This window comes from Schistocerca piceifrons, chromosome 2, assembly GCF_021461385.2.
Source record: "Schistocerca piceifrons isolate TAMUIC-IGC-003096 chromosome 2, iqSchPice1.1, whole genome shotgun sequence".
NCBI classification, from domain to species: domain Eukaryota; kingdom Metazoa; phylum Arthropoda; class Insecta; order Orthoptera; family Acrididae; genus Schistocerca; species Schistocerca piceifrons.
In genome coordinates this window covers 314,972,072-315,248,958 of record NC_060139.1, presented here as the reverse complement: position 1 = coordinate 315,248,958, position 276,887 = coordinate 314,972,072, and the positions used below count along the sequence as shown (strand labels likewise).

General features: G+C 40.6%; 2 protein-coding genes across 2 annotated transcripts; both read left to right on the top strand.

Moving 5' to 3' along the window:
• The first annotated feature begins 44,116 nt into the window (after positions 1-44,116).
• LOC124777428 (28S ribosomal protein S10, mitochondrial) lies at positions 44,117-63,224 on the top strand. The gene is made up of 4 exons (XM_047252828.1): positions 44,117-44,310; positions 44,933-45,082; positions 45,171-45,301; positions 62,117-63,224. Exons 1-4 carry the CDS (start codon positions 44,296-44,298, stop codon positions 62,424-62,426), a joined length of 606 nt encoding a protein of 201 aa, XP_047108784.1. The 5' UTR covers positions 44,117-44,295; the 3' UTR covers positions 62,427-63,224.
• A 284-nt stretch (positions 63,225-63,508) lies between these two features.
• Positions 63,509-221,560, top strand: LOC124777427 (acyl-CoA Delta-9 desaturase-like). Its single transcript, XM_047252827.1, has 7 exons — positions 63,509-63,615; positions 117,882-118,108; positions 153,712-153,842; positions 185,918-186,123; positions 196,774-196,959; positions 209,656-209,963; positions 221,331-221,560. Exons 1-6 carry the CDS (start codon positions 63,605-63,607, stop codon positions 209,936-209,938), a joined length of 1,044 nt encoding a protein of 347 aa, XP_047108783.1. The 5' UTR covers positions 63,509-63,604; the 3' UTR covers positions 209,939-209,963; positions 221,331-221,560.
• Positions 221,561-276,887: the final 55,327 nt, after the last annotated feature.

The window sequence follows — 276,887 nt, the reverse complement described above, 5'->3', positions numbered from 1 at the left end:
TCTTGGAGATATTGGCCTGCTCCAGCTTCTTCCACAGCAACATTATTATTAGCTATTTCTGCTGTTGGAGTAGTTTCACCAGCCACTAGTTCCTGCTTGCACAATATGTATTATTCTTCATCATTATCAACTGATGAAGCTTTAATAACACTACACTCTTTCGCATCACACTGTACATTCACTGAAACACTGTCAACTCGGTTTAAAAATTTGTTTAATGTCCCCTTTTGCCACAACTGCTCTTTTAGGATGTTATATCTACCTGTTCTTTTTTTTTTTTACACCAATCTACCATAAAACAAGTGACAGGCTCTGAAAGTACTAGACACAGACCACAGACTGCTTTTGTGCTTCACAGCTGACTGAGCTGCACCATCAAGATACCAGAAACAGTACAGTCCTTTACTTGAACAAACCCTTCCATGAACTGGCAGTGGAAATCCCAAACCGCTTCTTGGTCTACATGGCAAACTTTGTTCAGCAGGCAGGGCAAAGCTCTCTTGCCAGTGACATCAAACGTTTCTGGTATATATGCTCAGGCCAGCGACCGATTGGAACAGAAGTGGAAATTCCTATTTTCATTGGTTCACTGGCAGAATGACTGCTGCATCATTTATCAAAGCTGCCTAGTTTAAGAAAAAAAAAACAATGACGATGTCTCAGCAGTGGGATTAGTGAGAATGAAACCTGTTAACATTCTAAAGTTAAAGACTTTTTTATTTTATTTCAACAGAGAACTAGACTATATTAAGAGCAAATATTTACAGGGCTCAAGACGGGGCCCCCAAATTCAGATCCCTCCATGCCTGTGGTACCCTTAAATGGGCCCTGTCTCTGACTGCTCCCAACTTTGACTGGTACTGGTTCTCATCATCCCACCACTAATACTACAACATATACAACACAGATATGTAAGTTACCATATATATATATATATATATATATATATATATATATATATATTAATTACCATACATAAGCCTTGTTTCAACATGCATTAACAATGGACATCGAGCAAGAGTAAAGGCGTGTTAGCGTATATGACACAGTAGGTTTCCCAGCATATAAAGCCAGTCCCACTGGCGCAGCTTCGATGGAAAACAGCACCTCGAAATTGTTGGTTATTCAGATGAATGCAGCATCCTGAGTGCTCCTTGATCTCTGTCTCCCCCATATATGACGCCCAGACCTACTGTCAACACATTGCTCACAATCAGGTGAGCGAGTCTTGTATTTCTTGCCAAAAGAAAGGCTTGACAGTAGTCACAGCAATTTCCAGCTGCTTAAAAATAGTAACTCACCCCTGCCTGGGAACAACAAATGCAGTGGGGCTGCGCTACACCTGGTGCAATATTTTATAGCCAGTAAACAAATAATTTGTCATGTGCAGTATTTTATGGAATAGTAAACAAATAACTTTATAGTAATTTTACCAATTCTTAATTTGTGAGTCTGATATGCTACAAGTATTACCAGTAGCCTTTTGAGACTAAACCAATTTATAACGGAAAGCGAGATATGTATTGCAACAACATCAAACTTGGTACAGGTTTTACTGATCCTCTGACATTTTGCAGGCTATGGCCTCTAAGTGCAATCGACAGTAGAGTTAATTTACGATAAATGTAGATAATATTCGAGGGAAGATGGGAAAATAATGCACAATAATTTGTACCAAGAAGATTAATAGGTAACAAAACAAAAAAATCACAAACGAATTTATATCTTTTCCCTACCTACATATAGTCCCCAACGTCCTCAACACATTTCTCACATCATGGTGGCAGTTTCAATATGCCCTGTTTATAGAAGTCCATTTTTTGTAGTATAGCTGTGAATTGCTGATTTCACTTCTGCATCTATCGCTAACTGTTGACCAGTAAGGAACTTCTTCATGGAACCAAACAGATGAGTAGTATATAAATGAGAGATCTCATGCAAAGAGCATATTGGAGTAAAAATTCCAGCATATAAACCAAGATTCTAGTTCTGCCATATCCCTCCAACAAAAGTGTATGTGTACCCAAAAATTCTCAAAAATTAAATTAAAAAAACTAAGTTCATTCAAATTCACTAACATGAATTGAACGATCTTTATTTTTTTTACCTTGATACATAAAATTCAACCCCATAATTTTCTCTAATTTTTAATCCTCTGAAAACATTTTAGTATAATGATCTGGAAGAGTAATCTTCAACTTATCATCTAAAAGTAATAAAACTTTTTCAGAACATTTAATTGACAAAATTTCAAGTTTGGAAACATTGCAAGAGTTATGTTTTTCTGTATTCAATGAATAATGTTTTTCAAGAATCCTTACTATAACTGTTAAGTTCAGTTACTAGATTTTCAATACTATAAATATTGTCCATTTGGTTTTGATTTTATTTATATAGAAAAAATTTAAGTTTTCAAAAACTGAAATGTTTAAAGAGAGGAACGTTCCTCTCTTTAACATTTTAATTTTTGAAAATCTAATTTATTTCAGTTTTTATCTTCTCTTTTTAAAAGCAATATTACAAAATGAAATGAAAACATGGAGTTAAAACTTCTTCAAATTTTTCCAATTTTTTAATCATTTCTAGAATAAAAAATTTTCAGTTAGCATTCTTTGTTGTGAAATTATTTTACCATATGTAATATCATATGCAAAAGTCTCATTAGAAATACTTTCATAAAAAACTAATATAACATCAATGTTATTTTTTGAGTAGTTACATTCATTCTTCTAGACATATTTATGACATAGATAGTAGAATTGTGAATAAAATTGAACGGACTTACATTTACATCGTTATGTATTCTTTTAAAATCTCTAAAACCATCATAAGTTTTTAAAATTCTTCAGGAAACGCTTCATTTCTTCCATTTTTCACATAGATATTTTGCAATTTAACATAATCAAATAAAGAATAATGATTAACCGATTATTTTTTCGATTAGTTCAGTAAACAACAAAAACAAAGTAGGGCATATCAGATTTGGTAGAATTGTAGTAATTAGTAATATCTAGCTCAAAACTTCTTTTTCCATTTAATCCAGCATATTCAATTGTTAGTAGTTCAATTCAAGCGAACATTCTGGTTCATATTTAACAACAGGAACATGAATTACCACAATTTTTACAAAAACTTTACCTTCTTTTGGAGGTGTACTATTACCATTATCAGTAGTCCAACGAAGAATAGAATCTTCTTGATCATTTCTTGAAATCAATGCAAAATTTTCAGCTGAATCACTGTCCTGCATAATTTCTTTGTAATCTTTAAAAAATCCACCAAGTAATTCTAATGTATAAAGTACTTCATTTTGTTTTGTTTAAATTTTTCCATTGTTAAGAATATGTCCTATATTGAATTCATTTCATAGAGATGAAGTTAATCAAAGAAGAGTTGGGCAAGAAATAAGAGGAAGTTCTATTCTAGTTAAAGAATTGTTTCGTTTTTCCATTGTAATAACATCAAACACTTTTAATACTTAATTATCAATTACTTTAATACTCGATTTAGCATCACATACTGAAAAATATGTTCCATGTGTGTGAATAACATCAAAGGTCATATGAAATTGAGAACAATTAGGATAAATCCAACAATCAACAATATTAATATTAATATTAATTTCTGTCAGTTTATGAAGAAGTTTTAAATTATTTTTTTGGTTTCTCATTAACAGGAAATGAGGAAAACCGATACCTCTCGATATTGTTCATGATTTATTAAGGGAAAGTTTAATAATTCATTTTTAAAATTACTAATACATAAGCACCATCGAAATCAACCACATTATCATTTTCAGCAATTATATTTATTTCTCAATCTGAATAGTATTAAAAATCAGAATATTTATAGGATGATTTCCTTCATAAAAAATTGGCCCCCCAAATTTCTCTATGAAAATGATCATTATGTTTAACAAACATTCCATCAGCTAAATTAAAATATATTAATTCAAACTGAATAACTTTAGGAACATCGTTAGCTACATTTTTTCATTAGCTATAATAATTTCATTAGCTACAATAATTTCATTATTAAATCCTAAAACTTGGCCAATCTCCTTTATGTATAAATAATTTAAAATCACTTTCAATAACAACACTATTTAAATTTTGCCTTCTTTAATGCTTATAGTAGGTTTTTTCAATTGAATAAATTTTTCTTAATTTTTCAAGCTATACTGACCAGCCACGTGGGATTAGCTGAGCGGTCTAAGGCGCTGCAGTCATAGACTGTGCAGCTAGTCCCAGCAGAGGTTCGGGGTCCTCCCTCGGGCATGGGTGTGTGTGTTTGTCCTTAGGATAATTTAGGTTAAGTAATATATAAGCTTGGGGACTGATAACTTTAGCAGTTAAGTCCTATAAGATTTCACACAATATACTGACCAACAGCAACTTCTGCCGTTTTTTCGTCAGTAAACAATCTATTATTTGATGATGTGATATTTGGAGTTAGTAAAGTTGAAAAAAAAACAATTAATGAGACATTAGTATAACTGTCTCCTATAGTTACAGTTAAACTTTTTTCAGAGCAGATGAATTACAGCTCAGTTGAAATAAACTACTCATTAATATTAATAAAAGTTATTTAAGCAAATAATACATTTGGAACCAAAAATAAGAATTCAGGAAAGGAAATTAAAAAATAAAAATGGTTAACATTTACCAAATTCTATTCAATGTGCAATTATAGGACCAGCTGTTTCTCGAAACACAATATTAATCATCAATCAAGCTCCAGGATGGTTATACTGGAAAAAGTTAATCATTTGTATGATTGTTGTAAAAGTTTATATCAATCAAAACACCAACAAATTAAAAAATATGTCAAAAAATGAAGATAAAATTAATGAAAAAATTGCTGCTTTTATTGAAAATAAATATGAAATCATATCGTTAGATGAATGTGAAGATAATTCAGTTACGATTTTGATGACCTTGTTCTTGAAAATCAAGATATAGTTTGGGAATATTTTTACTACAGGTAGATATATAGGAATAGATTGTTTTTGAAAAATACCAAAATATTAGTTAGAGATAATTAGAATTTTTTTAAAATATTTTGGACAAGGTGATACAAATTTTACTCATATTTACCATGAATTTGTTGGCAGAGATTTAATGTGTGATGATTTTGATGGAAGATGTAGTAAATGTTAGAATAAAGATGAAGTTGGCATTATTATGAAAGACATGAAAAGAAAAATTAATAATGGTAAATATAGAGGAAAGATTAAGAACATGCTATATGTTAAATGTATATATTGAAAGTAAATGTTGAACATATATATTGAACATAAATCTTGAAAGTAAACATTGAATGTAAAATAATAATGATTGTTATATTTTCATCCTTAAAAAATATTTACAAAATATGACCCAGAAGTTGTTAAAAAACAGGCCAAATAGAAGAGAAAAGGACAATTAAAGGAAAAGTTTAGAAAATTGAAAAAACAACCATGAACCAAAGATAGGAATTAGAAGATCAATCAATTATTGATGCAATTGAACGAGTTTACCCAGGAATCAGAACATTTGGTGATAATGTTTTGGAAGCAATCGAAGAAAACAGAGTAGTTGATGGATGAATGGTACCTCATAATCAACATAATATAGAAGAATTTAATCGTATTCCATCAATGAAATAATATCATAGTGATAAAAGAGATTATACATTTAGTGAATCAGATATATATAATTTGAAACACATTTATAAAAAAGAAAGAACAAAACTGAAAGGCAAAGTTGTTAAAAAATATAAATGAAGGAACTTTAAAATTGATAAAAAAGAATTTGAAAGAATAGATGTATTAATGAATCTTTTAACTATAAATCAAATTACTATAAATGATTTAGGTACAGAATTCGATTCTGTTGATTTATGAAATTATTCTACAATTTTATTCAACTTAAATGCTGTATACAATGACAATAATACAAATAAAATAAAATCAAGTAAAGGAAATATATATAATATTTTCATTAAAATCATGGTTGTAGTATTTTTCCTAGATTTTTAGAAAGAAATCTTGATGATCGATTAGAGAAAGTTGGTGAATGTTTAGTAATAAAATATTATGAAAAACCGAATGAATATATTTGGATAAATGATGTATGTCAATTAACTAATAGATTAGCAGTAATCTATGGAGAAGAATTAGCTGGAAATAAAAATTATCATAATGAAGAAGTTGGAATGAGACAGATGTTAACAAGCAAATTTAGTAACATTATTATTAATAAACCCAAAGTAGTTACATATTTGACTGGAGTTTCGAGTAATTTCGACATACATTTTGGAAAAGTGAAAACATGAAAAGTATGTATTAAATTATGCTTTAAATAATTTACAAATGCCAGAGATTCACCTACAAGGATATAATTACTGCAGAAAATTTACTAAGCTTGAAGAAACACTAGCAAGTGGTGATCCAGGACTAAATAAATGAGATTAAGAATGTATAAAACACGATATTGTACATAGGAATAATAAAGACTTAGAAAAAATATGTAATGCAGATAAATAACTTCAGTTAGCTGTAAAAGGAAGAATGTATACAAGCAGTGCTTCATTATGAGAAAAATTAACTGCAACTGCAGTTAGAGGAATAATGTATAGAAAATGGAAATGAGGATCAGGTATTGCAAACTGGGGTTTATAAAAAATTCTTTCTTAATTTTTAATCTCTATAAATGAAAATAATACAATTCATAATATCTTGCTACCTAGTGGTAAAACGAAACAAAATTCAGTTAAATGCAAACTCAGTAATGAACAATTAGATAGTATTGAACCACTTTTAACTGAGAAGGTAGAAAAAGAAACTGGTAAAAATTTTCTTGCCACTTCAGGTTTTGTAAAAAAGGTTACTGAATATCTGACAAGAAAAGATGGTAAAGGACTAACACAACATGAATTTTTACCATTACTATTGATTTTTACCATTACTATTGGCAGCTTTACCATACATAACCGCTTTTGGTTCACTAGCTAGTGGATCTACAGCAATTGCTAACGCAGTTATATAAGAGAAAAGCTGATAAAGACTTAGAAGCACAAAAAATAAGTAATTTAACAATAGAAAACAAACGAAGTGGATGGGCAAAAGAATTTCAAAGAAATAATCACAGAATCTATTAATTCTGTACCTAATTTTGAAACAAAAGAATTTGTTAAACCAATAAAAATTAAATATTTTTTTGGCGATTTTATGATTGATGCATTACCTAATGCACCAGACGATTTAGAATGTGGAACAGTAAATATAGACGCTTTTGCTCATGTAGTTACTCACTGGATTTGCAATTATAAATCAAAAAATTTTTAACTTGATTTTGACACACATGGAGGTAATACACCAAAGCAACCAGTAAATTATTGCAGAAAAATGATTTGTGTTGTAACACTGAAAGAGTCGAGAATATTAATGAAAAATTATGTTGACATTTGTGTCTATTTGGTATAAAGGTATTATGAACGAATTATAAGTTAAGTGATATTTTAAATTTAATTAACACAAATTTTTGGAATAACATTATATGCTAAACTCAATAATGATTTAGAAAAAATAAAAGATTTTCAATCATTACAAAGAACAATTAAAGAGTGAGAGTGGTTCTTCATTGCCCTTTTAAAATTTGAAGATTTTTAATCAGAAATATGTAATCATCAGTCATCCCAAAAATAGTTAAAAATTAAATGCCATTTTTAAAGTAATTAGAGGTTATATTTGTTTTAAAAGTATAAGAACAGTGAATGTAAATGCTCCAACATGTAAAAGATATAGTAAACATACAATATTTACAAAATTAGTTATCAACTCTAGTTACAAAACATGAATACAGAAGTATTGTAACACAGCTCATTAATTATATTGCTAAACAAGAACTAAGTAAATGAGAAACAAAAGAAGAAATACAAAAAATATTATCAGAATATTTAATATCAAATGATTATTTAAACAGCTTAAATTTTAAAATACAAAAAATATATATACTTAACAAATTATTGAATTATCATTTGATACTGGTGGTGAACAAAAATACACAATTTCGAGTAAGATTTTATTCTTAATAAGGTTGTTGTTATTGGCGAAAATAAAAATGAATAATGAAATTTTAATGTTAGATATTACACCGAGGGTTTTGACGAATTTTATAGAGTAACTACTAACATCGTATCATTAAAAATGGTGCTTAAATCAAGTTGTCTGAGTGTTAGATTAAAAAATTCTCTTTACACAGTGCCAGTAGATGTAATATAAGTTTTATTTGGTGAATTGCCATCAGAATCAAATGAAAAGGGAAATTAATTAATAAATTTTTATTACATACAAATGGTGAATCATAATCACATTTACTGTTTGAGGTGTAAAAACTTTACTGAAACACATAATCCACACAAATTAAAAATGAAGAATGAAGAACAGAGGATTGAAGGGCTTTGTGCAGTATGTAAAAATTGAAAAGAGTAAATTAGTTTTAAAAAATTTGTAGGCATAGGCCTAAATATCTGTGACGAAATTATTAATAAATCAAATAAAACTTTGAGAAAATTTTTTTAAAAGAAATAATATAATTGCTGTTCGAATAGATGATTTATCGAAAAATGATTTATTCGAAATGGATTCAGGTAATCTGAAAGGAATTTCAAAAATAAATAAAAGATATAATTATTTATTAACTGCTATAGATATTTTTTCAAAATTTGTTTGTGCTATTCCATTTAAATATAAAAATGGTGAAACTATAATTCATTCTTTCTAAAATATATTTAAAAATAGAACAACATAAAATTTACAAACAGATAATGGTAAAGAATTTAATAATTAAAAATTTCAAGATTTAATAAAATAAATCAATATTTATCATTATTCAAATTTTAGACAATAAAAGCCTCATTAATTGAACATTTTAATAGAATACTAAAAAATGCGGAAAAAATTTTCTCTTCTGAGAAATTATAAATGGGTTGACTTATATTGGATATTGGTTGAGGAATATAATAACACAAAATATTCAACAATAAAAATAAAGCTGTAATTTGTTAATGAAGGAAAGGAAGAAATCTTAATGAAAACTGTTTATGTAACAAATTTGTTAGATACTAGTGCTAAATATAAAATTAGTGATAAAGTAAGAATAAGTAAATTAAAAGAATTTTTTTGAAAATGATACACTGACAACTGGTCAACAGAAACCTTTGAAATTGAAGATGTTATTCGTTCTAATCGAATTGCATATAAATTGAAAGAATTAAATGATGAACACATAAATGCAAACGTTTGTGAGCATGAACTAATGATACGAATATTTAGGACTTGATAATACTCACAATAGGTGTGTAAACAAAACTAACGTCATTTTTTAAAATTTTAATAAAAACACTTTATATATAAATGGCATTACTTATTGAAAATTTAAGCTTGTATGGCAGTGAATATACTATTCATTATTAGAATCATATAATAGTTAACAAAAACGATTCAATGTAGGACTTATTTGAAATTTTAGGTACTGAAATCAGTTAGTTTTGATAAATTTTGTTTCCTGTCTCTGTATAAAAATTGTTATGAATGTTATTTAATATTTAATCAGAGAAAAAGTAATAGGAAATTTAGTTTGATATTCTAAGAAACGATTGCTAGACACAGTATAAAGACTGCTTAAATAGTTGCTAGATTAGTTGTATCACTATACAATTGTTCATATGAATACTTATCCAAAGTATTGAAATATGATCGGTGGGAAATAATTCAGAAGATCCTTCCATTCAGTGTAATAGATATGCTGAACTTGATTCATAATTAATTTTTAATTATTTTTCATGATTTAGATGTCTTTTTCTGATAATCTATATATGATTTTGTGCATTTTTAAATTGTGTCTGAACACCGTAATATTCATAATTACATCATGTTATCTTAAAATAACAGAAGTTGGTCTTAAATTTCGATCAGTTATCACAATATGTGGTAATGAACTATTTATTTCCTCATTTCTTCCATAAGAAATTCCTGTAGTTCAAAAATGTATCTCATGTGATATTTTTATACAATTATTCTTAATTTTTTCAGATCTATTAAATGATGTATTTGTTCTTTATACAGTTGTTTTATATTAATCTTTATTTTATATTCAGCATGTTTTCGAATTGATGGTAAAACTTCTTCAAGCACCCAATCTTGAAAAATTACCGCATCTTTCATAGTAATACAATTAATACACTACTGGCCATTACAATTTCTAAAGAAGGAAGAAATGCAGATGATAAACGGGTATTCGTTGGACAGATATATTATACTAAAACTGACTTGATTACTTTTTCATGCAATTTAGGTGCGTAGATCCTGAGAAATCAGTACCCAGAACAACCACCTCTGGCTGAAATAATGGCCTTGATACACCTGGGAATAGAGACAAACAGAGCTTGGATGGCGTGTACAGGTACAGCTTCCGATGCAGCTTCAACATGATACCACAGTTCATCAAGAGTAGTGACTGGCATATTGTGAGGAGCCAGTTACTTGGTCACTATTGACCAGACGTTTTCAATTGGTAACCGATCTGGAGAATGTGCTGGCCAGGGCAGCAGTCGAACATTTTCGGTACCCAGAAAGACCCGTACAGGACCTGCAACATACGGTCGTGCATTATCCTGCTGAAATGTAGGGTTTCCCAGGGATCGAATGAAGGGTAGAGCCATGGGTCGTACCACATCTGAAATGTAACATCCACTATTCAAAGTGCCGCCAATGCGAACAAAAGGTGACCGAGACGTGGAACCAATGGCACCCCATACCATCACGCCGGGTGATACGCCAGTATGGCGATGACGAATACACGCTTCCAATGTACGTTCACTGCGATGTCGACAAACATGGATGTGACCATGATGATGCTGTAAACAGAACCAGGATTCATCCGAAAAGATGATGTTTTGCCATTCGTGCACCCAGTTTCGTCGTTGAGTACACCATCGCAGGCACTCCTCTCTGTGATGCAGCGTCAATGGTAACCGCAGCCATGGTCTCCGAGCTGATAGTCCATGCTGCAGCAAACGTTGTCAAACTGTTCGTGCAGATGGTTGTAGTCTTGCAAACGTCCCCATCTGTTGACTCAGAGATCGAGGCATTGCTGCACGATCCACTACAGCTGTGCTGATAAGATGCCTGTCATCTTGACTGCTAGTGATACGAGGCCGTTGGGATCCAGCACGGCATTCCGTATTACCCTCCTGAACCCACCGAATCCGTATTCTGCTAACACGAGGCATCACAACAACGTTTCACAAGGCAACGCCAGTCATCTGCTGCTTGTGTATGAGAAATCAGTTACAAACTTTCCTTATGTCAGCATGTTGTAGGTGTCGCCACAGGCGCCAACTTTGTGTGAATGCTATTAAAAGCTGATCATTTGCATACCACAGCATCTTCTTCCGGTGTGGTAAATTTCACGTCTGTAGCACATCATCTTCGTGGTGTAGCAATTTTAATGGCCAGTAGTGTATTATGGAATATAAGCCGTGTTCATTAATGAATAAATTAACTGGATGTAGACTTTGCAAAGGCTGTGAAATATTGCCCTTTACTTTTTCAAATGACTATATATATTTTTAGCAAGTGAAGCTCTCGCTTTTTTCTTTTTTTCAAGAATATTACAAACTTTTTAGCTTTACACCAAAGATTATTTTTTCATCAATAATTATTTAAACTTGTTTGTTGTTGTTATATATAAGTTTGTTGTTTTTTAGATCTACAAGCAACTCCATTTATATATAATAAAATTAAATAGATTTTAATTTTTTAATTTCAGTTGATTTCTTCATTATAAATGGAAAGTGAATATAAGTGATTTGTCCATAATTCAATCAAGAAAAAGAAATTAATTAAGAAATAGAATATATAATTAGGAATATGCCTTCAAAAACGTATTGTATTTATTGTATAAAAAGAAACAAATAGAACTTAGGGAAAATACATATGAACTTATAAAAGAACTTGTTAATAACTGGCATATGAAACATTTATTTGTGAAAAATGTAAAAAAGCAATTAAAAATTCTTCTAAGTACATTAATAACTGTGACTATAATCAATTAAAAAAGAGAAAATAGCTCTAAATTCTCAAAAACAAAAAGAATGTTATTATCAAAAAGATAAATGTCTTTGTGGAAAGTTTGTTTCTAAAATTTATCTTAAAACACATCAAAAATTACCATATCATGAAACATTATTAAAAACTGTATAACTTTTAATTATTTAATCTTCTGTGGAACTATTTATCTCCCATAAGCAATCATTGTCAACATCTATTATTTTACTTGAGTTTAGTTTATAATGACCATATGGTACTGTATTAATTCCATCTTGCAACATAACACATTTATCTGAACGTAAAACAATTTTATTCCACTATATACTATTCATGTTTAAATGATGTAATTAAATTAATTTTTCTATATCGTTTTATTTTGTTATCTAAACACCTTTTATAACCATAAAAAATTTCGTTTTTTGATACAGATTTTTAAACTCTTTTACAGTTTTCTCTCTTCTTTATCGTCGATTTTATGAGCATAGAATTTCGATCTTAAACTAAAGTGCTCTAACATAATTTTTCCGCAAATTTTATTTCATTTTCCTGGTATCTCTCTTGTTTACTTGCGGAATTCTGTAAGTATTATCTTTCAACTAATCACCTGCAACAAATTCGTTTATCATTGACTTCATATCTTTATAAGAATCTTTAGTTCTATTTCCATAAATGAAAGAATCAGTACCCATGTAACGGAAATTAATGTTTTTCACCATATTATGGAAACATTACATTATAACGAAAATCGTACATTTTCATTTTCGAAATATTTTGAATACGCACTGCTGTACAAAATGGTTCTTGAATATTATTTTTATGTTTTCATGTGAACTGCTACTGTATTTTCCAGAAAATACAGTAGTATGTTCATAATTTCGTTCTGAAATATAATTTCTATATTTTCTTGGCTCTGTTATTATTTTAAAGTTTTGTCTATATCTAATATTCTCCATACTTTTTCCAAATACTGAAGTTTCTTTTAACTTGTGGAAATCTTTTTCAGAATCGTTAGCTGAATTTTCCTCATTTCTCTATTGAAATCAATGTATTTCTTCTAATGTTCAAATTGATAAGATTCTATCAATTTTCGTTCATTTTAATCCGAGATTTAACATTGTTTAAGTTCTCTATAGTGTAAAACATATTTTTATTTGTTATTTAATGTCATTGATAGTTTATTTCCTCCTGTAGGGAAGCAGCCTACTCATGCCTTATAAAATTCACATCAGTCTCTGACGTCATAAATATTGCGCAATACTTTAAAATGAAGTAAATAACCTCAAACGTTCCTAGCATGTCAGGAGTAATACAAAATCTATATGTGTTGGATATCAGTACAATAACTTCAACCATTTTCGAAATTTGGATGTTTTTCTGTAAAAATCATTGGTGCAACAGAAAAGAGCTAGAAACTTAAAAATTTATATTTAGATTCCTTTTGCATAGTAATTTAGTAGAAACAGTATTCTGGATCTCACAAATTAAAATTTTAGTTGAAATTCATGATTTTTTGGTTTTTGTCTTAGAAATTAAGGAAGCAAGATAGATTAAGTAGACGAATAAATAAAGCTAGGATGTTTAAATATAAGTAGAAGGGAGATCCGCTTCAATCATAAAAATGTGAGAAGTTTCAACAGAATAACTATAAAACTATAGCAATAGCATATCTCGAAAGAGCACGTTCAGAGCTCGTCTACTGTGTGTAGTGTAATTAAATTAATTCTCTCGCCCAAAATGTTTGACTTAGCTACGTCAGACTTTTATTATGATTACTTACCTGTGTGCTGATTGCACATTTAAATTGAGAGCTTTATCGGCCATCAGCAAAGGAAGCAATGATTTATTCGATAACTTAAAGTGGTGCATTACTAGCCCAGCAGCTAGTTGGGAGAGCAGATTTGATCAGGCGTTCCCTTAGCCGTCCGCACTGCGGCTTCATGTGTAAGAACGCTGCACGAGATAGAAAGGCCCCAGTTCTCTCCAGACGCTGATTAGCGCACCACCTGTGCTGGGAGTCGCGTAGCGTCGGTATCGTAGATATGAACAGCCTCGGATGCAGTAATAAGTTACTCGGGATACACGTAACCATGAAATCGTTTTCGAGTGAAGTGTTAATTATGGGATGGCTTTAATGATCTATCTTCAGTTTGCGTATGTCGTATTTTCACGTGCCACCGCAGGACAGACATTCTACCATTATTTCGCGTGGCGTTTGATGAACATTAACATCAAATTATGGCAAGCATTCACTTAAACATTTAATTTGATTAGTTATTGTGGCATCAGCGCATTAGACTCTGAACTGCTCTGGTAGTTGGATCGTGTGGATTCTTTTTGGTCTGTGACTTTCAGAATATAGTGAACATTTTAGAGAGAATGGTTTTTAATTATGAATCCCAGACAATCTCCTAATTCCTCAGAGCTATAAGCTGTAGCTATAAATGTATTTTTCAGATGAAGTGGGCACTAGGAATTCTAATTACAGTCTTCACGTTTTCCTAATCACTTTCTGGTTGCCAATATTGTAGTTAGAGAGCCAGTGTTGAGAACGGCAAACAACAGCACTAAATAAATAATAGGAACATTTAACAACTATTCCACCCACCGCCCCACACTCCTTCTGGTACTAATGGTTAATCTTTATGATATTCATGTAATTCTTTTTATTTTCTAAATCAACTTCTAAAGTATAGCCATATTTATATTATCATGTGACATTATAAGCATTTTTTCAGAATTAATACATTTTCGTTCAAACCAGCTTAAATATTTTAATGGTAAAAACAAAGAATATAAATGAGTCGGTGATTGTAAAAACAACACATGTCCACTTTTTGGCAAAAATTAGATATATGCAGAGAAGCCTTCAGGATACTTAGATGCAGCATCTATGCAAAAATCACACTTGTCCTACACAATTTAATGCTTTTACAGGCATACAGTTTCTCATGTTCTTTGCAGTAACAACATGAGTCCAGGACTTACATTATTATTGCAAGAAATGGCAGATGGCAGCACCAAACAAACATACTCGGATCTTTTTCCATGTAGTGAATATAATGCATGCCAGATGGCAGCATATTTGACGCCTGTGATCTTATTACCTGTGTGCATTGTTGTAGCAACTGTGTATACATTGCTGTTTAGTTTTGTATATAGAACACGTTTCTTTGGATTATCTATGCACAATGTCGAAGAAGAGAGGTGCGTAACCGGAACTATATAAAAGAAATGTCATAAAAGCTGTCAGAATGAAGGGAATTGGTTATGTGAATCACAGTGGAAGAGAAATTAATGCTGTAAAAATAGGACCTGACTGTGGGTGAGTTCAAAGGCTATGTGAATTAATCTCCTGTCTCTGTATTTTTTACTTCTTAGAGGTTCCCATCTGTTCTAAGTTTTATGGTGCGTAAATATCATATGGATAAATAACTCTATCAATAAAAAATAACTGATTTTACGTAAATAACTTTTTTTTGCAACTCTTTTACAATTCCTGACATTGGTATTCGTGTATTAATATGTTTCAGATGTAAGAAAGAGGATCTCTGAACATGAACAGATAGATATATTCACTAAATTTAACGATTTTGAGAGTAAGAACACACAATATGGTTACCTTGCAGGGCTGATCGAAAAAGAAGACGTGGAACGCAGAAGATCCCGGAAAAGTGATGGCCAGCCTAAGCCAAGAGCACTAAATTATCGATATCACGTGGTAACTGGAGATGCTGGGTGGGTCGAAGTGTGCAAAAAGGCATTTTGTAGCCTTTTTAGCATTACAAATGAACGTGTGCGACGAATTTGTAACTGTGTGAAAAATAATGTTCGCCCATGTGACAGTGGAGGATGTACTGCTTCAACCAATGCAACACCACAGGAAGTCCTATCGATAATTGAGGAGCATATTAAAACATTCCCTACGAAAATCTCACATTATTCAAGCAAAGAAATGTATTACTTAAATCCTGAATTATCTGCAAAAAGTATGTACGAACTGTTCATGAAGTTATATCCTCATACCACAGTGTCATACGGAATTTATTTAAGGGTTTTCAATGAGCGTTTTAACTTACGCTTTGGGTGGCCGCAAATCGATACTTGCTGGTCTTGTGAGTCACTTTCAGTGAAGATTAAGAGTCCATCATTGAATGATAGTGCAAAGCGTGTGTCTGTAGTGGAACTCATGGTACATAAAAGAAGAAGCAAAATATTCTATTTAAAGATGGATGCTGTTAAGGAAAAGTGTGCAGAAAATGAGCATGTGGTAGCATTGTGTTTCGATTATTTGCAAAATCTGCAGTTGCCTAAGCTCCCAGTACAGGAAGCTTTTTTTACGGCAAATTAACGTTAATGCATTCTGTATTACAGACCTAAAGAGCAACAAATCCAAGGTATATATGTATCACGAAGGTTCTGCCCACAAAGGACCTAACGAAGTTTGCTCGTGTTTGGTTGATTACATCAACACAGATATACCTGATAGTGTTACTGAATTACACCTGTTCTCGGATGGGTGCCCTGCGCAAAATAAGAACAACACAGTGGTTAGGGTAATGAACTGCCTTGTAAGTTCTGGCAGATTCAAAGATGTATTCCAGTATTTTCCTGTGCGTGGCCATTCATTTTTACCATATGATCGTACATTTGCTTCCATAAAGCAGGTGATGAGAAGAAAACACAGAATATATTCTTTGTATGAGTATGTTCAATGTATGGTGACATCATCCAAAAAAACAAAATATTAATGTAAAGCTTGTTACCTTGGAAGAGATTTTGGGTTACAAAAAATGGTGGCCAAAATTTTATAAGCGATACTGTTTGTCTGATAACAGTTGTGGGACGAATGTGGACAAAAGCAGTAAAGTGAAATTCACAGTGTCCTCATTTATGAGCTTCCATCACAGTGAAATGCTTCCAGGTAAAGTTGACTGTTACCATCATATTGATGGTCTCGTAAAACACCGCTTTTCATTGCAACATTCATTACAGACAGAACCAAAGTTGCCTGCAGAAATTGCATATAATAAGAAAGTTGCAATCGATATCAAAAAATTGAAAGATGTGGGACAATTAATGCAATATATTCCTGATGAGCACAAAGACTTTTATCTGGAATTGACTGAGTGGCCTTCTGTGGACACTCCTGAAGATGATTCATAATACATTTTTGTTATAAAATAACCTGTATAGTGTAGTGTTAATCCTTCATTTTCCTGTTAAGTGAAATACGAAATTTAATTCCTAATGTCACGATTTACATCGTCATATCTTTAGTCTTTCCGTACAGTGTGTGCATACATTAACAATATTTTTCAATTTCTCTGTAAAACAATATTAGACAATGTACAAGTAATATTGTATATTAAATTTATACAATAAAGTAATTTTTGTTAACATAAACAAATGTTGATGTTAAAATGTCAGTCCATAATGTTCATCCTGCAATAACAAAATAAGTCTGTACAGTTAAAAAAATCGTTATTACATTTAAAGTACTTTGTTTTATTGTTAAAGCTTACCTAACATACACAGTCAATATTAAAATTAATGGATGTATCCTTCTGTCCATTATTTAGCCTGTATACATGTTTTTGCTTCTGAAAAATTTACTTTTTTGGACTAATGTTGTTTTTACAATTACTGATTCTAATTATTTGCGTCTAAATATGCAATACTTTCTTATTGCTTTTTGCCTCACATTTTTCATGTTTTTGTTATTTGATTTTGAATGTCTTGTTATACTTACACCTCGAGTGCCTTTCTCAAGAAAGGGAACCATGTCATAATCATTTAATAAATCTAATTGAATTTTTGTCACTTTTAATGTAGAATCATTAGATAATCCTGGAGCTGTAAAATACCAAGATTAATGGAGTTTAAAAGTTTTAATATATATATCTCTAAAATTTACTAAAATAACAGCTGAAATTATAACATCAGATTTATTATGAAGTCTTGTATACTCAACTAAATTTTGAGTATTGAATTTTTTACAAACTGTTACTGCATTATTATAATCTGCATCAGAAATTTTATCTTTATTAAGGCTCCAATAAAAACATTCATTTTTAGGCAATTTGTCTCATAGTATGTATATTCATAAGGATAAACTCCTTTTTAAATCAGTAAATCAAATTGTTCATCTTTAGAATATTTTACTGTTTTTCTTAATTCTTCTTTCTTAGGATTAGAAGGTAATGTATCATTACTTGATGCCATAAATGTAAATGTATATAAGAATCTTAATATTAATCTGTGTTCAACATATTTGGTAAAAGAAATATATCTTTGTTTATTATTTTGAATAGCATCAAATTCCTAATTAGCTGTTGCCAATTCTTTGATAAGCAAATCAACATCATAATTTGTTAAATTATGAATATAAACTGGAATCTCTCTCTCTCTTCTCAGCGATCACAATCCCTGTATACCACACACTGCATCAACTATCTGCTTCAACTGCCTTCTGTCTCTTGTAGTCTCTCTCCACCATGTGATAATCCTAATCCTGTTATGTCCTTCTCTATGTTATCTTTCCACCTTGTATGAGGTCAGCCTAATGGTCTTGCTTACTGGAGAGTTGCATTAAATGCTTTCTTGGTGATTCAGATGTTTTCTTTTCTAGCCACACGTCCAGCACATTGCGGTCTCCTACTTTTTAATTTCTGGAATAAATTTAAGATTTTGATAGTTAACACTTTCAACACTGCCCTCTTTACACCCAGCACTTGGCTGTGAACTGGCATATTTAACGCATGTATGAAATTAGATTGCAAAGAACAGAAAAATGATAGGAATATGGTTCTTGCATCATTTAAAATAAAAAAGTAAGAGCTTTACATGAATGTGAGTTTATTTTACAATATAAAATACAAATGGGTGTTATAATTTAAAATTGGAAACACAAAAATGTCGTGGATAAAAAAGTTTTACATGACCTCTCTCTTGAGTAATGTCATTATTACTGTATCTAAATTTAAAACAAAATATCACTGGACTGTCTAACTGCAGGTACCTGTAAACTAGAGTACTTTAATAGTTCAGATGTAGTTAGCCTTTCTGTGAAATTCCTGGAAACACTGCGCGACGCAAAGGACAACGCCGCAGTCCTTGCACCACCATCTACTTTCCTTCCTGATGCGCTTACCCATCTCTTTCTTCCCCCTGTCTGAACATACTTTGCAATACCTAGTAGTATTCACCTTGTTTGCAGTGAGTGGGACCTTCTCTGGAAAGTGCCTTGCAAATGTCCTCTCTCTTTGTGAGGATGAAACGGCTTGTTGCTGAAAATATTTCCACCCTTCTCAGCCAATTTCTTCCCCACTTTGTCAATAAAGCCTACTAGGGATACATTCTTCCTAGTCTCCTCTTTATATAAAATAAAACTGTTGACAGTTGACATTATAAACAAGTGGAAAAACAGATTTTTTCCATCACTTCAAAGTTTTTTGGGCAAACGGTTAATAGCTGGATAACTGATCTGCTCTGTCAACCCCAACTTTATTCTTATTGTAATCAATAATAACGTCTGGCTTAACAATTTCTACTATTCCAGCTATGGCCCTGCCTTGAATACTAGTGCTAGTAGACTTATGCTTTATGGAAAGACAAAAAACATCTCGTTTTGACTTCCACTTCACTGCCAAGAGATGGCGTTTCCTTTGAAAAACTATCTTTTTTTTAGTTTTAGTGTTTTGAATATTCGTGGCAAACCTTTCCTATTTTTCAATACAGTTCCCACTCCAAGAGCTTTATTTTCCCACAACATGTCCAAAAGGGATGGACTGGTGTAGTACCTACCCATATAAATGCAATGTCTTTTGCCAAAGTGCTGTGAACACAACCTTTTTACAAGGCCCCAGATACTATTGTCAACACTGCCTGCAGAACCTGTATGTGCATCACAGTTTAGCACATAAGTAGTTGATGAATCACAGAGAGCATACAATTTTATTCCATATTTATTGGGTTTGTTTTTTATGTATACTCTGAAGCTTGTTCTACCACGAAAGGGACACATTGCCTCATCTAATGTCAAATTCATGCCTGGACGAAAACTAATTTTACTTTCATTCACAAAGAAATAAAAAAAGGCCTCACTTTGTGAAGTGGGTCGTGCTTTTCTTCGCCTCTGCTAATAAACCTAGCATTGGTATTCAAGTGTAACATCGACAATGTAGCGCAAAATCGATCGTGACTCAACAATTTACTCGCATATCCTGTCTGCGAAAACGGATCTGTTGACCAATAATCACTGATTTTCGGCAATTTGACGACGCACATATGAAAAATAATACTGAGAGACCAGTAAATCTCTTGCAATTTTACTGCAGACCGCTTATGCCAAACAGAGTTTATTTTCAAGCTACCTTTGCGTTTCATTGCCGTAATAACGTTACCAGCTTACCGATTTGCTTCACTTTTGATGAGCTGAATAAGGTCGTCATCAAAGAAATAACTAAAATATTGAAGCTCCTCAGTGGCATCTGAAAAATGCGATGCTACGCCAACTACTTCCTGGAAATCCGGCAGTGCTGGCTGATCGTCTAGTTCCGACCAATCTTGCTCTTTGTGCTCAGTGAGCCACACACGACCAGGTACCACAGATGGTGACTGATGGTCTGTACCACTGTCTGCATAGAAAAAAAATAATGCTAAGATTGGTACTAAAAGGTACTAAATTCAAGGGAAGTAATGAACACTACTCACAATACAAAATGCGGTAATGAACTCTTCGCTTTATAAACAATTGAGACACATACATACCTGAATCATCACTTGTATTTTCATCTGGAGAGTGCGAATCCTCTTTGTCAGAATCGTCAATTTCAGATCCTGCATCTCTATAAAGAATATCTAAGATCTCTGCCTCCGTCAACTCGCTGCGCGATATTTTCACGATCGTAAACGCCTGTGAATGAACTGCAGGTAACTTCGTCTTTGCAGTGCTCACAATCGCTCCCAGGATGAGATAGCCAATAAGTGCTTGCCTCTTGCGGAAGAAGAATGAAATACCTCCACATTAGTTGACGAAACTGCTTAGGAGACTCGCTAAACGCGCTTACGGAGCGAAATAAAGGCTCGCCCGTACGGTATATGGGCGCCGTCGCCAACGTCGGGGGGGCCGCGCCCGTATGGCGTACGGGCACTGTGCTGTAAGTGTTAAGATTACAGTCTTCATGTGCATCTCCTCCATATTTTCCTGTGAAATTATAATGATCTCTTACTTTCTTTTCTCCTTTAGTAAATGTCTTTTTTACAAATAAAACAAGTTTTTGAATATAAAAATTAGATATTTATCATAACTAAATGAATTTAGTGAATGTATTTGATATTTTTCAATATAAGATTTTATCAAGATGTGGTTGTCAAGTTTTAACATCTTTTAATAAACGTTTGAAATCTGCATAAATTACAAAAGGTTCACTTAATGAATGACCATAATTTTTAAATTATATTTTTTAGCATTTAAAAAGCATATCTATTTTTACTTCCTAATGTTCTTTGCAGTCGTTTTAGCAAAGGTTTAATTTTTCTTGTATGTGAAAATATCTTAAACATCTATTACAAAGATAAATTTTTCTATTGTGTTCACTTGTTTGTGAACTAATTAATCAAGATAGATTTTTATCTAAAAATAATGAGAATTATTTTCTTCTTGAATGAAAATAAGATTAACATGTTTTTATTGTTTATTTTTAATATAGTAAAGAGGATATACAATAATTATTACTTCTTCATTTCTTTCATATGCATAAACATTAATTGAAATATTTGATTTCTTTTCAAATTTTGGAATATCTCTTAACTGAACAGGAAGATTGATTTTCTCCTTCTAAAAAATTACATCTAAGTCTAACATAAAGTATTTATATTTACTAAATCTTTCTCTAGTACGATCTGCTGGATATAAAGGTGAGTTTGTTAAATAAAGAAAGCATTTTAACAGCAGTTTTTACACTCCCAGCTTTTTTATCTTTAATTACTTTTGGTAAATCGACATAAGAGGAATATAAATTGGATTGTGTCTATTAACACTTAATTCTAAACTATCTATATAAAATAAAGAACAATTAGATTTTTCCTTTTCATTTCTTCCATTTCAGTTACTAGTTTATTCGCTGATCCTTGATAATAATCTCCTAAATCAGTTGTTGTTCATAAAATTTGATTAGTCGTTTTAAAATTATATACTTATATCCTATTTTGCCTTTTAAAATTACAATAATATTTCATGTTAGCTTTAATTGCTTTTGTTGCATTAAAATATTCTTCAATGAGATTAAAAAATTCTTGTGGTTCTAAATCTTATCATTATTATTAATCCTATAAGTAATTATTCTTGATTTAAAAACTGAAGCTTTCCTATAAAATCGTTTGAGTGATTTTAAAAACTCATCTCGATCTAGAAAATTGAAACCTAGTAAAATGTTTTGATAAATTTTCGTTTAAGTACTTTATATCTACCTACTGGAATCTTTTGAAAATAATTCTCATCGTCATTTCTATTAACATTTTTCTCAGATCTGCAGATAAGCTCTATTGACTTTCGTTTATTAAGATTAGAATAATTTTTTAAAATTTTTCGATTTACAGATTTTACGAAGATCATTTATAGATTTTTTACTCAAATCGATATAGTTATTATTAATTTTACCTTCAGACTTTCGATAAGAGCGATTAACTGTCTTTTATAAAGTTTATAATATTTTTTAATTTTTTCTTTTTACAGATTTTATGGAGATCCTTTAAAGCTTCTTTATTCAATTTATTATCGTTATCAATGTTATAAATATTAAATTATAGGATTTAAATAAGTCTGACTTATCCTTCTTTATCAAGTTTTGAATAATTCTTTAAAGGTTTTGTTTACAAATTGATTGAAGATCTTTTATATTTTTATATTTGACTTCTCTCTTCATCATTTCTTTCTTCAATTCTTTCTTATTGAAGTAAGTAATAAATTCCATCAGATCTTGTCTAGTTACATTTGAATAACCATGTTCTCTACAAAAATTTTCTAAATTGTTATAACTTAATTATTATTTTCCTTTACCATTATTTTCCAAGTTTTAAAATATTGCATTTCTTCCCTCACTTCTTTGTTATTAAAATAATCAATAAACTTTATCACGCCTTGTCTAGTCACATTTGAATAACCATTTGCTTTACAATTATTTTCTAAATCTGGATAATTTACTCCATATTTTCCTTTACTAATGGAAAATATATATTTGCTTTTATTTATACAGAAAAAATAGTTTTTCAAAATTTAAAATGCTTGCAATTTAAATGTACATTTGAGATTTTTAATTTAAATTACAATGGATGATAGATAGACAAGATCTGACAGGGCTTGTTTATAAAGAGAAATATTTATTACAATTCTAATTTTTTAAATAAATATGAATTTCGAGGTTTAGTGGCTCTTATTTGTAAAGAAAATTTTAATACATTTCAAAAATTTTTTAAAATTTTAAATTAAATTGCAATTTCGGTTGTGTGTGTAGATGAGGTTTGGTGGCTCTTATTTGTAAAGAAAATATGAATTAGATTTTAAAACTTTTAGTGAAAATTCCGCTTTTTAGGTATAGATAAATTTTAGGTCAGGGGATAAAGTGAAACTACAATACTGATTTACTTCCTGGAATTCTTATCCCGGTATGCCCTATGCACAAGAACTCTCATATATATATATTACTGACATGAAAGTCTGGCAGTGTAAGGTCTGGACTGAATGGTTGATCCTAGAGCACCTCCTACAGAATTTTGGCAATGTTCCTACGAACAGGAGCAGTACCATGGGGCCCACCATAGTTATGTAGAAGTTTGACACCATCAGCATTAATGTTGTGGCGCTTGTCATGAAGGAAACAATGCAATGCAACCAGATTTTTAATGTAGGCTGCAACATTCACACTGGTCCCATGTTCAGCAAAGTCTACCAGTAACACTCCATGCATATCCCAGAACACTGTCCAAAGCACTTTCCTGACTGAATGGTCACTTTAATTTTTTTCTTTTTTTTTCTACTGGAGAACCAGCGTGTTTCCACTCCATAGCAGCCTTCTTGGTTTCAGGCACGTAGTTGTAGGCCCATGACTCATCACCAGTGACGATTCCTTTCAGAAAGTTGTGCCTTCTGTGGCGTAACGCATTAAGTGATCCAAGCTTGTCATCATTCACTCGCCCTTGTGGTTGTTTGCCAGGTTCTTAGGCACCAAGCAGCTTTAAAGTTATGCAATTTCAATGTGTTGTGAACAATATGGTACACCTAACCATAGTAAATGTAGAACTGCTGCGATAAGGTTCATAGCTACACACGCTGGTAGTCCGAAATTGTTGCCTTAATTACTCCAAGAGACTGGGAACAACGTAGCCAGGATTTTGTCAAAAGGGGGGGGGGTCCAATTTCTTAAAGACTTAAAGAGGACCTTAAAACGGCTCATGTTTCACATTTTATGCTGAAAACACATACAGTTATTTATTAATTTTTTGAACATAATTTACTTTCATGAAGCCTCCATACAAATAGCATTCAGTCCATAAGGTTAACCACGTAATGCTTGTCTTAAGGAAATTATGACATAAATTCTCAGTATATATATAGTAACTGAAGACATTGAAATATCTCAAAAACTACTCATTGGATGAAAAAACTTTATGATTGCGATTTGTTTATCTCAGAGAGGTATATCCAATGATACCACAGTCGACCCCCCACCCCACTCTGTACGTGGGTGGCGGGGGCCAACTTAAAAATCTTCAATGAAAACCACCGTTTTTTACTGCAGATTACGATTCTATGACAAAATCTACATTCATTTTGTCTAAAGCATTTTCTTCGATTCGCCGTAATAGGAATAGTAGTGGGTACACAATCATAACTTACGACATGCTACTCAATGGCCCTTGAATATCCAGTGGCACATGGGCCCCATCTCCATGTTGCGAGAGCAGTACAGGCCAGTATTCGATAACTTATAATTGGAAACACCGTAACGTTGTATTCCTCCAACTTATCGAACGGGGGACTACTCGACGCGCCACTGTGGCCATGGTTCGAAGCGAATGCTACTCTACTTTTCCAAGTGTTCAAACGTAGTATTGCCAATTTCTATACACTTAGTGATCCACTCTTCAAATGAACGTACACACGACAGAAGCGTATCTACACGAACGTCAGCACAGGTGTTTCTGATTGGGTCAATGATGTCTTCATGGCCTGTTGACACTTGCTGGTACACCTTATCTTTTAAAAATCCCCTTAGAACGAAATCCGGCGACGTCAAATCCGGCGACCTAGCCGGCCAATTAATAGCGCCACCTCTACCGATCCACCGACAAGTGTAAACACTGTTTAATACCTCCTGTGCTTCAATTGCATAGTGCGCTGGGCAACCATCATGTTCAAGCCACATACGTTATCTAATGTCCAGACAACATCCTGCAGTAGTACCAGTAGTTTCTGTTCAAAGCGTTCGATAGTTCTGTCTTTCAACGTGCCATCGATAAAATGCAGACCAATGAATTTGTTCCCAGTGATGCAACACCATACGTTAATCTATCAAAGACGTTGATGGTCAACTTGGCGTAACCAGTGGGATTGCCCACACTCCAGTAATACATGTTATGCCAGTTAACGCTATCATGGTTTTTGAACGTAGACTCATCAGAAAATATGGGGGTTGGAACTTAATTAGTGGCAACTATTTATTCACAACCAATACAAAAGATTTACATGTTTGCACCTGTTACTGTCCTTCAAAGTAGTCACCAGAGTTATGTGGAACTTGTTGCCAGCGATGTGGAAGGCGTAGTATACCATTAGCAGCGCCTGTTCTGCTGATGGTGTGAATGTAGCGGTCTACTGCCTGTCGAATCTCTGGAACAGTTCTGAAGCTAATGCCACAGAATAGTTCATTCATCTTCGGAATCAAATCAAAGTCTCAAGGACTTAAGTCCAGGGAGTATGGTACAGTACTTCCCAGTCCCATCGACCAAACAGAGCATCCACAGCTTGCGCTGTATGCGCCCTCGCATTGTCGTGCAAAATGATGGATGGGTTGTACAGAAAGTGTCGCTGCTTCTTCCACAAAGCCGGTCACAGGTGATGCTCCAAAAACGAACAGTAACACGACTTAAATCCGTGTGACTTTGATTTGTTTCCGAAGATGAAGGAACCACTTCGTAGAATTCGCTTCAGAACTGTTCCAGAGATTCGACAGGCAGTAGACCGCTCCATTTGCACCATCCACAGAACAGGCTCTGTTTAGGGTATACTACGTCTTCCACATCGCTGGCAACGGGTTCTGCACAACACTGGTGACTACTTTGAAGGACAGTAATAGGTGCAAACATGTAAGTTTTCGATGCAGTGACATGTTGTATGGATAATATTTATGACGATGCAGTATTGTGACAATATTACCTACGGACTTACTGGAATTGGAGTGCAATTACCAGACGCCTATCAGTGGGTTGTAGTGCATTGCCACTAGTGCAGCTATTTCATTAGCTTCTGCTGTAACATCTTTGCTTCGTTTCCTTTTGCCGGACTCTACGCTGCCATCAGATATAAAGGCGTTCACAACCTTCTAAGAGAAGGAAGCAGAGCAAGCTTTCTCTGGAAAACGCTTGGCATACAAGGCAACAGCAGCCTCAGCACTTCTTCTATATTTTCCCTAAATCAGGATCATTTCAACTTTACCTTCTGTGGTTGCAGCGTTCATTGTCCACTTTCACATCTGCTCTCCAAACAATAGGTAGATGCGCAGGCAATAAACACTGTGCAAATATTGTAATGTTTAGAGCCACTATCTGTTCTATGCCTGAACAATACGTGAGCTCTGGTCACAGTATACTGTCTGTGATGATACGTCGTAGTTCGCTACATGGTCATGGTGGCGCATCGAATAGTTCCTTGCTTGCTAAGTCGGAGGAATAGAATGTTGCAAATAGGGTTTCGAATTAGAAGTTATCAAATACTGACCTGTCCTCCACTTGCAGCTTGAAGGGGGGGGGGGGTCCCATGTGCCATTGTGTACCCATTTCTGTTCCTCCAATTGCAGCGCCATCTGTGGAGAAATGAAGAAAATGGTTCAGACAAACGAATGTAGACTTTGCAATAGAAACACAATCTGCAATAAAAACGGGGGTTCACATTGAAGATTTCAAAGCTGCTCCTCCGCCATCCAAGCATGGTGAGGGTCTGGGGGGGGGGGGGGGGAGGATGGTCGAGTGTGCTATTGTTGCATGTCCCCATCCAAGGCAGACAAATTGAATCATAACTTTTTTTAAATCTGATCTGTAGTTTTTGAGATATTTTAGTGTCTTCAGTTAAAATGAACACCCTGTATATATGTAAGAAATACCCAAGTACTCTATTGACAAACGACTTAAAATTCGAATGTTATGTATTGCCTCTTTGCTAACAAAACGCAGCTGTCTTCTAATATAAAGTTCACCGTCGCAAAGCAGAAAAATCCTGATGTTGGGTTGAATAACTTACAAAGTTAAACAGGTTTAAATCTGTTTTGGCAAAATCTATCTTCCTCCTACAACAATCTTATATTTAAATTTACGATTTATCTGAAACCAAGTCATAATTTCATCAGCACACCAAAGCATCCCATGTTCCTCAATTCAGTCTCAAATTTTATTCAAGTTTTAGGTTGGCATGTAAGTACATAGCCTTTTTCCATAAGCTTAATAAACACAATAACAGAGACTTTAGTCATCTGTTATATACTCTCTTTCACTATTTACAACATTCTTCCAACACTGGGTAACTTTTAGACTCTGTTCCTGTAGAAAACACGTTGTCTGAGGTGAAGAATTCGTTGAGGCTTGTTCATAACGCATTTTCATCTGGAAAGGATGTTCCTTGACGGTTGTTTGGTAGAGAGCAGTGAAGGTGAAAATCTGAGGGCTCAAGATCAGGTGAATAAGGTGGGTGCAGAACAGCTTCCCAACCCAATTACTGAGTAGTGATTTTCTCATTCTAGCAGAATGCAAGCACACATTATCGTGGAATAGCATCACTTCACACAGTGTTCCTGGTCATTGTTCTTGTACTGAGTCTACAAGACATCTCAGTTGTTGACAATGAATGTCAGCAGTGATGGTTACACCTCGGAGAAGCAATTCGTAGCAAACCACACCATTGTGTTCCACATGCATAACATTACCTTTTGTGTAATCTCTTAGATATTTGTATGGGTTAGTTCCTGCTTTGTACTCAACCATTCCTTTCTTTTTCTTATGTTGGCATAAAGACTATTTCGCAGAACAGGAATGGTCTGTGTTGCTCACTAGCCAATTTTATGTTGAACAAGCAGAGATGCACATATGGCCACCTGCTGATTTTTGTGATTCTGGTTTAGAGCATGCAGTACCCATCCATCCGATTTTTGAACCTTCTCCATTGCATACAAATGTCGCATGATGGTAGAATGATCACAGTTCATCACATCTGCCAGTTCTCAGGTCTACTGACATGTAGCATTGTAGATTAATGTGTTTAACCAGTCCTCATCAAACTACGCTGGTCTTCCTGAATGTGGAAAATCACAAATGTCAAAACGATCCATCTTGAACAAGAAATTAATTTTATTGCCATGTTCTGTCCAATGGCACTACCCCATACACAGTGAAATGTTTCTGACAGCCTCTGCCGCTATCACCTGTCAACTGAACTCAAACAGAAGAATATGTCGGAAATGTTCTGATATCTCCACTTGGTGCTCCATTTTCTAGTGTCCACAGCTCCGCTCACTATCTCCAAATCACAAAATGACAATATGTAAAATCAGATAGAAACAGTGAACAACAAATAAAAAATGGCAATCGATAAATAAAACCACAGCAACCGGAATACCAACATGCAAAACAAAAACTGCTATGAACTTATGCACCAAACAAATATCTTTCATTTCATTAAACTTCTTCAGTTTTCTAAAACAATCAAAACTTCTTTTTAAAAAAGTTTGTTTTAATATCAACTTGAAACTACAGCAACAAAATTTATTTATAAAACAATACGAATTACATAAACACTATGAGCTACAGTTTTTGGATATAAAGATTGATTCACTCATTAATTTCAACTAGACTTTTGATGTTTGCGACCTCATAAATGAGCTTGTATTTATCCATGATAATATGGTTTACAGCCTTTGATGCCAACAAACTTCTCTGCAGAATACAACATAATTTGTTGTTTACATGATGTTCATTGACAAATACATTACTGTTTTGATGGTCAGCATCACTGTTCCAAGGATGTTAGGAATAAGATGTCTGGCAGTTGAACATCATTCTTGTAAAACCTGGAGACATGATACGTCACTGTCTCACAAGTGAACCATATTTATGCACAGATACACAGTACAAAATACCGATCGCTAGCTGCCTTCCAATGTAAATATGGCTTTTTGTATCTGAAGTCTCCAAAGAGATGTTCGTTTCGCCTTCGATGCAGCTCTTTTCATTCAAATAGAGACACTGCATCCTCAAGGGAGTTGAATCTGTCAGTAAAGAAAGGAATTTGGAAAGAATTAGCAGTGACCTACAGTAAGGGTCGAATCTCAGCATTGCCTACACTGAAAATTGGAAACAACAGAAAACCATTTTCAAGGTTGCGAGCGGATGGACTCGAAACATCTCGCCTCCTGAATCCAGGGTTTCCTATCTCAGCACATCAAGGTGCAGAGCTACCCCACTTGGTGGAGAATCTGGAGAAACTGGTTGTTGTACACTGTTTCCATACAAAATAAAATGTACCACAATAAAAGATGGTATTTTGATATTGCATGTTTTTTTCTTCAATCATACGTGTTTCGTCATCTGATATTACGTTAATGCAAGCGTATGTTAAGATTTAATTGTGCAGGGAATTCGTGCCTTCAGTTATTGAAGTGTTACAAAAGCGTAACTTGCCGAAAGCAAGTGGGATACAGGCCACAGTCAGCTCGGACGAATTCCAGCAGATTGATGAAAAAATCTTTTAGAAACGAACGAGCTAGAGAATGTACTATCATCACATATACTCCTTCCACTCTCCACAAACCCTTTCCCATCGTTCCGTACCAGAATAGATTTTCATAATTGAGTACTGCCTGGGTGACCAGATTGGGCGATATTTTGCAATTGTACTAATAATGATAGACTTTTGAGCAATTTTTTAAAACGAATACAACCTTCAGCGCTTGGGCGATATTTCTGTTGATCAACGCGCTTTTTGGGGTACAAAGGAAATAGAAGTGTATTTTTGCACTGATTCTAATTTAATGTTACTTGTAATCGTGTTTACCACTCAGCTGCATTGTGAAATACTGAAATATTGGAACCCCAAAGTTCTACCTCTGTCCAAATAACGTTTCATATGCTAACATCAAACTGCTATAGATAGGTATTTAGCCTATTATAGTCTTGTTACAAACTTATCCAAAATTAGAAGCTATCAGCACAAAGTGCAGAGCAATAAATGGCAGCACTTACAGTATACACAGATATTGCAAACCCAAAGTTCTGCCTGTCTCCAAATACTGATTCACATGCTAACATCAACCTGCTATTGATACGTAATTAGGCTATTACAGTAGTGTCTAGAAATTTGTAACTTACCATAATGCTATTGGACGAATCAAAATCGGTTTTCCTCTTCTTTCTTGTTGCAAACTTATCCATGATTAGAAACTATCAGAAGAGCACAAAGCACAGAACAATAAAGGGCAGCGCTTACAGTAAATTCAACTGCAAGTACGAACTGACCTGGTTAACAAAACAATTGAACTCCAGTAAAGCCAACAATGTACAATCGTTGGTCTTGACGAAAATAGGGCCACTCGATAGTCAATAGTACTACCGATATATCGAGAGTTTAAATCTATCACTGGCCTTGTTGACTATCGATCGGGCATATGCTTTTCTCGTCGTACAATTTACATTGTTGGCTTTAGTACAATAGTTGGTCTTGACTAAAAAAGGAATGGGGAATAACTGATGGATTACGATATATCTAGTGTCTAAATCTAACGATAGTCTTGTTCACTATAAATAGTGCACATCACTTTCTCGTCGTAGGATTGCAAATCAAACTGCAAGTGGCGATCAAAAAGTTTCAATTTTCAGGTCATGCAATCCAGAATGGGTATGCCACTCAATCAAAATCGCTGTAAGCACTGAGGCAATCACCACACCGACACTCCAGACTGAAGACATCCGTTTGGTATAACACTGTGTCCTGCTGCATGAAGAAGTCCGTAATGCCTGCTGCACATCCTTGTTCGACGGGAATTGCCTACCCATCAAGCCCCCCCCCCTCTTTTTTTTAAGGGGGCGACGTGTTAATCGCTTGGAGAGAGATAATGACTAGAGGGCGAGTGGTACAGTGTCTCCCCACTGAGTTGGCATAACTTCTGTATTGCGACATTTGTGGTATGAGGATGTGTGTTATCATGAAGCAGCAACCATAACGTTCTTCATTCTCCTATGGATGTCTACCAGTGTTTGTACTTCGGCAGCCAAGAAAAGAATAACAGCATGTTTGTCCTGTTTGGACGCATTTGGTAATAACTTAGCCATAGTTCAGGTTTCCCCATTTACCACATGTATGTCAGAAAGACATGAATGCCACATTAATTCCTTGCACACATGTCGGTGCTTATTGCTTGTATACTTGTATCAGAGTGGCACTAAGTTGTATATATGCTGCAGCAACGCCCTAAAACGTAAATTTATTGATCGTCTCTTGTATCTTTCAGTTTCACTTCTAGGTCATGTAGGTGATATGGGGGGGGGGGGGGGGAGTTCCAGACTCACCGGACACCCCACACCCCTCTTTGTGTACGTACTTGACTACGCAGTTGCAGCTGTTACCGGTTGGCTGGCGAATGGCGAATCACTAAGGGTCACATGACCCTCTTGGAAGAATGCATACCATCTGGAGACACTGTTGCAGTCAATACAGTCGTCTCCATACAGGCCATCCATATCCTTATGAATTTCACTCGGTTTATGCCCTTTGGCCCACAAATATCGAATAATACTTCGCTTCTCTTCACAAGTTAACAACAATAACATACACATCTTATGTGTTTCGTAGTTCTCGCTTCTCTCACTAGGGCTGCACATGAAAAAATAACATTGTAGTACAAACTTCAAACTATAGCGTCGTGTAATTTCAACGTTCCAGCTACAATAGCAGGGGAGAAAAAATTATTGTGCTTTACTTTCCGATCCTCCCTGGCACACGCCTGTTACTGGAGAGAACTAACATGACAATGATATGTTGATTATTTTCAGTAACTGTAAATCACTAACACTGGTTTATTATGAAATAAATTATGTGAACCATTCGCGATTTACGAAAATCCTTGCAAGCTTCTGAAACTTCTCAAAAAATACGTTTTTCGAGTATATATATAATGAAATTTGGAAACTGTTTGTCGTGAATGAGGATACTGTGTTCAAAATTTCGGAAAAAACAGTTACGTTTACAGTTGAGGTTTTAGTACTACACAATACATCATAACTCTTATAGTAGTTTTGACAATATCAACACAAAGAAAAAAAAACATTTACATTTTACGTCAATTTCTTGTCACTAAGTTTTCGGAATGAATTTATGTGACACGCGTGATTTTACTGGAAGTCATAGGAATTCCCTGGAGTTGGCTTACGTAGCCAAGTATAAGTAAATAAATGTTTGAATTGCACAAATTTTGGCATTTAGCTTATTTTGCACATTAGTGTGCCAAAGATGAACACTTCATCTTCAGTGTACCTCAAAAAACGACGTAAAATGTAGAGCATAACAAACACACATTCGCATGGGGTGGGTAACATTGTAACTTGTTTCTTTGATTTTCTAATGTAATGGTTCAGTCGCTCCGTATCCTCCATGGTGAGCTATGTAGCACATGAAATGTGGACATGAGAGTGTCGCCAGTAGGAGCAAATGTAACCAGAGTGCCATAATCGATTACTGATTTAGTTAGAGAACAACATGTGCAAGAAGCATAAATCACACAGAGCTAAATTATAACTCATTCAAATGTGAATATAAACAGTTATCAAAATCAAACCGCTAGGTATCAGGTTGATGTAGTTGGCCCTTTTCATATGTTTAACAATGGGTTTAAATGTTGGTAAATGCCATTCCATCACTCTGGGAAAATTAATGTTCACCTCAGACTCTGAATATAAAAATAAAATTACGAATCTCAATATTGCTGGAAAGAACAGGATCTGAATTCGTTTGTCTACAATGGTAGCTGAAAGTAAATTTGTAGAAGACGACCCTCTAGGTCACAAACAGATGGTAGCATACATACCAAATCACATAAATGACTGCCAGGAAGCTATAAGGAAAGTATATGCTGATCTGTCAGAGCTAGAGCTGAAGGAAGCTATTCAGTTTAAAATACCTGGAACACATATACGCTGGATGTTCAAATGAGTAAGTCATTTGCATAAACTTAGCAACGTCCCTTGACAAACATTTGTTGTCACATTTTCATCATAGATTTTGCCAGATTATGTTACAATATATGGCATGCGATGTACAATTAAGCCATACATTCCATTTGCCAAATAGTGCTTCCATTGTCTACAACTTAGTTGCTTAAGTAATCAGTGCCAGTCAGATATAGCGTCCCCATTGAAATAATAAGAAAAGACTTAAAAAACAGTATTTATAAAGAAGAGACATTTAAAATTTGAATAATAAGTGGACACTAGCCGCTCGCACGAACATACATTTTTCTCCATAATATAATAATTTCTCTGTGTAAGTTTTGAGGGCAAAGAAATATAACAAAATGATCTAAAGAGACGACAAGATACGCTCTTTTGATAATTTTTTTGTCGTCTTCACTTCTTCTCTTGTCTTGATTGCGTGTAGACGGACGTCTTGCGAGTGGTGACAAATGTATGCATATTTGTACTATTTAAGGAGATAAAATATTGATTTAATATCATTGTTCACTTTTAATTTGTAAGAGGTGATCCCGATTTCATGTCCGCCTTCCTTGAATTAACCTGCATTCAAGTAATTTACAGTTCAACAATCGCAGCAGCTGATACAGCCAATGGCGCCACTACGTGGCGATATTAACTTATAAAAAATTAGCGGAAGCGAAAAACTCGCCCGCTATTACCATAATATTCATTTTTCTCCACAGCCGCACGAAGCTGCAGAAAATATGTAGCTTTAAGATTCTTATTTTCAGTACCATAGCCGAGAGCCAGAGCCAGGATTCCGACTACAATGCAATGGCTAACGAAGGTAAGAAAAAATACTCTCATGCGTGTGTGGGCTGTAATTGTAATTAATAACTAAAGATTTTTTGCTTTAAAGTGAACTGACTAGCCGAGGAAATTAATGTGAAAAGTTTATTCCATTGTTCAACTTATATGCTCTTGTTTTAAGATTCAGTAAGTCTAACATTCATTAACGTAACAAATAATTTAAGATTAATATTGTTAAAAAGGAGAACTTCACAAAACATTTAATCATAAATCAAAATTGAATGAAATATTTTTATTAAGGCCCACCACGTAAGTCGGCAACAATCAAAATAATAATGACAATAATAATATATTAAATTACGATGGCCGACGGACGCGAGACAGAGTTTAGCGTCGCAGCTATTACGCAGTAAGTTTGTTAAGTTATGGCAAGCTGTTTTGGAAGCTTGGAGTATAGTAGCGTTAGGTGGCGGCTGGCATGAGGCCTACCGTATGCATCATAGCCAAACCTGTCGCTACAGCGGACCATGAGAATGCTCACTGTGGTGTGTTCTAAAATCACTTATTCATCTCGCCTAAGAACCTAAAAAACTATGATAAATATGATCTGTTTGTTTTCAAATCTGGTATAGGAATTTTTATAATTTACAAGAACAGTGTGTAAAATTTTCATGCGGATAACTTTAATAGTTTTGAAAATATAAAAAAATCTATTAAAAAGTACATAATCGACACTTAGTAAATTCATATAGGAATCACGGCAGTTTAAGTTTCTTTGTCATTTGAAAATACTAACAGCACTCTCAGTGCACACAAGCTATTTTTAAAGAATTTTAATTCTCAACTTTTAATAATTTTGCTTTCGTAAGGAAAATAATAGTTTAAAAGTTGATATTTATATTTTGTGTTAGGGTGGGAGTAGATGAGAGTGAATGTGAGTGTGTATGTATGGACATACGTCAAATTTCAGTTTTATAATGTATTACACTATCCGTAACTAGCAAGTGTTATGTAACCAGGATGTCCTCAAAACGGTGAATCCCTGTAACTGGTAGATGACGTATGTCTAGGAGCGTTTGCTTTTGTAATAAGGCAGCCAGAAAGATAGTAAGAGGATACTTAGTTCTAAAGTTTATTTCAATCATAGTTTTCTTTTGATTTTCGTTTTGTTTTGTTTTGTGGAACATTTTGTGAAATTTTGCAGTATGAAAAGACGAAGATGCATGTGCGAATGGTGAGTGGAGTAAAGCGGTTTGCGCGTGAAATTGATCATGAAAGGTTAATCTGACTGGACGATCAATTTGATCAACCAATGAGAGAAAAGTCTTTCCCGTGTAATTGATTGAGTTATATGCCCTGTGAATGGCGGCATTCAGGAAGTCGTGGACCCACTGTCGGACGTGAAGGTCATGTTAAATGAGTCCGAAAAAATTATCTGTGAGATGAAGAAATGATGGTTAAATCGCGCTCGGTTTATATCGCCGTGCTTGCAGATGCAATTACGGACATTTCGGTGAAGTTTTGAGAGGTTTCGGAATGTTGGTTGCAGAATAAACCGCGTGTGAAACTATCGGCCTTTGTGAATATTCTGCGTGGCATGTTCCGTATGCATGTACAGAACATTTTAGCGAGAATCTTCTTTCGAAGAATCCACTGAAAAGGACCGCGCGTGAACTCGTTTTGTAACAGTGTGTTGCCTATGTGAATCTCGTAATATTTCGGGTTGGACTTAGTACTTTTCTGGCTGTTTTACGTGTGATATAAGCTGCACGAAATAGTAGTAGATGTACTACCAACGTAAATGTGGGACCATAATCAAACATCAGTATCTACGAACAAACATTTTCAATGAAGGGAGGAAGCACACACTTTGCCCGTTATTAATAGAGATTGCCGGCCGGTGTGGCCGTGCGGTTAAAGGCGCTTCAGTCTGGAACCGCGTGACCGCTGCGGTCGCAGGTTCGAATCCTGCCTCGGGCATGGATGTGTGTGATGTCCTTAGGTTAGTTAGGTTTAATTAGTTCTAAGTTCTAGGCGACTGATGACCTCAGAAGTTAAGTCGCATAGTGCTCAGAACCATTTGAACCATTAATAGAGATTTACAGGTTTATTTTGTTACTGGAGTTACGCTGACTTTGTAATCGTAAGTATGGATGGTGGTTGTCTTCAGCGCTGCTTTTCTCATCGTGTTCATAGTACCTACGAATGCAGAGCAACTGGTGGTGAATCGACATTACACTGAGGTGGGTGGATATTAAATAAATCGCAAAACCAGTCCTGCCAACCCTGCCCTGCCACAAGAGATCAATTCTAACACAAATGGTGGTAACCATGTGGCATCACTTTGAACAAGCTAAACCACTTGGGTTCTTCGCAAAGGAGATCACACATCGAGAGATAAAATTTGTCCCATGTAGCTGAAACAGCATGAGGTTAAAAAACTTCACCTACGCCCAACATCTTATTGAAGGAAGTTGAAGAGTATGTAAACTGCAGACTGTATTCTATAGTGGCAGGGAACCACAGTACAAGTAAATTGGATTGAGAGAAACAATTTCCTCTCCCACAAAACACACAGCACAGATTCAAGACAATCATACACCCTAACAGACCAAAAACCTGTGAAGCCTATGCTGACTTCCACCTTCTCTTTGGCAATATTAATTTGCCTGCTTATCCTATTACAAAGATTCCTTATGCACTGTGTACTCACATTGCTGTTCCCCAACATTCAGACACATCTGGTCAACTTCTTGGAAAGGAAGACAAGAACACAGAAATGATTGTAAAGCCAATGTCTGGAATATTAAATTTTATAACACAGTTAACCTCTTCTGATAAAGACAACATGGAGCACATAGACATCTACAGTACAGCTGCCTCAATTTTATTCAAGAAATAAAATATGGACCTGAACCAGATAGAAGCATCTTCTCATCTCAAGATAGCTCTTAATGGATTACAATAGAATGCCAGGTTGGAAATTTTGAATAGAGAAACCCTGACAAAAAAATTGAATAACAACATCACCATTGTTTGTACTTTTGTCGGGTCTCCAGACATGTGTAGTCGTTTTCATAAAACGATATTTTGGCAGCATACCTTGACTTTAGGTCCCACCTGAGACCTGTAGAATGAGCATCATTGCTACACTCCACCTCGTTTATAATCTTGTTGCCACCCCACCCCCCTCCACTCCTTCCTCCACTGCCAGTCATGCACAGGTATAGAGGTGGAGGGGAGTGGGGGAGGGGGGGGGGTAGGACAGTGCCGTAAGATTCTGGGGGCAAACTCTGGTCCCTAAATACTCCCTGCGTTGCACACTGATGTCTCACTCAGCCGACGCTTTGATTTTAGATGGCTGATTGCTAGGTCCCAAGCTTTGCTAAGATGAATTGGGTTTTGACAGTGGAAACACTATTGGCCGTAAAGAATGCCTCTATTTAAGTAAAGGAAACAAAAGAAAAATTCGGAGTAGGTATTAAAGTCCATGGAGAAGAAATATAAACGTTAAGGTTTGCCGATGACTTTGCAATTCTGTCAGAGACAGCGAAGGACTTGGTAGAGCAGTTGAACGGAATGGGCAGTGTCTTGAAAGGAGGATTTAAGATGAACATCAACAAAAGCAAAACGAGGATAATGGAATGTAGTCGAATTAAGTCGGCTGATGCTGAGGGAATTAGATTAAGAAACGAGACACTTAAAGTAGTAAAGGAGTTTTGCCATTTGGGGAGCAAAATAACTGATGACGGTCGAAGTAGAGAGGATATAAACTGTAGACTGGCAATGGCAAGGAAAGTGTTTCTGAAGAAGAGAAATTTGTTAACATCGAGTATAGGTTCAAGTGTCAGGAAGTCGTTTCTGAAAGTATTTGTATAGAGTGTAGCCATGTATGGAAGTGAAGCATGGACGATAAATAGTTTGGACAAGAAGAGAATAGAAGCTTTCGAAATGTGATGCTACAGAAGAATGCTGAAGATTGGATGGGTAGATCACATAACTAATGAGGAGGTATTGAATAGGATTGGGGAGAAGAGGAGTTTGTGGCACAACTTGACAAGAAGAAGGGACCGGTTGGTAGGACATGTTCTGAGGCATCAAGGGATCACCAATTTAGTATTGGAGGGCAGCGTGGAGGGTAAAAATCGTAGAGGGAGACCAAGAGATGAATACACTAAGCAGATTCAGAAGGATGTAGGTTGCAGTAAGTACTGGGAGATGAAGAAGCTTGCACAGGATAGATTAGCATGGAGAGCTGCATCAAACCAGTCTCAGGACTGAAGACAACAACAACAACAACATGGCTTGTGGTGGCTCAGGGAGCCAAATACACCTCATTCTGCTGTCCCTGGCTGGCGCTCGCGTATTTGTGACGGCTTCCGCCTTGGATGTTGGGTAGGCGTCCCGCGATGCTAACAGTAGGCCTATGGCAGGCTGAGGACCTACAATACTAATGAATAAGAACCTTGATCCAAATTTGGCTTTATTAAAGGTAGAGGAACGTTGTGCAATACAATAGTTTTGTGCAGTGACAGTCTCTCAGCTTTCCGAGAAAAGAAGTTCTTAACATCATTACTCTTAGATACGATGTCAGCTTATAATAATGTCCACGTCTCTATCCTGTATAAAAGTTGAAGCAAACTGGGATTATGGCATTAGTATTTTCCTCACAAAGATCACGATTTATGTAAGACATCAGCAACAGTTTATTGGACCTATAGCTCTATCCAAATGCTTACTCCAGGCAGCAATTCTTATCTCCTTTTTATACACAATTAACCCTAATGATCTCGAAGAAATTATTGCTCCAAATGTTCATATATGTTCATATTCTGCAGTAGACTGAAGATATACGCTTATGCTCGTCTGGTTTCATAAAGAATTCTGCAGACAGCGAACTAATGAATGCGGTAATAGAAGTTGTTTGGTTACATGGAAATGACTTTGAAATATCTTCTTTGGAGACTTCAGTTATTATTTTTTCAAGATGACATGTGCGTTGTAATGAAACTTAAGTGAAGAGTTTTTCATTCCAAATTAAACCATCAACCAAATTCTTGGGAGTGTAGTTTGGTTCCAGACCTAGTTAGATTTCTCACATCAAGTCAGTTATTAGTACCTGTTTGCCAATAACGAACACCATCAGACCTTTTACCAAAGTTTGATAGGGTACAAACCCCAATGTTTTATTGACCATATATATGACATTAATTAGATACTGTACAATACAGCTGTACCTGGACTTGTCTTAGGACAATGAGATCAACCCATACCAATGCACTCTTAGTAGAAGCACTGGAAATGTCCCTTCATTTTAAGCACCAATGGCTCGCCAGCATGTAAACTCTTCTGGAAAAAATGCAACACCCTAATGGAAAATATCATTTCATTAACAAGTATTTCATCATTGTAGGAATATATGAAGACAAATTTAGAACAAATAAAACACACGTCACAATAAAGGGTGGCCAAACTGTCGCATCAGTGTAGCCCCCTCTAACAGCAATACAGGCGAGTATTATCACATACAAGTGATGATAAAGGTGCCGAATGGCATCTTGTAATAGGCTGCCCCAAGCATCTTGCGCCTTTTGTTGCAATTCGATAATGGCTCTGGCAGGCTCTGGTGAACATATAAGTTTCTGCTTCACAATGTCCATAGGTGTTCGATTGGCAAGATATCTGATGATCTTGGCCAGGCACTTGTTGTACACCACAAAGAGCATGTTGAATTGCAGCAGTCATAAGTAGAAGTGCATTCTTCTGCTGAAGAAGTAAATCACCTGTCTCTCAAAGAAATGGCGATAGCACGAGCAGAAAAACCTATGAAATGTAGCAGGCACTGGTTGCTTTACCCTACAGGAACACCAAATGTGACCACAAGTTGTAACTGATGGCCACCACTCCATGAAGCCTGAGGAGTGACCTGCATGCGACGATATTGATGTGCATCTGTACTATGTGGACATACAGAACATAGTCTACAGCTGTAGAAATATTCCGCAAATTACTGCTGATAGCAGCGACACACCTATGATACACTGTGTGCAACATGTACAGCAATCCATTGGTACATCCACCGAGTTCCCCTTAGGCCCACAAAGAGATCCTGTTCAAATGGCTGAAGCTGTTCAACAAGAGTACATACCCATCGGCAAGGCATGGTAGTACCCTGGAATGAATGCTGCGAACACTGTTCACCTCCATACTTGTGCATAGTTAGTGCTTGCAGAGAGAAATCAGAAGGTGCGAAGACAGGCCTCCTCAGCACCATCTGATTGCCGATGACTGTGACAAATGAATCACTAACACTACAATCCCTCAGTATACACATGTCATACCCTGGTGCCACTAAACATAGTCATTGACGGTGTTGCATTTTTTTCCAGCAGTGTATATGTGAAAGGATAGAAGTAATGGCTCATTCGGTAGTTAAGAAATGTAAAAGGTTATACACTATTTTAGATAACAGAATATTATATCAATCTATAGATTTCTTTAGCAGCTCTCAGACTTTGATACATATGTATGAAAATATTATCACAGCAAGAAGGCTTCCATGTATGAAGGCCTTTTTGCCTTTGCATGTCCTCCACTCTAGTGCTTTATTGAAAATGTGTAGTGTACAGGGGCCTACATTGACAGCAACTTTAATGTGATAATCAGCACATATCCTCATGGAAAATGGGCCGAAGCTCTCCAGATACACATTTATGGTTCAGGAATCGCATCAGAAGGTAATGTTGGGTGTGCTACCTTATGTCCAAGAACGGATTAATTTGAACTTATAAACTTACTTCATCAGCTTCTTCTTACAAGACAAAACCAGAAGCATTCATGGACGCCATGAAGAACCCTTTAACCTAGAATGATGAAATGATTTTGATAATTTCAGGATCATAATGCATTCTCAGTGCCATAGAGAATAGGAATTGTGATAAACACAGCAGAAAACTTGTTATCGACATATGTCAAGAAATAACAGAATTCTCTTGAAGAAATAAACATATTTGTTCACTTTGTATTAAAGCTCACACAGGTATTTTGTATAACGAAACTGTAATCCAATTGACTAAGAAAGCTGCTGTATCTAAAGCCTTCTCAGATATAGGATTATCTTTCGCAGCTTGTTGTTGTGCGGTAGCGTTCTCGCTTCCCGTGCCCGGGTTCCCAGGTTCGATTCCCGGCAGGATCAGGGATTTTCTCTGCCTCATGATGACTGGGTGTAGCGTGCTGTCCTTAGGTTAGTTAGGTTTAAGTAGTCCTAAGTTCTAGGGGACTGATGACCACAGATGTTAAATCCCATAGTGCTCAGAGCCATTTGAACCATTTTTGAACCATCTTTCACCGACTTCTTACATCAAGTAAAAATCAAGTCCGATCGCAATGGACAGAAGAATGGGAAGCATCTACTTACTATAAATAAAGGAAAATATTACAACTGGATACAATCTCACATACCCAGCTTTCCTTGGTTTCAAACATTTCTGTATACTGCAGAGCTATTTCTACAAACACAAGGATGAGATTTAATCACGGCAGCTTTCTATCTCATTTATTTCATCTACAACTTAATAATTCTGACACCTGTGATTGCAATAAGTCAAATATGTGAGCCTGTGCAGGGTATGATAAACACAGAGAACAGTTCCTCTCAGAACTTAGAAATCTCAGGTTTACATTCCCAACAAGCTCTGTTAGTCTTCTAATAAAGAATGGAAGATCAGTGCTTCGACATCTGATGAGATTTAGTTTATTGAGAAATTTAAAATCTTGCCACAGAACAATAGATAAGGTGGAATTATAATTTTACTTAAGAAATTGTTTATATGTTAAAGAGTAGTGACTTTACTTCAGTTTTAAAAAATTAAATTTTTCTTTGTTTGCCTAGTAGCAAAGAAACAATATTTACTTATTTTAATGATTTTAATGAAATATGTTCTTGTCTAATTTAAAGAAATTCCAATTATTTTTGGTCTTCAAATAAGAGCCACAGTCACCAACCATGTCATCTTATGATAAAATTGCACCCAAATTTTTTAACTGTTAATCGTTAAATAATGTACTCACACTGAAGGCTAAATAAATAAAGTACTTGTGGGCAATAGTCTACAATACTTATTTTATTTTTTATACCTCGATGACATGTCCATGGCCATGGAGGAAAAAAAGAAGGGAGATTGTTCTATAGACTTTCACCATACGTTGTTTTGAAGCCATAGTGGGCGGGGCCTGCCGCCTTCTTAAGTAACCCGAAACATTAACAGACTACTATTTGCATTTGCTTCTTGTTCATTATCTCTGTTGAGAGGATGCAACAACTGTTTTAATAATTAGAAATTACGGTACTTACATGAATAACATAGTGCCAGGAGGGCAATTTCGATCTTTTTTCTGTGCTTGAATGCGTATTTTCTGTAGTAATATGACACATGTGACCTCGGTAATTTAGCTTGTTTTTTGTTGACATATTTCGAATAACGAAGAAGCGAAGGAAGGGATTTGAAAAGCGTGTTTTCCTAATTCATTTAATTCCACTTTTACTGTATTTGTATCGGTAGCAAATGATGCTTGAACTCTGAAACCAATACTTGTTTGCTTACTGGTAATGTTTCTTATTTGTTACATTTTCTACTTTCAACTCTTATGCAAAAATTTTCAAAATTCACGTTTGCGAAAATCTTACCGACATGTTCTTCGTTAGCCCATAATCGCGTACAATGAGGAAAGAAGCAAGGTATGCTGTCGTATGTTGGGCATGTCAGCAAAGTGCACGATTATGCCAGACAAAAGTTAGCAGTTTAGTTTCAAATTTGACTTTGCTGTGTTTCAGGCATTTTATATCACTGAGTAAGTGATCAAAAATTTTGGTTGCTGCTCTGTGAACCCCTGTTTCTGCTACAAACAAACTTTTTTTTCTTCTGGTTTTGTAACCCTCTGCATCATTGTTCCTTCTGAAGTGCAGTGGATTATCTACAGCAAACTTCATAAGGGAATAACTATACAGTGAGGTGGATAGGTTACCACTAACACTCTGAGTAACAAGCGGTAACGACGAAAAGAGTGCTCACATACGTTTTCGGCCAAAGTCTTCTTCACAAAGGAAGTAATGCATACACACACTTTGAAGCAATCATACACACAAAACACACACACATGAGGCAGTAGACTCTGGCTGTTCTAGCAAGAATCTTTTTTTGTATTTAAAGAGGAAGGAAATGTGGACAATAAGCAATTATCGGTGGGAAGAATTTGAGGCATGAAATGCTGCACCAACAATCAGCGCGGTCATGTAGCCGTGTGTTGTATGAGGACGAGGCCGTTGATATAGTGTGGCTCGGATGTGAGAGAGTTTGCGGTTTGGAAAGCAATGAAAACCACAACAAAGAATAAAAGTAAATAGAGCAGACGTAATTCATGTATACAAAAGAAAATATTACTTGAACGGCTCCACTTAAGAGTGAAATGTGGCATTTTTAAACTTTAGATTATGATCGGATCGATTAGTACACCCATAAACCACGCAAGCTGGCATATTTGATAAAACAACTACGTCTCCAGGTAGTAAGAGAACCAGATGCTATTTGATATTTGGGAAACGACCACAAAAGCCCAACAGTCGAAACTGGGCATGGGCATATCAGAATGACATCATGGGGAAGTATTACCGCGGTGAACAATGGAAGCATAAATGAAGTGAAGAACCTGATGTTTTGGGCTACATAAGTTGGCGGACGTCGGCTTCACGTTTGTGACGTAAAGACAACCCCCTTTTTTTTCTGACCAACGTGTTCGCTACGATACTTCATGAAAATATTATCTTTGTATTGTTATTGTAGTTTGTGTGGTTATCTTTGTGTTGTTATTGTTTTTATGATTTAGTAGCGGGTGTTAAGATTGGTTAAGGAAATTAGTGACTAAGTTTAACAACGACAACGGCCAGCATGAACAAATTGTTGGTAAGTTAAATTGATCCATACAAGTTGTTGTGTGAGTGCGTTGGCAGATTAAGGATTTGTACTAGAACCGCGTTCGTACTACCACAAAAAATATACATCTTTTATGCTCTTCACGTTATTTTTTTCGAGCTAGTTATCCTAATTCGCAATTTAATTTGACCTACATACTGCAGTAGAAGCGGCATTTTATTTCCTTTGGTATTTTGTTGTGGTCTTCAGTCCCGAGACTGGTTTGATGCAGCTCTCCATGCTACCCTATCCTGTGCAAGCTTCTTCATCTCCCAGTATTTACTGCAACCTATATCCTTCTGAATTTTCCTTTGGTATACCGTAACATTATTTCTACAATGTATTGTGATTCATGCAGTGATTATTTTCTGTGTGCAACCGAGTAGTCAGTTCTGCCCATATTATTGCTGTTAAATGTTGAAGTGGCTCCGTTTTATATTTCTGTTAGGATGTATCGACTGCCACTATGTGGAGTAAGGGAAAGAGTTTATGTAAGTGTATATGTTGACACATCTGAACATACTTTCAGGGATTATGTGGTGTTCCCATACTAGAAATATGTTTGTTGTGTTAAAGTAATAATTCCCCTTGAAGCCTTGTACGTCTATTTCAGGCAGTAGCAGCACTTGCTGGCAAGTGTAAGCAACTACTGATGCCCCTTCAACATGATGTGCAAGTTTCGATTTCCAGCAGATTGAACTTGAGTATTATTAGTAGCTTCTGTACATCAACAAATCCTGTAACTACCAAATCAGCACTACAGGTAAACATTGGCGAGACAGCATACATTTATCTCGAAATAAATTTGTTTGGTTGCTCATTGTTATTTCTTGTGTGCTTACTTGTATCAGGAAGAGGAGCTAGACAAACTGTATAAAATTTTGGAGATAGAAGTTCGAGGAAATGACCCTGCAGTTCTAAAGAGCTATGAGACCTTTGCAACAATGGCAGCTCGTGAATTGGGAATCACAGTGGGAGAGTGGCAAGTACAGTACATATGTAAAATATCATGACTTAAGTTTTGATTGTTGTAATTTTCTTGTAACCTAACAGTTAACATGGCAAATCGAATTATGAACAGTTAGAATGATACTTCTTATATATGGAAATGTTTTGACCACGTACCATTATCAGTGAATACTTTCGTATCTTTTTTAAAAGTTAACTATTGCATATTCTACTATAACTTTTGCTTCGGGGGGGAGGGGGGGGGGGGGACAGTCCTTTGTACACTGCAGATAATCAATGTCTGACAGCCCAGTTAATCTGTTGCTTGACTTGTTCCACACCCCTAAAGATTCTCGGTGAGATTAACAGAAAGAAGAATTGAATGTTATCTCCTTTTTTTGACAAATTAACAAAAAACATATTTTCAAAAAAATTTGCTTGCTCCAGGTGCAGTGTAGTCCCCTTTTTGTTGGTTTGAGAACTGTATACAGGAACAAATTTGTCATTTCAAACATGTACATTATTTTGTCAGTAATCCACTGTTCATTATTTGATAGCGAATGAGAAGACTTAGTTAGGTCACAAAATATTCCCAGTGGTATTAATTTCTGACTGACTCTAATGTGTCATCCATCAAACTAAATATTGTGTATTCTATTGACAGCCTTGATGAAATAAATCCAAACTGTTTTGTTGCGAACAGTTGCCTTGTACATTGTTTGTGTTACATACTACAGGGAAATAGCACAAAGAAATTTCAGAATGAAATATTACTTCTATATATCAATGGCAGGCAATGAAACTCTTGTAACTCCATTTTGTTAAATTTTGCAGGTGAAGCAAAAACAGTTTCTTAAAAAATAATATAAAGTGATATGGAAAGTTGCTACATGTGTAACACTATAGTAGAAGCCTAGTTGTTGTCAGAGAGAAATCCGTGCACTTTCAAATCTCTCATTAATTATGGAGTTACTGGAATTATGAATTTTTGTAGACATATGGAGTTATGAGGTTTTCATTGCCTACCATTCATATTGGTTTTCCAGAAAAGCTTTTACTGAAGAAATTTAGGTCTCTTGAAAGAATAATTCTGTTTCTTTCTGCCTCTTGTGTGCCATTGTGAAGTATTACCTCTTTGTCTGCTTAACGCATTATCGCTATTTTGCAAAACGGAGGTGAGTTGAGCTTACTGATACCGAATGCCAGCTTTGATCCATGACATACTGTTGCAATGCCCTTAAACAGAAGTAGAACAAAACACTGAGAATATTTCTTTTCTGTATTAATTACGTGCAAGATATTTGTGGCAAACTGAACTGCAATGTAACCCAGTGTCTAGGTTGGTTTGGAAAGTGAGAGTTCCGTTATAAGTCAGTGAAACCGCCATATACATATGAAATCTTAGTTGTGTTGAATGTAGATTTCACTGTGTGGTTTATGTCTGCCATTTTGATGATGTGGATTGAAGCAGATGGGTGGTATGTGTAGGTTCATGTTTACTAGAATTAAATCTCAGTTGTATCTTTATTTACTCGTTTTCACATGTGATACTTGTGGATTATATCTTCCAGCAATTAAAATAATTAACTGGAGAATACTCACTAGTTTTCTCTAATACCTGCTGGCAGTGTGCTTAAAGGTGTCAAAGGTGTAAATTGGGAAGGCAGTTATGTAGACTTATTGCTATCTAACTTTAACTTGCTTAGAGTTGTGATGCTCTCAGCTTGCAACAGTTTCTTGTTTAACACAGATTCCTTATCAATATAATGGAAGGAAACATTCCACGTGGGAAAAATTATATATAAAAACAAAGATGAGGTGACTTACCGAACAAAAGCGCTGGCAGGTCGATAGACACACAGACAAACACAAACACACACACAAAATTCAAGCTTTCGCAACAAACTGTTGACTCATCAGGAAAGAGGGAAGGAGAGGGGAAGACGAAAGGAAGTGGGTTTTAAGGGAGAGGGTAAGGAGTCATTCCAATCCCGGGAGCGGAAAGACTTACCTGAGGGGGAAAAAAGGACAGGTATACACTCGCACACACGCACATATCCATCCACACATACAGACACAAGCAGACATATTTGGTCTTTAAATATGTCTGCTTGTGTCTGTATGTGTGGATGGATATGTGCGTGTGTGCGAGTGTATACCTGTCCTTTTTTCCCCCTGAGGTAAGTCTTTCCGCTCCCGGGATTGGAATGACTCCTTACCCTCTCCCTTAAAACCCACTTCCTTTCGTCTTCCCCTCTCCTTCCCTCTTTCCTGAGGAGGCAACAGTTTGTTGCGAAAGCTTGAATTTTGTGTGTGTGTTTGTGTTTGTTTGTGTGTCTATCGACCTGCCAGCGCTTTTGTTCGGTAAGTCACAGATTCCTTATCATTTGTTTAAAACTGACTACACTAGGGATGAGAAAAAGTAGCATCTAGGAGAGGTAGGTCAGTCCCCCCCCCCCCCCCCCCCCCCCCCAAAAAAAAAAAAAAAAAAAAGAATCATCTTCCCTTCATTTCTCATTGCCAGTGAGAAGCATGGCTGGGTCAGTGATTAAGTACACACTGTTTCCACAGCTGCCATCAGGTACAATTGTAAGAAACAATACAGGGTTTCATATGGCAACAGTGCACACCGTGTTCTCATCTGGGATTTTTAAAGGGTGGATTTTGCTTTATCTGTAGTTTATTATCAGCTTATTATTGAAAAACAATTTTCCTAGTGTGAGTTCCTTGAGCAGCATTTTAAAGATTCATTCTGTCCGCTATGAGAGTCGAAAGGTATGAAAAGGACCCGGTAATTGAGAAGAAGGGAGCCAGGCAGGATCCTGGCTTATCCCTCATATTATTCAATCTGTACATAGAACAAACAATAAAGGAGACCAAGGAGAAATTTGACAAAGGAATTAAAGCTCAGGCAGAAGGGAAAAAAAAACTTTTGGCAATGACATCATATCGCTATCAGTGGTGCAAATGATGATAGATAAGTTGAGTGAAACAGATAGTGTCATAAAAAGAAGTTATAAGGTGGACATGTATCAAAGTGAAATAAGAGTAATAGAGCATAGCTACATTAATTCAGACAATGAAGAGAGAATCAGACAGTCATACTCTAAAAGTAGTATAAGTATTTCACCAAATCGGCAGCATCAAAGAGGATATAAAAAGCAGAATAGCAACAGCAAGATAAGCTTTTTTGAAAAAGGTGAAATATTGTAATATTGAACATAAAAGTAAAGTATTGAATCTACCGATACCACCCATAAGTGCTTTGACCCAAGGGCTTCATGGCACAAACTTGACTAAAAGCAGAGAGAGGGAGGTGAGTGAAAAATGTGACTTTTGTTTGTAGATTGTTGCTGCAGATGTGTTTGTGTGTTTTGTTTACAATATGTGATTTAGTTCTTGTGTGTGCCACATTGGTCATTTGATTTTGTGGTTGTTTTGTATTTGATTTGTCATGTGTGTTCGTGGGTCGACGAAAGCGTCTGATCCCACCCGTTGGCTTTGACCCGTGATGTAAGGCTGTTGTGGTGTGTGACATCAGGATGGCACGGAGTTTAGTTTGTGAGAGTGGTGTGTTTGTACGTGTCATTTTGATGTCATTGGTGGTGCTCTTTGGTGGTGTGTTTATGTGTTGTGTGTTAGGTGATGTTTTTGGTTTAGTTTGCGTGTGTGGCGTGTTTATAGGTGGCATATTGTTGTAGTCGGTGGTTCGCTCTGGTGGTGTGTTTATGGATAGCGTGGTAAGGTCAAGGGAAGTGCTTGATTCCAGTGGATTTTGTGTGTAGTGAAATTTGGGGAGGTTGTGGGGTCTTGTTATTTTAGTGTTTTTTTGTCGTTTGGTGTAGTGGTGAGTGTTTATATTTAGTTTGTCCCCACCCAAAAACCCCCAGTTTCCACGCTTGTCTTGTTAGTTTGATTAGGTTTTTTGTGGAAGGTGTGTGTGTTGGTTTTTCGATGTATTTTTGTGTTTGTTGTCGTGTTTATGTAATGACGTCATAGGCGCCATATTGGAGTTGTAGTGGATGGTCGTTTCTGCCACATTTGTGACGTCATGGGTCAAAGTAGACAGGTGGAATCGGACACTTCCGTATTTCCGTGTTCGTTATGTGTAAAACTGATGTAGTGTTGCTACTGTCATGGAGCACGTGTGTAGCACTAATGGATTTTGTTGTACCAGTTCATGGGGTTGGATTATGTTGTTCACATGGTCTATACGGTGGTCAGAAACAGTCTGAAAAGATTGTAATGGCATTGCAGGGCAATCTGTGCTGAGAAATAATTGTTAAGAAAAAATTGGATGCATTGTGCCATTTCTGAGTTAATTAACATTAAGTTAGTCAATCAGGTCATTGCATATACGAATACAAGCAGCCTGCCAGATACAACTAGTGTCAGTTTTTCACATAGTGTAGATGATAGTGCACAAAAATGCTCAGCTTTTATCTCAGGCTCAATCCTTACTACTGTCCCATTTTCAATTTTTGTATCAATCTCTTGTTCAGTCCATGGAAACCAAATGAAGATCACAATTTCTGTGAGGGAGGGGGGGGGGGGGGGGTGCTTGAATTTGGCAATGGCCTTATTGGCTAAATGCAGTGCTAATTAACTTGGGAGTGGTGCAACATATCCAATTCTTTTTGTTAACAATTATTGCTCAACACAAATACCCTGCAACTCCCTTACAAGCTTTTCTGACTGTTTCTAACCTTCCTGTATATAGGTCTAACAGAAATTTTGATCCATTTAGGGGATGTGGGTGGCAGCTTGAATCATATTGAATTTTAAACCTGTATAGGTTTACCGGAGATAACAGTCTCTATGAAATTATTTGATGACTTCTGCAATTTTTTATTCAATTTTTGTTTGTTTTCATTATTTCAATTTTTGTGTTACCCACCCTGATTCCCAAAAAACTAGTTTGTCAGTTTCTATTTCAGTAATATTTTCATGGTGTTGGTGATGTCGAACATTTGTTGTTCTGTGAGGCCTGGATCTCTGCCATTTTGATGCTGTTTCTGGCTTATCAGCACAGTATTGTATGTGCAGTTCCTAAGATGAAGAGACACCCACAGACTAGACAAACATGGAGAGATGCATCAAACGTGACTACCACTACTAATTAACAGGATGGATTTCTTTTGGTTTATACCACTAAGGTTGTCAATATAGACCAAGAAACATGGTGACCTTCACTAACTTCCTAGTGCCATACTCTTTAGCATCTGATGTTTTTACTTTCTGATATTATTGCCAATTATAGGCTTAAACTTAATTGTTCTCTTTTAAAAATTCTGAGAACAGTAGACCTACTCTTGTTCAAAACAATGATTCTCTAACTTCATTGTACATTTACTTGAGAAACAGGTTATTTATGAGAATTTTCGAACACTTACAAAACTATATTTGTGTAAGTTACCGGCACAAGTGCTTTGAATATGGAACTTATTTCATAGCAAACCAGAATTTCTGGTTCACAGTTCTGCCAAAGAATACATCACCCCTGAGTTTCATTGTATATCAATGGAAATAAACATGCATTTTTGAGAATTTTCGGAGGCTACCATTGTCCTGTGCATAATATATGAGCAACTTTTAGGAAATTGGTGTGCAGATATTTTAACAAACATCTTGTGTTACATCTAGTTGTCCCTTAAATGGAAATAACCCTATATATTATGTGGAAGTATCGTAAATTAATTCAGTTTTCGATTTTGCCAACAACTGTAATTAACCTCAAAACATTTTAAGAAACTAGAAATTCTATCACAGGTTTTTGTGTTGTTTTAATAGAAATCTTGTTTTGTGTATTTCCTTCAATTCTTATAGGGAATTAGCAACTTTCTAGCTCAAAAAATTAAAAGATAATCAGCAGCCTTAATTTAAAGTTATTTGTTCACTGTCTTGTAATACACTGCGTCAGCCAAAATGCAGCCCCCCCGTGAATGCTGCTCTCGAACACGGGATGTGTTGTTGATGTCCATAAGCAGCTGGAAATTGCTCTGACTACTGTCAAGCAGTTGGCAGCTGCAGCAAATCAGTGTGTTGGAAGAGCACCCAAGAGTCGTGTACCTATACCTCAGATACTATCCGCTTCTGTGGATCATATCTCCTCTGCAGAAAGTACAAGATCTGCCTTTACTTGTCCACTTGACTGTGAGTGGTGAGTCAGTGGTAGATCTGGGTGTCCTTTACAGGGGAGGACTCAGGGTGTTGCGCTAATCCCCCTAGCCAGCAAGTTTGAGGTTCTGTCTTTCACCGAAACTGAGCGAGTGGTCCTCACTTCAGCTGTTTTGGGGGAATCTATTTTGTTCAGTGTCAAGAGGAGGCATACGCAAAAGGATAGGGTTCTATTAATTATCAACATGCGGCAGATGATGGCGTCCCTTAGGGAAATGGCAGCAAGGGCAGGAAATGACACCTTGTGTGCTCAGTGTGCATATCTAGGAACCTCATTCAACATGTTGAAGATGCTATTCTGGCAGCCGTTGAGGGAACAGGGTGCAGCCAAAAGCAGATTGTGGCACAAATTGGAACACGATACCTGTTGCCTGGACTGTGAGGTCAGACTTGGGTCATTCCAGCAACTGGCAGAGAAGGTTAAGAAGACCAGTCTTGTGCATAGAGTTTCAGTGAACCTCACAAAGTGCAGCATTGTCCCCAGAACTAATTGTGGACCTTTGGTCCTGAGTCAAATGGAACGACTCAACCAGAGGCTTCAGATGTTCTGTGACAAGCTACGCTGTGACTTCCTGGACTTGCACCATAGGGTTGAGAACATCAGAGGCTGCTATTCAGGTAGCTGACTGTGTGTGGAGTGCACACGAGGGTGTTTTTTTTTTTTTTAGATTAGGCAACTCTCCATTCAGTCCAGATAACGATAGCTGTAGGAAACCTGGAAGTATTAGTGTAAGACTGAAAGAAGTGCCTCCAACAGGTGAGAGTATTAAAATCCTAATGGTAAACTGCTGAAGCATTCACAATAAAGTGCCACAATTTGAAGCGCTCATGAAAAGCTATGAAGCTCACATAATACTAGGTACAAAAAGGTGGTTGAAACCTGAATTGATAGCAATGAGAGTTTTTGGGGAAAATTTAAGTGTATATTGAAATAATAAGCAAATGGGAAATTGAGGCAGTGTATTTTGTCACAGTAGACAAGAAACTCATATCCATGGAGACGGAAATCGAAGCTGCATGTGTGATTGTTTGGGCAAGACTCAGTATCAAGGGTGGTCATAACTCGATAATTGGAACCTTCTATCGCCCAGCAGACTCATCTCATGGTGTAACTGAAAACTTAAGAGAAAACCTCTTTTTACTTGTACATAAGTTCTCCAATCATACTGTAATAATCAGTGGAGATTTTAAGCTTCAACAATTAACTAGGGTGCACATGATAAGGCATCCTCCGAAACATTACTAAATGCCTTCTCTGAAAACTACCTAGAACCAATAGATAAGAAAGCCGCTTATGAGGACATACATTGAATCTAACGGCAATAAATAGACCTAAAAATAAAATAGTGAGCTCCATTTTCAAATGTTCCATTACAAAGGAAAACGTAGGAGAATTGCCTCAGTTTAATTCTTGTATCACTGAAAAGATGAATGAAATAAATATTAGTGTCAGTGGTGTTGAGGAACATCTGAAATCGTTGAAATTAACAAAGCTCCATGGCCCAATGGAATCCCTGTCAGATTTTATACTGAATTTGTGGCTGAGTTAGCTCCTCTTCTAACTACAATCTTTCATAGAGCCCGTGGACAAAAAACCGTGCCCAGTTCTTGGAAAAAAGCACAGGTTTCACCCATCTACAAAAAGGGTAGTAGAAGTGATCCACAAAACTACCATCCAATATCCTTGATATCAATTTGTTGTAGAATCTTAGACCATATACTGAGCTCAGACGTATCTTGAACAGAATGACCTCCTCATTACCAACCAGCACAGATTCTGAAAACATCAATAATGTGAAACCCAACTTGTGCTTTTCTCACATAAAATACTGAAAGCTTTGGATAAAGGCAGTCAGGTAGATGCAGTATTTCTTGATTTTCGAAAAGCACTTGACTCAGTACCACTCCTACATGTATTGTCAAAAGTATGGTCATATGGTGTATTAGAGAAATTTGCGACTAGATTGAGGACTTTTAGGTTGGAAGGACACAGCATGTTATCTTGGATGGACAGTCATTATCAGATGTAGAAATAACTTCAGTTGTGCCCAAGGCAAGTGTGTTGGGACCCTTGCTATTCATGTTGTATTAATGACCTTGCAGACAGTATTGATAGTAACTTCACATTTTTTTTTTTTTTTTTTTGCAGATAATGCAATTATCTGTAATGAAGTACTATCTGAAAGAAATTGCATAAATATTCAATCAGATCTCGGAAAGATTTCAAAGGAGTGCAAATATTGGCATCTTGTTTTAAATGTTCAGAAATGTAAAATTGTGCACTTCACAAAATGAAATAAATGTAGGATCTTATGACTATAATGTCAGTGAGTACTGTTGAAATCGGCCAACTCATACAAATAGCTGGGTGTAACACTTTGTAGGGACATGAAATGGAATGATCACATAGACTCGGTCATGGGTAACGCAGGTTTTAGACTTTGGTTTATTGGTAGAATATGGGGGAATTGCAGTCAGTCTACAAAGGAGGTTGCTTACAAATCACTCATCCTACTGGATCTAGAATATTGCACATGTGTGTGGGACACATACCAAATAGGACTAACAGGGAATATTGAACCTATACAGAGAAGGACAGCATCCATAGGTTTATTTGATCCATGGGAGAGAATCACAGAGATATTGAAGGAACTGAACTTGAGGACTCTTGAGAACAGACGTAAACTATCCCAAGAGAGTCCATTAATGAAGTTTCAAGAACCGGCTTTAAATGATGATTCTAAGAATACATTACAATTCCCTATGCATTGCTCACAGAGGGATGCGATTAGAATAATTCCTGCACACACAGAGGCATTGAAACAATCATTCTTCCTGTGCTCCATATGTGAATAGAATGGGAAGAAACCCTAATAACTGGTACAATGGGGTGTAAACTCTGTCATGCACCTTACAGTGGTTTGAGAGCACAGGCATAGATGCAAAATATTGTTTTATCAGTCTGTGTGCAGATTTCCAGTCTATAGAATTTTACTCTTTCCAGATGTACTGTCACCATATTTATATGGTGCTCCCAAACCAGGTTTCCAAATACCGCTTATGGTTATTCAGGTAAACACACCATTATCAGTTCTGGAAATGTGATTCTAGCTGCCGGATTTCCATTTCCGCAATCGATTTTTGCTCCAATATAAACACACAGCCATTTTTGAAACATACATGAGTTGTCAGGTTACATCTTGGATTTAAAAATTGAGTGACCTTTTGTGCAGTGAAGGAGCAGTAGAAACATTAAACTAAGGTTGAAGTTCTCTACCACTAATATTTAATTGAAGAGAAACAGAAATTGTGGTGACTAAATCAGAAACCAGAACAGCTGAGGCCCAGATACCATATTTGGCTGGTCTGACAAAACCACTTTAGGCCTTAATATTTAAAAAGAAAGCAAAAAAAAACAAACTCCAGAATTCAGTTTTTGTCCTCTGGAAGTTATGTCACATGTAGTCATAGTGTGTATCTCTTAATTCACCAGATCCAAGGCTCACCAAATGTGCCAACTGTTGTGTTCTCCCTGTCTAAGTATTGTATTTAAAAATAATGTCAACACGTACCTAAGCTGCTAAAGTTGTGGATTGTTGTTTTAGTCCAAAGGGTGGTATATTGACAAAAGAAAAGAACTTTATTGATTTTTTTATGTTGTGTGCATCCAAAGATTTGAAAAAAATGTTTTTGATTTTTTTCACTTATTGTTTCAGTATACTTATTGTCCTGTCTGATGGTTGTAATAAAACCCATGACAGACGTATTATTTGAAGTAATTTGTGTAAAGAAATTTACTGTATGATACAAGTTGTGTAGAATCAGTGGTGATAAAAGTTCATCTTCTCATTTGGATTCTTTAAGATTCAAATTTCTACAGAGTATATTTTATAACTGCCTTTCCACATAATATTATTAATGTACTAGCTAATTCTCTATATATGTTATTGGACTACTGTTAAGTGAAAAGTTAATGCTAATAATAATGATAATAATAATAATATATGGCATAATCCTTTTCAATTTTGAATTGCATTAGGTAAACTCTGTTCTTTATCACATTTGTCAAAACATTACTTTAGATCCATTCGCCTGTGACCATTTTATAAGCTAATATTTATTTCTCTTTGGACTGCAAAAAAGAACTTCTTGTTGATGAAGTTAGTGTTCAGTGAAATTATTTGGCTATTCAGTTTTTAATAGCATTTACACATGTGAAAGTTCATATGTTAAAGATTAAGTAATTTGATACCTGATTACTACACTCATGCTCATAAATTAAGGATAATTGCAGAATGTGGTGCCACACAACGTGACACTTCACAAAACTGGTGTTAATAACATAGGCACATAAGAAACACACACGACACAGTTCTGCATGTCCGCGGTATTGGTGATAAGTTGATAAAACCATCTTGAAACACACGTGCTACAAAACGCCACTGTTTCCTGCGCATGTACACAGACATCAATATGAGATATGATCACCATGCACACATACACAGGCTGCACAACGGGTTGGCATACTCTGGATCAGGTGGTTGAGTAGCTGCTGGGGTATAGCCTCGCATTCTTGCACCAGAGCTCCTGAAGAGTCGTAGGGGTTTGAAGACATGCAGCGATACGTCAACCGAGAGCATCCCAGACATGCTCCGTGGGGTTTAGGTCTGGAGAACAGGCAGGCCATTCCATTCGCCTGATATCTTCTGTTTTGAGGTATTCCTCCATGCTGGCAGCTCGGTGGGGCCGTGCGTTATCATCCATCAGGAAGAAGGTGGAATCCACTGCACCCCTGAAAAGGTGAACATACTGGTGCAAAATGATGTCCCGATACACCTGACCTGTTACAGTTCCTCTGTCAAAGACATGCAGGGCTGTATGTGCACCAATCATAATCCCACCACACACCATCAAACCACGACCTCCATACACGTCCCTTTCAAGGACATTAAGGGGTTGGTATCTGGTTCCTGGTTCACGCCAGAAGAAAACCCGGCGAGAATCACTGTTCAGACTATACCTGGACTCGTCCGTAAACATAACCTGAGACCACTGTTCCAATGACCATGTACTGTGTTCTTGACACCAGGTTTTGCGGGCTCTCCTGTGACCAGGGGTCAGTGGAATGCACCTTGCAGGTCTCCAGGCAAATAAACCATGTCTGTTCAGTCATCTGTAGACTGTGTGTCTGGAGACAACTGTTCCAGTGGCTGCAGTAAGGTCCCGAGCAAGTCTACCTGCAGTACTCCGTGGCCATCTGCAGGCACTGATGGTGAGATATCGGTCTTCTTGTGGTGTTGTACACTGTGGACATCCTGTACTGTAGTGCCTGGACATGTTTCCTGTCTGCTGGAATTGTTGCCATAATCTTGAAATCTCACTTCGTGGCATACAGTGGGCCCGTGCTACTACATGCTGTGTTTGACCAGCCTCCAATCGCCCTAGTATTCTACCCCTCATGACATCATCAATGTGTGTTCTTTGAGCCATTTCAACATGCAGTCACCATTAGCACGTCTGAAAACATCTGCACACTTACTTGCTGCACTGTACTCTGACCTCTGCGTATGTGGACTACTGCTAGCACCACCGTGCGACGACTGCAGGTCAAATGCACCGCATGGTCATACCCCGAGGTGATTTAAACCCGCAAACCGCCTAGCCAAGCATTGTTTCACCATGTATCAGCAGTATCCTTAATTTATGAGCATGAGTGTAGTTTATTTTTCTTTATAATAATTCATCATTTTCATCACTCATTTTCCATTACCTAATACCAGATGTTTTAGTTACTCCTCTTTTATTTCCTAGGTATATTTTGCTGCACACATTGAAATAAAAGAAGTCTAATAAAATGTGAATGGTATATACTAGTACTTTCCAGTTTGCTGGATATGTTTACTTGTTGGATTAATGACATTTATTATGTCTTCTTTGCTACCAAGCTTTTCCAGAATGATTAGTGTAACAGCACTGCATAGATACATTTCATGTAGGGCAGCAATTTATTCAGAATAGGTGCATCAAAATTATTCTGTAGTAATTAAATCCTTGTTAGTTGTCTTCCACTTGCCAGTTTGCTAGGAGTGGGTTCTCAGATAGTATTAGCATATGTATAATCACATTTATTCTTGTTGCTTAACCTTACTTTTCACTAGTAAAGATGTGTGTTCTCTTAAAATTAGCACAGTGAGTGCTTACAGTGTGTTCCTGAAAGTCTCTCTTCATATTCTACACGTATAAAGGCTGATGAAAGTACTGTTTACTTCAGAGAACTGTGGCTCTAACCATGAAGGAATACTAGCTTCAGGACGTACGAAATTTGATTCAGTATTGTAATCTCAGAAATAACGTCACGTACCCTCTCAGTCTATGGAGTTTCATTTCATTTCCTCCTCCCCTTCTTGGCCCTTCACTTTTTTGTGAGGCCGAGAAGAGAGAGAGAGAGAGAGAGAGAGAGAGAAAGAGAGATGTTGTTTGACTTATCTCATTTAGAAAATAAACAGAAATTACTACAATTAACCATATGAATGGCACTGACACATGCAACAGACTAGAAAACTGCCTTTCTGACCTGTTATATGTCTGTATGTATCAGCCATCAGTGACATGCAGCTGAATGTTTTGTTTTCCTCTCTTTTGTTCATTTCCTCAGTCCTGGGATTTCTGTTATTGAAATACTTTATCACCGTGCCTTTAGAAGCAGTACATAGAAGGCTGTTGGACATTCTTAGACTTTCAAAATGTCTGTTTCTGTAATTTTATAAGCTGACTTCTTTGAGTTGCCAACGTCTTTTACTGAATGTCTGCTGTAAGGTTTTTCAGTATTTCTGACACTGAACACTATGTCAGATAAATCTGTGACTGTTTGCAGTCCTGTCATTGTATCCTCACTGTCTCCTGTGTGTTGATGTGGTAAGAATTTTGCAGTTTGTGCCAATTTCTTTACCTAGCTTTGGACATCAGTGATCATTCTATGATCATAAAACTTTCCATGACACATCATTGCTGTTTCCACTGCCTAGTTGAGTAATAACACACAGTACCAGTTTGATATATATTTTTTAATGTGTAGGTGTATGGAGGAGCATAAGCTTTCTGAAAGTTAACAACAGTACAGCATGTGATCTCTTGACATTATCGATTAATTATGTACTTCTGAGTGAACACTTGGAACAATACAACCTAGTTATCCTGATCTGTTGCTCACACAATTTTGTGTGAAGAATGGGAGTTGGATTTTCATGTTTGGAGTTTTCAGAATCCATTTGGTTGTCAGAAAAAAGTAATTTGATTCAAATTAGGTCAACATATTTATACTTGGATATTCTGCAATGATGTATATTAAGAATATCCAGGTTGCGCCTTCATGGGATGAAAATTATCTGTGTTATCTTCCAATTGTTGAGAACAATTTTCTGTTCAGGGGATCTGCAGAAATGTACTGTCAAGAGAAAGTTAAGTCAATTGCAGATTATGCATAGAACTTTCTGTAATTGACTGACAAATTCTTCTAATCCAGCACATCTACTTTTAATTTTTCAATTTTTCCCACCTAATAACTGAGTTCAATGGAGACATAATTAGTTAAATTGTAGTTCAAGGAATAAATTTAAAGTCTGCTTGACCAAATAAAAGAGTAACTATGAAACTTTTTTCATACATTTTGTAAATAGATTGCATATATGGTTGAGGGGTGTATGGCAGATCTTTCTCCTGCATGAACTGCAGTTGTATCCTGTTGAATGATATTGTAGTTCATAAAATTGTAGTTCTTTGATGCTATTCTTGTAGATAGAAAAATTAAATTTCCTTGCACTCGAACTGCTCAGCAATGCTGGTCAGTTGCTGAACTGAAGATGTTAAACTTTCTGGTATATGTAATAAATGCTGCAAGTACACTGAACCATGCAAACTTGCAATTTATGGATTTATCTTTCATTGTCTTGTTTTGTACTTAGACCGGACAGCATACTGTCTAGAATGTTGCAAGCTTTCTGGTGTAGCCAAACAACTTGTTTGTTACAATTAAAAGAGATGAAGCCATATTTCAGATAAGATATACTGTGCAGGTAACAGTTGTAATTTATCAGAAGAGACTCGTTCCTATACATATTGCAAGAGGCAACTATTGCGAGGGCAGAAGTAGTGATGGTTCTCTGTCAGTGGGCACTCTCCCAGTTTGCTCCTTGCCAGTTTTCCTCAAAGCCTGGTAGTGACCTGTTGTCATCGGTTGGTGCAGTCAAAGAAGATGCATAATTAGTTATTTACTTCCCTAAGCTATAATTAGTCTCTTGACATCAGTTGTCAATGCCATTGACGATTCACATCATAAGCAGCATTCAGCCCACTCAGGGTAACTGTTCTTAGTCAGCTGTTGCTATGATGGTTTGCCATGTGTGGTGACTCCAGCATACTGCGACGCTGCAGCATTGAGTGAAGGTGTCCTGTGTTGGATATGCCACCATTCTTTTCCATCTATCAAAATGCAATGACAGTTGTTGTGTAGGCATGTAGTATGATGATCTGGGCCTGCCATTCAGTTATGCTCTGGTCAATCCACCGAAATATCAGGAACACTAGTGTCCTCAACCGAGGCGGTAGGGAAGGCACCCAGATCCTCCCATCTGTGAAAGCGGCAGGCTGTGGTATTGAACTCTGTGACTGGTGATTATGACGAGGTAGTCCTCTCTCCCAGTAGTGGCTGTTGTTGCTCAGTAGCATGCAAGAAATCTACAACAGACTTGTGCTAGACATCACTTTGCAGACCAAGCGAGGTGGCGCAGTGGTTAGCACACTGGACTCGCATTCGGGAGGACGACGGTTCAATCCCGACTCCGGCCATCCTGATTGAGGTTTTCCGTGATTTCCCTAAATCGCTTCAGGCAAATGCCGGGATGGTTCCTTTGAAAGGGCACGGCCGATTTCCTTCCCCATCCTTCCCTCACCCGAGCTTGCACTCCGTCTGTAATGACCTCGTTGTCGACGGGATGTTAAACACAAATCTCCTCCTCCTCCTCTCACTTTGCAGTAATCAGAAGATTGTGTGCGAGTGTCATGTAGGCCATTGATCTGTCTGACCGACTGCCTTGTGAGCTAAAATGCTGGGATATTTATGGAGCAAAGTAGTGGCTAGGCATAGGCATAGGTCTTCCTATTATGAAGGTATCATTGACCACTATGTCATGCTTGGCTAACGAGTTTGTTGTAGTATAGGACAGGTTCGTAAAAGCTCTTGGTACATGTTATTGCCTTAGAAATGGCATTTCTTTCTTCACATAACGAACATGACATGATCCTGTCCAGTTGCTATGCCCCACTGCATTTCTACTTACTTACTTTCACTGTCTGGTTCACCAGAAGCACTGATGTCTTTTCCCCTGACCCAGTGTCCATGGTGAAATGCTACTCTTCGTGTCCACCTTCTGTCAACACCGCCATAATGTAAGTGTGGTAGCTTCATTCTGGGACTTTGAAAATTTTAATTATCTGCTGCCTTGTACAAGGTTGACATACAACAGCATTACATTTCTCAGTGCAAACTAGTATTCAATAACTTTTTTGGTCATGTCATTCTACGTACAATGAATTTTTCAAGATAAAAAAGTTGGAAATGTCAAATTAAACATCTTTCAACCATCAAATTTCCAAACTTATTTTGTTTGGCAACCAGTTTCAGCATTTTACTACGCCATCTTCAGGCTCCTGACTGATGAGTAGGAAGAATCTACCTCAGTTGTGATCAAAACAGGGACCAGCAATACTGGTATTAGTAGATTTTTGCTACATTGATCACTTCAACCATCACATGCCAACCTGAAGTGATCACTATAGCACATATTACTAATACCAGCATTGCTGTCCCCTGTTTTGATCACAACCAAGGTAGATTCGTCATACATGTTTATCAGGGGCTTGACGATGGTGTAGTAAAATGCTGAAACTGGTTGCCAGAAAGGTGTTTAATTTGACATCCTCCATCAAACAGCCAAGTTCCTCAACCATCTCTAAATGGACAGTCAGAGAAAAAAAATGGGGTAGGGAGGCAGCTCTTTGTTTCTTAACGTATGAGTTGGAAGCAAAATCTGTGAAGACTGTAAATTGAATAACAAACCACTTGCAGTCTTTCATTATTATACAGTAAGTAGGTAGTGATATGCTGCATTAATTTTTTGGTGAGTCGATTTATTTAAGAGATGTGAACAAAGGTTTATTTCAGATATATTATTCACTTAGTTGTGGCACAGTCCATCTTCCGTATATTTTCAGTTCAGACTAGCATTTGTTGTTTAGCATAACTTTACCTTCTCAGAAAAAATAAATAGATACTCTATCAGAACTATCTTGTGTTATCTTGGATGAGAGAATGCTGTACTTGTTATAGGGAGGAACAAAAAGATATAAATGAAAATAAGAATAGGCAAATCTTATTACTGTAACTTTTCGGTGAATACCATATGGTCTTTTTACTGCTACTTGCACACATGAAATAATTAACCTACATTGATTACATTTCATTGTGTTGGTTGCACACAGTTATATGCACAGGCGTTAGTCTAAAGGCACACACTTTTAACTTTTATATGCAACGTGTCATACATTTCAATGATTTCTGCTAGTACATAATGTTTCCATAAAGTAAAAGTATAAATTCTCATTATGTGTTTTGCAGCTGGTCACCACGCAAGGCACACCATGAGAGGCTGACTCTGCTGAAGTCAATACATATCTACAAGAAACACCGTGTTCAATATGAGGTTCGAACATACTTCCGTTTCATGCAGTTCCTACGGCTCACCGGTTCTACTGCAGACACGTTTCTTGAATACATCCAGCGTAACCTTCCAGAAGGTGTAGCCATGAAAGCAACTAGAGTTGAGGTGCAGCAGCTACCTACACATTTACATCCCACTGCAATTCTGAAAAGTCTTCAACAGCAGCAGCAGCAACAACAGCAGCAGCAAGAGACTCAACAGCAGTAGCTGTAATCTTTGGTGGTTACATGGTTTTGTAGTTGAAGTGTATGATGTTTGTGACATAACAGACATCTTTGTTTTAAGTGTGTCATGTCATTCTGTGTTTAACACTCCGTGTGATTACTGTTCTGTAGTGTGTCATTGAATGGAAACTTTAGTTTTGTTGAACCAGTTATCATTCCTTAAAGTTGGAACTATAATGAACACTCACAGTGTTAAAAAAAAAGGTGTTGATTGACTGAGGCCATGCATTATTTATAAGCGTGTTCTGTGTGTTCAAATTTTTAGGCAGTAAACTGTTCAAGTGAAATGGAACAGGGTATTATTTTATCTCTCGTTACTGCAGTGGTGCTAACTGTGTTATGTACTTTATATGGACGACAACAAGTGTTATTTAGTTATCTGTGATACATATGGAATTGTGTCTTTTCCCACTTGAATGTAATGTAGACAGAACTGAATTACAGTGTTACAGCTGCTGTTTCATTCTGCAAAATGTATAACTTCAGCCAGTTCTCCGACTGGAGAGCCAGAGGCTTCAAAAAAGTACAAACCTGATTGCAGAAAGTTAAGAGGAGTAAAGATGATTCCAAATACTTTAGGATTAAAGGAGACCACTCACCACAAAGCAGAAGTATTTATTTTCAGTAGGCACACACAAGAGAAGGAAAACTTGCTAGCTTTTCGTTAAAGGGGGTACATTTTATGAACTTATAGATGTGTCCAGATCTTTGTAAGATAGCCATCAATGTCTGTCCTCTCCTCCATATCAAGCTGCATAATAAAAAAGTTGTTTTAATTGTCCTTTACCGGTCTTTATTCTAGCTGTCAGTTTTAGACAGTTTTTACAAGGAATTTTAATGATGTCTCTTTGTTTAGTATTACGGGTCCTTCAGTCATTTCGTACAACTCTCTTTGTTATTTGGACTTTGTGTGATTTTTTAGATAAGTGTAACACTTGAAAAATTACGTAGAAAGCAATTCAGATGTACTGCATGAATGACCTTATAATTGTTTGGCGCTTATATTTATGAGCGGACAATAGTAGGAAGTATGAATAATGCATACTTGGGTGTCACCTCTGGGGTCACAACATCCTGTTCGTATGTAAAAGCACATACTCGCCTTCATTGTTCTGTAGTGGCAACAAGGAGTGGAGTGTGCAATTGGCCCAGCATACCAAGATGGAAATACCGTAAGTGTTCTTATTCATAAGGATGGGTCTATATAACAAATAATTTTAAAAGCATGTTATTTCAACACATGCTCCAACAGGAAACTGCAAGTTTACCTGGCAAGCGTATGTGTTAATACTAAAATCATTGCTGTGCAGTCAGATGCAAAGTTTCTCTGAGCCTCCAGTACATTTCTCCCTACCTCTCTGTTCTCAGCTATCCATATCATCTTCAAAACCTGACTTGTTTACAATATTTTCTGTATCTTTTGCTCACAGTTTACCAGCTTTTCTCCCTTCTGATTTTCCCTTGAGCACAGTCTTCATTAATCTTGCTTCTTTTATACATGCTCTGCCCACTTCAGTCTCACTTGTTTTAACATCTGCAAGTATTTCTAACTCTCCAGAGAGGTGTTTCAGTGCTTCATTCTGTCTACATCGCCATTCTGTTCTCATATACTAGTCCACACACTTTCTGTTACATTTTCTTCTCAAGCTTTTGTAGTATCTTTTCCTGTCTTGTAGTTAGTATCCATGCCCTGGTTACCACTGGTCAGATTATTATCATATATTCTTGTCTTTCACACCAGATTCTATGCCTGCAGCTTAGACTTACTGGAGTACATAAAGCACTGGATACCAGTAGCTACTTGTTGTCGTAGTTCCTGTAGCACCACATTATCTTCCATTATCTGAGTTCCAAAATATTTAAACTGTTCCACTTTTTCACTATCCCTAATGAATGCTCTTATCTCAATATTTAATCCCTGTTTCTTTTATAGTATTTTGCCTTCTTCTTCTTCTTCTTCTTATTCTTCTTCTTCTTATTCTTCTTCTTCATCGTCTTCTTCTACTGCTGCTGCATATCCATTAATGGATGTTTGCGATCATATTTGCTCAGTCTTCCTATCTCTTCCAGTATGGCTCAAATCCCCCACATTTCTTATTCTTGTGCACTGTGTAATGTTGCAAAGCCATGATATCTGCATCTGGTTTGTAAATGGGTGGATTTGCCTAATTTTTGGGTGCCGAATACACTGGTAAAATCAGTCTTTCTCTATGTCTTCATATTTCCTAGATACAAAGCAGAATAAGAAATGGCAATAGTGAAAATTGACACAATTAAGTCAAACAAAAATACACATTCAGAACGTTTGAAATCAATACTATTTTGTATGTGTATATGGGCATGATGCCAATAAAAGGTCCAAAATTAGTTCATAAGATATTTTCACCTTTAATTATCTTTGGTTTTTGAAAAATGCAACGACTGAGCTTTTCTTTTTTTGTTTGCCATTTCATCACTCTCCCTAAGAAGACCCCAGCAGTAGTCACCCATCCTCGAAGGGCTCCAATGGCCTTGGTAATGGTGTTTCATGGTAAGAATGTCTTGGTGAAAGCATTCACCATGCTCATCACTTACACTCCCAAATTTTCCGGGAAGAAATCAAGGTGAGAATGCAAAAAGTGAATTTTAAGTGACATTCTACACCCCATGTTCTTATAGTTGTCCAACAGATCATTCACAATGGTAACAGTTTTTGTTGTCTTTTCTGTTACCCAAAAAGCCCTTCACAATTGCTTTTAAAAAAGACCAAGCAGCTAATTGGGTATCTGTGATTTTGGTATCAAAGGTTGGATCTTACAGCAATTTTCTTATTTGTGGCCCAACAAATATATCCTCTTTTAGCTTTGTCTCACTAAATTTCAGAAACCTACTTTATCCAGAGCTTTTACAAAGTTCTTGATAAGGCCCAACTCGATATGAAGGGGAGGCAAAATGATTTTATCGGGCTCAACCAATGGGGTACTGTCATATGACTTCCTTGTAGGCCATTCCTTGATTGTATAGTAGTTCTTGGTGCCACAGCTGTCCCAAAGGCACAAAAAGCAGCAGTATTTTGTGAATCCAGCCTGTAAACTTGTAAGGAGTGCAGCAACTTTTAAATCACAGCAAAGCTGTTCACTCATTATCCTTATATTTGATTGCCTCTAGCAGCAAAGCCATGGTTTCATAAGTTTCTTTCATATCTACTGCATAAGCCAAAGGTACCAATGGAAATGCATTGCCATTATGCAGTAGTACTGCTTTCAAGCTGGTTTTAGTGGGGTCAATAAATAGTTGCCACTCCTGTGGATTATGTTGTACACCTAGCTGCATCATCGGACCATTAACATCTCTACATACACACATTGAATTCTGCATATCAAAATATTGAGCAAAGGAAGCACCTCTTGATCTGAAACAGGAAATTTTTTCCCCTGGAGCTAGAAGGTTCTGTTGCAGTCTCAACCCCAAGAGTTCAGCTTGCTGTTTCGAAAGTTTTAGATCGCGAACCAAATTGTTCAGTTTCTTTTGATTAAAGAGCTGAGGCAAAGTGTCATGATATTGAGGGAAGTACTCTTCTATATGTTCAATACTTTCTCATTCACTCGACATGGTGTCTGGTTCCGTGGCTTTCAAGCTACAGAGAGGAACAGGCAACACCTCATTATGGGGCACAGGCAAATGCACTGATGATACGTTTGGATACCTTATTTTGTGTCTAGTTTTGCTCGAATGTCCCGAATAATTTATAAGACAGAAGTAACAGTCTGAATAATGGTCATTGGGCTCACACCACACCATCAGAACAGCAAATGGCATGGCTCGGCGTTTTCCTTTCAACCACTCGGTTAAGGTTGTAGTACGTGTTATGCAGGCAATATGAGGTGCAAAAATTTTATCTTGATCACCCACAGAACAATCAGAATACAATTTATATGCCTTCTTAACATTATCAGTGATCAGTGGTGATACCTCTCAATTCAAACCATGTGACCTAAGTAAGTATTTCCTTATGTCTGATTGTGGTTAACAGTTCTCAGTCTCGTTTTGCTATTCTACTGATCACTTCATTTCTTTTCCTTGCTTCCATGGAATTTTAAGGATTCTTTGACGTAACCACATCTCGAATGTTTCCAACTTGTTCATAACGTTTACTTTCAGCATCCAACTTTCCGCGCCATACCAAAGTATTGACCACACATAGCTCTTTATAAATTTAATTCTGAGATTAAGATCGAAGTCAGTGCTTGTAAACACTTTGTTAAATTTCATGAATGCACTGCTGGCCTTTCTATTCTACATCTGATTTCCACATCAGATGACCGGTTTTCACATAACCGCATCTGTAAGTAGTTGAATCTGTTCTCCCTTTCTGTGGATTAATTGTTATGCATTAGTTCTACATTTTGATGTTTGTTTGAATTGTGAATGACTATCATAAATTTTGTCTTTTTGGTGTTGATATTGAGGTCCATATTTCTTCTGTGTTCTTGCAGTAAGGAGGCCTTCCTGGTTGTTCATGTAAGCAGCATTAAGACTGTGTCATCCACATATCTTATGTTGTTAATCCATATCCCATTTACTTTAACACCTATAACACGGTCTTCAAGCGACTCCTGGAATATATGTAATACAGAGGAATGGTGAGAGCACACATCCTTGTCTAATTCCTCTACAGATTCTTTGTGCTTCTGTCACCTGACTGCCAGTTTTAACCTCAACTGATTGATCCAATAAATATTTTCTATGCAATGAGTATACTTTCCGTGTATGTAGAGTCTTCTCAAAATTTGTATGGGTTTTTTGGTGTTGCACTCTGTCAAATGCCTTTTCGTAACATATTAAGCACAGCATTATATCCTTCTTCTGATCATAGCACTTCTGAACCAATAACTGAATTGTGACCAATGCTTCCCTCTTACCTGGACCCCGTCTAAATCCAAACTGTGAAGATCCCATATCTCTTTCACACTTCACAGTGATTATATATTGAATGATCTTGAGAAATATCTTTAGGATATGAAGGCTTATTAGGCTAATTAGTCTGTAAACTCTGCATATTGTTGCATTGCCCTTCTTGGGCAAAGGGATGAAGTATGACATCAGCCATTTGTCAGGAAATTTACCCATTTTATAAATCTGATTAAATACTTTGTGGAGAACTAAGATACTGTTATCTAATAGTTTCAGCATTTCAGTTGGTATTTGATCTGGACCAACTGCTTTCCTGTCTTTTGCTGTTCCTATTGATCTTCTGATGTCAACAGTTGTGATGACTTGACACAATAGATCATCAGTTTTATTTTCTATTTCAGGTCTTCCATGTGCAAAAACATTGTTAATATAGTCTGCATTATAGTATACCTAAGTTACATATTACACACTAAAAGTGTTCTTCCTGGGAAAAGAATGAATTTTCACTCTGTAGTGGAATGTGCACCAATTTGAAACTTCCTGTCAGATTAAAACTGTGTGTCTGCCTCAGTCCCAGGTCTGAGTCCCAGTGCGACACACAATTTTAATCTGCCAAGAAGTTCCCTCCTAGAATGTTTGTCCATGCTTCCATCCTACGTATTACAAGACATATTTAAAAAGAATTTCATTGACTGGCTGTTCTGCCAATTCTTGTTAGAATACCTTATATCTTATGAGTGATAACACATATGACACTAGTGTAGTATTCTATAATATGTATTATATTACAAACAGTTGTCGGCTATTATGCCATAATCATGTATTTTGTTCAGCCACTCCCTCGGAACACGCCACCAAAGTCCATTGTTCAATTTATTTTCTTCCCACAATAATTGTTGTCATTTGTTATATAATTCATTATTTAATGTGTCACATATTTTATCAATGGTCAGTAATTTTACATAGCATTTTCACTCATTTCATTCCTAAGAATTGTAATCTTTGGAAACCAATTGAGATACTCTGCAATGCAGTAGTCCAAAACCTTTGATCGTACAAAATTCATAGCCACACATATTTATATTTGTTCCTGATGATAGTATAACAGCCAAAAACCAGTTTGTAAAATAATAAATGTTATATAACATATTACACCAGTGCTATGTGATTTTCCTTAAAAGAATTGTTAAGCGCACATCTCTTCGGTACAGTGCACGTAAAATTTCAAAATTGTTTGATACATTTCCATCGGTCATGATAGGACTACAAATTTGTGTCATCCTTTTGAGATTTATCAATTCTCTTGGAACTTACCTTTTCTCATTGGTTTCTGTAGGTCTTTCCTGTTTGCTGAATCATGTTTTTGCTTGAAATTGGCTTACATTTAGTGTGTATTTTGATATTGAATTCACACCCAGGTTTCAGTAGTTCTCTGAATGTGAAGATCTTACAATGATTCGCAGTGTTGGAATACTCCTTGGTCTGAGCCCGCTGTGATCTTCATCCACGGTCTTATTAGTTGTGCTAGGATTTCGGTTAGAGAGCACACCGCATCTACAGGGTGTTTCAAAAATGACCAGTATATTTGAAACGGCAATAAAAACTAAACAAGCAGCGATAGAAATACACAGTTTGTTGCACTATGCTTGGGACAACAGTACATTTTCAGGCAGACAAACTTTCAAAATTACAGTAGTTACAATTTTCAACAACAGATGGCGCTGCGGTCTGGGAAACTCTATAGTACGATATTTTCCACATATCCACCATGCGTAGCAATAATATGGCGTAGTCTCTGAATGAAATTACCCGAAACCTTTGACAACGTGTCTGGCGGAATGGCTTCACATGCAGATGAGATGTACTGCGTCAGCTGTTCAATTGTTTCTGGTCTTTCAAGTGTCCCCACAGAAAGAAGTCACAGGGGTTCATGTCTGGCGAATAGGGAGGCCAATCCACGCCGCCTCCTGTATGTTTCGGATAGCCCAAAGCAATCACACGATCATCGAAATATTCATTCAGGAAATTAAAGACGTCGGCCGTGCGATGTGGCCGGGCACCATCTTGCATAAACCACGAGGTGTTCGCAGTGTCGTCTAAGGCAGTTTGTACCGCCACAAATTCATGAAGAATGTCCAGATAGCGTGATGCAGTAATCGTTTCGGATATGAAAAATGGGCCAATGATTCCTTTGGAAGAAATGGCGGCCCAGACCAGTACGTTTTGAGGATCCAGGGACGATGGGGCTGCAACATGGGGCTTTTTGGTTCCCCATATGTGCCAGTTCTGTTTATTGACGAAGCCGTCCAGGTAAAAATAAGCTTCGTCAGTAAACCAAATGCTGCCGACATGCATATCGCCGTCATCAATCCTGTGCACTATATCGTTAGCGAATGTCTCTCGTGCAGCAATGGTAGCGGCGCTAAGGGGTTGCCGCGTTTGAATTTTGTATGGATAGAGGTGTAAACTCTGGCGCATGAGACGATACGTGGACGTTGGCGTCATTTGGACCACAGCTGCAACACGGCGAACGGAAACCCGAGGCCGCTGTTGGATCACCTGCTGCACTAGCTGCGCGTTGCCCTCTGTGGTTGCCGTATGCGGTCGCCCTACCTTTCCAGCACGTTCATCCGTCACGTTCCCAGTCCGTTGAAATTTTTCAAACAGATCCTTTATTGTATCGCTTTTCGGTCCTTTGGTTACATTAAACCTCCGTTGAAAACTTCGTCTTGTTGCAACAACACTGTGTTCTAGGCGGTGGAATTCCAACACCAGAAAAATCCTCTGTTCTAAGGAATAAACCATGTTGTCTACAGCACACTTGCACGTTGTGAGCAGCACATGCTTACAGCAGAAAGACGACGTACAGAATGGCGCACCCACAGACTGCGTTGTCTTCTATATCTTTCACATCACTTGCAGCGCCATCTGTTGTTGAAAATTGTAACTACTGTAATTTCGAAAGTTTGTCTGCCTGAAAATGTACTGTTGTCCCAAGCATATTGCAACAAACGGTGTATTTCTATCACTGCTCGTTTAGTTTTTATTGCCGTTTCAAATATACCGGTCATTTTTGAAACACCCTGTAGTATGGTAATCCCTTTTTCTACTTGCATGTTGTTTACCATTTTTTTGTGTATATGGTATACCATGCCAGTTTTCTAATCTTGTATTTTTTTTTCAGTAAGTATTCCTACTTTTACACAGTCAGTTACAACATCTTTTCCTGTGGTCTAGTTATTGTTTAAATCTACAGGAAGCTAACTTATTTCTTCCTGTGTTGGGTGTCGCCATCCTTGTTCATAAGGAGAATCCATCTTCGTATTCAAAAATTTACATTCCCATGTGGCTTTATTCTTCCTCTTTGTGTTTGAAAAGTTCATCAGAGAACTTTTTCCACTGTTTTAGGACATCTTCCTTATTATCTGTTAAATTTCCACCCTATGTCACACTTTGCAAGGTATTCTTCTTTTTTCTTTAGATTCTTCAGAAAATGTGTGCCAATAGGCACAATTATCAGGTCATAAATGTACAGATTATCTACCATGAATAAATTATATAGATGTCAAAAGGAATAAAGCTGTTACTTGAAATTATTCTTAGAACATTCCCTATAGACCTGAATGTCTTGTAATGCCAACAACTACACTTCAAGGACTGTTGTAAATGCAGCATGGCAGAATTATCAATTTGTGGAATGATCATCAGAAAAGAAATCATGGAGGGCCATCTCCAGGAGTATATCTGTAGACCTTCATTCTGTGGTCCAATCACAGAGCTATTATTCAGTGTTTTGTAGGGAGTGATATTTTGGATGGAGTCATTACATTTTATCATTTACTTAGAAATGAAGGTGGAACATAGGCTCTCACATTAGTAGATAGCACAGGCAATCAAAGTTATTGTGAATAAAGCCTTTCATTTTGTAATAAATAAACAAACACCATCTGGATGACTTTTTTTTTATTACTGATTACTGGTTTCAGTTTATGCTGCAGATCATCTTCAAGCCTGGCACCACAAAGTGCAGTTTTTCAACTAATGTTAGTCAACATACTGTACTTTGCTGTGCCAGATATGAAGGTAATATGCAGTACAGATTGAAACTGTAGTCTGTCATAAAAGAAGTGATCCAAGCAGTGTTTTTTTTATTCATTGTAACAACGAATATCATGGTTTCCTACAACATGAGGTTAATTGTATTCTGCTTTGTGTCAAAAGAAAAGTTTCAAGAACCAGAATAATAGTACAAAATTTCACAGTGTTCCTGTCACAAGATGAGAAAGTATATGGTCATCTTAATTCATAAAGGCAAGAAGTTTAGGCCACAAATAGTGACTATTTTCTCAAAAGAATCCTTCGGCATCAACTTAAATGAGTCATAGTTCCCAACTATCGGAGATTGTTGAAAGGTGTAAATCCACACACTTAGCCTTTATAGTCCTTGCATGATCCTGTTTCAGTCACTGACAAAAGATCACGAGAGTACCCTGTGGAGAGACAGGAAAAAATGATCTTCACAAACAAACTCTTGCCTTGTCACACAGTTTGACATGTCAGTCCAGTGTAAGTTCAAAGAAAGTGAGAAGATATCATGGATAATGACTAGTTACATGTTTACTCAAAACCATTTTTCATGAAATCTCAAAACTATGTTGCCATTCACTACAAAATTAATATGAGTTGCCCCTGCTGGCTTCCCCTAGTTAATCTCTTGTTCAATATGCAGATGTCTTCACCAAGAAGAATATAGCATGTTTAGTATTTAAGTAAATATGGTAAATAACCATTTGTTTTGTTGTGGTGGCTCACTTATCAAGGCCACAAACCTATACAACCATAATGTGCTTTGTTCTGTGTTGTTAAATTGTTGTCTACCAAATTGTTATTTTAGCATGATACTTGACATCAGTAAATCAGAATTGTTCACCATCATTACTCTTGAAACAGAGAAGCTATCTGGTTATAGCTTTTATAAAACAATTAACAAAGAGTGTGAGTTAGGTTGCCCTTGATCAGAGTTTTGAAATACGTCAGTCAGACACAATATTCAAAATCTGCTCATCAAACAGTGGCAGTAGAAAACACAAAAGATGTGGAAACTCACAGAGTTTGAGAGCCAATGGCTTCTTCTAGTAGAAGGGTTGAAGAGAAACGAAGAGCAATGAAGGAAAAGCATGGACGAGTATTAGGAAAGAGAATCATGGAAAACATGCTCAATACCCTGAGTCAGGGGAGACGTACTGGGTGGGATGAGAAAGAAAGATTAATTGCTGGTGGCTGCACCAGATGAGATTTGAAATTGCAGGCACTAACAGTCAGACTTTGCTTCTCATCCCATCCAGTAAGTCTCCCCTGACCGAGGGTTCTGGCTGACATTTCCATCTCTTCTCTCTCTCTCTCTCTCTCTCTCTCTCTCTCTCTCTCTCTCTCTCTCTCTCCCTCTCCCTCTCCCTCTCCCTCTCCCTCTCCCTCTCTCTCTCTCTCTCTCTCTCTCTCTCTCTCTCTCTCTCTCTCCCTCTCCCTCTCCCTCTCCCTCTCCCTCTCCCTCCTTTCCTAGATCTTCACAGTCCATTTCCTCCATCCCTCCTTGTTTCTCTTCAAACTTTCTTGAAGAAGAAGGAGACACTGACTCTAAAAGCTTGCACATGTCCATATCTTTTACATGTGTTATTATAAAATATTTTCAAACATTGATTATTTTGGTAGACACAATTTTCAATATGACAAACCTGCAGCGAATGAAGGTTTATGTTAAAGAGAGAAGTACAAGAAGGGACAAAATATTATGAACACTTGTTTACTGTGGTGTAAGATCTCCTTTTGCTCATCAGACCGGACTGTGATAATACCAGCAATGTGGGTGAGGACTTAACTATTTTGTAAGATAGAATTCCATGCCAGAAACAATACATTTGCCACTAAATGAACATGGTAATCTAAAATGGTTGCATCAATCTTAACAGTAATCCTTCCTCTCATTCTGATCATACTATCTACACACAGGCTTTGCAAAGAATTTTTATGGAACCAGCAGCTACAGCACAGTAGGTGTGAATCGAAGGATAGAGCTGTAGATACAGAGTTGCTAAATGAAACATTTGTCTTTCAAAAGGGACACATGGGTAAAAGCTTTCAGTGATTCCAAAATTAGTGTCCAAATACACGTCCATGACACAGGGAATGGAATTGAAGGTAGCAAAGTAAGAAGCACATTTGCTGAAACAAGCTTTCAAATGTCCCTTCATAAAGGAAAATCTAGGACTGCTATCACAGTCCCTGTCTCACAGCAAAGGCAGTACGTATATTAGTTTCAGTAACATTATGAACAGCTAAAATCTCTGAAAATAAATGAAGCTACATTGTGTGGAATAATCCCTATCAGGCTCTATACAGAATTGTCATCCGAGTTAGTCCATCTTTGACCAGCAGTACCTATACAGAATTGCCGGCTAAGTTAGCCCCTCTTCAAACCGCAGCACATTGCAGATACCTTAAACAAAAAGCTGTGCCCAGTAATCAGAAAAAAGCACAGGGTTAAATTTATCAAAGTAGGTTAACAGATGTGAATAGCAAAGCTACTGTCCAATTTTTTTTATACCTGTGCATTGTTGAATCTTATAATATATTCTGAGCTCAAATGTAATGAGGTATCTTGAATGTAATCACCCTCCATGCTAACAAGCATGGATTATGGAAATGTGAATCACGTTTCATCCAACTTATGCTTTTTTCACATGACATCATGAAAGCCATGTATTGATCCAATGATGCAGATGCTGTATTTCTTGACTTCTAGGAACCAATTAACTCGGTACCATAGCAAAATTTATTAATCAAAGTATGATCACATTGGGTATCATGAAATTTGGGACTGGACTGAGCATTTCTTGGTAGTGAGGGTGCAGCATGTTATCTTGGATAGAGGATCATAAACAGATGTAGAAGTAAGTTCAGGGCTGACCCAAGGAAGTGAACTGGAACCTTCCCTGTCCTTGTTTTATATTAATTAGGTAGCAAATAATATCACCCGTAAGTCAGACATTTTGCAGATGATGCTGTTATCTAAAAAGTGGCAAAAATATTCTAGTTTTAAATGTTGAAAAATGTACAATTGTGCATTGAATAGGACTATTAGGGGATATTGTATGTATAGAAAGAAGGGCAGAACAAATGGTCACAATTTCAAGGAACACTATTAAGTGAGGTTTCTGTGAATCTACCGCAAACCCATAAGTTTCTCTTCTGTAGGGATCATGAAGATACAATGAGCTGAATTACAGCGTGCACATAGGCATTTCAAGTCATTCTTCCCACATGCAGATGGGATGGGAAGAATCCATGATTGGTGGTATGATGAGAAGTACCCTCTACCATGCACTTCACATTTAATCAGCACCATTTTGTTTTCTCACTTCTGGCAGCATTTTACAGTAGTACGGCAGGGGATTTCAGTATTTATCAGGGCTGCAGACAAACAAACAAAAATATTTTTCAAGGTTGCACTTAAAAATTCATGACTACCCCCGTTGGAAGCGGAGATGGAAATGGATGGGAATGTAACATGATGTACAACTGACTCATTGCAAACAGCTTAAAATTTCATTTTACAAAGACTCACATTATGCCATCCCAAACAAATAAAATATTTTACAGGCATCAGCTGGGTTACTGGTCAAAGAGTACACACTAAATGAAAAACAAGGTATGAAGCTTTTAGACATCCAGGTCCATATTAAATAACACAAAAACTCAGCTCTGCCTGCTGTGCACTTGAAAAACTATTAGTATGTGTTGACCATCAGAGGGTATTGCTAGCGTACTTCCACTTGATACTGACCTGTGACATAATCTAGGAAAATTCAGTGTCATATCTAGCCGCAGCATTCCAGATGATATAATAATCTCACATGAGCTGGGGCAACATATGCCGGGACTCTGGACTACCGAAGGCACAGAGGGTGCATCTATGGTCATGTTGCTGTGAGCGTGTTGTGCAGTGGCTAGCGTGCCGCTTTCAGGCAACATCCATTTGGCAACAGTGCAGTCAACATGCAGCTTTAGTGTGAAACTATCAACTTCTCTCTCTCACTTTTAATGGCAATTTAGACTGTAATTTCCGATTCCTCTTAACATCACATGCAAAGCCATCAGTAAGGTATCTGTTGAGAATGGAACATATCATCATATAAGTAACACAATGCAAGGTGGAAAAACCAAGATGATTTATTTTGTTTTCAAAATATGCACCTTCCATAGGAAACAGATGAAACGGTTGTCACATTTAGTTCTGAGTTTGTAAGAAATTTCTATTTAGTTAGCAAAATTGTCAAAAAATGTTTGTGGTACGAAACTCATTGCAGAATTATTTTGATAGTCATATGCACATTAATTAAATAAGTTGGTGTGTGAAAGTTGGGAAGGGTGAAGTAATGGAAATGAGCGTACTTTGGTGGCACATCCGTGATTTTCAGGGGTGTTCGACTCATTGTTGACTGATCCAATGATATTTCAGCCCTGAGGGCAGGGTAAAAATGATCTAAACTAGAATGTTCGAGCTCCTTAAGCTGATGGGTACAGCCATAATTATATTTCAGTCCAATATAAGAAGGGGTAGGTAAGTACCCAGACAATGCTGGATGAAGACAATTTTTTATGATGAGATTTATGAAACACAATGTTTAGATGAACCTACAACCCAAAATTTATTACCAAGAAAGGTGGTGCGATGGTTGAGACAATAGCCTCACATTCAGTAGGATGGCAAATTGGAGTGCCATCCAGCAACCCAGCTTGAGATTATCCCTACTTTCTGTCAAACTGCAGACTAATGAAGGCAAATGCTAGGAAGGTCCCTTTGAAATGGCATGGCCTTCTCCAAATCAATCTTGTGCTCTCTCTCTCTCTCTCTCTCTCTCTCTCTCTAATGACCTCATTGTCAATGGGACCATAATCCCTAATCTCCCTTGTGACAATTTGTGCCAGTCTCAAAGGATATATGTGTTGCTCCAATAAAACATTGTTCCTCTTGCCATTGATGTAGTTGAGTGACATTCTCCGTAAGACAATATGCAGATGATAAGCCTTTGACATGTAAAAACGATTTTCAACTTAATGATGACTCTACAAGGAAATATTTTATTTTGAGCATACCGTAACTGAACTTCAGCATGCGTCACCACAACTTGATTTGTTCATAAAGAATGTCTATTCTCAAAACCAGTTCCTGTAGTTCTAGTAATGTTCCGCTGCACGTGATACAACCTCCCTTGCAGTACAGTTCTGATAACCTGTTTTTCTGTTAAAAGCAGTTAGTGCACTGTTTGAGACAAAAAAGAGGAATCCCAATTATAAATGAATTTTATTTAATACTGCAGGATTTACTGTCATATCAATGAAACTGATGTCACATCATTTTGGAATCATCAGACAGTAGAGTTTCATTTAACATGCCAAAGTCAACCACTGTACCTACCATCTACTTTTAAAACAGACAGGATGGAAGTGCTATCAACACTACCAAATATGAGATGATGTAATGAAATTCCAAAAGAAGATTGAAACATTAATACTATGAGGGAGGATCTGAAAGTAATGCACAATAATTTCTTTCTCCCCTGCTATTGCAGCTGCAATGTTGAAATTTCACGACGATGTAGTCTGAAGTTTGCACTACAGAGGGAATTTTGTTTTTGTGTACAGTTCTAGTGAGAGAACAAACATGGCATGCATTATTGTCATCAACATGTGAAGGACATAAACCAAGTGAGATTCACAGGGACATGCGTGGCTTGTATGAGGATGACTGTATGGACATATCAATGTTTCCAGATGGTGTGCATTCTTCCAAGAGGACCATGTGCATCTTAGTGATTTGCCAAGCTCCGGGTGGCTGGTCACAACTGCAACCCCACAGAATGTCAGAGCCATTAAGGCAGCCGTTTTGAATAGCTGGCATGTGCAATTGCAAACTTTATTGCAGCTGTTCAACATTTCCTATGGCACAGTGTATAATACTGTTCATGACACATTGAAATTTCATAAAGGTAGTGCTCACTGGGTGTCTAAGACCTGACAGACAACTAAAAGGGCTGGCAAATGATGACAATCTTGGGTCACTTAACGCATTACCCGCCAGAAGGGCATGGTTTTCTGAAAGGAATCATCTCTGGTGATGACTCATGGGCATACCACTACATGCTCAACACCAAGCAGCCCTCAATGGAGTGGAAACATGCTGCTTCCCCAGAATTAAAAAAATTCATAGTGACAATCTGCTACGAAAGTGCTTGTGCGGTATTCTGGGACACACATTGTGTGTTATTTGTAGACTTTGCTGAGCACAGGATCACTGTGAATACTGTAGCCTATATGAAAACTTTGGTGAAGTTGCATAATTCCCTTCATGACACATGCCACAACATTAATGCTGATGCCCCAATGTTGCTGCTCCTGTTTGTGAGAAAATTACCCCATTTGGGTGGTAGGTGCTACAGCAGCCACCATGAAGTCTGGACCTTGGAGTCAGAGACTTTCATTTGTTTGGTCCCATGGAGAAGTCCCTCGCCGTCCAATGCTTTGCAACAGATGCAGAAGTGAAATCAGCAGTCCACAGATGGCTATAGGCTTACTCCTAGCAAACTGATTTCTATGAACAGAGCATTATTGAAACTGGTGAGTATGTAAATGTACAAAATTGGGTAAAACATGTAAGTTGTTTGGGTGATGTTGGTCCTATCACATTTTCATGGGGGCACACCGGAGATGAGTTCTGTCCTTATAGTAATGAGGTGTATTCTGAATATGCCTATCAAGGAGTCTTCCGTATTGTCATAAACCTGGTGAGATGTTCACTATCAACATATTATCCTAAGCATGAATTAGTGTGGCACTTAGCATGTTAACTGGCATGAGACCACAATGCAGAGCCTCACACCTGTCACCATGTGCCTGCTGGTGACCACAAACTCCACTCTGTTTAGTACCTTTAGATGGTGTGTTTGTCGTACAATCAGTCACATGTGGCTTGTTAATGAAACATATACTGTGGATGAATGTGGCCTATAAATGCAATCGACAGTGCGCCATACTGTAGTAAAAAGAGTGGAGCGTGTCACTGCTGGTGGACACAGCAGAGCCTCACGCAGATGCCAAGTCCTTATCTGCGATAACATGCCCTACTGTAGTTTGTACAGTTTATAGTGTATTTCAGAGCATTAATGTGTATTTCATGATTGAGTTGCTGCCAGTGTACAGGAAAGCAGGTACACTATCTTGCTCAACATTTTGAAATCTGTTTTTTGCAACATTGCCTTCACCATGGGTTTTATTGCTAATTATTATGGAATTTCAATGACACTCTACATTGATTATTATTGCTAATTTATATTTAGGTGGCCATGTATGGAAGTGAAAATTTGGATGATAAATAGTTTGGACAAGAAGAGAATAGAAGCTTTTGAAATGTGGTGCTATAGAAGAATGCTGAAGATTAGGTGGGCAGATCACATAACTAATGAGGAGGTATTGAATAGAATTGGGGGGAAGAGAAATTTGTGGCACAGTTTGACTAGAAGAAGGGGTCGGCTGGTAGGACATGTTCTGAGACATCAAGGGATTACCAATTTAGTATTGGAGGGTAAAAATCGTAGAGGAAGGCCAAGAGATGAATACACTAAGCAGATTCAGAAGGATGTAGGTTGCAGTAGGTACTGGGAGATGAAGAAGCTTGCACAGGATAGAGCAGCATGGAGAACTGCATCAAACCAGTCTCTGGACTGAAGGCCACAACAACAACACAATATTTTAATGTGAACAGTGAGATTTACTTCATCATATAATATAAGAATAAATAGTTTTAGCTCATATGGATCCCTTACCATCAACTGGTGAGATGGCACAACATTGTAAACATAAAAAAAAAGATTGGTTTCACCAATGAAGAATTACTGAGGATGTTTTAAAAATCAGATTTTGAAGTCAGTGATTCAGTGCAAAGATGCATTTGTGGATTCCACTGATGCTGACAGCAGTGATGATGACAATGATTGTGCTGATAACGGTGATAGTGGACTGCAAGAAATGTAACATCATGTAGAACTGCGTGAAGCCACAACTGCAATCAAGGCCAAACTGATAATACCTCACCAGTCCAATACCACATTCACAGGCCATGTTCGTTCACAGTATATGTTTTATTAACAAGCCTCATGTGATTGTGATTGTATGACAAACATGCCATCTAAGGATATACTGTACTAAACAGAGTGAAGCTTGTGGTCACCAGTGGACACATGGTGCCAGGTGTGAGGCTCTGCTGTGTCTGCCATCGGCCTTGTGGCAGTCAACATGTTAAACTGAAGGTTTTGGAAAGATTAAAAATGTAGAATCTTGGATGGCTTCCTGTACCTGTAACTTTTAGATACTGTTTAATGGGTGTGAGTTGGTTTTCTGTTGATTAATGTTTTGTGAATGGTAAGTGGTTGCCACAAAGACTTGACTTACTTAATTCCTTTGGCCCCTATGGGGGCATAGGGCATCCAGGAGAACTCGCCATCCATCTCTGTCTTTGGCCATTTGCCTGAATTCTGCCCAGGTCTTGCCAACTCTTTTTGCTTCCCCTTCCACTGTCCTCTTCCATCTGCCTCTTGGTCTTCCTCTCTTCCTTGTTCCCTGGGGATTCCATTCCAATGCCTTTTTCTCGATGGCTCCATCTGGTTTTCTCAAGGTGTGTCCCAACCAACCCCACTTTCTCTCTCGTATCTGGTCTTCTATAGGTATCTGGTTTGTTATTCACCAGAGCTCCTCATTACATATTTTTTCTGGCCCCCAGATATTCATGATGTGTCGAAGACATCTATTTATGAGGCTTTGTAACTGGAATGTTATCTTTTTATCCATTTTCCAGCTTTCACTGGTGTACAGGAGGACAGCCTTCACATTTGTATTAAAAATACGGATTTTTGTTTTGTACATGATATTTCTATTTTTCCATATTGGATACAATTGTATGAAGGCAGCATTTGCCTTTTTAATCCAGTTTTTCACGTCATCTCCGGCTCCACCATCTTCCGTCACTATACTAACCAGATACAGGAATTAGTTGACAGTCTCCACCCGCTGCTCACCTATTAACAGTGACACCTCCATGTTCCCTGAATTTACTCTCATTTCCTTTGTTTTGTCTCTATTTATCTTGAGGCCAGCAGTCTCTGCTTCTTCTTTCAGCAAGTTTAATTTAGCTTGCATGTCAGTCAGCCTTTGAGCTAATAAAACTATGTTGTCTGCAAAATCCAAATCCTCCAGACGTTCATGGATCCCCCATTGGATTCCTCGTCTCCTGTCTGCTGTGACTCTTCTCATAACAGAGTCTAGAACAAGTAGAAAAAGTGTTGGTGATAAAATGCAACCCAGCTGAAGTCCAGTTTTACTTTTATGGGCTCTGTCATATTTCCCTTATGGAATACACAACATTTGTAGCCATCATATAGATCTTTTATGATGTTTAAGATCTTCTGTGGTATACCATACTTCTGCAACACCTGCCAGAGCACTTTATGTTTCACGGAATCGAAGGCCTTTTGAAAATCAATCAATGTCAGGTACATGGTTGCTTGGAATTCTTTGCTTTGCTCTAAAATGATCCTAAGAGTGTTAATAAGATCAACACAACTGTGTTGTGTCCTAAAACCAGCCTGTTCTTTACGCAGTCGTTTTTAAAGGGATTCTTTAATTCTGTTTAAAATAATTCTGGTGAGGACCTTACTGGGCACTGACAACAATGTAATACCACGCCAGTTGTTTCAGTCTGACAAATTTCCCTTTTTTGGGAGCTTTACCACCAACCATTTTTCCACTCCTTCGGAGATTTCTCTTCAAGCCAAATATGCTTCAGCGAAGGATGGAGTATTTTAAGAGTACTTTCAATATCGTCTTTTAAGAGCTCTGGTGCTATGTTGTCTAGGCCTGGAACCTTTGTATTTTTTAGTGTTTTCAAGGCAATCCTAATTTTGTCCATAGTGGGGCACTGCAAATTTATATCTTGATCTTCTTCAAATTCCTCTGGAACATCTCTTACCTGTTCCTCTTGGTCGTCTTCACAATTTAACAGTTCCTTGAAGTTCTCCTCCCATCTCTGTAGCTGTGCCTGTTGAGTTGTAAGCATCACCCCATCCTTGTTCTTAACTGGTCCTTCATGTCTGAAGTTCTTCATTGACAACCGTTTGGTAATACTGTAGAGCTCTTTCATATTTCCTTGTCTTGTCGCCTCTCCTGCTAATTTTGCTTGCTCGTCTATCCATTTCCTTTTATCTCGACGTAGCCATATTTTCACTTTTTTGTTGGCTTCCGTGTATTCTTTATGCGCTTCGCTCTTCTGCGCTCTTGGCTTACAAAAATTTAACTTAAGTTTTAGTTCTTTCCTGTGGCTGATTTCATACCATGTAGCATTGGAGATCCATTCCTTCCTTTGGTGTGCCTTAAATGCTAAGATTTTTTCTCCCACATCTAAATAACTGTCTTTGATTTTTTGCCAACATGTTTCAATTCCCTCTTCCATAAAGTTTTCTTCAGAGAGGACCTGGAATTTGTTTTGTAGTTCAAGGGCAAATGTTTCTTTGATCTGTTGGTCTTTTAACTTTGCCACATCTACTTTCTTGCACCTGTGATTGAGCTTGGTTCTATTTGCCACTATCTTCAGTCTGAATTCCGCCAAAATTAGGTGGTTGTCACTTCCAGTGTCTGCTCCTCTTCTATTTCTGACATCTAACAGAGAGTGTCGGAACTTGCGGCTTATGACTATGTGGTCTATTTGATTTTCAGTAACGTGGTCTGGAGAAACCCACATTATCTTATGGCAGTTACGATGTGGAAACAACGTGCCTCCAATGACCAGGTCATGTTCAGCGCACGTATCTATCAACAGTTCACCATTTACATTACTGATCCCCACACCGTGCACGCCCATGATATGTTCAAGCCCTTCATTTTCTGAACCAAATTTTGCGTTCAAGTCACCCATTGAAATTTTTATGTCCCTAGAATTTGTTTGTCTAAAGACTCCATTAAGCTCTGTATAAAATGCATCTTTTCATTCTCCTTTAGCTATTTCAGTAGGTGCATAGCATTGAATTACAGTGACATATCGCACATTTGTTTTAAAGCGTGCGGTTATTATCCGTTCTGAGACTGGTTTCTACTCCAGTAAGCTCTTCTTGCTGCTTTTAGATAGTAAGAGCCCTACGCCATTCCTGTGCATTGTGTCCTCACTTGAGTGACCCGCATACAGCAACACTCCACCATTTTGTGTTTGGAATTCCCCAGATTCTGGCCACCTTATTTCACTTAGTCCCAATATATCTAGTCGATAGTTCTCCATCTCTCTTTCGACCTGTCTTAGCCTCCCTGCCTCTCTCAACATCCTTACATTCCAAAAACCAATAGGGTTTTCCTTTTCAGGTCAAAGGTCATATCCTTAAGATCCATCCAGCTGTTTCTCCTTTTAGTTTCTGTGATATGTGTTTTTTGGTGGTGCGGGTTATCAGGCCACAGCCCTCGAGTGTCCTGGTGGGGCTGGACACCTGCCAAGGTTTTATTTCAGGGCCTTACCCCTTAGATACCTTGTCTTCACCATGACTACAGAACGCTATCCATCCCTTCGCAGTAAGGCCTATGTGCATCAGTGTTGTCCTGGTTTCCAAGGATCTTCCGCTGTCCACATTAGGGGACTGTGTCTGCTGCCACACAATCACAGGGAGGAAAAGAAAAGGAAGGGAGTGTATAGGATGGGACAGGACAGAATAGGACAAGACAGGACAGGACAGGACACTAGACAGGACGGTGTGAGACACACTTTGTCTGGATCCTCTATGGAGACCTGTCTGGCTTGGGGGCCTGCTGGTAGTTACACCACTGCCGGCATAGCCCTCCACTTTATTGGATCACACAAACCCCCTTGCCCACACGGACAGGGTTTCGTTAAGGCGGTGTCTCCTGAGAGGGTTGCCACAAAGAAGATAGTTATATTACCTGCAGATTATCACGTCTAAGCTCCAAATGTAGTCTAGTACATTGCTACAGGTGGAGAACCTTGATGGACTACTGAAATTCTGTGAACTAGTTAAGTATTCTGTAGAAGTTTGGGCTTTATTCCAGCCTGTGAGGACAGATCTCATTTCAAGAAGTCTGTGATAAACTTCGTTCAATAGTGCATCTGATTCAGCCTCAAAATGTGTGGACAATCATGAGCAAATGAATAAGATGCTGCTACCTAGCACTGTGTAGAACTCCCCAATGTCGGTGGCTACATGTCATGGCATGGAGTCTGTGGGGCACGGTAGGCAGTTGAAAGCCATCCTGTTCCATGACCATTCAATCATCATCCATGACTGACGGTAATCACTCAGAAGCATGTCATCAGCTCCAAATAGGATTGAAGTCACTTGACCTGGGGCCACTCAGGCATCCTCATGTCTGTGGAATGTTCTCCAAAGCTTTCTGATGCTACTCAGTAGTGATACGGTGGTGCATTGTCTGTGAGTTGCAGTAAGTGAATAAATGGGTGCACATGATGGGGCAGTACTTTCATGTATCATTTACAGGAAAGAGGTGACAGCAAACATATCAGCAGCACCATCATTTTCCCTTACACAAGAATATCTCCTCCACCTGCTTGAATGGCGCCTTTTTTGCAAGTGGGATACATTGTCTCCCTTGGTTTTTGATGCAGTTGTACACTGCCACTGGTTTGAGCAAATGATGGGATGGTTCCTTTTCAAGGACACAGCCAATATCTTTCCCCATCCTTCCCTAAGCTGATAGGACTGATGACCTCGCTGTTTGGTCCCCTCCTCCAAACCGACCAACCAACCACTGGAGTGTAGTGCCTCACCTTGAGTGTCCAATGGTAATGTTCCCACACTCATTATAATTTCTGTTCTCTGTGGTGTGCAGCAAGCAGAGGCACACAGGCTGCATCAATCATGAGATGCCTCATAGTTAGGACATGGTTATGGTCAGTGCAGTTGTTCGCTGGTGGTTTTTGTTGCCTAGTATTGTAGTGATGAATATCTCTCTCTCTCTCTCTCTCTCCCCTCCCCCTTTCCTTGTTAGTCAATGGTGACACTTGTCATCAACACGTAGTTGCCAATAGCACTTTACTGTGGTGGGGCAGTTTTTACCAAATCGCGATGGTGTCAGCACACTATTGGCATACAAAAAGCAATGTCTTTGCACTAGCTCATAGATCGTGTGTACGCTTCAGGCTCCAAAGGTCTGGAGCAAACAAATTCACTGATATCAGGCGTCTTGTCTATAGTGCACTCATTTGTCACCCAAATGGTTAGTACAATATCTGGTGACATCTTAGTTACTTGACACACGCAACTATTCTGGTTGCCATGGCTAATGTAGCACTTCTCCTCCAACTGAAGAGCTATTTCTGAAACAGCTACACACTGGTTCCTTGTTTGTTTGTTTTTATTGAGGTTTAGTGGTTGTGCTTTTCCACACCACTAATACTTAAAATGTTTCTGTTCTCTGAATGGAGTATGAATAATTATCTGTCCTTTTGTTCATTTGGTTCAGATGATGTGTGATGTATATTATATAATTACTGGTTGCAGTAACTCCATAGAGAGTAAGGACAACATCTTATGCCAATCAAGCTATTTTGTAAGGGTAATTCTAAATGATTTGGAAAAGGTTTAGTTATTCTCTAACCCTGAATTACTTATTTGGGTCCTGTTGGTATCTGATTTCATTCATACAACACCTGATACCACCACTGAACCAAAGTTAGTGTCTGCTTGCTGTCTCCACTTAATCATCCACTGGTTCCAATGAAAGTCTGGAGAGAAAAATCCCACAATAACAGTTAAAAGTGTGAGAGACTACCATTAAACAAATTCAAACACCATACTTTCAACACAAACCACAGTATTCACTGTCACTTTAGTCATATCTAGCCATGTCTGTTCATTCACCAAAGCCTTCTTCATCTGGATGTTTCATCTACACACTAACATAAGGCTGCCACCAAAAAGTACCACACATCAAAGCTAATATACATTAAAATCTCATCATTGACATTTTCGACATCAGGCGTCTTTGAATATAATCGTTTATGTACTGGTACTTTTCACTTATGGAACATGTTTCACTAGATACGGACTGGTCAACAGTAGCATAGTCACATATAGGCTGTCAAGAATCACACATCACAATTGTGAAAAAGCAACAAAGATTTACATTGAACTTGCAGGCAGGATAGTCTATGTTTGATTAACAGGCCTGTATCCAGTTACTCCCAGCTTAAATATACCAGTGTGACTGTGTTTCGGGGGAAGTGCACACCATATACTTTTGAAAAATTTTGCATTTGATGTTGGTGCACACATTTCATTACAAAGAGATGGAATCCCAGCTTGCTTTGAACACCTTGTCTGTGAGCATCTGTGTTAGACTTTTCTGAAAAAGAGGATAGGAAGAAGTCTCCTGTATTGTAACCAACACATTCACCTGACATGATGCCAAAATATATTTCACTGGGAAAAGTGTATCATTTATCTTAAGGGACTGAAAAGGTCCCACTGCATAAGACACTGCTGCCTTAGATTGCAGCTGGCCATGTTCTTGAGGAGCCAGAAATCACTTGGATCCAAGTCTGGGGTGAAGGCAGATGTTCAGAAACATCCCATTTGAACCGACACTGCACTCTTTGGTCTTCTGGACAGTATATGGCCAACAACTGTCATGCAACCTTTGACAACCATTGAGAAACTTAAGAATGGTGCTGCATCAGTCATTTGTTGGAAGAAATACAATATTAACTGTACAGTATGTAGACACTGCCTCTCAGCTCACTCTTCTGGACCTAGTAGGAACTGGCGGTAGATCATAGTTGCAATTCCATCTCCTGCTACTAAAACACATCCAAAGAAATAGTTCGAATTGGGAAGAAATATTATAGCAGTTCAGTGCTATGTGATCATTCATTTACTTAGTATCATGAAACAGATCTTAAAAGCAGATTATTATGAGTTTCTGTGGTCTTTTAAGTATGGTACCCTAAAGGAGAGGATCACAATTTGTTGTGGGCTGTTAGATACTGGCACACAAATTACCAAAATGAGAGTTCACACCACTACAGTTAGAAAAGAGAGAGTTCGTATTATTGAGTCTCTGCCATGCAGATTTCATTAGTTTCTTCAGAAGACAGAACTTAGGAAATTTAGCTTTGGATGGATGCCATCCACTTATACATGCAGTTCAGGGTCCCTGTCCTAGCCACTTGGGAGTTACGTAAAGCATGCTCAGCACAGAGAAAGAGCGTAAAGCTATTCCTCTCCCTTCAATACCGAAATCTGTAGCTATGTCAGACTACAGCTATTTGCTGTGCTCACCCCACATGCAAGGGAAGGTCACTTGTTTTGTATGGCTTTTCTCAATTTTCTTAATGTCTCACAGCAGGCTTCCAAGTTGATTATGTTCAACATTACTAAAACCCACAAACAAATTTATTTTAGCATTCCAAATGAAAGAAAATCATCTGGCTGAGTTTTGCAAGCATTCTTGGTGTTTGCGTGAGATGGTATCACCAAGAAACATTGATTGCCATTTAGTCTCGATTTTAATAACATGGGAAACCCATGACTCATCACCAGTCACTGTTCTGTTGAGTAGGTCTTCTCCTTTACATCGTAAAGGAAAGGGGAGCTCAATGAAGCAGTCTTCTGTTTAGTTTTATGATTCTTAGAAAGGAATCTGGAAACCCATTGTACACACACGACACATACTACCTTACAAGTTAGTCATGATAGCATGCAAAATGATGCAAGAAATCTGCCAACAGTTATCCAGCAGTTCAGAAGCCTGAAACAGTGGTTTTACAAATTTTGTCAACTTTCTGTACCAGTTCCGTCTACAGACGGACAACCTCTTTTGTCACCTTCCACACTGCATACACACAAAATTCAAGCTTTCGCAACAAACTGTTGCCTCATCAGGAAAGAGGGAAGGAGAGGGGAAGACGAAAGGAAGTGGGTTTTAAGGGAGAGGGTAAGGAGTCATTCCAATCCCGGGAGCGGAAAGACTTACCTTAGGGGGAAAAAAGGACAGGTATACACTCGCACACACGCACATATCCATCCACACATACAGACACAAGCAGACATATTTAAAGGCAAAGAGTTTGGGCAGAGATGTCAGTCGAGGCAGAAGTGTAAAGGCAAAGAAGTTGTTGAAAGACAGGTGAGGTATGAGTGGCGGCAACTTGAAATTAGCAGAGATTGAGGCCTGGCGGATGACGAGAAGAGAGGATATACTGAAGGGCAAGTTCCCATCTCCGGAGTTCGGATAGGTTGGTGTTGGTGGGAAGTATCCAGATAACCCGGACGGTGTAACACTGTGCCAAGATGTGCTGGCTGTGCACCAAGGCATGTTTAGCCACAGGGTGATCCTCATTACCAACAAACACTGTCTGCCTGTGTCCATTCATGCGAATGGACAGTTTGTTGCTGGTCATTCCCACATAGAATGCATCACAGTGTAGGCAGGTCAGTTGGTAAATCACGTGGGTGCTTTCACACGTGGCTCTGCCTCTGATCGTGTACACCTTCCGGGTTACAGGACTGGAGTAGGTGGTAGTGGGAGGGTGCATGGGACAGGTTTTGCATCGGGGGCGGTTACAAGGATAGGAGCCAGAGGGTAGGGAAGGTGGTTTGGGGATTTCATAGGGATGAACTAACAGGTTACGAAGGTTAGGTGGACGGCGGAAAGACACTCTTGGCGGAGTGGGGAGGATTTCATGAAGGATGGATCTCATTTCAGGGCAGGATTTGAGGAAGTCGTATCCCTGCTGGAGAGCCACATTCAGAGTCTGGTCCAGTCCCGGAAAGTATCCTGTCACAAGTGGGGCACTTTTGTGGTTCTTCTGTGGGGGATTCTGGGTTTGAGGGGACGAGGAAGTGGCTCTGGTTATTTGCTTTTGTACCAGGTCGGGAGGGTAGTTGCGGGATGCGAAAGCTGTTTTCAGGTTGTTGGTGTAATGATTCAGGGATTCCGGACTGGAGCAGATTCGTTTGCCACGAAGACCTAGGCTGTAGGGAAGGGACCGTTTGATGTGGAATGGGTGGCAGCTGTCATAATGGAGGTACTGTTGCTTGTTGGTGGGTTTGATGTGGACGGACGTGTGAAGTTGGCCATTGGACAGGTGGAGGTCAACGTCAAGGAAAGTGGCATGGGATTTGGAGTAGGACCAGGTGAAACTGATGGAACCAAAGGAGTTGAGGTTGGAGAGGAAATTCTGGAGTTCTTCTTCACTGTGAGTCCAGATCATGAAGATGTCATCAATAAATCTGTACCAAACTTTGGGTTGGCAGACTTGGGTAATCAAGAAGGCTTCCTCTAAGCGACCCATGAATAGGTTGGCGTACGAGGGGGCCATCCTGGTGCCCATGGCTGTTCCCTTTAATTGTTGGTATGTCTGGCCCTCAAAAGTGAAGAAGTTGTGGGTCAGGATGAAGCTGGCTAAGGTGATGAGGAAAGAGGTTTTAGGTAGGGTGGCAGGTGATCGGCGTGAAAGGAAATGCTCCATCGCAGCGAGGCCCTGGACGTGCGGAATATTTGTGTATAAGGACGTGGCATCAATGGTTACAAGGATGGTTTCCGGGGGTAACAGATTGGGTAAGGATTCCAGGCGTTCAAGGAAGTGGTTGGTGTCCTTGATGAAGGATGGGAGACTGCATGTAATGGGTTGAAGGTGTTGATCTACGTAGGCAGAGATACGCTCTGTGGGGGCTTGGTAACCAGCTACAATGGGGCGGCCGGGATGATTGGGTTTGTGGATTTTAGGAAGAAGGTAGAAGGTAGGGGTGCGGGGTGTCGGTGGGGTCAGGAGGTTGATGGAGTCAGGTGAAAGGTTTTGCAGGGGGCCTAAGTTTCTGAGGATTCCTTGAAGCTCCGCCTGGACATCGGGAATGGGGTTACCTTGGCAAACTTTGTATGTGGTGTTGTCTGAAAGCTGACGCAGTCCCTCAGCCACATACTCCCGACGATCAAGTACCACGGTCGTGGAACCCTTGTCTGCCGGAAGAATGACGATGGATCGGTCAGCCTTCAGATCACGGATAGCCTGGGCTTCAGCAGTGGTGATGTTGGGTGTAGGATTAAGGTTTTTTAAGAAGGATTGAGATGCAAGGCCGGAAGTCAGAAATTCCTGGAAGGTTTGGAGAGGGTGATTTTGAGGAAGAGGAGGTGGGTCCCGCTGTGACGGAGGACGGAACTGTTCCAGGCAGGGTTCAATTTGGATGGTGTCTTGAGGAGTCGGATCATTAGGAGTAGGATTAGAATCATTTTTCTTCGTGGCAAAGTGATACTTCCAGCAGAGAGTACGAGTACTATCCAATCTCCTGGTTTCCCACCTCCGGAAAGGCAACTCACTCACCCTTCACAACCTTTCCAGCAAACCTCAATCTCCTCTCATTGCACACAAACCCAGTCTCTCCCATCTACTCAATCTCCCACTTCCAGCTCCACTCCCTCCAAAACCTCAAAATTCCGATCAACACAATCTGGAACCACAACACCCTGATTCAGTAGTTAACCTTTCCTCCAAACCTCTCTCCCAATCCGAAACCTCTGTCCTATCCAAAGGCCTCACCTTCAGCCCCACTCCCAGATTCAACCAAACAGCCCTCGTCAAAGATTTACTATCCTACACTCGTACTCTCTGCTGGAAGTATCACTTTGCCACGAAGAAAAATGATTCTAATCCTACTCCTAATGATCCGACTCCTCAAGACACCATCCAAATTGAACCCTGCCTGGAACAGTTCCGTCCTCCGTCACAGCGGGACCCACCTCCTCTTCCTCAAAATCACCCTCTCCAAACCTTCCAGGAATTTCTGACTTCCGGCCTTGCATCTCAATCCTTCTTAAAAAACCTCAATCCTACACCCAACATCACCACTGCTGAAGCCCAGGCTATCCGTGATCTGAAGGCTGACCGATCCATCGTCATTCTTCCGGCGGACAAGGGTTCCACGACCGTGGTACTTGATCGTCGGGAGTATGTGGCTGAGGGACTGCGTCAGCTTTCAGACAACACCACATACAAAGTTTGCCAAGGTAACCCCATTCCCGATGTCCAGGCGGAGCTTCAAGGAATCCTCAGAAACTTAGGCCCCCTGCAAAACCTTTCACCTGACTCCATCAACCTCCTGACCCCACCGACACCCCGCACCCCTACCTTCTTCCTAAAATCCACAAACCCAATCATCCCGGCCGCCCCATTGTAGCTGGTTACCAAGCCCCCACAGAGCGTATCTCTGCCTACGTAGATCAACACCTTCAACCCATTACATGCAGTCTCCCATCCTTCATCAAGGACACCAACCACTTCCTTGAACGCCTGGAATCCTTACCCAATCTGTTACCCCCGGAAACCATCCTTGTAACCATTGATGCCACGTCCTTATACACAAATATTCCGCACGTCCAGGGCCTCGCTGCGATGGAGCATTTCCTTTCACGCCGATCACCTGCCACCCTACCTAAAACCTCTTTCCTCATCACCTTAGCCAGCTTCATCCTGACCCACAACTTCTTCACTTTTGAGGGCCAGACATACCAACAATTAAAGGGAACAGCCATGGGCACCAGGATGGCCCCCTCGTACGCCAACCTATTCATGGGTCGCTTAGAGGAAGCCTTCTTGATTACCCAAGTCTGCCAACCCAAAGTTTGGTACAGATTTATTGATGACATCTTCATGATCTGGACTCACAGTGAAGAAGAACTCCAGAATTTCCTCTCCAACCTCAACTCCTTTGGTTCCATCAGTTTCACCTGGTCCTACTCCAAATCCCATGCCACTTTCCTTGACGTTGACCTCCACCTGTCCAATGGCCAACTTCACACGTCCGTCCACATCAAACCCACCAACAAGCAACAGTACCTCCATTATGACAGCTGCCACCCATTCCACATCAAACGGTCCCTTCCCTACAGCCTAGGTCTTCGTGGCAAACGAATCTGCTCCAGTCCGGAATCCCTGAATCATTACACCAACAACCTGAAAACAGCTTTCGCATCCCACAACTACCCTCCCGACCTGGTACAAAAGCAAATAACCAGAGCCACTTCCTCGTCCCCTCAAACCCAGAATCCCCCACAGAAGAACCACAAAAGTGCCCCACTTGTGACAGGATACTTTCCGGGACTGGACCAGACTCTGAATGTGGCTCTCCAGCAGGGATACGACTTCCTCAAATCCTGCCCTGAAATGAGATCCATCCTTCATGAAATCCTCCCCACTCCGCCAAGAGTGTCTTTCCGCCGTCCACCTAACCTTCGTAACCTGTTAGTTCAGCCCTATGAAATCCCCAAACCACCTTCCCTACCCTCTGGCTCCTATCCTTGTAACCGCCCCCGATGCAAAACCTGTCCCATGCACCCTCCCACTACCACCTACTCCAGTCCTGTAACCCGGAAGGTGTACACGATCAGAGGCAGAGCCACGTGTGAAAGCACCCACGTGATTTACCAACTGACCTGCCTACACTGTGATGCATTCAATGTGGGAATGACCAGCAACAAACTGTCCATTCGCATGAATGGACACAGGCAGACAGTGTTTGTTGGTAATGAGGATCACCCTGTGGCTAAACATGCCTTGGTGCACAGCCAGCACATCTTGGCACAGTGTTACACCGTCCGGGTTATCTGGATACTTCCCACCAACACCAACCTATCCGAACTCCGGAGATGGGAACTTGCCCTTCAGTATATCCTCTCTTCTCGTCATCCGCCAGGCCTCAATCTCCGCTAATTTCAAGTTGCCGCCACTCATACCTCACCTGTCTTTCAACAACTTCTTTGCCTTTACACTTCTGCCTCGACTGACATCTCTGCCCAAACTCTTTGCCTTTAAATATGTCTGCTTGTGTCTGTATGTGTGGATGGATATGTGCATGTGTGCGAGTGTATACCTGTCCTTTTCTCCCCCTAAGGTAAGTCTTTCCGCTCCCGGGATTGGAATGACTCCTTACCCTCTCCCTTAAAACCCACTTCCTTTTGTCTTCCCCTCTCCTTCCCTCTTTCCTGATGAGGCAACAGTTTGTTGCGAAAGCTTGAATTTTGTGTGTATGTTTGTGTTTGTTTGTGTGTCTATCGACCTGCCAGCGCTTTTGTTCGGTAAGTCACCTCATCTTTGTTTTTATATATAATTTTTCCCACGTGGAATGTTTCCTTCCATTATATATATATATATATATATATATATATATATATAGACACACACACACACACACATTAATTATTGTTGGTACACTGAGGACATAATACACTTTTTCTGATACAAACTGTCAGCATACAGGCAGACATATACAATTTCACAGATTTTCACACTCAGGTTGCCATGTAATTATGACTTCTTTAGTTTCGTAACTGAAAAAGATCTTTCAAACACTTCAGACGTTAATCAGTACATTTTATCACATTTGCATCATGATTATGGAGGCGTGGAAACTTTTCACAAGGAAAACAACATAGATCTCCTGGGCAGTTTAAATATAAAATATTTTGTCTGTGAAATGGGAATTATGATGCAGAGAAAACATTTTGATCTGCACATGCACAGGGGCACTTCCAAATGAAATGGCAAATTGTCTCAAAAACAGATATAAGATTGGCAGTGTGCTCAAAACATTTAGAAAACTATCCTTGTAATTCCCTCAACGCCACAATCACAATGAATTCTTAAAAACTCATGTTTTCTTTAGTGTCAGTGAGCTTTGGAAAATGGACAGTTTTTTTGTCAGAATTTGTCCCTTCCACAATGAAATTTTCTTATTAAGTGCATCTCCATCAAATAAGAAATAAGTTGTGTCTCACTTTGCAGTGTCTTTCAATAACAGTAGGTTTTAAATAGAAAAATCATTCCAGGTATGTCCCTTGACTTAACCAACAAATTTCACTGTAGCATGTACAGTCTCCATACTCTTCATTCAGTTCCATTAAAAACTGTTGCAATTGACAGTGGAATAATGCATGCAACCTGAGAAAATTTGCTATTCATACCACCAGTTCATTGCATACTCCAGGCCTGCAAATTTAACACAAAGGGCTCTGTGCTGTATAGAATAATCAGGTCTATCTGTTGATTGCTGTAATTTTTTTCTTTCATTATTAAGTAAATCTTTAAATTCTTTCTGCATGGTGTTGTAATGTCATTCCATAGCAAATTTGTGGTAGTCATTGATTACGTGAATGCATAATAAATATTGAGAATTTACATCCTTATCTTCTGTGATTCCCATTTATTTTTAAAGGTTTGTGACAAAAATCAGTAGATGGCCTCTTTTGGTGCAAACAGCCACTGGACCCGTGAACTTTCCTTATACCACAAACAAATAACGAAGTGTAAACAGTGCTCGCACCACAATTCTGGTGAAGTGTAAAGTGTCGTGCAGAATATAAAATGCCACACTGCAGAGCTCAATGAAATGTTGCACTACACAGAGTCCTTCCAAAGAGGGCCGAGCAAAGCCAAGATAGGCTGAGCCTCAGCCCACATGCATGTTGCAATTCGTGCTCATGTGGAGTTTGGCATGTCATGGCCATTCCTGCTTTATCAGCTTTAGTAATGCTCTACTCAGGTGGTGGATGCAACTAGACAGTTTCAGAGAAAATGGTAAGTAACTGAAAAGAACAAAGTGAAAGACAGCAAGCCAAGCACCAATCCAAAATGCTAAAACTGAGAGGAATTCAAACATAAGGCTCAGACTCATCAATTGAATACGAACGAAAACTAAACAGCCAAACGAGAGAAATAACCAAGACAAGTGCATCACTGTGAGTGAATAGTAATATCAGTGGAAAAATTCAGGTACATAACACAACTGGCTGAAGAATGCACACTCACTTTCCTAATAGCCTATACCACCAGATGGTCTTGTCAACTCATCAGTGTTCTTACTGCCCACAGTGTGGATGTAAAAGCATACATCTCTGCATAGCTAATGCTGTTGCATTCATCTCGATATTGATGTCTGAATCTGGCAGCAATGCTAAATCACTCTCCCTTTTTATGCTGCACATAGGATCTGAAATGACCAGATCAGCGCTTCATCTGCCGAGACAAGGGGAAGTTTTGTGCCACCCTATCAGTGGCTCCAATGGCATGTCATTGTCGAGTGTTCCCATCCACTTGGTGCCCTATTCAGTCACTGCCTGATCCACATGAGGCTGTGGTTGCTGCTGAGGCATCAATGGTGTCCGCAAATGCAGTATTGGAGAAAATCATTCAGCTTCCATGATTTGCCAGTCCTATGCCAATTCAGTCTACTGCTGCTGCTGATAATGATGGCATGGACACAGGCTGTAATGGCACAGTGGCCAAGCCAAGCAGCACAGGCAGGCTGTGGAGATGGCCTGAAAATGTGGTTGCCAGGAGGGGTGGCACAGGAAGCCTCCTATGTTAGGTCAAGGAGTGAGAATGGTTCTTGATAAGTCGTGACCACAACCGATTTTGATGATAGAGCAGGTGCTCCTGCCCAGTGGCAACAAGGAATCTTTGGCACCCTTTTTAGCCCAGACTGATGCCTGCCACCCAATCTGGCTTCCAGCCAAATGTGCATACCCACACAGCAGTAGTGCTCAGGGTTTGTGGGGCAGGATGCAGCAAATCCAGGTGCATGCGTGGCTTATACCTGTGGAGTACATTGGCTGGGCTTCATCCATTGACTAGTGTGGACTGATAGGTGACAATAAACACTGTTAAGACCTCATCATCAGGCACCAATGCCATTTTCTTCCACATTTTTGAGTTGAAAGTGCTGACCGTCTATTCCACTTTGGAGTTCAACTTGGATGGAAAGGGGCAGTGAGGGAGGGGGGATGCCCTCAACGGTGAAAATGGTAGTGAGCACTTTGATCATAGTATGTGCAATTATAGAAGAGATTGGTGCCACATATGGAGAATTAGAGAGTGCATCCACTTACAGCAGCCACATTGCACTCTCAAAAGGGATGACAAAGTCTGTGTGCTCACTCTCCCAAGGTTGCTCAGGCTGGGGCCACAGGGAAAAATTGTCTGCTGTGGAGGCTTGGTTGTGAATGTAAGCCTGTCACATAAGTACTTGATGCTTGACTGTGCCGTCTGTCCCTGGCCAGCAAATGTGGTGCGTAGCTAAGACTTTCATCCATCACACCCCCCCCCCCCCCCCCCCCCCCCCGCCACCCCAGTGGGATGTGTGTAGCAGCTGAAGGATACAACCATGGAGCAGAGGTGCAACAATGATGTGACATTCAGCATCCTCTGTAGACAATAATACTTCTCTCTGGATGAAGTTCAGCTCATGTTTCATAGAAAAATAATTGCACAATACCAGATCTGATGCTTTTGGGTGCCTCTGGCCAACCACTTTGTACTGTTGACATGACTACAGGCAGGAGGGTGTCCTGAACAGTAGGCACTTCTCATTTACGAGAGGTGATCGAGAAATCTTGTCAGATGTGGCACATCATCTCATCTAGGGCAAAACACACTGTGTCCTGACAGTCAAATTCAATGTTGGTGCCAACGGATATGTGTGATAATGCATCGGTGTTAACATTCTGAGCAGTAGGCTCTAAATGAATGTCATAATGATAATTGTTCAAGAACAAAGCCCAGTGCTGCAACACACTTTAGTTTTGTCTGAAAGGTGAGAACATGGGCCAGAAAAAGAAAAAGGGGTTTATGGTCTGTAAGTAACTGAAACTTATCCCAAATAGGTAAACGTGGAGTTTTTTAAATCCATACACAATGGCCAATGCCTCCTCAATTTGTGGATAAATTTGCTGTGCCCGTGAGAGAGTGTTAAGACACAAAAGCAGTTGGTCACTATGTACCATCAGCATTCTTATGCAAGAGAACGACTTCAATTCTTTCTTGTGATGGATCAGGAGCTTGTCCATTGTGAACATTGCTAAGCATGGGTCATCCCCAGGTGTGTTTTCAACTGCAAAAATTCTTTTCAATAGAGAGACCAAAGAAATGGAACTCCTTTCTTCCTCAAATGGTTCGGTGGATGAGAGAGGTGAGCTGCCTGGGGAATGAATTTTGTGTAGTAGTTCACTTTCCCAAAAAAGACTGCAATTCCCTTACGTTTTCTTGTGCCTGGCAGCTTCTCGATTGCATCAGTGTGCTCTACCATCAGTATGATCCTTTTGCTGCTTAACACATGCCCCAAATGTTACTAAAAAATAACTTTTATCTGTCTAAGTTACAAAAGAGTCCATTCTCCAGCAGTCTCTGAAATAGTTATGTAGAAGAAGGTGTAACTAGATGAATGAAGGTTTTTTCAGCACTTCCACATAGAAGAGCATGAAGCGAACTGCCTCCAGCCAGAATACATATTGTATATATAGAGCTACAGAACATTCCAGTACAATGATTCTTGCCATTTGTGGATGCTTCTAGAACATACTCGAACTGAATATAGAAATTAAAGTCTTACAGTTCAGGTGGGTTTTGAACTCATGACCCTCCATGTAACAGTCTAGTATCATAGCTTCATAACCACTACATTACAGTGACTGGGCTACTGAGCTTCTTCTGCGACATTGTTCCCTCCTTAAGAGAACAGCGTCTTGGTGTTACGTCCTCCTAGCCTGGCAACGAGTCATCGCTCCTGCATACTCTGACTCCCGATGACTGATGTTCGCCCTGGCGGTGATCTTCTTAGAACTTCCCTTGCCACTATGTTCTTCGTCACTTTTCCACTTGTTGCCTGTCGCCAGAGCTTCGAATTTATCCTGGGTTTCAGGATCCTTGTAGGGCTTCATTTGAAGGATATGGACCGTATCTCTGATCTCTCATCGTCTTGCGTCGGGGTCGAAATCTTCAACTTCATAAGTAACATCAGACAACTGCCTTACAACCTTATAAGGTCCAAAGTAGCGCCTGGGGAGCTTCTCAGTGAGACCAACCTTCTGAACAGGAGTGAAGATCCAGACGACGTCACCAGGCTGGTAGACAACAGGGCGGTGGCTCGCATCATACCTTCGGCGATCGTTTTCTTGAGCCTGCAGCGTTCGAAGTCGAGCTAACTGCCGAGCTTCCTCAGCTCTGGACAACGCCTGGCCGATGTAGTTGTCGTCCACATCATCAGGATGTAACGAAAAAAAAGTGTCCATCTTCTTCGTCGCCTCACACCCATGCACCAGGAAAAATGGCGTAAATCCTGTGGTGTCTTGTTTGGCTGTGTTGTAAGCAAACGTCACGAAAGGCAGCACCTCATCCCAGTTGCTCTGCTCAACATTGACGAACACTGATAGCCTGTCAGCCAAGGTCTTATTAAGGCGTTCAGTAAGCCCGTTAGTTTGTGGATGGTAGGCAGTCGTTATGTGATGAGTAATGTTGCATCGATGGTTTATCTCTGTCACAAGATTCAATTGAAAAACTTTTCCTCCATCCGTAATTAACCACCCTGAGGCACTGTGTTTTAATACAATGTCTTCTACGATGAATTTGGCTAGCTCGAATGCTTCGGCTGTTTTCACGGTTTTTGTAATGGCATAACGTGTCAGATAATCAGTGCAAACAATAATCCATCTATTGCCACTAGCAGACGTTGGAAATAGTCCGAGGAGGTCAATCCCAACACGCTGGAAAGGCGTTTCGGCTGCCGGAATTGGTATGAATCGGCCAGGTGGTTTCTGAGGGACTGCCTTTCTCATCCGGCATTCTCGACAGTGTGACACATAGTGACGGACACTCCTAAATAAACCTGGCCAGAAAAATCTCTTGCGGATTCGATCGTATGTCTTAATAAATCCTGAATGTGCAGCCTCAGGTGTGTCATGGAATTTCTGCAGAACATCCAAGTGCATTTGTTTAGGAATAACTGGTAGCCACCTCTTTCCAAACTGATCAAAGTTTTTCTTGCAAAGTAATCCACTAACTATCTTAAATTGTCCTTTCACATCCTCTGACCTATTTAAGGCAAGCATAATTTGAGATATCTTGGCGTCCTTCTTCTGCTCAGCAGAGAGCTCCTGGAGTGCAGCGAGACAGTCACTATCTTCATCAAAGTCTTGATAGTCTTGCACAGGGTTTCTTGAGAGACAGCATCTTGGTGTTTTCTTCCACTTTCGTACACTATGGTAATGTCATACTCCTGAAGACATAGTGCCCACCTGGCGAGTCGTCCTGTTGGATCCTTAAGACCTGTCAACCAACAAAGTGAATGATGGTCTGTAACAACTGTGAATGGCCTTCCATAGAGATACTGTCGAAATTTGCACATGGCCCAGATCACAGCAAGACATTCTCTTTCTGTAGTTGAGTAGTTTCTCTCGGCTTTTGTAAGTGTCCTAGCAGCATAGGCTATAACCTTTTCTTTTCCATCTGTAATCTGCACCAGAACAGCACCAATCCATACCCACTGGCATCTGTGTGTAGTTCTGTAGGTGCTCTCTCATCATACAGGCCAAGTACAGGGTCAGTCGTTGGAGCTTTTCGTAACACATCGAAAGAATCTTGTTGAGCACCACCCCAGATAAATTAAGCATCAGCTTTTAACAACTCTTGGAGGGCTTGGCTTTGATGCAAAAGTCTTTGATAAAACGATGGTAATAAGAACATAATCCGAGGAAGCTTCTCACATCTCTAATACTTTTAGGAATAGGAAATTCCGTTAAAGATCTCATCTTTTCTGGATCTGGCCGCACACCTTCGTTTGACACAAGGTGTCCAAGTATTATGATTTCTTTTGCTGCAAAGAGAGACTTTCTTGGATTAATTTTCAGTCTGGCTTGTTGGAGACACAACGGCTCTCAGTCTTTTTATGTGTTCATCAAATGTCTCTGAGAACACTATAATGTCATCTAAATAACAAAGACACATCGTCCACTTCAGGTGCCTTAGAAGATTATCCATCATCTGTTCAAAAGTTGATGGTGCATTACACAAACCAAACGACATTACCTTAAACTCATACAGGCCCTCAGGGGTGATGAATGCAGTTTTCTCGCGATCAGCCTCATCTACTTCGATTTGCCAGTATCCCGAGTACATGTCCATGGTTGAGAATAACTTAGCCCCCTTCAGACAGTCTAGCGTATCGTCAATTCGTGGAAGAGGGTAAACGTCCTTTTTAGTTATCTTATTGAGCTTTCTGTAATCAACACAAAAGCGCCAACTGCCATCCTTCTTCCTGACGAGAACCACCGGTGAAAACCATGGGCTGTGCGAAGGCTGAATGATGTCATTCTTCATTATTTTCGCTACCTCGTCGCGAATTATTCGACGTTCCATTGCTGACACACAGTATGCTCTCTGGCTTATTGGTTGATGGCCTCCAGTGCTAATCCGGTGCTTCACCGTCGATTATCTAATTTTCTTTTCACCTGAGGATTGAAGCATTCAGAGAACTCTTGAAGAATGGCAAGTAGCTTCTTCTGTTGTTCCTTTGTGAGATCTGGTGATAGTCGAGCTAGAAGATGTTGTCTCATAGTGGTAGTGCTAATTTCGCCTACAGACTCGGCATGGGAGGTTTCTGTGACACTCAGCTGTTCTGCAATTAACGGCTCAGCATTTGCTGTGCACATGCGTCTTGGAAGGATCTGTGGCTCTCGGCGACAGTCAACTATCCACAATTTACCGAATCCGCTTTTAAACGAGATGACAGAGGCTGGGACGACCAAATTATTCTTCAGTGGTACGCTTCTCTTACATTCCACTACAAGATGCATGGGTTGATGCATGGCATGACACACGACAGTAACCTTTCTAGTACTGACTGCAGGAATGATTACTTCATCCAGCACACATAGTCTCCACACACTCGGATGCCCATCTTCCTGTCCACAGTATCTCATCTCATCTAGCACAATCTTCGAGCAACCACAATCTATAACTGCCTGAGAAGCTTTCAAAAAGTCCCATCCGAGAAGACACCATGACTACACTTTTGTAAGACGATGAATTCTAAGGGCTGTGTATGGCCACTTATACCCACACGAATGACACATCTTCCTGTAGGTTTTACACATTTCCTATTAGCCACCTTCAGCAGAGATGTTTCGCTGTCGAAGAATACGGTTTTCTGCAACTGGTGACGGTACTTCTCCGAAATGACTGAATATGATGCTCCAGAGTCCACAAGAGCTTGGGCAGGTCAGCCATCCATGAGGATGTTGACGTAGTTTCCTATCATTTTTGTAGTGATCGACAGTGGAGGATTTTTCTCTTCTGCGGCCTCGCCTCCAAGGAAGGTCGCACCCTTTAGTTTTCCAGGTTGCGGCAGCTAAGTGATCGGCTGGAGCTTCTAAACAGCGATGGAGACCTTGATCGGCGTGTTGGGGAGCGTCCCCTCCAGCAGTTAGCTTGCAGCGATGGTGACCTACGTCGTCCTGCACCCACATCTTCTCGTTTATCTTCGTCGTCCCGGAGTTGGCGTCGGATAAGATCGGTCTGCTGTCTTCTAGCGCGGGCGTCATCAAATATTCGCCGCCTTTCTCGACAATAGCGCACCACGTGTCCCGGCCGTCCGCAGTGGAAACATAATGGTTGCTTATCTTGGAACCCCCAGACGTCAGTCTTCCTTGGTGCCCAAACAGGTTCCTCGTGCGGCATTGTAGGTACGTAACTTCGCCTGGGTCTCGACTTTTTTGCCGTTTTAAAGGGAAATGAAGGACGAGAGATTGGGGTCAATGCCTGTTCCACTTCCTCCCTTACGGCCCCTTGAAGCGTGTCAGTTTTTTGCTCGCTGAGCAATCCAAGTGCCTTCTGAACTTTTTCTCTCACTATCTGACAAAGAACACTTGTAAAATCAGTTTCTTCCTCCATCACATACATCGATACGACGTTTGGAAGCCGTTCAAACTTCTTGCATATAATTCGTTTTTGATGCATTGTCTCGATATACTCGCACCATTTTATGAAGTCGTCTGCTGTCGAAACCTACTTCAGGAGTAGGGCTTATACATGTCCTCAGCAACACCCTTCATGAGATGAGCAACGTTATCTTCGTCCTTAATTCTAGGATCCACTATTTTATACAGATCCAAGACGTCTTGAATGTAGGATGCTGTCGTTTCTCCTGGACACTGTGCCCTGCACTTTAATTTATCTTCAGCCTTGCACTTCTGTCTTTGTGTGTCGCCGAAATACTTGCGCAGTTCCGCCTGGAATACTTCCCAGCTTGTGAACTTCTCCTCGTTGTTCTCATGCCATTGCTTGGCAGTGCCCTCCAAGTAGAAAAATACGTTAGCCAGACACACTGTGTCATCCCATTTCATATACCTTCAGCCACTTGTTTGGGTCTTGGCCATCGTCACCAGAGAACCCAGAAGGATGTCTCATGTGGTGGCACACAGTTGCTGTCATAGTAACGTCTTCTTCTTCTTCTTCTCCTGTCTCCGATAGATTGCGATCTGTTGAATAAGGCTCGAACTCGGGTTTTTCGCCATGTAAACGGCGGTTCTGTCGTGGCCTGATGGGAGCCACTGTGTCGCCGATAATGTGCGGTATCACAAGTTCCAATACCCTGCGTCTCCATCAGAATAATGTCACATAGAAGAAGGTGTAAGAAGATGAATGACGAACACTAACTTCCCTTAACGAAGGTTTATTCAGCACTTGCACATACAAGAGCGCAGAGCGAACTGCCTGCGGCCAGAACACATACAGAACATTCTAGTACAATGAGTCTTGCCATTTGTGGATACGTACTCGAACCGAATGTAGTTCAGGGGGGTTTTGAACCCACAACCCTCCATGCAACAGTCTAGTATCATAACCACTACACTATGGCGACTGTACTACTGTGCTTCTTCTGCGACAATATTGTTTGTAAATTTTGCATGTGTTATTTCCTGGTAGCATCCATAACCCCAATGCCATCCAAATAGTTTACACACTTTGGAATACAGTGTGTTAGTCACTCTTTGTAGCTTTGAAAAATTCATGGCGCTGAGGCAACCCCAAAAGGCAACCTCTTGTGATGATACAATAGGCATATTTAGTACCAGGATTTTGTGTGTGTCTGTGTCTAGAGATAACTGCAAGTACGCATCCTTCAAATCTATCTTTGAAAATCATTGGCTCCCGCTAACTTGACTAAAAGTTCCTCTGGCTGAGGAATTGGGTGCATTTTGATCCTACTTTGTTCGTTAATCAAGGCCTTAAAATCACCACAATTTCTGGTGGACAAATTTGCTTTCTTCCCAATGAATATGGGAGTCACCCACTGATAAATTGAGGACGACGCAACAACCCCCAATTTCTGTAACCTATCTTAACTCAGCCTTCACTGCATCAACAGAACTGGCCGTGCATGGCAAAACTCAGGTTGCCGGAGTGAAATATGTGCTTCAAACTCCTTGACCCAACCCTATGTTCATTGGAATAACTGCTCATAATTCTCTAACAATGACTCTAAATCGTGGAACAGTAGTGATGAACCCATCTAAACCAAAAATATTTATAACCAATGGAGAACTTACAACCAACAAAGTGGTTTGCCAGTTCATGTCCTTGTATTCTGTCCATACAGTCATTTGCGATCTCAAAGGGATCTTTAGCCAGCTATATGACATAATATGCCGTTGCAACGGCTGCAGACAGGGGGCATCCAAACACAGATGGGTTCCCTGATTAATCAGAGAAACTACAGCCCCTGTATCCACCTGGAATTGGTCCAAAATACCATTGATATCCAACTCAGCCAAGAGTTAGGTGCTTGGCCAGTTTCTGCTGAGACTGGAGTTAAAACAAGCACCAATGTTTGGTCAGGTTCTGCTGCCCACATTGTATTGAAGAACACTGGTACATTAGCTAGGGGTGCTGTTATCCTGCACAAGCACACAGCTGCTAAGTGCCATTGATTGTGACAGACATAACATCTGCCAAATGAATTTGGGCACTGGCAACATTTGTGATGCATCCAAACATCTGGACAGAACTTAAGTATCAATGTGGGGAATCCGAGACTGAGAGGGAAATTTTATTATTATGGTGTCTAAAGTATGTGATCTATGTCGAGAAACCTAACTAGTCAACTAACTCCACTGAAAACTACTTGGGAGCAAGAAGCATTTCCTAGTGCAAGACTCACATTCTGAGCATCATCCAGACGACTAACTTGCAGGCATGAGGTGAAAAACTGAGTTATTAACCAGCTATCAAAAATGTATGTTGAGCTGCTGCCACCATCTGAAACATTTTGGCAATATTTGTGACTGTGCTTAATGTAGGGTCTGATGATTCCAAAGCTCTAGACTTCCTTGTCTGGCGTTAATCTAACAACTATGTCACTTATTATGGAATCAGTGAATGAGACCCCACAGGCTGTTGAATTGGAGGCCTTGCAAATTTACTATCCAGGATGCATGAGACTGTTTGCTGCTATGTTTCCTGCATTGGCTAAACTGTGATCGTGTTTCTAGAGTATGAGTATTTTGGCAGAAATTTCACTCAGGAGGTTACACAGTTCAGTAAATTCTAATGTCTCAGGGTTTGTGTGTGGACCCAGCATTTGAACAGTTTCATAAAGACTACTAGTGCTGCTAAGTAACAGAGTGCTCTGGACAATGAGATCTGATTGTTTCTTACCTTGCAATACAGCATAAATCCACACAGGTAACCTCCCCACCACTCTATAGTGTTGTCAACCACAGCAAATGGTGAGAGACGTGGTTGCCCCCACAGGCACTCAACCAGCAGATTGCATGCCCACAGTTAGAATCAGCTTTGCATTCTGGATGATCAGCTTCTGCATCTGCTCCTACTTTAGTAGTTGTTGCATTTGAATCTGTACTTGTTGCTGTTCCTCCAACATTATTTGACAGTGCCAGAGTTCCAATAACATTTGATCCATCACTATAAGCTATTATGCATGCAAGAGTCACCTCATCACCACTTTCGTAATGCACTACCCAGGTGAGGTTTGCAGCAAGGTGGCTTCAGAGAAAATTGTAAGCATCTGAAAAGAACCGAGTGGACGATGACAAGCCAAACGCCAATCCAAAAAGAATAAAACCGAAGGGTTTCAAACGTGAGGCCTAGGATTGTCAACAGCATGTGGAAAAAAAAGCACCAAATGAGAGAAATAACCAAGACAAGCATTTCACTGTGTGAACAGTAATGGTGGCACCTGTAAGGCATCAGATACATAAACACAATTGGCCAGGGAATGTGCATTCACTGTCCTCATTGGCTACAATACCAGAGGTTCTTGCCAGCTCACACAGTGTCCATGCCACTCGCAATGTGGCTGTAAAACCGTACAACTCTGAACGGATAACACTCTTGTGTACATCTTGATATCGATGCCCAAATCTGGTGATGGTACTAAACCAACCCCACCACTTCCGCCTTCTCAGGCATGGATACAGGGTTCAGCTGTGAGTGAAGTGTTACAGTTAGTTACTATCTCGATGTTCGTTTCCCTCCCCCAAGTATAACTTGACATCACCCTCATTTCTGACATGCCATAGATGCCTTTGAATTTTGTAAGAAGAACAATGAAATTCGTTAAAACATTTAATATAGTAAAAACAAATATTTATTTGTTTAAATTACGGCTTAGTATGTTGCTTTAGTAAAATGTCCAAGAATTTTCAGTACAGAGACATACATCCAAAAATTTGAGAAGTATATTATAGTGATGCCTTTAGTCTTCTGTTAAAAAGAATGATAGGGAGTCTTTCTGCTGTGATACATTATTGCATCTAAATATGCTAATACCATAACTTGTGCCTTGCATGAAGTTGCTAAGGAGGGCTACAAAGGATACACTATGAGAGTAAATCCTGATTGCTTGAGGAGAGGCCTGCATACCTAAAGTCTTTGAAAGATGTTTCATTGTGTCCCATTGGAATTCTACTCAGTTATTTTCAACAGCAAAATTCTCTGTGGCCATAAGTATTGCTACTATTGTCACTACAATGATTTTCAGTCTTTGTTTTAAGAAAAACTGATGCCACCTCATTCACTCAAGTGAAATAAAGAACATATCTGTCTGTCGATATGATAAAATCAGTGTTGCATGAGAACCAGTGAAATACATGCATCAATGTTACTGATGTGTTGTCCAATTTTAATAACAAGGTCCGCAACTATAGTACCTAACATCACAGTCTTTTCTTGTGGGTAATAAAATCTTAAACCAAACCTTCCCCCAGGCAATTCTGACAAATATGCCGCTTCCTTCTATAAAACTATAACACGTACCTCCTACAATGACTTACATTTACACATCTCCATGAGCTGAGTTAGACAACTTGATGAACACACTTAACCATTTCTCACTTGTCTGAACTGGAATTATATCCTTCAGAGATCGGCCATCTCTGCCAATATTAATTACGTTATGGTAATCTGATTAATTTGTTATCTTCAAAAATTAATTTTTAATAAATAATATTTTATTTATGGAACTTCAGTAAGAGTATATGTGATCAGGTTTATTTTTAATAGTGTATTTATTAATATCCCTATGTGGTGTCTGATCTTTCTGACATGTCCGAAAGAACCACATTTATAATCTGGGCAATGACTGCCAATGTTCCCTTCAGTGCAGATACACACCAAGTTCAAAATCTTACCAGAATCAGCTAGATACTGTGGGTCATAAGGCTAATGAGCAGGGTCACTACATCGGTTCAAATGGCTCTGAGCACTATGGGACTTAACATCGGAGGTCATCCGTCCCCTAGAACTTAGAACTACTTAAACCTAACTAACCTAAGGACATCACACACATCCATGCCCGAGGCAGAATTCGAACCTGCGACCATAGCGGTCGTGCGGTTCCAGACTGAAGCACCTAGAACCGCTCAGCCATCCCGGCCGGCACACTACATCGGTAGAGTGTGGTATAAGCTGAGAATTTGGGTCTGACGGGAGGTGTGTTAGGGTAGTCAATGAGGCTGTGATCACCGTGACCAGATGGCATAGCGGTCAGTGTATCTGCCTAGTAAGCAGGAGACCCAGATTCAAATTCTAGCCTGGCAGCTAACATCTTTAATTCCTTTGTGCCTTATTTATTAATTATCACTAGTTGAAGTTACTCATCATTCCACCAGTTTGTACGAGAATTCCTACAGTCTGTTGTAGCTCAAAAAATGTAACCACAATCTGGGCCCAGCTGTCGATCATGTAATATTAGAGTGGGAAGTCCACCTCTTTTCTTACATGGACAGAAAGAGCAGGGAATGTTTCTGTATTGATATTAAATCATGACCCACAATGAACCATAAAAATCGTTATATGTGTTGTGTAATTAATTTAAGAACCATCTCGCAACTTTGACAATATCATGATCTGCACAATATAAAATAGAAATGTGCACTCAACATTAGCAGCACTGCCCTAAACACTGTGACTGAACAGGTTCGCAGACTGTGGCTATACAGATGTTTAAATAATGGGGAACATTGCTTCTTTCAATCATTTTGGTGCTGTTTTGGCGAAGTCGGCATTTCTGTTATTTATTTCTTAGTAGAGGGTTTTCCACACTCCGTTTTCGCCATACTACGCTTTCTGTGGTTTGCCAGCTCTATTTGTGGAGTCTCAGACTGTGTCAGATTTGTACACTGAGGTGACAAAAGTCATGGGATAGCGATAAGCACATATACAAATGGTGGCAGTATCACGTACATGAGCTATAAAAGGGCATTTCTTTGGCAGAACTGTCATCTGTACTCAGATGATTCATGTGAAAAGGATTCCAACATTATTATGGCTTCACAATGGGAATTAATAGACTTTGAATGTGGAATGGTAGTTGGAGCTAGACCCATAGGACATTCCATTTCCAAAATGATTAGGGAATTTAATATCCTGAGATTCTCATCGCGGACAACACAGTGGTTGACGACCTTCACTTAACAAATGAGAACACCAGCATTTGCGTAGAGTTGTCAGTGTTAATAGACAAGCAGCACTGTTGAAGTAACCTCAGAAATCAATGTGGGATGTATACCGAATGTATCTGTTAGGACAGTGCAAGGAAACTTGGTGTTAAGGAGCTATGGCAGCTGATGACTGACATGAGTACTTTTGCTAACACCATGATATCGGCTTCAGTGCCTCTCCTGGGCTCATGACCACATCAGTTGGGCTCTAGACAACTGAAAAACTGTGGCATGGTAAGATGTTCCGATTTCAGTTGGTAAGAACTGATGGTAGTGTTTGAGTGTGGTGCAAACTGCATGAACCCATGGACCCTAGTTGACAACAATGCACTATGCAAGTTGGTGGTGGCTCCATAACAGTGCGGACTATGTTCACATGGACTGGACTGTGTCCTCTACTTAATTAAACTCATCATTGACAGGAAGTGGTTATGTTTGGCTGCTTGGAGGCCATTTGCAGCCACTCATGTTCCCAATCAACAATGGGTCACAGTTGTTTGCAATTGGTTTGAAGAACATTCTGTGCAATTCAAGCAAATGCTTTGGCCACCCATATCATCCGACATGAGTCCCTTCAAACATTTATAGGACATAACTGAGAGGTCAGTTCGTGCAGAAAATCCTGCACCAGCAACACTTTCATAGTTGTGGACAGATATAGAGGCAGCATGACTCAATATGTCTGCAGAGGATTTCCAAAGACGTGAGTCCTCGCCATGTTGCACTGCTGCACTACGCTGGGTAAAAAGAGGTTGGACATGATGTTAGTAGGTATGGTGGTTGGTTTGTGGGGGTTGAAGGGACCAGGTTAGGAGGTATCCTATTACTTTTGTCACCTCAGTGTAATTCGCAACAGGTATAATCAGATGGTAAATATGCATCTTTCCCTGCTGGCATGTTATAGGTCAGGCCGCAAACCCATCTGTGTGGTCACGCATTCATGCAAACAACTGAAAACTATCTTGTGTTAAAGGCAGATTGTAATTTCTGGAACTGCCATCCGTGACACCATTAGTAAAATTCAGGTATACATCCTACAGCCATTGGTTTATTATTTCAGTTCATAAAGCTTTTACTGATAAAACTTTGGGATATAATGGCTGTGGTAGACAAAACTCTTCTGTTCCTACCGTTTCATCCAGACCTGCGCCGAGGTGTTGCTCCCCATTGAGTCTTGCTGACTGATGGGTCGGACATCTGAGAGCAACATATATTCTTTAGAAAAAGGGATATGGCCAGAGTTACACTTGATAAAGAGAGGTGAACCTTATCAAAGATAAAAATCAGCTATCGATTGTCATCTTGTCAAAGACAGAAAACTGTTTAGTGATTCTGCAAGGCTCTTGTCCATATGTCACTAAGTTTCGAGGTTTCTTGTTTTCTATTAAAATTATCCCTATGTTTACATATTTCAATGGCTTCTCTGCATAGCTGTGGATAATAGTTCATCAACATAGATAAAAATTTTTGTTTCAGAAAATTTCACTTCGTGACTTCTTGGCTGAAGAGCATGCTCTGCTATAGCCAACTTGTCTACTGTTGGCAAAGACTTTTGTGTTCCTTTAACCATGCATTCAGACTTCAAAAAAAAATAGTTCAAATGGCTCTGAGCACTATTGGACTTAACTACTGTGGTCATCAGTCCCCTAGAACTTAGAACTACTTAAACCTAACTAACCACCGAGCGAAGTGGCGCAGTGGTAGCACACTGGACTCGCATTCGGGAGGACGACAGTTCAATCCCGTCTCCAGCCATCCTGATTTAGGTTTTCCGTGATTTCCCTAAATCGTTTCAGGCAAATGCTGGGATGGTTCCTTTGAAAGGGCACGGCCGAGTTCCTTCCCAATCCTTCCCTAACCCGAGCTTGCGCTCCGTCTCTAATGGCCTCGCTGTCGACGGGACGTTAAACACTAACCTAACCTAACTAACCTAAGGACATCACACATATCCATGCCCGAGGCAGGATTCGAACCTGCGACCGTAGCGGTCGCGCGGTTCTGGACTGCGCGCCTAGAACCGCTAGACCACCGCGGCCGGCCCATTCAGACTTCTCTTGGTTGTTCCAATTTAAACTTTACCACACAAACATGGAACTTTATATACACCACAAGCTGACAGAGGAGGGCGTTTATCATTCCCAGGTTGGATTGCTTGACCTGCTTTCTTTGTTGGCCTAAAAGACAGTTTAATGTCATACTTCTATAAAATATTTCCGATCTGATTTGTTACTCTTTTAATAAAAGAGAGAGAAACTGTATTCTTCCAACGCTGCTGTTCATGCTATATAGAGAAGCCACTGAGATATATAAACACAGGGATAATTTTAATAGGAAAGAAGAGACCATGAAACTTAGCGACATATGGACAGTAGCTCTGCAGAATCGCTAAACAGTTTTTTTTTTATCTTTGACAAGATGATGATCGATAGTTAAGTTTTACCATTGACGAGGATCATCTCTGCTTATCATGTTTAACTACGGCCAAACTCCTTTTTCTACAGTGTATATATTTCACTCTGAGATGTCCGACACGTCGGTCAGTTAGACTCAATGGAGGAGCAATGCCTCTGAAGATGTCCAACGCAGTTCTGGACGAAACTAATCATTGTATTTTAACTTATTGTTATTTCTGCTCTCTTTTGGACTTTCTTTGAACAGTCTTTCCATCTTGGGAAAGAATGCACAGTACATTGAGCATTTTAATCATCTTTACCTCTCAACATTCATTATTTAGCATGGTTTCCATTTATTTTTTTTTCACTGGCATTTCATTTGTTTTGCTATCTGAGTACGAATCCAGTGGAAAAAATTGAGGAAGCGAAAAGTGCAAAGTAACAACAACCAACAGCTGTGATCGAATTCTGACTGGCTACTGATGGTGTGTATGACCTGCGGCAGCGACAGGACTCCTAGCGGTCGGGAGGGGGGGGGGGGGGGGGGGGGGGACTATTCGCGCATGCGCAATTCGAGTTTGCGCTGCGACGCACGGCTGGCGCGGATGACACCGCAACACTGCACCAGTCACAAGTACTGCAAAAGAAGCCGTGGGAAGCATTCTTCGTAGTGTTGTCGCATGATGCCTATTACAGTGCTTGCAGAAATTTTAAGGATTTAAAATTTCGTTGACTCCACATGTGTTCCTAAGGTAAAAGCATTTCAGTCAATGTTTCACCTGATGTTATTAGACATCTTAATAGCGGGTTTTCACTTTAAATTTCTCTACCCGAGTTATAATACCTTTGGAGATGTAGTATTTTTCCGGTTTGCAAACAGAGCTAAAAATCCTGTTTTTCTGACTAAAATGTATTTTTTGTTGAAAACTGCTTGTCCTTCAGCTACGAATTTTTTACTGCCGCTTTATTACAGCATAGAAATCACACAAACAGTAATACAACGCGGAATAAAAAAAGTTCCTGCTCATTAGGCCGCCTCTCACACAAAATTTTTTCTCTGATAAATTCGGTGGCTAGAATGGTCAGTTTCGTTTCGCGGTAGCTCCTGATCGGGAACTTTGTGTGTGGCCTGGAGCCGTACCTTAGGAAACAGCGTCTGCTGCGGACAAAATTCGGCCACGTCGCTATATTCCTGAGTGACGAAAGACAGTTATCTCCCATCACAATCGCAGGTAACAGCCGCCCAGTTGTACTATGCATCAAGTTCGATGTAACTGCTGTTCAATCCAAGGTTTGCCAACATAGCTCCCTTCAGGCTAAAAACAAAGTTTTCAGTTCCAATCACATTTACAAGAGAGCCTCTTAATTTATATTTTACTAGCAGAGAAATCCAGCGTTGCTCAGGTATTCATTTATAGGTGTGCTTCCACGCCCATACCATGCAGCGTCTCCCGTTGTTCTTAATACAGAGTGATTCAAAAAGAATACCACAACTTTAAAATGTGTATTTAATGAATGAAACATAATACAACCTTCTGTTATACATCATTACAAAGAGTATTTAAAAAGGTCTTTTTTCACTCAAAAACAAGTTCAGAGATGTTCAATATGGCCCCCTCCAGACACACGAGCAATATCAACCCGATACTCCAACTCGTTCCACACTCTCTGTAGCATATCAGGCGTAACAGTTTGGATAGCTGCTGTTATTTCTCGTTTCAAATCATCAATGGTGGCTGGGAGAGGTGGCTGAAACACCATATCCTTAACATACCCCCATATGAAAAAATCGCAGGGGGTAAGATCAGGGCTTCTTGGAGGCCAGTGATGAAGTGCTCTGTCACGGGCTGCTTGGCGGCCGATCCATCGCCTCGGGTAGTTGACGTTCAGGTAGTTATGGACAGATAAGTGCCAATGTGGTGGCGCTCCATCCTGCTGAAATATGAATTGTTGTGCTTCTTGTTCGAGCTGAGGGAACAGCCAATTCTCTAACATCTCCAGATACTGTAGTCCAGTTACAGTAGCACCTTCGAAGAAAAAGGGACCAAAAACTTTATTGGCTGAAATGGCACAGAAAACGTTCACCTTAGGCGAGTCACGTTCATACTGAGTTGTTTCCCGCGGATTCTCAGTGCCCCATATACAGACATTGTGACGGTTGACTTTCCCGTTAGTGTGGAAAGTTGCTTCATCACTAAACACAATCTTTGAAACGAAAGATTCATCTGTTTCCATTTGAGCTTATTATAGAAGTAACACAATCAGCAGAAGTTGACAAATTGTATGACACTTGTATAGAATATCTATTCACCATTACTGTCGGTGGCTGATTCGATATTATTGAAGATAGTGCCAAAATGGGGGAAGTGTTACAGACGTAGTTTCTTATTTGAAGGGGAGGTAATAAAAATCGATGATTCCTCTCACTTTGATTAGTTCGATATATCGACATATTTCTTTTCAGAAAATCTTCATAAGTGGAATGATGTAAACGAGGCACCATTGTAGTATCATGAGAAACGTGTGCGGTTTTTTTACGGTGACCATCTTCAGCGGTACGCGAAGGTAGTAATAACTGCAAGAAATTTGTTTGCAATACCAAACCCATAATGCCAATGCAGAAAGAATATTTTCGTTCGTGAATATTTAGTGGACTGACGAAAGGAATAGAATGTAGCTGGACTCTCGTGAAGCAATCCTGAAAATGAAATAAGATCTTCTTTCCTCAAATTTATTTTTATTTTCCAACATAACCTTCCCCCAGCGATGCTCCCATCTCGTTAACTCGTCACCGTATGGTGACTCGGTGCTAGATCTTGTGAGTGAAGGAGTCCGCCGATGTGGCCAAGCGATTCTAGGCGCTTCAGTCTGGAACTGCGCGAGCCCTACGGTTGCAGGTTCGAATCCTGCTGCTTCGGGCATGGATGTGTGTGCTGTCCTTAGGTTAGTTAGGTTTAAGTAGTTCTAAGTTCCAGGGGACTGATGACCTCAGACGTTAAGTCCCATAGTGCTCAGAGCCATTTGAACCATTTTGGTGAGCGAAGGGGGTGGTCAAGCGGATGAAACCACAATACGTGGATTTTTGCCATGGCAACCGCTGATGTGTGAGACGACGCAGACTGGGCAACCGTGGCACCCAGTTCGCGGTCAGCTTTCTCAAACCTAAATTTTCAATTAATATTAGATAGACACGCTCTGTAGGTACTCTCTTAGCCTCTGCGATCTCTCACACCCTAATTCGACAGTTCTCTGACAACACTTGGTGCACTTGAACAACATTATCGTCAGCGTTTCAGTTTTCGACCGTTCCGAACATTCATCGTCACCCAAGTTGCTACAGGCACGTTTAATTTCAGCTGCCCAAGATTTCACGGTGGTAAATGATGGTGCAGAGTCCCCATACACGGCATCCATCTCGTGTTTAATTGGCGTAGGCGTTTTACCTTTCAAAAACAAAAATCTAATGACAGCTCGACACTCGCTTTTGTCCACTCTTCCTATTGTATATACACTCCTGGAAATGGAAAAAAGAACACATTGACACCGGTGTGTCAGACCCACCATACTTGCTCCGGACACTGCGAGAGGGCTGTACAAGCAATGATCACACGCACGGCACAGCAGACACACCAGGAACCGCGGTGTTGGCCGTCGAATGGCGCTAGCTGCGCAGCATTTGTGCACCGCCGCCGTCAGTGTCAGCCAGTTTGCCGTGGTATACGGAGCTCCATCGCAGTCTTTAACACTGGTAGCATGCCGCGACAGCGTGGACGTGAACCGTATGTGCAGTTGACGGACTTTGAGCGAGGGCGTATAGTGGGCATGCGGGAGGCCGGGTGGACGTACCGCCGAATTGCTCAACACGTGGGGCGTGAGGTCTCCACAGTACATCGATGTTGTCGCCAGTGGTCGGCGGAAGGTGCACGTGCCCGTCGACCTGGGACCGGACCGCAGCGACGCACGGATGCACGCCAAGACCGTAGGATCCTACGCAGTGCCGTAGGGGACCGCACCGCCACTTCCCAGCAAATTAGGGACACTGTTGCTCCTGGGGTATCGGCGAGGACCATTCGCAACCGTCTCCATGAAGCTGGGCTACGGTCCCGCACACCGTTAGGCCGTCTTCCGCTCACGCCCCAACATCGTGCAGCCCGCCTCCAGTGGTGTCGCGACAGGCGTGAATGGAGGGACGAATGGAGACGTGTCGTCTTCAGCGATGAGAGTCGCTTCTGCCTTGGTGCCAATGATGGTCGTATGCGTGTTTGGCGCCGTGCAGGTGAGCGCCACAATCAGGACTGCATACGACCGAGGCACACAGGGCCAACACCCGGTATCATGGTGTGGGGAGCGATCTCCTACACTGGCCGTACACCACTGGTGATCGTCGAGGGGACACTGAATAGTGCACGGTACATCCAAACCGTCATCGAACCCATCGTTCTACCATTCCTAGACCGGCAAGGGAACTTGCTGTTCCAACAGGACAATGCACGTCCGCATGTATCCCGTGCCACCCAACGTGCTCTAGAAGGTGTAAGTCAACTACCCTGGCCAGCAAGATCTCCAGATCTGTCCCCCATTGAGCATGTTTGGGACTGGATGAAGCGTCGTCTCACGCGGTCTGCACGTCCAGCACGAACGCTGGTCCAACTGAGGCGCCAGGTGGAAATGGCATGGCAAGCCGTTCCACAGGACTACATCCAGCATCACTACGATCGTCTCCATGGGAGAATAGCAGCCGGCATTGCTGCGAAAGGTGGATATACACTGTACCAGTGCCGACATTGTGCATGCTCTGTTGCCTGTGTCTATGTGCCTGTGGTTCTGTCAGTGTGATCATGTGATGTATCTGACCCCAGGAATGTGTCAATAAAGTTTCCCCTTCCTAGGACAATGAATTCACGGTGTTCTTATTTCAATTTCCAGGAGTGTATATATATATACATATATATATATATATATATATATATATATATATATATATATATATACTACTCACGTCGACCCACTAAAATGATTGTCAAACAACAACTGCGTGCCCAAAATGGATGAAATTTTGGTGAGTGCCTTGCTACACATACGCAAACAAATTCCCCAACTTTTGCTGACAATATTCACGTTGAGGTCGAAAACTTTTGAGACCACAGTCGTAAGCTCGTTTTTCTTTGGTAAAGGATTTTTGCTACTGCAATCGAAATTCCAAAAACAAGTTTCACTCATTGCCAAGTGTGGCACACTGAGGTGACAAATGTCATGGAATAGTGATGTGCACATATGCAGTTGGCGGAGCTATCGCGTACACAAGGTGTAAAAGGGCAGTGCCTTGGCGGAGCTATCATTAGTACTAAGGTGAGTCATGTGAAAAGCATTCCGACATGATTATGATTGTACAACGGGAATTAGCAGATGGAAGCTGGACACATGGGCCATTCCATATCGAAAATCGTTAGGGCATTCAATATTCCAAGATCCACAGTGTCAAGAAGAGCCAAGAATACCAGTTCCAGACACTATCTGTCACCACGGACAACCAAGTGGCCGGCGGCCTTCACTTACCGACCAAGAGCAGCTGCATTTGAGTAGGGTTCTCAGTGCTAAGGGACAAGTAACACTGCGTGAATTAACCACAGAAATCAATGTAGGACATACGATGAACGTATCTGTTAGGAGAGTGCTGCGAAATTTGGCGTTAATGGGTTATGGCAGCAGAAATGTGTGTGAAATCTTATGGGACTTAACTGCTAAGGTCATCAGTCCCTAAGCTTACACACTACTTAGCCTAAATTATCCCAAGGACAAACACACGCACCCATGTCCGAGGGAGGACTCGAACCTACGCTGGGACCAGCCGCACAGTCCATGACGGCAGCGCCTGAGACCGCTCGGCTTATCCCGCGCGGCTATGGCAGCAGACGAGCGACGCGACTGCCATTGCTAACAACATGACATCGCCTGCAATGCATCTTCTGGGCTCATGACCATATCGGTTGAACACTAGCCGACAGTAAAACTGTGGCCTGGTCAGATGAGCTCCGATTTCAGTTGATAAGGGGGGTGGTAGGGTTGGAGTGTGGTGCAGAGCCCATGAGGCCATGGACCCGAGTTGTCAACAAGATACTGTGCGAACTGGTGGTGGCTCCGTGGCTCCATAATGGTGTGGGCTGTGTTTACAGGGAATGGAAAGAGTCTTCTGGTCCAGCTGGAGAGATCATTGACTGGAAATGGTTATGTTCGGCTACTTGAAGACCATTTGCAGCCATTCATGGAGGTCATGTTCCAAAACAACAATGCAATTTTTATGGATGGCAATGTACTATGTTACAGGGACACAACTGTATGCAGTTGGGTTGATGATCATTCTCGGCAATTTGAGTGAATCGTGTGGCTATCCAGATTCCCGACATGAATTCCATCGAACATTTATGGGACACAATTGAGAGGTCAATTCGTGCACATAATCCTACACTGGCAACACTTTCGCAATTATGGACGGCTTTAGAGACAACATGGCTCAATATTTCTGCAGAAGACTTCCAACGACTTGAGTGCATTGCACATCGAGTTGCTGCGCTACGCTGAGCCAAAGGAGGTCCGACACGATATTAGGAGATATTTCGCTCATCATATTATATATTTTTGGAAAGTCTGCAATTTTGACATTCAAGATTGAAATAGTGAAAATTGCACTAGTTCCTTATTTTTTGCTTCTTAACACAACACGTTTCGAGAATTTATTCTCATTTGCAAGTGCAATTTGTACATTTGTTCACAAGAATACACTACTGGCCATTAAAATTGCTACACCACGAAGATGACGTGCTACAGACGCGAAATTTAACCGACAGGAAGAAGATGCTGTGATATGCAAATGATTAGCTTTTCAGAGCATTCACACAAGGTTGGCGCCAGTGGCGACACCTACAACGTGCTGACATGAGAATAGTTTCCAAGCGATTTCTCATACACAAACAGCAGTTGTACGGCGTTGCCTGGTGAAACGTTGTTGTGATGCCTAGTGTAAGGAGGAGAAATGTGTACCATCACGTTTCCGACTTTGATAAAGGTCGGATTGTAGCCTATCGCGATTGCGGTTTATCGTATAGCGACATTGCTGCTCGCGTTGGTCGAGATCCAATGACTGTTAGCAGAATATGGGATTGGTGGGTTCAGGAGGGTCATACGGAATGCCGTGCTGGATCCCAACGGCCTCGTATCACTAACAGTCGAGATGACAGGTATCTTATCCGCATGGCTGTAATGGATCGTGCAGCCACGTCTCGATCCCTGAGTTAACAGATGGGGACGTTGTCAAGACAACAACCATTTGCACGAACAGTTCAACGACGTTTGCAGCAGTACGGACTATGAGCTCGGAGACAATGGCTGCGGTTACCCTTGACGCTGCATCACAGACAGGAGCGCCTGCGATGGTGTACTCAACGAACGAACGTGGGTGCACGAATGGCAAAACGTCATTTTTTCGGATGAAACCAGGTTTTGTTTATAGCACCATGATGGTCGCATCCGTGTTTGGCGACATCGCGGTGAACGCACATTGGAAGCGCGTATTCGTCATCGCCATACTGGCATATCACCCGGCGTGATGGTATGGGGTGCCATTGGTTACACGTCTCGGTCACCTCTTGTTTGCATTGACGGCACTTTGAACAGTGGACGTTACATTTCAGATGTGTTACAACCCGTGGCGCTACCCTTCATTCGATCCCTGCGAAACCCTACATTTCAGCAGGATAATGCACGACCGCATGTTACAAGTCCTGTACGGGCCTTTATGTATACAGAAAATGTTCGATTGAAAACGTCTGTCTGGTCAATGGTGGCCGAGCAACTGGCTCGTCGCAATACGCCAGTCACTACTCTTGATGAACTGTGGCATCGCGCTGAAACTGCATGGGCAGCTGTACCTGTGCACACCATCCAAGCTCTGTTTGACTCAATGCCCAGGCGTATCAGGGCCGTTATTACGGCCAGAGGTGGTTGTTCTGGGTACTGATTTCCCAGGATCTATGCACCCAAAGTGCGTGAAAATGTAATCACATGTCAATTCTGGTATAATATATTTGTCCAATGAATACCCGGTTATTATCTGCATTTCTTCTTGGTGTAGCAATTTTAACGGCCAGTAGTGTAAGTAACTGGTGCAGTTTTCATTATTTAAATCACTAGGTGCTATCCCATCACTTTTGTCGCCTCAGTGCACGTTTTAGAGTCTGCTGCTCTGTACGCAGGAAGACAGCCGACCAGGGGGTGGAGCTGTTCGGGATGACGGCTCGCGGCAAGCAGCTGGCTACGGCGAGCGGCCGCGCTGAGGCGGACGGCGGCGACAGCGCTGAGCAGTGGGAGCCGCGAGAGACCGACTGGGGCCGCGTGGTCGCCGTGCTGCACATTCAGTCCGGCGCCATCTTGTCGCTCGCCTCCATCGTCTGGAAGGCCAGCCTTGTTACCTGGCTCTGGGGTAAGTAGCCACAGTACTCGTGTCAGTCGGACTCAGTGGCTGAACCGGACACATTTACGTGGAATTCTTCTCGGAACTTTTTGGCTAGATTTATCGTGTTTAAAACTAGTCTTACAACATGAACTCGGTTCGCTCTGACCAGCCACAATATTATGACGGCCTACCTATTAGTCGATACGTCCACCTCTACATCTACATCTACATTTATACTCCGCAAGCCACCAAACGGTGTGTGGCGAAGGGCACTTTACGTGCCGCTGTCACTATCTCCCTTTCCTGTTCCAGTCGCGTATGGTTCGCGGGAAGAACGACTGCCGGAAAGCCTCCGTGCGCGCTCGAATGTCTCTAATTTTACATTCGTCATCTCCTCGGGAGGTATAAGTACAGGGAAGCAATATATTCGATACCCCATCCAGAAACGCACCTTCTCGAAACCTGGACAGCAAGCTACACTGCGATGCAGAGCGCCTCTCTTGCAGAGTCTGCCACTTGAGTTTGCTAAACATCTCCGTAACGCTGTCACGCTTACCAAATAACCCTGTGACGAAACGCGCTGCTCTTCTTTGGATCTTGTCTATCTCCTCTGTCTACCCGACCTGGTACGGATCCCACACTGATGAGCAATACTCAAGTATAGGTCGAACGAGTATTTTGTAAGCCACCTCCTTTGTTGATGGACTACGTTTTCTAAGGACTCTCCCAATGAATCTCAACCTGGCACCCGTCTTACCAATAATTAATTTTATATGATCATTCCACTTCAAATCGTTTCGTACGCATACTCCAAAATATTTTACAGAAGTAATTGCTACCAGTGTTTGTTCCGCTATCATATAATCATACAATAAAGGATCCATCTTTCTATGTATTCGCAATACATCACATTTGTCTATGTTAAGGGTCAGTTGCCACTCCCTGCACCAAGTACCAATCCGCTCACATTTGTCTATGTTAAGGGTCAGTTGCCACTCCCTGCACCAAGTGCCAATCCGCTGTAGATCTTCCTGCATTTCGCTGCAATTTTCTAATGCTGCAACTTCTCTGTATACTACAGCATCATCTGCGAAAAGTCGCATGGAACTTCCGACACTATCTACTAGGTCATTTATATACACTCCTGGAAATGGAAAAAAGAACACATTGACACCGGTGTGTCAGACTCACCATACTTGCTCCGGACACTGCGAGAGGGCTGTACAAGCAATGATCACACGCACGGCACAGCGGACACACCAGGAACCGCGGTGTTGGCCGTCGAATGGCGCTAGCTGCGCAGCATTTGTGCACCGCCGCCGTCAGTGTCAGCCAGTTTGCCGTGGCATACGGAGCTCCATCGCAGTCTTTAACACTGGTAGCATGCCGCGACAGCGTGGACGTGAACCGTATGTGCAGTTGACGGACTTTGAGCGAGGGCGTATAGTGGGCATGCGGGAGGCCGGGTGGACGTACCGCCGAATTGCTCAACACGTGGGGCGTGAGGTCTCCACAGTACATCGATGTTGTCGCCAGTGGTCGGCGGAAGGTGCACGTGCCCGTCGACCTGGGACCGGACCGCAGCGACGCACGGATGCACGCCAAGACCGTAGGATCCTACGCAGTGCCGTAGGGGACCGCACCGCCACTTCCCAGCAAATTAGGGACACTGTTGCTCCTGGGGTATCGGCGAGGATCATTCGCAACCGTCTCCATGAAGCTTGGCTACGGTCCCGCACACCGTTAGGCCGTCTTCCGCTCACGCCCCAACATCGTGCAGCCCGCCTCCAGTGGTGTCGCGACAGGCGTGAATGGAGGGACGAATGGAGACGTGTCGTCTTCAGCGATGAGAGTCGCTTCTGCCTTGGTGCCAATGATGGTCGTATGCGTGTTTGGCGCCGTGCAGGTGAGCGCCACAATCAGGACTGCATACGACCGAGGCACACAGGGCCAACACCCGGCATCATGGTGTGGGGAGCGATCTCCTACACTGGCCGTACACCACTGGTGATCGTCGAGGGGACACTGAATAGTGCACGGTACATCCAAACCGTCATCGAACCCATCGTTCTACCATTCCTAGACCGGCAAGGGAACTTGCTGTTCCAACAGGACAATGCACGTCCGCATGTATCCCGTGCCACCCAACGTGCTCTAGAAGGTGTAAGTCAACTACCCTGGCCAGCAAGATCTCCGGATCTGTCCCCCATTGAGCATGTTTGAGACTGGATGAAGCGTCGTCTCACGCGGTCTGCACGTCCAGCACGAACGCTGGTCCAACTGAGGCGCCAGGTGGAAATGGCATGGCAAGCCGTTCCACAGGACTACATCCAGCATCTCTACGATCGTCTCCATGGGAGAATAGCAGCCTGCATTGCTGCGAAAGGTGGATATACACTGTACTAGTGCCGACGTTGTGCATGCTCTGTTGCCTGTGTCTATGTGCCTGTGGTTCTGTCAGTGTGATCATGTGATGTATCTGACCCCAGGAATGTGTCAATAAAGTTTCCCCTTCCTGGGACAATGAATTCATGGTGTTCTTATTTCAATTTCCAGGAGTGTATATTGTGAAAAGCAGTGGTCCCGTAACACTCCCCTATGGCACGCCAGAGGTTACTTTAACGTCTGTACACGTCTCTCCATTGAGAACAACATGCTGTGTTCTGTTAGCTAAAAACTCTTCAATCCAGCCACACAGCTGGTCTGATATTCCGTAGGATCTTACTTTATCAGGCGACAGCGCGGAACTGTATCGAACGCCTTCCAGAAGTCAAGGAAAATGGCATCTACCTGGGGGCCTGTATCTAATATTTTCTGGGTCTCATGAACAAATAAAGCGAGTTGGGTCTTACACGATCGCTGTTTCCGGAATCCATGTTGATTCCTACAGATTAGATTCTGGGTTTCCAGAAATGACATGATACGCGAGCAAAAAACATGTTCTAAAATTCTACAACAGATCGATGTCACAGATATACGTCCATAGTTTTGTGCATCTCCTCGACGACCCTTCTTGAAAACTGGGACTACCTGTGCTCTTTTCCAATCATTTGGAACCTTCCGTTCCTCTAGATACTTGCGGTACACGGCTGTTAGAAGGGGGACAAGTTCTTTCGCATACTCTGTGTAGAATCGAATTGGTATCCCGTCAGGTCCAGTGGACTTCCCTCTCCTCTGTTGAGTGATTTCAGTTGCTTTTCTATTCCTTTTATTTCGATGTCAGCCATTTTTTCGTTCGTGCGAGGATTTAGAGAAGGAACTAGCGAGAGTAACAGCGGCGACGCATCGTGGCGTGGAAGCAATGAGGCCTCGGTAGGTTGCTGGAATTGGCACCACATCTGCACACACAAGTCACCTAATACTCGTAAATTCCATTGGGGGGCAACGAGCTCTGACGCCACGTTCAGTCACATCCCAGTTGTGTTTGATCGGGTTCAGATATGGCGACTTGGGGGGGGCCAGCACATCAACTGGAACTCGCCACTGTGTTCCTCAAACCACTCCATCACACACCTGGCCCTGTCACGTAGCTCACTATTTTGTTGAAAAATGCAGCTGCCGTCAGAAACATGAGCGTCATGAAGGAGTGTATGTGGTCTGCAACCAGTGTACGATACTCTTTTGCTGTGATGGTGCCTTACAGGAGCTTCACTGGATCCGTGGATGCCCACGGAAATGTTCCTTAGAGCATAATGGAGCTGTCACCAGCTTGCCTCCGTTCCGCAATGCATCTACATCTACATCTACATCTGCATATATACTCCGCTAGCCACCAAGCGGTGTGTGGCGGAGGGCACAATTCGCGCCTAAGTCATATTTCCCTCCCTCTGTTCCACTCACGGATCGCGCGAGGGAAAAACGACTGTCTGAACGCCTCAGTACCAGCTCTTATTTCCCTTATCTTTGAATGATGATCATTACGCGATTTGAAAGTTGGTGGTAATAATATATGCTCTACATCCCCGGTGAAGATTGGATTTCGGAATTTAGTGAGCAGCCCCTTCCGCTTAGCGCGTCGTCTATCTGCAAGTGTGTCCCATTTCAAGCTTTCTATGAGATTTGTAACGCTCTCGCGATGGCTAAAAGTACCAATCACGAATCTTGCCGCTCTTCTTTGGACCTTCTCAATCTCTTGAATCAGACCCAACTGGAAGGGTCCCATACAGACGAACAATACTCTAATACTCGACGAACTAACGTATTGTAAGCTATTTCATTTGTTGAAGGACTGCATCGCTTCAGGATTCTACCAATAAACCGCAATCTATAGTTCGCCTTACCCGTTACTTGTGTAATCTGATCATTCCATTTGAGATCATTTCGAATAGTCGCACCCAGATACTTGACGGATGTTAGCGCTTCCAAAGACTGATCATTTATTTTGTACTCATACATTAATGGGGATCTTAGCCTTGTTATACGCAGTAGGTTATACTTACTAATATTGAGAGATAACTCCCAGTCATTACATCACGCATTTGTTTTGTGGAAATCCTCATTGATTTGTTCAGAACTTTCGTGTGATACTACTTTCCTATAGACTACAGCATCATCGGCAAACAGTCTAAGGCCGTTGTCAATACTATCAACCAGATAGTTTATGTAAATCGTAAAAAGCAGAGGACCTATTACGCCACCCTGGAGCACACCTGAACTTACTTTTGTTTCTGTTGAAGTTACCCCGTTCAGGACTGTCTGTTAGAAAACTTTCTATCCAACCGCATATGTCATTGGATAGACCGTAAGCGCGCACTTTTTGTAGCAAGCGACAGTGCGGAACTGAGTCGAACGCCTCTCGAAAGTGGAGAAATATGGATTCAACCTGGGAGCCGGTATCTAGAGCCTGTTGTATATCATGCACAAAGAGGGCCAGCTGTGTCTCGCATGACCGCCGTTTCCTAAAACCGTGCTGGTTTCTGCAGATGAGCTTCTCAGAGTCTAGAAAGGTCATTATGTCTGAACACATAATATGTTCCATGATTCTACAACAAATCGATGTCAGTGAAATTGGCCGGTAAATATGTGCATCCGATTTTCTACCCTTTTTATAGATTACTATGACCTGGCTCTTCTTCCACTGCCGTGGAACTTTCCGCCGTTCCAATGATCTCTGATAGGTCACGGATAAGAATGGAGCTATAGTTGTAGCATAGTCAACATAAAATCTTACAGGGATACCGTCTGGGCCAGATGCCTTTCTGGCGTATAAGGATCTTAACTGTTTTACAATCCCAGATACACTAAACACTGTCCGCAGCTCGTGGTCGTGCGGTAGCGTTCTCGCTTCCCACGCCCGGGTTCCCGGGTTCGATTCCCGGCGGGGTCAGGGATTTTCTCTGCCTCGTGATGACTGGGTGTCGTGTGATGTCCTTAGGTTAGTTAGGTTTACGTAGTTCTAAGTTCTAGGGGACTGATGACCATAGATGTTAAGTCCCATAGTGCTCGGAGCCATTTGAGTCACTAAACACTACGTCAGCCATCCTTTCGTTTCTTCGATAATTGAAAGGGGGAATGGTGCTGCAGTCCTCTATCGTAAACGAGTTTTTGAAAGCTAGGTTTAGAATTTCGGCCTTCTGTTTATCATCATCAGTTACATTACCCGTACTGTCAGCAAGAGAAGGTATTGAATTATTTGTAGCGTTCATAGACTTTACGTACGACCAAAATTTTTTGGGGTTATTTTTAGAATCTGCAGGTAAAATATTGCTTTCAAATTCGTTAAAAGAGTCTCCCATTGTCCTTCTGAAACCTGCTTTTATTTCGTACTGAGCTGTTTCCCTGAAAGTAGATGGCTTTGCGACCTCCTATCGGCGTGATGAAAAAGGTATCAGCATTCACCATTCCGTGCAATGCTCTGCCATGCGCCAGCGCCCAGTGCCAATGGTCATGTGCCTATTTCAGTTGTAGTTACCAGTGTCATGGTGTTAACTTTGGCACATGCACGTAGGTTGTCGGCTGCGGAGGCCCATCGTTAGGAGTGTTCGGAGCGCTGTTTGTTCAGACACACTTGTACTCTGCCTAGCATTAAAGTCTGATGTTAGTTCCGCCACAGTTCGCCGCCTGTCCTGTTTTACCAGTCTGCTCAGCCTACGACGTCCAACATCTGTAACGAGTAGTGGCCGCCCAGCCCCCCAACCTCTGGCTGGGGTTTCATCTTGGTTTCGTTACATGTTGAAGACACTCGCCACAGCACTCCCCAAATGCCCGACAAGTCGTGCAGTTTCCGAAATGCTCGTGCCGAGTCTCCAGGGCATTACAATCTACCCTTGCACAGGGCAGTGTCTTGGCTCCAATATTATTTAACATCTACACCAATGATCTTCCCATCAGCCACCAGACACGAATGTTCATATATGCTGATGATGCAGCAGTGGCCACACAGGATAAAACCTTTGAACAAGTGGAGGAGAATCTCACAGGAGCCTTAACAGAACTTGCTACCTATTACGACGGCAATAATCTCAAACCAAACCCCAGTAAATCTCAAGTATCCGCCTTCCATCTTAGGAGCAAACAAGCCAAACGGAAACTCCGAGTCATGTGGCAAGGGGAAGAGCTGAAACATACAAACAGCCCAAAATACCTGGGAGTAATATTGGACAGAGCACTTACTTTTAAGCAGCACTGTCACAACACTAAAAAAAACGTCTGTGCCAGGAACAACATACTGCGGAAGCTAACAGGTTCATCGTGGGGAGCTCAACCACATGTTTTGCGCACCACAGGTCTGGTGCTGAGTATCTCAGCTGCGGAATATGCGGCGCCAGTTTGGAGGAACTCTGCCCACGCTAAGCAAGTTGACGTCGCCGTAAACGAAACTGTACGCATTGCCACAGGATGCCTCAAACCAACTCCCACAGACATCATTTACCCCATCATAGGCATAGCACCACCCACTATCCGCAGACAAGTAGCCGCCGAGATCGAAAGATCAAAACAAAAGAATGATCCTCGACACCCGATGTATATGCACCGAAAACAACGTGTCCAGCTGAAATCCCGCAGGAGTTTCATGGAAACTGCTGAAGAGCTCGCCACCAAGCCCGTCGCAAGGCGGCTATCTCTCTGGGAAGAAATGGTGCCACATTCCACAATGGAACTACTTGACGAGGGATCGGCAGGATTTCAACTACCTTTTACAACTTGGAGGTCATTAAACCGGCTGCGCACTGGAGAAACTGGGTGCAAATCAAACCTATTTAAATGGGGTTACAGTGATAGCGATAGGTGTGAATGCGGAGCAATACAGGACTTGGACCACCTACTGATCTGCCCAGATATGTCTATAACATGCACTAAAGATGATATTTTGAAAGTCAATGACAAAGCAATCTACGTTGCTAATTACTGGGAAGGGAAGATATAATTGGTGCATCCGGACACGGAAGAAGAAGAAAAACAATCTACCCTCAGTCAAACTCAGATAAGTTGCGTGACATTCCCATTCTACACACAGGCGACATGCTTAATGATACTAGATGCGCCGTGTGTGTGTCTGACGAGCAGTCATTCCTCACCAGGAGATGCTGCTATCGCCCGGACGAATTTATATCGATAACAGGTTGGTGCTCACAATGTTCTGGCTGATCAGTGTAATTCCAACTCAACATCACATTTAAGAAAGCACTCCGTCTTCACGCCACGAGTAGCTTACCGGGACCATCCGTCCGCCGTGTCATCCTCAGTTGAGGATGTGGATAGGAGGGGTGTGGGGTCAGCACACCGCTCTCCCGGTTGTTATGATGGTATTCTTAACCGAAGCCGCTACTATTCGGTCGAGTAGCTCCTCAATTGCCATCACGAGGCTGAGTGTACCCCGAAAAATGGCAACAGCGCATGGCGGCTGGATGGTCACCCATCCAAGTGCCGGCCACGCCCAACAGCGCTTAACTTCGGTGATCTCACGGGAACCGGTGTATCCACTGCTGCAAGGCCGTTGCACATTTAAGAAAGCAAAATAATTTTATGTAGCATCAAGTCGAGTGCATAAATATGCCTAGTCTGTAGGGCAGGTTTACACTCCTATGGGATCATGTTTAAGTATATCGTAGAGCACAATAATGAGCAAACAAAACACACTTCTAAACTTTTCAAAAAAATTGTCCAGTCACATGAACGTGATCACCTGTCTAAACCCTGAATAACAACCTTTTACAGCACTTATTGCTGCGAGACATGCAGGAAGAGAGTCAGTGAAGTTCTGGAATGTACAGACAGGGATGTCGGGCCATGCCAGCTCAAGTGCTGCACTCACCTGTGCTGTTTCTCGGTTGAGGGTCCATGGTGCAAATTAAGTTTAAATCCAGGGAGTGTGGTGGCGATTGATGCACGGTAAATTCATCCTGGTGCTCTTCAAACTACGCCCATACACAGCAAGCTGTTTGACAAGTTATATTGACCTGCTGGTAGACGCCATTGTGCCAAGGAAAAACAAACTGCATGTAGAGACGTACAAGGTCCCCAGTGACACATGCATGTTTGTGATGATCCATTGTGCCCTCCAGAATGACGAGAACATCCAGGGAATGCCACAAAATCATTCCTCAGACTATAACACTCCCTCCTCTGGCATCTGTCCTTCAGACGATTGTTGCAGGGTGTTTGCTTTGGGACATTTAGCGCTGTATATGCCATCTGTCGCCACTCAGTGGACACCTACTTGCGGTATTGCCATGAGAATTCCAGTCTTCCTCACTGATGAACAGCAGTCAGCATGAGTGCATAAACCAGGTAGCTGCTGCAGAGGCTCATACGCAGCATTGTTCACCAACTGCTCATTGAGAGGATGCTGTTGGTAGCCCCTTGGTTCATGTAGGTCACCAATTGCTCAACAATTTTTGCGTGTCTATACGCCCAAACACATCTTCGTAGATGTCGTTCTCCCCTGTCATCTGTGGCCCATGGTGCACTACAGTTGCCTTGGCACCGGCTTTGGATTGTGCCATTTTGCCATGTATAGCTTACTTTAACCACAGCGACACACAAACATTTAAAAAATGTAGGCATTTAGGAGATGCTTCCACTCTTGGACCAAAAGCCAGTGATTATGCATGCCCTTTTGAACATCAAATAAACCATCCCATTTCCACTTTACAACAATGACTGCATTGTTTTTCACATCCCCTGACATGCTTTATATACCTTCCGTTGCTAGTGCTGCCACCTAGCATCTGTGAATGGTTATTGCACGTTAATGTCGAACATAGGCAGTGGTCACTTTAATGTGTCTGGATCATGTACGTTTTGTTGGCAGTAAACTACATGACACGTGTACTCACACAAATTAACATGGTTTATTTATTTATTTTCTGTATTTAGAATACTATACATTAAAATCTAGTGTAAGTCAATGCTCAATGATCAGCTATCCAGATGGCGTAGCATTAGCTAGCTGTCACTGTAGTGGGGTAAAGCTTGTGCGGAGGTTTAGGTGCTGGCCGCAGTGACCGAGCGGTTCCGGGCACTGCAGTCCGGAACCGCGCGACTGCTACGGTCGCAGGTTCGAATCCTGCCTCGGGCATGGATGTGTGTGATGTCCTTAGGTTAGTTAGGTTTAAGCAGTTCTAAGTTCTAGGGGACTGATGACCTAAGATGTTAAGTCCCATAGTGCTCAGAGCCATTTGAACCATTTTTTTTTTTTAGGTCTGGGCACGTCATTAGGTGGCCGTCCATTTTGGGTATTCCCACAGTTATGTAGTGGTTCCTCATCAAAGTAGCCTCATTGGGCAAGATTACACTTGCAGTTGGAGATCTTAGGTCTCAGCCTGTTGAGAGCCTTCCAGGTTTTGAAGGATTTGTTACTTCCTGCCACAAATTCTTCCTTCAGCTCCAGCCTAGGATTTGGTATTACCTCTTTCCAGAGCTGGAGTCTCTCCTTTTCGATGGGGAATTTGATTGGCTCTGACGTCTAAAGGAAGCTTTTTTTTTTTTTTTTTTTTTTAGCAAAGCTGCTTCGGCTGTTGTTGGTGCCTGTGCAGAGGGTGACGATTATCTGTCATCTGTTCCTTCCTCTCCATCTCAGCTGTACAATGGGGAGAGTTATTCCTATTAGAGGATAAATCTTATCTGTCTGCATGGGCCTCAAACATCCTGATATGAAGGAAGATGACTCATTTACAGCCACATCAATGTGTTACACATGGGCTGAATTCTTCCGCACAGATGTGGCATATTCAGCTGCCAACAAACTGAGTGCAATGGCTGTTGTTCAAAGCACTTGTGGGTCAGCACCACAGTTTGTGTTGGTCAGTTTACAAATAATATTATTCCTAGCACTGAGCTCTTACTTAAAGTCCAAACAGTGATGTTTAAGTGACAGATGTCTGTCCAACTTCATGCCTAAGTATTTGAGAGTTGCTCCAGCTCTCGCTCTTTCCATCTCACACGGAGTTTTCTTTAAGGCTCCTTATTCCTCACGTGGAAACTGCAAACTTGCGTCTTTGATGGGTTTGGTTTCACATGGTTTTGTGATAGTAATCCTCCAGCATTTCAAGGCTGCTAGTTAATGTCTCCTCCACTTCCTCGAAGGTACTCCTTTGGGCACTTACGGCCATGTCATGAGCATCTATAATCTGCCTACCATCAGAATGCGTTAGCTGGTCGTTGGTGTATATGCTTCTATATTACCATGCAAGGAAAAAAAATAGTTGGCAGAGAAACCAAAAATATAGTCTCGCTCAGGGCAGCATATTAGCTCCATTGCTGTTCAATATATAACAGCTATGGAACTAATATGCTGTCCTGAGCGAGGCTATATTTTTGATTTCTCCACCTACTATTTTTTCCTTGCACGGTAATATAGAAGCGAAGTGCCTATTCTGTAGTACACACTACACAATTCTTGAAAATCCAAAAGCTTTAGTCACATGGTAAACCTTATATATCAGCATGCTGTGGTTAACAGTACCATAGGCTGCGCTCAATCAGTGAAAGCCACATCAGTCACCTGCTTTCTCTCATACCCATCTTCAGTGTGCTGGGTTAAATTCAGAACTCGCACAGTGCAAGAGCGACCTGGTCTAAAGTCGGCTTGTTGAGGCCTTAGGACCCCATCTACAGATGTGGATATTATATTCAGCACCATTCTTTCGATGAGCTTGAACAGGAGGCACAGCAGAGATACTGGACGAAAGTTCTTAACATCTATTGTATCCTTGCCTGGTTTTGATAGGGCTACCACTCTTGGTTTTCTCCAGATTCTGTGGATCCACGTGGTTTTGATGCAGTTGTTCCGTTAGTCATCTAAAAGTTTTTGGCCCAAAGCATTTAATTCGTTCGATCCTTAAATCATCTTGGCCGGCTGCCTTATCATTTTCCATTTCATCGATTACCGTCTGCAGGTCCTCAGCTGTGAAATGTGCCTCAAGTGAATGGTGTTCAAAAAATGGTTCAAATGGCTCTGAGCACTATGGGACTTAACATCTGTGGTCATCAGTCCCCTAGAACTTAGAACTACTTAAACATAACTAACCTAAGGACATCACACACATCAATGCCCGAGGCAGGATTCGAACCTGCGACTTAGCGGTCACGCGGTTCCAGACTGAAGCGCCTAGAACCGCAGGGCCACACCGGTCGGCAATGGTGTTCATTTTCCAGGTCTCTTATGACAGAAATACGGGACAATCTGTGGGTGACTTTCTCACTGAGTAGAAGCTGATGGGCGATTTGGTTTGGCGAAACACCAGTCTGAAGTGTCCTGGAGCTTGTTGAGGCATTGCTGAGATTCCTGAGCAGACTGGAATTTTGTCTGCTGTTCTGTTTCATATCCAGTGGTGTGATTAAGTCACACCACTTCTCCCCTCTATTAGTGGTTAAGGTTCGGAGCAGCTCCTCTCCAGTCTCCAAGGTGCCTTCAGAGAAAGGATCGGTATTGCTTGTACTTTCCTAGGATTATTTGTATTTTGTCATTAAATCCAGCTAGGTATTCCTTCTTAAAGTCTCAAGGGATGTGTTTTCGAGACATTCGTCTCGTAAGCTGAATAAATGTGTCATAGGAGCTAGTGCCTGCAAGATTAAAATATCGCATTTACATTTGCTGCACATGTCAGAGAGTAAAAGTTCTTCATTTGCAGACAAACCTTCAATGTTAACTGAAGTCATTCTTAAGATTGGTTCTGAAAAGAATCTTTTGTTCACATAGACGTCCCTCCTTGGTATATTGGTTTTAGAAAGATTAGCCGGCTGCATGGCGTTTCCAGGGATGCCCGATTTTTATTCGATCTTCTAGGGGGCTCCATTTGTGTCCCCAATTAACACGGTAAAACACAATAATTTTACTGGCAATAAACAAATTTTTTGGTGAGCTTCCACCTGTTAGCAAAATGTGATCTACATAGAGGTCTGAATGTTAATTAAAGGCCTATTCGATATTGTCCGAGTTGCAGTTTACGCACAGACACACACACACACACACACAAAATGTGGTTCCTGTGGCGCAGTCGCCGTGACCCCACCTTTTACGTAGAAGATACTGGACCCATTCTTGATTTCTTTTTGAAAGGTTGTATCGTTTCTAGCAGTAAATACAATGGAAATTTTCAGCCTCTTCATCAGGGTGCTGCAGGTTGTAAGAGAAAGGTAGAATAACAGGATGGGACATTTGTCGAGACGGGAGTGCTTGCTAACAGACGCTTTGGAATATTTAGTTTGTCGGAGAATATTGAGAGGAAGTTGGAGATGCAAAAAGATAGATGACAACGGAAAAGTTCAAAGAAGGGCAGCTTGTTTTGTATTATCGCGAAATAGGGAAGAGAGTGTCACGGATATGATATGTAAATTGAAATGGCAGTCATTAAAACAAGGGCATTTTTCGTTGCGGAAAGATCTTCTCGTGAAATTTCAGTTACCAATTTTCTCATTCGATTGCGAAAATATTCTGTTGGCGTCCACCTACATATGATGAAATCATCATCAGGGTTAAATAAGAGCAATCAGAGCTCGCACGAAAAGATTTAAGTGCTCGTTTTTTCCGCGCGCCGGTAGAGAATGAAATGGTAGAGAAATAGCTTGAAGTTGGTTCGTTGAACCTTCTACCAGGCACTTAGTTGTGAACTGCAGAGTAATAATGTAGATGTAGATGTAAAGGGCAGCGGAAATCACGCGGACCTGAAGAGGATGGCAGAAGACAGGAGAGCATGCAGAGTTACGACGTGAAAACCTGCCTTTGGGCAGACAACTAATTGTGAGATCAGAAGTAGGCCTATCTCCATTTTTCCTTGTTCTTGTTTTTACCAATTTCTTGCCCCTATCAGTCCTTGCTCTCATAGAATTAATTATTTCTGTTAGAGTTTCATTAGGTTCAAATAGCTTCTTTTAGCAATGTCTAAGTTCAATTTTCCGGGGACTTCGTTCTTTTATATTGCGTTTCCAAATGCTGTTGTGTTAAAGTTTCCTTGACTGGAGTATTAGTTAGGATGGCCATGCAAAATAGTGCGTAAATGTGCCCCATTGCCATGTTAGAATTAGTTTCGAAACTACAGTAGTAACTTTCAGGCTTTCAAATAATACAAATGCACCTTGTAAGGTCGAATAATCCATTGTAAACGAACATATATTCATCCATTTTGGGTTCTGCGAGGGACGTTCAATAAGTAATGCAACACATTTTTTTCTGGAAGCAGGTTGGTTTTGTTGAGGATTCTAGTATCCAGTATTATTCCTCATTCTTTTGGCTACAAGATCCTACTTTTCAGCATAATCTTTGTTCAATGTGACGGCCTTATGCCGCCTTACAAGGCCTAGATGTCAGCATGGTACCACTCTACTGGTGGACGTTGGAGCAAACGTCCTGCTGGATCATAACCTCCCCATCATTCGAGTGCCGCTTCCCTCACAGTGCATTCTTAATTGGGCCAAACAGATGGAAGCCGGGAGGTGCGAGATGCGGGCTGTATGGTGGATTAGGGACAACAACTGGTGGACGAGTGTGTCAGCAGTACCAACATGGACGTCCATTTGAGCAGTGAGGTGTCTGATTGTCATTAATAGATCACCTCGAATGAGAGTATCCGTTCTTTCCAACTTTGCTGGAGTTAGCTGTGTGCGGCCATCCGGCACGCGGGGTATCGGACAGGTTTACGAGACCATGTTGCGATGATGACGGGCGCCTCGCCCAGCGACTCACCGTGGTTTTGTTCACTGCCAGGTCTCCGTAGACATTCTGCAAGCGCCTATAAACATTTGCGCTGCTCCGGTTTTCCACCGAAAGTAACTCTCTGCTTGGAACGCACCTTCGTTACAGACGCCATTTTGAAGGCTACGTATAGCGCTGCCACGTACCGGAACTTCCTGGTGCAGATGCAGTAATATTCCACGACGTCCTACTACAAATTGTTCTTTTTCAGCCGACAGTGGCCGAGAAAAAAAGTGTTGCATTGCTTATTGAACGACCCTAGTAATCTTCGATATTTGAGTGCCGGCATTTACTGATCTTGACCAAAAATGTAAATATGTTTTTTGCTCTAAGACATTCACTCAGCTAGAAACCTTACCGTGAAGTTTGTGAGAGCCAGGATGGGGGTCTTTTGTGTTTTCTGATGAAAGCTGGTTCTGCCTCGGTGTCAGTGATGGCCGTGTACTGGTTAGAAGGAGACCATTTAGGGTCTGCAACCAACCTGACTGAATGCTAGACACACTGGATCTACATCAAGAGATTTGGTCTGGGGCGCGATTTCCTATGACAACAGGAACATTCTCGTGGTTATCCCAAGTAATCTGGCCGCAAATTTGTATGTCAGTCGGGCGATTTGACCTGTTGTGCTGCCATTAATGAACAGCATTCCAGGTAGTGTTTTCCAAAAGGATAACGTTCGCTCACATGCCGCTGTTGTAATCCAGTACGCTCTAAAGAGTGCTGACATGGTGCATTAGCATGCTTGATCACCAGGTCTGTCTCCACTCGAGCGTTGTCGGACAACTCCAGCATCATCAACAAACTGCATTGATCCATCATCCAAAAATAGCATTAATCTTTTCTTTGCTGACCGACCAAGTGCAACAAGCATGGAACTCCATTTCACAAACTGACATCTGTACGACATAATGCACGCACGTTTGCATTCAACATTCTGGCGATTAAACCGGTTATTAATGTATCAGCATTTCACATTCGTAATGCCTTACCTTGTGTTCACATTAACCTGCGATTTTGCTACGTTAATCACTTAAATATGTTACCCAATAATACACTACTGGCCATTAAAATTGCTACACCACGAAGATGACGTGCTACAGACGCGAAATTTAACGGACAGGAAGAAGATGCTGTGATGTGCAAATGATTAGCTTTTCAGAGCATTCACACAAGGTTGGCGCTGGTGGCGACACCTACAACGTCCTGACATGAGGAAAGTTTCCAACCGATTTCTCATACACAAACAGCAGTTGACCGGCGTTGCCTTGTGAAACGTTGTCCTGATGCCTCTTGTAAGGAGGAGAAATGTGTACCATCACGCTTCCGACTTTGATAAAGGTCGTATTGTAGCCTATCGCGATTGCGGTTTATCGTGTAGCGACATTGCTGCTCGCGTTAGTCGAGATCCAATGACTGTTAGTAGAAAATGGAATTGGTGGGTTCAGGAGGGTAGTACGGAACGCCGTGCTGGATCCCAACGGCTTCGTATCACTAGCAGTCGAGATAACAGGCATCTTATCCGTATGGCTGTAACGGATCGTGCAGCCACGTCTCGATCCCTGAGTCAACAGATGGGGACGTTTGGAAGACAACAACCATCTGCACGAACAGTTCGACGACGTTTGCAGCAGCATGGACTATCAGCTCGGAGACCATGGCTGAGGCTGCCCTTGACGCTGCATCACAGACAAGAGCGCCTGCGATGGTGTACTGGCCGGCCGCGGTGGTCTAGCGGTTCTAGGCGCTCAGTCCGGAACCGCACGACTGCTACGGTCGCAGGTTCGAATCCTGCCTCGGGCATGGATGTGTGTGATGTCCTTAGGTTAGTTAGGTTTAAGTAGTTCTAAGTTCTAGGGGACTGATGACCACAGATGTTAAGTCCCATAGTGCTCAGAACCATTTGAACCATTTGATGGTGTACTCAACGACGAACCTGGGTGCACGAATGGCAAAACGTCATTTTTTCGGATGAATCCAGGTTCTGTTTACAGCATCATGATGGTCGCATCCGTGTTCGGCGACACTGCGGTTAACGCACATTGGAAGTGTGTATTCATCTTCGTCATACTGGCGCATCACCTCTTGTTCGCATTCACGGCGCTTTGAATAGTGGACGTTACATTTCAGATGTGTTACGACCCTTATCATCGTACAGTATAGGTGTCCATTGATTGTCACAGCTTGTCCTGCCTAATCTTCAAAAAATAGGGGCTGATGACGCTGCCCGAGCAAAAGCGGCACCAAATTGTCACTCGTTGTGGGTGAGTGTCCCTGCCTACAATCATGCAAGGGTTTTCTAGCCCCCAGATACGGCAGTTCTGCTATTCGAAAAACCATGTAAGTGGAAGTGTGCTTCATCACTGAAGATGAGTTTTTGCGAAGCTGACGTCCTCTCAGAATCCAGTCAGCAAACTGCAGTCTCTTCTGATGATTTATCATTTTCATCTGCTGCGTCAACTGAATTTTATAGGAGTGGTAATGGAAATCATACCGGAGAATTCTCCGTACTGAAGAACAGCTTAAACCCAATTGTTGGGAACAGTGACGAATTGATTTAATTGGGGTAATAGCCACACAGTCACGAACCACCGCAATACTCTGCTCACTTCGGCCAGAACGACGACGCCAACGACTTTTAAGGTTTACTGTTGAATCTGTCTCAAAGAACCTTTTCACAAGTCTACGAACTGTTGATTCATTCAGTGCCTCATTACGCCCTAGATCCGCGGGAAGTCGCCTGACAGTTGCTGCTTTAAATTTCTCCATTCTGATAAAACGTTCTCACGATTAGCATACGTTGCGCACAAGTGAACTGTTCCATGGTTAGACTCCGAATGTGAGAAATGTTCCTGGAAATAGAAACGAATCAAAATAATGTCACCAAACGGCAATCAAAAACTTACCAGCCGTTTCAAAACAGGCGCTCTTTTTGAAACACACTTTAGTTTTTTCTTGTGTCGAAACGCATAACAGAAACAAAGTTACATTAACGAGGCTAAATGCGTGGTAGTAGGAGGTGAAACTGCACTTAATGCCAAAAAACGTCTGAAAATGCTTAGGGGCATCCAATATGGCAGCGTCGGCTTCAAAGCAACGTACAGGATAAGTCTGTAGCGACATCTTCCCTTAATTATGCCTTCATGGTGAGAGCCCTCAGGGAATTACTGACCTTCCGTTGTCAGATAGCAATAATGATTCTAAACAAAAGTACTCTGCGTACAGTCAATTGAGGTAGCTTTGTAAGCTTTTTTTCCATTTTTTGAAAATACTGGATAAAAATTAAGTTACATATCACATCAGATATTGTTACAATTTGCATCTATAGTTAGTTAATGCTTGGCAAAGTGAAAATGTACGCTAAGTATGCCCTATTAGAGTAAAATTTCTATTTTAATATTGTTACAAAGTTGTACTGTCATTTAGGGTAACTCTAGACCAGTATTAAAAAACGTAGTATATGTAATACTCTGGGTAAATTTAGATCATCCAAGGAGAAAATCAGGTGCTGACAGGAACCAAAAACAAAATAGTGTTGATTCAGTATTGCAGGTTTACTTTGAAATACCAAGATATTTGTATAGACCTGGCTCTGTTCAAGTTAAATCACTGTCGCCAGAAACTCTCTTCACAGCCATTGCAATTAAAGCATAATCACAAGCCTGAGAGCTTGTAAGAAGATGGAAGGACAACTGAAATACGAATTAGAAACCACAGAGGTAATAAAACTGAAACTTTTAGTAATAAATAGTACAAGTAGGTGAAGCAGCAATGATTTGAGACAAAAGTAATAAGTGGTACAAAGATATCCTGACTGGTAACAAGTTACCCTGATTGTCTGTAAACGAAGCCCCGTGCACGAACGAGCCCCATCTCCGTTCCTGTGTACAGTAAATACGAGGGTTGAGAACTTTAATAGTGGCAACTATTTACTTACAGCTCGTACAAAACAGATGCGTGTTTCAAAGTTTTACTGACCTTCAAAGAAGTCACCAGCATTATGTATAACCCGTTGCCAGCGATGTGGAAGTCGAAGGATACTCTTGGCAGCGTCAGTTGTGTTGACAGTTCGAGCGGCGCGGTCTATTGCCCGACGAATTTGTAGCAGTTCTGAAGCGAATGTCGTGTAGTGTTTCCTTCAGTTTAGATGGTTCAAATGGCTCTGAGCACTATGGGACTTAACATCTGAGGTCATCAGTCCCCTTAGAACTTAGAACTACTTAAACCTAACTAACCCAAGGACATCACACACACCCATGCCTGAGGCAGGATTCGAACCTGCGACTGTAGCAGTCACACGGTTCCGGATTGAAGCGCCTAGAACCGCTCGGCCACCGCGGCCGGCTTCAGTTTAGAAATCGAGCTGAACTGACGAGGGCTTAAGTCAGGAGAGTGCAGTAGGTGGTATAGCACTTAGCAGCCCCATCAGTCAAACAAATCAGTAACAGCGTGCACTGTACGTGCTTGAGCATTGTCCTGCAAACTGATGGTCAGGTCCAGCAGAAAGTGCCATTACGTCTTTCTCTATGCTGTTCATTTTTGGAACACAACCTACGACCAGCTTAGAGACAGAAGTTGATGACACTTTCTGCAGGACCTGACCATCATTTTGCAGGACAATGCTCAAGCACGTACAGTGCAAGCTGTTACTGATTTGTTTGACTGATAGGGTTGCTAAGTGCTATACCACCTACTGCACTCCCCTGACCTAAGCCGTCGTGAGTTCAACTCGATTTCTAAACTGAAGGAAACACTTCACGGCATTCGCTTCAGAACTGCTACAAATTCGACGGGCAACAGACCGCGCCGCTCGAACTGTCAACACAACTGGCACTGCTAAGAGTATCCTACGACTTCCACATCGCTGGCAACGGGTTGTACATAATGCTGGTGACTACTTTGAAAGTCAGTAAAACTTTGAAACACGTATCTATTTTGTACGAGCTGTAAATAAATAGTTGCCACTATTAAAGTTCCAATCCTGGTATTTGAAAAGTCGGTCGCCAGTGTACCGAGCCGAAAATCTGTGTCCAAAAGTAAATAAGGCGAGTTTGCTGTTAGTAATGTGGTAATAATCCCCCCCCTCTCCCACCAATAGGAGGATCTTTTCGCCTCCAAAGTACTTCTTTCCACATAAAGTTTCGTTGAAGTCGATCCAGTGGTTTAGATACCTGTATATTTTTCAGCAAAACGTAAAGACGAGATAGATAACAATCCATAACATGTGAATTACTTGGCAGAAATTAATAAAGTGCGGAAGCATGTTGCTCTGTTGCTGGAGGTCTCCCAGTCGTGCACAGAAAGCATTGATGTCACATGGCTTGTGCTAAGCGTGGCTATAGCGCCAAATGAGGCAGGCTCCACAACACGAGGCAGTTGAAGGAGGGGAAAATACAGTCAATCAGCAAGCAGTTACGGTGCACTGTGGTGGTGTTCTTCATTATATTATGATCCAGAGACAACTTTTGTATGAATTCACATAGAGAGGAATCTTCGGGACATTGTCCGCCCCCGGTAGCTGAGTGGTGCCGACACGGTAGCTCAGCGTGTTCGGTCAGCGGGTTAGCTACCCTCTGTAATAAAAAACTGAGTGAACGGATTAACGAACAACCTGAACGGGTGTCATGAGACGTCCGCCCCGAATATATACAACGAACAAAATAGAACAAAAATGAGATCAACAAAAAAAAAAGTGGTCAGCGCGACGGACTGTCAATCCTAAGGGCTCGGGTTCGATTCCCGGCTGGGTCGGAGATTTTCTCCGCTCAGGGACTGGGTGTTGTGTTGTTCTAATCATCGCCATTTCATCCCCATCGACGCGCAAGTCGCTAGAGTGGCGTCAAATCGAAAGACTTGACCCAAGCGAACGGTCTACCCGACGGGAGGCCGTCGTCACACGACATTTTTTTTTTTTAATCGGAAAATTGCAAGAAGAACGAAGTGTGAGGAGTGTAGCCCAGGAGTTTGGTATTTCTGACAGCATTGTTTCACGTGGTTGGGGAGCGTTTAGAACCAGTGGCACAGCTGCCTAAAGGACAGAAGGTGGTCGGTCAGAGTCACTTTCTGCAGCAGATGAACCGCGCTGAAGGACGAATGGAATGTCTAACCACAAAAACTCATCACCAACTTGGTTTCATTGAATAAAGGTGTCATTTCTGTTCGTCTCACTGCGTATTTCCTTTGCCTGCTGCAAGAGAGGATCCACAAAAAATAGCGGGTGCAGTTACAGCTAAAAAACTGGCCATTAAAATTGCTACACCACGAAGATGACGTGCTACAGTCGCGAAATTTAACCGACAGGAAGAAGATGCTGTGACATGCAAATGATTAGCTTTTCAGAGCATTCACACAAGGTTGGCGCCGGCGGCGACACCTACAACGTACTGACATGAGGAAAGTTTCCAACCGATTTCTCATACACAAACAGCAGTTGACCGGCGTTGCCTGGTGAAACGTTGTTGTGATGCCTAGTGTAAGAAGGAGAAATGTGTACCATCACGTTTCCGACTTTGATAAAGGTCGTATTGTAGCCTATCGCGATTGCGGTTTATCGTATAGCGACATTGCTGCTCGCGTTAGTCGAGATCCAATGACTGTTAGCAGAAAATGGAATTGGTGGGTTCAGGAGGGTAGTACGGAACGCCGTGCTGGATCCCAACGGCCAAGTATCACTAGCAGTCGAGATGACAGGCATCTTATCCGCATGGCTGTAACGGATCGTGCAGCCACGTCTCGATCCCTGAGTCAACAGATGGGGACGTTTGGAAGACAACAAACCTCTGCACGAACAGTTCGACGACGTTTGCAGTAGCATGGATTATCAGATCGGAGACCATGGCTGAGGCTACCCTTGACGCTGCATCACAGACAAGAGCGCCTGCGATGGTGTACTCAACGACGAACCTGGGTGCACGAATGGCAAAACGTCATTTTTTCGGATGAATCCAGGTTCTGTTTACAGCATCATGATGGTCGCATCCGTGTTTGGCGACATTGCGGTGAACGCACATTGGAAGCGTGTATTCTTCATCGTCATACTGGCTATCAGCCGGCGTGATGGTATGGGGTGCCATTGGTTACACGTTACACGTCTCGGTCACCTCTTCTTCGCATTGACGACACTTTGAACAGTGGACGTTACATTTCAGATGTGTTACAACCCGTGGCGCTACCCTTCATTCGATCCCTGTGAAACCCTACATTTCAGCAGGATAATGCACGACCGCTTGTTGCAGGTCCTGTACGGGCCTTTCTGGATACGGAAAATGTTCGACTGCTGTCCTGGCCAGCACATTTTCCAGATCTCTCATCAATTGAAAACGTCTGATCAATGGTGGCCGCGCAACTGGCTCGTCACAATACACCAGTCACTACTCTTGATGAACTGTGGTATCGTGCTGAAGCTACATGGGCAGCTGTACCTGTGCACACCATCCAAGCTCTGTTTGACTCAATGTTCAGGCGTATTAAGGCCGTCATCACGGCCAGAGCTGGTTGTTCTGGGTACTGATTTCTCAGGATCTACGCACCCAAATTGTGTGGAAATGTAATCACATGTCAGTTCTAGTATAATATATTTGTCCAATGAATACCCGTTTATCATCTGCATTTCTTCTTGGTGTAGCAATTTTAATGGCTAGTAGTGTACATTTAACAGGACTGCAAGGCAATGGCAATCTCACTGTTCCCAATGGCTCTGCGACTGCATAGGAGTGGCGTCTGAGCCTGACGACCAGTACATTGTGTTCCGTCGACACCCGCACGTCGACGGCACCGTTTGCGACAGTACCCATAGCAAGGGGACAGGTCTGACGAGGCGTGGAATCGCGTGCCCTTCCGGGATGAGAGCAAATTCAGTCTGAGTAGTTATTCTGGACGTGCCCTCATACGGCGTGAGGTAGGAATACGTAATGCATTCAGGAACATTGACGGACGTGATTGTTTTGGTGGTCCACGTGTTAGGTGCATAGAGAGGTGTATAGAGGAATAGTGTTTCATTGGCGTACTGACCTCGAAATCTTTGAATACGGTACACTCACCATTGGAAGTTATTGTGGCAGTGTTCTCCTGCCTCATGTGCGTCTTTTCAAGGGTGCATTCATTCATGACTTCATTTATGTGGACGACAGCGTGCGACTGCATCGAACAGCGCACTCTGAGGAGCTCTTGGAACGAGAGGATATTCGGCGAATGGACTGGCCTGCTCATTTCCCCGCCTTAAATCTCATCGAGCACGTCTGGGATGCGTTGGGGAGACGTACTGCACCAGCGACCATCGAGCAGTTGGCAATTGCGCTGGAGGAGGACTGGAACCCCTAATCGCAAGAACTCCTCACCAGCCTGGATTCATTGTAATTAAGGTATTTGGATAAAGGCGTCATTCCTGTTCGCCTCACTGCGTATTTGTTTCAGTTACCTTCTGTTCTATACTGTAGCAGTTCTGTCCATGTATGTGGTTCAAGTTCCATCCAGTCGTATTACTCGGCAGTGACCTATCATGCGAAAATTATTTTCTAATCTTCCGCATTCTTCTGCAGCGCCATGTTTTTAAACCTTTTATTCCTTTCTTGGCAGTTTAGCGTCCACATTTCACTTTCATATAAGGCTACTCTACAGTCAAAACTATCAGAAAAGACTTACTAACACTTCAATCTAAATTCGATGTTACTGAATTTATCTTTTTCAGAAAACCTGTTTTCTAACCTCTCTGCTTCAGCCACAGTCAGATTCTATTGTCTACATAGCAAGATTCGTCTACTGCTTTCTGTGTCTCATTTCCCAATCTACATCTACATATACATCCATACTCAACAAGCCACCTGACGGTGTGTGGCGGAGGGTACTTTGAGTACCTCTATCGGTTCTCCCTTCTATTCCAGTCTTGTATTGTTCGTGGAGAGAAAGATTGTCGGTATGCCTCTGTGTGGCCTCTAATCTCTCTGGATTTATCCTCGTGGTCTCTTCGCGAGATATACGTAGGAGGGAGCAATATACTACTTGACTCCTCGGTGAAGGTATGTTCTCGGAACTTCAACAAAAGCCCGCACCGAGCTACTGAGCGTCTCTCCTGCAGAGTCTTCCACTAGAGTTTATCTATCATCTCCGTAACGCTTTCGCGATTACTAAATGATCCTGTAACGAAGCGCGCTGCTCTCCGTTGGATCTTCTCTATCTCTCCTACCAACCGTATCTGGTACGGATCCCACACTGGTGAGCAATACTCAAGCAGTGGGCGAACAAGTGTACTGTAACCTACTTCCCTTGTTTTCAGATTGAATGTCCTTAGGATTCTTCCAATGAATCTCAGTCTGGCATCTGCTTTACCGACGATCAACTTTATATGATCATTCCATTTTAAATAACTCCTAATGCCTACTCCCAGATAATTTATGGAATTAACTGCTTCCAATTGCTGACCTGCTATACTGTAGCTAAATGACAAAGGATCTTTCTTTCTATGTATTCGCAGCACATTACACTTGTCTACATTGAGATTCAATTGCCATTCCCTGCACCATGCGTCAATTCGTTGCAGATCCTCCTGCATTTCAGTACAATTTTCCGTTGTTACAACCTCTCGATATACCACAGCATCATCCGCAAAAAGCCTCAGTGAACCTCCGATGTTATCCACAAGGTCATTTATGTATATTGTGAATAGCAACGGTCCTATGACACTCCCATGCGGCACATCTGAAATCACTCTTACTTTTTGAAGACTTCTCTCCATTGAGAATGACTTGCTGCGTTCCGTTATCTAGGAACTCTTCAATCCAATCACACAATTGGTCTGATAGTACGTATGCTCTTACTTTGTTCATTGAACGACTGTGGGGAACTGTATCGAACGCCTTGCGGAAGTCAAAAACACGACAGCTACGTGGGAACCCGTGTCTATGGCCCTCTGAGTCTCGTGGACGAATAGCGCGAGCTGGGTTTCACACGATTGTCTTTTTCGAAACGCATGCTGATTCCTACAGAGTAGATTTCTAGTCTCCAGAAAAGTCATTATACTCGAACATAATACGTGTTCCAAAATTCTACAACTGATCGACGTTAGAGATATAGGTCTATAGTTCTGCACATCTGTTGGATGTCCCTTCTTGAAAACGGGGATGACCTGTGCCCTTTTCCAATCATTTGGAACGCTACGCTCTTCTAGAGACCTACGGTACACCGCTGCACAAGAAGGGGGGGCAAGTTCCTTCGCGTACTCTTTGTAAAATCGAACTGGTATCCCATCAGGTGCAGGGGCCTTTCCTCTTTTGAGCGATTATAATTGTTTTTCTGTCCCCATATCATCTATTTCTATACCTACCATTTTGTCATCTGTGCTACAATCTAGAGAATAAACTACAGTGCAGTCTTCCTCTGTGAAACAGCTTTGGAAAAAGACATTCAGTATGTCGGCCTTTAGTCTGTCACCCTCTGTTCCAGTACCATTTTGGTCACAGAGTGTCTGGACATTTTGTTTTGATCCACCTACCATTTGACATGAGACCAAAATTTCTTAGGATCTTCTGCCAAGTCAGTACGTAGTACTTTACTTTCGAATTTATTGAACGCCTCTCTCATAGCCCTCCTCACACTACATTTCGCTTTGCGTAATTTTTGTTTGTCTGCAAGGCTTTGGCTATGTTCATGTTTGCTGTGAGGTTCCCTTTGCTTCCGCAGCAGTTTTCTAACTCAGTTGTTGTACCACGGTGGCTCTTTTCCATCTCTTACGATCTTGCTTGGCACAGACTCATCTAATGCATATTGTACGATGGTTTTGAACTTTGTCCACTGATCCTCAACACCATCTGTACTTGAGACAAAACTTTTGTGTTGAGCCGTCAAGTACTCTGAAATCTGCTTTTTGTCACTTTTACTAAACAGAAAAATCTTCCTACCTTTTTTAATATTTCTATTTATGGCTGAAATCATCGATGCAGTAGCCGCTTTATGGTCGCTGATTCCCTGTTCTGCGTTAACTGTTTCAAGTAGTTCGAGTCTGTTTGTCACCAGAAGGTCTAATATGTTATCGCCACGAGTCGGTTCTCTGTTTAACTGCTCAACGTAGTTTTCAGATAATGCACTTTAAAAAAATTCACTGGATTCTTTGTCCCTGCCACCCGTTATAAACGTTTGAGTCTCCCAGTCTATATCCGGCAAATTAAAATCTCCACCCAGAACTATAACATGATCGGGAAATCTACTCGAAATATTTTCCGAATTTTCCTTCAGGTGCTCTGCCACAAAAGCTGCTGAGCCAGGGGGCCTATAGAGACATCCAATTACCATGTTTGAGCCTGCTTTAACCGTGACCGTCACCCAAATTATTTCACATTTCGGATCTCCGTCAATTTCCTTCGATACTATTGCACTTTTTATCGCTATAAACACGCCTCCCCCTTCACTGTCTCTGCGGTATACATTCCAATTTAAGTTTAGAATTTAATTACTGTTTACAGCTGGTTTCAGCCAACTTTCTGTCCCTAGTACTATGTGCGCATTGTGACCGTTTATTAATGAGAGCAGTTCTGGGGCCTTTCTATAGACGCTCCTGCAGTTTACTATTACCATATTAACATTGTTATTCCCTGTTGCGTTTTGCCTACTACTACCTTGTCGAGCCTCAGGAGGCGTCTTGTCGGGCCTAAGAAGGGAATTCCCTAACCTAAAAAACCCACACGTGCACTCCACACGTACTCCGCTACCCTTGTAGCCGCTTCCTGCGTGTAGTGCACGCCAGACCTGTTCAGGGGGACCCTACATTTCTCCACCCGATAGCGGAGGTCGAGAAATTTGCCCCCCCCCCCCCCCCCCTGATCTCCGCAGAATCGTCTGAGCCTCTGGTTTAAGCTTTCCACTCGGCTCCAAACCAGAGGACCTCGATCGGTTCTGGGAACAATACTGCAAATAGTTAGCTCAGATTCCACCCCTCGAGCGAGACTTTCCGCCTTCACCAACTCCGCCAGCCGCCTGTACGAACTGAGGATGACCTCTGAACCCAGACGGCAGGAGTCATTGGTGCCGACATGAGCAACAATTGGCAGTCGGGTGCACCCAGTGCTCTCTATCGCCGCCGGTAGGGCCTCCTCCACATCTCGGATGAGATCCCCCGGCAAGCAGACAGAGTGAACACTGGCCTCCTTCCCCGACCTTTCCGCTATTTCCCTAAGGGGCTCCATCATCCGCCTAGCGTTGGAGCTCCCAATCACTAATAAACCCCTCCCCCCGTGTGCCTGCTCGGACCTTGCTGAAGGAGCGGCCACATGTCCATTCACAGGCAGAGCGGGCGATGCCACACGGCCAGCCTCCACATTGACCCTCCGCCTCGTGCGCCGCGAACGCCGCTGAACCCGCCACTCCCATTTGGTTGAGGGTGGCCCAACCGCGCACGGTACCCGCGAAGATGTCTCGACAGCAGGGACCGTGGGTGAAGCATGTAACACCCGGGGTGTACCATGCGACGCACCAGACTCGCCACTGCCGCTACACTCCGAGGCAGCAGCCTGAAGACGGCTGACCGCGGCCATCAACACGTTCAGCTGTTCGCGAACAGTGGCCCACTCCTCCTGCGTCCGTATACAGCAGTCACACATCCTCTCCATCCTAAGAAATCAACAATTTACTGTAGAGAGTTAATCAACTTTTAACTAGACTGATAATTCACTAAAGGCGGCTGATAGCTGACTAAACTGTGGTTACTAGACACTTCTTGTCTCTGGACTGTATTCAAAACAAACACTAGCACTACTGGCACTACAGCTGACTAAAGGGACTCTCTCTGACTGTATTCAAAACAAACACGAAATCTATGGAACGCCATTACTAGTACCCGAAAATTAAAGCTTCCTAAAAGCAAAAACACACGGAAGAAGAAGTGACAAGTAAGAGAACTACAGTTAATACTTAAATTCCGTCAGCATCATCCGATTTAGTTTCACTACATTCCTTTATTCTCATTTTTCTTCCGTAGATGTTCACTTTACAGCCTCTTTTCAAGACACTATTCACTGCATTCAGTAAGTATCTAACCACAAATTTAGTGATTCGAGGTCCAATCCTCAGTCATTCATAGTGCTTTTGTTGTCACTTGCCGTTTCTTTTCACCTCTAGAATGATTTGTGCATCGGAAAATCTCAAGTTTACAACGCGACCGTCGGCATTTATTACAAAAGATGTTAATTTATCGACAGTTAAGACCATGAATACACCAGACCGCACAATGTTGTGCTGTAACGAAATTGCAGTATGCGCAGTAATATTATCGCACTTTTGTGTACCTGTACTGACAGTTTGTAATTAACATGAAATGAAACAACTTCGACAAATGGAAGGTCGACATCGATCACGTGTTATGTTGCACTGCTGGCTCGCATAACAATCTAGTAACGTAATAATTACAATAATAATTCACACCTTTACCCAAGCACATTAAAATACACTATTCGTGGACTAATCAATATGACTAGTCATACAGATGACATAATGCAGTTACTAAACCGAATAATTTACTGCAATGACGAAACAGTACGCTCCTAATAAACTTTATTTTCGAGTGCCAATTTTTTTGTAATGGAGGACTGTGAAAATAGTTAGAAAAGGAAGTCAGTTGGTTAAACTGTCTTTAATTCTTTACTTTCAGTGTGTGAGCATAAACTGTTTGTAGGAAGCTGCTCTTTGCAAGTAAATACCACTTACCTAGATTGTTGTTATGACGTTGCGATTCAGTGACACGTAAATAATTTCCATGTCTTTGCTCGTTTCTTTTACTACAATGTTACTTTAATTATTACTTACTCGCCCATTTCTTGCTATAGCATTTCAGCATATGGCCACGTTATAAATATTTCTTCTACATGTATTTCATCGATCAAAATTTGGTGGCCCAACCCGGATGGGACCTCCCGGCCAACAATGCCATACGATCATTTCATTGTATCACAGAATACTCACAGTTGTACATATAGCGCACACCATTTTCACCACGAAACAACTGCCACAGACTGTTCTCAAAGTTGTTACGATAAAGAAAGTCTCTGTCTAACTAGTGCAGTTTCTCATACAATAACAATAAATGTCTTACATACTTTGTTTGCTTTTAACACCCATTGTGCTTTTCTGTACAGTTTAACTTTCGAAATAATTGAGAATCAAAAAATATTATCCGAAAATACTAAAGTCCTGAGACAAAATTGACAATATTTACGCAGACAGTTCCTTACACTACCAACACATGGCGCCACCATTTACAGTCTCACAACAGTGGCGCATATTTTGAAATATTTCTGATCATATTATGGATTAAAATTGATAAACCCACAAATAAACTTTACGCTGTGCTTCTTCGAGGGTGGTTTGATAAGTCTGGTAATTTCTATGAAAGAATGGAAAGTTTTTGTTCAACCTTCTTGGTTGGCAAGTTTGATCATTCCAAAGATCGTAGAAAGATTTACAACAATGAGAAAGGCCGGTGAAAGTGCACTGGAGAAGGGAAAGACCATTTTATCAGCTGGTAAGGTGAAGGCCACTGTTTTTTCGATTCCCAAAGAATACTCCTCATACACGAAGCCCAAACACACCTCAATAGTATAAGTCTAAATACCTGCTAGTTCCGCAGATGACGAAGAGATTGAAGAAATGTATGACGAGATAAAAGAAATTACTCAGATAGTTAAGGAAGACGAAAATTTAATAGCGACAGGGGACTGGAATTCAATAGCAAGAAAAGGAAGAGAATGGGGATTGTGGGTAAGGAATGAAAGAGGTAGCCACCTAGTAGAATTTTGCACAGAGCATAATTTAATCGTGGCTAACACTTGGTTTAAGAATCATGAAAGAAGCTGTATACATGGAAGAGACCTAGCGAAATTGGAAGGTCTCAAATTGAGCTGCATCAAACCAGTCTCAGGACTGAAGACCACAACAACAACAAGACAGAGACTTAGAAACCAGGTTTTAAATTGTAAGACATTTCCAGGGGCAGATGTGGATCCTGACCACAATTTATTGGTTATGAACCATAGATTAAAACTGAAGAAACGGCAAAAAGGTAGGAATTTAAGGAGATGGGATCTAGAAAAACTGAAAGAACTACAGTTTGTAGCGAGTTTCAGAGAGAGCATTAGGAAACGACTAACAAGAACAGGGGAACGAAGTACAGTAGAAGAAGAATGGGTAGCTTTCAGAGACGAAATAGTCAAGGCAGCAGAGGATCAAATAGGTAAAAAGACAAGGCCTAGTACAAGTCCTTATATAAAACAAGAGATATGAATTTAATAGATGAAAGAAGAAAATATGAAAATGCAGAAAATGAAGCAGGCAAAAGGGAATACAAAAATTTTCAAAATCAGATTGACAGGAAGTGTAAAATAGGTCAAATGTCTCTAAGCACTCCTAAGGACATCACACACATCCATGCCCGAGGCAGGATTCGAACCTGCGACCGTAGCAGCACCGCGGTTCCTGACTGTAGCACCTAGAACCGCTTGGCCACATCGGCCGGCTGTAAAATGGCTAGAAGATAAATCTACGAGAGGGTACCTAAAAATATCAGAATTATTTTTTAAAAGCTATATATTTTCAAATTGTTTGCAAAACAACCTTATCCCCTTCCAAATACTCTCCATTACAACTAATACATTTGTTCCACCGATGTCTCCACCATTCAAAAGGTTTTTTGTAATCATCTTTAGAAATGAAACTTCCTGACTGATTAAAACTGTGTGCCGGACCCAAGTTCGAGTCTCTGTCTGGCAGACAGTTTTAATCTGCCAGGAAGTTTCGTATCAACGCACACTCTGCTGCAGAGTGAAAATGTCATTCTGGAACTTTAGAAATGGCTGGTAACTCCTCCCTTGTTTGTTTCTTGACTTCTTCATAATTGTCAGATCGGTTTCCTTTCATGCCCCTTTTCATGTATGGAAACAAGAAAAAGTTGCACAGAGCCAGGTCAGGCGAGTGAGGTGCGTGGGGCAGTGAAACCATGCCATTTTTAGCTAAAAACTATGTAACAGGGATAGCTGTATGTGAAGGTGCATTGTCACGGTGGAAGGACCAATCTCCTGTCTGCCACAAATCGCGTCTTTCTTGACGAACACTGTTGCGCAATCTTCTTAAAACTTCCAGATAAAAGGTCTATTTGACAATCTGCTCTGGGGGAAGAAATTCTGATTGAACTACGCCCTTGGACTCAAAAAAGCAAAACAGCAATGTTTTGATCTCTGATTTGACTTGACGACATTTTTTTAGATGGGGTGACGATGACGTCTTCAATTGGCTATGCTTGACTGTTGCTTTGTTTCTAGTGAAAAATGCTTCTAAATCCTTACGAGGGGGATACCAAAGAAGCCTGGAATACCGTTACCTTGGGCGAAGCTTGTGTAGTACGCACTCCTGCTGTGGTGTCACCGCCAGACACCACACTTGCTAGGTGGTAACCTTTAAATCGGCCGCGGTCCGTTAGTATATGTCGGACCCGCGTGTCGCCACTATCAGTGATTGCAGACCGAGCGCCGCCACACGGCAGGTCTAGTCGAGAGAGACTCACTCCCTAGCCCTCGCCCCAGTCTTACAGCCGACTTTGCTAGCGATGGTTCTCTGTCTACATACGCTCTCATTTGCCGAGACGACAGTTTAGCATAGCCTTCAGCTACGTCATTTGCTACGACCTAGCAAGGCGCCATATTCAGTTACTATAATCTGAACAGATAATGTTGTGAATCATGTACCGTCATGAGCGACGTTCATCATTAATGGATTAAAGTTAAGTATCAAACTAATTTCGACCGCTTTCTGAATTCTCATTCCTTGTCATGTTCCAGACCTCACGTCAGTATAGTTCTTCCCTCCTCACGCCAGCCTGCGTGAGCTAAAACGCGTGCATTTCGGCCTCCTCGAGTAACACGGTGTTGGCTCTTCTGCCAACCCAACACCTACTGCAAAGCGAATATAGCGCAACTCATTGCCAGGCTTCTTTGGTATCCCCCTCGTAAGGATTTAGAAGCATGTTTCACTAGGGGAAAGATAGATACCACCTTCAGGAAAATGAAAGAGGTCTTTAGGGAAAAGAGAAGGAGCTGTATGAATATCAAGTGCTCAGATGGAAAACCAATCCAAAGCAAAGAAGGAAGCTGAAATATGGAAAGGGTATATAGATGGCCTATATAAGTGAGATAAACTTGAAGTGGATCAAGATAAAGATGAGATGGCGTGTAAGATTCTGCGAGAAGAATTTGACAGAGCTCCAAAGGATCTAAGTCAAAAAAGGCCAAAAACTCTTCCATCTGGTGTGCAAGATGTGTGAGACAGGCGAAGTACCCTCAGACTTCAAGATGAACGTAATAATTCCTATTCCAAAGAAAGCAGTTGCTAACTGATGTGAAAAATACTGAACCATTAGTTTAATAAACCATCCAGTAAAGGAAACCAAAGTAAAATTTGGAGCAGGAATCAAAATTTAGGGAAAAGAAATAAAAACTTTAAGGTTTGCCGATGACGTTATAATTCTGTCAGAGACAGAAAGGACTTGAAAGAGCAGTTGAATGGAAGGACAGTCTTGAAAGGAGGATGTAAGATGAACATCAACAAAAGCAAAACAATGATAATGTAATATAGTCCAATTATATCAGGTGATGCTACGGGTATTAGTTTAGGAAACGAGACACTTAAAGTAGTAAACGAGATTTGCTATTTGAGCAGTAAAATAACTGAGGATGACCAAAGTAGAGGGGATGTAAAATGTAGACTGGCAACTGCAAGAAAATCATTTCTGAAGAAGAGAGATTTGTTGACGTCGAATATAGGTTTAAGTGTTAGGAAGTCTTTTCTAAAATTATTTGTCTGGTATGTAGTCATGTATGACCAAAAGAAGAGATCTGTTGATAGGACGCAAGGAATCACCGGTTTAGTAATGGAGGGATCTGCGGGGGTGGGGGTAAAAATCGTAGATGGAGACCAATAGATGAAAACAGTAAGCAGATTCGGAAAGATGAAGATGCAGGTTGCATCAGTTATTTGGAGATGAAGCAGCTCACGCAAGATAGAGTAGCATGGAGATCTGCATCAAACCAGCATTCGAACTGAAGACTACAACGACAACTCCTCACAGGTTACTTGGAAAAAGAAAGAAGCATAACTGGAGTCTATGTTGCTTCATTTTTGGATCGTTTGAAACTTTCGTTGGCTGAATAAAAGCCAAGTTTGGTGCGCAAAAAAGTGCTCATTCACCAGGGTAGTGCACCATCCCACACGTCAGAAATATCAATGGTGAAATTGCGTGAATTGGACTTTGAATTGGTTCCTCATTCACTCTATTCACCCAAATTAGCCTCCGGTTACTGCTTTCTGTTCCCTAACAGGAAACTTTGGCTTCATGGGATGAATTTTTATCAGATGATTGAAGAGATAGTTGCAGTAAACGAGGATTTTGCAGAGTTCGACAGAACCTATTTTTCCGATTGGATGAAGAAGTGTATATCCCTCAAAGGAGACTATATAGTGAAGGAAGGCGAGCTTTTTACGAAGCACACATTTTTCTTGCTTTTTTACCTGACCTGCTGAGCCACTAGCAAATGTTACCCTCGTGACATAACTGTGCCGTTATCTGTACAAGTTGCACCATGGTTCAGAGCTCACATCAAACGATACGTTCCGCGTTAGGTTGCTGCGTAATCCACTTCAAAGGTAGGAGAAAGGCAAGGATATACCACTTCCAATAAGACGATGTAGCATTCAAGCCAACCATTGAATTCTGGGAATGAATTCTCAGGTAACTTTTACAATATCGATTCCTTTACTTTATTAATGCTTATCTGCCAATACATGAAGTACTTGTAGGCGTTTTATTTCTTGAGAATTACGCTTGTCTGGGCTGACAATTTCACAGACAGACAACAGATCAAAACGTGCCGAAGGATACCATTAACTTGATGCAGGTTGTAAAAGATGACACAAACGCCACCTAGGACAGAGTTCACCAAAGGCTGCTGTGTGTACTGGAGAGGATAAAGGGACAGCAGTCGCGAATCGACACAATGCAGACAACAGGTAACGCTGCGCCCACCCGGTCGACCCCAGAGGAATTGGAATTCTGCATGAGATGACTGCCACTTCCACGTTCCTAAAGAGTTTTTCTGCAGTGAGGGCGCTGTAAACTATAGTAAAAATCCCAGAAGGAGGGTAACGCTGAGCCTTGGGCAGAGAACGGAGAGAAGATGGCACTAGTCTTCCGATAGGGAACAATATACTGGTGGATACTACGCAGGTTCTGTGAAAGCTATATGTATTTATGGCTCTATGCTCTCAGCAGGAGACGGCAAGAAATTTGATTGGTCAGCCTGGCCTGCAGTTTTGGAAAATTATTGAGAAGTGGAAGGACGCTCCAGGAGAAGTGATATTTGTCAATGGATGACTGCTCATTAGAAACTAGGCCTAGCTCTCGAAGAAGGGGCGAATGTTACGAGGGAAGACAAGACGAATTAAGGTCACTTCGTCTGCTGCTAGTGAGAGAATCACTTCGAATTCTGCTCTCAGAATTCGGTGTGAGAGGTAGTCATTTCATCTTGCAGCTTCATTTGTAGCATGATGTAAAGTTTGCATTAGGTAGCTTTTGGGGATTCACAGGCATCGACCGACCAGCGGCTGCGGACAGCAGCACTGGCGGACAACACAACGATGCTGTTTAAAAAAAAAATGGTAGGATCTGCAATAGGCTGCGGCATATATAGGTCGCAATGTTCTCAGTAAACGTTAGAGTGTTAATGAGTTGGAGGAAGACGTACATCTGGCGTGCATAATTTTACTAACTCAAATTTTGGCAATCACTGTCGCAGATTGCTAATAATGTAGTCTTGAATCTCTACCAACCTAGATTACTTGTAACTGTTTCATGTTCTTGTAATAATTTGTCAGTGAATACGATGCTATTAAACACGTTTGTGTGTTACTTCAGTGCAATTACTGCACTTGTTTTGTGTACGGATTTATGATGAACTATAGATCTTATGGTAACTTTGACTTTCATTACATATGTATATCACCTCGTCACAAAATTAAATTACAGTGTCACTATTCCACCACCCTTTTGAAGCCTGTAGGGCCATAATTTAATGTTAATAACTAAATCCTTGCATAACAAATAATAGTTTACAGTCTTCATAGGGTATCTGCACTGAAGAGCCAAAGAAACTGATACATCTACCCAATATCGTGTAGCGCCCCCGCGAGTACGCAGAAGTGCTGCTACACGGCGTGACATGGACTTAATTGATGTCTGAAGTAGTGCTGGATGGAATTGACACAATGAATCCTGCAGGGTTGTCCATAAATCCGTAAGATTACGACCGGGTGGAGATTTCTTCTGAACACCACGTTGCAAGACATCCCAGATATGGTCAATAATGTTCATGCCTGAGGAGTTTGGTGGCCAGCGGAAGTGTTTAAACTCAGAAGGGTACTGCTGGAGCCACTCTGTAGTAATTCTGGACGTGTGGGGTGTTGCATTGTCCTGCTGGAATTGCCCAAGTCCGTCCTAATGCACAACGGACAGGAATGGATGCAGGTGATCAGACAGGATGGTTACGTGTGTGTCACTTGTCAGAGTCGTATCTAGACGTATCAGGGGCCCCATATCACTCCAACTGCACACGCCCCACACCACTACAGAGTCTCCACCAGCTTCAACAGTCCCTTGCTGACAAGCAGGGTCCATGGATTCATGAGGTTGTCTCCATACCCGCACACGTCCATCCTCTCGACACAATTTCAAAAGAGACTCGTCGGACTAGGCAACATGTTTCCAGTCATCAACAGTCCATTGTCGGTGTCGATGGGCCTAGGAGAGGGGTAAAGCTTTGTGTCGCGCAGTCATGAAGGAGAATGAGTGGGACTTCGGCTCCGAAAGCCCATACCGATGATGCTTCGTTGAATGGTTCGCACGCTGACACTTCTTTATGGCCCAACAATGAAATGTGCAGCACGTCACGGAAGGGTTGCGCTTCTGCCACGCTGAACGATTCAGCGATGTCGCAGATTCGATGTTTTACAGGATTTCTGATATTCACGGTACACTCGCGAAATGGTCGTTCAGGAAAATCCCCTCTTCATCGCTACTTCGGAGATGCTGTGTCCCATCGCTCGTGCGCCGACTATAACACCGTGTTCAGACTCAAATCTTGATAACCTGCCATTGTAGCAGCAGTAACCGATCTGAGAACTGCGCCGGACACTTGTCTCATTCAGGCATTGCCGTTCGTAACGCTGTATTCTGCTTCTTTACGTATTTCTATATTTGAATACGCATTCTTATAGCAGTTTTTTTGACGCTTCAGTGTGCATACCGATACAGTTTACTTACTTCAAGGCAGAGGTGGTGGGGTAGTGCATTTTTGGACTCTTTGTTGTCCTCCTTATGCTCTTCTATATGATAGGCTTATCACAGAGAACACACTAGCTAAACCTTGCTCGTGCTGCCTGCCGACCCCTTACCTATTTGAATGCTTGTGTGTTGCAGGAGGCCTGCTTGCGTGGCTTGGTATGCTGGGACTGACGGCGGGCACGCATCGACTGTGGGCGCATCGCAGCTACGAGGCCTCTGCGCCACTACGAGCTTTCCTCGCTGCCTGCCACACCGCCGCTGGACAGGTACTTGCCCTCCTCTAGCACGCATACGAGGGTGTATCCAAAACAAACCGAACTTACTTTTTAATTTATTATTCAAATTTTTAACACAAATCTTTAATCACCTTCGAAGTATTCTCCACTTCCACTTATACTCTTCTCTAATCTTTTATTCCATTTTTCTAAACATCATTTGCCTTTTGTGCTGCTTTACAGCGTTTCCTGTCAATATTTTCTTCACCTCAGCAACTTCAGCAAAACGCTCTCCATTACATTCTAGGAATTCTCTTTATATTCTAGGAAACAAAAAAATGTCGCACCTGGCAAGGTCGGATGAATATTGGGGGGGGGGGGGGGAGGGGGGGGAAGGGGTGAGGAGCAGGGGTCATACTATTTATGGTCAAGAAATGTCGTACAGTTCTTGACCAAAAGTTGTATGACCCCTGCAGGGCTGTACACGCAGGGGCATTGTCATGACGGAAAAGCCAGTCACCTGACTGCCACAAATCATGCCGCTTCCGCCGCACACTGTTGCGCAATCTTTTCAAAACCTTCAAGTATAAAGCCTGGGTAACTGGAATGGAATTTTCACTCTGCAGCGGAGTGTGCGCTGATATGAAACTTCCTGGCAGATTAAAACGGTTTGCTGGACCGAGACTCGAACACGGGACCTTTGCCTTTCGCGGGCGAGTGAGCTACCCAAGCACGACTCACGACCGGTCCCCACAGCTTTAATTCCGCCAGTACCTCGTCTCCTACCTTCCAAACTTCCAAACTTCGCAGAAGCTCTCCTGTATGCAGAACTAGCACTCCTGGAAGAAAGGATATTGCGGAGACATGGCTTAGCCACAGCCTGGGGGACGTTTCCAGAATAGAATTTTCACTCTGCAGCGGAGTGTGCGCTGATATGAAACTTCCTGGCAGATTAAAACTGTGTGCCGGACCGAGTTTTAATCTGCCAGTAAGTTTCAGCCTGGGTAACTGACGCCACGGAACAGACTTGAATGGACAACTGCTTTCACATCTAAAAAACAAACGAGCATTGTCTTAATGTTCGATTTCACCTGACGAGCTTTCTTGGGGCAAGGCGACTTGGCTGTGGCTTTGATTCAGGATCGTAAGCATAGAAACAAATTCGTCATCTGTGACAATTTTTGAAAAATCTTTGGGTCAATTCGGGACTCTTCTTTCAGTGCACAGTATACTTCCACGCTACCACGTTTTTGTTCAGCAGTGAGCAGTCGTAGCACGAATTTAGTAGCCATCCTTTTCATTCCCAAATCTTCTGCTACAATTCGCTGCAATGAACTCCAGGTCACTCCCGACAGCTCCACAATTTCTTTAATAGTCCGTCGCCCAGCTTCGTTGGGTGATTGCACGAATGTTTTCAACGTTTTCATGTGTTCGGGCCATGGAAGGACGACCAGAACGACGTTTGTCATCAATTGACATTGCATTATTTCTGAAACCGGATAACCACTCAAACGCTTGAGTTCTCCCCATAGCATTGTCCTTGTATGCCGTTTTTAACGTTGCAAGAGTTTCTGTTCCATTTTTCCGAGAGAAGAGCAAAATTTCATCGCCGCACGCCGCTCACAAAAACCAGCTATTGCAAAAACGACAGTGACACAAATCATACGAAATAGACGTCGCTATAAACTTTTCCGAAACCAGTCCTGATCTCCTTCGGCAACGGCACTCGGCTTATGACTGTGGGAGGTTCGCTCTATGCGCTCGTGGCAAAACGCGTAAGCCGGCCGGTGTGGCCGTGCGGTTCTAGGCGCTTCAGTGCGGAACCGCGCTGCTGCTACGGTCGCAGGTTCGAATCCTGCCTCGGGCATGGATGTGTGTGATGTCCTTAGGTTAGTTAGGTTTAATTAGTTCTAAGTTCTAGGCGACTGATGACCTCAGACGTTAAGTCGCATAGTGCTCAGAGCCATTTGAACCAAAACGGGTACTACAAAAGCTTTGCCTACCAAAAAATTAGTTCGATTTCTGTTGGATGGTCCCGATTGGCCACTTGTGGCCTGAAGACGGAGTGCTGTGCTTTTGGGTACCCCTCGTGCTTCGCGACACAGTTAACAACTTTTCCGCGACTGACACCTTGGATAAAAAGTTCTCCATTACCTTGCTGCGTGAAAATTCGTAGAAATGACTCCCCCATTGGACTAAGACTCCACTGCAACTAACAGGGAAACCTCATCTACTATCCATCGACCAGAAAGTCCATAATAGACTGAGACATCCAAAACTACTAACTGGGCAAACATGGATATATTGCCCCTTCCACTGTACTCCACACATACGGAACGTTGATCCGCTGTATCCTCTCCTACGCCATAGTTGGATGATATCTGCTGCACTCAAGTTCTACCACTCCTTCCAAATCCTTGAGCGCCATGCTTTCCACATCAGTTTGCATTCTCCCACATGGGTCCTCTACCATCTCATCAAACTACCATCCCTAATCACTGACAGTGAACACCTCTGCATATTCTGCGCAGTCCAGAAACTGGATTCCAACAGCTCAACTGTTGCCCTCAGATCACAAATCCTGGTAGGATTACCAACAAACACCACCGTCCTTACACTTACACACACACTCCATACCTCATTCCAACGCAACTTGAACTGACTCCTCCTCTCAGTCAATGAAACCTTCTCCAGTGTTTACCTGCCCTGTCAATTATAACTCCTCCATAACAATGCCACTCTACATCAACGCTTCCCCTTGCTGTCCATCTTCCCCAGCCCTTCTTCTCTTTATACTAAGGCCCTGCCTTACATCAAACTACTCCTCCTTTTCTGTCTTCCTACTATCCACCCCAACACCTACCTTCGTTTCCATCGATACCACCCAACGCGTCCCTATATTTGCACCCTCAGCCTTCAACCATACAGAACACCTAACATTTGCCCTAATTAAAATAACTTTTTCCCCTCTGCCGTCGTTCAACTTTTTAGTGAAAATTCAGTGCTTCTTTTTAAAGAACATCACCATCATTTCAACGTGTTGTATAAACGTTTTAGTCTTTTTATTTTATTTTTAAAAGCAAAACAAAACCATCAGTGAAATTTTATGCAAGTAGCATAATAATCAATACTTTTATATATTTAAAATATCTGTAAATTTTTCACCCATTAATCATATGTGTAACGTCTTTATGTATATTTTAAACTAGTATGCTGCAGAGGAGGATATTATAACGCCGGCAGCTCATGTCCTACCCTTACAAGGCGGGGGGGAGGGAGATGACATAACAACAACAAAGGAGAAATATGACTGTCTCCATCATCGTCGTCAGGGGCTAAGTCTGACTGTCGTGAAACTGGCGAGATTCTTACATTTATGCCCAAAGGACAGGATGGGATTGGCTGGATTACTTCTTTATAATATCTCGAACATAGCGAATGCTCAACTGGTGACATTTGCGTCCACATGTTACATTTGTGTTCGCTGTCCATCGTCGCATGCAGCACCACCACTCTTATCAGCTAGTAAACCATGTGAAATCTTCCTTGTGATCTTTCTTTGTCAAGCGCACGCTTCCGTGAATTGCTAAGTGTACATTTAAGTTGCTATCGCATAGTCTAATTTCCAGGGCCTCCCTACTCACCGAATCCCAATAATCCTAAGCGTGAGCGAGAATTCTCGTGAGTTCAAACTTAGTCTTCTGTTTCTTCATTAGACTGTGCGGCCCAATGCATTTTCCCCAAATATCTGTACTGATGGTGACGACGTTCAACACAGCAATCCGGCTATAGTCCGTATAGACTGCACCTCTTAACTTATCGGCAAATTTAGAAGGAAGAATCAGTAAATGAAGAGGAAGGGTAAAACTCTATCCTAGTATCAGAAGTAAGGCATTGGAGGATATGAAAAAGAGCAAAGCACGTGGTGGTGACAGTTTCTCAGCAGAAACCTTAACGGATTAAGGAGAAACAGGCGAGGAGTCGACCTCTCTTCGGAAGTACTTCTACTACAAGAGAAATGGCCAGAGGACCTCCTTATGCTGTCTTAGCGTTTTGAACAGAAGGCTGTAGGAAAAGGTCGAGCAATATGGATTCAGAAGGGGAAAAGAGACACGAGACGCCATTGGACTTCCAAATGCTATTGGTGAAAGATATGCAGAAACAGACAAAGAAATACTTGCGGTCTTCATAGACCTCGAAAAGGTCTTTGACAAAGTATAGTGGGATAAGCCGATGGATAGTTTGAAGAGGAAAGGAGTAAAGTGGAAGGACAGAGGACTAACTGCAAATCTGTGCCTGAATCAGAAGGCAAGGGTACGACTAGAAAATAAGACCTTGAAAGACAGTAAGATCGGGAAAGGGGCCATCAGGACTGTTGTTTCTCGCCAATCGTATTTAACATTTATTTGGAGGAAATAGTTAAAAGTTGTTTGGATGGGAAAAGAGGCGTCGGGATAGGCGGACGGAAAATGGAATGCATAAGATTCGCAGACGGAATACAGATTATCGCAGAAAATGAAGAGACCCTGATTCGAATTCTAAATATCCTGAATGAAGCCTGTGTAGCGGACAGTATGAAAATAAATAAAAATAAAACGAAAGGCATGGCTGTAGGCTTAAAGAAAAGAAGAGCTACGTGTAAGTTAGTTCCAAGCACTTTGATACAAACAAACGTTGCAAGATTATATTCGTCATCGTCATAAGGGACCCAGCACCTACTTTGATGGTGTGGGCTATTGGAGGGTGTACACAACACAATTGCCTCTGGTTTCCATTGCCAGTAATTTGGACAACATGCGTCATATCGCTAAAGTGTATTGTTGTTTGAGGATTTCATGACGTTATCTTTCAACAAGAGAATGGAAGACCACATGTCTCCTGTGCTGTCCTGGCCTACAAAAGGATGTCCTGGACAGCACGTTCTCCGATCTGTCACCCATTGAAGACATCTGGTGGAGAGATGTCTGGCCGAAAGACTGGAACACCACTACTCTCCAGCAACTACTACTGAAGAACTCTGGCACAGAGTTGAAGCACCACAGAATATCGTAATTTTATCTGTCGCCTAGGCTCAGCTGAACTCGGTGTCCCACCAGGTCAGAGTCGGTGTTGCTGCCACACGTTGCATTCTTTCTGCTATAGCATACGTGCAAAACAAGTAAGATTTCGTTATTTGCTATCCTTCCTGATGTTGCAGTTTTAATGGTTATCGGTGTAACGGGTGAATCACCTAAAACTTTTACCGGAAATATTTTGATAAGGAAAGGCGCCATTGATATGCAGGTTTCACAGATTGGAAAGGTAGGCAGGGGCCCGCCTATGCAGCCCATACAGAGAGGGTTACGAGTTTCGGATGTGTATTTATTAAAATGAAGATACGAATATTTCAATGGAAAAGTGCCTTTTGATTCTACTACAATCAGAGTACACTAAATTAGTGTTTGTTGCACGAATCTATTGCAAGTAGTTCATGAGATATCGTAGTTTGAACATTGTAAACACGACAGTTCTTTGTTCCATGTTGTAGAACAAACGAGTGTGAATTTCAGTTGGGTGCATTATGTGCAATCCTACGCAGATGTTGATAAGTCTCCAGAGGGTTCATGTTGTTAAATGAGACACTTCCTAGGACAAACGAAAGACAAACAAAAGTAAATGGAATACCTCTGGGAGGGGGGCGGGGGCAAACGTGAAGAACAAGGACACCCTCAAAGCCTGTGGTCAAAATGACCACTACCAGCGTCAGTACAAACTTGGAGTCTGCCATCCAACGACTGCTGCATACGGTCTAGTTTCTACGTTCACTATCAGCTACGAGCATGTCCGCTTTTTTCGCTTTGGAAAATACTATATTCCAAGCACATCTCACTACGTCCACTCACACAATAAGTGACAGGACCGACGCGGTGAAATCTCAGTGTAACACACAACACAATGTAAACGAACAAAACATCATCGCCTCTAATTTAGCAATGTTGTTGTTGTTGTTGTTGTTGTGGTCTTAAATCCAAATACTGGCTTGATGCAGCTCTCCATGCTACTCTATCCTGTGCAAGCTTCTTCTTCTCCGAGTAACTACTGCAGTCTACATCCTTCTGCATCTGCTTTGTATACAACGTGGTCCATTGATAGTGACCGGGCCAAATATCTCTTGAAATAAGCATCAAACGAAAAAACTACAAAGAACGAAACTCGTCTAGCTTGAAGCGGGAAACCAGATGGCGCTATGGTTGGCCCGCTAGATGGCGCTGCCATAGGTCAAACGGATATCAACTGAGTTTTTTTTTTTTAAATAGGAACCCCCATTTTTTATTACATATTCGTGTAGTACGTAAAGAAATAGGAATGTTTTAGTTGGACCACTTTTTTCGCTTTGTGATAGATGGCGCTGTAATAGTCACAAACGTATAAGTACCTGGTATCACGTAACATTCCGCCAGTGCGGACGGTGTTTGCTTCGTGATACTTTACCCGTGTTAAAATGGACCGTTTACCAATTGCGAAAAAGGTCGATATCGTATTGATGTATGGCTATTGCGATCAAAATGCCCAACGGGCGTGTGCTATGTATGCTGCTCGGTATCCTGGACGACATCATCCAAGTGTCCGGGCCGTTCGCCGGATAGTTATGTTATTTAAGCAAACAAGATGAGTTCAGCCACATGTGAAGCGCATCAACCACGACCAGCAACAAATGTAGATGCCCAAGTAGGTGTTTTAGCTGCTGTCGCTGCTAATCCGCATATCAGCAGCAGACAAATTGCGCGAGAATCGGGAATCTCAAAAACGTCGGTGTTGAGAATGCTACATCAACATCGATTGCACCCGTACAATCTCCGGGAATTGCAGGGCGACGACTTTGAACCGTGTACAGTTCTGCAACTGGGCACAAGAGAAATTACGGAACGATGACAGATTTTTTTGCACGCGTTCTATTTAGCGACGAAGCGTCATTCGCCGACAGCGGTAACGTAATCCGGCATAATATGCACTACTGGGCAACGGAAAATCCACGATGGCTGCGACAAGTGGAACGTCAGCGACTTTGGCGGGTTAATGTATGGTGCGGCATTATGGGAGGAAGGGTAATTGGCCCTCATTTTATCGCTAGCAATCTAAATGGTGCAATGTATGCTGATTTCCTACGTAATGTTCTACCGATGTTACTACAAGATGTTTCACTGCATGACAGAATAGCGGTGTACTTCCAACATGATGGATGTCCGGCACATAGCTCGCGTGTGGTTGAAGCGGTATTGAATAGCATATTTCATGACAGGTGAATTGGTCGTCGATACCATGGCCCGCGCGCTCACCGGATCTGACGTTCCCGGGTTTCTTTCTGTGGGGAAAGTTGAAGGACATTTGCAATCGTGATCCACCGACAACGCCTGACAACATGCGTCAGTGCATTGTCAATGCATGTGCGAACATTACGGAAGGCGAACTACTCGCTTTTGAGAGAAATATCGTTACACGTATTGCTAAATGCATTGAGGTTGATGGACATAATTTTGAGCATTTGTTGCATTAATGTGGTATATACAGGTAATCACGCTGTAACAGTATGTGGTCTCAGAAGTAATAAGTTCACAAAGGTACATGTATCACATTGGAACAACCGAAATAAAATGTTCAAACGTACCTACGTTCTGTACTTTAATTTAAAAAACCTACCTTCTACCAACTGTTCGTCAAAAATTGTGAGCCATATGTTTGTGACTATCACAGCGCCATATATCACAAAGCGAAAAAAGTGGTCCAACTAAAGCATTCATATTTCTTTACGTACTACACGGATATGTAACAAAAATGAGGGTTCCTATTTTAAAAAACGCAGTTGATATCCGTTTGACCTATGGCAGCGCCATCTAGCGGGCCAACCATAGCGCCATTTGGTTTCGCGCTTCAAGCTAGACAAGTTTCGTTCTTTGTAGTTTTTTCGTTTGACGCTTATTTCGTGAGATCAATGGACCACCCTGTATTCATCTCTTGGTCTCCCTCTACGATTTTTTTTTTTCGCCGGCCATGGTGGCCGAGCGGTTCTAGGCGCTACAGTCTGGAACCGCGCGACCACTGCGGTCGTAGGTTCCAATCCTGCCTCGGGCATGGATGTGTGTGATGTCCTTAGGTTAATTAGGTTTAAGTAGTTCTAAGTTCTAGGGGACTGATGACCCCAGAAGTTAAGTCCCATAGTGTTCAGGCACTCACTCTACGATTTTTACCCTCTACGCTTCCCTCAATACTAAACTGGTGATCCCTTGATGTCTCAGAATGTGTCCTACCAGCCGATCCCTTCTTCTAGTCAAGTTGTGCCACAAATTCCTCTTCTCCCAATTCTATTCAGTACCCCCTCATTAGTTACGTGATCTACCCATCTAGTTAGTCTTCAGCATTCTTCTGTAGCACCACATTTCGAAGGCTTCTATTGTCTTATCGTCCATGTTTCATTTCCATATATGGCTACACTCCATACAAATGCTTTCAGAAAAAACTTCCCAACACTAAAATGCATACTCAATGTTAACAAATTTATATTCTTCAGAAACGCTTTCCTTGCCATGGTCAGTCTACGTTTTATATCCTCTCTGCTTCGACCATCATCAGTTACTTTTGCTCCCGAGACATCAAATCTCATCTACTACTTTAAGTGTCTCATTTCCTAATTTAATTCCTTCAGCATTAGCATTTGGATGGAGCAAACAATTGTTAGTGTTTACAAAGTTCACAATACGATCTCTCGTAAACTACTTCCACGAGGTTCCTGCAGCAAGTACCACTGGCATTCTCATTTACGCTACTTTTAAGTTTTACTGCCAATAACCACTGTCTCGTTTAAAAATTTGTTATTGTTGTAAAAAACTAAACTTTCATCAAAGTTTCAAAATCTATGTATTAGCTGAAAATAAGCGCTCTTGCCTACAACTAAGTTCTGTGAAAACCGCGTATCGATAGTGCCTTCCATGTCTTAAATATCTGTGGTGATAGTGTTAGGCGATTCGCCCTGTACATCCCTTACTGGATGTTTACGAGTTTCTTAACAAATTTATGTCCTCCTTGAAAATATTTTTCTGTATTCAAATTGTCCACAATATTGTGTTTCGAACAAACCAAACGATATGGTCTTGTGTTTTGCTCTCAAATCCGTTAAGCCAACTTTATTCCCAGTATCAAACAAAGATTAGTAAGATGGATATGTTGTTGTTGTTGTGGTCTTCAGTCCTGAGACTGGTTTGATGCAGCTCTCCATGCTAATCTATCCTGTGCAAGCTTCTTCATCTCCCAGTACCTACTGCAACCTACATCCTTCTGAATCTGCTTAGTGTATTCATCTCTTGGTCTCCCTCCACTATTTTTACCCTCCACGCTGCCCTCCAATGCTAAATTTGTGTTCCCTTGATGCCTCAGGACATGTCCTACCAACCGATCCCTTATTCTAGTCAAGTTGTGCTACAAACTTCTCTTCTCCCCAATCCTATTCAATACCTCCTCATTAGTTAGATAATCTACCCACCTAATCTTCAACATTCATCTGTAGCACCACATTTCGAAAGCTTCTATTCTCTTCTTGTCCAAACTATTTATTGACCATGTTTCACTTCCATACATGGCTACACTCCATACAAATACTTTTATAAATGACTTCCTGACACTTAAATCTATACTCGATGTTAACAAATTTCTCTGCTTCAGAAACGCTTTCCTTGCCATTGCCAGTCTACATTTTATATCCTCTCTACTTCGACCCTCATCAGTTATTTTGCTCCCCAAATAGCAAAACTCCTTTACTACTTTAAGTGTCTCATTTCCTAATCTAATTCCCTCAGCATCACCTGACTTAATTCGACTACATTCCATTATCTTTGTTTTGCTTTTGTTGATGTTCATCTTATATCGTCCTTTCAAGACACTGTCCATTCCATTCAACTGCTCTTCCAAGTCCTTTGCTGTCTCTGACAGAATTACAATGTCATCGGCGAACCTCAAAGTTTTTATTTCTTCTCCATGGATTTTAATACCTACTCCGAACATTTCTTTTGTTTCCTTTATTGCTTGCTCAATATACAGATTGAATAACATCGGGGAGAGGCTACAACCCTGTCTCACTCCCTTCCCAACCACTGCTTCCCTTTCATGCCCCCTGACTCTTATAACTGCCATCTGGTTTCTGTACAAATTGTAAATAGCCTTTCGCTCTCTGTATTTTACCCCTGCCACCTTTAGAATTTGAAAGAGAGTATTCCAGTCAACTTTGTCAAAAACTTTCTCTAAGTCTGCAAATGCTACAAACGTAGTTTTGCCTTTCCTTAATCTTTCTTCTAAGGTAAGTCGTAAGGTCAGTATTGCCTCACGTGTTCCAACATTTCTACGGAATCCAAACTGATCTTCCCCAAGGTCGGCTTCTACCAGTTTTTCCATTCGTCTGTAAATAATTCGTGTTAGTACACTCCTGGAAATGGAAAAAAGAACACATTGACACCGGTGTGTCAGACCCACCATACTTGCTCCGGACACTGCGAGAGGGCTGTACAAGCAATGATCACACGCACGGCACAGCGGACACACCAGGAACCGCGGTTTAGGCCGTCGAATGGCACTAGCTGCGCAGCATTTGTGCACCGCCGCCGTCAGTGTCAGCCAGTTTGCCGTGGCATACGGAGCTCCATCGCAGTCTTTAACACTGGTAGCATGCCGCGACAGCGTGGACGTGAACCGTATGTGCAGTTGACGGACTTTGAGCGAGGGCGTATAGTGGGCATGCGGGAGGCCGGGTGGACGTACCGCCGAATTGCTCAACACGTGGGGCGTGAGGTCTCCACAGTACATCGATGTTGTCGCCAGTGGTCGGCGGAAGGTGCACGTGCCCGTCGACCTGGGACCGGACCGCAGCGACGCACGGATGCACGCCAAGACCGTAGGATCCTACGCAGTGCCGTAGGGGACCGCACCGCCACTTCTCAGCAAATTAGGGACACTGTTGCTCCTGGGGTATCGGCGAGGACCATTCGCAACCGTCTCCATGAAGCTGGGCTACGGTCCCGCACACCGTTAGGCCGTCTTCCGCTCACGCCCCAACATCGTGCAGCCCGCCTCCAGTGGTGTCGCGACAGGCGTGAATGGAGGGACGAATGGAGACGTGTCGTCTTCAGCGATGAGAGTCGCTTCTGCCTTGGTGCCAATGATGGTCGTACGCGTGTTTGGCGCCGTGCAGGTGAGCGCCACAATCAGGACTGCATACGACCGAGGCACACAGGGCCAACACCCGGCATCATGGTGTGGGAGCGATCTCCTACACTGGCCGTACAACACTGGTGATCGTCGAGGGGACACTGAATAGTGCACGGTACATCCAAACCGTCATCGAACCCATCGTTCTACCATTCCTAGACCGGCAAGGGAACTTGCTGTTCCAACAGGACAATGCACGTCCGCATGTATCCCGTGCCACCCAACGTGCTCTAGAAGGTGTAAGTCAACTACCCTGGCCAGCAAGATCTCCGGATCTGTGCCCCATTGAGCATGTTTGGGACTGGATGAAGCGTCGTCTCACGCGGTCTGCACGTCCAGCACGAACGCTGGTCCAACTGAGGCGCCAGGTGGAAATGGCATGGCAAGCCGTTCCACAGGACTACATCCAGCATCTCTACGATCGTCTCCATGGGAGAATAGCAGCCTGCATTGCTGCGAAAGGTGGATATACACTGTACTAGTGCCGACATTGTGCATGCTCTGTTGCCTGTGTCTATGTGCCTGTGGTTCTGTCAGTGTGATCATGTGATGTATCTGACCCCAGGAATGTGTCAATAAAGTTTCCCCTTCCTGGGACAATGAATTCACGGTGTTCTTATTTCAATTTCCAGGAGTGTATTTTGCAGCTGTGACTTAATAAACTGATAGTTCGGTAATTTTCACATCTGTCAACACCTGCTTTCTTTGGGATTGGAATTATTATATTCTTCTTGAAGTCTGAGGGTATTTCGCCTGTCTCATACATCTTGCTCACCAGATGGTAGAGTTTTGTCAGGACTGGCTCTCCCAAGGCCGTCAGTAGTTCTAATGTCTACTCCCGGGGCCTTGTTTTGTCTCAGGTCTTTCAGTGCTCTGTCAAACTCTTCACGCTGTATCGTTTCTCCCATTTCATCTTCATCTACATCCTCTTCCATTTCCATAATATTGTCCTCAAGTACATCGCCCTTGTATAGACCCTCTATATACTCCTTCCACCTTTCTGCTTTCCCCTATTTGCTTAGAACTGGGTTTCCATCTGAGCTCTTGATATTCATGCAAGTGGCTCTCTTTCCTCCAAAGGTCTCTTTAATTTTCCTGTAGGCTGTATCTATCTTACCCCTAGTGAGATAAGCCTCCACATCCTTACATTTGTCCTCTAGCCATCCCTGCTTAGCCATTTTGCACTTCCTGTCGATCTCATTTTTGAGACGTTTGTATTCCTTTTTGCCTACTTCATTTACTGCATTTTTATATTTTCTCCTTTCATCAATTAAATTCAATATTTCTTCTGTTACCCAAGGATTTCTACTAGCCCTCGTCTTTTTACCTACTTGATCCTCTGCTGCCTTCACTACTTCATCCCTCAGAGCTACCCACTCTTCTTTTACTGTATTTCTTTCCCCCATTCCTGTCAATTGTTCCCTTATGCTCTCCGTGAAACTCTGTACAACCTCTGGTTTAGTCAGTTTATCCAGGTCCCATCTCCTTAAATTCCCACCTTTTTGCAATTTCTTCAGTTTTAATCTACAGTTCATAACCAATAGATTGTGGTCAGAGTCCACATCTGCCCCTGGAAATGTCTTACAATTTAAAACCTGGTTCCTAAATCTCTGTCTTACCATTATATAATCTATCTGATACCTTTTAGTATCTCCAGGATTCTTCCATGTATACAACCTTTTTTTATGATTCTTGAACCAAGTGTTGGCTATGATTAAGTTATGCTCTGTGGAAAATTCTAACAGATGGCTTCCTCTTTCATTTCTTAGCCCCAATCCATATTCACCTACTATGTTTCCTTCTCTCCCTTTTCCTACTCTCGAGTTCCAGTCACCCATGACTATTAAATTTTCGTCTCCCTTCACTACCTGAATAATTTCTTTTATCTCATCATACATTTTGAGAGGCACCCACATGCCTTGCTCATACTGTGGCATCAAGCAGTCAGGCCTGCAAGATGACTGGTCTGCCAAGCGAGTGGATTCATTCTTATTTATTGGGTAACATGAACTCTCGTACTCACAATTTAGTTACAAATTATCCTCCTATATGAATAATACGTAACGGAAACACTCATCTGACTATCAGTAATTTACAGAACTCTGACTGTACACTACGCACTGGCAATGCCACATTTTCTTTTTGTCTTTTATTTAACGGCTTTTGTCAACACGTGGCCACCGCACTGAATATGAATGGCGCACACATTATAAATTTGGGACATTATGACAACATATAATTCGAAGGAAAAGTCCACCAATCTTTTTCTTTTAACTATCTTATTTATTCCGATAAATTCTCTAATCTAAACACACAAATTCTACAGCCTACAACAATAACACATGAGAAATTCCGTCCAGTGGGCATGGCTTTACAATGGTGAATCTCTATATTATGGTCTCGTAATTATTTAACGCTACAGTGCACTTTCTGGATAGGATGGTGGATCTTTTATTATACCTCACACTTCGACTCTCACAATCATCATCACGAAACTTTCCTCCAGACCGAGCGGTACCGAAGGAACAAGCATAACCCACAAATCTTTTGAAACTACCTTGCTACTCTCCCATGCAAACCACACATACCCAAATTACATGACATACATCACACTGCAATAAGAAATATAAAACACTAAATAGTCACAACACTATCACTTTCAGCTTTCCCACTTCAATTAATATTTATCCCAGTTTCACACGACACTGCCCCACTTCGTAATTCTACTTTCCTACCATGAACTCTGGAGATATATGCACGTCTTCCTGTGCAATGCAAGCCAAGTGGCGTTGCTGGATAGACGGCCGACTCACCTTGCTTCTCTCTCAGAGTTTGAATCTAGGGTCACACGGAATTATATCATGCAAGGTAATATTAAGAACGTATTCATCACACACGCGAGTCCTCAACTGATACCATGGACGAGTACTTCTCTTTATCCTTTGTCTCATACACAGTTTGAGACTCACACAGTACTCATCACGTGGAAGTACTCGTCTCTAATTTCAAGTCCTGCACACGCCATTTCTTAAATATTTCAACTTATGGTACACACGCTATTTCTTAAATATTTCAACTTATTGTACACACGCTAGTAACTCAGCTTAACTTAAGCACACGGAAGTATTTCAACTTATTGCTACACGTGGTTTCATTGTGACCGTTAGTCACTTCCGAAGATTACTACAATCCCTTTAATATTACCTGCCTGACATTTAATTCTCCCCACAAAAGTTCCTGAAATAGAGAAATTATTATTTCAAACTACTCTTAAATATTCCACATGCATACCATCATTACGGAGCACAACTAAAACAGGTCTTAACAGCACAAGATCCAGCGGCAGAGTGCCGAAATATGGCCGTTCTCGAGGTCCTCTCGCACCTTTGTCGAGGTGGGGGAAGACCGTGCTACCATATTGGTCCGCCACATTTCAGGCGCTCAAAGCTCAGGTAAATTTCATCTCTTTGGTCCCACCAAAGGTGGCCAAAGGATCGTCTCAAAGATGATCATATACTCACATTCACCATCTGCGGTTAGCAGACGACCATACATTCATTCATTTCACGGATCTCACCAAACTGGATGTAGGGATTTACTTTGTGAGAGTGCACATGTGATGAATTAAATAAATAAATTGTCATTCTTTCCCACACTGGTATCCGGCTTCGCTGTATTAATTGAAATTGAGTTAGTTTTACAAAAAAAAATGTGTTGTTCTGACAAAAATAATGAAGTATGTTGTACCTATTTTCAATGTCGGGCGGTGCTGTACCGTTTCACCACCGGCTACCCATGCAGAAAAAAATGGCATGGTACTATCCTTGCAATGCGAGGGTAGTTCCAAACATTTTTTTTAAGAAAACTGTATTAGAACAAACATAGCAAGTCATCAAAATAACCAGGAGGAGACCTTAGCCCCTGGTGACCTCAAATAGACGACCAAATGCTGTTACTTTACCAAATTACTGACACAGTTGTTGCATTATTGTACTCTCCACAATCCGGAGTAACGTACACATACAAATTTACATCAATCCAAATGACAAATAAAACATTACATCATACAAATAAAAAAAATAATGTTGAGATAAAAATCTGCTTAGTTACTGGGATATTCGTTATTTTTATGAGTAATCCAAACTTCACTGATTCTATGACAAATAAAAAAATACTAATTGTACTCATGAAATTTTAAATAGCTCACCGTCCAAACACAGAACAAGTAATCTGACATTCATAAATAGCGTTGTAATAATCTTTACACGGCAGTGTCTAAATACAAAACAAAATCAACAAAAGAAAAAAATTTCGTACACTAGTTACATGTAGAAGTCAGGCTCCATATCAATACACGCAATAAATAGTTAGCAATAAGTGCTTGAATCCACCAGTAGCTCTCGTATCTTACTCTACTGCTCATTTCTTTGTTGTTACACATTTGGACGACAAGAACTTGCATTTCGACTAGCCTTCATTACACTTTAATGTGAAATATCACCACTGTGATAATGCAAATAAGTGGCTTCAGCCAACACACCAACAAGATTATTACTGTCCACGACATCAAAATACATCAGTTAATTCCGATATTTTGTTGTGCAATGCAAACTCTTGTCCCCTGTGACAACCTTACTGAACAATGCAACAAGAGCCACTACGTTAGTATTACGCCACTGGCTAATAATTAAAGCATCATTGTACCAAATATTCTAATAAACATGCTACGTGAACTTGATAACCCAGAACAAACAAACAAAAAAAACACTAACTATTCTAAACACAAATGTTAATGAAATACAATTACACTTGCTGTCCCTTCAGGAATGAAACATATATAAAAAAAAAACATTTACACAGTTACAAATACATTATTCCCTATCTTGCGAGTCACACGGAAACATTTCATTCTGTGATTTTCTTGGGGTCAAAAAGTTGCTGATAGTTTTCCTAGAAACACTGTCTCGGTGTCAAAGCTCTCCCATGGTTACCCGGACGAAAGTCTTTAAGTCACTCAAATCGGCATTTTGAACACGCACTGAACAGTAAACTGTATCTCACATTAAACACAAATGTCATAGTCACTCTCAGCGTACCATCCACACGAATCTGGTCGTCCATAAATGGCCCTACAACTACTATTACCCACGGCTCTGTCCTTTCAGTTCATGGTGTAATTAAAAGTCGTAAGTTCCAACAAACAGCACTTTATTCCCGCACCAATTCAAGAAATGTCTCCTACTACAATTGCAAATGTCAATGTCCCACTTAAGTTTCTTGTGTTCATACAATAATTAGTCACCAAACGACAACTGTCCTCTTTAAGTATACCAAGCGTCCCACATGCAATTCACAAAGCACACTTAACAAGTCACTGCCAAAAGTTTATGGATCCCACCATTCAGTGGTCAAGACAAAACAAAATGATCGTCCTGTCTGCTAAAGACACAATCTTTTCCACCACTCACAACGTGGAAACACCAGTCCATCACTTTCCACCGTATGGAAAGTCGCAGTCATCCTGTTTCACGGCTCCACAGTCCAGTACTAGTTAATAGCTGCTGGTAAAAAATGCCCGCCGGACTCTGTGCCGCGTCGTTCATTCTGCCGTGGCGCCGCCGCACGACCCGTTAAGCAGAAGAAACCACCCGCTGTTGCCTCTGCGGGATACTTTCCCCAGTCGTAAGGGTGGCAGAACTTATGAATGGCCAGTGGTACGTGCGTGTCGCCCCAGGCCGTTGACCTGCTGCAGCGGGCGCGTGGAGTGTACCCCGACTGGCAGTGGAGTGGGGAGTGCCGCGGCTCTGTCGCCCGTCGCCATGGTGACGTCAGCTCGGCCCGCTAGCGGTATGGGCGTTACGACACCCAATCAGTCAGACCCTTCCGTGCATCTCGCAACATTACAGATAAAAGGATATATTTAAATACTCATTGATTACATGTATGATCTATTAGATACATTGGTAATAAAAGAATCTTTGTTCTAAAAAAAACATAAAATCATACCCCCTAGTTTTCTACACATGCAACATCAACAGTTATCCCTTTTCTATATACAGCCTACACGTGTGTTATTGATTGTACCTGTCGTCCCTCATACAAAACATGAAAGTGTAAAAAAAAAAAAAGGAATAATAAGCAATCTATACAGCCCATAATTACAATATCAAATAGTAGACTACTCTAACATCCTATCACAGTGAAAATATTAGAAACTGTTGATTCTAAAACTACAATATGCAATGAACCTTTGTGCTTGTGACAGACTGAAATTAATACCCCTTGAAAGTGTTCTAACAAAAAAAATAAGAAATAATCTACACAGCTCACAATTACCTACCACAGGTTATTAAATATTAAACTACTTTAACATCCTAACACAATAAACATTTTAGAAACTGATGACTCTAAATCTACAACATACAATGCACCTTTGTGCTTGTGACAGACTGAAATTCGTATCTCTTTATATATTTTACCTTTATTATATACAAAAACATTTCTAGGACATGTATGAACCATCCACATGTCAGATCCTGACCTGCCATTGAGGTTCATCCCAATCAAACAATAAAACACAATAATGTTTTAGTTATGGATCGGTAGCATTGATCACACTACTCTACGACCCTCACTCACCAGACATCACATTTTCCTTCTCATTCAATCCATTAATACACTAACAGAATAGGTCTAGAAGTCAGCTAACCTTAACACCACCACACTCACGACAACATACCATAACTTTGCTCCCTTATACTCAACCACATAACACATGAAGCTGTTTCGGAGACAGCTTTCCAGTCTCCGAATTCGTCCTTTCACTCTGGCACCTCTCTCCATCGGCTTACCTCTGCATTCACTTCACCGATTATTCATCCTGCTAAATATCACTTAGATTTGCGACATTTCATCTAAGAACAAAAATACACAAATTATTCCTCCTGCAAAATAACTGTACATATTCTTGGTACCGTTTTGATTAGTTATACTGGTACCAGGCTTCAACAACAACAACAACAAAAATTATTTTTTTCACATAGCAACTGTTATGGTAAGAATTAGATTTACACTTATATTACATCTTACGTCAGTATTCCACAACGTTCACCATCTGGATCTCATACTCCCTTTATGTCCTTTCACGTTGTGCAGTTGTCCTCATCTCTTCATTCGTATTTCGGCTCTCTGTCCGTCCATTACTCCATCATTTCCTGGTCTTCCTTCGCCATTCGCATCTATCTCGATTGCAGCATACACTGGCCTCTCTGTAACATACATCTAAGACATCTCCACATTATTCAATTCTACTCACCTTTATTTACCACTGTTTCATCACGTCGAATCTCTCTTTGTTAATCACACTGCTCCACGTCGCTTCTCTCCTTATATATCACCTTTATCCACTACTATTTATCACGTCGCTTCTCTATCTACCATCTTTATCCACTCATTAATCATCACGTCGTTTCTGCTTGATCCTTATTCATATGACAAAAAAAATACGTACATACACCACTCTGTCGACTCCTGTTCATGACTCATTCGACCAGTCTATTCCGTCATACTTCCTGACATCCCGCCTGAAAATTCTTATGTTCGATTTTGACCCTGCACAACATTACACACCACAAATAAATACACTGACTATCTACCATAAATTGCCTACTTTAGATCTGTCCTTAACTTTTCTATAATTTGATGTTAGAAATGTGATGAAGCCCACGAGATTGTTTTCCCTTGATCGTCTCAATCAGTACAGCATTTTCATGGACAATCCGCCTCACTCTGAATGGTCCACTATACACCGTAAAGAATTTGCTAGTTAGGAATCTGTGCTTCTTTGATAATCGATGAGTTTTATTAGAACCTTGTCTCCTACTGCCAAGTCGATCTTACGGATCTTTCCTTTCTGCTTCTCCTGCCTATCCTTAGCTGCTTTCTTAATACGCTCTATCGCAACCTTGACAATTTCTGTGTGCCTCTGCTTTCCTGATCGCGGAAAATCTACCAGCTCCCTGACTCGATCTGGTGGTGGTTCATTCTTTAGTACCGTAATTCGTGATAAACCAGTTGCTCCATGTGGTAGCTCATTGAGGATGTCCTGAAAATCTTTGAGAAAAATACTCCAACTTCTGTGTTGCCTATGGCAATAGATCTTACACAATTTTCCCAGTTCTTTTACCACTCTTTCACTGGGGTTACTTGCAGCATGGTATCGGGATATGAACACTGGTTTTATCCTTCTTCTCTTCAGTGTGGTTAGCCATTGTCTGGATCTATATTGTGGTCCATTGTCAGCTATGAACTTTTCTACAGTTCCTACTTCTCGCAAAAAGTTTTTAACGATTGCTGCTGCTACTGTCCTTCCCGTCGCACGTTTCAATGCGGTAAAAGTCACATACTTTGACACCAATTCCACTGCTACTAAAACATATCTATATCCTTGCACTGACTTAGGTAGCGGGCCAAACAAATCTGTTGCTCCGAATTCCTTCAATCTACCTGGCACTATCGGAAAAAGCGGTGCTTTGCATGAGATAGTTAACGATTTTGCCTTCTGGCACAATTTGCAACTACCAAGCACGTTCTTGATCCTCCTCTCCATACTAATGAAATAAACTGATTCCCTTAACTTCTTACAGCATTTCGTTGCCCCGTAATGCCCGTAACTTAGGTGCGTGTACCAGATCAACTTGTTGACTATTTCATTTGGTATACACAACACCCAGTCCTGTGTGTTCGGATTTCTACGGTAGAAAAGGACCCCTTTCATTAATAGTCCTGGTTTGTACCCGCCTATCATGTAGTCACCTTCTTGTCCCTCCGTCATTGTGACAGTGATTGTCCTGTCGTGAACCCAATGACTGCCTATCCTCTCTTCGCCTATCATTTTCATTTTCCCTTCTTCTTCCATCTCTGTCCCATCTTCTATTTTCCCGGTTTGCTGGGCGATATCCCCATGAATTCTGCCCCCTATTTCCTCGCCATCTTCCATTTCCGTCATTCCTCTGATTCCATGCTCTCCTGTCATTCTGATAGTTTCTGCCGTTCCTATCCTCGACTCTGTCTGACCTATGAGTCGTGTCGCCGTTCACAATGTTGCTCTCATTACTCAGTTCCTGTAACAAGTGCTGAAATGACGTGGAATCGTCTAAGCCTCTGCCTGCCATCACTATATCTCTGCTCAATCTCACTGGCAACTTAGTTATACAGATTCTAATGACCTCCCCAGTTTCGTATGGCACATCCAAATACCTATTTCGTCTCAGCATTTCCTGATAGCACGACACTGGACCTCTTATACCACCTTCGTTACAATTTGGCATCATCAATATGCTTTGCTTAACCTGGTCCTGCTTACTTTTCGACCAGAATTCATTTAAAAACTTGTCACAAAATATCATGTAGCTACTACAGTCTTTAATAACTTCCTGCATTTTCGCTCTAGCCTCGTCCCTCAAATGGTTACACACAAACTTCATTTTGAGGAGCGGTCCCCACGATGAAGGTAATGAATCTTGAAATTGAGACAACCACAGGCATGGATGTTGGTAATTATCAGGATCCGGAAAACAAGTGTACGTTTGTACCGACACAAAGTGCCTCCTACATTCCTCTTCCGCATTTATGTTTTCCGACCTTGGACTATACCCAGTTGGGTTTGCCACCTGTTTTATCCGACACAACCGTTCTTCTAACTTTCTGAGTTCGTCTTCCTCTTTCTGCCTGTTTTCGTTTTTTGAATTTATCTCACTCTCCCTCTGCAGTCTACCTGGTGGTGTTTCACCTTCGCTTCTGCACGCTAATTGCAACTGTGCTAGTTCTTCCCTATGTTTCCTATTTGTTTCTAATTGTGCCTCTTTAAACTGTAATAGTGATTGTATCTCCTCCTGGTCGGCATAAACCTCTCGCTGCGTACTGTCAGAGCCTGTTTCGCCTCTTATACTGATCTTTTCTACATCTGCGCTAATCGTATTCATTCTGACCACTACCTCCGCAACTTCATCCCTGTGTTTATTTAGCGCCACTTCCTGCCGTGTGACTTGAGCTTCCACGCTGTCTAATGCCCCTTGTTTATCTCCAAGTAAGTCCTCCACTATCTCTTTGATTCGCTCATCCGGCCACACGCCCCTATGTTCTGTAATATCGCTCTCTATTGCACTTATTCGTACCTCCAAATTATTGGCTTTTTCTTTCACGGCATCACATACTTGCTTCAACGCACCCAGATTCTTCTCCCCCTCATCTAACCGATTATTAACTGCGGACAGACGCTCATCGATAACTGTGTGTAGCTTCCTCATTGCCTTTTTATTTCCCTTATCCATTGCCTCCAATCTTTCCTTATTTGCTTCCAATCTTTCCTTAGTCTCCCTATCTCTCTCCTTAGTCTCCCTATCTCTCTCCTTATTATCTCTATCCATCGCTTCCAATCTTTCCTTATTTGCTTCCAATCTTTTCTTAGTCTCCCTATCCATTACTTCCAATCTTTCCTTATTCTCCCTATCTCTCTCCTTATTATCTCTATTCATCGCTTCTAATCTTTCCTTATTATCTCTATCCATCCTCTGTAAAAACTGCAGTAGCACACTGTCATTTGCTACTATCGGTGCGCTCACATTGTTCGCCTGAGAAACCGTCGCTTCGCTAAGGGTAGCTGCACTTTCACTGCATACCTGACCTAGTCCCGGCTCGCCCGCGTCGTCGGGAAAAGCCCCCGATTGTGAACAATGCCCGCCGCTCAAACGATCACCTAGCAGCGGTCCACTGAACAATTCAGCCCCTTCCGAGTGTTTGCCGTTCCCGCTCATTAACCCATGGTCAACAGCTACTTCCTGCTACACTGCTACGTTCACCCTAGAATCGCTATTCTCCATGGTGACTACACTTTTCGACTGAGACCTAGTTACTACGGACATTACGCAAAAAAATTATACAACGATCTTCCAGCCTCGGACGATATAGCAATTAATTACATAAAAAAAATAAAAGATCCTCACCAATCCAGAAAGAAATTGCAAACAGAAAAAATTTTACTTCGTAGCGCTATCACAATATATTCCATCAAAATAAAAAAATCTTAACAGCAAACCCTAACAGCAAAATATCCTGGCAGGGTCGAAATTATGAGAGGCACCCACATGCCTTGCTCATACTGTGGCATCAAGCAGTCAGGCCTGCAAGATGAGTGGTCTGCCAAGCGAGTGGATTCATTCTTATTTATCGGGTAACATGAACTCTCGTACTCACAATTTAGTTACAAATTATCCTCCTGTATGAATAATACGCAACGGAAACACACATCTGACTATCAGTAATTTACAGAACTCTGACTGTACACTACGCACTGGCAATACCACATTTTCTTTTTGTCTTTTATTTAACGGCTTTTGTCAACACGTGGCCACCACACTGAATATGAATGGCGCACACATTATAAATTCAGGACATTATGACAACATATAATTCGAAGGAAAAGTCCACCAATCTTTTTCTTTTCACTATCTTATTTATTCCGATAAATTCTCTAATCTAAATACACAAATTCTACAGCCTACAACAATAACACATGAGAAATTCCGTCCAGTGGGCATGGCTTTACAATGGTGAATCTATATATTATGGTCTCGTAATTATTTAACGCTACAGTGCACTTTCTGGATAGGATGGTGGATCTTTTATTATACCTCACACTTCGACTCTCACAATCATCATCACGAAACTTTCCTCCAGACCGAGCGGTACTGAAGGAACAAGCATAACCCACTAATCTTTTGAAACTACCTTGCTATTCTCCCATGCAAACCACACATAGCCAAATTACATGACATACATCACACTGCAATAAGAAATATAAAACACTAAATAGTCACAACACTATCACTTTCAGCTTTCCCACTTCATTTAATATTTATCCCAGTTTCACACGACACTGCCCCACTTCGTAATTCTACTTTCCTACCATGAACTCTGGAGATATATGCACGTCTTCCTGTGCAATGCAAGCCAAGTGGCGTTGCTGGATAGATGGCCGACTCACCTTGCTTCTCTCTCAGAGTTTGAATCTAGCATCACACGGAATTATATCATGCAAGGTAATATTAAGAACGTATTCATCACACACGCGAGTCCTCAACTGATACCATGGACGAGTACTTCTCTTTATCCTTTGTCTCATACGCAGATTGAGACTCACACAGTACTCACCACGTGGAAGTACTCGTCTCTAATTTCAAGTCCTGCACACGCCATTTCTTAAACATTTCAACTTATGGTACACACGTTATTTCTTAAATATTTCAACTTATTGTACACACGCTAGTAACTCAGCTTAACTTAAGCACACGGAAGTATTTCAACTTATTGCTACACGTGGTTTCATTGTGACCGTTGGTCACTTCTGAAGATTACTACAATCCCTTTAATATTACCTGCCTGACATTTAATTCTCCCCACAAAAGTTCCTGAAATAGAGAAATTATTATTTCAAACTACTCTTAAATATTCCACATGCATACCATGTCTCCACTCTTTCATCATTACAGAACACAACTAAAACAGGTCTTAACAGCACAAGATCCAGCGGCAGAGTGCCGAAATATGACCGTTCTCGAGGTCCTCTCGCACCTCTGTCGAGGTGGGGGAAGACCATGCTACCATATTGGTCCGCCACATTTCAGGCGCTCAAAGCTCAGGTAAATTTCATCTCTTTGGTCCCACCAAAGGTGGCCAAAGGATCGTCTCAAAGATGATCATATACTCACATTCACCATCTGCGGTTAGCAGACGACCATACATTCATTCATTTCACAGATCTCACCAAACTGGATGTAGGGATTTACTTTGTGAGAGTGCACATGTGATCAATTAAATAAATAAATTGTCATTCTTTCCCTCACTTGTATCCGGCTTCGCTGTATTAATTGAAATTGAGTTAGTTTTACGAAAAAAAATGTGTTGTTCTGACAAAAATAATGAAGTATGTTGTACCTATTTTCAATGTCGGGCGTTACTGTACCCTTTCAATTTCTTCAATTTCTTCGTCATCTGCAGAGCTAGTTGGCATATAAACTTGTACTACTGTAGTAGGCATGGGCTTCGTGTCTATCTTGGCCACTATAATACGTTCACTACGCTGTTTGTAGTAGCTTACCCGCACTCCTATTTTTTTATTCATTATTAAACCTCCTCCTGCGTTACCACTATTTGATTTTGCATTTATAACCCTGTATCCACCTGACCAGAAGTCTTGTTCCTCCTGCCACCGAACTTCACTAATTCCCACTATATCTAACTTTAACCCATCCATTTCCCTTTTTAAATTTTCTAACCTACCTGCCCGATTAAGGGATCTGACATTCCACGCTCCGATCCGTAAAATGCCAGTTTTCTTTCTCCTGATAACGACGTCCTCTTGAGTAGTCTCCGCCCGGAGATCCGAATGGGGGACTAGTTTACCTCCGGAATATTTTACCCAAGAGGACGCCATCATCATTTAACCATACAGTAAAGCTGCATGCCCTCGGGAAAAATTACGGCTGTAGTTTCCCCTTGCATTCAGCCGTTCGCAGTACCGCAACAGCAAGGCCGTTTTGGTTAATGTTACAAAGCCAGATCAGTCAATCATCCAGACTGTTGCCCCTGCAACTACTGAAAAGGCTGCTGCCCCTGTTCAGGAACCACAGGTTTGTCTGGCCTCTCAACAGATACCCCTCCGTTGCGGTTGCACCTACGGTACGGCTATCTGTATCGTTGGGGCACGCAAGCCTCCCCACCAACGGCAAGGTCCATGGTTCATGGGGTAGGAAGATGGATATAAAACGGATAAATCAAATGCTCAACACCTATCAACAGGATATGTCTGTACTTCCGATGTTACGACGTTTACAAACTGCAGAGCGCCGACAGAAAAACCTATTCCGTCTCGAAGGCGACAAGGACGGCAATGTGTGCTGCGGGCCTATTCTACACACCCGAAGCATCACTCGGCAGATATTTAAATCCTATAGGAGTCTCTGACGGACCCATCTCGACATTTTTAATTGGCGAGGTACAAAAATATCAGCGTACAACCGCTCGGCAACACTACCGTTTTCTGCAACAATGTACGTATTTGTCGGTAGATGAAAAATTCTATCGAATGTCACAGTAAAAATTTCAGCTTCCCATCTTTGTTACAGCTGTGAGATCATGTTCAGTTTTAGTCAAAATTACAAACCTGATGAAGTCGTTCAGTAACGTGCAGTCATTGTGTATGAGGGTCCGCCCAGATAGCTGAGTGGTCAGCGCGACGGATTGCCGTCCTACAGACCCTGGTTCGATTACCGCCTAGGTCGGGCATTTTCTCCGCTCAGGGACTGGATGTTGTGTTGTCTTCATCATCATTTCATCCCCATTCGGCGCGCAGGTCGCCTAATGTGGCGTCGGATGTAATAAGACCTGCACCAAGGCGGCCGGACCTGCCCCGCAAGGGGCCTCCCGGCCGATGACGCCAAACGCTCATTTCCATTGTGTATGAGGGAATGCATTTGTTCTTGGGTGAGACAGCCGCACATTCGAGGTTTTCATCGGTAGCGAGACATACTCGCGTGATGTAATTGGTATGTTTAACTACAGAGACTGCAATCGGACACAGACACTGAAGTAAAATGTATTTTGCCATAAGTGAGTTTACTACAGGTTTTCCAGGTTAAACATACAACAATGTAATATATAGTGACCTGATAAGTAACTGAGATATTTATTATTTATTGACGGTACATTTCTACAAATATGGTAACAAGCTGATAAAAAAAATTACACCTCGATATGCGCTCCGTTAGTGGTGCGACTGACATCTAATCTGTATTCCACTTTTCTGCAAATATTTTGCAGCATTGCAGGCGTAACATTTGCGATAGCTGCACGAAAGCGATGGCGCAGATCTGGTATGAGTAAATTACGAACTAGTGTCTGGTACATTTGATTCTTGATAAACCCGACAGAAAAAAAATCACGTGTTACCAACTGCCGCAAGCAAACACAGAAAACATTTTCAGTTGCCATACTTGCAGAAGCAAACCGCCAAGAAATATCTCAGTTACGTCTCAAGTTGTTACATTTTACATTATTATATATTTAACCTGGACACCCTGTAGAACTTAGCTGTACGTCAGGAGCAGTCTTGTTTGTGACTTTTAAATCTTTTATAATTTTTCTTGGGCTATACCCAAGTTTAGCTCCATTCCATGTAAAAATGAGCTGTGTGAAATTTTGGCTCAGTAGGATTAGGAGAACGGGTGACCCTCAACCTTAGAAGAAGAAAAATCCGTAAAAATGAAACCAACTTTACAATGTTTTACTTCTGCAACATCGGATTCGTTCATTACCCAATGTAGGCATTTTGTTTACTTCCGACTCCTTAACTGAATGTATTTTCACGTCACAAATCACAGTGGGTGGGTGACATGGTGGCTCAGTGACCGAAAGACAGGTAGAGAGAGGGCAGAGTGAGTCGAGCCCTTTCCCTGTTACTACCCATCCCGGACCGCCCCTTTATGATATAATTGTAAATGTGTAGTTACGAACTGCTACTCGTCTTCAGTATCAAAATCTCTTAAATTTAAGTTCTCAGATTAACTCCCCATCTAATTGGGCTCAAATTTCACCCATGGCGCATGGTTGACGGATATAGTAGATGCATAGTGGCATTTTGCCAGAGACATCTGATGCGCCAGTACGGTCCACGATAGGTAGGTCAGCAGGTCTGTACCTTGCCCCCCCAAGGCTACCTTTCCTCATTACCCTGGATTTTCCTGTCTAGGGTCATCATAGAAGTGAAGAGTGCAACACCATCGTTCAAACGTTTGAAGAACTTGAGCCGCAAACTGTACAGTTTTCTCATGATTTACATGATGTACGTGGCTCGTTTGAAAGAAGTTCGTAATTCACTGCAGGGACGGGTGCAGTACTGTATCTAAATGAGAGATGACACGTGAAATAGACCTTTAACATCTGTATCTACATCTGAATTACGCAAACCACCTCACGGCGTGGGACAGTGAGTAATAATTTGTGTACAACTCTCGCTTCCCTCTTTTTTCCTGTTTCAGTTGCGAATGATTCGCAGGAGGAGCGATTACTGATAAGCCCCCCGCGTGGGCCCGAAGTTTTCTAATTTTATCTTCATAGTCTTTTCTCGAGATGCGTGCAGGACGAAGCAATATATTGATTGTCTCTTCCAGGAACGTATGCTCTCGGAACGTTGACAGTAGATCATACTGTGATGCAGAACGCCTCTCTTGCACCGTCTGTCCACTAGAGTTGACTGAGCAATTTCGTGACGCGTTCACTATAATGATTCATTCTGCTTTTCTTTGGTTCTTCTCCACTTCCTCTATTAATCCTATCTGGTACGGATATCAGACGGACGAGCAATATTCAGGTACTGTTCAGAGGAGTGTTTCGTAAGCTACCTCCTTTGTTGATGGGTTAATTTTCCTGGGGATTCTTGCAATGAATCTCAATTGACATCTGACTTACAAGTGATTAATTTTATGTGGTCGTTCCACTTAAAATCCCTCCGTGCGCGTACTCCTACATGTTTTATGGAAGTATCTGCTTCCAGTGATTGTTCTGCAATCGTGTAATAGTACGATAATAGGTCTGAAATAGTAGGGAGTTTAGATCTGGGAGTGGTAAGATGCTGACCATTAAAAAAATAATCAGTTTCAAGGTATTTATTTGCTACAGAGGCCAGATTCAAAATAAACAATGATAAAAAATTAAGCTCAAGGGAACAACACAATAAGTTAGCAAAACCTTAAATAACTGTCCTTTGAATGTTACAGAAATTCCCTTTTTTCCAGTTCATGTCAAAGCAAAACCTCTGAATTTCAAAAATATTAGAAAATAGCCCCCAGACACTCAGTGGATTTAACAATTATTTTAGCTACTTGAAAATCAACATTCAAATAATCACAAGATGAATAATACTTTAAACATTTATAAACCTTTGAAGATAGCAAATTATTTAATTTCTACATTGACTTTAAAATAAGAAAGGGGGCATTGACAAATCAACAAGCAAAAGCAATTATTCGCAAGAGCAAATTAAGCAATTATAAAAGGGCTGAAACACATGGATTAGCCAACACAAAGACAAATTCGAATTTGGCTCACTCCCCAAACGGCTGCTCGATTCAGTAAGATTATAAAATACGTACACACACCGAAGAGCCAAAAAAGCTGGTACACCTGCCTAATATCGTTAGGATCCCCTCGAGCACGCAGAAGTCCCGCAACACGACGTGGCATGGACTCTACTAATGTCTGAAGAAGTGCTGGAGGGAACTGATAACATGAATCGTGCAGTGCTGTCCATAAATCCCTAAGAGCACGAGCGGGTTGAGATCTCTTCTGAACAGCGCGTAGCAAGGCATCCCATGTATGCCCAATAATGTTCATGTGTCGGGAGTTTGGAGGCCAGCGGAAGTGTTTAAACTCAGAAGAGTTTTCCTGGAGCCACTGCGTAGCAATTCTGGGCGCGCAGGGTGTCGCATTGTCCTGCTAGAATTGCCCAAGTCCGTCGGATTGCTCAGTGTACATAAATGGATGCAGGTGATCAGACAGTATCCTTACGTACGTGCCACCTTTCAGAGTCATATCTAGACGTATCACGGATCCCATATCACTCCAACTGCACACGCCCCACATCATTACAGAGCCTCCACCAGCTCGAACAGTCCCTTGCTGACATACGGGGTCCATTGATTCACGAGGTTGTTTCCATACCTATACACGTTCATTCATCGATACAATTTGGAACGAGAGTTGTCCGACCAGGCAACATGTTTCGAGTCATCAACAGTCCAATGTCGGTGTTGACGGGCCCAGGCGAGGCGTAAAGCTTTGTGTCGTGCAGTCGTCAAGGGTACACGAGTGGGACTTCGGCTCCGAAAGCCCATATCGATAATGTTTCGTTGAATGGTTATAACGCTGACACTTGTTGATGGCCCAGCATTGAAATCTACAGCAATTTGCGGAAGGGTTGCACTTCTGTCACGTAGAAAGATTCTCTTCAGTCGTCGTTGGTTCTGTTCTTGCAGGATCTTTTTTCGGCCGCAAGGATGTCGGAGATTTGATATTTTACAGGATTCCTGATATACGCGGTACAGTCGTGAAATGGTCGTACGGGAAAATCCCCACTTCATCGCTACCTCGGAGATACTGTGTCCCATCGCTCGTGCGCCGACTATAACACCGCGTTCAAACTCACTTAAATCATGATAACCTGCCATTGTAGCAGTAGTAACCGATCTAACAACTGCGCCAGACACTTGTTGTCTTATGTAGGCATTGCCGACGGCAACCCCGTATTCTGTCTTTTTACATAGCTCTGTATTTGAATACTCATGCCTATACCAGTTACTTTGGCGCTTCGTGTATAATATACAGTAAATTTACATAACAAATAAATGGCAAATGGCGCACGGGCCTCCAGCTATAAAAAAGAATACCAGGACAGGCAACTGTACCCACTTGAGCCACAAGCGCTTCAGATTAACAGAGTGAAATTTACAATAACAAAGCAAATTAACCTTTTAATCCTGCCTGAGGAAATCAAAGCAAGCAGCTGGCCCTATTTGGTCCATTACTTTAAGTTATCTGACAGTGAAGAAATATTGAAGACTCCTTAATGTATGAAATATATGTATTATAAGCGGAGATAAAAGCAAAAATTTTTTGATTAAATACACGCACAACAAAACTAGGTAAAGTGCAAGCCCTCTTAGAAATGAATTGATGTTTAACTCACATAAGTTCTTATCACTGGGATGCTGTCCATGTTAAGGGCATCAGCCAAAATAACGGCTAGTAGTATAAGCCAGACCAGCTTAAACTAAGAGCTCCAAACGAAACTCAGTAACAAAAACACAGAAGTTTTCACGAACTATGGCAGTCACTTCACCGCACACAGGATATGAAGCCTCTGTCACACCTGGAAAAATTAAGGATGATGTATATTGCCGCGTCCGCCAACCAAGGCAGCAAGGAACTGGCCTAGTCGAACTCCAAAAGTCTGTGAGAAATAGCGACTCTCCAGTAGGCATAGCCACGCCCCCCAAAGTATAAATCTGCCACCTAAATGCAGTGAGATTACCTGCACAGGTAAAAAGTTCAGCCAGACTCCTTCACTGACAGTCGACCTCTAACAGACCTCTAGCGCAAGCTGCACGTGTGCTTATATCCCGGCCGAGACCCGCAAGGCCGCCACGTGCTGAGCAGCCAGAGGAGCTGTAACTAGGTAACGAAACATAAAAAAGTTCCACAGGTGAAAAAATCGATATGAGCGCGCATGCATCGCTCGGGGTGTTTCTGTCTATGTACACGAAACATGTCACATTTGTTTATGCCTTCTCCTACACCAAATGTCGATCCTCTGCAGGTCTTCCTGCATTTCACTTCAATTTTCTACCGTTGCGACTTTCTGCATACAATAACGTTATCCACCAACATCATGGAACTTCTGACATCTACTAGGTCATTTATGTACACAGACGAAAACAAAAAACGCAACAACAAAAAGTAGTGGTGCGACATAAACGAAAGTTGGTAGGCGTGTTTCTATATCTGAAAAATGATGTCTGCTCAAATTTCGCACCAGTCGCATAAGAGTTGCGCTAGTAGCGGCACAACGAGGATACAAATCACTTGCTTTAAATACACACTGTAACGGTCGTGAGCGTTAGTTACCTTTGAGATTAGATATGGTGAGTTGATGCTAGTCAAGAACGCCTTTATCACGCTATTATCAACACCTCCCTGAGTTTGAACGAGGTCGTGTAACAGGACTACGAGAATCTGAATATTTCTTCTGCGATAGTACAGAAAGACTAGGCAGGAATGTAGCGACTGCACATGATTGCTGGCAGCGGTGCTCACGAGAACGTACGGTCGCAAGACGATCGGGCTCTTAGACGGCCACGTGGCACTACCGAGAGGGAAGACCATCTGGCCTCTGGATTGTTTCGATATCTTAATGTAATCCGACCTGGTGGGGATCCAACACTCTCGACAAGTATTACAGAATGAATCGCACTTGTGCTTGTTTATACGTTGTCTTCTTTGTAGAAGAGCTACACTTACCTAAAAATTCTCCCAATAAACCGAAGTCGACCATCCGCCTTCCCTGCTACCGTCCTTACGTGGTCGATGCAGTTCTTATGGCTGTGCAACGATATGCCCGGAAGTACAATCGACGAGATTGTGGCAAGCAGCACACTGCTAACGCTTTATTTCAACATCACGGGATTGTTTTTCCTGCTCATCTGCGTTAACTTATATTTTTCTACACTTAGGGCAAGCCGCTACTCATCACAGTAACTAGAAATTTTGTCTAAGTCATCTTGTATCGTCATAAAGATACTCAACGACAATCCTTCCCGTACACTACTGCATCATAAGAAAACAGTTGCAGATTGCCGCTCACCCTGGCAGTTAGATCATTTAAGAGACTAAGAACGGTTCTATAACACTTCCGTGGGGGACTCCTGATGACAATCTTGAAATAGCGGCGCGAGGTCGATAATAGTTCACAATCTGGTTCGAGTACACACAACAGCACAACTCGAAGCACCTGAAGAAGAGTACTGGATCAGTCATCGAAATATTGTCCATAAAGTGCAAGTGACAACTCGCCAGAACATTCGAAAGCCCAACATTACTTTTTGCACATTGGCTCTGGCTGACGCCAGTTACAGTGCGTTCGCTGGGCTCTCCAGAAACCTTCGGATTCACAGCGCAGATTGCTTAGAAAACTGGACTCTATTATGTATGAAGTGGAAAGGACCTTCCTCCTGGGGGCGTAAGTAGCTCTCCAGGGGAGTGACGTTGTGTGTCTGCACCTGTTGCAGGGCAGCATCTACACGTGGGTGCTGGAACACCGCGTGCACCACAAGTACCACGGCACTGACGATGACCCGTTCAACTACCGGCGCGGCTTCCTGTTCTCGCACGTGACCAGCCGCCTGCTCAAGCCACACCCACGCTTTCAGGAGGTCGCCGCCACCATCGACATGAGTGACATCGAGGCCGACTCCATCGTCATGTTCCAGCACAGGTGCGCGCGCCGGCCGTTCGCCGCAGTGCTGTTATCCTTCCGCCGATTGCGGCTGTTCGGATTAGAGATAGATGTTTTCGTTCCATTTATTCATTTGAGATTTTCAAGAATGTAGAACATGCTGTTGTTTTGGTCTTCAGCGCAAAAACTGTTTTGCTGTAACTCTCCGTGCCAGTCTATCCGGAGCAGGCCTTTTCATCTCTGCATAAGTACTACAACCTACACTTATTGACACTTTCTTACCGTAGTCAAGCCTTGCTCTCCCTCTACAATTCTTACTCCACCCCCACCCCCAAATTTCTTCCATTACCAAACTGGTGACTCCTTGAAGTCTCGGAATGTGTCTATATCAACTGATCCCTTCATTTCACCAAGCTGTGTCATAAGTTACTTTGCTCCCCAATTCTGTTCAGAACCTCCTCCTCATTTATTCATTCTATCCATCTAATCTTCAGCATTCTTCTGTAACACTATATTATATTCTTGTCTTAACTATTAACTATCTCTGCCTCGGGCATGGATGTGTGTGATGTCCTTAGGTTAGTTAGGTTTAAGTAGTTCTAAGTTCTAGGGGACTGATGACCACAGATGTTAAGTCCCATAGTGCTCAGAGCCATTTGAACCATTTTGTTAACTATCTATATTTTACTTCCGTACGAGGCTACACTCCAGAGAAATACCTCCACAAATTACTTTCTACCACTTAAATTTATATTCGATGTCAACACACTACTGGCCATTAAAATCGCTACACCAAGAAGAAATGCAGATGATAAAAGGGTATTCATTGGACAAATATATTATGCTAGAACTGACATGTGATTACATTTTCACGCAATTTGGGTGCATAGATCCTGAGAAATCAATACCCAGAACAACCACCTTGGCCGTAATAACGGTCTTGATACGCCTAGGCATTGAGTCAGACAGAGCTTGGATGGCGTGTACAGGTACAGCTAGCTGCCCATGAAGCTTCAACACCATACCACAGTTCATCAAGAGTAGTGACTGGCGTATTGTGACGAGCCAGTTGCTCGGCCACCATTGACCAGACGCTTTCAGTTCGTCAGAGATCTGGAGAATGAGCTGGCCATTGCACCAGTCGAACTTTTTCTGTATCCAGAAAGGCCCGTACAGGACCTGCAACATGTGGCCGTGCATTATCCTGCTGAAATGTAGGGTTTCGCAGGAATCGAATGAAGGGTAGAGCCACGCGTCGTAACACATCTGAAATGTAACGTCCACTGTTCAAAGTGCCGTCAATGCGAACAAGAGGTGACCGAGACGTGTAACCAATGGCACCCCATACCATCACGCCGGGAGATACGCCAGTGTGGCGATGACGAATGCACGCTTCCAATGTGCATTCACCGCGATGTCGCCGAACACGGATACGACCATCATGATGCTGTAAACAGAACCTGGATTCATCCGAAAAAATGACGTTTTGCCATTCGTGCACCCAGGTTCGTCGTTGAGTACACCATCGCAGGCGCTCCTGTCCGTGATGCAGCGTCAAGGATAACCGCAGCCATGGTCTCCGAGCTGATAGTCCATGCTGCTGAAAACGTCGTCGAACTGTTCGTGCAGATGGTTGGGTTCTTGCAAACGTCCCCATCTGTTGACTCAGGGATCGAGACGCGGCTACATGATCCGTTACAGCCTTGCGGATAAGATGCCTGTCATCTCGACTGCTAGTGATACTTGGCCGTTGGGATCCAGCACGGCGTTCCGTATTACACTCCTGAACCCACCAATTCCATATTCTGCTAACTGTCATTGGATGTCGACCAACGCGAGCAGCAATGTCGCAATACGATAAACCGCAATCGCGATAGGCTACAATCCGACCTTTATCAAAGTCGGAGACGTGATGGTACGCATTTCTCCTCCTTACACGAGGCATCACGACAACGTTTCACCGGGCAACGCCGATCAACTGCTGTTTGTATATGAGAAATCAGTTGGAAACTTTTCTCATCTCTGCACGTTGTAGGTGTCGCCACCGGCGCCAACCTTGTGTGAATTCTCTGAAAAGTTAATCATTTGCATATCTCAGCATCTTCTTCCTATAGGTTAAATTTCGCGTCTGTAGCACGTCATCTTCGTGGTGTAGCAATTTTAATGGCCAGTAGTGTACATTTCTCTTCTTCAAAACCGCTGCCCTTGCTGTTGTCATTCTGTATTTTATAGCCTCTTTATTTCAGCCATTGTAATTTATTTTACTACCAAAATACCAAACTGATCTACTACTTTACTACCCAAATACCAAACTGCTCTATTACTTTTAGTGTCCTAAACCAATACCCTCAGCATCGGCTGATTTAACTCAACTATATTCCATTACCCTTGTTGTACTTCTGTCGATGTTCGTCTTAATCATTTGCAAAATGCCTTCTGTTCCGTTTAATTTCTCTGCCAAGCCCTTTGCAATATGTGAAACAATTATAATGTCATCAGGAAACCTCAAAGTTTTTATTTCTTCCCCCTGAACTTGAATTGGCTTTCCAAATTTCTCCTTTGTTTCCTTACTGCTTGCTCAATTCACAAATTGAATAATATTGGGGATAGACAACAGTGCCTCAATCCCATATCAGCTATTGCTTCTCTTTACTGTACTTAGACTCTTATTTTAACGGTAGCATGGTTTCTGTACAGGTAGTAGACAACCATTAGCTCTCAGCGTTTCTTCTCTGCTACCTTCCGAATTTGGAAGAGTGTATTCGAGTCAACATTGTACAAAGCTTATCCTAAATCTACAAATGCTACCAACTTAGATTCGGTATTGCCTCGTATTTTCCAAAACTTCCTTGAAACCCAAATCAATTTTCCGTGAGGTCTTATCGTATCAGTCTTTCCATTCATCTGTAAATAATTCGTGTCTGTATTTTACAACTACTACTTATTATCCCAAAATATTTGCTCAATGCGAATTTCATAACGTCAGCTGCAATGGGTATTGCCCAACTGTTACATACGAGAATTTGTGCCGGACCGGGAGTCAAGCCCAAGTTTACCACTTATCGCAAATGGTTGCCTTAAACATTTCGGCTATCCATGCATGCTTTCCAGCCTGGTGCAAACCTCCGTATCTCACTGTTCACTTCCTTATATCGTAGTCTTATCTACGTCTCCCTTTAAGTTCGCAACATTACTTGATTTCCGCTTAGGGAGAATGACACCACCACAAGGAATCGAGACCACGTTTATCTTGTGCGCTCCGTCTCGTCTTACGATACTTGCATGTGATTTGAAGATCAGCAGCTGTATGAAATACAGGGTTAGTCAAAATTATGTTAATTCACATATGCCACAAACAATTTATTAACTTTATATACATGTACAAACGAAACACATCGAATGTGTTAGATGATACGCTGCAAGTGTTAAATACTTGCGAACTCAACCTGTTCGCCATCGCGTTCAGCACGTAAAAACCAACGATTAACAGCAGCATTTAAAACCAGTACACACATTTCACTGGGAACTGATAATATCATACCCAATATACGGTTCTTTAGGTCACTGATGACGCGAACTTTCCTGCAGTAAACGCGCTCCTTTACCAAGTCTCATAACCAGAAATCACATGGCTTTAAGAAAGGAGATTGTGGAGGCCAGTACAATGGTCCATCACAACCAGTCCATCGTCCAAGAAACGTAGCATTGAGATAGTCTCTAACAGTACGGGCCTAGTGCGATGGAGCGCCATTGTGTTGGAAATTTCTAGACCTAGCTCATCAATGATGTACTGCTGCAACATCTGAAAGTAGACGTCAGAAGTTACTGTTGGTGTATCAAAAAAAGTAGGGTCCAATTACTCCAGCGGCGGTCACAGCGCACCAAAAATTCACTTTGGGGGAGTCACGTTCATACTTCCGGATGACTCGTGGGTTTTCGGTGGTCCAGAAAATCGTGTTATGTCGGTTCACAAGTCCACTTGTGTGAAAAGTAGCTTCATCGCTGAATGCCATTACATTCAGAATATCTTTCTGGATATTCGTAATTTCAGCTAAAATCTGACAGCATACCACTCGGTTACGTTTCTGCGCCATTGTTAAAGCTGGGCGGCTTGGATGTGGCATAGTCTCATCCCAAGGTCGTGTTCCAAGATCCGCCAAAGTGTTTATTGAGGAATTCCTGTTTCCAAAATGCAGCGAAAGACTCTGCAGCACTGCTTCTTGTGCGGCAGCGATGTTTTGCTCACATCTTCCTGTTTTTAGACGTCCTGCATTGCCACGATAGTTGTTAGCTACGGATTCAGCATCCACAAACTTCTTGTAGATGCGATACACTGTTCAATGGCTTGGTGGTTCATGTGAAGATCGCATTCTAACGTTTTCATGGACAAGAGTCAATGAACCGTACACTTCCACCAATCTTGCTGCAAATCTTTTCTCCAGTGTAATTCGTTCAGCTACTGTGCAACTAAAAACAGAAGAGATTGAAGACGTTACAATGATCAGTTGTACGACAGCTAAAAAAACGATATAATACATGGTACAATATATTTCAATAAATTATTTCTGCTCTCTACGTGTTATGTCCACTTCAGTGTCAACATATTTTTGATTAGTCCTGTATTATCAGGATGAAATGTTCGCTCTGCAGCGGAGTGTGCGCTGATATGAAACTTCCTGGTGGATTAAAATTGTGTGCCGAACCAAGACTCGAACTCAGGACCTTTGCCTTTCGCGGGCAAGTGCTCTACCGCCAGTGAAAGGCAAAGGTCCTGATTTCGAGTCTGGTCCGGCACACGGTTTTAATCTGCCAGGAAGTTTCAACCCTGTGTTATACCAAATTATTCGCTGAATGCGTATGTCATGACTGACTGTCAAAAATATGTATCGTAAGCCGAGTCGGGGCATACTACGAAAAGAATGGTCTTGATTCCTTGTGGTGGTGTCGTTCTCCCTGAGCGGGAGTCAAATAATGTTGCGAGCTTAAAATGGTTCAAATGGCTCTGAGAACTATGCGACTTAACTTCTGAGGTCATCAGTCGCCTAGAACTCAGAACTAATTAAACCTAACTAACCTAAGAACATCACACACATCCATGCCCGAGGCAGGATTCGAACCTGCTACCATAGCGGTCGCTCGCTTCCAGACTGTAGCGCTTAGAACCGCATGGCCACTGCGGCCGGCACGAGCTTAAAGAGAGACGTACATTAGACTACGATATAAGGAAGTTCACAGTGACGTATGGAGGTTAGGATCTGGCTGGGAAGCGTGCAAGGCCAGCCGAAATGGTTAAGGCGACCACTTCTCGTAAGTTGGAAATCTCGCCTATAGTCTCAATTTGGTACAAATTCTCGTATGTCACAATTGGGTAATACATCTGTACCCATTGTATCTGATGTCATGGAATTCGCATTCAGCGAATAATTTGGAATAATATTTCATAGCCGGCCGCGGTGGTCTAGCGGTTCTAGGCGCTCAGTCCGGAGCCGCGCGACTGCTACGGTCGCAGGTTCGAATCCTGCCTCGGGCATGGATGTGTGTGATGTCCTTAGGTTAGTTAGGTTTAAGTGGTTCTAAGTTCTAGGGGACTGATGACTATAGATGTTAAGTCCCATAGTGCTCAGAGCCAATATTTCATACAACTGCTGATCGTCAAATCATTTGCAAGTTTTAGTTATTAAATTGATGGTTCATAATATTCGTACCTGTCGGCGCCTGCCTTCTTTGCAATTTGGAATATACTGCATAACCCAGGAAATTGTTTTGTTATGGTATGTTCTCCCATGAACCTCAATAATTCTGGCGGAATTTCAGGGAGCTTATTTCGATTTTAATCTTGTATTGTTCTGTCAGATTTGCTCGCCGTATCGTATCTCCTGTTTCATTTTCATGTATTTCCTCTTCTCTCTCAATAACATGATCTTCAAGTTTGTTTCCTGTGAACAGCTCTTATAGATGTATTCCTTCCACCTTTGAGCCTTCCCTTTTTTGTATACAGGGTGTTACAAAAAGGTACGGCGAAACTTTCAGGAGACATTCCTCACACATAAATAAAGAAAAGATGTTATGTGGACATGTGTCCGGAAAGGCTTAATTTCCATGTTCATTTTAGTTTCGTCAGTATGTACTGTACTTCCTCGATTCACCGCCAGTTGGCCCAATTGAAGGAAGGTAATGTTGACTTCGGTGCTTGTGTTGACATGCGACTCATTGTTCTACAGTACTAGCATCGAGCACATCAGTAAGTAGCATCAACAGGTTAGTGTTCATCACGAACGTGGTTTTGCAGTCAGTGCAATGTTTACAAATGCGGAGTTGGCAGATGCCCATTTGATGTATGGATTAACACGGGGCAATAGCCGTGGCGCGGTACGTTTGTATCGAGACAGATTTCCAGAACGAAGGTGTCCCGACAGGAAGACGTTCGAAGCAATTGATCGGCGTCTTAGGGAGCACGGAACATTCCAGCCTATGAGTCGCGACTGGGGAAGACCTAGAACGACGAGCACACCTGCAATGGACGAGGCAATTCTTCGTGCAGTTGACGATAACCCTAATGTCAGAGTCAGAGAAGTTGCTGCTGTACAAGGTAACGTTGACAACGTCACTGTATGGAGAGTGCTACGGGAGAACCAGTTGTTTCCGTACCATTTATAGCGTGTGCAGGCACTATCAGCAGCGGATTGGCCTCCACAGGTACACTTCTGCGAATGGTTCATCCAACAATGTGTCAATCCTCATTCCAGTGCAAATGTTCTCTTTACGGGTGAGGCTTCATTCCAGCGTGATCCAATTGTAAATTTTCACAATCAACATGTGTGGGCTGACGAGAATCCGCACGCAATTGTGCAATCACGTCATCAACACAGATTTTCTGTGAACGTTTCGGCAGGCATTGTTGGTGATGTCTCGATTGGGCCCCATGTTCTTACACCTACGCTCAATGGAGCACGTTATCATGATTTCATACGGGATACTCTACCTGTGCTGCTAGAACATGTGCCTTTACAAGGACGACACAACATCTGGTTCATGCACGATGGAGCTCCTGCACATTTCAGTCGAAGTGTTCGTACGCTTCTCAAAAACAGGTTCGGTGACCGATGGATTGGTAGAGGCGGACCAATTCCATGGTCTCCACGCTCTCCTGATCTCAAACCTCTTGACTTTCATTTATGGGGCCATTTGAAAGCTCTTGTCTACGCAACCCCGGTACCAAATGTAGAGACTCTTCGTGCTCGTATTGTGGGCGGCTGTGGTACAATACGCCATTCTCCAGGGCTGCATCAGCGCATCAGGGATTCCGTGCGACGGAGGGTGGATGTATGTATCCTCGCTAACGGAGGACATTTTGAACATTTCCTGTAACAAAGTGAATGAAGTCACGCAGGTACATTCTGTCGCTGCGTGTTTCCATTTCATGATTAATGTGATTTGAAGACAAGTAATAAAATGGGCTCTAGCATGGAAAGTAAGCGTTTCCGGACACATGTCCACATAACATATTTTCTTTCTTTGTGTGTGAGGAATGTTTCCTGAAAGTTTGGCCGTACCTTTTTGTAACACTCTGCAGTACTGGCTTGCCATCTGAGATCTTGATATTGATGAAGCTGCTTCTTTTTTCTCTGAAGGTCTGTTTATTTTTCCAGTTGGTGGCATCTATGTTGCTCCTAGTCATGTAAGCTTCTATAGCTTTGCGTTTCTCCTATAGCCATTCTTGATTTGCTGTTGTGCCCTTTCTGTCAATCTCAGTTTTGTGATATCTGTATTCTCTTTTGCTGGCATCATTTGCTGTCCTTTTCCGTTCTCTCGTTTCATTAATTACATTTAGTACTTCTTGTGTCACCCAAGAATTTCTACTGGGCTTTGTCTGTTTACATATTTTGATCCTCTGCTGCCTTAACTATGTCACCCCTCAAAGTAGGCAATTTATCTTGTAATGTATATCTTTCCCTTGTTTCAATCAATCGTTACCTAATACTCCATTTTAAAATGTCGGTAATCTCTTGTTCTATTAATTTATCCAGGTTCCATCTCATTATTTTCCTACATTTCTGGAATTTACTACGTTTTAATCTGAAGCTCATAAACAATAAATTATCACCATCTGCCACTAGAAATGTTTTTCAATTTAAAATTTGGTTTCGAAAACTCTGTTTGATCATTATACAATCTATTCGAAACCTTCTGTGTCTCCAGGTCTCTTCCACTTAGAGCCTACTTTCGTGATTCTTAAATCAGCTATTTAAAGTGATTAGATTGTGCTCAGTCCAAAATTATTTGTACCAGGCGATGTCCTCTTTCATTCTTTTCCCCCAGTCCATGTTTATCTACTATTGTTTTCTCTTCCTTTGCCTATTGTCGAATTAAGTCAGCTGTTACAATTAAAGTATCGCCTCCCATAACTATCTGAATAATATGTTTTATCTCATAACACATTCTGTCAATCTCTTCGTGATCTACTAAGTTAGTAAACACATAAGCTTGTATTATTTTAGTAGGTTTAACTTTGTGTCTGCTTTTCCTACGTTAATGCGTTTACTATGCTATTCATATTAACTCATCTGAATTCCTGTATTCGTATTCATTACTAGACTTTCTCGTGCATTTCCCCTGTTTCATTTTATGTTGATCAATCAGTACTCACATGACCAGAAGTTCTGTTTCTCCTACCACCATACTTCATTAACTCCCACTATGTCTAACTTGAGCCTACCGATTTTGCCTTTTATATTTTCTGAATGATCTCCACGAATAAGAGATTTAACATTCCATGCTCCGACATGCAGAACCCCAGTTTTGCATTTCCTGATAACATTATTTTGGTTACTCTCTCGTCAAGGATGTGAACGAGAGGTTATTTTAATCTCGTAATATTTTACCTATATTTCATATATAAAGCTGGTAGTTTCCCCTTGCTTTCAGCCATGCGTATTAGCAAGCAAGAACATGTTGGATAATGTTGCAATGTCATATGAGATTAATCATCCAGACTGTTGCCTCTGCAACTAATTGGAAGGCTGCTGCTCCTCCTCAGTAACTACATGTTAGTCTGGCCTCTCCACTGGTAAGTCTTCGTTGCACCCGTACCTAGGGTACGGCCTATTTATTCGAGGCTGTCTGGAACTCGAATGCGTCTTGAACTGTTCTCTGTCTGGAACTCTACCTTGCTCGATGTATGAGGACCTCTATATCCGACATTCGGAGCTGTTTGCTTAGTAACGGTTCATGAGTGCGTCGCTTTTTACCTCCAATTTGTAATCAGTGAGCGTGAAATCAGTAATTTTCCGATGCGTGTGACCTTTTAATGGACTGAGCGACTTGCACTGTACATCTCCACCTAAGTTACAAGGCTTACAGCTGATATTCATACTTAGACGATGTTTCTTTCTTTCTGGCAGCCCTTCTTGATTACGATAATTACAGTGATGATAATGATGAAGATGGTGGTATTGGTGAATTTCTTCACGCTCTTATTTACAACGTGATTTTCTGCTGGATGTCTATTGACATTGACAATAAATCTTTAGTAATGCGCAAACTAATTAGGCTTGCTGTGCATCTGCTGGAAGGTCATTTTCGTACAGTTGAAACAGTAGTGGAGCTCGAATTGAACCTCGTGGCATTCTGCTAATTTCTCCAAATAGAGAAATATCTGCCCTGTCTACATTTTTATAATTATGTAGCAGAACGTTCTGCATTCTTTTTGTCATACGCGACGTTAGTTGTAGTTAGTTATGTTCCATAGGTCATTTGAATGATACTTTTGTCGAAAGGATGTGGAACTAGTCAGTTTACAGGATACTTTTATCATTTATGAACACATTACTATTTTTAGTCCTACTCATGCAACTATCCTTTTTTATGGCTACCAGTTTTTATGTGAAACTTTGTCAGTGGAATAGGAGGAGCTGTCCAGGAAAAATCATTTTAAATTAGTTTTAAAAATTGCTTCAATAGCTGTCAGATTTTTATGTTATTGGGCAAATGATCAAAAATTTTTGTTTCTACATATTACATTCCTTTCTGAACCACTGACAGCTTCAACAAGATAGTAAATGTCATTTTTCCCTCTAATGTTGTAGGTATGGACATCACTATTCTTCTGAAATTGTGATGGATCTTGCATACATTCGAAAGAGCGTGGCAATCCATGTTGCGACCTGCGAACACTTGTATTGCATCTCAAGGAGGTCACTTTGAACATTCATTGTAATGTGGATGCTAAGCAAGTTTGCACTGTGCTCTGGGACGATTTGTTGTTCTCGCACATACACCGTCCATTTCCAGACACGTGTTCATAGGACCTATTTTCCTCCATTTCCAACCATGAATTCGTCTCTGCAGTTTGATGGTTTTACTAATGGTCACCATGTGTAGGGAATAGGAGTGGACAAAAAAATTGAGCCCTGTGGGATTTCCTTTGTGACTTTTTCTCTCCCTCCCCTAGTCATTAAAATTATCTACCTTTCCGATATTGTCTGAATTAGTCAGAATAACATTTTGTATTCTGTTTGTAAAGAATTATTCAAACCAGCTGTTCCATAAAACCATTAGCTCCATAAAACTTGAGTTTTTCTATGAGAGTACTTTATCTACACAATGAAACGCCTTGAAAGGCGAAGACAGCTCACTGTATGAATAGCGACTGTGAAAAGAGAGCTGTTGTTTGTGGACGGGACGGCGCAGGTACTGGGCGCCGCTGACGCTGCTGCTGGGGGTGGCGCTGCCGCTGTGGCTGCCGCTGCTCGTGTGGGAGGACGTGCCGCTGCCCGCCGCCGTCATCACGGTGATGCTGCGGCTCGCCATCCTCTGGCACGTCGCCGGCCTCATCAACAGCGGCGAGCAGATCTGGTCACTCTCCGCCAAGAATAAGTGAGTCCTGCCTACCTCTTACCACACGCTCTTGACATGTTGTTAACACTTTGGAGACCGGCAGCTTAGATGAATATCGGGCCTAATGAACCGGCCATTTATGCCATTATTTTAAGCGTTACTGGCACATATGTAACTGATGAATCCTAAAGAGTAATACATACCAGTACTAAAAAAAATACCAAACTTCAAGATTTGTTTCTCACAGCTACTTTAGGTCTTTGATAGAACACAAATTCTAAGATAATTATGCCAGGAAGAATTTTCTTTTCTTTTTAGTCTTCTGACTGGTTTGATGCGTCCGGCATTATCCTTAAAAGAAGTGCGAGGTGAGTTATCGAGAAATTTCTTCCGTTTGACCTTCCAAAATTTCTTGCTGGCTCAAAAAACATTATGTGTTTGTGCTCAGCCACTCGCGACAGCAGCTGTTAGGTTCGCTAACTTTTCTTTCAAAATAATTCTAGACTCTGTCGACAGAAGCAGCGCCAGTCATAGCGAGACGCCCGTACAGTGTTCTCATGCTCAGTGAGTTCAGTTTTCGAGCGACAGATGGCTCGCGCATCGAAGAAATCGCGGCCCCACTTATACTCGGGCGCGATTTTTTGGCGAATAATCATCCTACTGACATCAAACAAGTCTTGTGGATACGAGTCAAAGAGAAGGCTCTTAATTAAAGACGATATGGGCTAAGCAAAAAATTGGATTTCGTTTGTGACCTATCGCACCTCAACATTTATGCCTTTATAGCAGTGATTCATCTCTTCCCCATTGTAGCACTCCAGCACTCCCCCCCCCCCCCCCTCCCCGCTACGAGAAGCTACCCAACATTTCTGAGAATGTCCCCTCAAAAATTATAAAACTCACCTTACATCTTAATTTCCACCATCATCTCTAAAGTAGCCCCTCGCGCTTGTATACAAAGCTTCTAGCGTTTTTCCCACTGTTGTTTGCAGTCAGTGCTTAATTTCTAAAATTTTATGTGCCGTAGCTCGCCTCTTCAACCATACACCCCCACATGCCTGTGAAGACTGCGATTCTGCCCTGTCGCTAAGTATCGCCAAAATACCCGAAAAGTACCGTGTTAACTAATGCAGTCAAAATCAAGTCGTATCTAAGTAGACGTTTCTCCAAATTTTACTTCCCAACACAATTTCTGACCGTGCATCTATCCCAGTTTAGCATAGAATAACCATATTAAATAAGATTTAATGACATTGACAAAAAAAGAGAAAAAAAACCATTTGCTTCTAACATCAATAAACAAAAGAATACCAAAGTTGAGTGAACGACTCTCATTCAAAGTAATCACAACCCGTGTGGTTTGACAGCTACCCACCTTTGAATAACCCACTATAGAATGTTAGAATCTTATCTTGTGTGTTGTGACGATGGTCGCGATATCGACGTCAGCTGGGTGGTCCTGGTGAAAGGCTGAGATCTGTTCCCACGGTCGTGTGATTGTAGCTGATGAATTTTCCCCGTAATCGGGCGGGCGGTGGTATTCATTAAGCTGCAAATCTGATTACAGTGGCGTTTTGCAGGCCACAGGCTGGTCGATGTAACTGTTGTTACAGATGTCCGTATGTGCACAGTATTAATGTTTCTGGCGCAAACAATTTAAGTTTACTTATGCCACACACAGTTTATAAAACTTGCCGACCGCGAATTCTGTAGAAAGTCAATTCGTATTATGAGTGCCGCGATCGCGAAAAACCGTCATGGGCGGGAATCTACTCACACACAATAGACAGTTCGCATAAGCTCAGAACGACTGTTACTGATTATAGGCGTCCGGTAGTTCATCGAAACGCGAATAAATACGTAAGTTCACAGTACTTGAGTGTACGAAAACACAGTCAAAATACAAGCGCAGTTCAATTCACAGACACAGAGCTACAATACCGTCCATTCTCGGTTGCATTGTCATAGTTACTTCGTCTCACGGCACAGTCTCAGTATTTACTTCTCCCAGTTTCTACACTCACTATTATCATATCACTTCCTGGTATAAAACAATCATTAAAAACGTACATCGCTTGCCACTAAACTCAATCTTCACCAGCTCGTAAAAGTCACGACTCCCACAGTAAAACATGTGTCCGCCTCTCTAGCTACCCAAAAACACACACCCGCTTTGTTGGATCAACCATCGATATTGCTCTCCCTCAATACTCTCGCCCACAGTTTATACAATATCAAAGTAAATTACGTATATCTTTACACAACTATTTTCTACCAAACTTATTACAGTAAACGATAAACAAAAAAATTTAAAGCTTTCCACAATCAATAAACTCTAAACATATTTATCTACTTACAAAAAAGAAATAATTTCCAGTTACATATTACATCTAGAAAACAACTTTTATCTCTATGTTACAGGACAAACGAAAAATGCTCTACAACATCAAAGATATATGAACAGACGGAAAAAAAGGAAAAAAAAACAAGATAAATATATATCTATCGCAAATAACGATGTCTTCACATGTTGTATCTTTTATAGCCGATGATGGTCTGTTGCTTGGCCGAAACTTATATCTTTAATAAAATGACATACAACTGTTGTGACAAATAATGTAGGCTGATGTTAAGAACGCAACCTTATAATATTCTTAACGGCTCTGCGGCCGGGTCATAACATCATCTTCAGGTGAGGTGCTAAATCTCGCCAGAACGTATTCCTACTGTGAGAGAACATCGGCACTTTTCCTACCATATACTGGGAGCGTATCTACAAAGATAGGACGGACATGAAGAATATGCAGCACTAGAAGTGTGTTTTGTCCGCCAACCAGGATTAGAGCTTGCTTTGGCTTGGTTAAAGATAACCTAGAATTAAGGAACTCTCGTATTTACAAAATCCATTTCCATTGTGGGAAAACGTATATTGACCAGACAGTTCGCACCGTTCATAACAGATTTGTTGAACATTGTCACCACACACTATTTCTACAACCCAATAAAACTGCGGTATTGGAGCACTCTCTCGCCGAGAGACACAGAATGATATATGACGAGAAACTGGTAGTTGCTCCTGTGTCTCACTGTTGAGGTTCTGTATTAAGTGAATCAACTGATATTAGAATGACGATGTTTTTGTAAATGGAGACAAAGGCTACTCTTCAAGTAAAATGTGGAATCTCGTTTTATCTGATATTAGAAAACGACGGTCTTTGACTCGACTGGCAGAATCGGGATGTTGCGACATACATACTCGGTAGCGAATTATCGTTTTTGCGCCTTTACCACAGACGTGCTGTACTTTCACTTTGCATTAGGTGGCAACACGATGATTTTTGGCGCAGGCGCCGTTGGTTTCCCGCGGCGTATAAAAGTACCACCCAACTGCGCTTGTGCGCTGGCTCTCGTCTCAGAGATAAGCCGGTTCCACTCTTGGTGGTAGAAAATTTTCACTACCAGTATTTGGCCGGCCAGGGGAAGAGAGGTGGTGAGGTAAAACTCCTGTCACTAGTCTTTGCACCAGCGTCTCCGCAATCACTACGTTTACAAGCGACACAACCTCAGAAGACGAAAACCGAAATTCTAAAACCATTTTCTGTTGTGTTTGCATGTTAAAGGATGAAGCTGTTTTTCTAGACCGGTCAAAGATCAGTTTTTCGAGCGTCAGTTGTTTTAAAAAAATTGCATCTGGTAATCAGCTGTTCCGGCTTCTGATTTAGTCAGCACAACGACTGTCTCTTTTCAGTCAAACGTATCAGAGGTAGGCAATTTCATGCTCAGTTTAATATTTCTATTTCCCTTTAACTGCACAAAATGTCACTCCTTCCAGATTAGCTCAAATGGCTCTGAGCACTATGGGACTTAACATTTGAGGTCATCAGTCCCCTAGAACTTAGAACTACTTAAACCTAACTAACCTAAGGACATCTCACACATCCATGCCCGAGGCAGTATTCGAACCTGCGACCGTAGCAGTGGCGCAGTTCCGGAGTGCCTAGAACCGGTCGGCCACCGCGGCCGGCTCCAGATTAGCCAAAAAATTTTAAAAACAAGATGTAACCTAACAACACAAGCACGTTTCAAAACCAGTTGTGTATTTAAATGGCAGCGAAATTCGATTATCGAAGTTGTAATGTTATCTCAAAAAAATAAAAGAGGAACTGGATTTTGAATTGAAACGCTTCCGAAAACTATTTGGTCGAAGTCGAAACACATTACTGTGACCACAGTTCGAGTAGAACAAGGAAAGATATCACAATATAAAATCTACTCTAAATGTCATATCCAGTTAATGGCTAAGTAAGACTTACTTTTTTACCTACTTGCGTAGTCATCAGGTTCAGAGTCTTTGTTGATTAGCAGGTATATTTGTTGACGGAGGAGTGTGATAACGTGAAGTATAATGCGATAAAATATTTTGCATTAAATTATAAAAACATTAATCGGACTTCTTGAAAGAAAATTTAGACTGCGTGGTTCGACTTTTGTCACGTGCACCCAGCACATAAAGGCGCGCTAACCGACACGTCACAAAACCAGTCACTTCCAACGTAATTAGAGCTGAAACATTTAAAAGAAGCTATACATATCATTAGTAAAGGATAGTGGCATCATTTCAAATGAATAAAAACATTTAAGAAGTTAAAGACAACTGTTAGTACTCAATGTTTACAAGGAGAAAATAATATGGCGTGCTTACAGTATGGAAGACGACAGACAACAGGCAGATTCTAGGATGTGATTCGTGACTCAAACTTTTTACGTCTGAATACCGTCATTCATCTCAGAAATTATACGTGATGACAGTATTACATGAAACAAGGAATTTTTGTTTTAAATAAAATACGTTAATTTATAAAACGTGGAAATCAAGCAGCTAGAACCGCATTCACAGAATTGATATTGGAGTGTTAACACGACCGACCAGAAGCGGCATTGGGAAACTGATTTATGAAATCTGGTTTTGGGAGCTATATGTAAACATAGTGATTGTGATTGTCACATGAAAAAGATAAAACAGTGCTAGTTGTATTAGGTCGGGTACTTATCTGTACGTGGCCAATCTAGAATTCTTGAACGTTGTACTGAACTGAAATATACTTAGGATTTTAAGTGACGCATTGATGTATTCGTTAGCAGAATATATAGAGACGACAGTTTTGAATTATGCGGGAAGTGATTAGTCGTTTGGGCTGTAGTGGTTTGCACTGAAGCTTAGTTAGAAACATTCTTGATGTAGAACTGAAAGTAGTTTACGCCAAAGTAAATTACAGTGGTCGCGACAAGCGGCCCACTGTAGACGGTGATGCAGCATTCCTGCATCTGCTCTCCTGTAACTCGTTCCTTGATAATGCGACTCTATCGGGACGCGCGTTCCAAAACGCCGCGCATGAAAACGTGATTTTTCTGTGATTCATACCTTGAGTTCTATTGGTGATACAAAGGTAGGCTCAAGTGTATCTTATAGCTCTTGTGCTAGGGACCATTTTTATACGCAACAGAAGGATCTTTTTGCTGTAACTATCCTGCGATACACGGTCAGACTATAAATATTGCACACGTCCTCCAGCTTAGGGAAATGAAGCAAATCGGCTGGTTCTTTTTGCATCACGGGTGGCCTATGGTGCGTCTTAAGGGGTTTATGGAGACAACATTTAGTTCATGGACGGCTCCTGAAAAATCCCGAAAAACATGGTTTCTGGGTACCAATCCGAGCCGCGGATTCCAAGATGGCTATGAACAGCAAATGTCTGAAATGTTTACGATACATTCCTAAGATCCCGATCTCGAACAACCTTGAATATTTTCTCGATATATTTCTCTGTTTTAGCGATACAAAGGTTCAAAGCTACCCTAATTGTATACGTAAAATACGCACCAAAAATCCGATGTGAGTCGAAAGCGTAGTTTATAAATTGACTTAGCACAGAGAAATATGCTGTGAAGTGTCTCCATTATCATCAGGAGCGTTCTGGGAACTCCATGTTGTAGTACTGAAGGACATGTGGAATTTTTTATCTCGTAAAATCCTATCCGAGTTGTAAAAATAAGTTCTACATCTACATATATACTCCGCTAGCCACCAAGCGGTGTGTGGAGGAGGGCAAAAATTCACGCCAAAGTCATATTTCCCCCCCCCCCCCCCCCCCTCTGTTCCACTTGCGGATCGCGCGAAGGAAAAACGACTGTCTGAACGCCTCAGTACCAGCTCTTATTTCCCTTATCTTTGAATCATGATCATTGCGCGATTTGAAACTTGGTGGTAATAATATATGCTCTACATCCTCGGTGAAGATTGAATTTCGGAATTTAGTGAGCAGCCCCTTCTGTTTAGCGCGCCGTCTATCTGCAAGTGTGTCCCACTTCAAACTTTCTATGAGATTTGTAACGCTCTCGCGATGGCTGAATGTACCAGTCACGAATCTTGCCGCTCTTCTTTGGACCTTCTCAACCACTTGAATCAGACCCAACTGGTAATGGTCCCATACAGACGAACAATAGTCTAAGACTGGACGAACTAACGTATTGTAAGCTATTTCCTTTGTTGAAGGACTGCATCGCTTCAGGATTCTACCAATAAACCGCAATCTATAGTTCGCCTTACCCGTTACTTGTGTAATCTGATCATTCCATTTGAGATCATTTCGAATAGTCACACCCAGATTCTTGACGGACGTTACCACTTCCAAAGACTGGGCATTTATCTTGTACTCGTACATTAGTAGGGATTTTCACTTTGTTATATGCAGTAGGTTACACTTACTAATATTGAGAGATAACTGCCAGTCATTACACCACGCATTTATTTTCTACAAATGCTCATTGATTTGTTCACAACTTTCGTGTGATAATACTTTCCTGTATACTACAGCATCTTCGGCAAACAGTCGAAGGCCGCTGTCAATACCATCAACCAGATCGTTTATGTAAATCGTAAAAAGCAGAGGAACTATTACGCCGCCCTGGGGCACACCTGAAGTTACGCTTGTTTCTGTTGAAGTCACCCCGTTCAGGACGATGTACTGCTCCCTGTCTGTTACAAAAATTTCTATCCAACCGCATATGTTATCGGATAGACCGTAAGCGCACACTTTTTGTAGGAAGCGACAGTGCGAAACTGAGTCGAGCGCCTTTAGAAAGTCGAGAAATATGGCATCAACCTGGGAGCCGGTGTCTGGAGCCTGTTGTATATCATGCACAAAGAGGGCCAGCTGTGTCTCGCATGACCGCTGTTTCCTAAAACCGTGCTGGTTTCTGCAGATGAGCTTCTCAGAGTCTAGAAAGGTCATTATGTCTGAACACATAATATGTTCCATGATTCTACAACAAATCGATGTCAGTGAAATTGGTCGGTAATTACGTGCATCCGATTTTCTACCCTTTTTATAGATTACTATGACCTGGACCTTCTTCAAGTCCCGTGGAACCTTCCGCCTTTCCAATGATATCTGATAGACAACAGATAAGAATGGTGCTATATTTGTAGCATAGTCAACATAAAATCTTACGGGGATACCATCTGGGCCAGATGCCTTCCTGGCGTCTAAGGATCTTAACTGTTTTACAATCCCAGATACACTAAAAACTATGTCAGCCATCCTTTCGTTTGTTCGATAATTGAAAGGGGGAATGGTGCTGCAGTCCTCTATCGCAAACGAGTTTTTGAAAGCTAGGTTTAGAATTTCGGCCTTCTTTTTATCATCATCAGTTACATTGCCCATACTGTCAGCAAGAGAAGGTATTCAATTATTTATAGCGTTCACAGATTTTACATACTGTAAGGTGTCAGGCAAATCCAACACCTTCCATGAAAACCCTGACATGATAGCAAATCCGACAGTATGTCACATAATTCCGAATAAATCCTGACATTAAATTAACCAAAGTAATACGATCAACGAGTGAGCAAATGAAATACCACAGACTAACACAAGAACGCCTAAATGTATGTCATACCTTCTCACCGTGAAACAGACGCATTTCTGAGGGGAGAAACGAGAATAGAAGCAGAGAGCAGAACCATGTTAAGCTAGAAAGCTCTACGATAAGGGACGGACACCCACGTCGCCAGCCGACCGCCAAAACCACCCCCCCCAGCCCATGTTAAAAGATAGAGCCCTCCAGAAGAACACTAAAAGGGCCACACCAGCTGCAAGTTTTAGCGTGAGACTTTTTCACATCTCTGTTACGCTGCAAACATTAAAAACATTGCCCCACCACGAAAAGTATAACGTTTCTCATTGGATAGACAGAATTTTTGTAGGCGGAGCTTAAGGTTAACATTGAGACCCTGATTGGTCAGTTGAAAACACAGCCAGATAGCTTTTCTAAAACCAACTTCGGAAAATTGTAGTAAGGAGAAGTTAGGAGAGAGTTGCTTCCGAGATGGCCAGATGTGTGGAGCTGTGCCGCCCGCCGCCCCCTGACGCTGCTTAAACACCGACAAGGTAATGAAAGCTCGCGATGCCGCATTTTTGAGCGGATAAGGCTTCACTCAGAACTGCAGAAGTCTCATCTGTTACATCCCCTTTTTACGTAATACTAGTGTCGATCGTCAATTAAATCTCATGGTGTTCACATTTGCTACTTGAAGTAAAAATCTGAAACGCGATGATTTTTCTGTTATATAATTATTGAGAAGCCACATCAGCCACTGTAATTTACGACAAGTTAGATAAGTAATTAAAGATAATTGAGGTTCACTGTAGACCATTTTGATAGTTTTCTCTTTTGTGAAGCTTAATTTAAACCTACATTATAGATGTGATATGGCATAGGTCATCCTTCGATCCATTATAGAACTTGGAAAACTTGGAAACCCATTCAGGGAATATTCGTTCACATTTTTGTTGAACGCAGTTGGTTTTTATCATCCTGTATTAAAATATTTCCTTTTATCAATAGTGCAATTTATAAACAATGTTTTGTGAGTAGAATAAAATTGGAAATGGTAAACTTAACTGTTTTTTCGACGTTATTTTACCAGCTAACTAAAAATAGGAAAGCCTTGAACCCCTTCCACTAAATTTAGTTAGTATTAAGATTCTTTTACAGGGAGTGCAGTGGAGCTGACGCTGAAATCATTAAGTATTTGATTATATCATCGCTAGTCTCACTGAACTCTTCTAAACTCTACATGTCATGTGTGGTCTGGCGTCTCCTTACCAGCAACAGGTCCCAGGTTCAAACTAGTCAATTCCCTAAAAAACACGCTCAGAGCGTCGTTGCGCGAAAGTGGTAGGTAGACACGACTTAGAACAAACAGACACCACGCAGAATGTTAGAATATGACCAAAATTTTTTGGTGTTATTTTTAAAATCTGCAGATAAAATATTGCTTTCAAATTCGTTAAAAGAATCTCTCTTTGTCCTTCTGACAGCTGCTTTCATTTCGCGTGATTTCTGTCTGTCAGCGGGGCAGTGACTATGTTGCATGTTGTTTCATTTAGATATGAGTAAAATATCAAAATTTTACAAATCATTAAGTTCTTTTCATATGAGTGACTTGACCTGCTGAAAGGGGGTCAAAGAAGGGAACCAGTGGAAAGATGCTCCAATGGGAGTGAATATGCTCCTGTTTGAAAGACTCTGACTGAAAGGTGGGGTACCGGCTGCCTCATTCAATCTTCCTCAGCACATGTAAAAATTTCCCCCAAAATTTTGGCATGCGAATATATTCTCCCTTTCTCATGCCAAGGCGAAAGGAGACAGTAGGAGCAGGAAAGAGGCAGAAATGTAATAAATACTGAGAGATAGTAGACAGTAGTTGCAGTACAGAAAGAGTGTAGGGGACAATGACAGTGTTAGAGAAAGAGAGGGACACAATGGCATTGTAACATAATTGGCAGTGACGGAACGGTGCTAGGAAGAGAGTGACAGAGATAGTGCCAATGGAAGAGGAATAAAGAGAAGGAGAGAGTGGACGTGGATAAGAGCCAGTGCTAATGAGAGACAGAGTCTATGACAAGAAGGAAGAGAGATATGATGATAGTGAGAAGACACAGCAGCAGTGGATAAGCACGAATGACATAGCAGCAGTAAGAGAGAGCAAGACAGAGTTAGTGACAGTGAGAGGGGGCAGTAGGAGCAGAACAGAATGGAGGAGGGAGTGACTGTGAGACAGGAGTCAGTGACATTTAGTGAGACACAGAGAGATAATGATAATCAGTAAGCCTGAATGACTGAGTGAGAATGGGCAAGTGGGAGTGGATGCGTATGAGCGACTTACAGCGATGGACTAGTGGGTGTGAGTGAGTTACAAGGGTCACTCCAAAAGAAATGCACACTATTGCAGTAAAAATACAGTTTTCATTCTCCATGTGTGAAAGTTTTACAGTGTGTAGATACATTCTTCCTGCTTGTTTTCAAACTTAGTTCAACCTGTTCCCGTGAGTGGCGCCATCACAGCACGTCTTCAAGATGGCTGCTGCACTTGACGTTCATCAGAAGCTATGTGCTGTCATAGAATTCCTGTGCTGTGAAAACGAGACAGTGGGAAACATCCACAAGAGGTTGAAAAGGGTGTATGGAGATGCTGCTGTCGATCGCAGTACAGTTAGTCGGTTGGCAAGCAGGTTACGTGATGAAAGCGGGCACAGCAATATTGAGGATCGTCCTCGCAGCGGCAGGCCTCGTACTGCACACACTCCAGACAATGTGCAGAGAGTTAAAGAAATGGTGACTGCTGACAGACTCATCACAGTGAACGAATTGTCACGCTGTGTTGGGATAGGGTAAGGAAGTGTTTGCAGAATACTGGAAGTGTTGGCATTAAAAAAGGTATGTGCCAGGTGGGTTCCCAGGTTGTTGATAGTGGTTCACAAAGAAACAAGAAAAACGGTATGCAGCGAACTTTTGGAACAGTACGAGAATGGTGGAGATGAATTTCTTGGAAGAATTGTGACAGGTGATGAGACATGGCTCCATCATTTTTCACCAGAGACGAAGAGGCAATCAATGGAGTGGTATCATGCAAATTGACCCAAGAAAAAAATAATTAAAAACCACACCTTCTGCTGGAAAAGTTTTGGCTGCGGTGTTTTTCGATTCCGAAGGACTCTTGCTTGTGGACATCATGCCAAGTGGAACCACCATAAATTCTGATGCATATGCGACGACACTGAAGAAACTTCAAGCTCGACTGAGTCGTGTTCGACCACATCGGCAAAAACAAGATGTTTTGCTGTTGCACCACAATGCACGGCCACATGTCAGTCAAAAAACCATGGAAGCGATCACAACACTAAAACACCCGTCTTACAGTCCTGACCTGGCTCCATGTGACTATCGTCTCTTTGGAAAACTGAAAGACTCTCTTCGTGGAACAAGGTTTGAAGATGATTACTTCCTTATGCACACTGCCAAACAGTGGCAGCAACAGGTTGGTCCAGAATTTTATCTTGCGGTTATAGAGGCGCTGGTTCCAAGATGGCGTAAGGCAGTTGAGAGGGATGGTAATTATGTGGAGAAATGAAAATATTCTTCCTAAAGGATGTATCTACACACTGTAAAACTTTCAAACATGTAGAATAAAAGATGGATTTTAAAAAAATAGTGTGCATTTCTTTTGGAGTGAACCTCGTACAATTAGGGGAGCTTGTGGGAGTGAGAGGTGAGTTGCATGTTAAATAGAGCGCCAATATGTTCTGAAGCCAAAATTTTTGGGAAAATTGTTAAAGAAGCCGAGGGAAGTAGATTGAGGCACCTGGTGCCTCACTTTTCATTCAGAGCATTCAGATGTGAATTAGCCTTTTTTGTGATCCGATAGGAGCATTTTCCGCTGGTGTTTTAAAAGGTTCGCCGCGTGCTGTAAGAGTCAGTTGCGGTGAGATTTAGCAAACAGCGTTCTCACCTGAAGAAAAATTGCTGAAGTATCGTGTCAAGGTGATTGTACGATCCGGTTGCAGAGCTGACGAGAGCAATGGGAAAGTTTACGTACCCATAGAACCGCCGTATGTGTGACATCGAGTTAGTTGAGCAGTGCTCGAGTTAGAGACACTGAAACCTACCCTTAGAAAAATTTTTTGAATGATTGTGCTGATAAGCCCCTTTCGTTATTTGATTTTCAAACAGCTGAGCAAAACTGAACGTACTCAGACATTTCTCTCTTTACTTATTCTGATCATCACTAAAGTGACACACAATATTTTTAGCGCAACGCAATCTGACTTTCAATAAGCCCTACAAAAGAATGGCCCTGACTAACAATAACCTAAACCTTTCACGAATCGCTTACCTCACAAAAATCTTCGTTACTCGAACTACTCCAATACAGCGAGCGCCAATACTGCCAGATACATAAAAGATTCTAACTACTGAAGAGACTAGCTACTGATAGGCATAGTTAGCAAATGAAAGATTTTGATAGAGAAGAAACAATGTATTTACTTTAATAGTGTTGAAAAGTCATTATATATATAGCAGTTCGTGACATCCAGTCTTACAAAATTACTCTCTCTGATGGACACATGTCCAAATCATCCATTCTCAAAACTCCGCCATCTCTCTCCCCACACCCACCATTGCTGGCGGCTCACCTCCAACTGCGCAACGCTACGCGCTGTTCACATCCAGCTGCCCAACACTGCAATAGCGAATATTACAACAATGCCAACCAACCGCAGACTGCACACAGCACAGCCAGCGATTTTCATACAGAGCGCTACGTGGCGTTACGAACATAAAGCCCTAAACAGCCTACTTACAACAGGAACGTGTGTGGCCTGCCGACAGGTACTCGGTGGACTCTAACCTGGTGTTCTTCCTGAACCGGACGCACTGGCCGCAGTACCACTACCTGCTGCCGTGGGACTACCGCACGGGCGAGTTCGGCTCGTACGACGACGACTGCGTGACGACGGCGATCCGCGTGTGGGTGGCGCTGGGCTGGGCGTGGGGGCTGCGTACCGTGGGCCGCGACGCTGTGCGCCGCGCGCTCGCCGCCTCCGACGACGTCGTCTCCGCGCTCGAGGAGGAGGGTCGCCGCGTCGCCAAGCAGTCGCTCTTCCTGCAGTAGGGCGGCCCGCCTCTGCTCTGTCCAGGTGGGTTCCAAACGCTCGTCACTTAACGACGCTGTGGCGAGGTCTGCGAGGAAGACTGGCCGCGGCGCATGCGTTGCAGCACGTGACACTACAGGTCTACATCTACATCTACATCCATACTCCGCAAGCCAGAGGGTACTTTGAGTATATCGGTTCTCCCTTCTATTCCAGTCTCGTACTGTTCGTGGAAAGAAAGATTGTCGGTATGCCTCTGTGTGGCCTCTAATCTCTCTGGATTTATCCTCATGGTCTCTTCGCGAGATTTACCGAGGAGGGAGCAATATACTGATTGACTCCTCGGTGAAGGTATGTTCTCGAAACTTCAATAAAAGCGCGTACCTAGCTACTGAGCGTCTCTCCTGCAGTCTTCCACTGGAGTTTATCTATCATCTCCGTAGCGCTTTCGCGATTACTAAATGATCCTGTAACGAAGCGCCCTGCTCTCCATTGGATCTTCTCTATCTCTTCTATCGACCATATCTGGCACGGATCCCACACTGGTGAGCAGTATTCAGGCAGTGGGCGTACAAGTGTACTGTAACCTACTTCCTTTGTTTTCGGATCACATTTCCTTAGGATTCTTCCAATGAATCTTAGTCTGGCATCTGATTTACGACAATCAGCTTTATATGATCATTCCATTTTAAATCACTCCTAATGCCTACTCCCAGATAATTTATGGAATTAACTGCTTCCAGTTGCTGACCTGCTATATTGTAGCTAAATGATAAAGGATCTTTCTTCCTGTGTATCCGCAGCACATTACACTTGTCTACATTGAGATTAAATTGCCTTTCCCTACACCATGCAGACCATTCGTTGCAGACCCTCCTGCATTTCGGTACAATTTTCCATTGTTACAACCTCTCGATGTACCACAGCATCATCCGCAAAAAGCCTCAGTGAACTTCCGATGTTATCCACAAGGTCATTTATGTATATTAAGAATAGCAACGGTCCTACGACACTCCCCTGCGGCACACCTGAAATCACTCTTACTTCGGAACACTCCTCTTCATTGAGAATGACATGCTGCGTTCTGTTATCTAGGAACTCTTCAATCCAATTACGCAATTTGTCCGATAGTCCATATGCTCTTACTTTGTTCATTAAACGACTGTGGGGAACTGTATCAAACGCATTGCGGAAGTCAAGAAACATGGCATCCACCTGGGAACCCGTGTCTATGGCCCTCTCTCTCTTACGAGAACCAGCGGCCGACACGAGCGGGGAGCGAATTACGATTTCAGACGTGTTTTTAAATGCATGCAAACTCTCCATAGCACACGACAAAGTTAATACTCCTAGCGGATACCTTTTCCTAGACATATTGATTTCACGTGGTCCGAGCGTTCGCTGTGCTGCCGGGCAAGGCGACTTTAGTTCAATTCTTTTATCTTGGCGGCTCGCGCATGTCCGCCCAGACGCGGGAGACTGCTGCATTGCCAGCTGCACACGACGCACGCGCCAAGAGAAGCAGCGCCATAGTATAGCATAGTTCGCAAGCTTACGTTTAGGGGGGAGCGCGCTGTTTATCAAGTAAAGCCACCACGGCCACATGAACCCTTTCGCTGCTACACACGTGCTCCCCGCATTCCGCGCTGTGCGCGATTTTGTCACTGCACTGCTCGCCTGTGCAGACACATGGTGTTCCCACTGCTTTGACACTCTTATCATTCGATTACACAAAAACTATTTGGCCCAAAAATTAGATTTTTACACATCTTCTTGACTAATACCTTCCCCCATAAATGACCTAATTTTGTTTCGATGTTCAACGCAGTTATTATGCAGCATTAAATGTAGTAAGCCATTGCACGAAATTTTGAAGAGTTTGCAGAGATAAAAGTATACTTTCCGTATGGTCTATTTTAGTTGCCACAATGTTGAGAATGAAATGTGGACAAGATACCTAAATTTCATATAAAATTTACTGTATAACAATATCTCATTTAATTTAAGTATCACATAGGTGTCGTATGTAATATTCAGAAATATTCCATCTTTCGTGACTGTAACAAAAGTTCTTTTTACACCGAGCACGTTTGGCTTTATTTTAAAGCACTTTAATCAATCAAAAGGAAGTAGACAACATACATTAAACAAAACTGTGGACTTACAAACACATTAGGACTTGAACATACCATCTGTCAGTGAAGTCCTCATGTCAAATATAATTTTTGTGTGTGGCACACACAAACAGCATTTATTTGCTAAAACACTGATCAGCCAGCACAAACGTTGAATATTGTGTTACCGCAGCACAAAACTACGAAAGGTGACTTGACAATGGAGGAGACAAAATACTGTCCACTGACGATGCTTCAAAAGAGAGAAACGCGTCTGGTCTAAATAAGTCGCTTATTACAGTTGCAGAAGAGGAATATATTTCAATACCATTGGTAAAACTGCGACTGTGGAACAAAAACAAGAAAGAGAACATGAGTACCATTGCGTATGTGCCATACCTTTCAGTGATTGAAGTGCTTTAAAATAAAGCCAAATGCGCCTAGTGTAAATAAAACTTTTATTACAGTCGCGAAAGACGGAATATTTCTCAATATTACATACGACACCTATGTGATACTTACATTAAATGAGATATTGTTATACAGTAAATTTTATATGAAATTTAGGTATCTTGTCCACATTTCATTCTCAACATTGTGGCAACTAAAATCGACCATACGGAAAGTATACTCTATGGACCTGCAAACTCTTCAAAACTTCGTGCAATGGTTTACTACATTTAATGCTGCGCAATAACTGCGTTGAACATCGAAACAAAATTAAGTCATTTATGGGGGGAAGGTATCAGTCAAGAAGACGTGTAAAAATCAAATTTTTGGGCCAAATAGTTTTTGTGAAACCGAACGATAAGTGTCAAAGCAGTGGGAACACAATGTGTCTGCACAGGCGAGCAGTGCAGTGATGACAAAATCGCGCACAGCGCGGAATGCGGGAAGCACGTGTCTGCAGCAGCGAAAGGGTTAATGAAGAGATAAAGCACCAGAAATTTCAAAAAATTGCATTCAAACGAATAAAATTCGTGAGGTAAGGCACTTCAATATTGTTTTTAAATAAAGGGAATATTAAGCACTGCACAAGGATTGAACTCACAACCTTTCGCTGAGCAGCCCAACACCGTAACCACTACGCTAGCACAACTCGTCTGTCAAAGTAACTCCATGAGAATCTTAACACGTCACGCAAAATACTGACAAACACTGTTGGTATGACTATGAATTACTCACGCTTCGTCGAAGTACAGTGGGAAATAAACAATTACCGCTGTTCTTTATTGCGAAAAAGCGGTTCGTGAGATTGATACAAACACCTTTCCTTGCTATCGCCTGAATGAGGAGTCTTATTGCTTGTTTGGTTTAATTAATTAATAGAATATGAAGCAATTGGTATAAAGAATGCTTTTTCCAAACATTCTATAAAAGAAAGTCTGCTATCAAGACATTGCTTTTGTTCTATTACTTTATTTATGACTGAACGTTTCTAATACTGAGGACACTCGTCCATGTTCTGCACTGCAGTCGAGATCTGGCAACGTCGTTCTCTGTTCATTGGCTGACTGTGTTTCGTGACGTCAGATGCGCAGAACGAACCTAAACTCGGCCGTCAACATAAATGACACGCACTTTAGTGTGACATCACAAGTTCGTTGCGCGGACCGTTTTTCTCGAGGGGCCCCATGTTAAGGCGTGAAAACTCATGTTTGCGCAGTTGGAGATACGCTGAAGAGCCAAAGAAATTGGTACACCTGTCTAATATTGTGTAGGGCCCCCACGAGCACTCAGAATTGCAGCAACACAATGTGGCGTGGCCTCAACTGATGGTTCAAAATGGTTCAAATGGCTCTGAGCACTATGGGACTTAACATCTGAGGTCATCAGTCCCCTAGAACTTAGAACTACTTAAACCTAACTAACCTCAGAACATCACAAACATCCATGCCCGAGGCAGGATTCGAACCTGCGACTGTAGCAGTCACGCGGTTCCAGACTGAAGCGCCTAGAACTGTTCGGCCACATCGGCCGGCCTCGACTGATGTCTGAAGTAGTGCTGGAGGGAACTGTCACCATGAATCCTGCAGGGTTGTCCCTAAATCCTTGAGAGTACGAGGGGGTGGAGATCTCTTCCGAACAGCACGTTGCTAGCCATCCCAGATATGCTCAATAATGGTCATGTCAGGGGAGTTTGGTGGCCAGCGGAAGTGTTTAAACTCAGAAGAGTGAGTGTTCCTGGAGCTACTCTGTAACAATTGTGGACGTGTGGGGTGTCGCATTGTCCCGCTGGAATTGCCCAACTCCGTCAGAAAGCACAATGGGCATGAATGGATGCTTGCGTACGTGTCACCTGCCAGAGCCGTATGTAGACTTATCAGGGGACCCATATCACTTCAACTGCACACTCCCCAGACCATTCTAGAGCCCCCACCAGCTTGATCCGTCCTCTACTGACATGCAGACACATCTTTGGGCGGGTTTAGTGACATCTCTGAACATCAAAGGGACTGTGTCTGTGATACAATATCCACAGTCAACGTCCATCTTCACGAGTTCTAGAAACTGGGGTGATGCAAAACTTTTGTGGTGTGTGTAATTTCAAAGCTCATTCTATATATTTTTTTCACTTGAATTCTTAACATTTAATATTTTACACATTAACTCATTTGTAAAGTAATCAAACATTTGAAGCTGTTTTATATGTGGAACATCGATTCTTTAAAGAATCGGTGGCGCGGGGGGGGGGGGGGGGGGGGCGGGGAAGAGAGGGGTGACGTTACTGCTATTTATGTAAACGACGAATATTACATCTTTCACTTGAGAATGGCATAACACTGAACAACAAATTTGAGGTGAAAGTGAGTAAATTGCACGATTTTGAGTTAGTTGTGTTTATTTCAGTATAAATCGATACAAAATCATCATCTTCATAAATGTGATTCTTCAGTTTCTCCCGGCGTATTTGTTGCTCGAACAGTCCACGGGTATACTGCCGGTTCATAGTGCCCAACGGGCAGTACACCCGTGGACTGTTCGAGCATCTTCTTAAATATTTAGCTCTAATTTTTTTAAAGGTAATCTACATTTTTGTATAAATAACTCATTAACTAAATATGCATTCATGTTCCAAGATTCAGCATAACAAATTTTAAGTGAATAATTACTTGAATTATGTTATGTGTTATGCACTGATAAGTTTCAGTGTCATTCTGGAAGTACAAAAGTAAAATATTACGAAAAATTGAAGATACTATTACACAAATGAAAATACTTTGTAAGTCTACTTTGTACCGAACTATGAAAACACAAAAGAAAATATATGAATTAACTGATCACAAATGTATATAAAGGATTACAAATGTTAAATGTTCATATGTACAGTATATACAATTACATATTTTGTTCAGAGATAAATTCAGAAGATGACCGTTTTCGCTTGGTTTGACGTTTATACACATACTCGGGAACATCCCTTGTGAAAGTCCAGCAATAATCTGCTAAAATAGTAGGGCTCCACTTTCCGGCATACTTCTTCTCAAATATGGCAATATCTGCTCATGACTTACTGCACCACAATCTTTGGGGAAGAAGTCCAGATGACTATATAAGAAATGCGTTTTCAATGACATGTTGCAACCAAGTTTTTCATAAGATGACTACATGATATCTACAAACTCCTTGTTTTTCATTACTCGTTTGTTCACTAAGAACTGTAAACAGACTGTCTTAAAACATTCCCATGCATGCTTCTCATCACATTATATGATTGCACCAAAAGTATGGTCTCCAAAAAGTTCTCAGAACAGTGAGCCTACAAAGATGCCCTCCTTTACTTTGGCATCATTTAAGTAAGGGAATTCTTGCCTTGAATACTTAAAGGTGTCACCATCTTTGTTCATTTCCTTAACAAAGTTTTTCATGAGACCCGACTTCATGTGCAAGGGTGGGAGCAGAATCATTTTAGGTTGTTCTAGAGATTCGCTCTTAATGTTCTTTATACCTGGTTGAAGAGATTTTCTGATGGGCCATTCATGTTTATTGTAATGAGATGCATGAGCTCGGCTATTCCATTCACAGAGAAAGCAGCAATATTTAGTATACTGTAACTGCATATTGTAGGCAACTTGCCTACAACATATAATTGCATAGCCGTCCGGTATAATGAGTTAACGAAAAAATATTTATTCGCAAAAACTCACAATGAGAAGAAACTAAAAAAACAACAGAGAAGTAACAAAAACTAGGAGACTCTATAGTCTTATGGCAAAGATAAAAAAACAACACATGACCAAGAAAAAAAATATCTCTTGTGCACTTTTGATATCACATTGCACCAGACATGAAAAATATCACTGCCACACTATCTAATAGTAGAGCAACCACGTTCAAGTCACCACAGATCTGGCATTGAGAGTCATTATACTTGATGATTTCTAGTAAAATTTTCACGTTTTGGTATGACTTTTTCATATACACACTATGCCCAACCGGAATAGAAGGAAGCTCATTACCAATATGTAAAAGCTCTGCTTTTAAGCTCAACTTTGATGAATCAATAAATATTCTCCATTTCTCACCATTGTAATTAATTCTGAGAGCCTTCATTAGACCATTTATGTCTACAAGTGCCACAAGACTATCCTGCGTGTTAAAAAAAGCAATGAATTGTTGCTCTCTTCTGCGGTAGAATGGAACATTACATTGCTTTCCAGAAAATTGCGCTGCTGCAATCTTGATGCTAAAATCTCAGCCTTAGCTTTAGAGAGCTCCAAATCTCTAATGAGCTCACTTAACTCATTTTGATACAATTTTTGAGGATCATCAGTTGATGATATATTTGGAAGAAACTCTGGATCTTGTGATGTACATGGTTCAGGACGTTCAGAGTCCCCATCAGAAGTAATCTCATACTCTGTCAGTGGTTCAGGTATTGGCAATCCTTCCCCATGTAGAACTGGACATATGGCAAATGGAATGTTAGGGTAGATCACTGTCCGCTTCTTCTTCTTATATATTCCCTTTTGGATAGGAGGAACCATACAAAAGTAGCAGTCACTGACATGGTTGGTTGCCTCACGCCATATCATGAGCACTGTAAAGGGCATTGAACGTCCTTTCCCATGCATCCAAGTCCTGAGGTTGCTGGCACAAGTATTGCAGATCACATGTGGAGCCCAGGATTTATCCTGATCACCTATTTTGCACCCAACATAACAACTGTAAGCTTTTTTAATCAATGGAGTTATTTGCTGTTTTTGTGAAGCAAATGTCACTTCTCCACACACATAGCAAAATGTGTCAGCACTGTAAACACAAACTCGTGGCATTTTTGTTCACTTCAGCAGCAGTCAACTTGAACATCTGGTAGTTAATCTGGAAACAAATGTGCAAAACTTGTTACATGCATTAATAAAGTCACTGAAATTGAAGAAGAGGGAGAAAAAAAAGACCACTAAAATTGGTATCAGAATGTTTATATCCAAAATATAGACCAGGGACAATAATATAATCCATTGTTACTAGTTATTATGCCTTTGACAAACCATTATAATATTTGATTTTAAACTTAACATAAAAATCCGTATATAATGATCTCATCGTAATAAAACAGTGTAAAATGAAAACTAGAGCTAATTTTGAATTTTCTTTGTGATACTCGCGATCACCACATTAGAAATGATAGGAATTGGCTATTTTCGTACGATTTACATTTTCATTGTTGCACTGTGTAATAGGTAGAAATCGTGATTGTGAATAAATATAAGGGGCGATCAAAAAGTTTCCGTTTGAAGAACGTACAGCCCAGTATCGGTACGCGAATCAGGCAAAATCTCTGAGAGCACTGAGGCAATCATCCCACCGACGCACCGTGTTGAAGAAACCCTTTTGGTATAGCACTTTGTTCTGCCACTTGAAGAAGTTCGTAACTGCCTGCTGCATATACTCGTCCGACAGCAATCGTCGACCCTTCAAGGCCTTTTTTAGGAGACCGAGGTCGTGATAGGCAACGGCTTTGCCGCATTGGATCCACCGGTTCCCGTGAGATCACCGAAGTTAAGCGCTGTCGGGCGTGCCCGACACTTGGATGGGTGACCATCCAGGCCGCCATGCGCTGTTGCCATTTTTCGGGGTGCACTCAGCCTCGTGATGCCAATTGAGGAGCTACTTGACCGACTAGTAGCGGCTCCAGTCACAGAAAACCATCATAACGACCGGGAGAGCGGTGTGCTGACCACACGCCCCTCCTATCCGCATCCTCAACTGAGGATGGCATGGCGGTCGGATGGTCCCTATGGGCCACTTGTGGCCTGACGACGGAGGTCGTGATAATCGCGTAGGGGAGAGGTCAGGACTATAGGGTGGACGCTCATGTGTCTTCTACTAGCGTTGGTGTAACTTCTGCGTCATGACACTTGCGACACGAGAACGTGCACTATTATGAAGCAGCAGCACCCAGCATGAACTTGGAGCACCACTTCACAATGGTAATTTTCGACAGACATGCTGCTCCATACACATTCTTCATTCCCCGATGGATATCTACTGGTGGTGTTTCTTCGGCTGCGAAGAAAAGCACAACAGCACGTTGCTCCTGTTACAACGATACAAGTGATAGATGCAAGATAGATAAGAGAGAATGACGAAATTCAAATGAAGTATGCATGCGATCTCTTATGGGCTTCAACAGGCTCGTAAAACTTCCAAACCTAGATTTCCCAACAAGGCTTGAGAAACGCATCGTACTAGTGTATTTGTTACAGCTAAGTATCTATCAAAACCGTGCGAAAGATGAGCAAAATCTGTGACTCGTTGGATGGATGCATCCCTTGTGAGTGTCACTGACTTCTAGAATAGCAGTTCACACGAAATGCACTAGAGTAATGAGGGATGCCCAACTTCCAGACAAACACCTACTCATTTTCCACCGAAAAATGCGATTTCTGTGTCAATGGTTAGAATTAATGTTTACTACGAAGACGATCTGTTTTATTGCTTCTTGCATGCTGTTTCCTAACATACCATGCTAACTTGCTTCAGGTCCAGGGTTGCAAAGTTCTTAGCAATTTTAGTCTAAAAACCCTTGTTTAATACAGGGACTGCAATCACCGTAACACTGTTTTGTGCTGTAACGTAGTTTGTATTTGTTGTTTTTCTTGCGCGCGAATTTCCATTGCTCTGTAGCTGGTTGTTTCGAATTTATCGTTGAGTAAAACACTGCAAGTTGGCACATTTCGGGCTGACTAGCTTCCTCGAAAACCGTTTTACAGTCTCTGCTGTTCATGTTACCCTATTTACGCCTTCAGCGAATCGGCTCATATCGATTTCACCTATAATAATGAAATAACCTGTATATTTTCTATCGGATTTATGTTGGTGGGTTCGTTCCGGCATAGCTCTGGTAGTCGCGGAGAAAAAATTGGTTGTTTGAGATTTGCTACCTGGGGCAAAATTTTTTAGGCGTATGACTCCACTAACACTCTTGTTGTTCTGGACGGGATGGAAACTATGAAACGTTTCAAGGAACTTTGGGCTACTAACTGTCAGGGGCACTAAACTAACGTTAGAAGAATATGTGTTTTGCAAAAACAGACGGTACCCAATCTCATAACAACACATCCATGTGCCACTCTCTTCTCAAAATGCATATGCAAATGTTACCAAACATAAGAGAAAGGGGAGATGTAACAGAGGCAAAATCTATGTCACATCCGTGGAATGTAATCTACTTATTTTGTTTCCCGTGTCTACAAACATGTATCACGAATTATTTGGGGTGTGGACTAAAGAACCTCATGCAGACGCCTTTTCATGGGATTAGATACTATGTACCGCTTCCCCAAATACACTCTGAACCAAAAAGACGACGCACTATAAAGAAACTATCCGAATGCAATTGAAATCCGTAGATGTGAAGTACACTTACAGACAAACAAATGATTACAATGTCAGAGAAATTGGATGACTTATTCAAGAGAAAGAGCTTCACAAATTGAGCAAGCCAGTAACATGTCGTTCCACCTATGGGCATTATGTAAGCAATTATTCAGCTTGGCACTCATTGACAGAGTTATTGAATTTCTTCCTGAGGGTTATCGTGCCCAATTGTGTCCAATTGGCGCTTTAGATCGCCCAAATTGCGATCTGATTGGAGGGCCCTGCCCATAATGCTCCACATGTTCTAAATAGCAGAGAGATCGGGCGACATTGCTAGCCAAGGTAGGGTTTGGCAAGCACGAGACAAGCAGTAGAAACTCTCACCATTTGTGGGCGGGCGTTATCTTGGTGAAATATAAGGCCAGGACGGATAACCATGAAAGGCAACAGAACAGAGCGTAGAAAATCATCGACGTACCACTGTACTCAAGGGGTGCTGCAGATAACAATAAAGTGTTTCAGCTATGAAATGAAATGACGCCCCAGAGCATCATTCATCATTGTCGGGCTGTGCAATGGGTGACAGTCAGGTTGGTATTCCGCTGCTCTTCGAGGCGTCTCCAGACACGTCTTCATTGGTCATCAGAGCCTGGAATCTCACTGACTAGAGTAGAATTGTCTTCAGTGACAAGTCCCGCTTCGGGCTGAGCCCCAGTGACCGGGAAAGACATGTCTGGAGACGTCCTGGGCAGCGGTGGGATTCGTGGTGCGTCACTTTTTTTCACTTAAGGGGTATTTACTCCTTAATGAAATTTGTGTTGTTCAATCGAATAACTCAGTTCATGGAATCAATACTATAAATACGAATAATCTACATAACGACTCAGAATCACTTACATTTGTCCACCAAGCTGTCCTTTATTCAGGAACACGAATTTTCAGTAACTTGCAAGCAGCCATAAAAAGTTTAAATAATTGTAGGATGAACCTAAGGGATTTACTCCACTAACTAATTTCTTAGTATAAGCAACTGATATAAATATTATAAATAAATTCAAATAACTGACAGTTACATAAAATGTGTTCTGCACAAATTGAGTGCAGTAATGCGACCAATGTAGGTAAGTTTTGCAAACTGTTTTCTGTTAGACTATGCGTGGCTAAAGTACGCTAAGAATTATCATATGCATCTCAGTATATTATACATTTATATTTTTGTGGCCAGTTTGTTACTGATCCTTAAAAAGAAAACATAATTCATTTTTTTTACTTATTCCAGATGCGTGAGCAACATTTCATTTAGGATATGTTGAAGGAACATTTGCGTATTTCTTTTTTTGTGATTATGTATTATGTATTCTTGTTTTATGACATATTCTACATTCTTGAATATCTCCTCGCTATACATGTTTGGAACAAAACGTACGTCTAATCTGTGTAACATACTTCTTACATTCATTGCTTCGTGTTTCAGGCTGACAAAGGATGTCATCAACGAGGTAGCTGGAGAATTCACTGGAAACAGCGGACACGATTACTGGTTATCGTCCAAGTGTATCGAGGCAATGGTCTGTTTGCTGGAGACCATCAACAACTTTAGAACCTCTGCTTTTGGCCCCCATGCCCTAACTTTTTTTTGTGTAAAACCGTATTGCCGTCTCTCTCCTTCTGATTAAGTTATAATAAAAATATTTTGACCTAGAATTTTAGAATTGCTTTTACTTTTTAATGTCACCCTTCACATTTCCTGTAGTGTTGGTCTGGCTGGTGCCAGAGGTGTGGGAGTCGCCTTGCATTGTTCAAGATGCATGTTCCTGAACTATCACATTGCTCCACATTTGCAAATAGAATGTGCACGAACACAGAAAAAAATGAGACGGTCCTGCAAATATCTGGTTGCCTTCATCGATTTCCGTCATTATTATCTGAATTTCTGTTTGTAATCGTAAGTGGTATATCTTTGTTCCTGGTGGAATTGATCGCGATTCTGCACTCACAAATATGGTGGTGAGGTTATAGAAGCAGTTAAAAAATTAGAAATTACATTGTGGAAAAATAGGCAATTGATGCTTCCGTACTGGCAAAAAATACAGATAAGTGAGGATTGCTCGATTTATAGACCTTGTTTATGATAAAGAAACTGCTGTATGTGTTGCTATATCCGTCTTCAGATACACACAAGCTGTTAACTTTTTGTTAGTATGAACGAATCCTTCAAATCTATTTAAATGACTTGCTTTATTTGCTATCGATTTAGGCTCTGAAAAGGACCATCTTTAGGCCTCTATTGAGGTGTATTATGACAGTAACTGTGGAAGTATCCAGTTTATCATAGAGAAGTCTGATGAAGGTGCATAACGGCACCGAAATCAACAGTAAATAATACAAGACCTTCAAATACAGTTGAAGGCACCACCCATACCAAAAAAGAAAAAAGTTGCTGTACATGCCAGGTTAGTTAAGTCTTTCAAATGTTTGCAACTACATTGCTTCAGTGCACTGCATGGTATAAAAGATTTGGTAAGTCACCGGCGTGAAAGTCTGAGCAGGAACGCTACCAACAGTAAAGGCATAAAGACTTCAAATTACGTTCTGTCTCTAAGGTAAAAACCCTACTATTTGTACATTAATGAGCTTTTATCAGATTTATGCATATGCTGCAGTCTCACCTGATGTGAAACAGGTAATTTATATAGCTTCTGTTGAATTCTGTGTATTAAACTTGCTGTTTTTCAATGCAATCAAGTGAAAAAGATTGATAGATTAGTTTCGAGATGATTCCTCAGGATTAGTCCGTGAGAACGAATTATTACCCCTGTCTGTCTGTCTAGTAGCTGTTGGGGGCACTTTTAATAAGGTATCAAAAAGTCTACAAAGGAATGGCAGCCCATTCATCCTTAAGAGCTCAACAAGAAAGGTGTGATGTGGGAAACCAGGGTCTCGAGCAAAGCCACTGTTCTGACTCATGCCAGTGGTGTTTCATTGGGTTCAGGTCAGGATTTTGTACAGGTCAATCTATTTCAGGAATGTTATTGTCCACAGACCATTGCCTCATGTACGCTACTACATGACCGGTGCACTGTAATGCTGATACAGTCACCATATCTGAACTATTACTCTACGTTACACAGAACACAATGCTGTAAAATGTGATTATATCTTTCCTCATTAAGCGTTCTCTTAAGAGCAATAAGCGGATCACATCCTAATCGTGAAAGACACCCCCATACCATAACACCACCTCTTCTGTACTTCACTATATACTTCACTTTCATCAGTCAAATGTGTTGTGGACTCTTTCCACTACTGCAAGAATGTGTTAAGAAGCTGCCTGATAATGGTCATATGTTGGAAGACACTGTGTGCAGCTTTGCCAGAAAATCTATCTCTTGGACCTTTCATTTCATGACCGTAAATACACCATAACAGTTTTGGGTATTATTTACCAAAATACTTACAGATTTGCTCGAACAATCCACGGGTGTACTACCGGTCCATAGTGTCCAACAGGCACAATATTTCGGCATCAGACATGTCGCCATCGTCAGGTGCGCTGACGAACTGAGCACCTGAAGGCGGGCACCTGTCTTAAATCCGAGACTTTATGGACTCCCTAAAGTCCACAAAGAAGGAGTCCCGTTACGCCCAATTGTCAGCAACATTAGGGCACCAACATATTTGCTGGCCAAATACCTGGCAGAATTACTAAGCCCTAACGTGGGTAAATGCCCTCATCACGTTCATAATTCTGTGGATTTCGTAAAACGTCTCGACAACCTGAAGCTGAAAGACGCAGATATCATGGTGAGTTTTGACGTTGTTTCATTATTCGTCGGGGTGTCTCTTCGAGAGTCAGTCGAGCTTATTGCACAGAAATTTGACGAGAGGACGACCGACCTTTTCAGGCACGTCCTGACGTCCACGTATTTTCTCTTTAATGGAAAATACTACAAACAAACAGACGGAGTCGCAATGGGGAGCCCACTCTCGCCTGTGGTCGCGAATTTCTATGTGGAGTACTTCGAGGAGGAAGCTTCGGCGTCATCCAAATGGAAACCTACTTGTTTTCTCCGTTATGTGAATGACACATTCGTGATCTGACCCCATGGAAGGGACAAGCTCCTAGGCTTCCTTACACACCTGAGCTCCATACATCCGAACATCAAATTCACTATGGAGACCGAAGCAGAAGGAAGATTAACATTCCTGGATGCCATGATCAAAAGAAGAGCAGATGGCACCCTGGGCCACAGGGTATATAGGAAGAAAACGCACACCGACCTGTATTTGCTTGCGGATAGCTGCCACCACCCTTCGCAGAGGAATGGGGTGCTAAAAACACTGGTGCACAGGGCGCACACCGTCTCTGATGCAGAGTCTGGCCATGAGCTGGAACACCTCAAAACTGTATTCCGGAAAAACGGGTACTCGGAATGGCAGATCAGACGCGCTCTCCCCCACCCCCCACCCCCCACCCACCCCTCCCCTCACCTCTATAGTACAGCATGTGGAGATGGAAGAAGTCACAGAGGAAGAGATAGCCACTGCCTATACACTGTATACTGCCGCACTATTGGGGAAAATAGGACGAATATTGAGGAAAAACAGAGTAGGAACTGTCTTTTGCCCACCCAATAAAACACAGTCATTATTGGGAAGCGCCAAGACGATCTCGGTTTGCGGAAGGCCGGCATATACCAGATTCCGTGTCAGTGTGGGAAGACTTTTATTGGACAGACAGTGCGCACCATCGAAGATGGTTGCCGAGAACATCAGAGGCACACTCGACTTAGGTACCCCAACAAGTCGGCGGTCGCAGAGCACTGTTTGTCCGAAAACCACGAAATTGACTACCACCATACCAGGGTGTTGGCACAGACATCTAAATATTGGGACAGCGTCGTTAGATAGACTGTCGAAATTCGTACCAGGGACGGACTCATCAACCAAGATTGTGGCTATAACCTAAGCAAGGCGTGGGAACCAGTACTGAGTCTAATTAAAAAGACGCTCAGCAAAGAAAACGAACGGGCGACCAGGGCAGACGAGGCAACTACACCGACGCCACCACAGATGCTGACACCAGTGTCTCAGCCATGGAGGTATAAGGAGGGGAGATGGCACTATGGCCGTCTGCTGTACGTCTGTTTGAAGGCGGTGGGCGTGGTCGGCTGCCATGTTTGATTGGTCAAAACAGTGACAGGGCTCTTGTTAGAATTACGTATTCTTCATACACTCCTGGAAATGGAAAAAAGAACACATTGACACCGGTGTGTCAGACCCACCATACTTGCTCCGGACACTGCGAGAGGGCTGTACAAGCAATGATCACACGCACGGCACAGCGGACACACCAGGAACCGCGGTGTTGGCCGTCGAATGGCGCTAGCTGCGCAGCATTTGTGCACCGCTGCCGTCAGTGTCAGCCAGTTTGCCGTGGCATACGGAGCTCCATCGCAGTCTTTAACACTGGTAGCATGCCGCGACAGCGTGGACGTGAACCGTATGTGCAGTTGACGGACTTTGAGCGAGGGCGTATAGTGGGCATGCGGGAGGCCGGGTGGACGTACCGCCGAATTGCTCAACACGTGGGGCGTGAGGTCTCCACAGTACATCGATGTTGTCGCCAGTGGTCGGCGGAAGGTGCACGTGCCCGTCGACCTGGGATCGGACCGCGGCGACGCACGGATGCACGCCAAGACCGTAGGATCCTACGAAGTGCCGTAGGGGACCGCACCGCCACTTCCCAGCAAATTAGGGACACTGTTGCTCCTGGGGTATCGGCGAGGACCATTCGCAACCGTCTCCATGAAGCTGGGCTACGGTCCCGCACACCATTAGGCCGTCTTCCGCTCACGCCCCAACATCGTGCAGCCCGCCTTCAGTGGTGTCGCGACAGGCGTGAATGGAGGGATGAATGGAGACGTGTCGTCTTCAGCGATGAGAGTCGCTTCTGCCTTGGTGCCAATGATGGTCGTATGCGTGTTTGGCGCCGTGCAGGTGAGCGCCACAATCAGGACTGCATACGACCGAGGCACACAGGGCCAACACCCGGCATCATGGTGTGGGGAGCGATCTCCTACACTGGCCGTACACCACTGGTGATCGTCGAGGGGACACTGAATAGTGCACGGTACATCCAAACCGTCATCGAACCCATCGTTCTACCATTCCTAGACCGGCAAGGGAACTTGCTGTTCCAACAGGACAATGCATGTCCGCATGTATCTCGTGCCACCCAACGTGCTCTAGAAGGTGTAAGTCAACTACCCTGGCCAGCAAGATCTCCGGATCTGTCCCCCATTGAGCATGTTTGGGACTGGATGAAGCGTCGTCTCACGCAGTCTGCACGTCCAGCACGAACGCTGGTCCAACTGAGGCGCCAGGTGGAAATGGCATGGCAAGCCGTTCCACAGGACTACATCCAGCATCTCTACGATCGTCTCCATGGGGGAATAGCAGCCTGCATTGCTGCGAAAGGTGGATATACACTGTACTAGTGCCGACATTGTGCATGCTCTGTTGCCTGTGTCTATGTGCCTGTGGTTCTGTCAGTGTGATCATGTGATGTATCTGACCCCAGGAATGTGTCAATAAAGTTTCCCCTTCCTGGGACAATGAATTCACGGTGTTCTTATTTCAATTTCCAGGAGTGTATTTAACGTTTTGTCTGCGAAATAATTTCAGATGATGTTGAGTGTTACAATGTTTACATGCATAACACAACGTCAGAATAGCTTTTTCAGGCGTTTTCGTTTTGTTTTTAATGCGTTTTTGCCCCAGCTATACAACTGATTTGGTCTCGTTAACTTAAGTGTTTCTTTTGGATACGAACTTCGAATGATGAAAAATAATAATGTACAAAGCTCTTTTCAAACTCAAATCACCTTTTACTGTATTTGTGTCGATGTAAACTGAAAGCAGAACCCGAAAGCTATGCTAGTTCACATACCAGATGATATTTCTTACTCGTTTACACACTTATACAAAATTTCATTTGTAAATACAAACATCGTTTGTGCTTCGTCAAGAAAAATAAGCGTATGATAGTGCTTTTGTGAATGTCAACACAGCAAACTTGTACAAGTACACACAATGGGATTTCCAGTACCATTGTAGTTTAAACATCTGAACACTATGAAATCACAACTGTTGTTCTGTGTGTGATTATTAATAGCACAATAGGCCTATATGTCAGATGATAATTAGGAAACCTTCCTTTAGTGTATAAGTCAATACATCATAAAGTAGCAGTTTTGATGCTAATCATGAACTGCTAAACAAATCTCAATTACACAAATTTGTGTAAAGGACAACACTGCTATTAAAATCACCAATAGTTAAATTAGGATGCCCTGCAAACATGCATGCATGCTCAAATTTCAACCTGCAAATCAAGCTGAACACTTGCTGATTATAGGTACTTATGTGCAATAGTCTGAAATTTCACTGCAATGTATAAAACATAATGGAAAAGAGTGAGGCACCTTGACTGTTTCAACCTACTTTTTTTATTTGCTTCAATGTTGGATCGAGCAAAATATCTTAAACCAGTGCTACACTTGGAACCATTTCTTGCACATAGCATCTAAACTAGCATTAGATTTACACAATAATGTTTTATCAATCACTTTTTACAATTACTGTAACATACCACAGACTTCCATATACCACAGACTTCCATGGGATAAAGTTGCAAAAGTAAAGGATAATATAGGAGAGAAACAATAAATGATGTTTTGTACATTTCATCTCACTAAAACACATATTAAAGTACAAATTATCAAGCTGTGTTCTTGCATTATCAAATTGTCAGTGTTTCAATCTCATTATAGCTTATCCACTAACATTCCATATAATCATATGTGAAGTGTGGGACTAACAAAATTTTTGGGAAAGTCAAACAATGTAGTTTTGAAAAACATTTTAATCTCTTGGGATATAGTACAATATTAATATTGACATTTGGGTTACAACAAAGCACTTACATATGTTCAATGTCCTCAGGTTACACAATATGTTTTGTGCCAATAACAAGCCAACAAGACAATTATATATGGACAGTGTTATAACAAATGTAAAAATAAGTAAATATGGAATGGGCTTTTTAATATTATGTATCTATCAGAACATGAAGTAGTATGGCTAGAATTGGTGATAAAAAATCCCACAGAACAATGTGAAAAAAAACCACTTTCAGATCACAGCTGTGTATCATAGGAGTGGTCCAATTTCCTGGATCAATTTACAAACGAGCCCTTGAAAGCCTTAGTGGTGTAAGTCAAGAAACATAATTTTCCTTCTGAAACCACTAAACTCTCATTACAATGAACTCCATTACTAAATGCAGTACTTTTTAAACTACATGTAGCTACAAATTAAGGTAATCATTTCATCATCAAAATACACCACAAATAAAAATTGGCCAGCCCTTTACAAAATTCACAATGGCTATATATACCCTGGAGAAGAAACTGTTTAATGCACTCCCACCAGAAGCACACACTACCTCATTAAAATTCTTCAGAAATGTTCTCCAAAAGGGGGTAAAGCCTTCATATGTACCCTCAAACACAGCTTTAAAAGGGAAAATTAAATAACAGAGGAAAGAAGTGTGGAAGCAAAGTTCACAAATTCATTGACCTTTAAAAAGAACTAATTTGGTGTATGCTGTTCTCAATTTCTTTTCATGGAGTGAATCTGTTACACATTTTGCAGCATGTTTCTGACGTGTCAGCAGGTACCTTTTCGCAATAGCTTTGATCAGCAGTACCAAGTGATTATTTAATGGGTGCTGATCCTTCATGTGCTCTCCCAATTCCTCAAACACAGACTTGAACAGAAAAGCGGCAAGTACCTCTGACACACATTTAGTATTAAGATCTTTCACAGGAACCCTCCTATTTCCAGCACTGTATTTTCTAAATACTTTTTCAGAACACATACAAATGTCCACAACATCGTCAGATGGTGAAATCAAACCACCTCTACTCTTTCTGTGTATAAGAGAATAGGCAGTAAGACTCCCTTCCCCTCGCAACACTGACAAGCATGTTTCACACTGTAAAGTTCTCTCTAAGTGACGAACCACAAATCCTGAAATATAAACAACAATATGGGTTGCCACTTCAGAGAGAATCATTTCAGCTTCAACGTAATCATGATCATGGCTCACCAAATGGGTTTCCATTTCTAATAATTGCCTACATTCAGTGGTGAAATTGATTTGTTGTTCTATAGTCTGACCACTGTATGTCAAAATAGGGATCTCTTCCAGGGCTATACAATTGCCTCTGTCTGATTCACGAATTTCATTGTGAATCAGGAGTCTCTTATAGGCAGATATGAACTGTCGAGCTGTTGGATTGTTATTACACCCACTACGACTACGGATTACACTAAAAAACATCTCAAAATGATCTTGGGAGCACTTATAAATTGGGAGGAACTTCAACAAAGGTGCAGAGGATTGTGGTCCAAGCTTTGTATAGAGGTGCAAGACACTAGAAATACACACTAGGAAGCCAATGAAACCTGTTTTCCTGTTACTGTCCACAACTCTTTGTCCCTTACACACAGTAAGTGTTTTGATGTATGTCTGAGCCTCCATTAAAAATTCTTTAACAACCTTGAAATTATGAACATTCAAAGGCTGCTTCCACTTATTCTGCAGAAGGCTTCTGGAATTTAATATATCGAACAGGCAGTTGAATATCCTTATAAATTTTATCGTAGCAGAAGCATCTTCAAAGCCTGATATCTTCATATCGCAGCAGTACTGCATTGCGTCTGCCACGGAAGTGCTGAGCAGCTGGGCTGCTAACCTAACTTTCATTTTGTTATTCACAAAATTGATGTGGCTACTCGTAATGCTGTTGCCTAAGTGGAGACCTTCTTTCACTTGTAACTTATGCAGTAGTTCAAATAGGTACCATGAAATTACATTACCTTGCCCATCCCAAAAATGTTATCTCTCCCCTAATGCATTTCTTACAAGTTTTAGCATATGGGGTGGATCTAACACAAATGCAACTTCAAAATTGTTACCCTGAACAAAAAAGGTGGTCTTTAATCCATCAACATCAGTATTGCATCCCAAGCATTTGGCCATAGACATATTGGAGGCACAACCGTCACACGAGAGCGACACTACTTGAATGCCACTGGCACTGGCAAGGCTAATGCATTGTTTAACCAAATGAGCTTTCTGCTCCCCAGTCAATCCACATGTCAAAAAATACCCTACTGGTAACTTCCATGACACATTAATTGCGACTAACATTAATACAAAGGCCTCTTTAGATACAGGTAAACTGTCCATAGCAACAGAGGACCCCATATCTATGTACCCATAATACTGTCTTCCATCAAATTCTATGTGTTGCCTGATTGCAATTTCATCCATTAACAAACTGCATAGAATTTTATTAGTCTGGTCCTGATGAGAAGCTTTTGCTTTAATAACGGCAAATGCCTCCGTGGTAAAGCCAGGAGCACCATCCACACCTTGGTACCACCTTGCTAGTGTTCTTGGATGTGGCAGACACGTGTCGTAGCAGCGTCTAACATATTTATACGCTTGTGGGGAATAAAAATTTAATGTAAGAGCAAACGAACGTAGCTCAGGGCTGTAAGTTCTGGGTACACTCTTACAGTTTGCCTTTGCTGCCTGTCGTTGCAACAGCTGCTTGTGCATTCCAGGTATGCTTGCAATAGCACTTAGACTGTCTTCATCCACAAAATGTTTTTTTCTCAGTTCTTCCATCACTGTACTCAAACATGCCACTTTTTTTATTAAACGGCGCTTGGATTGCTGAAGAACTTTGACTTTCTTTCTATAATTTTCATTTTTTGTCAGCAGCACAGACACATCCCTCTTAAGGTTCCTCACTATTGGTGTATCTTCAGGATTTACATCCAATGGTGTGGTGGGATTAGCAGGATGAGAAGCTTCAGCCTGAAAGCCACTGGTAGTGGCTTCATCTTGAGTTCTGCATGTAGAAGTTAAATTAACTGTACATTTAGATGTCTGCTGCCTTTGTGTTGGTGGTCGTCTCTTCTTCTGTTCCTACAGAAAACAAAGATTGAAAACAAATAAAAACTGTTCAATTACACCTTACAGCCTACTTATAATTATTTGCATTCCATAATGCATTTACAATATCTGTAGATTCTGATTGGACTTGTTACTATTTATTTGCACTACAATGACAGTACAGAAACACCTGTGGATGTGAGGGGGTAAGAAACCTGCCTTTATGAAAAGCTGCATTTGGGGGGGGGGGTCGATGTACTCTCAGTGCAGTAAGAAAGTGCCAATTAGGTGGTTTTGATCCACTGTATGTTTTGAAATTGTAGCAATATACACTTGAACATATATTAGACAAACTATCTTACACAATTAAGCACTTTTTTCCAATATGATAATTTGTCACTGCCCATAACAAGAGTAAATGCAATGCTGTTACTGGGGCATTTAAGTAGTGATCTTTCACTACAGACACCAATGCTTACAGGTGTGAACCTATTATCAAAGAATACTGATTCAACTTGTTGAATTTTCCAAAATGGATGATTACGTAATTAACGAACGAAAGAAGTAAAATTAAATATGACAAAGAGGAAGAGCAGATTATGGCAGTTATAACTTGAGTTAATGCCTGAAGTCTTATTACACACAAATAAAATTACACAAAACACAGAAACTCTCATGAAAAAAATAGAAATTTACGCCCGAAAATGTGATAAAACTATGAAAATATTGTTACATGGAATAACTCCACTGTAATCCGCACATGTTATTGGTTATAGACAAAAACACAACTGAAATTAGAGGCCTAATTAAAACATTCATACTTTCTGGCATTGTACGTTTATTTCCTAGTTTTACAGGAATTCAGAATCAATATGCTGATTTCACGTAGACTACCTTTTGTAAGTGAGGTGGTAAGGCAGGAAAATTTGATGGTACAGCATTTTCCCTGATCCGAACACTCGAAACTGAAGTTCGGTCAATATCTTCTTCTCGAAAATGCTGGGAACATATTTTGCTCCATTTGTTAGGTATCCAGTCTTTCCTTCTTACCATATGAACCCACAGAGCTCTACAAGCTTCATTGATCGGAAATCTGAAATAAAATGAGAAGAAAACAGTTTCACGAAACGTAAACAAGGCCGCACGTCTCACGAATATAAACGACAAATATTTTACGAACGGGGCCACTTACGCATGGAACGTGATTCCTTTTAACTTGGTAGCACTATTCCAACGGTTAGTACACCCGTAAACAACGCAAACCGGCATTATAAAATGAAAAAAACTTCCGCAGCTCTACACAGTAGCACAATCGGAAACGAGTCTTTTGACCAAACTGCAATGGCGGAGCTCGGTTTCTGTCGGCTTCAAGTTTGTGACGTCATGGCATCTCCCCTCCTTATACCTCCATGGTCTCAGCGACCCCCTCGCAGGGGAAGGGAATTTAAGAACGCCGCCCGCCCTCAGGAGCTCAGTTCGTCAGCGCACTTGACGATGGCGACATGTCTGATTGACGAAATATTGTGCCCATTGGACACTATGAACCGGCAGTACACCCGTGACTATTCGAGCAAGAAAGACGCCAGGAGAAACTGATGAATCACACTTACAGATTTGTTCAGTAACATTCCAGAGCACACATGGGACTGCTACTGATCTAACTTACAAGTTACAGAGCACTTGTCAATGACTGTCTTATGCTGTCACATAGTGAAAACTACATAGCACTTCGATGAAATAGCATGCTACACATCAGTAATGCACACTTGTATAGGAAGAAAATGATGGTTGTCATACTTTCAGTTATTCATTTCTGACTATTTTCAAAATCATCCAAATATTGTAATGTTTCAATGCTAGGGTATTTTAACTATATCTGTCAATACAAAACATTTGTCATCTTCTGCAAATAATGCTAAATTACTCAAATGCTCACTTGTGACTACATGACACTTAGCTTCCTCTACAGTGACGTGTTATAGCGAAATTATAATAAAATGACCCTTTTACAATGAAATTATAAATAATAATACCTTGTTACTGTGAAACTGAAACAAAATATCTCTGTAACAGTAAAATTTTAATAAATTACCCCATTTTACAGATAAATAAAAAAAGTTGTCTGATATTACAGCAAAAGTGTAACAAAACACCCTGTGTTGCAGCAGAATTGCAACTAACTAACCCATGTAGCAGCAAAAAAGTAACAAATTGCCCCACGTCACACTGAAACTGTAACAAAATTCCTCTTTTACAGCAAAATTGTAACAATATGCCCTTTGTTACAGCAAAAAATTGTAACAAATTGAGTCATGTAGGGGTAGAAATCCTAGTAGGATGAGTGAGCATCTTTAATTCTTCATTTAGTCCCAGTGGTTAGCTTGGATACTTAACATACATAACCTACACTCACTGTTACACCATAGGAGATAGTAAATCTGTCAACTATGCAAGCTGCACCGTCTGTGGACTGTTCATTAACGAGAAGGCTGATGGAATATGTCACAGGGCCATCAAGTATGTACCTGTAGAGTAACGTCATAAAAATAATTTTACTCTGCTAAGTGATTTACTGTGCTACATTCCTGGTAAGTGAGTATAATCTTTGTAGACTTGAAATAGTGCAATAATTGGCATCATATCTTTGGAGAACAAATTCACAATCTGACATAATTAAATTTTCATTGAGGCATTTGGGTCTCAACTTCACCTATGATAATGATAGAAGCTGAAGGAATGAATTAAAATTTGTGCCATAGCCAGGACTTGAACCCAGGTCTCCTTATCTCGAAGCCTATTCGGAAAGTAAAATCCGATCGGTCGCAAAATGGAAAGCACTGTGAAAACCGAAAACGTTTTATTTGCAACAGATAGCTACACCTTCCAGCTATTTCTCTACATGGTTGCTGCTGCTATTTAGACATTTGTCGTAGCTTTGTACCAACTTTCCAATACCCTCGTCAGAGACGCCACCTGTGCTTTCTGCCAATTCTCTACGCTGGTCTACAGCTCTTTGTCTGTTCCAGAACGTTGTCTTCATTGTCAGCTCTTCATGTGAGCAGAAATGAACGTCAGAGCGAGATAAGTCCGGGGTGTATGGAGAGAGAGCAAAGACTTCCCACTGAAAACTCTGCGGAAACGTCTTCGTTGCTCCTGCAGTGTGCTGTAGAGAATTATCATGGAGAAGAAAGCGTATTATAGTTGTGTTATGTGGGTTACGTGACATCAGACGAAATATCTCACCAGGGCCTCATACCTTGCGGAAGACATTATTGTTCTAGGCATCTTTACGTGCTCACTGTGAGCTCAAAACTGAAAAGAGCGACGTGACGCGATCGATGGGCATCCTAGAGACACTGCCCAACACATCTTTGCAAAGCTTCATCGGATTTTCAACGTGATTTCCATTTTGCACTCCATCGGACCTTACTTTCCGAATAGCATTCGTATTATGCAGGTGTGCTAAACGTTACACCACTACAGCAGTATAGGTAACAGACCAGCGTGGACTACCCTAGTCCACTGCCCTCCCTACCACAAACTTCAATTCCCCTCTTCAGCTTACTTTTCTCTTCTTGAATCGTCAATAGTGCCAAAGCTCTCTGGTACTGGAATAGCACCCTAGCACTGGATGTAATGGGGAAATCCTGCCTGTACCTCAGGCATAGGCGATCTACAGATCTGACATAATAAAATTTCTCAACACAAATTTAATTATATCAGATTCACAGATCATCTATGCTTGAGATACAGGCAGGATTTCCCTGTGTAACCTCCCCACAAATTTTTTTCAAATGACAAAAATTTGAATGACAATGAAAATCGTGCTAAGTGTAACCTCCCCACAAAATTTTTTCAAATGACAAAAATCTGAATGACAATGAAAATCGTGCTAAGTGTAACCTCCCAGCAAATAAAATAATTTATTGACAATGACAATTAAATGAGAAATAGCAATCTGAGCCAAATGTAAGCTGCCCACAAAAATGTAAGACAATTCAATGATATTAAATCTCAGTGACAGTTAAAACGCAAATACACCGAAATGTCGATCTTAGGCCCTGTTCTTACCTCAGTAAAATTGCATCTGCTCTTATTTTTCGCCATAGCTTGGAGGAAATGCATCGCAAAAATTCTTTGAACTCAAGTGAAACTTTTCTTTAAGGAAATGCATGGGAAATTTTCTTTCAATAAAATGTTTGTTTTGTTAAAATGCATGGTTTGAAAACAAAATTATTATTGGGGCGATTCCTGAACAAATTAATTACACTTAAGATGCATTACATTATCAGATGAGCGCAATGCTGCTTCATTACCTTATTTAAAAAATGTATCTCGTCCTGAATCTTGACCAGAGTCCCATGTCGACGCCCGCCGACTCCTCACACACAACTGCGACTGTCTCTCGCGCGCTACTACAAGCTCTCGCGACTCGCTACGTACAACTGAACTCTCTCGCAACTCGACCGCAACAGCACCTTCCGACTCCCTACATGCAACTGAACTCTCGCGCGGTCAAGTGCAGACTAGCAACGATAAATAACTCTCTGGTCAGAGATTCTGCCATGCCTCGCCATCGCTGTACAAAATACATACGCGTTTCACCTGTTACGTTCAGCATTGGGGTGCTATTCCAATACCGGAGAGCCTTGGCAATAGTGACAATTTAAGAAGCTGAAAATAAACTGAAGATCTGAATTGGATTTTCTGTTAAGGAGGGTACTGGACTAGGGTAGTCTATGCAACAGTGTTATCTCTACAACTGTGGTGGCATAATGGTTTGCACAGAAGCATAATAAGTAAGGAGACCCAAGTTCAAGTCCTGGTCATATTACAAATTCTAATTCATTTCTTCAGCTTTTATCATTATTGTAAAGTCACAATCACTACTTTTAAAAACAGGTTTATTATCTGTTTTGATTGTTTTAATTTTTTTAAATGACCAGTTGCAGTTCAGCTTGAAACATCCCCAGATCTGATTGAATTAGAAGAATAACTAGTCCAACTCTCAGCAAATTTACATGCTACATCACATAACAAATTGTTTAATTATGTGACATAGCAAATAAAGCAGCAAATTTGCATGTCACATCACATAAAAAACTCTTTTGTTATGAAACATAGCATATAAATTTGCTGATAATTGGACTCTTGTAACTGATATCATTACATCAGAGGATGGTTCATGTCAAACCAAAACAGATCACTTAAAAAAATTAATATAATGTAGTGGATTATTATTCTGTTCCTAAGACTCAAGTGGTATTGGAGGAAGTAGTCACAGCTACAAACAGATGATGGGATGTGCTTGTAGCTCAGACATCGCCATGCTGGTTACTACCTACAGGATAGTGGCTCTGAGCACTATGGGACTCAACTGCTGAGGTCATTAGTCCCCTAGAACTTAGAACTAGTTAAGCCTAACTAACCTAAGGACATCACAAACATCCATGCCCGAGGCAGGATTCGAACCTGCGACCGTAGCGGTCTTGCGGTTCCAGACTGCAGCGCCTACAGGATAGTGGTATAGAGCAATGTAGACCAGAAATAGCATCACTTGTCTAATGGATTACAGTGCTGGAATGTCACATTCCTAGCAAGTGAATGATATGTCAGAACGTCAAAGCAAAAATTTGTTCTGAAGTGTTCTGATGCATGAGCTTTACCAAAAAAATCCATAAAATTTGTACATATAACCATATCACTTATTGGATAGTTTTGTTGACATATATAAAGTTTCTGAATATGGATTCCTGAAAGAGAATGCACTGAGTGGTATTCTCATTGGAGATGCATATTTTCACTGTTCACGGGTAGTCCTTATACATGTTATATGGTAATCCAGTAATATTGCCAGCATTTGAAAGTTGGATATCGACATTATTTGTGCTGAATTCTTTCATAGGTGATACCAACCACAATGTGACAGCATTATTTTTATGTCAGTAAATCGTGAATTTTCAAAAAATTAACATTACACTGAAATCTCGATCTGATGACAACCCTAAAACAACATGATTAATGCAGTAGAAAATAACACTACTTTCTTTGGTGCACTATGCAATGCTAGTGACACAGATGTTGTAGATAATGCAAACTCGAAGTCTGGAATCAATTCTCTGTGTCCTGCTCCAATAAATCAAGCAGTTTGTCTGAAAATATTTTGGCTGTTGCTCCAATATATCAGATGCTGCATCAGGTAGTTTACCTGTGTGCTGTGTTGATTTTTGCTTTTTAGTTATTCTTCCTATACTACGTACATTTAGCATAGGAAGTTTGCCCGTGAACTGTATATGTTGCGTAACACTAGATACAGTTTTTCTGTAAGCATCTAACAAATTTGTAATGCTTTTCATCTTTTTTGCTTCCAATCATGTCTGTTAGGTCTGATATTGCAGTGGCAGATGCATCAACAATTGCAAGACCAAGTCTTCACCTAACTGGTAATCATAAACTACAGTCCAGAGAAGAGGTCGACTATAATCAACTATTATAATTCACTGTATGCAATAAGTTAACTTTTCCTCTAGTACAGATGGAAAATGTTTCGAATGGTATGGTTTTATGATGTCTCAAACTCATTCCATACACTTCACACAAAATGACAATAGAATCTGGAGATTTCAGATCAAACTGTAGTAATTCTTTGAGCATTATGGAAGCTTTATCTGCTCAAAATTTCATTCTATTGAGATGTATGACATTGCCGTACATCTATATCTACATTTATATGTACTCTGCAAATCACAGTTAAGTGCCTGGCAGAGGCTCTCGTCTCTATGATGCAGCTACATCCTTCCAGAGACAGAGGACATTCTGTTTTCATCCATGTGATATAATATAAGACTTTGCTGTCTGATATCACATACCACTTATCACTCTGGTGTTTCTGAGAGACACATACCACTTGGTGGATATGTACTACTAATCAGCGCTTCTTCTAACTGCTAACTTACAACACTTGTTACTGTTCATCTAGTATCCATTAAGGCAAGACCTTCACTGATCAAAACACTACTTTGCTCATCTAGAACTATTTGTAATATTTACTTCTGCTAACTGACAAACTGTCACCTTAGAAAAGTGGCTATGTGTGTCATGATTGTTTCAGGTTAGATACAAATAATTTTCAATGTAAAATTCCTTGACTTCAATAAAAAAACTGAAAAATTAAATTTCATTCACTACTGAAATGATGACTGTTAAATGAATAAGTGAATGTGTGATGTGACAACATACTGTTATTTTCAGACATCAAATGTACTGATAATAGTCTGTTTTCAGAGCTATACAATTACCACTGCAATTACATAGGAAAAGTAATAAAATTTACTGTATGTATGCACTATAGTTCCACATTTCCAGAAAGATTGTCATCTGTTGTATGGGGCCCAAGTCATGCTACATTGGTTTGAAAGTGTATATAGGTCAGTGTAATAGCAGTCTAATACATGAAGACATGAGATAGCTACAACCCAGTACATGACTGTGTACTATTGGGTATAGAGTGTTTCAGTTAATATAGATGAATTGCAGGGAATACCCTAAAGTGAAAAGCTGCATTGGTTTCGTAAAGGAATCTTCTCTGTCACATGTTATATACTCACTGTTAGTTTGGAGATAAACCAAGTCATTTAGATCCATAGCTGTAGCGATTCTAGGTCAGTGACAGGATTTGGCGAGATTCTGTCAGCACCATGTGCACATTTATCTTGGCAGTTGATGCACGACACAGATCAGAGTGAGCTAGTGTTCTGTTCATGAGGCTCAATATCAGCAGAATACAGTTAAGTTCATATCCCAGTAGATATATCTTGTATGTTCTTGCTCAGTTTCCAAGAAAATGAAAAATCACAGAAATTCTAGATAAAAATTATTTCCTTTTTTTACTATGATAAAATCAAACAGTTATTAAATTAGATTTATTAAATTTTTTCATCATATTTGGATAATCTGTTCCATCAGCTGTAATAACTCTGAAATTCATGTACAACTGAGTATGATATAACGGCAGCCAGCTATTGCCAATATTTAAATTAATTTCTGTTTCTAATATTTAGATTATTTTTACTTTTCCCACTCACAGGTAAAGTATAAAACTAATACCTCCCAATCTTGTTTGTTTCTAAGTTCTAAATTTTTTGATTCATATCTGAAATAACTGTTACAAGAGCACCTTTGAAATCAATCAAACTATCATTTTCGTCAGTAACATTTATTTCTAAATCTTGAATTTTATCATGAACAGGAAAAAAAGGATAATTCATAATTTCATAAATTATAGGTGCACCAAATTAAGTATTAGGTTTAAATGAAGGAATAATATTAGTTCCCCAATGAAAATAATCATCATTTTTTACAAAAATTCCATCAGTTAAATTAAAATTAATAATAATTAATGCAAATTGTATGAATTTCAAAATATTATTTGCAATATTATTTTCATTAGCAGGAAGAATTTGATTATTAAATCCAAACACATTTCTGATACTATCTTTTATGTCCATATATAATTAAATATTGCTCTCAATATTAACTCAATTTAAATTTTCATCTGCTTTAATTTATATATTAGGATTTTTATATGAATAAATTTTTGTAGACTCCTTAAACTTTATTGACTAAAAGAGATTTCTATTGTTCCTCCTTCACAATATAGCTTAATATTTTTTGATGTAACATTTGTAGTTAAAAATGTTGTATAAAAACCAACTAGGGACCTCTTTTATAACTATCACATTAAGGTGTAGTTAATCTTTCCTTGCGAACTGATGAATTACACTTAATTGAAATAATCGATTCATTTATTAATGATAGACTGCTACTAATTAAATGAGAACAGATTGAGATCGTAAGATAAGAATTTGAGAGAAAAAAATAAAAAATAGACATGATAAACTTTCATCTAACTCAATATTATGCACAATAATTGGACCAAGTGGATGTACAATATTGTTATTAGTCATCAATTATTTATATTTTAGCACAAGGATGGTTAAATCAGGATAAAATGAATCAATTAGGTATTTATTCTAAAATATTAGGTCAACAAAAAATCAAGAATTTATGAAAACATCTAAAAAAGAAAAATAATTAGAAGATTACTACTTTTCCTGAAAATAACGCCAAAATTATACCACCAGATGAATGTCAACATTATTCACTAATTGTATTCGATGATTAACTCTCGAAAATCAGAGTGTTGTTAGAGAGTACTTTAATAGGTATACATACAAAGGAATATATTGTTTTATTTAGCTCAGACATACAAAGAAATACATAAGTAATTAGTCAGAGATAATCTAAATTTTTTAAATTTATTTCGACAAGACGACGCAAATTTATGTAATATTTACACTTAGTTTGTAGGAGGATGTTTGAAATTTGATGATTTTATGGAAATATGTAGTAAATGTTGGATTCAGGATCAGTCTGGATCTTTTACAATGGAAATTGCAAGAAAAATTAATGATGAAAAGTATCAAAAAAGTTTAAAAATTTTTAAGAACTGATGTTTTTTATCTTAATTAGATGGACTTCAAAATATTATTAAAATCCATTAATCAAACATACTGATTGAATTATACCCAAACATTGATAACTTAAAAATATGAAGCATTAAAAAAAATTATAAACATATACAGTTTGTCTATGGTCTAATAATGAAGCTAAATATGGGCAGACACATGTGTTTTTCTTGATAAATGTAAATCTAAAATACTACACCTTATTAATTTTTGTAAAATTATAAATGTCATTTAAATCAATCATAGTGAAGCTTGTGCTTGTTATAAATTATTCTGTCATTAAACATAAACATAACATGAAGACAAAACAAAAATATCTTAAAAATAAATGAGAAAGTTAAAGATGAAATATAATAATTAGTAATGTGTTTAACTTAATGAAATGCTAGTAAAATATTAACTGAAGTTTACTTCACTCGATTCAGAGGTTGTTAAACAAGTTATGTGAAATAGAAGAAAAGATGAAGAATTTAAAGAAGAATTTTTAAAAATGGAAGAAACAATCAAGAATAGAACATGACAAATATAAAAAAGAAGATCAACCTGTTAGTGATACAAGTGAAAAAGTTAATGAATAAATCAAGGGTTTAGGGAATAATGTATTAAAAGCTAGTGAAGAAAATAGAGAAGTTGGAAAACAAATTGTTCCTTATCATCATCAACATTTAGAAAAATTTGAAGATATACCACCAATTGACTATACAATAAGACACCCAGAAATAAAAGACATATTAAATAAATATTAATAAAAATGGAAAAGAAATAGCAACTGCTACAACGCTCTTCACTGCATCAAACGTTAAAAAAAGTGAAAGAATGTTGAAATATATCAACAATACAGTTTTTAGTTTAAGAGCCACTGGTATGTTTAATATATTAGTAATTTATGAGTAAAATTTGATGGTGATAAATTAATTTGGGAAAGCGAAAATGAAGATACAGAAGGATTAATAAATTTCTTAACTAAAAACATCTACATCTCATCTACTTCTACAAAGATCTTCCGCAAGCCACCACACGGTGCATGGTGGAGGGTACCCCGTATCAATACTACTCATTTCCCATTCTGTTCCAATCACAAATAGAGTAAGGGAAAGACTACTATCTATATGTATATCCTAATTTCTAGTACCATATTTTCATGGTTCTTATGCACAGTGTATGTTGGTGGCAGCAGAATTGTTCAGTGGTCAGCTTCAAATGCCGGTTCTTTAATTATCGCAATAGTGTTTCCTGAAAAGAACATTGCCTTCCCAAAGCATCTCTGTAACAATTATGTGTTGTTCGAACCTACCAGTAATAAAACTCACAGCCCATCTCTGAATTGCTTCAATGGCTTCCTTCAGTCCTACCATAGTACAGAATGCAAATACTTCAGCAGTACTCTAGAACAGATTACACAAGTGTCCTATATGTGGCCATAGTTACAGATGTACCAATATTTCCTAAAAGTTTCCCAATAAACAGAAATATTCCATTCAACTTCCTTACGTCAGTTCTCAGATGCTCATTCCATTTCATATCACTTTGCAATGTTATGTCCAGATATTTAAATGACTTGACTGTATCAAGCAGGACACTAGTAGTACTGTAACTAAACATTAAAGGTCTGTTCTTCCGACTCATCTGCATTCACTTACATTTTGTTACATTTAAAGATGGCTGCCATTCATCACACCAGCTATAAATTTTATCTAAATTGTCTTGTATCTTCCTACAGTCACTCAGCTTCGACATCTTACCATACACCACAGCATTACAAGCAACCAACCCCGGATTTCCATACCTTCAGTAACGGTCTGCACTATGTCAAATGCTTTCTGGGTATCTAAAAACACGGATGCATGAGTGACCCTTTCAAACACCATGCTGATTTGTGGACATAAGCTCCTCAGCCTCAAGAAATTTATTACATTCTATCTGATAATATGGTCAAGGATTCTGCAGCAAACAGAATTTAAGGATATTGGTCTGTGCTTTTCTCCTACCACTTGGGACTATGTGCTGGACGAGAGATCGCGATAAAAGCAGGCTAGGTAAGGGGCTGATGCAGTAGAGTACTCTTTCTAAAATCTAACAGGGATTCCATCCAGACCTAGTGATTTAGTTGCTTTCAAATCTTTCAGTTGTGTCTCTACGCCAAGGATGCTTATTACTGTGTCGTCCATACGGGAGTCTGTTATGTATGTTTGTACGATTCTCCTGTGTGAACGATTTCTTCAGCTCTTCAAAACTTCAGCTTTTGTTTTGTTATCTTCAACTGCCACCCCACATGGTCAACAAGGGAATGAATGGAAGCCTTAGACCCACTCAGCGATTTTACATAAGAGCAGAATTTTCTCAGGTTCTGTGCCAGATCTTTTGCTAAGATGTGACGGTGGTAAGTGTTGTATGTTTTCACATGTTTGTGCATTCTCTTTTGAACCGAGAAGTGGCAGGCTCTGCTGTTTCACAATCTTCCGAATTTCGTTATTAAACAATGGTGGGTCTTTTCAATCCTTTATCCAGTTACTAGGTTCATAAATCTCCAGACCACGATTTACAACCTGCTTAAAGTTTGCCCAAGATGACCCCCCCGAGTGAGATCACAGGTATTTTCTTCATCTGCTAAAAGAAGTTATTTAACAGGAAATAGTGTCAAATTTAATTTTCTTTCTTTTGTGTACTTGTTGTAGTGTCCGTTCTTGTCACACAACTGAATATTAAAGTCCCAGTTGAGGTTGTTCTTGAAAAAACTTGTTCTTTAGCTGAAGCCCCGATAATCGCGAAATAACCCGGAATTTTGCGTGACATAAACACAAAAAATTCTATTCAAGTTTTCTTGATAGTGCAAAATTTGTTAAAAAAGACAGATACTAGTTTCATCAGTGTCTCTTGTCCAATGAAAGTGTAATTAAACGTTTCTAAATCCTATTTTACTAACACATTTCGTATTGTTTACTAGTTGGATAGAAGCGATCCAGGCCTAAATTTTCCGAGTTATAAACGTTTAAAAACCTAACCAAACACGTCTGATAACGTAAATTCTCTAAAAGCAAAGTAATTAAAAATTCATTCTTCTGTCATTGTATCTCTAAATCAGTACAAAACAACAAGAACCACCCATAAGATCTTTGTGTCATTTTTTTTTTACACACTGCCAATCTCACATCCTTGACAAATTTAAAACATTCTTTAAACTTAATTATTGTCTCGAAACTGACCATGAGTGAGAAATTTGGGAGCTGTTATAGGGTAGTGAGTAGAGTGATTTGCTGCCAATCTTGTAGGAAATATTTTCACAGGGGGGGGGGGGGGGGATCTCTGTCAAAAAACAACAGTAAAATCAGCCATCGAATCATTCCCTAAACTAGAAGCCTGCAAACAACATCTATCAGAAATCAAAATAAAATTTTTTTTCAAAAGAACTGGAAAAACAAAGCTGGGATGAAGTGTATAAGGAAACCAATGTGAATATGAAATTCTCCAAATTCTCCACATTGTTTAAATTGCACATTGAAAAGGCATTTCCAAAAGTATGCATGTCTGTACCAATGTCTCCCAAAAACAGATAGCTAACAGCATGTATTAAGAACTCCTTTCCAAACACTTAACAACTCAGTTCCATAAAAAAGATTCGCAATGATGCAGAACTCTTAAATTTCGATCATAGTTACAAAAAGATCTATAGAAAGGTGCTGATTGCTGCAAAAAAGTCATTTAATGGCAAAATAACATATAATGCAGAGAATAAAAGCAAAGCAGACTGGGATGTTATAAAAAAGGAAACAGGGAGAGGCAAAAAATGCAGAATTACATAATGCTAATTATGGAAATGAGCATTTTTCAAGTATTGCAGAGAAGTTACAGCAAAAATTCCCCCAACAAATATAACACCTGTACATAATGTTGCACTAAATACAATGATGTTACTTTCAACCACAGAGAATGAAGTCGATAAAACTGTTCAAGAACTAAAAAATAAAAAGTCAGTAAGCTTAGATGAAGTACCAATGTGAGTACTGACATAATGCGTAGGGATTATACAAGGCCCCTTAACAAACATAATAAATGAATCCTTCACATCAGGGACATTTCCAGAGCAGTTAAAACAGGCAATAGTTGTACCTTTGCTTAAGAAAGGTAATGCAGAAGACACAGAAAACTACTGGCCCATTTCCCCGCTGTCAGCATTCTAAAAAATAATAGAAGTAATTATGAAAGACAGATCATTGAATTACCTGAATAAATACAATATTTTAAGCGAATGACAGTTTGGTTTCCAAAGAGGAAAAAATATGGAGTCAGCCGTAATGGAATTCACAAAAGTTGTACTTGATGCTCTTGATAAAGACGAGTGTGTCACAGGCATATTTTTGGATCTTTCTAAGGCGTTTGAGACAGTCGACCACAAGATTCTATAAAATAAATTGAGGTCATACCAGACAGATAGGGTACAAAGAGTAGAGATAACACATACTTCAAATAGATCTAAACATTTAGTAAAACACTTATCAGAATCGAAATACATTAATATAGGGGTTCTACAAGGCAGCATATTGGGACCAATATTGTTCCTAACATACACCAATGCCTTTCCCAATAGTGTTACTCATGGTGAAAAAATTCTCTTCGCTGCTGACAGCAATACTATACTCACTGAGCAAACCAGAGAACTCCTTGCTGAGAAAGCAAATGAAACGCTCAAGGAAGTGTATGACTGGCCAATAAACAATAAAGTGACATTGAATATAAAGACAACTAATGCCATGAATTTATCAGTTTGAAGAAGAAAAATTAAAACGTTAAATTAAAAGTAGATGGCACCCCTATAGACTGTGTAACAAATGCAAAATCTCTAGGAATGAATTATTTAAAAAAGCAGCTAAAAAGTACCAGTTATGCAATACATTTGATAAATTGAAGGATTACTTAGATAAAACAGAGTATGGGTTTGATAAAAAATGTTATACAAATAAATAATAATAATAATGATTATAAAACATCAAACATTCCACATAACACCTTTACTTTATGTTTTTGCTTTGTTTTTTCCTTTCTAGAAATACTTACACCCAAGCTAAGCATAACACAATACTAACAGTTCTTCCTCTTTCTGAGCTCAAGTCATTATGGAGGGATACTGGCTCAGTTTTTCAGGATAGCAAATGGGAAGTTGCAGTACAGAAAATGGCCCAGAGATCACCACAGTGTGTGTGTGTGTTTATGTGTGTAGTGAGTGAAGTGTTATGAAACGATGTGTGTATAGTGTGTGCAGTGACTGATATTGAGGTATAAGTGAACAGTGTGGCATTACATTATTTAATAAGTTATTTGTAAAAAATTATTGTGTACCAGGACTAAATCTAATGATTGTCTCTAACTAGAAGTCTGTAAATATATGTGCATACGAATCAGCTTATTTTAAATTTATCTAAACTTGTAAATACATTGACATGTCCTGTATTCTTGTAAAAAGAGATCTACAGATGAATAAAGCTACTACTACTACTACTACTACTTCTATGTCTCTATGTCCATCTCACTGAAACTAAGTGATGTCGGTTCACAGTCTTAGTGAGATGTTAACAACTGCTCTGTCTAGCAGAAACACTCTCCTAGCCTTCTTCACTGAGTTATTAACTTTCATACTCAATAGTTGCTGTAATAACATCATGACCACTGATCTTCGTTTGTATACTGATATTTTCGATAAGGCTGAAAGGTCTACGAAATGTCCATTGTGTGTGGGCTGCTGTGCTAGCTGCTCAAGATAGTTTTAGGAAAACATGTTCAAAAGTACTTCACGTGAGTGTCTGCCTGAACCCCCCCCCCCCAACCCACAGTGAACCCATAGACATCCCAGTCTATACTCGGTAGGGTGAAGTCGCCCCCAACTAGCATTCCTTAATCTGAGTATTTATGTGCTGCTGACCTGAGACTTCCTTCGAATTACTTTAGAAATGTCACAGCGGAATCGGGTGGCTGATAAAAACATTCAACAATTAACTTTGTTTCACTTACACCTACCAGTTTGTGACCATATAACTTCAATGTCACACACTACTTCGACGTAATTGAATATAACATTTTTGTGAACTGCAATGAACACTCCCCAATCTATGGCATCTAATCTGTCTTTCCAATATTCGTTCCATGATTCACGAGATATATCAGAGTGGTCCCAAGAATAATTTAATCGCGAGAACTTTGCGGGAGGGCAATAAATTCGGGAACTTTATTACGAATACTTCAACAATTAACTGATAAAACTTTGACAGTCAAAGTGTCTTTATTCTGAACACTGTCTGATTTCCCTTGCTATGGATCGAGTGGCGTTCATGAGTGCTCCTCAAACTACCACCTAGCCTAAAAAACCCTCATGTGCACTCCACAAGTGCTGTGCTATCTGAGTAGCTGCTTCCTTTGAATAGTGCAGCACTGTCCCATCAAGGGGAGTCCTACAGATCCACACACCATAACACAGGGCTAGAAATCTGCAGCCAAGACTGTTACAGAGTCGATGAAGCCTTTGGTTTAGTCACTCGACTCAGCTCCAAACCAAAGGACCCCAATCAACTCTGAAAACAATGTTTCAAATAACGAGTTCTGCTTGCAAACTGTATGGGAGGCCAGCAGTCTTCACCACCTCCACCAGCCTGCAGTATAAACCCAGGATGGCCACTAAACTCATGCAGCAGGAGTTATTGGTGCTGATGTGAGACACAACTTGCAGATGATTGCACCCTGCATGCTCGATAGCTGCAGGCAAGGCGCCTCCACATCTCGGATGAGCCCCCCCCCCCCAGCAGACATACCAACTACACATTGGCTTTCTTCCCAGCGCTGAAAGCTATCTGCCTAAGGGGCTCCATAATGCGGCAAATGTTGGAACTCCTGATAACTAGTAAACCCTTCCCCCATGTGCTGGTCGGATCCTGCTGCAGGTGTAGTCACCTGTCCAATCACAGAGTGAATGGATGAGGCCAGGCAGCCAGTCTCCACATTGGTCCTCCACCTTGAGAGACGCAAATGTGTTACCATCTGCCACTCACACTGTGGTGAGGGTGGATCCAAATCATTGGGTGCACTAGGGGGTGCCTCAGAAACAGAACCTGTGGGCCAAACAAGTGACACCTGAGGTGTCTCATGTGATGGGACAGATTGCTTGTCACCACTACATCCTGAGACAACAACATGAAGGTAATTGACCATAGCCAAAAACACATTCAGCCTGCTTGCAAACTGTGACCAGCTCCTCCTGTGTCTGTACAATGCATTCACATAACCTAACCATCCTAGAAAGACTAATGGAAGAATTAAAATAAAAGCAGACAGAATTCTAGATATGCAATATGATACCCTCCTGATGTGTTACCAATGAACGCTGATTCGTTAATGAGCCATGTAGCTGGCTGTTCAGTGAGTAACTATTGTGTTGAGCCTCTTGAACAGAACAACACACATGAAATTTAATAAATATACCACAAGGAAAACACATAAAAAGTTAAACACTTAACTTACCACTCTGTAGGTTTGTTTAAGTCGAGAGCTGGAGCCTACTGTACTGTAGATGACAAAAATACCAAATTTGATTTTCTTGACATCAGATTACGCAAATATATTATTTGATTCATGAGGACTACATTCTGAAAAGATCGATGTAAATTAAAATCAACTACAGGAACTAAATGTTATATTTTGATAAAATAAGTTTATTTTCCGAAATTAAGACTATCAAGTACAGATTATTCAGGAAGTAAGAAGACAGCTGAAGGATTAATGAATGAATATACAAAAAACAGCTGAATAAGTTTGGATGAATGATGTTAGAGATTTACTCGATTGGTTAGTGGTAGTTCATGTACAAAAATTTGTTGGAAATAAAAATTATCATAACAAAGAAGTTGCTATATCAAAAATGTGTACTAATAAGTTTGAGGATTTTATTATCAACAGTCTAAAATGTATACCTTACTTAATTAAACTTTTAACCAATTTACTGATGGATTTAGAAAAAATGAAAAATATAGTAAATGTTAATTAACACATTAACACTTTCCACAGTAAGCCCATACACAATGTGTTCTCACAAATGCACTTCCTTGGTTGGAGCATGTATGCCATATGTTGCTTTGTTTCCTGTGCATTTTTAATGCAAAAACGTGTGCTATACGTTTCGCAATTGAACTGACAGAAAAAGTAGTTCAATTACTTTTTGACAGAGGTCACTATGAGTTTGGAGCTTGAGCATAGGCCACATATGATCGGTTCTCACGGACACAGTCGCATAACTTCCGATATGAGCCTAGTGCACTTTGTGTGTTTGTGTTGTGTAAGGAGAATGGATGTTTTTGATGGTTCTTCTGGATCATAGGAGGAAAACTCCGACGTGGATACTGATTATGAACCTTCAGATGTATTTTCTGAAGCTTTCAACAGTTCAGATATGGGTTTACAATATTGAAAATATCGTTACGAAACAATATAATGTTACTACAAAAGCAAATATTGACTCAAATTATTTTGATATTTTTACAGTGGTTTATATGTGTATTTGTTTATTTATGGACAGAGAAATATAAGGGTTCTACTATATCTGCTTGCCCTGATACATCGCAAAACGTGATCTCTGATGTAAGCAACTGGTCAAGAGTTGACAACCGAACTGATTTACCAATCTTCAATACTGCTAGTAGTGAATTAGTATTCTTCCCATTGTTTCTCGACAATGAGATGATAAAAACAATAAAATGTTAAACAAACAGGTCAGCAGGACGAAAAATTTATGAAATGAATAAAGAATTTATAAATACTTCATGTGTGAGCAAGGTAATGAGTAGAAACAGATTTACTTCAATTTTGTTTATGTTGCACTTGAATGATAAAACGAAATTAATAAAACGAGGTCAGCTAGGACATGATTCACTGCACAAAATTAAGCTTTTCGTCAGTTCTTTTGTCACCAAGTGTAAGAATAACTTTACACCACACAGACTATAACAAGGGTTAAACTGGAGTAGACAGGGTTCACCAGCTATCAAGCTATTATCCTGTCTGTCAGAAGACACTGAAATGGTGGAAAACGGTTTTCTTTCACTTATTTCTTTTAGCAGTAGTGAACAGTTCGGTTGTGTACAAAGAAACAACTAAAGAGACATCATCTCTGTTGTGCTTCATGAAGGCCTTAGGTAAGTAGCTAGCAACTCATAGTGGTGTGGACAGGTTTCAGGATTCACAGGGTGCACCATCACCATGTGTGGACAGAGTATTTGGGCGACATTTCCCAGAGAAGACACCAGCTACAGCATGTAAACAAAATGCAGGAAAGTGCTCTAAAGTTTGTGCATTAAATGGAAAAAAGAAACTGGGAAAAGAGTAGGAAAAGAACCATGATGGCGGTGTAAGCAGTGTAGTGTGGGTATGGCAAAGTAGGAAGAAGAAGTTGCAAAGTTTAATGTAAATTGTTTACTGTCTTTGTATTTTCTTCATGTCTTCTATAAAAAGTCCATGGAACTGAAGTCAGTCTGCAGGGACAAAACATGTCTAAATGGCTCAGAGTAGAAAGTGTTAGTTAGCAAATTACCATTTGAAATTCATCTTCTTGGCTATAATTATTGTGGTTTAGTAACAAAATTAGAAGAAAGATTAGCTCAAGGACATCATAATATGAATAAGTTAGACAACTCTTGTAAAAAACATGTTTCGTTAAAAAAATAAAGATTTAGAATCTAGACAGAAATCAGAGAAACGACATGTAACAATCGCAAAACAAAGAATTATGTTAAAGACTCATCATATAGAGAAAAATTAGCTGCAACAGGAGTTAAAGGGATAATCTATAGCAAAACAAAATAAGGACTAGGATTAGAAAATGGTAATAATGGTTGATGATTATAACATTTTTTATTATATTTAAGTAACACCCAATAAGATAATTTTACTAAATTTTTATAAAATTTTAATCTATAAAAATGAACAATTTCAGCACCGATATGAAAAAATTATTGAATATTTAAGAAAAAGGAAAAAGGAAGCTAGTTCAAGAAAACATGAGAGAAATTTTTTACCAGCTATATTAGCAATGTAAGGAGCTATTGGTTCATTTGCTGCCACCACTGTCGCTATCACTAAATCAGTTTATGATAACCAAAAAATGACTTTGGAATTAGCAGAATAAAAAAGATACAATTTAGCAAAAGAAAATAAGGGTAAGAGAATAAAAAATTAGAAATAATAATTAATATATATCCTAATGCACCAAGTAATTGTTATATAGAAAATCCAGTTAAACAACTGAAAATCAAGCAAATTTTCTGGTGTTTTTATAATTAAGGAATTACCTAATAAACCCAAAAAATTGAATCCTTAACAGCTATTTTAGCTACTGAAAATCATGTATGTCCATAGTGAATATGTTATTATAAAACAAATAACACAAAAATTGTATTTGGTCCACTTGATGGCATTATACAAAACAACTACTAAAATTTTTAGTTCATAGAGGCTTAAATTACAATATTGAAAGAATAAAATGTTATGATGAAGTTTTGTGGTTATTTGTTTAATTTGTTCTAAAGCTATTGTCACATACATATAAGTTTCAACATTTTTCATCTAATGAATGGACATGTTTGGAAATAAAATAAAAGTGCATAGTACTACAAAAATGAAACCAAAAAAATTAGAAAAAATGAAAAATGAGATTAAAAAAGGATTTCAATAAAAAATGAAAAATTTCAGAAACAAATTTATAGTGAATAGAATAAGATTTTTCAAGCAACTAAAAGTTACATTGATTTTAATGATAGAAGATTAGTAGATGAAGTGATGTAACTGAGAAAACGGATATTTACAAAATGAATTAAATAATCAGGTTACAGAAGCTGAAAGCACAAGTATTTTAACACAGTTCACTAACTGTATCATTAAGACATATCTTAGTGAACAAGCTAATTAGCTCATGATACATATGTCATTATAACAAATCTCAACGAATAAATCAACATATAATTGGAAAATTGTGCAAAGGATGTCATGAACGTTTTATAAAGATAAATATATGACAAACAAAGAAATGAAACTTCATTTCTGACAGAAAATAAGCAACAAATGCGCCATTTTGAGCCTGATTTTACTATGAAAACTTGTTGTCATTGGTAAAAATATAAATACAGATCTAACATTTAGTGATTTTGATACTACATTTCGTGTATATGATAATCTATATGAAATAAATAGTAATGATCAATCAATAATAGTAAAAAATCATGTTTTCTAACTATAAGAATAAAAGATAAAATGAAAAAGTACCATTAGATGAGAATATAATTTTATTTGGTGAAATTTGATCTATATAAAAGGAGAATAACAGTCATATTTGGTGTATTAAGAGTAAAAAATCTACAGAAACTCAAAGAACAAAAACGATAAATGGACAAGGAAGAAGTGAAGGCATTTGTACAGTTTGTACAAACAACAGCAGATTTGTTAAGGAAATTATAAATGTTCTGGAGATAACTGTTTATAAGGTATTATTAATGAATTACAATAGCAAATGAGAACAATTTCTAAAAGAAGGAAGGTTGTTTCACTTAGATTATTTATGGCAAGCTGATTTAGTAGGAACAGATTCTGGCAACTTAAAAGGAATTCCAAAAATGAATATAGGACCAATATTTATTAACTGTAATTGATGTTTTTTTTTCAAAATTTGCTTGGGCTATATTAGTTAATGATAAAACAGGTATAAAACGTTTCAGAAAAACGTCAACAAATCTTAAAAAGATTCGACAATAAAAATGGAACTTGAAAAATGTAGATAGATTTAATTAAAATTTGATTATAACTGAGTGGAGGCGTAAGACTGCTTCAGCTGTCGCAATATCAAACGATTATAAACCAAACTTTAAAACAGGTGATAATATGGAGACAATGAATCGAAGGAATGTTTTGAAAAAAAGCTATACAGCAAAGTGATCAATAAAAATTTTTGATATCGAATGTTTTATATTTTCAGATATGATTACATACAAATTCAAAGACATAAAAGTCTATAATTCTAAAAGAACTAAAAAAACCCAGTAAATATCTATTTGAGAAAATAGGCAATAAAGTTTGTTAAATGTCTAGGATTTGATAATTCGCATAATAGATGCGTAAATAAAGAAATAATTATTTTATAAAAGCTTTTTATAAGTAAATTGGTCTCTCAACAAAGAAATTTGAATTGTCATTTTTTACGTCTATTTTTTTATTGTGACTGTGATTTATCATTATTCCTAAATCAGTTGAGTGATGATTGTGTCAGTCATTTATTTAATCTGGAAAGTCATAAAATATGTATTTTTACGACTATTTTAAGTGACAGCTAAAGGAGTATTGAATGTGTAGTGAGGGACTAATACACAAACATAATTTTGTCCTCGGATATTGTAATGTCTGGCTCAGTTGCAAGAACGTTTACTGCTGCTAATATGGCAGGTTATCAAGATTTAAGGGCAGTTAGAATGGGGAAAAAATGTCCACATTTTCGGATTTTTATCTCATTATAAAATTTGTAATTTTCCGAATAAAATTATATATATATATATATCATAAACTCACGTGGGAAGTATTTTATTTTAATTTTTAAATATAATTTACACCAGTTGGAAACATTAAAATTATTTATATAGAAGGCTGTGGATTGCTGTGTTATAAAGGTTAAATTACATGTTTGTATTGGTAGTACTGTCAAAAACAGTATCGTATCGTTTCATAGTATAAACACCAGTTGTATGTCGAAGTGCTAGCTTTTTCTGAGGAAAAGATAAGAATATCTTTGTAAATCTCTCAAAAAGTAAAGTGTGACACCAAAACGAAGTGTTTTAAGAAACTTACGTTTCATGGTAATAGGCTTTCGAATAAAGGGAAACATTGTGTTCAACATGTGGCATGTGAAGTTACAGGCAATGAAATACAAGCAAACTCGTCAGTATCTAGGGGAACACATATTAGTGCTTCGAAGATTAAATTAAAACTATGAGATACACAGTTTTCCCAAAACGAAAGTGATGTAAATGGTAGGTTAGGTTATATTATGATAGATTTACACATCCTAACAAGGGTGTTAGGTGAATGTGTGTGTTGTAAAATATCTGCAGGGCCAATTAGTTTACATAAAGACAGTGAGGTATAAAATGGACTAGTCAGGAAACTTAGCATTAATTGTGCCAGTTGTAAATATACTCATTCATTCTGGAATTCTGATAAGTGTAAAAATAATTATTTTGAAGTAAATATTAGGTGGTTTTATGGGTTGAGAGCTATTGGCATAGGACACACTGTAGCAGAAACAATATGTGCCATGATGAATATGCTACTCCCACATTGTAAAATCGACAAGTATGCAGGACTTATTGGAGCTGCTGTTGCACGTGAATCAATGAAGAGTGCTGCAAACGAAGCTGTTGAAATAAATGATGGTATGACTGACACACCAGTAGCTTTTAATGGCACTTGGTAGAAGCAAGGGTACAGTTCTATGAATTCTGTTGCTATGGTAACCAGTTCGGATACTGGAAAGGTAATAGATTTCCAGATTTTAACCAAACATTGTTATAAGAGTAAATCATAGAATGAAGAAGGGAATATCTGTGACAGAAATTATGAAGGAACAAGTGGTGGTATGGAGGCAGGCTGCTATTGAAATTTTTAGTTGATCTGTGAACAAAAGGGGAGTGTGTTACACTTAGTTCTTAGATGATGGAGACTCTAAAGCATGTAACAGTATAGTAGCTGCTCAGCCTTATGGTGAGAAGATTATCACAAAACTGGAATGTATTGGTCATGTCCAGAAGAGGATGGACACCAGGTTGAAGAAGTTGAAACAAAGTTTGAGAGAAAAGAAACTTTCTGATGACAAAACTGTTAAAGTCAGGCTGACAGACAAAATGATTGATGAACTACAGCAGTATTATGGTATGGCCATTAGAAATAATACTGAGAAATTGTTGAAAATGAAGCAGGCAGTATTGGCCAACTTCTTCCACAGACTATCAACTGATGAAAAGCCAGTACACCACCTTCGCCCCCCCCCCCCCAGACCTGATTCATGGTGCAATTACTGCAATGCCCAGTACTCAAACAGTTCATACAGCCATACACATTCCATCCCAGCAGCAGTCATGGATATCATAAAACCTATTAACACAGACTTGGTGAATCAGGAACTACTGAAGAAGTGTCTGTATGGTCAGACTCAAAATCCCAATGAATCGTTCAAAAATCTTATTGGACTCACTTAACCAAACAATGCTTTTGTTGGAATGAAGACACTAAGGTGGGGGGGGGGGGGGGGTCACTGATGCTGTTATTGCTTTTAATGATGGCAACATTGGCAGGCAGAAAGTGCTACAGCATATGGGAATTAATCCTGGAGCAAACTGCATCAGAGAACTCGAACAGATGGACAAGGTTCGAGGTTCGCATTGATAAAGCAGAGTACGCAGCACAGTTGGCCACAAAGGAGTCCAGAGAGAAGAAAAGAAGAAAAAACTCGGAAAAAGATCATGAGGATGATATATAGTATGGTGCAGGGTGATTCTGAGTGACTAAAAATAAAAAATTAAGCATATATTAAGTGAGTTATAGTCTTTTGAAACTTTAGAAACCGTTCCTGAAAATTTACATTTTGTGTTGCATTTTGCCCTAAATCTCAGAAACCACTTCAAGTAGAGTATTCAAATTTTCAGGGCGTAATAAGATATATCTGGAGTCTACTGAACTAAAAGAAGAACATAATATTATGTATAATTTAAATTATTTAGGATAATGTACAAAAAAGTACGCAAAATTTTAACCATGTAATTAAAGAATTGTATTTCCGAAAACAATGGCTGAAATGCTGTTATTATAGTTCAGTAGGCTCAGAACATACAGTTTAATGCCCTGTAAAAGTTTCATGTCAATGGCTACAGTGGTTCCTGAAATACAAAGGAAGCCAAGTCACTAAATTTAACATTGTTGGGATAGGGCGCTCCAACTCCCCTTAAGTGAGTTTGAACGTGCTGTTATAGTCGGCCCACGAGCGATGGTACACAGCATGTCTGAGGCAGTGATGAGGTGGGGATTTTCCCGTACGACCATTTCACGAATGTACCATGTATATCAGGAATCCAGAAAAACATCAAATCTCCAACATCACTGCAGCGGGAAGAAGGCCCTGCAAGAATAGAACCAACGACGACTGAAGAGAATCATTCAACGTGACAGAAGTGCAACCCTTCCGCAAATTGCTGAAGATTTCAATGCTGGGCCATCAACATGTGTCAGCATGCAAACCAATCAAGAAAACATCATCGACATGAGCTTCTGAGGCCAAAGGCCCACCCATATACCCTTCATGACTGCTTGACACAAAGCTTTACACCTGGCTTGGGCCTGTCAACACCAACATTGGACTTTTTAAGACTGGGAACATGTTGCCTGGGCAGACGAGTCTCGTTTCAAATTGTGTGAGCGGATGGATCTGTACAGGTATGAAGACAACCTCATGAATCCGTGGACCCTGCATGTCAGCAGAGGACTGTTCAAGCTGGTGGAGGCTCTGTAATGGTGTGGGCCATGTCCAGCTGGAGTAATATGGGACCCCTGCTACGTCTAGATACGACTCTGAAAGTGACAAGTACATAACCATCCTTTCTGATCACCTGCATCCATTCATGTTCATTGTGCATTCTGATGGACTTGGACAATTTCAGTAGGGCAATGCGATACCCCACACATCCTGAATTGCTACAGAGTGGCTCCAGGAACACTCTTGAGAGTTTAAACACTTCCGATGGCCACCAAACTCTCCAGACATGGACACTATCAAGCATATCTTAGATGCCTTGCAATGTGGAGTTCAGAAGACATATCCATCCTCTTGTACTCACACAATAGTCAGGCCCATGCACCGTCGTGTTGCGGCAGTTCTGCGTGCTGTTGGGGGCCCTACACGATATTAGAGCGGTGAGCCAATTTCTGTGGCCTTCAGTGCATTTCCAATGGCATAAAATCCGGCGACTCTGTCCTCGGCTCACTGACCAATCATTGAGCATATATTTGTTTATATACAGGTTAAACGACGAATACAGTTTCAAAACGTTTCGTGACACTGATAACAAGAAGGGAGTTGTGCTACTCAGCTAGGTTGAGTCTGTGTTGTTAGCCCATTTCATCTTAAGTGACGTATTATTTTATTTTATTTATTCGTCAAGTTCCATAGGACCAAATTGAGGAGCAAATGTCCGAAGTCATGGAACGTATCAGTACATGAAATTACAACATAAAAGTAATAACAGATAAAAATAAATGATCATGAACCTGAAAAAAGTCAGTCCATAAGTTTAAGTAAACGCTATCAGCAATACAATAAGAATCAGCTTAATTTTTCAAGGAACTCCTCAACAGAATAGGAGTGACCCATGAGGAAACTCTTCAGTTTCGATTTGAAAGCGCGTGGATTACTGCTGAGATTTTTGAATTCGAATGGCAGCTTATTGAAAATGGATGCACGAGTATACTGCACACCTTTAGCACAAAAGTTAAGGAAGTCTGAACCAAATGTAGGTTTGATATCTACTGAGTATTAACCGAGTGAGAGCTGCTTATTCTTGGAAATAAACTAATATTGGTAACAAGAAACGGCAATAAGGAATATACAATATTGAGAGGCCAATGTCAAAATGCCCAGACTTGTGAACAGAGATCGACAAGAGGTTCGTGAACTCACACCACTTATTTCCCAAACCGCCCGATCTTGAGGCAAAAATATCCTTGTAGAATAGGAAGAGTTACCCCAAAATATAATACCATACGACATAAGCGAATGAAAATAAGGAAAGTAGACTAATTTTCGTGTCGAAGTATCACTCACTTTTGATACCATTCGAATAGTAAAAATTGTAGTATTAAGTCTTTGAACAAGATCCTGAACGTGGCCTTCCCATGGCAGCTTGCTATCTATCTGAACACCTAGAAGTTTGAACTGTTCAGTTTCACTAATCATATGCCTGTTCTGTGAAATTAAAACGTCAGATTTTGTTGAATTGTATGTTAGAACTTGTAAAAACTGAGTCTTACTGAGATTTAACGTTAGTTTATTTTCTACAAGCCATGAACTGAGGTCATGTACTGCACTGTTTGAAACTTAGTCAATGTTGCACACAACATCCATTACTATCAAACTAGTGTCGTCAGCAAACAGAAATATTTTACAGTTCCCCATAATACTAGATGGCATGTCATTTACATAAATAAGGAACAGAGGCGACGTCAACACTGATCCCTGGGGCACCCCCCACTTGACAGTACCCCACTCAGATCCCCCATCACAGCCGTTATCAACATTGTGAATAATGACCTTTTGCTGCCTGTTGCTAAAGTAAGAGGTGAACCAGTTGTGAGCTACTCCCTGTTTCCATAATGGTCCAACTTCTGGAGCAATATTTTGTGATCAACACAATCAAATGCCTTAGTTAAATCAAAAAATATGCCAAGCGTTCGAAACTTTTTCTTTAGCCAATCCAGTACCTCAAAGGAAAAGAGAATATAGCATTTTCAGTTGTTAAACGACTTCTAAAGCCGAACTGTACATTTGATAGCAAATCATATGATATAAAATGATCGATTATCCTTACATATACAGCCTTTTCAACAACTTTTGCAAACACTGATGGCATAGAAATAGGTCTAAAATTATCTACATTATCCCTTTCTGCCTTTTTATAAATCAGCTTTACTACTGAGTACTTCAATTGCTCAGGAAACTGATCATTCCCAAAGGAAAAATTACAAATATGGTTAACTACAGGGCACAGTACTTTAATATTCTGCTAGACACTCCATCATAACCATGAGAGTCCTTAGTCTTCAGTGATTTAATTATTGACTCAATCTCCCTCTTGTCTGTATCACAGAGGAGTATTTCAGACATCAATCTCAGAAAGGCATTTGCCAAGAATGTTATATAATTTCCTGTAGAAGCTAAATTTTTGTTTCATTCACCAGCAATGCTCAGAAAATGATTGTTGAATACTGTACATATATCTGATTTATCAGTAACAGAAATATTTTTACTGCAAACTGGCTTTATATCGTTGCTCTTGTGCTGCTGACCAGACACTTCCTTCACAACTGATCATACGGTTTTAATTTTATCCTATGAATTAGCTATTCTATTTGCATACCACATACTCTTTGCCTTCCTTATAACATTTTTAAGCACCTTATAATACTGCTTGTAATGGGCTACTGTAGCTTGATTGTGACTACTTCTAACATTTTGATATAATTCTCACTTTGTTCTACATGATATCCTTATCCCTTTAGTCAGCCATCCGGGCTGTCCATTACTGCTAGTACCCCATTTAGAATGTTCTAATGGAAAGTAACTATCAAAGAGCATGAGAAATGTGTTATGGAAAGCATTGTATTTATCATCTGTATTATCGGCACTATAAACATCCTGACTCTCTTGTTGCTTGACAAGTTTTAAAAAACTCTCTATTGCTATTGGATTATCTTTCCTACATAGTTTGTAATTAAATATGACATTGGTTTGATTACAAAAGCCCTTTGGCGTTAAAATTTGTGCATCATTGTCTGAAAGGCCATTCACGCTTTTACTAACAGAATGCCCATGTAGCCATGAAGAATGAAGAATGAATAAAAATATCGTCTATGACTGTGTAATTGACAGTGAGTTTTTTATTTATACGCTCCTGGAAATTGAAATAAGAACACCGTGAATTCATTGTCCCAGGAAGGAGAAACTTTATTGACACATTCCTGGGGTCAGATACATCACATGATCACACTGACAGAACCACAGGCACATAGACACAGGCAACAGAGCATGCACAATGTCGGCACTAGTACAGTGTATATCCACCTTTCGCAGCAATGCAGGCTGCTATTCTCCCATGGAGACGATCGTAGAGATGCTGGATGTAGTCCTGTGGAACGGCTTGCCATGCCATTTCCACCTGGCGCCTCAGTTGGACCAGCGTTCGTGCTGGACGTGCAGACCGCGTGAGACGACGCTTCATCCAGTCCCAAACATGCTCAATGGGGGACAGATCCGGAGATCTTGCTGGCCAGGGTAGTTGACTTACACCTTCTAGAGCACGTTGGGTGGCACGGGATACATGCGGACGTGCATTGTCCTGTTGGAACAGCAAGTTCCCTTGCCGGTCTAGGTATGGTAGAACGATGGGTTCGATGACGGTTTGGATGTACCGTGCACTATTCAGTGTCCCCTCAACGATCACCAGTGGTGTACGGCCAGTGTAGGAGATCGCTCCCCACACCATGATGCCGGGTGTTGGCCCTGTGTGCCTTGGTCGTATGCAGTCCTGATTGTGGCGCTCACCTGCACGGCGCCAAACACGCATACGACCATCATTGGCACCAAGGCAGAAGCGACTCTCATCGCTGAAGACGACACGTCTCCATTCGTCCCTCCATTCTCGCCTGTCGCGACACCACTGGAGGCGGGCTGCACGATGTTGGGGCGTGAGCGGAAGACGGCCTAACGGTGTGCAGGACCGTAGCCCAACTTCATGGAGACGGTTGCGAATGGTCCTCGCCGATACCCCAGGAGCAACAGTGTCCCTAATTTGCTGGGAAGTGGCGGTGCGGTCCCCTACGGCGACAACATCGATGTACTGTGGAGACCTCACGCCCCACGTGTTGAGCAATTCGGCGGTACGTCCACCCGGCCTCCCGCATGCCCACTATACGCCCTCGCTCAAAGTCCGTCAACTGCACATATGGTTCACGTCCACGCTGTCGCGGCATGCTACCAGTGTTAAAGACTGCGATGGAGCTCCGTATGCCACGGCAAACTGGCTGACACTGACGGCGGAGGTGCACAAATGCTGCGCAGATAGCGCCATTCGACGGCCAACACCGCGGTTCCTGGTGTGTCCGCTGTGCCATGCGTGTGATCATTGCTTGTACAGCCCTCTCGCAGTGTCCGGAGCAAGTATGGTGGGTCTGACACACCGGTGTCAATGTGTTCTTTTTTCCATTTCCAGGAGTGTATTTTGTAAGAGTGAAAGTTATTAAAAATTGCATTAATTTAAACATACTAACCTTACATGACAATACATGTAACTATTGTATCAGCCATTCAATATTAAGGTTAGGAGGGCATTGCCATTTAAATACACCACAAACAATCTGTTTCTAGTGGCCTTTTAAACACACTAAAAATGAATTTAATTCCGCAGAAGACAGACCTCTCTGAGGAAAAATACACTAAGAGAGTAAATGTGACTTCAGAAAGCAACACTGTCAGAGAAACGTTGGAAGGAGCTACAGACACAAGAGGAGAACTGCAAATTCTGAGGTCTGATGCTATAAAAATTTTCAGGGCCGTTTTTGTGAGAGCACCTGAAATTAGTCTACAGCTGGATATCTCAGTCTTTGTTTGACAAGTGATTAAGATACAGTTTAATAGACCAAACTACTTGATGCACGATCCTGAAGAGTATTATTGAGTGGCAGTCTTTGTCTCATTCTGAGATTATTTTGTTACAGCATTAAAGTTTGCATAACATAAGAAAGAGCTGTCCAGATTTTCTTCACTGATCCCGATTTCAACTCTTAAATAGTGAAGAATGAGAAGAGTTCATGGCCTTAGTTATATTGAAGGTATGGAATGTGGAGTTGATGTTCTTGCTGAATTACAATTATGGAGAAAGAAATCTGTGAAAGAAGATTCCACAGATCCATCTGCCATGGACACACTGAATTTATGGAACAAAGACTTGTATCCAAAAATCAACAACCTTCTGAAGATATTGGCCACACTTCCTGTAACTACAGCCACAGCAGAGAGGACAAATGGTTCAAATGGCTCTGAGCACTATGGGACTTAACTTCTGAGGTCATCAGTTCCCTAGAACTTAGAACTACTTAAACCTAACTACCCCAAGGACATCACACACAGCCATGTCTGAGACAGGATTCGGACCTGCGACCGTAGCGGTCGCTCAGTTCCAGACTGTAGCACCTAGAACTGCTCGACCACTTCGGCCAGCCAGAGAGGACATTCTTCACTTTATAGAGAATGAAGGCATGTCTGCGAAATTCGATAGGATAGACAGATTTTAGGTAGTGGTTGGCGTTCATACCATGCAGTTGCCCATAGGAAAACAGTTTCTGCCAACATGCAATGATTGGAACTCTCACACTGACTGGCCCAACCACAGGTTATGTATTACCAAATACTATAATTCCATATACCTGAAGATCAGAATTTAAAATCTCAAAACCTGTCATTGTTTAAATAAATATTAGTACAATTGAAGTGGATATCTCTAAATGAATTATCAAATAATATAACAGTAATTAGTTTATAATTTACTATTTTGTATAAGGTTTAAAAATAAATAATATAAGTTGCTGTATCATTTGAATTAAGTTGATAATCGTGCTTTATCATTTCAGACGAGACTAAATGTATTACCTATCGTGTCCAGTCATCATTCATTACCTATTACACCACTGGCAGTGATAGAAAAAGTCCCCAAGAGAAAGAAGAAGGCAGATATGTCATTATTGGGAAGATACTTATCATTTCCTGGTACATTTGTTTTAGTTTTTATTATTTTAAAGAGTAATTAATTTATTTGTTCGTCTGTAAGACTATATATGTGGTAAGGACGTCATCAATACTTCAAACACTGGTTCTTACATTTAGTTCTAAAACACTTTTCAGAAACCCCAATCCTCAGCCTGTCAGTGATTTGCCCCTTTCTTCAAAAGTGTGTTATGTTTTGTAAAGGGCTTTTTTTGCAGATCAGGTATGCTGAGAAAGGAAACATCTGAAGTGGACTGCCGTGTAACAAGCAGTTTATAGACGCTAAATACTCGTGATTAGCGTCAACTCCGATCCACTTCGTAATTTTCCCACTGAAGTGCTTACATCTCAATTGATTTGTGTCCATGACAATTCCATTGCGTCACTTCACCGAGACGTTTTGAGCAGCCACCGAAAGGTTGTGGTGCATCTTGCGCCCACCAACGAAGTGCACAAACTCGTCGCAATGTCTGAGGGCGCTCTCCGAGGTCTGCTCCAGCGGGCCGGGTTTCCAAGCGTGCTGCCCCCTGTCGAGCGTTCACTATGGAAGCAATGTCTGTCATCACTCCTATTGCCCGTGGGTTGAGTGTGCCTAGCGGGCTGTTCCATGTGAATCGGAAATCTTGTATCTTGATGACCATCATATTTTCTTCTATTGCTGGAGCAGCAGTCTTGGTTGATGACATCCTACTTTGTGGATACAAAAGAAGATTCCAGATATACTAATTTTATTTCGTATGTTAAATGAATAAGATGTTGCAGCCATTTGAATTCACATTAAAACTGTTTTATTCCACACTTGTAATATCTTTGAAATAAACCCAATAATGAAAAATGCTTAAAATAAATGCCTTCAGTTCGAAGAAACTCCTACACCACTCACCTGCAATGAAGAACCAAGATAATGCAAAAGCTGGAAAGGTGCGAGTAGCATACATGCACTGAAGCTTCTGTACGTACTTCATTGTGTACACAGACAGTTCACCCACTCTGGGAAACGAGGATTTCGACGATTTTCGCGTTTTGTCCACATTGATACCGGCAAAATATCGGTCCAAGTGTTTGCAAGACTTTCTAGAATGTTCTAAAAGAATGTCTGAAGTTAGATAACAAATGACAAAAGAAATACAGAATGAAATTTTCTCTCTGCAGCATAATTTTTTTGAGGAAAGAAATATTTTTGTGTGATATATTCACTAAACAACGTTTTTCCGATTCTTTTCTTTATTTTTCCTGTGAAAGCTTGCATCTTGCCGAACTGGATGATTCTACATCAAGAGCAAGTGCTTTATAGGTTTTAATGGGTGAGTTTGCGAGTGTCAAAATATACGACATAAATGGCCATATCTTTTGTTTGCATTGACTTATAAGCTCCAGTTTTTTACATCGCCCAAAGACAACTGACCTTGGTATGTGACAAATTTCGAATTGATACATGCACCCGCTCCTGAGAAAACAGGGTGTGAACAGACAGACAGACAGACAAACTGATATAATTACAAATTAATAATTTTCTCATTTTTTCTTTTGCTTGTACTGTGAAACCTTTATTCTTCCCAGATGTCATGATTCTGTGTCAAGGGAAACTACTAAATAGGCTTTCAAGATTGAGTAATTTTTGGGAACATTTATTGTGGAGGGATAGCGATCTGGCTAAAATACTTTAAAAATGGATTTCAAACAGTCTCGACCTCAAAAACGTTTGTTTCGTTGGTAACTGGTTTCAGTCAATACTTGACTATCCACTGACTGTCATACAGAAATATGAAGATAGAATGGGTTTAGAAAGCTGCCTAATAATAGTAATAACGTATAAAATTTACCATATATTACAAATATTAAAAGAAGAAATTATACCCATGATGGTAGATGATGGTGACGAACAGAGTGGATGTTGTAACTCCACTAATGTCAACTGCAAAGGAGAGCATTTTTTTTATTGTTATCTCAATTCTCCCAATATGAGTGGATTGAGAGATGATAAAAACCGACCTTCAGCCAAAGGTAACATTAACTGTAGTTAAAGGTGGTTACCATTCATTTGGTAAAAAATATTTAGGTGGACGATATTGATGATTTTTACACAAAAATGAGTGGCGGTAAATAAAATTTTGTAAAATACACATAGATGGAATATATTGATCCATTTTAAAACTCGTTTCATGATTTATATTACAGTCAAAATATAGTCAGTGACGAATGTGAATGATGCTGTGGTGTAATGATGATGTTAGGTGACAATGAAAAAATTGGCATTAAGAAGTTATGATGATGACTATGACCATGGGGTCCTGTAGGACTGCAGGTATCGACTAGAAGTCAGCAACTTGGATGAAGGAGGAAGGAGAAAATGGATGGATGGTGTGAGGTGGAGTGTTGTGATTAGGGTTGGAAAGAGGGGTATATCCCAGGACGAATTTTATCATTGCGGAGTGGGAACTGGTTAAAATTCTGGTACAAGAGGGTGGATAAGGAATGGAGGGGGATGAAAAATGGAATATGGAGGGTACTTGGATTGATTGTTAATGGGTGGGAGACTGGATGTTGGAAATGGGTTTTGCGATTAATGTCTTGGATCCGAACGTGCTCTATGAAGAGAAGAAAGTGTGAAAAGTGGATGAGTTGGTAAAGGAAGCGAGTTGAGGAAGGCAAGCAGATGTGGAAGGCAAGGTAGAGTGCATGTCTTTCCAGGATTTTAAAAGACTTACAGAACTTAGGTGAGGCAGAAATCCAGACAATGTTGGTGTCATCTAGGATGGGGCATATGAGGTATTTACAGGTGAGGATAATGGTAGTAGGAAGTAGACCACAAATGCAACCTGTTAGTAGTCTTAGTCTGTTTCTGGCTTTATGTTAAATGATAAGAAGATCCACATTCCATGTTAGTTTTCTGTCGAGAGCTAGTCCTCAACATGCTAGTTGTTGCATGTTTTTGACTACCTCAATGGCTCAATGAAATCTTGTGTAGTAATTCTTTTGATGTAGGTCATTTTTCCATGCTTTAGATATTATGAACCCTATTTTACTTGTTATCTTGTTAGTTACTTGGTCCATGTCATCTGGGGCCTCTAACACATATTAGAATATATTATAACAGTACTTGCATACCAGTATTTAGAAACAGATAGTCGCTGTCTCAACTTCAAATTCGTTTTCTGTTGAAACATTCACATTGACACATTGCATGGTAAATAACAGCATCACTCAAGCAGCATTCTCAAGGCACTGCTTGGAGCAATTCCACATGTCTGTTTACATTTCAGTACTTATTTACCATGTAGTCACTGTCACAGCTTTGAAAATGTCTTCTGCTGGAATCTGCATATCGATACGACAATGCATGGGAATAATTGGCATTCCTTAACCACTATCTCTGCTAGCATACAATCTACGAGTTAGCAATAAATCCCCACAGATGACTATATTCCTCTAATCCATTGTGTGTTAATACTACAGCAGGAGGATCGGAGAATGATTAAATATTGACCAAAACAGTTACCTTCGAAATGAATGTTTTTGCAGTTGACACTGATTGTAATCCATTTTTAAATTTAATGAATGAATTTGCGGGTATCAAAACATGTGATGTAAATGGCGTATATTTTGATTGCATTGACATAGAAGATTAACATTTTTACACCATCAATGGTCTACAGATCTCACTATGTGACATAAATTTTAACTCCATATGTCTACCATTCCTGAGAAAAAGGGGGCTTAGTAGATGGATGGACAGAGAGATGGGCTGCTAACAAATGACAAAAAATTTTTGTTCGTATGCTATAATTACAAATTCACAATTTTCGGATTTTTTTCCATTTATTTGTACAGTGAAACCTGGCTTGTTGCCAAATTTCATTATTCTACACCAATAGGAATTACCCAACAGATTTTGATGACTGGGTTTGCGGGTATCAAAATATTGATAGAAATGGTCAAATCTGTTGATTATGTTGAATTAGAAGCTTTACTTTCTTACATCGCCAAGGAACCATAGACTTTAATATGTGGCATAAATTTCAGCTTGATATGTATACTCATTCCTGAGAAAAAGCGTTTATAACAAACAGACAGACGGACAGACAGACAACAAAGTGATCCTATAGGGGTTCCTTTTTTGCCGACTGAGGTACACAATCCTAAAAAATAAACAAAGATGTACCTCTTGATCTACAAAAACATTGATATTCAAATATCGATTGTTTACATTTACAGCAATTTATAAATGATTTATAATTTATGTCGCAATTAATTTTCAGAGATAATAAGACTTATTCTTAATCCATGTTTTACTTCTCTTCACAAAAAAGACCATTTTAATAAAGTTACCAAAAGAATACTGAATATAAGTTTACCATTTGTGCACTACTGGACCATACTATAAACTAATATGTATAAGATTTTCAGTACATGATGAAAGAAGGATGCACTGATCAGTTCCATAACAATGTGACAAACAACAGTGACACTGCCAGTACATTCCTGCTGTGACATGCTACCTGCAGCTGAAAGCAGCTGATGTGATCCGAGCAATTACACACACTTGTGAGAATTATGTCACTAGCCTCCAACATGAGGGCTATGACCTTTGGCCAGCCACAACTGCCATTACAGTAGCTAACAACAACATTCCTCACATTTCCAGACCGCTCTGAACGCAACTGTGTTGATTTCGCACTTTGGCAGCAGGGCACATAACTGCTCCATGCCATGCAACCACCCAAACTCAAGACAGGTTCCGGATTGATGCAATTACTTAAACTGCCTACAGCCAAAACAAGTTCGCCAAACTAGTTTTCCCAATTTTTGAGTGAGAGTAAAAGACTGTACATGTTAGACAACTCAACAAAAAGTCTATACCTTCTCACTGACACCAGCTTGAAAGTGAACACCATTTCAAGAGTGAAACCACAAACAGAGCCTGCAATGTCTGCCATCCAACTACATGTTATGTATTTTGGAACTGTCTTGCATACCAATGAGCTCAATTTACATGAGAAATTTCTATGGCGGATTCTGGTCACAGATGGAGAACCGATCGTGGGCTCAGATTTTCTCTGTTGATCTCTCCCCAGACCTCAGGCAAACCAGCAGTAGAGGGTCGTTGGCTGGATTCATCAGCAGTCTGCCACCACATCCACAGGCAGTTCTGAAGGAGGTTCTTCCACAAGCACCTCCATCACTCTCTAGACTTGACACTCGTCTGCAGCTGCTTAGTGAGAATCAGGTTTTAGAATTAGAAATACAAAAGATGTTGGCGAATTATGAAGAAGTGAAAAAGGAGAAGCTCAGGCTATACGAAGAGAATCTCGAATTGCACACAAAACTGCTTTGGTTAGGAAGTGACTGGATGCCACACATTCTTACTCTTGGCACTTAAAGCAGGAAATACCCAGTGTGAACGAGGCAGTACCTTATCATGCCAGTAACACACATATACAGTCGGGATATACCGCATTGCACAACTCATCACAAATACAGATCAGTAGGGTGAACTTCTGTAACAGTCTGCATGCGTCTACCAGATGTGTCCCCTTGTTCCCCTGACAACGAATGTGACACTGCAACAGGGAGATGTTAGACAGACACTGTGCACAAAGTTAATACTACACCAGGTTCGCCAGTCTGCCACAAGGATCGCAGACTGGCATCAGGCAATGAGCAGCTAAAACTGCTACTGATGAATTACTGCAGTTGACGTAGCCAGGTAGTCAGATAGCCCCCAAGAAAGATGGAACATACAGATAAATCGGCGATTATTGGGCCTTCAACACTCACACAGTACTCACCAGTTGTATATTACTGAACATCCAAGATTTTACTAACACCTTAGCAGGTGCTTCCATGTTTAGTGTTCTAGACTGTAAAGAAGCTTACCTTCAAATTCCCATGACTACTGAAGCATATCCAAAACAACAGTTATAACAGCGATCAGATGCATCCAAAATATGGAAACGCTTCACTGATAACATTCTCTTCACATCTCCCTTATGCTATGGATGCCTGTACAATGTTCTAGGTTTTTTTTGCGTCTCTGGAAGAACATGAGAACATCTAACACTCATTTTCGAGACCCTTGAACATTTCAATGTTGTGATAAACAGCAAGTGCTAACTTCAACGAACTGAAGTAACATTCATGGTTCTGTTAGTCGAAATAGGTTTCAATGCATGACCAAATACATAAAACTTATCTGTCAGTTTCTATGGCTCAGAAATTATCTTGAGCTATGGCAATTTCTCAGCATGATTAATTTCTACAGAAGCCACTTGCCACAAATGGCAGCCAGATGGGTACCATTGGCAAACACTTGACTGGCAAAAACACATGCAGCACACAGATTCTGACTTGCAACTCTCAAATGTAAGAAGCATTTCATCAAATTAAGCTCAGCTTATTACATGTTGAAACGTTAGCCCATCCAATCATGACAACTTAATGCAAGTGATATTGCAAACAGAGCTGTTCTTCAGCAGATAGTTGCAGGTGAGCAACAACTGTTATGCTTCTTCTCAAAGAAGCTAACTGAGTCTCAGTGTGGGTGGTCAGCTTATGATAGAGAACTGCTCACTGAATACAAGGAAGCGTGGCAATTCAAAGATGACATCAAAGATAGATCATTCAATACTTACGTGGACCACTACCCACTGGCAGATTCCATATGTAATCCAGCAAAAGATTGTTGTCAATATCATTTCTGCCACCTCAATTATGCTGTACAGTTTACAACTGACGTTCAGCATCTCAAAAGTGCGGAAAATGTTGCGTTTGATTTCCTATCTTGAGTAAATACACTATCAGTTGTCAGTTACGACAAACTCGCCCAGCCCCAACAACAGGATATGCAAATCTATAACCACCTACAAGATACTACGACTGATTTGAAGCTTGTGCGGCACACTATCCCTGTTTTCCACACACAAGTCTGGTATGACGTGTCGCAAAACTGCACCTGTCCACTAGCCCCACTCACTAGGAGGAAGCTTATTTTCGATAGCTTGCATGGGCTGTCAGACTTGGGAGTATCCCCCATTACTAAACTTGTTACAGGAGGTTTTCCTGGCCATATGTCAAGCAAGACCGCAAACCATGAACCAAACCTACACAGCTTGCCAGCAGATTACCATTGCAGTGCCCCTGTCGTTATGAGAAGAAATGTAACCTCTGTGAGCTGCGACAATGTGTAGCTAAACCTCTCAGATAGGGTGTTACTCGTTTTGAGTACACATCGCGCCAGCCCTAGTTGTCTTTCAGAATTGGCCAGGCTCATTAAGTTAAAGGTGTGTAATATCTGTTCGGCCGTGTGCGTGAATAACGTTTAACTTTAGCGCAAGTGTAGAGAATGTCGTACCAGAAGGACTCATTTCAGAACGCAAGGCTTTGTTAGAATCTTGTAGTATGATATCATTATTTTTATTTCAGACCTGATGTCTACAAAGGCGTTAATGAATCAATTGTTGCAACCTAAGTCTGTTGTATCTTCTGAACTTCATCCACCAGTAATAGAATGTTATTAACTAGTCAACAAGTCATCCTTAGAAAGAACAGGTGTTATTATCAAGTGAGACAAAGAAGAGGAAGGTCTCACAACCGGCGACCCGCTTGTTGAACAATGATTTCTTCCAGACAGCAGCGCTTCGTTTAGTTAAAACCTATGTTGGAAAGGAATGATGATTTATCAACAGTAAACTGCGTATAGCTGTGACTTTTAGAAGTAAGAGCCCACATGTTGTAATTGACAATGAATACTAATGTTAATTGTGACGATACAGTCAGGAGTGTAGGAGATATCAATATGCAGGAACATCCAGCCGAAAACGTTCATTCCGAGAATAAACTGGGAAGTTTGGTAAGTAACAGCAACATAAATAGTGAGAATAATGAACATTGCCGTCTGCTAACTGGCTAAACAATGGAGGTTGCCACACCAACAATTAGCCATCGACCAGTAACGGTGGGACTAAATCAGGTGTTTGCACACATTAAGGAAGTGAGCAATGATGTTATGCAAAAAATTATGATCTTAAACAGCAGACTGCCGATGTTCTTAAGCAACAAACTGTTGAAATTATCTGTCACATGGAGGATCAGGTAAAAAAGAGTGCACACGAACTTCGAGAAGCGTTAAAAAAAGGCGCAAAAGGAACTCATCAATATGTTCACAGTTAACAGGAAAGCACAATGAGTTCCATAACGAAGTCTAATAAAGTCGCATTCGGTCTGGTTGAAAATAAAATTAAAGATGAATCACGAGAGTAAAGGAGGACTGTTCACAGCACAAGGAGACACACTTTAAAGTGATAATTGGTATAGGAACAATGTGTGATCCTGGCCAATCAAGTTTAAAACATGCAGAAACCCACTTCAGTTGAATATTGCTAGAAGAAAAAAATCAGTGATCCGATACAAGAGAAATGTCGCGTTATGTTGCGTGCAGCACCAAGCATGATTGTTGATACCAGTACTGTCACACGCTAATTTCACGAATTCAAGCCGAGTCAAGCATTGCACCCCATTGCGTTCGTACGTCAGTTTAAGCATGCTTTCTAAACATTGAGTTCCGAGAAATAAAAAATAGGTATTTATGCGAGTAACCTTAAAGACAGTGCACAAGCTTTGGACACGAGAGTCGTAGGTAATTACAGTCGTTTCGGTGGATTTCAGACGGCGTTCTTGAATAAATTTTGGTCTGTCGAACAACAGTGAGTAGTCTAAAGTCAAAATTATTTACACCGCCACCTTATGGCTGCAGTGACGGTGCCATTCGTGACTTCTTACAGATGTATTGGGATGAACCCGTGAAAGACACAGAATTCATAGAAATTCTTATTCGGCATTTTACCACTGGACGTCTGTCAGAAATTAGCTCTCTCAAGATACAAAGCCATCGATGATATATATTTGGTGGCAGAGCGAATTGAAGCTCGTGGCACCAAGAAAATAAGGCGTGAGAATAATCATTCCGACGTTAGAAACCAAGCCAATGAGACATGGCGAAATGGGTACCATAGTGGACGGAATTTCGGGGCACCGAATCTGTGAAATGATCGTAACGGATCACGGATGTACGATGACCATTTGACAGACAGCAAGGATATCGTGAAGTTCGAAGGAGCGACAACACTGAGACTTGTGATCGATCCCCAAAACAGGGGATATACCATAACGCAGTTTAATTTCAGACACGACCCACTACGAAACTGAATGTACCGACATGGGTTCACCTATTACAAGACAAACAATGCAGACAGACAACGGAGGCGACGTTATGGAAGACGAACGCCGTCAGACCGATTGTTACAGTCGATGTATGCGGGGTTGATGTTGATATCTTATTAGATCCTGGCTTGCAACTGCAGAGAAGTTATTTCATGAACTCGGTGATAGTGCGACTATGCCAATTTTTCCGGTGGATAGACGCAGAATTGTAACCGTGGTTGGGAATCGAAGCAAGCCAATCTGAGATCAAGTTCTGTTGAAGTACGGAATTGGGAGAATAGATTTTGAGCGGCCAATTTTTGTTGTTCCATTTTTGAACCTTCGAATCATATTCGATACCCAGTGGACGATATAAAGATGTTGCCGATTAGATTTTGTAGAAGGATGGGCTTACATAAAGAATTAGGAAGAAGAGATGAAGATTTGTTTTAAAGGCATTGTAGATGAGGATTCTGAGTGCACTGTGGGCGCAAACTTTCGTTACGTTAGCATGAAAGAAGAAGTGGCACTTGTGACTCCACGAATTCCAAGGGTAGATAATAACATGAAATCGCTGTATGACGTTAATGATGCTGCACCAAATATTCAAACAAAGCTAAATAAATTAACAGAAGTGACCGAACGTCAAAGTGAATAACTGAGAAATATTCTGGTTACACTAAGGTGTATTTTCGTCTCATAATGGGATAATGAGAGGATGTGTTTGCAAATTAAATGTACATTCTCATGAACCAATTCATGTGAACTCTTACTCTGTTGCATCAAACAAGAAACCTGCAGTTGAGAAATAAATTCAAAGAGTGTTAGATAAGAGAATCATCCAGCAATCAGATAGTGAGTAATTTAGTCCAATACGTCCAGTAACAAAGCAAGATGGTACCACCAGTGTTGATGTGGATGCCAGAGGAATCAACTAAGTAATTATTCTGCAAAGAGATCAATCCAAAAATTTAGAAGAAGTGCTGTAGCTATTTAATGGCGTTAAGCACCTGAACAGTTTAGACTTCACCGGTGTTATTGGCAACTTTTACTGCAGGCAGAAAGCCGAAAATGCGGTTTTACAAAATGGGAGGATCTATCAACTGTAGGGGACCCCTTTTGATTTAACGTATCTTCTGCCACCTTTATGAGGTCAGCTGGTCAAGTATTAGGACCAGAGCTACTTAAGTACATTATCGTATATGTGGATGATATTATACTCAGTTCAGCGTCGTGGGAAGAACTTTCTATACTTAAGAGAAATGGAGTTACTATAAACTTGGTGAAGTCAGAGTTTGGAGGAAACAGGTAAGCTTTCTCGGATATCATCACACAAGATGGGATTGATCCCAACCAACAGAATATGGAGGCATATTAGAACTTCCCTGTACCAACGTGTAAAAAACAATTGAAGATGTATTTGGGAGTGGCTGCTTTGTAGCGTCCCTTTTTCACTGGACACAACCTTTCGTCACCTCCTCTATTGAAACTACTAAAGAAAGACACAGTCCAGACATAAGGAGAGGAACCGCAGAAGGCTTTTGAAGATACTTCTTCAGACTTGTTATCTACACCAATTTTGCGCCAACTGGATCTGTCACAACCATTTTACTTAGGCTCAGATAGTAATGAACACAGCATCAGAGCCCATCTGTTTCAAGTTTACAAGGTCGATGGTAGAAATGAAACGCATATAGTCGCATTCACCAGTAGAGCCTTAGGGATACAGGGTACTTATAAATGGTGGAAAAATTGAAATTTTTAATGACTTTATTAAATTCTATAGTCTTTCCTGATTACATTGATATATACGTTATTGGGTTTCAAATGAAAAATAACCTATACATACCAAATTTTAAAGTTACAGTCATGTATGACTCCACGCCCCCTTTATTTCTGTTACAGAAACCAGTATTATTTCAATAAGAACTGTGAACCTTCTGTTTCCAGCGATTATACGTATGATACATTGTATATGTTGGTAACAGTGCAGGCTTCTAGTGTCTGTAAATGATTATCATTTCTAGTATTTACCTTTGTTTCGTTGAAGCACTTTATTCATGTGTTACTGAATGTTTGTTGCCCAAATGCTACATATATTTGTGGAAGTACATATCCTTTAGTGTGCAATAAATACGAACTATACCATGCATCAAGAAATTCAATAAAAGGAAATTCCGTGGTAACCAGTTCACAAACAAAGCAAATCACACTGTTGCAAGTAACCTATGTATCAGCTCTTCAGGAAAGAAACTCCCACATGGCATGTGATTCAAATTTTTGTGGTAACAATGACGCTGTTTGTAGTGAATTTGTTGTTGTTGATGTGGGCATTTTATCTTCTTTGGTAAAGGAAGTGGCGAAATGAAAACAATGGCTGTCTGGAAATAACTGGAGAACAAAGTAACAGGAAGAGTTTAGCGTCAAAATTAGTTGTTCTGTGTAGATCCTGCAATAAATCTACTTGCAATAAATGACTTCAAACATTGTGCATAATTCACATTATGTGAATTTGTAGTTAGTGCATGCAATGTGTGCAATAGGAAAAGGAAAAAAGGCTGCTCAAACGTTTTGTGGTTTGATGGTCCTTCCTCCTCCTCCCAGTAGGTTCAACAAGTATATAAAAATACTTTTAGGTGCATTGACGGTTGTGTCTAAAGCATCTATGGAACGTGCAGTAGAAGAAACTGTAAATATTAGTGGAACCAGGGACATTGCTGTTGCACTTGATGGGACATGACAATGTCAAGGACATCGTTCCTTGAATTATGTTGTAAGTACCACTTCGCTGGAGAATGGAAAAGTTATTGATGTTGAGTGCTTATCTAAGTACTGCCACACCGGCCATGGTAACACTGAAGGACATATTAAACATTAGTGTTCTAAGAATTATCATGGTTACAGAGTAGGTATGGAATGTGATGAAGCTCTAAAAATATTTCAGAGGTTGGTGCCCGTTTATAACGTTAGATATATGAAGTACCTAGGCGATGGGGACACTAAAGCTTTCAATAAAATTAAAGAGTTCAATGTTTATGGTGATACCTCGGTAAAAAAACTGGAGTGTTGTGGACATGTGCAAAAGAGGATGCTAGACTGAGGAAGCTAAGAAGAGAAATGAAAGGAAAGTTGCTATGTGATCGTAAATCTCTTGGCCATTAGATGAACTGTACCTCTTGGTGTGGTTACCAAAAAGCAAAAGAAAGTGGTCAAATACACCATCATAAGCATTCTCTTCCTGAGCCTGTCCTGAATGAAGTAAAACTAATTTTTAGAAACCTGAGTGACTGTGCTTTGCTTAGTAAATGTCTTCATGGGGGCACTCAGAATACAAACGAAAGTTTCAACCATTGCATATGGGAAAGATTACCCAAGAATGTTTTTGTAGGACTAAATACATTAAAAGTTAGTGTACTAGATGCAGTGATATGTTTCAATGATGGAGTTATAGGAAGGTTGGATGTCCTGAGATATTTAGGCATAAAATGTGGCTCTAATATGGAAGATCAGTTGCTTGCATGTGACAGACAACGAGTGTATGAAGCTGAAAGATTCACTCTTCAAGTTAGCAAAGAAGCAAGAAGTGTTAAAATGAATGCCAAGAGGAAGCTTGAAGATGAAGAAATGTTGCAGGATGAAGACTATGCTTCACAAATGTTCTGAGGCATAGTTTAATTAGACTCACATCTTCAATAGCAATTTTCTGCAGGTTGTATTTTGCAGAATTGAGGTACAAATGTTTCCTAGAGTTTATAATGCATTGCTCTAATTTTTTATGTAACTTGCAATAGTCCATACTTATGTAGTAGACCTAAGCTTTATTGCAGAATCAAATAAATTATAGAAAAAATAACATTTTTATTAGGAAGAAAATTATAAAAATTAAAATGTAACGTGATTTTTTTATCCTTGTATCATACATAATAGGTGGAATTAAAGAGGTCTAGTACTTCAGTCATAATATCATGCATATCTGGCAAAAATATGGTCTCCTTCAAATGTATAACATTGGATTAAATGGTACCTCAATTTGAGGAAGCATTTTGGAAAAAAATTGCATCAATTTAATTGTATTTTTTTAATAACCCTAAGCAGGTTCGAAGATATTCGAAATACTTCTAATTTGTTTAGAGAGTGTGTTGCATTACCTGATATCAACCAAAAATCTGTAAAACATATACATTATAAACAGTGCCTGAAAGAAATAGGTGTTGATTTTTACATAATATTGAGCCAGAAAAGTACCCTGTATCCTTAACTGTATGGGAAAGAAAATACACCATTACTGAGAGAGAACCATTGACCATTGTGTAGGGTTTGAATAACTTCAGATTTTATTTGCTTCGAAGACATGTCATTTTACACAAAGACCACAAAGCATTATCAGTTTTAATAAAGTGTAAACTGATGCACAACTACCTGACAAGATGCGCCCTCAGAATTCAGTAAAACGACTTTGAAACTGAATACATGCAGAAATAGATAATATTACTCCTGACACACCTTCACGATTACCACAAAATCTGGGAGAAGCAAATACTACCCAACCAATAGCTGAGGAGATTTGCACAAGCCATATCAAGGATGTCGCAGGTGAAAAGACTAGAAGAAGCTGCTGAGGATTATTAGCATTGAACAGGATGAAGAAGAAATCTTGAAGATGGGCAAAGACATTTGTGACAAATCCTTACAAGTAAAGACCTGCACTTATTATTGAAACATAAGAATGTGTTATACTAGAGGACATACGCAAATTCTGGTCACTGGAGGCAGAGTATGCCCAGAAATGCAGTGGATAACTTCATCAACTACATACACAACAGTTACGGTAATTTTGGACAAGAAAATGTACACTGAAGTTGCAGGAGCACATGATTTTTAATAACATGGCTCATAGGGTATGTGCAGTTTTAAATGTGCGATCTTTGTCCAAAAAAACACAACTGCAGAACACAAGGAATTCATGCACCACGTGATACCTGATAAACCAGGATGGTTGTTCTCACTGTATCTCGTCGGCCCCCTATCAAACTCGAAAGGAAATTTTTCATAAGTATTGGTAATTTTAGAAATATTCTCAAAATAGGAAGATAATGATCAAAAAATTAATGGAAAACTATTTCGTACATACTATCAAACCAGATAGTATTTCGACAGACAGTGGCTCTTAGTTTAAATCTTATGACTGGAAAACATTTTTAGAAGAGAAAAGATAAGAAGATTGCAGCACTGCATTGATACCAATGGTCATCACTTTGAACACCTTTTGTAAATGGACCTTCATGTCACCTTATGATCTTTGTTGACCTTCAAAGACCTTACTGTTACACATCATTGGATTCATCTCAATAGCCGCTATCAGAATATAAGTACCAAACTATAGCATCCCATTTTAAAAAATAGTTGACCTTCATATCTCTGACACGACCCCACCTAGCAACAAAAAACCAACATCATATTATGGCCCCCATTGTCCCCTGCAGTATTTGTCCCACAAACTTTCCAGCTACTATCACACTTTTGGAGTTATTCTAGGTGGCAATAGTTAGTGACTCACCCTGTATAGTGCACCATGAAAGAACATCGATATAAAAAGTCAATTTACAAATGTTGAAGGTATTTTTGAACTATTTTCTAACCTTATTTTAAACTTAATGATCCCAATTTTAGTATCCC

Coding starts and splice junctions, on each gene's coding strand:
- LOC124777428 (XM_047252828.1), top strand. Junction 45,083..45,170: donor CTACCAAATCAGCACTACAG/GTAAACATTGGC, acceptor TACTTGTATCAG/GAAGAGGAGCTAGACAAACT. Junction 45,302..62,116: donor GGAATCACAGTGGGAGAGTG/GCAAGTACAGTA, acceptor TGTGTTTTGCAG/CTGGTCACCACGCAAGGCAC.
- LOC124777427 (XM_047252827.1), top strand. Junction 153,843..185,917: donor GCCACACCGCCGCTGGACAG/GTACTTGCCCTC, acceptor CACCTGTTGCAG/GGCAGCATCTACACGTGGGT. Junction 186,124..196,773: donor ATCGTCATGTTCCAGCACAG/GTGCGCGCGCCG, acceptor GGGACGGCGCAG/GTACTGGGCGCCGCTGACGC.